Source organism: Plectrocnemia conspersa, unplaced genomic scaffold (assembly GCF_051122295.1).
Source record: "Plectrocnemia conspersa isolate PC_06_02 unplaced genomic scaffold, ASM5112229v1 ptg000005l, whole genome shotgun sequence".
Lineage (NCBI taxonomy): Eukaryota > Metazoa > Arthropoda > Insecta > Trichoptera > Polycentropodidae > Plectrocnemia > Plectrocnemia conspersa.
The window spans coordinates 11,910,028-12,153,820 of NW_028277169.1; the positions used below are offsets into that span (position 1 = coordinate 11,910,028).

The window sequence follows — 243,793 nt, forward strand, 5'->3', positions numbered from 1 at the left end:
AAAGATTTATTAATTTGTATTATATACAGGTACATATTATAATCTATAATACATTGAAATTTGTTATACGATATAAAAACATGAGTTTAAAGTTAATACATTGTCTATTCTATATCAAACAAAATACATATTAGTAGTATAATTACATTTGTTAGTGTAATATATATGTACAATATAAATCATACTGATGACATTGGCGGGGTTGGACTAATAATGAAACCAGCAGCTAAACTAAAATGGTCAGATCCAAAATATTCGTTTGGAATAGCGCCCATATTGGTGCATTCATTTTCAGTAGGAAGACGGTATCGCTCTTTCAATTGTAAATCAGATAGATTCCCTGAAGAATAAAATATATAATCTACAGTGACCCATTCGTCCTGATGAGTGGTCACTTCTCTCTGCATATCCGATTTTACAAAGTCGTACACCGATTTGAGGCTAAATTTATGCTTTATTCTACCTCTATTGAAGAAGGACATGTAAGTGTCCGATTCAAAGCTGGGTTCGCTGTCTTCATCGGATGAAATTACAATCGCCTTTTCGGAATGATGTAGCATCGAAAGTTCATGCTCTTTGATGTTCATGCCTCTTTTTCGCTTTAGATAAACTCCTAAATGCTGGCATAAATCAGTGATTGCTATATTTTTCAACCCCGAATGCTGGAAATGCACTAGACCTTCCGACAGCAACCGAATTACAGGACTATTTGGTAACGAATTGAAATCGCCTGTGATGATTATGGGCAGATGTCTTTGTCTATTCGATCGGTCCGAGTAGAACGAAAATCGGTCAATTTCCGCTAAAAATACTTGGACTTGAGCGAGTCGAACATCAGATCTTTTCGGATTGAATAGTAAATGTGTCGTGCATACGACAAACGGCATCGTTGATGCTATTTTTGGTTTCAATTTAGCCATCAATCCGATATTGTCACGGTTCAATATATCAGTGTTTGGCTGGCGAAACTCTACACTTTGCTGATCTATAAGATCAAATTTCTTAGTCTTATAAAATATAGCACAACCGTCCACCCTTATTCCAGTACGCTGCTTATATATATAGTCATAATTTAATTTCTTCAATTGCGTATTGAACAATTCCACGTGCGAAGATTGCAATTCTTGCAAGCATATCACGTCTGGATTCAACATTTTAATTTCATTATAGATTCTAGCAAATCTCATGTTCCAAAGGAGCGAGTTTTGCGAACAATTTTGGTATAGATACGAATGAAACTCCAATAGTAATTGAGCTAAGATATTATACGATATGATTCGAAAGGGGAAACCATTTTTATTGGCGCTTTCGCCGAGACTCGGATCCATATTTTCCCAATATCTCAATTTGGTGAAATCTCGCAATTCATTGTTGTGGTTGAACGAATTGTTGGATGAAGATGCCATCATTCTAGTGGGTTCTATTCTCCAATTGGCCATTGTGGATACGTCGACAATGTTGTTTTGAAAAGCCATGTTTGTGAATGTTTTTAAATGAGCCAATCCGTTCGCGTTTACATATCCACTGATGCGTTTGTTACTCCCGTTTCCTAGTCATATGTTAAACTGATACAAGACACAATTTCGTAGAAACTGCTTGCTCTTCATCATGTTGAACTGAAACATAAAACAAAAAAATTAAAGCGCTTCATTTTCATCCAATACAATAAATAATGGAATTTACACTCAAACGCCATTCTGCTATTAAAACATCCAATTTTTGTATGAAAGATGGTGATATTGTGCTACTGTAATATAACAAAAACACATATGAGTCATGCAGTGTTTAAACATATAGCAGCGGGAGTTAATAAAAACTGAAGGGTATTTTTTGGATATTAAATATTCCTATGAAACATTTTTATTTGTAATACTACATCACTCAGTTTTCATTGGCTCAACTTAAATTATATTATTTTTTTCAATAAGTATTGTAATTTTTGTAAAGCATATAACAGATTGTGTATTTGGAATTATATACAAAAGTCAATTGTCATTCCCAACAATTGATTAAAATTATTGCAATGGAACATCAACAATCACTAATATGAATGATTCTTTATTTTATATATTATGTTACATCATAAGTATGAACTTAATTTTGGTAAAATTGGCAGATGATGTTTGCCTCTGAACTACTCATAACAAGTATTACTAGTTAAAACAGAATCGCTAGATGTTATCAGCGGTTTTTTTAACTATATTATATTAGTTGGAATTCATACAATATACAGTAAAAGATGAACCGTATTTTATGAATCGTGAGATAAGGTATTTTGTTTTTTTATATTAACTATCTTGAAGTTTATTAGTACCAATATCAATCTTGCTTTAGTCTGGCTTTAAAAAAGTGACACAATTTATGCAATAAACTAATATTATCACATTAATGTATGTTAATTATACACAAAAACGATAAGCAAATATTTTATGATAACATTGCACAAGATTTTTGCTAAGCCAACTCAATTCCCAGGGGAAAATAAACGGAAGAAGAAGTAGACAAACTTCACATCTCGCATATTGCACCATAGTTAGTCTGCACTTCTATATTACACTATGCTTTAAAAATATGATAGCAGTCCTTACCGATATTACTACGGACTTTTGATTTGAAAGTATCAAACCGAATTTTGGTCAATAGGAGGGCGCAAAAACAAATATCACTTCTCAAAAGTCAAAAATTCACGACAAAAGCAATAAAAAAGTGTCAGCGCCGTCGGTTTAGATATGCTTCAATCTCACTTGTTGTAAGTCTATAGTAATGAAATTGAAATATTAAAAAACGACCACTGAGTGGTCAACTTCCCCCCCCCCTTCCTTGGAAAAAGCTAAAATGACTTACTTGACCTTATCACACATAAAAGTTATGTATCAATGGTAATAATAGAATACCCAAAAAGGTTAGTGATCTAGAGTTAAAGATCCGTAATTATAAGTACAGTAATCAATCGAAAATGAATAAACACGATTATTTTGTATAAGCAATAGAAGAATTTAAGCAAAAAATATATTGTTTTTAAACAGATGAAATTAGCACATGAGTTTATAAATAAATGTTTACTTTATTTTTGTGGCTAAATAACAAAAAACAACTTGTGTACACTGTTATTTACCCGTTAGTACTGTATAGTGACCCAGTCAACAATAAACGATAATTACATCACTCATTATATTTTATATTAGATGGTAGACGTTATCGAAAAAATAAAATATGTTGTTGAGAAGCTCATAATTAAAAATAGGGAATGTTTTGCTATAAATGTATGTTAGTGTCATGACATGTCAAAGGGCATTTGTCATTGAATAGCTCCATCGAAAAGAACAACAAACATACAGTTATTGAACAATAGGGAGAGAAAAAATGTTCCATTGCTTTCTTACAAATTTAGAGCGTGCGGCCTCGCTCCAATGTCACATATAAATGACAGTTAGAGAGCACAAGGGCAAAGAACGAGAACACCTCAACAACACGCCTTTCTTAAACGTCACAGGTGGTCTTAATACCGATTAAATTGTCCATTGCCTTTACATTTTTACATACGTCAAACGTTGAAATAAAAATTGAATATTTTGCAATTTAATGATTTAAATAACAATTATATATTCTTACAAAGATTATATTATAATAATATGTTTTTTTTTCTCTTTTATATATTTTTTATTTCATTTAATTGACATGACAGTTTAACACAGAGACAAATAAAAACATTTACTACGCCTATTTAACACACCGACAATTTACACAAACTGCAAAAAATTGAAATAGTATGAATAAAATAAATTATAAAGCATTTGAATCATTTAACCATCATGACATCGTCCGTTTTTCTCGCGCTCCCTGGAGCCCTATGCACCTCCCGGGTCTACACGTGCTCCACAAATCGCTAGAGCAGAAGCCATGTGGGAGCCTAGATTTGCTATAGCCAAAACTTGGCGGCACTTGAGTAACACTGTCGTGACGGTCTCTCGACTGGCAATCTTCAGGCGATTCGGACGCGTCGTCTCACGTCCGCCTTTTTAACAATGTAAACAACCATTAGTCATCAATAAGTCATTACTGCAGCGACTCAATCTATATCTAATTGCTACCCGGCACCATCCCTATCGCTAAAATGCCAATTAAAAATACTCCTTCACAGTACGCTGTAGGAACTTGAACTATAAAGTTCTGTCATTGTTCTGGTCCGATTTTAGTTTTTATTTACTCTGCTATATATTTTAACAAATAATTCTACAGATATAATATAACAATTTTCGACATTATCTTGGCGAATAACATTCCTAAAATTAATGCGATTTATTTGACCAAATAGCAAAAAGTTTTGATGATTCATATTTATTTTTTAATTATTGCAGATACTTCTTAAAATATATGTATATTATTTTACTTTTTATATTATAATTATGATTAGTTTGTTATGATTACTTACAATCTGACCATCTTGCCTTGATGCAAAAAGTTTTATTTAACATTTAATACATATACATATGTATGTACATACACATACAATTTGGCCATAATGGCGCATTGGGGAAACCTGCCATGAAGGTCAGATTTGTTATAAAAAAATAAAACACTATTATTTTTAAAAGTACATACAAAATGTTTAATTACATTGTGGCTGCGTCGCACCCGCACCGCGTCCCGCTGACTACTGCCCCCGCGACCGCAGTATTGCCACTATGCCACACGCCCTCCTGATGCCCTCATCATACATATTCCTCGAGATAGCGAGGCCGTCGTCGCTGTCGTGCTGGTCTGCGAACGGCTTCTTGGTCGGTTGGGGCCTCCTCTGCTGGGATTCGATGCGGCGAAGGACCGTATGCCTGCAATAGCGCACCTTCGACCAATCTGGTGCCATGCTCTTCCTCCGGGGCTCTTCTCAGGTCTAAGACGTGCCGTGGGATTCCGTCTACGATAACATTGGTTGATGATATCACGCCTGTTACTCGTCCCTTGGCCCACGTCTTCGTGCACGACGGTTGAGCTGGCTTGACTAGTACCATCTCGTTGACCTCAAATCTCGCCTGCTCCGTCGGTGGTTCCTCAACCGCTACCGCCGGGTGTCTCCATATGTATTCATGCACCATTCTTGCCGGTGCAGAGGCGGCGTCTTTTCCATCCTTCGGTGCAAGATTATACCAGAACACTGCCCGGGTCGGTGACACGTCACTTCTCGCAGCTGTTCTCTTGATTGTTCGGTGGTGGCGTTCCACAATTCCGTTTCCCTGAGGCCTGTATGCTGCTCGGAATCTTCTCCGAACATTCCATTGCTGACACAGCTCGGCTACTCGTTCGGATCGAAACGCCGTTCCGTTGTCCATTAAAAGTTCTTGAGGCGGCCCCCTTTCGGAGAATATTTGTTCCAGGTTTGTCGCGATTTCGAGCGCAGTTTCGGAGCGCAACTTTCTCCACAGTCCAAATCTACTTGGGCCACAATCCACAACTGTGAGATATTGGCACCCTTGATGGTGTGTAACGTCAATCGCTAGCCTGATCCAGTTTTCTTCGACTCCGAGCGCGCCTTCGTCGTGCTTCGTCGGGTGCGGGTCGATCAGCTGACAGGTTTGACACTGGCGTACGCACTGCTCGATCTCACCCCGGGTGGCGCTGGGCGCAACCATACGCGCGAGGTGGAGACTCCGCTCCACTCCAAAATGGTGCATATCATGCAGTTCTTTTATGGTGGCGACGCAGACTGGTTCAGCTCTTCTGACCTGGTCCACCCAGGACTTCTTGACTCTGGTTAGGGCGTCCGCTCGGTTTTTATGAGAAGGTACGAACGTGATTTTTACGACCATACCGTACTCATCAAACAGTTCGCGTAGGACGCCCAGTCGTCTCCTGACGAGCATCTCTGCGGCGCCGGACACTTTCGCCTTCGGTCCCGACTCACACGCGGAGTTCAGCCAACTAACGACCGTCGCCGAGTCTGTCAATATTGTTAGCTTCCGAATGCCCCATTTGACGGCCAAGTTTACTCCTTTGAGGACGGCATCTAGCTCTGCTACATTGATGTGTCCGACATCCGTGAGTTTCCGAAGCCAAGCTGCGTCCTCCACCACCTCTCCGTCGATTTCGAGCGCCACACCGTATGCAATCGAGCTCGCGTCACACCAAACTCTTCCATGCTCCGTTTGCGAAACGTTCCACTTCCCTCGCACTGGATCTTCTGCATCCACTCTGGCCAGGATCTCTCGCATAACCTTCTCTGCTCGTTTACCGATGAGGTCTTCCCAAGACGTGCCTTCGCATGCACGCTTTACGAAGCTGCAGGCCACTCTTAACCAATTGCCTATCGGATAATGGCCCACCAACTTTCCGCAGATGGAGAATAGCACTCGCCTCGTAATTTTATTTCCCCTCTCAAGCGTCGGAATGGCGTTTCCCCGCCTAAAACGAAGGTCTCCGTCTGCGTCCCGTCTCACCTCCAATCCCAGCACTCGTCCGCCGTCCAGGTTCTCCGTCGGCTTTGACTTTAGTCCGAATCTCTTCAAGAGTGCTTCTACTCGACTCGCTTTTACGATGCTCTCGTCCACAATTATATCGTCGATATAATTATCGGTCCCTCGTCGAACCTCCGCGTCCTGCGATAGTACGTACTCCACGATTCGACTCATTATTTTCGGAGCGCTACTAAGTCCAAAGCCGAGTCTCGTAAGGCAGTATGTTTTTCCTTCGAAACATACCAGCTGGTGGCGCCACAGGCTCTCGTCCACTTTGACTTGTAGATAAGCCGCCTTCAAGTCGATCAATTTAAGCGGTCCTCTCATTCGCCTCCACTTGCGCACAGTTTCGTCGCACGCAGGCGCTTCCATCCCCGAGTTGCACTCCACGAACTTGTTGAGTTCGCGATAATCAAGTACCGGCCTAACTTTTTGTTTATTCGGCTGAGCTACAGCCATCAGCGGCAAAATCCCTCTTTGTTCCGCCCTCCATGGTTGCAGCCATCCCTCGCCAATCCACTTCTGCATTTCAGCAGTGAACTTCTCACGAAGTTCCTCTCGTTCGACGCTGCTGTAGTGAGAGACGTTGTTCCTTAGCATCGCCGGAGGACCGTCTTTCCAGTTCCATGTCGCCGTCCATGACTCGCCATCGAACGCTGCGCTAAAATCGCGATCTTTGATTGTCGCAGGGGGCAAACTCGCAGCTGCGGCCGCTTCAATCTGTCTCTCACCGACTCGCACTCGCCAGCGCCTCGCGACCGGCGCAGACGACGATTTGCCGAAAAATCGCACACTGTCACCGCAAATCTGCACCCCCCCGAACTGCCGAATAACGTCCATTCCGCACACTATGTCCACGCCGGGCAGCAGATTTTCCATCGCGAGACACTCGACAGTCGTCGATTGACCATCGATCGTCAGATTCACTGTCGTTGTCCCTGTGCATCGCACTCTCGAGCCGTCAACTGTTATTACTGTCACTGCACTTGTCTTTTTTACTCCTGCCGACCGGCACGACACTATTGTTTGAGCGCATCCCGAATCGACGAGCGCACGGGAGGCCCGTCCGTCGATTGTCGCAGGGACAATCGGTAACGCCGCGACGTTCACTTTGGGAGACCCACCGGCGCACTGGACCTCCCGACCTCTTTTCCCGCCGGGCAATCGCGTTGAAAATGGCCCGACCCACCGCACGACCAGCATTCCACCCTCGTCTTGCAGTCTCGTTGCAGATGTGGGCCACCGCATCGGAAGCACTTCTTGCTGCCCCCTCTCCCCGCGCCGTCGTTCGTCGCTCGTCTCGCGCCGCTTCTCGCGCCGCTGACAGCGGCTCCCGCCGCCCCGACACTAGCGCCCTCCATGCTGGGTTGCCGCTCCACGTACTGCTCCAGGAGTGGCCTCGCGAACTCGACCAACTCCGACGGGGTTGCCGTTCCGCTCGCGTCGCGCGTCCCAACAGCGGTCGCCACTTCAGCTGGTAAACAGTGAACAAAATGGCGCGACAAAAAAGCATCGCTGTTGAGGCCTGCGACCGTCGCGAGCTTCCGCATCTCCTCCATAAACACTTCTGGGTGTTCGCCATCCCATTTCCGCTTCATCAGCATGGTGTAGGCCTTTCTGCCGTCAGGAGCGAACACCTTGAACAGCGCCGCTTTAATGGCGCCCACGTCGTTCTGCGCTGTCTCACTGAGCGCGTCGACGATGGTGCTAGCGCGTCCCTCCAGAAACAATGGCACGATGGCCGCCACGTTTTCGTCACCTCGGAGCTTCGTCACTCGCTCCAGCTTGGCGAACCAGGCCACAACGTCGCCCTCGCCGTTGAACGGTCGCACCACGTCACAAATGCGCATTCCCGCCATACTGCCCGGATAGCTTGTGGCTGCGTCGCACCCGCACCGCGTCCCGCTGACTACTGCCCCCGCGACCGCAGTATTGCCACTATGCCACATACATTAATAAACATTTAAAAAAATATTCTGGCGCACACCTAAAAGAGTGTGTCTATCAAGTTCGGAAGTGTCTATCTCTCACGACAGATAAGAATAAGGGACGCAATCATGTCACTGGGACTAGGGCACTCTACAACTGGTAAAAAAAATTCAAGCACCAACGCTTTGCCGGCTTTGACTTTGATAATTATTTTCTATAAACTGTTATCTTATTGTAAGTAGAGATTAACGACTGTGCTGATCGATAATTCATTAAATATTTAATAATCGCAAAGTAAAAAACATTTTTATTTATAAATCGATATATTTCATTAATATAGTGTCTTGATAGTGGATATACTTTATAATAATCATTCAAAAACTAAGACTTCATATTCTGTTGAGCTCTTCTCTTCTCCATCGAACGGATAATAGCAGCATCCGTGACTAGATTGAATCTGTAAAATTTGTGTGAATTAATAACTAAGAAGCTTAAATTCATTTTTGAATACTAGTTATATTCAATACCTTTCCAGGTGTAATAGCACCATCGTGGTGGACTCGTCCGAGATACAGCGGTTCTCCATCAGACGTGTTTCCTAATGGGACAGCATTCATGGGAATCTGTCCACCCGATGAATGAACCCATTTAATGGAAGGTTGAATCAAAACCTGAAAAATTAATATATTCTTAAGACTTAAGGACACAATTAAGATTTTTAATATAAAGCACAATGAAAAGCGAAATGACTGGACGGCATAATTGATCGACTTAATTCTGTATAAGTTTATTGATTTAGTGCAACCTTGGAAACATTGAGTGCATTTGGAAGAATTTTACGTGACGACACAAGCCATAGATACCACTTCCAAAATAAATATCTTTGATATGTACCGGACAGCAGAAGAAACAGCTACAGAGCCAACAATTGTTGTCTGTTTCTGTGGGCTCGTTCAAAATCATTACCTGGATAGAAATTATCGATTTATTTAATACTGGTTTAACGAATCGTTTACTGGCGATTATATCGTAGCGTTATTGATACAGTATATGTTGAGAAACGCTGCGATAGAAGCGCTCGAGTGACGAGGTTCTTAGATTTAAGTAGAAAAATTATCCGTCCATCATTTCAGGCCTTTGTGGTCATTGTTTTAAGTTTCAGTACCTCAAACTGGTCCTTAACGATCTCCTCTCCGCCATAGGCTACATAAGCTGCTTGCTTGCATGGGATAACTTTAGCTGGGATCAAATCTCCATTGTGATAAGCGCGTCCAGCATAAATTGGACTTCCATCTACATCGTGGCCTACTAAAAGCAACCCTTGCATTGAGCAATCGGAAGCACTAGCGCCAACCCAACGAAAACTGGCTGAAAATTAATTTATAATCCATACAAATTCATGAGAAACAATCGTCATCTAAAGAGGTATGCTTTCAAGGTAAACTAATGAAAAACATCACCGTATCTCGAAAACTAGTCATAAGTATACGTGTCGCATTTGGCGTTAGTATTACTCTATCAATATTTACAGTACTTGATAAGAGTTTTATCAGAAGAAATAAAGATAAAACGATTACTGTGGCGATCGATACGATTGTTTGAGGTTTTTTAAATAAAGTTAGGTAACCTTACCCATTTTATGGTTTCCGCCAGGCTCACTTGCGTGATGTTCTGGACGACTTGGTCTTGTCAGATGGGGTGGGTAAGATACGATGGGAGGTTGGAATGTATGTAGCGGTGGTTGAATTCCAGATTGTGGTGGTAAAAAGCCGATCGGAGGAGCACTAGGTTGCTCTCCAATGGGATAAGATAAGTTTTGAGGTGATGTATGTATGTTGTTTTGCCCTCCGATGGGATAAGACAAGTTTTGAGGTGGCATATGAACGTTGTTTGATTCTCCAATTGGATAAGATAAGTGATGAAGCGGTACATGAACATTTGGAGGGTAATTGGGAAAGGGGTTTGCCGATCAGGGATAAGGACGCAGCATCCGATCTAATGGGGGTTCACCTAGATAACAACATAACTCACTATGTTATTAACATATTTATTTTAATATACTATTATTAATAGTGATTCATTTTGAAAGCATACCCCTTGTAATAAAATGCAATTAAAATCGAGTTTACTCACCGCTCATTTTAGCAGTTGGAGCGACTTGCTTCTTTAGTAGACGAAGTAACAATAACATAAATCATACTGCAACACAGTGTTTTATAACTTTTTTATCATTGAATTCAAAAGTTTATTGATAAAGCAGCTTTATTTAGTTTTTGCGTCATTTTATAAGTAAGTTAGTTAACAAATAATCATTTACCAATGAAAAATAAACATTTGTAATTTATATCTAATATAAATATTATTATTAGTTATTTATATTTATAATTTATCATAAGTATTTTTAATGTCACTATTTATTGTGAGTTAAAATGGATATATTCATAATTTAAATAATAAATATAATTCATATTTGTAAGTATAGTTTTAATATATTTTCACCAGTACTATGCTCAGTATTTTTAGGCTTATGCTTCTTGAGCTGTTATTATTATAATTGGAAATATTTTCAATGGACTAAATTTTTTAAATTAAAGTAAATGATAAAAAATCTCTTCTATTAATAAAAAATAATTATGAAATAATAGCATCTTTATAAAACTTAGGTTAAAATTATTAGTTTAAGTTATTTCAATAATGTGACCATTATAACAAAATACTGAGATATAGAATGTTGTACGAATTCATATAAAAAAAAAAAAAATAGTATAAAAACCTATGTTTGTATTGAGTTATTATTTTGAAGATTCAAGTATCCATCTCACATATAGTAGACAAAATACATAAAATTATTATACAAATTCTAATTTTAAGTATGTATCAAAAGAAGTAAATCAATTAACTATGGTTTATTTGCTTCTGGGTTAAAATTAGAAAAATTGTCAGTTAATTTTTTGCGGAGAATTACTATTATGCGTATTTATGTTTATTTTTAATAATTTTATTGTTACTCTTCCATCACAACATGTTAGTTACAATATGACGTTAGGCCAATGCGTCACAGCGGAGTAAACATAACCAACAATAATATTTAAGTAGTGTGACAATACACTGAAATTGTAAACTATTATTACACCTTATAATTAATATGTCACAATACACGACCAAGCTCCATTTTATTTTAATAATTCATAGGAATATTTTTTCGCATGATTAGAAAAATCTAGGAAAAGCAAAGATGTGATGGTCGTTTGGAATTAAAATAATATAATAATCACTAATTTACAGATACAATAAAAAAAAAATAATAATAATAGACACAACAGGAATTGATAAATATATGGAATCAGTATAATTCATTATATTTTAAAACACATTTTCTAATAATTTATTTATTACAAATCTGAGTGTGTCTGACAAGTAAGAGTAAGGGACGCAATCGAGCGACTCTAGGACACCCTACAACCAGCAAAAAATTCAGCATCAACGCTTTGTCAATTTTAAATTTGCTTATTATTTTCTATAAAGAATTATTTTTTTGTACGTAGAGATCACCAACTGTGCTAATCGATAATTCGTCAAACATATAAGTAAAAAATAATTTGTACAAATGTACAAATAATGTACAAATCGTGTCATGATAGTGAGCACACTTTATAATAATCATTCAAAAACTAAGGATTCATATTCGGTTGAGTTCTTCTCGACTCCAGCGAACGGATAATAGCAGCATCCGTGGCTAGAGTGTATCTGTAATTTTTTTGTTAATTAATAACTAAATTAATTTCTGAATACTAGCTATATTCAATACCTTTCTAGGTGTAATAGCACCATCGTGGTGGACGCGTCCCATATACAGCGATTCTCCATCAGATGTTATTCCAAATGGGACAGTATTCATAGGAATCTCTCCATCCGATGAACGAACCCATCGAATGGAAGGTTGAATCAAAACCTGAAAAATACAAATATTAAGACTTAAGGACAAAATTAAGATGTTCAATATAAATCACAATTCCCAATATAAATCACGATTCCCGAAAGGGAATATATAAAGGGCGTCCGGGGTCGATTCCCCGATCAAGGCAAAACACGTCGAGAATGGGAGTAAGTCACCCCTGGCGATGCTTAGGGCGCTGCTTAGGATGAAGTCCACCAATGTACTCCCTTGCGGAGTTTCTAACCTCGCAAAGCGAGGTATCACCATACAAAGTGACACACAGGTCACACAGAAAAGTGACACACAGGTCGCGATTAAATACCACTAGCGACGCTCCTTGGATCTCGAAAATCCTTCACCTCGTGCCAACGCCTATTGTCTTTCCAAAAGGGGCGTAGGGCTCTTGAAGGTACGCTACATCTGTAGCTGAGGCTCTGTAATCAAATTCCACAGTCGCCTCACTCGATTTGCGGAGGTTTTGCTGCGCTACGAGCACCTTGAGGTAGGGCTGGGGAAGATTAGCCATTTGTATTGCCCATCTCTCTTGCTCCGTTCGGAGCTCGTGAGATGGGCAATGATTTAGTGCATCTTTGGAAACATTGAGTGCAATTGGAAGAATTTTACATGACGCTACAAGCCATATATACCGCTTCCAAATAAAATATCTATGATATATTCCGGACAGCAGAAGCTTTGTGGTAATTATTTTAAGTTTTAGTACCTCAAACTGGTCCTTGGCGATCTCCTTTCCGTCATATGCCACATAAGCTACTTCCTTGCTTGGGATTACTTTAGCTGGGAGCAAATCTCCTTTGTGATTAGCGCGTTCAGCATAAATTTCTCTTTCGTCTATATCAAGGCTTGCATTGAGCAATCGGAAGCACTGGCGCTAGCCCAACGAAAACTTGCTAAAAATTAATTTATAATCCATACAAAATCATTACAAATAATCATCATTTAAAGAGGTTTGCTTTCACGGTAAACTAATGAAAAACACAAACACCGTATCTCTAAAACTAATTTTGAGGTGGTATATGAACGTTGTTTGATTCTCCAATTGGATAAGACAAGTGATAAAGTGGTACATTAGCATTTATAGGGCATGCAGCATACGATCTAATGGGGGTTCACATAGATAGCAAAATAATGTTATTAACATATTTATTTTAATATACTATTAATAATAGTGATTTATTTTTGAAAGCATACCCCTTGTATTAAATTGTAACTGCAACATAGTGTTTTTTAATTTTTATCCTCGGATTCACAAATTTATTAATTTAGTTTTTTTGCGTTATTTTATAATTAAGTTAATTAACAATTTATCACTCACCAATGAAAAATAAACATTAGTAATTTATATTTATAATTTAAAATAGTATTTTTAACGGCAAATTGTAAGTTGAAATTTATATATAAAACTCATCTTTATAAAACTCAGTTTAAGAATATTGGTTTTAATTATTTCAATAATGCAACCAATATAACAAAATACTGAGATATAGAACCTTGTACGAATTCATATCAAATAAAATAAAAAATAGTATAGAAACCTATTTTTGTATTGAATTATTATTACGAAGATTCAAGTATCTTTCTCACATATCGTAGACAAAATACATAGAATTATTATAAAAAAATATTTTAAGTATGTATCAAAACAAGTAAATCAATAAACTTTGGTTTATTTGCTTATGGGTTAAAATTAAAGGTATTGTCAATCAAATTTTTGTGAAGAATTACTATTACACGTATTTTATTTTAAATAATTTCATTGTTACTCTTCCATTGCAACATGACAGACGTTAACCCAATGCGTCACAGCGAAGTAAACATAATCAAAAATACTATGTAAGTAGTGTGACATTACACTGAAATTGTAAACTATTATTACAGCTTATAATTAATATATGTTATAATACGCCACATAGCTCCATTTTGATTTAAATATTCATCGGAATATTTTCCACGAAATTAAGAAAATCTAGGAACACAAAATATGTGATGATCGATCGGAATTAAAATAATATGATAATCACTAATTTATAGACACGATAAAAATTGAATAACCGTAATAGACACGACAGGAATTGATAAATATATGGAATTCGAACCTAGGTTTTTCAAGTATTAGTCGCCGACTTACATCGCCGATTTGTCGTGTTGCATTCAATACAATTAATAAGTCAATTTGCGTTTTCACCCAGAAAGAAATTTTAATGACGAAGAATTAGCGATATGGCGCTAAAATTTCCTTTCGGCGCGTATAACGCTTTTAGAACGAGTATTTTTTTTTAATTTGACATTGAACAATTTTCAGAAACAGACGAAGAAAATCCCCAGAACAGGTAGCGAAAACATTCGAATAAATAAAATAAAACGCATATTTTAATATCAACTAAATCACACATGATTGGTCAAGAAAAGCTGGAAAATCCAGACAAGGGTATTTTTGCTTTCTTTCTATTTCTACAAAAAAAGAAAAATATGGACGGAATGCTACTGCAGAAAAATTATGTCAGGGTCACTACTGTGTGATACCAATGCTTAACATTGTTCATCGTCTACCCATAATCGTTGCGTTTCTAAAATTGTCATAAAACTAACTAACAAGCCAATAAGTGTATAAGAGCGGCGTCTAATAACAGTTCAAAAGCACTTGCATAAAAACCGTTAACTCTACTTAAACAAAGGCAACGGTCAGTGCCAATGCGAAAAAGTCGCATTTCATAAAAATACAACATTTGTCAAAAATACATCATTCGTATACTGTATCTCGAAGCTCAAGTTAACTTCTTATTACTCGCTTTTCACTGGCTTGAAAATACACATTCACTACCAGTGGAACTCAAGCCAAATAATCACAGGTGGTCCCGTACAAGCCTAGACATTCAGAGCAACATTTAAGTCCGGAGAAAAGCATTTCCACTTCGATCGTCAGATTTGGTCGAGCCGAACCTTCATCCTCAATCGCAAGGAGTTAACTGGAGCTTTGAGACGAATGCAACAGCACAAAATATATATTTAATGCAATTATTTCTACGCCTAGATTATAAACTATTCTAACGTAAAAATTATTTGTAATATTCGTAATTTAATTTCGCTTCGTTCTTAAGGAAGTTTTAAAAAAAAATTTCATACATATTTTAATATCTTCTTAAATATTATACATTCCTGAAATATAATTACATTGGAAAAGTGAGTAAACAGCATGACAAGTATTTTTTTTGCAACCGCTTAAAAGTCAACAGATAAAATTTTAAGTGTAAATAATTGAATGACATCATTTCTTGATTTGAAGTTCTTTATCGTATTTTTTCAGTGGTTCCCTATCAACGGAAATGTAGCAAAATATCTGAACAACCGACGCAAACAAACTTAGAAATAAAAAACATTTTGGCATAAATGACAAGGTAAAGAAGTAAACATAATGAGCCAACGGTATTGCGACGAGAGACAGCAATTTGTCTAGAATAGCCGTGATGGAGTTTAACTTCCCTGAAATCCGAAAAATATTTTTTAATCGATTTTATATTAACCGATAAACGCTGTATTTTTGTTAATTTTACATAAAACTGATAAAGAAACAGTTTTTAAGTTTACGTAATAGTTTTGCGACTAACCTTGTTCGTTCGCAATTATTTGCTTGTTTAAAACCGGTTTTTCAGCAATCAAAACAGCGCGACTCAAAAATCCAACTATGGGAGCTGAAACAATTAAATATTTTAAATTAAATAAATAATTATTTAAGTAATGAAACAGATACATATACATACATAAACATATTGTCCAAGGTTTGGAACTTAATATCAAAACGCAAGTACTCAGGAATTGTGATATTCCTCCAATTAGTCCGATCGTTTCATCTTCTAGTTTCAGACAGTGCTTCAAAAATTTCACAGTTATTATAGTACCTGAATTTTATTATTAAAAGAAATTAACACAATATCGATTGTTAAAAATATTTATATATGTACATATATATAAATAATACCAAAGAATTGTACTATTCCTCCAAAAGCACTGAACATTCCATATTCAACTTCTGTCCATCCAAATTCATATCTCAGATATAGATACAATATTATTTTTTCAGCTGAAAAAACAAACAGTCTATTGTGTTGCATGAGTAGAATTTTAGTCAAGCAATTATATTATTAATGTATACATATTTAAGTATGATTATAGCGTAACAATCAAAAGGCAGATATGTCATATATAATTCTGACAATTATTTGTACAGTATAATATAAGAGTGTTGTTCAAAGTGTTCAAACATTATATTTATATTTTAATTTTAAGATCAACTATTCATGGAGCTATAACTGTTTCATTTATAGCGTTATTTTAATTGTCAATTTTGCTATTGTTAAGCCCGTTCCTTTACCGATACGTTTTTAGTTATTTACAAAACTAAATGTTCGAAGGAACCAACCGTCTCGAAAAATAACATGTAAGGCAAAAATATTCACATTGGAATACTTTTGTCATTTGTGAAATTTAAGGCTATGCAGGTAATCCAAACCTTGGTTTATATCATACTTACTAACAAAATTTATTGTTGTCATGCAAGGCACAAATACCATTAGAAGTACATTTTTTCTTTGATTTCCTTTTCTTTTCTTAAAAAGGCACTTCTGAGACTGCCACGGAAGACTGAAATCGAATATGTTAGCTTTCTTCTTAGACACGTTAATGTCTTTTACTTTCAGGCATACGTAAAACATCGATACAATCTGCAATGTAAAAGCAACAACTTTATACATGTCAAAAAAATAAGACACTATTTAAAATTGTAATAAAATTCCTAAGTCTATGCAAAAATCTAAACAATCGCTTTTTATTAACTTTGACACAAAGATCGATTATTATTTGAATTTAAAACTTAATTGAAGTATAATATATAATGCAAAAACATGCTAACTGACATTAGTTAAAAAATTCACTAATGTTTGGCAAGTTGCTAGATGTTTTGATCTGTAAATTTACAAAATGTTGCAAGATGTTTTTATATCGAAAATTACTTTAAGAAGAGAAAAACTGTTGATCTGTTTCATGCATAGGTGAAACAAACGCTACTCAGATAAGATATATAGAAGTGGAACATGATTATTGTATAATAATCGCAATATTTATAATACTGTGTTGTTAAAGTAAAATAGCGGTATATCTATCCGATATGTAACTATTTGTTTTACATATTCGTGAAATGCTGCGAACGTTAAGAATGTCACGTACCATTTTTACCTGAATTAAAAACAAAAAATGTGTAGGAATCATCCTTCTTATTTCTTAAGTTAATTTTTTACGTAGTTCATGACAAGTTTTAGTATTTATTCTGTCTTATTATGAGAAAACTAATGACATCAGGCAAAAATCTTCAGAACGGTTAGCAGAAGAGTAAAAGAAATCAGGCATGTCAAATTCGATCATTCATATATGCCAAAAATATAAGATTTTTATGTGAGCCGCAAAAAAATCTCGAACATTTTTGTTCGATTATGAATGCTAAAAAAATGGTCACCCAAAAAGATAATTTTTTTCAGTTCCAATGTGACCTTCTTTACCCGGAGCGTCAAATACCCTCGAGATGGCAGTCAGTTGCGATTGTTTGGGCCGCAAAAAAGTGTACTGTGGGCCGCATGCGGCCCGCGAGCCGCAAATTTAGCAGATCAACTTCACATAAATAATTTTTTTAAGAAAAATAAATAAAAATAAAAGGCAGGAATGGTCTTCTTAACATAACTTATTCAGACTGGACATCTGAAGATTGGACGAAATTCACGAAATCGACTTTGAATTTAACCGTTGAGTATAAAATATGTTGTCAATTGCGTCATACATACGATTAAATATGGGAGTGATAGTGCTATAAATCGAGTTTTCGTGGTAGCTGCAGGGGTAGGAATCATATTAGAAAATAATTCAAAATATAGATATTCTTCGCAAGAAACTGGTTTGTATAAAAGGGTTTTATAGATTTATTAAAAAAAAAATTTTTAATAATTTGATTTGCTCAAAATAATATAATAAGTTGTAGATTTAACCCTATGATTGTACTGCGCATTCAAAAAAATTTAGCGCTGGAAATCGAGTCTAATGAAATATCAGCCGCTATGGGGCATACTTGCGGTAAATCAGCGTTGGGGTGAAAGGGTTAAGAGCATCCTTTGATTACCGAATTATTAATATGTAACCTACATTCACGTGTGCTCGTTTTTTAGCCCAATGACATACATACGAGTATTTGTTTTTAATATAACATTGTTATAATAAGCTATGTATAATAATATTGTTTATTTATAACTTGTTTGATAAACCCATTTACCAGCACCTTGACAATGTATTGTTTATTATGATGACACAGGCGTCTGATATGAAAAGGGCATAAAACAATTAAAGTTAACTATCGCAAACAAATAATACATATATATATATATATATATATATTTATTTTTTAATAAATAGCATAAATAAATAACTAAGAAAAGAAAATTAGGTAAAGGATTATTAAATAGCTACCTGCAGCAGAGTGCATATCAAAAACACACCGACAAACCCAGTACTTCTCAACAAAATAGGCGCTAGAAGAAATCCTATGAAAGTAGATCCAGATATGGCTGCACTGTTGGATCCCATGACTGTCGTTGCACATCTTCCAGTTTTGAAGCAAATCTAGAAGCGGTTTTTATATATTTTAAATTGATTTTTTATTATACTCTTATGTGTTAAAATATATTCACATCTCCTAAATAACTGAAAGCGGCTGTCATGAGCAACGGATTGCTTCCACAGATCGACATAGGAAGAGTCATCAGCGCTATGGACCAAGATGATGAAACTTCCGGGAAGACTTGCAGTATCAACGATATCAAATAAGTGCACATCATTCCAAAGATTGGCAGCAAGATGGCCGGTTTTCTCATGCCGCTTGTATCACACCAAGGACCAAAGAACAATAGAGTCATGCATTGAAGAAAACCTCCAACAAAACTGCTAGCCATTGAGAACGCAGCTATTATTCGCTGACTGTTGAGCTGAAAACAAAAGGATGTATTAGCTATGCAAACATTTCATAGTATATATATAGCTACAATACTTCTAATTTTATCTTTTCAGACGTGTCGTCAGAATATATGCATTCCTCGATTGAGTGTCCGAGATCTACAGTACAGGCTCTTTCTAAAAACATATTCTGAAAAGCGCTGATGCTAATCGTTAACGGTATTATAGTGGCAAACCACACAGGCTCCATAGTGATGTCTGAAATCCAAGATCTTTCTTTATCGTGCCCATCATCTTCCACAACTAAATTGACCAATCTAAAAATTGTATTTATTTTAATATACAAACAATGTAAAACTGGTATTGAATTATCTTACGCTTCAGCATCTTTCGGTTCTTCGGGATTCGGAAATTCAATCTCTTTATCCATCGTCTCTAAAGCATATCCGAAAGGATTAATACTCTCGAGCGTACTAAATAAATGCTAATATCGACCTTCGAATCGCTAAGATGACAAAGCCATTTTGCTCCAAGTAAATTTACAGAAAAATCTTATTCAAACAATGATAACAATTCTTGGCTATCGTAAGTCGAAAAATTCCAAAACTCATACAGTGATAACAATTTGCTTCGTTTATAAAATTTATTTTGAAATAATAAATACAAAAAGTCATATATACAAGAAGTAATACCTTAAGCTTTAAATTAAAAAAATTAAGATGCTTCATTTTTTTCTGCTTCTTCAGCTTCACGATCCATTTTGACGAATAAGTAGCATATTATTTGGATTAAGGCAGCAGTTACGCACAAAACTTGGAAGCAAGCTGGAAACGTTTCTAGAGTCGCAGCATATATTAAGTTAACCAAAGGAACAATGATGAAGGAAGAACATTTTTCAAAGAGCGACGTGATACAGCTAATTTTACCTAAAATTGTATTTTTTATATAAAAATGCCTTATAAACGTACATATTGATAATTTTGCTATACCTTGTTCGTCTGCTTTAATCTGCTTATTTAATACAGGTCTTTCTGCTATCATTGCTCCACGAGCTAATATTCCAACAGTTGTAGCTAAAAAAGAAGCAAGTTTTATTTTATAAATGTATAAAAAATGATCTATAATATTAACTAGCTGTCGGTCCCTCACTACCGCGAGGTACCGCAGCTAGCTTATTATAATTTATTAATTTACTCGTAAATAGAAGCACCGCATTGTAGCTCATCATAAACGCTAAAGAAGATAATAATTGCGATATTCCTCCAGCAATTCCTATATATTTATCTCTTACTTTGAATTTCTTTTTAATTACTGATACTATGAGGAAGGTTCCTAAAATAAAAAATATGTATAAAACAACAAATTAAATACACAATAAACAAAAAGACATACCGATAACATGCAAAATACTCTTATATGTCAAAAAAGCGCTGTATTCAACTTCTGTCCAATCAAACTTATTTCTGAGATACATATAAGTAACGCCAAGTTCAGCTGAAAGGTTTCAAATCGTTATAGAGCAAGTTATTGCTATGTATTTGTTTCGGGGCAACTTACCAACATATATCAAAGTGTTACAACATGGAACCATAACCATCAAAAGTATGTTCCTCCGGCGCGTGCTTTCCCTTTTCTTGAAAACACATTTTAAAGCTTGAAGTGGATAAGTGAGATCCAAAATATTATGTTTCTTTTCTGACACGTTAATATCTTTAACCCTAAAGATAACGTACAAGAGTGATTGTAACTAAAATAATATTAAATCAAATTCTTTTCTTTTAATTAATAAGCATCAATTATAAATTTTGCATACTTCTAAAATGAAGCAAACAACGAACAATCCCTTAAATCCAAGATATCTATACACAAGAGGTCCCAGAATTGTTCCTATTACCATAAAAAGAGAGAAGCATCCACTGTTAGTGCCCATTACGATAGTTACACATCTACCAGTCTTGTAGCAAATCTGAAACAAATATTATAAAATAAACATTGCCCAGATCATATTCTTAGAAATGTTCCACTAACATCTCCTAAGTAACTGAATGCAGCTATTCCAAGCACTGAAAAGTGACCTCCAATGGCTATTGGCATAGCATGTGCATAAATCACCCAAATGGTTGGTAAATTTGGAAAAAATAGAGTGATGAACAGCATTACAGATCCAAGGCACATTCCTATGATAGGCATAACGATCAAAGGTTTCCTCCTTCCACTAGCATCACTCCAAGGTCCCAAAAACAGTACAATCAAAACTGTTATAAACCCACCGATCAAACTACTGCCAACCATCGTAGATGAAACAATCCTCTGACTTTCTAGCTGGAGTTAAAAAAAACATAAATTGTGTTATAATATAAATTATATATACATATGTGCATTAACTCACTTCTACTCTTGTCTTTTCTGGTCCAACAGATCTAAAGCATACTTCTTCTGAATATCCTAAATCCACCAAACATGCTCTTTGGAGATATAAATTTTTAAATGCGATAATGCTTATCATGAACGAGCACACCACCCCGAACCACATGGGTTCAAGCGTTATTTTTGCGTACGTGGATTTGAAGAAGCCTTCTTTTTTCTTCTTCTGATTTCTATTGATAAAGAAAACGGATCAAGCTTAGCGCTTCATAGATGATTTTAAGATTTGGACTCACGCTTCATTTTCGTCTAAGCAAGCTTCCTGTTCCTTAAGATCCATGCTAACTGAGTACTCGGCTACTGAATAGTGACTGATTTATCTTTCACTTACTCGTAGATAAGAAGTGGTACGTGAAACTGAGATGTTGTAAACTTTATGACATGTAAATAATCTAAATTACGAAAATCTCTTCGTTAAATTAAATTTGCTTTACGGTAGACAAATTTCGATTCCGAATTTGTTTAAGAAAATAGTTACATGATGCAAATTTTTGATGCCAATATAACTAAATCATGTTTGAGATCATTGATGGAAACCCAAAAAAAAATAACTTAAATCAAACTGATTGATTGATTCCATGCAGATTATAGATTAAGGTTTATATATGTATATAAATATATTTAATTTTAGTATCATTCTAATGCAAATGTAATCAATTTGACTGACGGGGCGTGACTGGCATTTTAAAGCTTATTAGGAAATATACTCGTACTTATACGATAACAAAGACAAATATTTTTAAACCTCCAAACTGTTGTTACAGATTGAACCAAAAGTATAAACAAGTTATACTTTATTATATAAAAATATTTTTTCTTGATCAATGAGTTATATATATATTATATAAAAATCTAACTATTTTTATAACAAAAAATCCAATAAGTAATTACTATGTTACTTTGCGTCAAACTTTCACAACGTTATCGACCCTGTAGGTATTTATACTTCTCTACTACTACGAAATAATAGTATAATATTGAAATTAATATTAATACTAAGCATACTAGTTATTTGGTTCCCTTTTAGATACAAAATTATATTTTGTATCAGTTGTGCTCTTAAACATATATAGAACCACTGCTTACAAAGTCGACTCTTACCATTCGGATTTTTTATACTTATACGAGATAAACTTATTTACGCTGCGTAAAAAGTAATGTATTATGATCATAGGATATTATTTACATGAAAAAAAGGATAATGTATAACTGTTAAAAAAAATATATCTATGAATATATAGAACGACTGGGGAATAATTTTTAATACTTTAGTTTCTAGTATAGGACTTTTTTATGCAGTATTTTTAATGGCTGCCATTTTTAATCGAGGTGGCGGATCGAGCTGGTTAATAAACTTTACCGAGATATTTACAAGGTTTGTTTTTCAGAAAAGTTTCATAGCAATCTGGTTAAAACTGCAGCAGTTATCGTGTCCTAAAAAACCGTCATATCCTATATACATATGTACATGGTTTGTAAATGTATATATAATATAATGGTGACCGGATTATTGCGTAATCGAAAATTGCGCACACGAAAATTCCACAGAGGTTATTGTTTGATTGTTAAATATATTTTACTTTTAATTCCAACTGCTATATTTTTTTCCCTATTTTTAATTAAAAAATGAAATTATATGAAATGTAAGTGTATCATACCAATGTAAATTACTAATATATTATATATAATTCTAAAATATTTTTAAAACAAGATATTTTTTAATTAAATCCATATTATCATGTTACATATTATTATTTTTGTATATATATTGACGTATTCTTAAATATGTGTATATTGTTCATCAATGATCAGAATTTTTGCTGTGCGCAATAATCACCGAACCATATATAATACATTGAAATTTATTGTATATCACAAAAAATAATAAAAAAACTGTTATGATATCAAATCAAAATCGACAAAGACAGGAAGTCTGCCTCAGAGGAGATAAGATCGAAGCTTCTTGGATAATGCCTCAAAACGTGGTGATAAGTGAGCCACTTTAACCAGACTTATTTTGTGATAACTACGATATATTTTCTTAATAATAAACTACAATTAAAATATGAATTATAAAAATTAACCATAAGAAAATTAGATGTGGTAAAATAATTTTTTACCATCTGAAATCGATCGAAATTACTTTATTGCCATCTTAAATCGACATAAATTGAGCACACACATACACATATTTTAAACGTAACAAAAAATAATGTATTTAATGTTCCTTAAGTAGCTAAAATAAATAATAAGAAACAGTCACAAGATTGAGTCGAGAACAACGTAACAGGAAAATCTGCGTCGGAAGAGATAAGATCAAGACTTCGCCCAAGACCCCAACATCGGAGGTCGAAACACTGACAAGAAAGATGAGGAAAAACATGCGATACACAACCCCTCCCATCTGCCAAAGCTAAGTACCAAAATCCCCTCCTCTTCTCTAGTCGGCCCTGGGTGAGATATTATTTAAATTAAGTCGAAATCGTGTCTATTCAGGCAAGTCATAAATTATCCTACATCGCAGATTCACCTACCGCTTGTTATCTATGCGTAAAGTAAATTAAACCAGTCACCATCTAGTAGCCGACTGATCAGTAAGCATGGATCTAAAGGAACAAGAAGCTTGCTTGAACGAAAATGAAGCGTGAGTCCAAATCTTGGTATCATATTTAAAGCACTTAATTTAAAACCGATCCACTTTTCTCTAATAGCACTCAGAAGAAAAAGGAAAAAGGGTTTTTTAAATCGATCCAATCAAAAATAACCCTAGAACCAATGTGGTTCGGAGTTGTGTGCTCTTTCATGATAAGCATCATCGCTTTTAAAAATGTATATCTTCAAAGAGCCTGTCTAGTAGATTTGGGATATTCTGAAGAAGTATGTCTTAGATCTGTAGGAGAAGAAAAGATGAGGGTGGAAGTAAGTAAAATGTACTTATATATAAATGAGATCAAAGTCATTTGCACCTAAGCAGAAAATATGATACAAAACATTCATATACATGTAGCTTAAAATTGCAGAATAGCTTATAGAATGAAAAACGCATATACCACAAAACCTTCCCAAGCTAAATATATATCAATATACTTTCGATTGACGGAACAAGATTCCAAACTCACCTAGATAAAACTGTTAATAAATTTAAAGCTACTCATTCCAGGTTAAATACTAAATAAAATAAAGAAAGCTAAAAAACTACAAATCTAACAAAACATCCTAGTTTGCTAATCGATTATGTATCGTGTCTCAAAATAAGACACTAAATACCGCAATTAATTAAAAATTAAACATCGTGAAACCTCATAGCATTCGAACCCGTTGATTAAATAAGTGTTTAATATTAATTAGTATATATACTTACTTGATCGTTCTTTCAAAACAATATTTATAACACGGCGCCGACACGATTTTACTGCTTTTGGCGTGAAATTTTGACTTCTGAGAAGTGATAATTGTTTTTGCGCTCTCCTATTGACCAAAATTCGGTTTGAATATACCTCGATCAATACTAAAAAATATATAAAATAAATATAAAAATCAATATAAAAATATATAATAACACGCGAGCGTGCAAAAGGGAATGTATCTCACCGTACGCACCTGATAAAAATATAAGTCTTATTACAATTTTAGTTCCCTGCCTCGATTTACGCAATATTTCCTGGACCGTATCTACCGCGTAAACGAGAGATGAGTGTATATGTTACAGTTTAAGTGTTTACTAGTTTGTGTATGCACAAACTATATGTTTTAGTTTATTTTCAAATAAACTAGTCTATTATATATGTCACGTAAAATTACAGGCATTAATGGTGTTCAATGTTCTGATTTATAGTTACAAGATTTTCCGCATTCGATGTTCAGATGAACTAACACTTTCATGATTTATATAAGAACAAGCGCATCTACGAAACTGCTTAGGTTTGCTTATGCATAGATCCGGCTGTGAATATTATATAAAACACACGTATTTTTGTATGTAACCTTTTAATAATTCTAGTTAGAAAGTCAGAAGATTGTGTCTTCTACAATGATTGGCAGTAGTTTAATCGGCGGTTTTATCACGGTTATGATCGTAATGTTTTTGGGACCTTGGAGCGATGCCAGTGGAAAGAGGAAACCTCTTATCATGATTCCTATCATAGGAAGGTGTATAGGCTCAATAATGCTTTTAATCGCTTTATTTTTTCCAAAAATGCCAACCATGTGGGTTATTTACACCCACACTATACCAATAGCAATCGGAGGAGATTTTTCAGTGCTTTTAATAGCTGTATGTAGTTACTTAGGTGATGTAAGTAAACATGCTAAATTAAATACAATTAAATTTGATAAATGTTTTAGTTTATAATAATATGTTTAGGTTTGCTTCAAGACTGGTAGAAGTGTAACTGTCGTAATGGGCACCAACAGTGGAATTTGCTCTTTGTTTATGGTCCTTGGAACAATAATAGGACCATTATTGTATATTTATTTAGGATTTAAGGGATTGTTCATAGTGTGCTTATGTTTAGAAGTAAGCCTATTTTATGGTTGTTGTTAATAAAAAATGAAAAAAATGATTAAATAATTAAAAAACAATTTCAGTTGCAATCACTGCTATACGTTATATTTAGAGTTAAAGATATTTATGTATCAGAGAAGAAACATAATATTTTGGATTTCACTTATCCAATTCAAGCTTTGAAATGTGTTTTCAAGAAAAGAGAAAGTACGCGCCGAAGGAACATACTTCTGATGGTTTTGGTTCCGTGTTGTAACTCTTTGATATACGTTGGTAAGTTGTCGTAAAACGAATACATAGCAATATCGTGTTCTATAACGATTTAAAATATTTTAGCTGAACTTGGTGTTTCTTACATGTATCTCAGAAACAAGTTCAAATGGACAGAAATTGAATACAGCGGTTTTCTGATCTACAAGAACATTTTACACGTCATAGGTATGTCTTGTTGTTGATTTTATATTTAATTTGTTGTTATTTTAATATTTTTTTAATTTAGGAACCTTCCTCATAGTATCTGTAATTAAGAAAAAAATTAAAATGAGAGATAAATATATAGGTATATGCGGTGGAATATCACAACTATTAGCTTCTATAGCGTTCATGATAAGTTGTAATGCTACGCTTCTGTTTTTGAGTAAGAGTTAATTAAAATTATTAAAAAATAATAATAATATATATAAACTTAATTATATTTCAGCTACAACTATCGGAATTTTATCTAGAGGAGTAAGTATAGCAGAAAGACCAGTGTTAAATAAGCAGATTAAACCAGACGAACAAGGTACTGCAAAATTATCAATGCATATTATGAATTCCCTCTAAAATATTTATATATTATTATAGGTAAAATTAGCTGTATTACATCGATCTTTGAAAAATTATTTTCCTTCATCATCGTTCCTTTGGTTAACTTCATATACGCGGAGACTTTGGAATGGTTTCCAGCTTGCTTCCAAATTTTGTGTGCAGCTGCTTCCGTAATCCAAATAATATGCTATATGCTCGTCAAAATGGATCGTAAAGCTGAAGAAACAGAAAAAAATGAAATAACCTAATTAATTGTAAATATATTAAATATAGTTAAAATATATATATAATAAGTAATGAAAACAAAATATTTTATCATTAATCACTATGTATGCATAATACGTGAATATTTGTTATGCGACGCTTATAGGTTAAAAGCGGGAGACTAGGACGAATTTTTTTTTGTGCAGCAATTTAAAAAGCGCAGTGTCGCCAAACACAGTACTGCACTCAATTCCGTGAAATGGCATGCAATATTATAATTCAAACACGGATACACATACACATAATACCACATATATTTAGCTAATTATTGGCACGCATCAAAGTCAAATTGTAAATAAAGGCAGCAATCATAAATATTTGCTTATAAACGTATATCAAGAGGGCAAAATATTTTTTACAGTAGTGTTGCATAATCCATGTAAATCATAAGAAAGTAGTAGCTTAAAAAGTATGAATAGGAGTTAGTGAAATTTAGCTTAGAATAGTTAAATAGATTGTTATTAAATAAATTATATGTGCAATTTATTTATTAATTGCTTTTATTTTAAATGTGAATGTCTTAATGGTTCAATGTTCACATCATTTTAATATTTTAATTTATACATTGGAAGTGTACAAAACATATTTTACGATTACAATTAATTTATAGATTACTAATAGCAAATATCATTTGTCACATTATGTTCAAAGTATTTTATTAATCAAAAATCTACGAACACTTATTATCAGATTAGATTTGATTATGTCAACATTCGAGTATAAAAGCTAATCAGTTCCTGAATAAGTCATCAATACGCATAACGTTGATAAACAAAGCGTATCGATTGTAAGTATGATTACAATTAATACCAGTGTCATAGCAATATTTAACATATTATATTTTACAGATTCTAAAACCATGGCCGAAGAAAATTCTAGATGTTGGTTCCCAAACAATTCTCATGGACCAATACACGGAGATGGCGGCCAAATAAATAACGGTTTAAACAATTCCCACGGACCTATCGGAGGTGGTGTTAACAATAATCCAAATTGGCCCATTGGAGGGGGAGGACAAATTACAGAAGATTTTAATAACTCGCATCGTCCAATGCAACCGAGCTATCCTCCTCAATACCCAAATTATCCACCACAGTATCCGCCTCAATATCCGCCACAATATCCACCACAGTACCCTCAATATCCTGATCAACAATTCCCGCAAGTTTTCCCCCCTAATTATCCACATTTCCCGGGAGCAAGGTCGGAACAAAATTAAGTTGTATCATATTTATGTTTTATAAATAATTTATTTTAAGTATTTACAATGATATTTATATAATAATCAATAAATTGATTAAATTGTTGAGGACAAAAATGGCGTCTTTAAGCGTTAAAGATACCTAATAATTTATATTTTTGATTAAAAATATTTAATTAAATTCAATTTATTTTATTTCATATTTATATATAAATAGAAATACTGAAATGTTGTTTCGAGTATTAAGGCCAAAAATGGCGTCTTAAAAAAGATTCCACGTTGACAGATGCCGACTTGAGATACGTAAAAGCGGTTTTTGTTTGCAAATAAGTGCAAAATTTATCTATATTCATCATGAAGTTCTTAAGTAGCTTATGTTTCTTAAGTTTGTCAGTGTTATTGTTTATGTTGAATGGCGCAATGGCCGAAAATAAATATTCGGCAAACGCAAACACAAAAAGCGATACGGATTTTAATTTCAGAACACTCAATAAACCGTTTAGAATGTCAAAATTGAATACGCTGTGGACTAAAGCGCAAGTTGTAAGTTTTATCTTGTTAATTCTTTAAGCAATTAATACAGGATATATATTAATCTTGAAATATAGTGTTTATATGTTGATAACAATTGATTAAATAATTTTATAGAGATTATCCGAGCCGAAGTTGAAATCTTTATTCAGCGATTTAAAAATACAAGATAAAGAAGAAATTGGTTATAAGCGCTTCAAAAATGAGGGTATGGATAAAGAAGGCACTAAGGAAGCAGAACTAAGGAGGAAACTGCTGAATATTATGTCAGCGTATGATTTATTAGAACATTTTGAAGATGTGTCTACAAAAATGAAGATGGCTGATGATAAGGTTTTAAAATAGTTAACAAATATAATATTTGGCATAATTTAAGGCTACTTATAATAATTATAATTAATATTAATGCATATCATCGGCTCAAAAATACTGCCACATCATAATAATAAAATATTGTATAAAATAATAAAATATCTCTATTGGTCCTATAAATATGACCACTAAAAAACACTCACTGACCTCTTTTATAACGGCACATATTATTAATCTTGGAAATCCTTCAGTTATTCGAACTTTGTTAGCAGTACATGTTTTATAAATAGAATTTTATCTCTTCATCTCTTCACTGACATAGTTAGTCTTCGTTAAAATGGTTCGGATGTATAGAAAACATTGTATGTCAAATTTATTTAGCTCTAAAATTTGTGAGTTTTCTTTATTTAGGTTAGTTTTCCGAATATTTCAAACGTTTTAAACAAAAGCAGTGAATAATAAATTACATACAAACAAAAAGCATAGTTTATATGTATTTAAATTAATGCATAACATGAATTTTTTAGTTATTAAATGTTATTAAAAAGGATACCGCAATATAAAATGATAAGAGGATAATTCTAGACAAAATTTATTATTTAAAGATATATGTGCATTTAAATAAATACTTTGTTCCATAAAACTAATTGTTTGTGCATTACAATAATAAAAAATGATTATTAAATAAAGCTATCTATGTTCAATAAAAAATATTAGATTGAGCAACATTTTAATTGTGTGCAGTAAAAAAAATAATTTGTGCATTAAAATAATAAAAAATTATATTCATACTATTGAAAATATACCTTCACTGTAACAGTTCTAAAAGTATTTAAGAAATATTAATATATACCGATTATAGTATATAGTATTATATATTTCTTAAATCTACAATTTTATTAGTTTATTAGAAAAAATATTTTAATGCACACTACAAATAAAATGTTGCTTAATTTAATATTTTTTTATAATGAATAGTTTTTTTAATGCATAAATATTTAATTTTAATGCACACTACAGATAAAATATTGCTCAATATTATATTTTTTATTGAATAAATATATATTTATTTAAGAGGCTAATATAAATGAGCAATATATCAAATAATTACTTCATAAAACGAATTGTTTGTGCATTAATGTTGGACAGATTAGGTGCGAGCGAGCATTAGTCAGAAAAGTAAACACCTTATGAATAACTCTGCAACAAATCCTTTTCCGAAGAAAAACTCCGAAGATTTACCTTACATTAGTGCTACAAATAAAATGTTGCTCAATCTAATATATGTGAATATTTTTCTTAAATAGCTGTGCATTTTTTAATTGAAACGGAGCACAATAATTTCTCATTTGAATTAAGAACTAAATAATAGGGAAGTAATGTCATCATTGTCCATCCATCTATATATCTAGACTCTCGATATTTTTTTACTGTCTTTGATTTTGAACTGTCTTCATAAACCTATGAAATACCTATATAATGTACTAGATATCAAATATTATAATCAAACATATTTTTTGCTTTACTTACAAACATTTAACTTTTTAGTTTAATATTGTGTCTGACGAACATATAAATAAGAGTCTTTTCAAAGACAAGAAACTGAATAAGCTGTGGATGAAAGCAGAAATGGGCGGATTTACCATTGAAGAACTCCAAGCGTTAAAAGAAGAATTCAGTCATCATCAAGAAAAAATTGACGAATACTACTCGCTGCTGAATGACACTGATATATCTAACAATGATAATATTGAGAGTAAATACTTTCATTCTTCCAAAACAATCGATATTATAATATTGAATGATATGTTATATTTTATTATTTTTAGATGCTCTGAACGAAGAGGAAATGGATAGATATAACGAAATCGATGGAAAGTTTTATGAAAACGAAAATGCAGCGATAGTGAGAGCATCGTTGATTAGAGAGCGACATTTAGATTTGAAAGACGGTTACGACAAGCTTCACAGAAAGGCTTCGAAAGGTATTTTTAAACATTCTGATTACCTGCAGTTTTATTTGATTACAAATTAAAGAACATAGGTTACTATTATTGCAGGGCCTTTAAGTGAAGACTTCCTGGAACCTAAAGTTCAGCAATTATGGTCTATAGCCCTAAAAGCTGATTTCAAAGCACATGAATTGGAATCATTGAAGGTATATAAATTAAATATACAATTACATTATAAATACGAGTTAAACTTTAATTGTTTTGTTACAGATTGAGCTGCTTCATTACGAGGCGAAAATAAATAAATTGCGGAAGTTACAAGCTGAGAAAGCAGCTAATAAGTTCAATAAAGTATGTTCATTTAAATATAAATATATTTCAATGTAATGTATGGTTTGTAATGTGAATAATTTTCAGGTGGAGAGTAATGAAATTAAGCCAATTATACAACTCTCGGATGATATTGACGATACAATCAAGAAGCAAATGAGGAAGATTGAAAAAACACACTTTGATTTAGAAAGGCGGATATTTGAACGCCACACGGAGTTATAAACTTACCAAAGATTGATTAAGCTCATTGAAACAATTCTTAGGGCGAGTGAATTTTAATAAAGTATATTATGCGTGCCAAAAGTCTATACATAAATATTTTAAGTGCGAGTGTTTGATTATGAGATAATAATGATACATGAAGTAATCTCACATGACTTTAACTGAAAGAAAAATATAATATAATATGATTCTCAACTATAAGAATAAATTAATTAGTGGGTTGTCAAATAAGTTCTGTTGTTTTTACTTATTATACATGTTTTATGTCAGAATTTTTTAGATTATTACTTATTGATTGATACTCATTCCAAAAAAATATATTATGTTACATGATATAAATGTTGAGTAAAATAATTTATACTCAAATAATAATTAAGTAAAAAAATGTATTTTAATAAATATCTTTCCATAACTAAATGCATATACAAATTATATTGTTCATATCTATGAATGTAAAGTACAATGGGGTAAAATCTTGGCAGTGAAATTTTTATAAATATGAAGACTGATCAGTGCAAGATATCGTAACGGAGTGCATTTTAATGTTCAAGGATTATATATAAGATCAAGGAGTAAGTGCATACTTTTGCCCCTTTTTGATCAGTGTATCCATGCATATTTGATCTGTTCAAAAACATTTTAGAATCAGTTCTACCTATATCATTAATTTGATTGTTTCAAATATTCAACAATGGATATTCCATAGTAATACTTCGCTAATAGGCAATATAATCTAAATCCTTGGAGTAAACCATATCCATAAATGTTTTATCATTTATATTGCAGCTATAATTATAGAATATTTTTATAATTGAAAAGTTATCTTAATTAAAACCTAGCATCTATATTTTTTATATTATGTATATTTTATTGCAACTTCGAACTATGTATCCTAGATTAATTAATAAAAATGAATAATATATAAATATGTTAGTTTTATTTATCACAAACTTTCAAACCAGGCTATATTATCTTCATCATAGATGTTTTAGATCAGTGAACAGCCTCCAATTTTACACACATACATTCGCTCGTGCTAGAGCCGAGTCACAAGAAGAAAGTCGTACATGTCGCACGAAAATACGATTGTGTGATGTTTTTGTTTCTACCTGCGCTGCAATAGCGGCAAAGACAGTTTGCTGTTAGCTGATACATTAAATTCGTACTGCAATAGTGCATCGGCATTCTTTTTGTGAATGCATTGTTTACGTATACGGATGCATGCGCGTAATAATATTCGTTGTCTCGCTTGTTCTTGTTGAAGCGGCAATGCTCATTTCAAGGTTTTTCGTCTGTCACATCTGGCTATAATAATAAATATTTCGGCCCGTTTTGCACAAAATAAATAAAAAAATAATACATATGTAACATCACAGTAACTGGTTGTCAATTCCTAAATATGATAGTGTTATTTCAGCGTCCGCATGCTTTAGTTAAAAAGTAGAAGCTGTGACATTCACTGATTTAGATGCTTATGACATTGTGACTTGAAACTGAACATAAGATAAGTATTTATTTCTTAAGTCAGTCTCTACCACTTGTGTATTATTAAGTGAAGGACAAGACGAATTAAGAATTAGCTCCGAATAAAGTGAAAAGTCAAATCGATAGAAATCAATGGGTTTTTGGAAAACATTCTCGCCTTTAAATGTCAGTCAGGATCATTACCTCAATCACATGTGTTCAATGCTTTCATAATTAACAGCATTCTAGTAACATTCATTCTAGTATTCGGGAGTATTAAGAGGGTGAGAAACAGAAAGACAAACTTCAAGATTTATAATGTTTTTATAATATCATAATATATAATATGTAGATTTTACTGAATTGTATTTATATAATAAATAATCAATGTTTCCCATTCAGTTATTCAAGATTCTCTCTGTACAATTACTGTCTCTTCGACATACGTGCTGTTTAAAACTACACAATCTTTTTTGCACATGAACACTAATACGTTGCCGAATTCCAAAAAAGTATCCTGATTTCCAGGTATTTTTAACAACGGAATCATAGTGGGTAAAATTTGCAACTCGAACTGCACTTCGCCCGCACAATTTTTGCACCTCACATTTTTTATATCACAAGGTAAAGGCGCTGACAATAAGGGCTCTCCGCCTAAATGATACCTAAAAAATAAAAATTATTTAAACAAGACTCAAATAAATAAATAAAAAAAAACAATCACCTTATGATTTGATCTGGATTCTCTCTGATTCGACTCAAAAACGAATGGAAAGCTATATCTCCGTGCAGTGGTACACCTTTTTCATATTCTTCATCGACGAAGGATTCGCTCTGTTTCCTTTTACTTTTATTCTTGATGGGATTTTGTATGTCTAAAACTAGAACGTAAAATATTCATTAACATTAATTTAAGAATGCTTTATTTAAAATAAGTAAATTATTAACCATCTTCTTGTTCTTCTTGATATTTTTGTATAAGTTCAGTGATGTGACTGTCAGGATTTGAAGATATGAACTCGGAATATACTCTGATGTACATACAGTCAAAATGAATGACAAATTTACTATCGTCATTCTTCAATTCTAGTGGTATTTCAGGTTTCTATAAGAAATGCTATTATATAGAAAAAGTTGGAGAGCTTCAATGACGAGAAATGAAATATACCTTATTAATCATTGCATTGAGGTCACATTGAGGTAAAGCGGGCGAATCAATCGAAATTTGTTCCATTGAAACTTCTATATCTGCTGTCGCACTTAGTGTCAAATCTTCAATATTAAAGCAACGAATAACATGAAATAATGAAAGATAATAGATAATATATGTACAATATCAACCTTTTAAATGTGAGCTGACGTCGTCGTCACACATCATATGTCCAGTTGTATCTTCAATACTTTTTTCAACTACATCAGAGGATCTGAAATTATATAAAATTATAACTTTTTAATACCACCTTTTCATGGTTATTGGCAAGTTTATATAATAAACAAGGTAGTCTGTGTTTGCGTATGAAGTTAGCTGTATTTAGAATATAAAGACAAGGCTAGTAAAAACTGAACTGTGCTGTTTCATTTTTACTAGCCTTGAACGTATGAATAGGATCTATATGACATAGCACCAATTTAAGTGCTTAAAATGGTCGTAATTGATTTATTGTGCAAAATAAAAACTTCTGCTGAACTCTTCACCAATTTGTTTCTTTTTGTTATTATGATTTTATGAATAAGCAATTGATGATGTGAATTTAAAACAAGAAGAAGTGACTTCATGATCACGATTCGGAAATTAATGCTCTCAAAATATATTGTCTAAATATTAGTTGAATTAAAAACAGTAATTTAATTTATTTAAAGAAAATATGTACGTAAAGGTAAAAACAAAACTTTTTAGATTGAGAACCATGCAATACGTTTTTTTGCTCCTATATCGAGACATTGCTCGTAAGTCAGGTCGAATTAAAAAAAAATTGCTCATTTCTCTCAAAAAACTCGTAAGTCGAGGTTCCACTGTACTTAATTTCAGTTAATTCACAAAGAACAGCCATTGTTTTTAATGGAACAGTATCAAGACTGTTTACCATTAGATTAACTAATTTAAAAATGGTAGAACAATCCTTACTGCAGTCCTATCTCCTCTGTTACATTTATTTCGAAAAGGGCCAAATTTCAGAAATGAAACATAATTATATTTCAAGTTTATATTATAATAAATATAATAAAAATACATAAATAATAAAAACTAAAACAATTCTTTTAATTAAATAAACATAGGATCACATTACAGGTTTAACAAATACACTTGGAGCTTTTTTTATGGGTCCACACCCTCCTCTCACAGTCGCATTAAGCTCGGGAGTTTCGGCCCATAATTTTTTTGTGGGGAAGGAAGTTGGATAGGGGGAAGTGGAGGGAGTGAAGGTATAACGTTGCATCTCATCCAGCTCTTTTCGAGAAGGGTCTTCACTTGCGGGAAAAATTTGAAAGTTAAACGTCCCCTTGAAATGGGACGTTTAACTTTCAGTCTTAGATGAGCTGAGGGGTCGAAATGTTAAAACGAGAAGTGAAGGAAAGTTTATTTTCTGCACCAGAGTTGAATTCGGATCAAGGCTAAAGTAGTTTTGACTTTGATTTGGAACCTGCTGTTGACGTTAACCAAAAGTAACAGGTCGTCGGCATAAGCAATAAGATTGCAGTGATCAGAGAGGATAATCTTAAGGACGTCGATGAATAAGACGTTCTAGAGTAAAGGTCTGAGAACGATACGTCGAGGAGGACTGCTTTTGAGTGATTTCCTACTTTGGAGACTGCCAATTTGGCAATTAGCCTCATATTTTTTTTAATATAATCCTAATAACATCAGTTTTACTTTTTAACCAATTTGTTTTGTAATGATGTTTTTTGATCAATTCTTCAGTGTATTCTGTTGACAAAAAAGTAACTGGTTTTGAGTCCATCCCCTGAATTGTCACTTTGGAATTTTAATTTGATATTTTCAATAATGGAATGTTTTAAAAATGTTGGCATGCCATTTATATTTAGCCTAACTGTTATGCAAAAACCAGTATTGTTTTCCAATAAATGTTGGCTGAGATATGGACTCGTATACCAATTATCGGTATACAGAATATGACCTATCTCTAAATGGCCATCTATTATTTTTTTACTACTGCATTAATGAAACCCAAAGTATCATCTTTAGAAATATCTTTATCACATCCTGAATACATTATTATGTTCAAAATAACTCCAGTTTTACAGTCGCAGCTCGCAAAATAGCATATAAATTTGCTTCACACATTGTTTCAAAACTATTAGAAATAATCTCGAAAGTATTTGCAGTGTAGTTTCGCAATTTGGCTGTATTTTTGTTACATATATCCACTTCATTTGATGATCATCTTCAGCTGAACTCTCTTCAATTAACTTTCATCCTCGTTTCAGAAACATGAGATGGAATTTCCCATAAAACAAGTTGAACTGCCTTTTCATTTAATTCATCTAATATCCACAAGTTCTTCTTAATTCTATAAATTAATAATAAAAGCATATTTTAAAAAAAGTGTCTAAAAAGATCACTAACATGTCAATAAATGTATAAAGTATATATTCCTAATCTATACATAAAATAAAATATACATATTAGAGAAATAACTTACCTACAATGAAAATTAAGAAAAACAATAATAAAAAAAAGCAACTCGACGTCGACACTTCCGAAACAAGTCAACACAAGAAATGATGCTTCACACCTAAACGAGAATGACTAAATCCAATGTCACTCTAAAATTTGGGTACATGGTGGTAATAACAAGCTAAATCTTAATATGACTAATTGAGAAGTTCACCGAGAAATCCCAGAACAATATAAACACGCTCCATAAATAAATATGTATATGTATAAGATTAAATTCTGTACGGTATATTCGGTTCTTCAACGTCATTTCCGTTAAGGACATCCTCTCCCCACGCGTCAGCAGCAGTGCACCATGATTCTTCGTTAAAGGTCACGGGAGGTGGTACTGGAACAATTGGTGTCACTTCGTGCTTTTCTTCATCTCTAAATCCCACTTTTAAGCAAGTCCAACTGAAACGCGTTAAACCATAAGTACAATGCGTTAAGTCGACAAACGGTTCAAAATTATATTACCTCTCTGAATTGTTCCAGCAGTTGGGATTGACACATGCGAAAATGTAGAGGGTTCGGTGTAAAGGCGAACCCTCGAGTGGAGCATAACACTGCAAAACCAATGGTCTCTTGAGTCTGCATACCGGGCAATTTGTTTCAAATTTAATATCGATTAACCCTGGCCAATCCTGTATGGAAATAGAAACATTAAACAGTTTGTAAATTTATTTCAATCATGTAAACCCTTATTATTATAACTGTACTGTGAAATTATGTATTTTAATTGTAATATACATTTAAAAAGATTGAGCCGTAGATGCCGTAGATACCGAAGTTGAGAGAATATTTGCGCTAACTGCAATGAAATGGATAATGAGGATTTATTTTGTTATAAGCAGTTTTAAAAGAAAGAAAAAAAAGCAACACTCTATTATATTATTTGATATGTAATTTTCTTGATTGTTAATCATAATTGCTGTTTATATTATTGCATATATGTTTTCTCTGTTTTATATATTTTTTAATAAATTATGGATTTTGAAAAAAATAGTTGTCTGCCGGCATTGCTTATTGCTTATACTTGTAATAATTTAAGGTAACCAAATTTTAAAAATATCAATGGGGGGCCCTAAAAAAAGAGCATCTCGGAAATTTTTGTTCATTTAGGGACGTTGCGGGAACTAAAAAAAGGTATTGGTCGATTTTATACCGGATACAAAATTTAACTAATAAATATTTTTTTAGAATAAATTTGTAGTATCTGTGATATTTGTAATAAGTATCAAAATATTATGTTTATTTGTTAAAAAAAAATTAACTAGAAATAAAAGAGAGTAGAAAAATTCAATTTTAATTTTATGCGACCCACATGTTGAAAACCACAGTAATCAATAAAATAATTTTAACATATTTATCAACACAAATTAAAATATTAAATAATTTTTGGTTTTTAATTTCATTTAATTCAAAAGATATCATATTTTTTGTTATAACTGGGTTTCGCGAGGTTCTCACGAAACAGCTGTTTTCACACATCACGCAATGAATAAATAACCCATCAGTCAGTCGATGGTTAAGACGATTTTTGTACATACGTCAAATTGCTTAATTATGTGTGTGCAAGAGCAGCAGTGGCCAAGTACCAAAAAAAATCTTCTCGGACATTTTGGTTCGAGAACAATGAAGGACAAAATTTTTGAAGTGCACAATCCTCCTCAAAGGAAGACATCTGATAATCTTATATAATTGTGTCATAAATAAGGCATTAGTACTACATTTATTAAAATTACGATCGATAAGCATTTCTGACAGTATGGATAAGAATTATTATAACATTGTTATTTTATATTCCAATTAGGCGCTAGAAGTCGAAATACGGGACAAACGAATGAGGAACGATTATAGAAATGTCTGAATTTGAGGTTATAAAGCAGCGTTTACAGATTGTCAATGACGAACTTACCGGTTTACCGCCTAGTTTATTATACTGTGGAGAGCCACTGAGTGGCGCCGACGAATCGACGGCTCCTAACTGCACACCAGTGTCCTGCCACATTGTTGATACATATATTTAACCGGTGGAGTAAACGTCAAATCCGAACCACATTGTTGACGACGTTTTCAAAGTTGCTAGTGTGTAAAATTGTACTATATTTTTAAAATAATATAAATAAATATGATCATTCAAGTGCAAATTTAAAACAGAAAAATAAATTGATTAATTGATATTAACTAGATGCTTAAGTTTTTACGATTTAAAGTACACGTATGTGTTCTTCGGTCCACTCCAAATTATTTATTATTATTTAAACATCTATTAAATTCATTCTAACCATTGCTACTGCTACTATTCGTTCGCCGGAAAAGAAAATAAGTCAACCGTATATAATGCTTTAGCTTTCAACATTTCTTTCCCTGTGATGTGTTATTAGTTCACATTGCTTGTAATAATTTATATATCTATATTAACAAACATATTCGTATTTTTTTTTTAATCGAACATTTGCTGTATTTTATTAACTATGAACAATAATATCAATTGAATGGCCGCTTCTGGGTCTGTTGTAGTAGCCAATCCAAACGATGTAATTTTCAATGACTTTTTCGTACATTTCAGGCGGTATCTCGACAATAACTTGGGGGATGTTGCTTTTTATGTGCCCCAACGTATCTGGTTTGTCAGAGTATCACACTTTCGGTCACACTTTCACTTAAAGTAGTATTATTCTCGGCTAAACAGGCGCCACGATGACGCACGAGCCAACGCTCACAATCTCTTGATTTTTTCCCTACGCTGTGAATTGTTCGCTCAGTAGGACGAATAAATTGGCCATAATCTTCCTGTAATTTTTGAATCACAATTTGGACAGAATTGTTATTTCTGTAAAGCAATTGCACAATTTGAACGCGTTAAGCGGTGGTTAAGCGATCCATTTCGTAAATTTGTTGTTGCAAACTAGCATTTGACACTTTGCACACGCGTGATTATTGACAGCTGTCTGATTTACAACGCTGCCAGCATAGGAAATTCGAATTAGAACAACATGCAGTAAACAAGATAGATGTACCCAGAATAATTGCCAAGTAAAAAAAAATAGATTCATCTACAGGTCATTTTTTAGATTTTTTACACTCCTATTTCTAATTTTCCAATTTACGAACCATGCTTGATAATTCGACTTATTTGGACCAAACGTTGCTTATGAATGATTTTTACGTCAACTGTCAACTGGACACTGTCACAATGGCGTTTATAAAAACAGGTATTATTTTATTTCGTATTTTGCTTTCTTTAAACCATATTGTGTTCTAATCAATGATATAAGTTTCACAAACCACTAAATTACTTATTAATTAATTAAATATTACTTAAGTATCAAAATTTGTTTTTGCAGAATATGACATCGAACCGTTTGTTTTCGTTAGCCAGATTCAATGTAAAGTCGAGGTAATATAATAGTATGTAATACCTACAACAAAGCATATGATTTTAATAGTGTTTTATTTTAAAGTTGGAACAAGTGAAATGTGAGTATGATAGCAGTGAAGAAAAATTAAAAAATGAAGTAGACGACATGTTAGAGATAGGTTGGACATACTTACACATGTATACTATTGCATTTTAATATATTTCAATTATTGCTTACTGATACATGATTTCAGAAATGCATGATGTTAAAGATGTACTTAAGACGGATGCTGGGGAAGTTTTATCTCACCAAATTTTCAACATTGCTAAAGTAATACAAGAATAGATTTTGATTTCTATGCACTTTAATGTAAATTATTATATAACGAATATAGTTTAAATTTTAGAAACCAAGAAAAAAAAATTGTAAAGGAAATCAAACTAAGCAAACGGATTCTTATAAAATAGAGTGTGCTAAATGTGGAAAAGCATTCAAAACAAAATCCAATCTTTCTCAACATATGCTAACTCATAGTGAAGTTCATGACTTTAAATGTGAAAAATGTGGAAAAACATTCAAAAGAAAACACAATCTTTCCCAACATATGCCAACACATAGCGACGTTTGTGACTTTAAATGTGAAAAATGTGAAAAAACATTCAAATATAAAGTCACACTTTCGAGGCATTTGCAAACTCATAGTGATGCTTGTGACTTTAAATGTGAAAAATGTGGAAAAGCATTTAAAACTAAATCCTATCTTTCATCCCATATGCTAACTCATACCAATCGTCGTGATTTTAAATGTAAAGAATGTGGTAAAACATTCAAATATAAACTAACACTTTCCTGGCATATGAAAACTCATAACGATGATCGTGAATTTGAATGTGAAAAATGTGGAAAAACATTTGTATCTAAATCCAATCTTTCATTACATTTGCTTATTCATAGTGATGTTCATGACTTTAAATGTGAAAAATGTGGAAAAGCATTTAAAAGAAAATTCAATCTTTCTCAACATATGCTAACTCATAGCGATGTTTGTGACTTTAAATGTGAAAAATGTGAAAAAACATTTAAATATAAAGTCACACTTTTGAGGCATATAAAAAACCGTCGATGTTTGTGACTTTAAATGTAAATAAAAACAAAACCCTATATATGATTTTGGTCATAGTAAAATCAAAGTTTTTTAAATTGACTTTTAAGAAAATATATAGCTTTGTATATATACATTTAAAACAAATAGAAAATATTTAAGAAAACGGAATGAAAATGTGTATTGTTATATTTTATCACCTAATAAATTTATCGAATTATCCTCAATGTATCTACAAATCCAACAACAAGTGTTATACACTATGTAACATATGTGTTTAAGAGGTAAACACATATGTTGGGAACTGTCAAGTCTTTTTACTGGCAGTTAGAATTAATGGAATATTTAAATTCTGTATATTTTTTCCTTAACTGACAGAACTATTCAGTTTAAAACGTGCGTGTGTAGGCGATTCATCACTGTGATCTCACAAGAGGAAACACGTTTTTGCTTGTGAGTACCTACCTGTCGTCGAGAGAAATGTCGCAAAAAGTGGTTTGCGAAATATATAGAAATATATAAAATGAGCCCTTTCTGTGGCAAAATAGAAGAAGTAAGTTAGCCAGATTTTAAAAATATCAATGGGCACAAAAAAAAGGAAATTTTTGTTCAAAGACCATTTCAGAAACTTGTGTTCGAGGAAGGTAAAGGAGTACTGTTTATTTATTCAAATTTTTGTTCGAAGGCGATCTCAGATATTTTTGTTCAAGAAGAAATGAAGGAGGAGAAATTGCTAAGGGAGCTAAAAAGTCATTTCGGTCATATTTGTCTATTTAGGAATGCTGCAGGAGCTAAAAAAGGGTCACATTTTTGAGAACGACAATCCTCAATGGAGGACGTCTGATCATTTTAAAAGTGAGGACTACCAGAATCGGGAAATAAAGCCAGCAATATATACGAAACTATTAGAAAAAAGTGGATTCTCACTTTTTACAAATAGTGTTCAGTGGAACACTATTCGTTGCACATTCAAAAAAACTTTTGAAAGGCAAACCATCACATAAATCTGTTGGCATATCATCACTACATTTTGTGTTGGATGGCTTTTTTAATTATGGCGCAGCGTGCGAATATTTTATTCTAAATACATGAAATTTTACAAAATATGCATGTAAGGAAACTGTAGCAAAGGGAAATTAATTACAAAATCTATTTTTTCGGCGGATTTTAATTTTAAGACAAACCAGTGTGCAGAGCAGCAACACTAAGGTCTTCCTTTTCTCTTTCTAGTTCAATTTCGCAATTATAAATTGCAATGGGGGAGTACTGTAGGGGGCCTATTTATATAGGTTTTATTATGGCCAAAACTTTGCGGCACTCTGGTAACACTGGAGTGACGGGCACACATTCTCTTGGCGACAACAGCGGGCTCGCACAGCCGGTGCTTGCCCCGCGCACCATCTACTCACACACTTAAATTTGAATATGTATCTGTAATAATATTCAATTTCTTTTGACTTGGATTTTTGACTTCTAAAAAGGGATACTTGTTTTTTGCGCTCTCCAGTTGGTTAAAATTCGGTTTAGATGGCATTCGATTTTCATTTATTTTAAATTGTAATATTGTTATAAAAAGTTTTAATATTTTAGGGACCGTGATGGTGATGGGTGGCAATTAGACACAGATTGAGCCGCTGCAGTAATATATTTATTGAAGATTAACGGTGTTTACATTATAAGGGGCGCGCGCGCGACGGCACGCGTCCGAACCCTTACGGGCTTGCCGGTAGAGAGAGAGAGAACCGTCACGCCAATGCTACCCCAGCGCCGACCAGTTTTGGCCATAGCAAATCTAAACTCGGCTTCCATAATATGAATTCTAGATAAGCGACGGCACGATTTTATTGCTTTTGACGTAGATTCTAAAACGGGACTCCAATGAATTTGGCTAGAAAAATGCATGTCATTTAATGAAATACTATGAATCTTAATGAAATATTAAAAAAATAAACACTGACTGGTCAACTTTTGCCCCCCTCCCCTCCACCCTCCTGTGGAAAAACCTGAAATGACGTCCCTGATATAATGGTATTGAAATGTCATTGACGACTGGTTAATGACCTTTATTTATTTTAATCGCTCCATATTCATACTAAATATTTAATACGATAGACGTGTATTGATGACAATCACTTATTAATGAGCAACACGTGTAAAATATTAATTATATACAATTTAATTAATTTGCAATATATGTATATTAAAAATAAATTCATTGTTGCTATGCGAATTTATTTTTAATAAAAATAATATGCAGTTAGCTTGTTAGTTCCAACAGTTTATTTGTTTGGGTTTGAACAGCTCAGAAAACGCAGTGGTGATTCATTTCCATTCTATATATTAAATTTATAAATGTGCAAATGCTGTGATCTCACTGCAAGCGCGCATGCGCACAGTTGCGAAACGTCCATTTGCTGTTTAAACCCAAACCGAACTAAACGAATATAATTTATTTAGATTAGGTTTGAGTTTAAACAGTTCGGGAAACCCAGTGGTGATTCATTTCCGTTCCATGTAATAAATTTATAAATACGTGAACGCTGTGGAGAGTAAAACTGGTGTTTTTTATCGTTGCGCCGTGATAATTAGCAAGTACTTAAGACTATTATCTGGAGATGAAAATAGTCAGTGTTTAAATACGTTTATAATTGTTCGGATTTATTTGGAACATGCACAGAAAAACTTATTATAACCAAGCCAGTGGCGTATTTCTAAAAAATAAATACCGAAACTCCCATTTAGAGTGATCAATAATATTTTAGTTATTCCGTTTGTTGCCTTGAAATCGGGTTGTGCAGTGTGCCGTCCGTGACTACTCTTTCTTACACCGTTGGCGACCGTTAAGTTCGGACGCAGAAATGAACCTACTCGCTGTTGAACATATAGAAAAGACGGAACAGTGGAATCAAACAGAAGCAAATTAAAACACCTCGTACGCCAGCGTTGTCGTCTGACAGTCTTAGCAACTGATCGTGGAGCTGCCATCGTATTTATTGTAAACCACCGGGTGGCCATTTGTGGAAATAAACGCATTTAAAGGTAAACGCTGACTCACTGGTCCTTCGAAGCCTCAGTAAGACAGCCCTCGCGCATGGTTTAGTCACACTCGAATAAGAAGAACGCAGATTTATTGAGGGAAAAAATTAAACGATAGTTTTACTTCAAATAGTCGTCTCAAGATTTATTTACATTACACAAATCTTACGTTAAGATTCGTAACAGTTGTTTTCTGGTGTTATTAAATGTATGCATAGATAATAAAAAATATACATTATGTAATAAGCATTACCGCTACTAAATCATTAACTCACACTTATTAAAAATAATAATTATTGACATTTTTTAAATTAAATTTCTAGTGAGTACTTTATCCTTTCCGCATGTTGTTTGCCAAATTTTCTCATTGTGCAAAATGCACGATAATTCAATAACTGAGGTTATAAAATGAAATATAAGTTGGAGTATTTACCATCTTAGGAAATTTAATCCCAAAAAAGTTACACGTAAAGGAGTCAAGAGTCCAAAAAAACTACTTATCCATGGTATGTATTCGAATGATATCTTGGCACTTAAATATTTATTTTCTTGCCCAATTTTCTCGACACATTATTTTCTCAAATTAAAACATAACTGGTATATGTAATAGAAGAATGAAAAGATATGAATGATTTTCTACATATTTCACATTCAAATGGGATTGCATGTTGTGAAAGATTTTCTCTTCATTTTAAAGCTTTTCAACATTATTTACATTCAAAGCCTACATTTCTATGAGTTTTTATATGTTGTGAAAGAATGTATTTTGTTCTGAATGCTTTTCCACAGTTATTACATATAAAATCACGAACATCACTATGAGTTCGCATATGTTGTGAATGACATTTTTTAGTTTTGAATGCTTTTCCACATTCTTTACATACAAAATCACGAACATTAGTATGAGTTAAAATATGTGATAAAAGTGTGACTTTATTTTTAAATGTTTTATTACATTTTTCACACTTGAAGTCACGAACAACGCTATGAGTGTCCATATGCCTTAAAAGTGTGACTTTATATTTTAATTTTTTCCCACATATTTCACATTCAAAGTTACGGACATCACTATGAGTTGGCAAATGTTGCAAAAGGGTGGATTTTTGTATGAATGATTTTCCACATGTTTCACATTTAAAGTTATAAGCATTGCTATTAACTAGTAAATGTAATGAAAGATTGGATTTAGTATTGAATGTTTTTTCAGATTTATCACATTCAAATTCATTAACGTTGCGATGAGTTAGCATATGACGAGAAAGGCAGAGTTCAGTTTTGAATTCTTTTCCACATGATTCACATTCAAAATGATGAACATCGCTATGAGTTTGTATGTGTCGTGAAAGACATGTTTTATTTTTAAACGCTTTTCCACAATTTTCGCATTCAAAACTACAAACATCGCTATGAGTTTGCATGTGTTCTAATAGATCATATTTAGTTATGAATGCTTTTCCACATTTTTCACATGCGAAGCCTACAATGCTGTGAGTTTGCATATGTATTGAAAGAATATATTTTGTTCTGAATGCTTTTCCACAGTTGTTACATTCAAAATCACGAACATCGCTATGAGTTTGCATATGTGATGAACGACATTTTTTAGTTTTGAATGCTTTTCCACATTCTTTACATTCAAAATCACGAACATCGGTATGAGTTAAAACATGGGATAAAAGTGTGATTTTATTTTTAAATGTTTTTTCACATTTTTCACATTTAAAGTTACGAACGACGCTATGTGTATTCATATGCCTTAAAAGTGTGAATTTGTATTTTAATCTTTTTCCACATATTTCACATTTAAAGTTACGGACATCGCTATGAGTTGGCATATGTTGTAAAAGGACGGATTTTTGTATGAATGATTTCCCACATTTTTCACATTTAAAATCACGAATATCGCTATGATTTAGTAAATGTAAATTAAGATTGGATTTAGTAATGAATTTTTTTTCACATTTATCACATTTAAAGTTACGTGCATCGCTGTGAGTTTGCATGTGTCGTGAAAAACATTTTTTAGTTTTACATGCTTTTCCACATATTTCACATTCAAAATGAATAGCACTATGAGTTAACTCATGTTGTGAAAGACATTGATCGGTTTTGAATGCTTTTCCACATTTGCTGCATTCAAATTTATAAGAATCATCATGAAAACGTTGAAATTTAGTACATATTTCTTCTTCTGGTTTCTGAAATTAAAATTTCACTACTTAGTATAAATATTGAAATAAATAAAATTCAAAATTAATTTGACTATTACTTTGGTGACATTATAAATTTGGTGAGATAATGCATCCACGCTGATGATATTCGATTTAAGAATATCTTTAACATCATGCATTTCTGAAATCATATAATAATGAGTAATTGATATATATTAAAATATTGTAAACATACGTTGAATATTTCAAATTGAGTCAATATATCATTTTTATGTAAAATATTCTCAACTTTTCAAGCTGGGAGCTGGTTAATAAAAATTGGCAATACACCTGTATGTCTTACCTATTTCAAACATGTCATCCATATCATTTTTGTATATATCTTCGCTGGTTTTGTCTTCACTTTTCACATTGAAGACCTTAAAAAAAACAATGGAATCACAAGCATTAACAAGTAACTTAACAATTATTACGTTTAATTACCTCGACTTTACATTGAACTGTGCTAACGGAAGCTACCGTTTCATTGTCGTTTTCGATGCCAGGTTCTGCAAATATGAAACAAATATAAATATAAGGTGACCAGATTTTTAAAATATTAAAGGACGCTAAAAATAAAAAGGGCAGATTGCTGCGGAAGCTGAAAAAAGGGGCATTTCGAAATTCTTCGTTCAAGGAGGACGTCTGATCACCTTAGTAAATACAGTATATTTCGTTTTCAAGTGAGTATAAATTAATTGACGGATAAGTATTGTTAGCCGAAAAGAAAAAAATTCAAGTTATTTTGATTTCATTTTGATTGTTGATTCCGATCAAAAAAATAAAATAATACCAGTTTTGATAGACGCCATAGTGACACTTTGTCAATTTGACAGCTAGCGTTTGGTCACAATTCAGCGAACTGTCGAGCATGGCGAAAAAATGGAGAATTAAAACGTTTCACTTTTAAACCATTCTTTTGCAAAGACAAACCAAAAATTACTCGTTCATCCCTGCTCATAAGTAAACAAAAAAATAAATGCTAAAAGAGCTGTGATTTTTAGGCAATATGTATTTTTCAAGATTATTTAAAGAAAATTTGTTTTTCGCTATATAATAAAGGATACTATTTAACAGGATATTATTTTAAGAGATCTGGCATTCATATAAATACTTTGTTCTATAAAACAAATTGTTTATGCATTACAATAATAACAAATAATCACTAAATAAATGTATAAATTAATCAAAATTTTATTTGAAGTGTGCAATAAAATATATAAATTGCGCATTAGCATTTCGCTAGCGTAACGAACGACCAAAGTTAAGCACAGTGGTGTATACTTGAATGGATGATCGCTTATAAAATTTCTAAGATAGTTTTGAATGTTTTAAAATATTTTTTATTCAAGTTTATTGTAATAAAATAGAGTACAATTTTAATGAGCAATATATAAAATAAAATGTGAATTTATTGTAAGCATTTTATAAAATATATGAGAATAAAAAAAATATAGTGATTTTCTATCGTTACCTTTTGGATATGCGCCTGCGGTACTAAAAACTAATGCAACGTAGCCTCCATGGCCACAGAACATTTCAAGAGGGGCACAAGCCAAAAATTAATTTTTAGGGAGCTATATCAAATTCTAGGGGAGCCACATTCTGAGTATATATAATAAACATATTATAAATAAATAATATTTAAAAGTAAAACTTAAATGTTTTATTTGTCATCAGACTAAATATAAGTAAGACAGGTCAAATCTTGCGCGTGTTCACAAAACGTGTCGAATCCTGCACGTATTCCAGAATTTTTTTAATTTGACAAACGCATTTTTATGTCAATTTTTTAATTAACTCCGACTCAAAAAAGTTAAATTTTATCAGGTATTTTTGGTGTTTTTCTACACGTTTAATATTCATACGCTATACACATTCATTATTACGCAATTAAAAATTCATAAATTTCATAATTTAAAAAAATGCTCGGAGTCGCTCATTTTTCACGACTCCGATTCCGACTCCAACTCCGGCCAAAACACCACGACTCCATGACTCCAATTCCGACTCCGACTACGACTCCAAAGCCCTGATTTTTAGATAACCATGAGTAGTGAGCCTAAGAAAAAATGTCAATAATATTCCATCAATTACCTTGCGCATGGGTTTATTCCATCGCCAATAAATATTAAGAACTTAATGTATGTATATATTAAAAAACGATATCATACAAATCGAAAAAGAAAATACAATTGCCTAATATTTGATTTTGTCAGCAGTTATTATTAATTTTTTTTTTCACACGATTAAAATTTTATGCGCTCCTAATTTTCTGCAATGCTTGAAAATTCATCGTATTTGGACCAAACTTTGCTTATGAATGGTCTTTACGTCAATTGTCAACATGACACTGGGGTAGGATGACGTTTATCAAAAAAGGTATTATTTTTTAATACAAATGGAAGATTCTTTTGGTCTATTAATGACATATATTTTACACAACGCTAAATTATTTATAAGTTAATTAGCCGTTCTCTCCAAGTATTAAAATTTGTCTTTGCAGAAGATGACATGGAACCATTTGTTTTCGGTAGCACGATTCAATGTAAAGTCGAGGTAATATAATAATATTTAACTCTTGTTAAAGCATGTGATTATAAAGTGTTTTGTTTTAAAGATGGAACAAGTAAAATGTGAGGACGATAGCAGTGAAGAAACATTAAAAGACGAAATAGACGACATGTTAGAAATTGGTTAGACATACTTATATATGTATAATATTATTTTAATATATTTTCATTTTTGCTTACTTATACATGATTTCAGAAATGCACGATGTTAAAGATGTACTTAAGACGGATACTGTGGAAGTTTTATCTCATCAAACTAACAACATTTCCAAAGTAATAGACGAATAGATTTTTATTTTTATGCATTTTAATGTAACTTATTATTAACGAATATATTTAAATTTTAGAAACCAGAAGAGGAAATTTGTAATGGAAATCAAAATAAAGATATGAATTCTTATAAAATTGAGTGTGATAAATGTGGAAAAGAATTCAAATCTAAAACCATACATTCAAGGCATATGAAAACTCATAGTGATACTCGTGATTTTAAATGTGAAAAATGTGGAAAAACATTCAAAACTAAATCCAATCTTTCATGCCATATGCTAACGCATACTAATGTTTTTAATTTTGAATGTAAAAAATGTGGAAAAGCATTCAAAACAAAATCCAAACTTTCTCAACATATGCCAACTCATAGCATTGTTTGTGAGTTTCAATGTAAAACATGTAGAAAAGCATTTAAAACTAAATCTAATCTTTCATATCATATGCTAACTCATGACAATGATCGCAATTTTAAATGTGAAACATGTAGGAAAAACTTCAAATCTAAAATCATAATTTCAAGACATATGAAAATTCATAGCGATATTCGTGACTTTGAATGTGATAAATGTGAAAAAAAATTCATTTCTAAATATCATCTTACTTTACATTTACAAAATCATAGCGATATTCATGAGTTTAAATGTGAAAAATGTGGAAGAACATTCAAATATAAATTCACGCTCTTAAGGCATGTTAAAACTCATAGTGATGTTCGTAATTTTAAATGTGAAACATGTGAAAAATCATTTACAACTAAATTCTATCTTTCATCACATATGTTAACTCATGTTAGTAATTTTGAATGTAAAGAATGTGGGAAAACATTTATAACTAAAGCCAACTTATCAAACCATCTGTTAACTCATAGCAATGTTCATAGTTTTAAATGTGAAAAATGTGGAAAAGCATTCATAACCAAATCTCATCTTTCACACCATATGCTAATAATTCATAGCAATGTTTGCGATTTTAAATGTGAAAAATGTGCGAAAACATTTAAAACTAAATGCTATCTTTCACAACATATGTTAACTCATAGCAATGTTCGTGACTTTGTTTGTGAAACATGTGCAAAGACATTCAAAACTAAATACTATCTTTCGAAACATATGTTAATTCATAGTAGTGATGCACGTGACTTTGAATGTGAAACATGTGGAAACAATTTCTTAACTAAATCCAGTCTTATATTACATTTGCGAATGCATAATGACGTCCGTTATTTTAAATGTGAAAAATGTGGAAAAGTATTCAATACAGAACTCCATCTTAGACAACATTTACAAAGTCATAACAAAAGTAGGTAAAACATTTTTGACCTCTTCCCTTTATGCTTAACGAATTTACTATTATTCTAAGTTTTGGAATCAAACATAACCAATGTACAGTAGACCCCTCAATAACACGGTAAATTGGGGACATGTTTTTTGTGTGCGTGTAGTTAGGGGGGCTAGAAAATACTCATACAATTTTTGCAATACTTACGTACGAATCGGGCTTGTCTGGTGAGATATCCGCCAAGCATGGAGGGGGGCAAAAATTCGCCAGATAGTGGTCGTTTTTTTTAATATTTTGATTTCATTAAAATTAATAGTATTTTTTTAAATGTGTATTTTTATCTAAATTAAAGGGGCGGGGGGTGGCAAATGTACAAAAAAATCTATTTCCAACTTATCTTTTGTTAAGGCTATTCTTTTTTTTTAAATAAAATAAATAATTTAGATGATTGTTTATTTATACATTTATTTACAAAATCACAAAATAAATATAGGAAGACTCCTGTCAAAAACAATGTCTTTTATTACAATAATAAATTCATTTATTAAATACGAACAGACGTGTAGATTACACAAAGACGGAGAGTCTACCTGCGAGAAGATAAATTGTGCACTATGCCATTATATATAGATGTTACTATATGATACAACCATCGACTGAAGTTAAATTTATTCAGATTCTCAACATTGATTTTTTCTAACGAAGATTATATCTAACTTTTTATTTTGTACCGATTTAATCTATACACAAATCAATTTTACATTTAAAGTAGCTGAGCCTCTGTTGTATTAATTTACATAAATTAGTTTTAAACTCATAATCAATTTATTAGAAAAAACGTGCTATCTATTATTATATAGCTTAAGAATAATTATTATTACAATAAATTAAGTCTTTAAAAATGACGACAGTGTCAGCGGCACTCTTTCAATAATTAGAAACACTTATAATAGATCTTTGCTTTTTTTCTAACAATTATTTATAAATTTATGTGAACTCGTTACACTATAATGTAAACTTTACACCAAAATGCGCTTTTTTTTTACCAATTTATAATAAAAAACTTAAATTACAACCTCTCTAAGAAAATGAGTTTTGAGAATAATTGACAATACAAATGTACACAATTAAAAAAATAATAAATGCAATTTAAATTCAAAAAGGAAATATAAATTCTTTCAAACACATCTACTAACAGGAAAAACCTAATATTTACAGCATAAAAATATTATTATGTTATTTTAGCATATCTTATCTTATTTTTAATACATATTGTCAAAAAAGTCATAAAATAAAAAATTAAATGTATATTTTATGGAAAAAGTTATTTGTAATATGTATATTCAAATAATAATATTATGTCATATACAAATTATATTATTAAAAAAAACAACATGTCATTTTCACTTTGACTTAACAAACTTTGGTTAATCAGATAATAGTCTTAAAACCAAATTGCTTATAAAAAGATTACAAATCAAAACTGATTATAATATTCAACATTTTATAAGCACTTATCACAAACGAAAGTCAAAATGGAGATATGACTTTTAACTAATGTCTATTATTTGTCTCACTTCCATAGTCAATTTTTTTATACGATCACGAAATTGCGATAATAAATTAGAACGTTATTATTTATTGCATTGTTCTAACGGTCGATTTAATCGATCTTTACGGCTCCGTAAATCTTTCTTATAAAAGCGTACGCAGCGAAGAATCCTATTGTGCCAGTTAGAAGCCAAAAGGTGAGAACCATCAATCCTATAAATATAATTTATTTATGAGTTTTTAAAACATTATTAATATTTTATATTTTTTTACCTGTATAGCCGATGTATAGAAGAGTAGGAATAAATTCAGTAATTTCTAGCTTTGTAAAAAAGTAGAATACGGCATAAGCCAAAATGTAAACAGCTGAACCTCCAGATACGATGAAACTTCTCCACCACCAGTGATAGTCCTGAATAATTATAATTATGTTTAATTAAATTAAATTTTAAAAATATTATCTAAAAAAATAACTTACTTCACCGCATAATTGGAAATACACCATAACAATTGATATCTGAGAACAGGAAATTACCAAGATGCAAAAAACTAGAAAAAGGAATCCGAATAGGTAATATATTTGATTCTCCCATATGGCAGTGAAGATGAAAAACAATTCGATGAATACTGCACCGAATGGTAATATTCCAGCCATCAATGTGCTAAAAATGAATTTATATTTTATAAATTGAGATATAAAATAAATCAGTCATTCATTTGAGACATTCCACCGTGGAATAAAATAAAATACATAAATTTAACCCTTCCGTTGCTAATTATTTTAGGTTTACTATCTAAATAAAAATATTATAGAACTGAAACAAATAACTTAAAGTCTAGTAAAAATGTATTCAATCAATTACATTGGATCTGGCAATTTTATCAAAGTAGCAAAAATCCATGTATCAGGTTTCAGCAACGAAAGGGTTAATAGCATAAAAATCGCTCATTCGAATCAAAAACTGGTAATGTCTCATTAACAAGTGTATATAAAATTTAATTACCATAAAACCGAATTCATGTACCACAGTTGCTCCGGTACCTGTCTCGGTATTTGGTTAGTTCTGACAGGATGTTGAAACGGCTGTTTTCTATATCCAAAATAGTATCCTAGATATATCAAAGGCAACGATATGCAAAACCAGAGGCACAATAGAGCCATCATCGTCGAGAACGGAACGGCACCACTCGAATGTTTGCCCCAAATGAAGAAGTTTAAAAAGAAACAAGTTCCAAACACGATAGCCGGATAAAAAGTGGCAGTGTATAAAGCGGCTTTCTTCCACTCCCTTCCTTTCATAGTTTTATACAGCCGTGCCGAGAAATATCCAGCAATCAAACCCATGAACACGTATAAGAATATTGCAGAAGTCATTAAAGCGCCACGGGAAGCTGGCGATAGCATACCCAACATTGCGAAAACTGTAAATCGAAAATAATTAATTTAAATATAAATAAACGGTAAAAGCATTTAAGGAATATGTTATACATATTGTAATTAAAGCCATGAAGAATATTTGAATTCCACTGCCGATTATGGCAGCAAACAGACGGGATTGTCTCGGTGGCCTGAAGACGTCACCATGTACTAACTTCCATCCGGTTTCTTCAATTACATCATCGACACCTTCATCGGCATTATACCGAGCAATGTCTCTTCTCAACGTGCGTATCATAATCATTGTTAAAATACCTGTAAAATAATATATTGAGCTTGATGCATAAAAAAATATGATAGTCTGATAATTTTATAGATTGAAACTAATATAAATAACCAATAAATCAATATAAAAGAACAGGTCACAGATGTATTTCTTTCTTTTGCGTTAAAATTTACACATAGCCATACAGATGAACTAATACAAGTCAAAACAAGTTTTGACTTGCATTAGTACATCTGTAAAAAATATGTTATCAATAGTTTTTAATCTGTGGGTTGCGTAAAATAATGATTGAAATGTAATTAATTAACATATAAAATGTGTTTTTTTTTTTTTAAATATTTAAAATAAAATTTATTATATAATTTATGGCTGTCATGCTGAAAATTCTAAAGATCTCTATTCAAGGGAAAATTTAAGATACATTAGGTTAGATACTACAGGACCTTTTTTAAATATCAGAGGTTAAAAAAATAAGATTTTACTTGTCCCGTGGATTACCATCAGCGATCTTAATACGTAGGGACTACTAGAGCCGTCGGTTAAGTGTTAATACATGGACACCGGCGCTCTGGACACACGTGTTCGCGCGAGGACAGGGCAAATTCGAAACTTAAATATTTAATACAAAATCCTATGATATTTAATACAAATTCCTAAGTTAAATCGCCGTAACTCGAGGACTATTTTAAAAAAAAATTATTACCCTACATAAAAAAAATTAGGAACAGCAATTTTACGACTAAATTATGACCGTAAATAATTTGAAATTTGTCACGGCAAAAATTCATTTTGGTGTCGAACGCAGAGATATGCAACTCAAGGCCCATTTTACGATTTTTGAAATAGTAGAAAACATAATATACTTTTACACTAGTTTACTTTTAATTTCTATTTGCTTCAGGAATTTCTAGTGATAGTAACATATTTTATATAATCATAATTACTGATATAGTGAATTATATTTTTATTATATATGTTACAATGATTTCATACTAGCAGTGAAAGAATACTTTTACTGGCGTTTTAGGAAATTCATTTCGCCAGTGGATGTATATTATTATAGAGGAAAATATAATTTCATTGGTATACGCCAGTGAAAGTATAAGTTTTGACAGGATTACCTTTGCGTACTACGCACAATGAAATAGATTGGTAGCGAGTTATTCATGGGATGTTTAATGTTCAAACCAATGCTCGCTCGCACTTAACCTGTGCAACAGTTTTGGTCACATGATCGTTAAATATTTTAATTCTGACATTATGCTATTTTTATTCTGACCTTTTTATATTTATTCTGACGCTGAATAATATAATTATGGCCATTTATTATTACAATTCGAATCGTCCTATATTTTTATTCTGTTTGTATGCTATTTTTATTTTAACCATTTAATATTTATTCTGACCCTGAATAATATAAATATGACCAAGTTCACAAAATATAGATTCATTGACATCAAACAGTGAATTTACAAATCTATTGTGTGATATGCTTTCACCAACTGAGTTAGCAAAAGTATACTTCTACTAGTAAAAGTATACTTTCACCGGGGAATACAGATTCACTGTAACGTATATACATAAATAAAAGTTAGCATAAAACAAAAATTGGTGCCTTTTGAACTAGTCTTATTTGGGCATCAAATCACAAAAATGGAAATCTATCGAGCATTTTATACATAAACATCGTTTATAATTTATATAGAAAAAATACAGTTGCGAGTCGCGAGTTTTGCATTCTGGTGTCAAGTCTGTGAGAATATGACCAATAGTCTACTAGGCAACTAAAATATACAACGGAATTGATTTTGAATTTAAAAAATCAATAATTATGTATAACTAGCTGTGGTGCCTCACGACGGTGAGTGACTGACAGTTAGTTAGGTACATATTATGTTTAAATAATTGATTAAAAAAATGAAGATGCATAATATTAAAGATCCTTTTTTAAATCCCTGTTTTCACAAAGGTCAGAAATGATATTACACTTTTTACTGCTCAATACATATTTAAAAAAATATTATTGTTGAATAAATTCAATTGATTTATAGCCTTAAATTATACTAAATAACCTTAGTAGGCTCAAAGGTTTATGGCATTATGTTCTTGATGACACCTATAGAAGCAATCTGCGGTGAAAGGGTTAAATAATTGATTAAAAGAATAATATGAAACCTTTTTTAAATTCCTTTCGTCGTTTAAATAAAAAATAGCTATGAAAAAAATCAAGACCCACATACGTGCACACCCCGGCGTCAATGTATTAACAATCTACCTGAAGAAGTAATGCCTCTAAACAAGCATAAGCTACTTTTTTATTTAAGAGCCCAGATTACCACTGATATGATTGTTGCCATTTCAGTCAATTCTCTCTTCAAGGCTGTTTTAAGATTACCACAAAACACTTAATCTTTAGCAGGTAGAAGAGATATTGTGTACCTGGCAGAATTTAACAGCATTTACCTGTACTCTCAACAAGCCTTCTATTAACGAAATAAAAGTTAATCTACAAAATTACAGGACAAAAGATTCAAAATACCTGATAAGAAGAAGACAATGACCAATGAATTGATTATTGAAAACCAATGAATTTGTACATCGTTCATTCCCAAATAAATATCCCAACGTGAAGCCCAACTGATGTCCGATTCCAACCATTCTACAGAGTATGTGAAAAATAATTTAGTTCCTGTTTGACTGTTGACTAATTGTGGTTTAGGTTCTCCGACAAAACCACAAACGTCCCCGCTAAACTGTAATTCTTCCCTATCAAGCGACATGGGCTCCACTTCGAATCCGACAACTCTGTACTTATCACTAAAATATAAACACGTGTTAAATACGTTCATCAACACAAAAGTTTGGACTGAATAAAAATACTCACGCGCTTCGCATGTGATATTGTATGATAAACTTCAAATGATTATTTATATAAGGCTTTCCGTTCATCATGTGTCCTAATTGGTATCCTTGTTCGACAATCTTTTCAGAATTCTCTCTTTTCAACGTGCGAGTAGCTACTGGTAAATTATCCACTAATCTATAATGATGAAATTTACGTATGTTTTACTTCAATTATTGATATTAAAAAAAATATAAGTTCAATACTTACAAATGTACATAATACTCATGCTCTATTCTGCTAGCGACGTTCTGAGACTCTTCCGCATTCCAATTCATCGGATTGTTTTTGGAGTGGCACAAAAGCTTACATTGAACGTCTTCAGCCATTTGAATCACATAGGGAGTATTTACGATTCTGTCTCCTCTCAAAACTTCTCCCAAATTTTCAGATTTATATACAAACGTATTATCCTTCGGCGGACAAAAAGGTAACGAGTAATATTCATAAGGTAACTGGGTATGCGTGCTGGTCATTTTGACAGCTTTCACTTCGATGGTCTGTCCTTTGTGAAACTCGACGGGCGCGACTCCGGGCACGTAGAAACCCTTCACGGCCGTCACGAATAAAACTAAACATCCTAATTGTCTCTGTAAGAAAAAAATATACAATTTTATAACTTCTACACATACAATGTAAAATATATTCATATTATTATTTTATACATAAATATAAAGCAATAAAAGCGTATCTCATACGAAAAGCACATAAAATTGTAAATTGTTTTCGTCATCTTTATCGATAGTTTTTTATTTGACATTATTTCTACACATTTAAGGTTGGATATAATGACTTGTAATTCAGCGTCATTGTGTATAGTTAGGTTCGTAAATGATAATTGTATAGATTTTACTCACTAGATCCATGGTAAATCGATGGAAATTACACAAAAATCAATCCAAAAAATGACCACCATCGGCCGCATACACCTGTCACTGAGGCACGCATACATGAACAATTTCACATTAAAATCTTTGGCCATAACAACTTTTTTCTAAGACATAGCAACATTTATTTATAACTAACAAATAAATTTATTATAGTTTTCCACGATTCATTTAATGAAATACTATGAATCTTAATGCAATCTAAATATTAAAAAACTTTTGACAACACCAATAATGTCCCTGATTATAATATGTAAAGTTGAATAAAAATACACTAACTATCAGCATAGAACGGTGCACGAGGCAGCACCAGCCGTTACAAACTCATCAATAAAAGTGTCCTTTACATAAGTGTTACCAGAGTGGGGCCATAATAAAAATTAAATAAATACATTAATGGGTCCACAAACTTTTTATTTCAAGCACCATCTAAATGGAATAGCATCTTATTTATAAAGAAAAAGTAACCATTTCACTGTTAATATTTTAAAAGACAGCAATTTATTAACACAATATTGTAAATTAAAAACCAATATCATTTTTCAAGGAAATTTAAGTTTATGAGAAAAAATCCAATCGTTTGCGTTGAACAATTTTTTTTAGTTCTGATATGACGAGGCCAAATAAAATAAAATATAAATGAAAAATTGATTTAGTCGAGTTTATTTTTTTGAAGACGACAACACCTCTCTCTATATACAAAGTTCATTCATTATACGAAATGTAATTTGACAGATCAATTTTGACGCATGCGCACTGTCGCAGACGAGTTGCTGTTTTGATATTTCAGCCGTCGATCGAAAATATTGAATGGATTAACTACTGCGGCGCAATCGAATCGTTGGATCAAATCTTTCAATGCGGTCGTCGGCAGCAAAGCCATCCGGCGATTACGCTGCGGGCCCTCGGCAAAAAAGCGGACCGTCTGAAGGCGCGGCTAGAATGTCGAGTCGGGGGCGAAGGGCTAGGGCTCGCCGTCGCTTGGCGGCCGTCGCTTTCCTCTCGAACATCTCTCTGGACGGAGCTTCCAAACGAGGAGAAGCCTCCAGAGGTATATTTCCATTCACTTTGCTCACCTTCACAATTACCTGAAATATTTCTAGCCCTTAAAGTGTCTTAAATACATATTCAAACCAATCATTTTATTAAACCGTCGACTTGCATGATTTTAGAAGCACTTCAAAATTTTAATAACAACAAAACAATAGGAATTAATAATTAGAACCTACATGGGCATTTAAAGTTATACTTTGACTGCAACCACAATTTTTCTTTTATAAACTGATGATATATTACTTCATACACACTTATAATTATAGTGCCCATTATAAACTAATATATTTTAATATAATTTCAGAAACTATTGAATCCAAAATCGATTCTAGAATGCAAAAAACGCCACTGCAGCAAAGAAAGGGTAGCATCATAGGCAAAAGCCCCGATCATCAATCGTTGAGCTCTGACTCGGAAAGCACAGCTACACCTGCAAAAGCTCCGTTGATCAGTTGCCACTCGTTTAGAGATAGGTAAATTTGTTTTATGTCAATAAAAATATTATTATCAATACTGGCTGTTAAAAATATTGATGGACGAATCGTCCGTTTGTGACGCCCCGTATGATATTTTAATGCTGAATGATGTATAGGAGCACAAGTCAAGGCGAATCGCTCAGAGAGAGACGTCTCGGATCCATTTCCAGTCAACGTAAACGGAATCCGTTAATAGGAAATTCTAGTCACGCTTCGAACACTGACGATAGATATAATAGTAGTAACGAAAGTTTGAATCTAGGTAAAAAATTGTTAAAAAATAGTTATAATTGAGGCGGGTTATAACAAAAATCGTCTTATCCATTTTATACATTTCAGTCGATTTAAACAGCATTATATATATTTTTAAAATACAAATTGACTAAGAGTGTGCTGCAATATTGCCACAAAGATATGACAGAAATATCTTAAAATTACACACTGATTTCATTTGGTTTTTTGGCAATTTTACAACTGTGATATAAGGTTTAAAAGTTGATGACGGTTAGAAACGTTAACTGCGCCTGGGGCTTATTCGCCATGACCTCTGGAGATGTCAAACGCAGTGAAAGGGTTAATAGCTTTATATAGGATGATATTTTATTAAATGATAAAAAATATATTTATATCATAATATATTATTAAAAATAATGAGTTTTACAATGCCACAAAAATAATTACTACAATTTTTACACATATATTTTTTCTGTTTACACTTTCCATAAACATTTTTTGCAATTAATACAAATACACCATTCACTCTTTGAAATTGTAAGCATATTTTCTTCTTGAGATACACTTTCTGATTTTTTTTAATCTGAAGTAAGTTTTAAGTTTTTTAAATTGTTCTGTTTGCTTTGCTGATGTACACTGGACCACACAATATTATTAAAAAAAATTTCAATTATTAAATGTTAATATGTAATCATCGTCGTATATTGGTCTTGGCTTACTTAGGAAAAATAAGAATAAGAATATAATGAAACATTTTAATAAACACAAAAATTGTAAATATTTTAAAATTTCTCCGTGGACCACCGGTTGGCAACCACTGATCTAGAGCTCTTATTTTTACTACTCTAACACACAGTACAAGGTTTGGCAATCGTTTCGGCACTCACACTTGTATTATCTCATTTACTTATTTTTTAAACTATCAAAAAAAAGTCTACAAATCAATTAGGTTTTCAAGTCATAATATTTTCTTTCAAGCGAATCATTCCGAGATTCACCAGTGCATTATTTTTCTGGAATTGATAATTTTTCAATATTATGTAAAAGCAAAAGTGACTTTTAAAAATACAATGTTATCTAAAAAATGCTTACACAAAAATAAAGAAAAATTTCACACATATTTAAAATATAAAAATATTTAACTAAATTAAATGAGTGCTTACACCGTTTTTAAACTTTTTTCTAAGGCCAGAAAGTTACAGCTTCAAGATGTCTATATATAATATTCCATGCAATATAATATAGGTAGCTTTATCTAAAAATATTTTAGCATATTTTTCTTTGAAACAATATAATAAATAATAATTTAATCAGAATTATTACATTATAGCGTTCAAACATTTCCGACAGGGTCCGGTGCTACTGGTAATTGTTCAAAAACAGCCACTTCTGGGTGCCAATGGTATTTCTATGCCCTTTTGTAAAGCCACGCAAGCCCTTATATACCATCTGCCTTTCGGGAGAGGGGTGCTTGTTGAATTTCGAAATCCCCGCACTCGGACAAAATTACATCCGTTATAAGTTGTTAAAAAAGTCAAAGGATTAACACTTTCAAATAAATTTAGACGTAAAGCTAAAAAAATGGCTTCCTGTCGTTTGTATTTCTCTAACTATAGCCAATTATTTGTCTTCTCAAATAAATACGCAAACAAAATTTTGCATTTTTCTATTCAAAATTCTTTTATTTGGACTTTTTTATCATCTAATATTACTAAAACTTATAAAAAACAAGTGAAATCAGTGTGTATTTGTACATATTAATCAATTTATCTTATTTTTGAGGCAAAAGATTGTAAATACGTATGTTCTAAACTTGACATTAATTTATTTTTGTTGCAACATTTGTGCCTAACCCTGTTTTTTTTTATATATTGAAAAATGTTTTTCTTGGATAAGACAACTTTTGATACGATCCACCTCAATTACATCTTAAATTTATATTATTTATAACCAAATTTGATAAAATATTCAGGACGTTTGCGGTCGGGAACTGTGTGTATTCCTGAATCGGAAACTGTAGGTAATAGAGATATTTGCATTACGCTCAAATCGATAAAAGGCATAAAGTTTAAAGACGAGCGCGTAGTTCTCGCCACCGAGAACGGTGTCCCGTTTTTAATTTATTCGTCGATTCCGTTCTCTAAAGGACAAAGGATTGGCAGGTTTGTCACGTGTTTGGGCTTATAAAAAAATGTATTATATCTGTCGATCTATGTTATTTATGTCATTATGCTTTGTTTTATATGACAAACGTAGGTCAGAGTTGAGGAAGGACGGAGTCCGGCGACGGAACACGTCCGGACCTCGACCCCTATCTTCGATCAATGACGTAGCTATAGACGCATTCGATCTGCTCGGCGTAGAGCGCGGAGAAAACGGTCAAGAGATGTCTTATGCGAAACTCTTGGTTCCGCGGGTCCATCATAAAAAAGTGTATGATAACGATGGAATGGCTGAATTGATCTATAACTACCCCTCGGCCGTTCACAAGCATCCTCACGTCGTCGCCAGGTAAATTTATTTCTGTACCATCGTTCGCAACAAACTCTGTGTTGGTTTTTAGCAGTCATATTCGATCTCAATCATAAATAAGATTTCGTTTATATGACTGCAATCTGTTTATAACACGTTTGCTTACTTTTTTCTTTTAATAATATGCTATGTGATAATTTTGTTAGTTACACTTTACATATAAATTACAGGACTAAGTTTTTAACTCGGCAGACTGATAAGAAATGGTAATATTTTAATTTTGATACATCGTAGATTGCCAAAAAAGACGTAGACTAATGTTGAACTGACGAGAAAGCATGCTTTTGACAAACATTATGCGTTTGGTGGAATGCGGTTTAATTAATCTATGTAATCACGCCTCGCTTTATTGCATTTTGAACGACAATATAACAATATCTTATATTATTGTAGATATGAGAAGACGTAATCATAGTTGTGTTATTTATTTGTGAGTACTGAGTGAGGTGATTGCGTAATTCACTGTAAATATTGGGTTGCTGTATATGTTTGTTATTTTCGAGCATTCAGTTTGAAGACACTAAAAAACATAGTATTTGAAATGAATGATTTGACGAGTTTAAATTTAATAATTTATATTTATTCAATGTTTCCCCCAGTCTAATTTTTCTCATAATAATGAATAATTAAATCAGACTTATACTCTGTTCGATATGCCTAATCAATATTTATACGAAATCATTGATTTTGTCTTACTACAAAAAAGTTCAGTTTTTCCTTTTTTATGGACAGTTTGTGGTAACTTGAAGCCCAAAACATTCATCATCTAATGAATATTGGCATTTATAAGACACTATTATTATAAGTTTTGCTGTTAAAATTTATCAAAGCGATGCGACTTGCTTGAGGTTTTATTTATTATATCTAAATCGTTCGCTTTTCGTTTTCGATTTAGACCTACAAGTCTAATTTTGCCATCACTAGAATAAACAAATCTTCACAGTAATTTAATAAAAAATATGTATAAATAAATATTAAAATGACTAATGCACTATTTTTGTTCCACAATGACATAATAAATAAATTTAACAGCAAACAAATTAACACTTAATCGACGGGTAATATAGTACCTACCCGTGATATTCGCTGATGGTAATCCACGGAGTGGGTAAAATCAGTATTTTTTGACATCTGATGTTTTACAACAAAGTCTGCTACCATCTATGGAGTGAATGTTAAATGACTATTTTTCCCTTGATTTTAAATCGTCTTTTTGTATACGCTGTATTTTTTATCAGCGTGAAAAAGCTATAAATTATAAAATAAATTAAATTTGGTTTAAGATGCTAATAAATTTATTTGTTAGTTATAGTTACTAAATATGTTTTAATTATACTAGGAAACATTGACCAATTTATATTTTATCATTATTAGCGCAAATTATAATTTGATTTTTAGATTCACTAACATATCCGAAGCTTTCATTGTTTTACATATTGATTGGGACCATAAAAATATGCTAATTCAAATTATTTAGCTGTACAAGATTGGCGTTCCGTGTTAATTATTTATAAATTTTAATTTTCAGGTATCAAACAGGTTATTAATCTTAAATGAATTTTTATGTTATGTGAAGGGTAAATATGTTGTGTCTAAGTACAAAAAATATATAAATAATCTTTCAATCCAGTTTTTTGCAATTTTCTGCACTTACACTCAAAAAGATATATAATATTTATGTAGTTATTATATATTTATAGAATATATAATTATAATATGATAAATGGCACTTTTCACTGAAACTATATAGAAAAAAATTTCACTTTATATATTTTTCACATGAGTTAAAAGAAATGATTTTTCAAATGTAAAACTTGCATACTTTTGCTTTCGCATATGGACTGTAATTTGCTTGTATATAAATGTTGATAATAGTGCTCATTAGTGGCGGCTCATCAGAGGAACTGTAGAATTATAGCATCTTGAGATAAAATTAGAGGACTTTTTAATAACGTTTCAGATTGATTTGTATGTATTGGCTGTATTGAAGCAGCATGGCAAGTGCAGTTTGACTTTTTTTCATTATTTTAGGAACATTGTGTATTTGATATTTCTTACTAAATATGTTTATTCTAATGTAAATAATTTATGGTATATAAATACATATAACATCATAAAATTCAGAGCTGGCTCGTAGAATTGGCCTGATGCAAAATCTGTGTGTTGGGACTGTTTCCATGAAAATATATTTTTCTTTTCCAATTCGGAATTTAAAACAATTTAATTAATAATTTTCTTTTGCTATTGATTGCAATCATACATTTACTGTAAAACTTTTCATTGTCGGCAAAATGTAATCATCTTAAAAATATTGATTTAATAGTTTATATGCTGTGTCTCAGCTTTAAAGTATTTTTAATAGTCATTTTCTTCAATTATAATAGCAGTTTTTAGAAAGAGAAAACATAGAATTTCTCTCTATACAGTCAAATTAACTTAGTTTTTTTTATTAAATTAAATTATCAGTTTTAAGAAAAAAAATGACTAAATTTCTAGCTTTGATGAATAAACAGTTGACCCCCAATAACACGGTAAATTGGGGACGTGCTATTTGGGTGCGTGTGGTCAGGGAACTAGAAAATACTCATACAATTTTTTGCAATACGTATGTACGAATTAGGTGTGTGTGGTGGGATATCCTCCTTTTGGCTCGCGAACATATAAAGTAACGGGCACCCGAATAGCACGTCCCCAATTTACCGTGTTATTGGGGGGTCTACTGTAAATTTAAAAGTTGATGCCATATTTAGGATAATAGATGTACTGTTAGAAGTGTGTTTTACGTACTATTAGCTATTGTGCATAATCCTTGTATTAAAGTAACTAGACGTCCTCTTTTGCCCTTCTCGAACAAAAAATATTCGAGGTGCCTTTTTGTTAGCTCCCACAGAATCCTTAATCGAACAAAAATTTCCGAGATAAACATTACGATATATTTAAACACACCAGATATTTTTAAAAATTGACATACAGTAATTTTTTATAAATTTTAGATGTTATTTATCGCAATCGAGCTTTATATTATGCGTGTTCATTACACCTGTACTTTTATTTATTTAAATTGAACTTAACTTATTGTTAACAGTAACTTTCTGTATGCGCATTAAAAAATATTACACATTTATTTTAATTATAGAGGGAAAGGTTAACACTAGTATGTTATATTTATTTGTGTATTATATGGATGGGTGACCTAAATGAGGTGCTTCTAATCATGTTTGAAGACTCGGCTGTTGCGGTTGGTGCATTGGCGTTTTGCATCGGAATTCCAGCAGGTGTACCGGATGTTGAATATTGGCCTACGTGAATTACTTCGTACGCCTGCTGATCAAAATCTGACTTGTAGTTAGTTGTGACTTCTGTGAATTATGAAGCTTTAGAAATGGCCTTTTTATATCCAGTATCATTTCTAATTTAGTACATTTTTTTAGTGATGTAATAATTTTAATTAAATAGTATTGGTGTTCCATTGATTTAATAATTATGGTGTCTTGTTTTCGTTTTACACGTGTCTACACACTGAGCCGGCTCTGCATATAATGTAATATAATAAAGTTTTTAAAAAAATATAATAAAAGTCTTGGGTTACACATATTATTATAGTAAATTCATATTAATACTTTGTATTGTAGTAACATTGTCATATGAATACCTCTGTAATTTGATTTGATTAGACTTGTGTATGTGATAATATAATAATGATTAAGTAGTGTAAATCGATATGTTGAGTTAATAGTTTGTGGAATGTGTCAATATTATCTATTTATTGTAATGATTCAGGTGCTTTTCGTATGAATCAGCACAAAGGACGACAGCCGCGTCATCACCACCTCACACGCATCCGGAAGGAAAACCTTTCGATTGGGACGATGCCGCTTTATTATCCCCCAAAACTGTAACTATTTTGATTCATAGTTGATTTGTTGACGATGTTTTTGATATGATTTAATTTTATGTGCTTAGGTGCAATATTCTCCGAACTTACTAGATGACCCTGAGCTGATAGCTGGGAAACATAGAACACTTTTGACATTCACTTCTTATATGACGTCTGTGATTGACTATGTGAGACCGCAAGATTTGAAGAAGGAATTGAACGATAAATTCCGAGAAAAGTTTCCGCATATTAAATTGACTTTGAGTAAGCTTCGAAGGTACGTATCAATTTATGCGAACTTTTACCCAATTAGACAGTTTCATGACTGCCAAATTCTATACTTACTTGACCAGAAAAGTGGCGCATCCTTGTAAATATTTTGATGTTTTGGTTACTATGATTAATGTTAATGGTTTTCGATATTTTGTTGCGGTAATAATTATTTACGTCGTTCTTGGGTGTTCTTAATAGACAACTTTTCTCGAGGGCTTGTTTGTAAAGCACTTTGTTTTAAGTCTGTTTGTAAAACATTGATGCTTTCTACTGTGAAAATGTGTAGGATTTCCTTCAACTGTAATAATAACCATATAATTTATGGTATAAATGTGACCAGTGATGCAATTTTTTACTCTTTCCCATGGATGTCATTTCAGATTTTTCTAGAGGTGGCAAAAGTTGGCCAATTTTTTTTTTTAGTATTTCTATTTCATTAATTGCTATTATATTATTTAACCCTTTTACTGCGGCTGATATTTTTGCGCGCCATTTCGAATTTTTTTAATATGTGGGGGACACCTATTCATGTTATATTTTCCAAAATATTATGATCAAATAATTCAAGATATTTACAGCCTTTAATTTATACTAAATAACCATATTATTAGGCTTAAAGGCTTATGGCAGCTTTAGATGCCCAATGAGTACTGGCGATTTTCTTGATGAATTCTATAGGAGCCATCTGCTGTGAAAGGGTTAAGGACCATGTGCGGGATTTTATATTTTCAAAGATGGAATTATGTATTATGAATCATTATTTATTATTACTAAAAAACGTGTATTTTCAAGTAAATGTTTTAAAAAATATATATTTGTTGAATATCTATTATTTACGTTAAAAAAGAGAAGACAATATATCGGGTTTTTTTTAACAACTTTTGAAAAATATTTCAGGTGCTTAAGACTTATAGTATTTCATTAAATAACATGCATTTTTCTGGTCAAGTTTAAGGGGATCCTTGTTTAGAATCAAGAGAATCGAATGAAGCATATCTAAACCGAACTTTGACCGATACAAAATACAATGATAGTCCTGTAAATACGGAGCGTATGTACGTCACAAGTGGCGAGATATTTTTTTATTTTACTCTTCGAACTACACACAATACCAGCAGTATAAAATCCTTGAATAAGTAATAACAATGACGTCAAAATTTTTGACATATTTTATTTTAAATTAATAATGTTGGATTAAACATTCACCAAAATTGGTTTTATCCAAATGACTCGTCCAATCTTCAAGTATCCAGTCTCGGTGCTGCTGAGCCCATTCCAACATTTTCTTTTAATTTTTCTTATATAATATTTAAAACTAAAATCTAGGCTTGCCAGCAGCTGTTTCACACTATACGCTCATAAATTCGCGCTTCATACTCATAAGACTGCCATAATTTGTATTCAATCAGTAACCATAAAACTGACAAATTTGTTAATATTATAACAGTTAAAAATATCAGCCAAGATTATATCTAATTAAGAAAAATAGTCAAAATTTGAGATCAGGAAAATAAATTTAACGTTCATGTACGTTTTATTCTAGCTTAAAACGTGAGATGAGGAAAATCGCAAAACTAGATGGAAATCTCGTAGATTTGTTGACTGTTGCCCAAGGCTACGTTTACTTTGAAAAGTTAATCCTTGCCAATCTAATCAATAAAGATAACAGGAAGCTTTGCGCCGGGGCGTGTCTCTTGTTATCTGCCAAATTAAACGACGTGAAAGGAGATACTTTGAAAGTCCTCATCGAGGTTTGTAAATCTGACTGTAAATAAATTTTATAGAATAGTTATTTATACATATTTAACGTTACAGAGGATAGAGAGCATCTTCAGATTGAACAGAAAAGACCTGATTAACTGCGAGTTTGCAGTTCTGGTCGCACTCGAATTCGGTTTGCACTTACCGCCTTATGAGATCTTCCCTCATTACCAAAGATTGATGCACGAAACTTGATGTTCTATTTGTTGTTTTGTTTAAAAAACATATTTGTTACAAATACTGTTTGTTTTATAATTTGATAGGAAATCTTTATTTATGATTGTTTTTGTAAATTGTAAATATAATGTTGATCTTTGTGAATATGTATTAAATGTAATATATATTTATTATTATGAACGAATATAAACTATTTCTGATTTATTATTTTTTTATTGAGGATAATTGGATTTTTAAAAATAGAAACAGAGCTTTGTATAAAATTGTTATACTTTATTTAAAACTAAGTGTATACTTATAAATCATACATTGAGAACGAAAAGACAAGTAAAACAGCACTAAAAACAATAATCGTTAAATTTTAACGTAACATTTTTAAAACATAATTTTTGTGCAATCACAAATCAACATTAATCGAAAGAATAAAATAAATATACATACAATAACTAAAATAGCATTAAATTAACAAATTAAAAAACTTAATCAAAAAAATCATTTTATAAACATATTAAAACGATCTTAGTTTTTGATAGTGTTTTTTAAATATTTAATCTTCTGGATCATACAATTTTACTTGAGGAAAAACACTCAATATTAACTATCAAACTCTAAGATTGCCAAAAATCAATAATAAAAAAATTAAATACACTTACATATTAACCGAATCACATTTAAATAAAAGCTACACATACAAATGTATGTACCGTTTATAATAAAATTAAATTATGAAATCGTTCCAAAAGTATAAGTTTATTAAAGACCAGTGAGTGTTCTAAATTCAGATAATTATATCATATAAAAAAATATTGAAAAGACAACCAAAGCTTCCAAATATTTTTGTCTTACTAGATTCATTTGAAATTGTCTTTTCAATATTTTTTTTAAAGATATCTGAAATTAGATACATGTTCTTTATTTATTTAAATGTAATCTATTAATAATATAGCATCTCCGGCAGCTCGGGCAGGCACTTCAATTAAATAATTCTCACTGGGAATAAACCCGGTACCTTACAGATTACAGCATATGTTTTAAGAACTATTTACGGCTCAACACTTTTATTGATTATTGTTTCTTTTGGAACGATTTGCGTTATTTTAACAATAACGTCAAGTAAAAGTATAAAACGGTAAACAACTATGATCGCATAGCTGTAACAAATCTCTGATGATTCATTATTGAGGTCACTTGAAGGCGTGAGGAAAATTTGTTATTGTAACTTTAACAAACAGTAAATATTCTCTTTATTTATTTCATTCCAAATATATACATTTGGATAAAACTCAACAGCAGAACTCTGAATAAATTCGGTGCCGTTTAGAATAAAGAAAACCTTTGATTAGTGCCGATATATATGTATTGTATTTATATATATTGTATATTTTTTTGTCTCGCCGACGCCGCACGTTGAGCAAGGTACATATATGAAGAACGATTAGCCGAAACGAAATACAACCTGAAAAATATGCACCGAGAATTTTGAAATTTTCGATTTGTGCGACGTCGCCGGTTTTTTTTACCGTCTAGTTTTTTTAAATACTTTTTTCTTTTCAATATCATAGGAAATATTTTAATACTAACAACCTTTTTTAAAGACTAATGCCCACATTGCGATTTCTGTGTATAAATAATCGATAACTACCGTAGCCGTACAAAAAAACTAGCTTTTAAATATTTTACTTAGCACCTCTAGCAACTAGTTTTTCTGTCCCGCCGCTTTCAACACAACGAACAACATCATCGTATAGGCAATAATGTAAGACGGTCAAGACGACATCATCGTATAAAAAAATGTCACCTTGACACACAAGGCTTTGTAATGTACTAAAGTCTAAAAAGTATAATCGTCAATATTAATTACCGAAAAGGATCCAAAAATATAACGCATTTCACGTGTACCTTACGAGGATTACGATTAAAAAAATGAGAATTTAAGATAAATCTAAGGTTATTTGATTTTTAAATATCGTTAAGTATTATACGGATAATTTACGCGTCGCTAATGATCTTTATTATTTTACCGGAAGCTTACAAAGTTCGGCTATATGGTGGGCAGAAAATAATATGAATTTGTTTTTGTACTAATACTTTCCCCCCAATGGTTAAAATATACATATACTTCTTTCGCACAAGTTAAATTTACTCTGACGACTGAATAAAATTTACCCTGTTACCTTACATTGAACATATTGGAAATATGTACCTTGGATTATTTCTTCGACAATCCAATCGTGATATTTGAATACATATAAGCTTATATTTATGCATACGCTCATAATATGTATTATTATAATATAATAATTTGAACTAGATGAAAAACTTGTGAGATAATTACTTGGATTCATAGAAATTTATTATAAAATTCGCTTTGTTATTATAGTAATCTTTGAACTCGAAACTTATCATATGGAACTTAAATTTATATTTATCAGGTCGGATATGATTAATAAGAAATTACTATGCCGATAATTATAGTAATTCGAATAAAAGTCAAGACTCTCACTATAATATCAAATTTTATATCGGGATAAGTTCAAAGATTACTGCGTAAGAACAAGGTATATGTAAAGTTTTTATTTCTACCCAATTAAGAACTTACGTAGATCAACTCGGCAATGAATTATTTTTCGCAAAATTTTGATAAGATAATTCAACGTTAAAAACTAAAACAATTCACACAAGTATGAATTGAGAGATAAATACTTAGCTTTAGAACTAAGCACTTAAAGACTAGAGTCTAATTAATGTAAAAAAATACTCTTAAGCATTCCGAGTTATTTTATGAAAATGTAGTGATAACTACTGAATTTTTCAGTGCACGAATGATGAAAGCCAGAATGTGTACTTTATATTATTGTTTATGTGGTTATTAATATTTTTCCGATTATGATATGACTTGTGCGCCGGCAGGTCTTCAATGGAACCGTATCCTTTTGGAAATTCTCCCCTTTTTACGGACGACTTTTCTTTTCTTTTTCTTTTTGCTGCTCGCGCCGGTCGAGTCGTTCAACGCACTGTAATCGCCAAAGTTGATCACTTCATCTCCGATGTTGCCGACGGTGCTCATCTTCCTTTGCTTGTGTTTCTCGGCTTTAGTCAGCGGCAGACGAGTGAGATAATTCTCTTCGTATTCGATCTTTTCCCTCTGATACTTAGACATGGTGTTTTGACTCTTATTCCCGCTCGATATCTCCATCGGCGTATCCAAAAACTCTTCGCGCAGCTCTCGGATAACGCTCGAATTCAACGCTTTCTTTCTCTCTCGCTCCATGATGCGCTTGTCCCTTTCGGCTTTCGTTTCATCTCCGTCGTAATGCATGGCGATTACTTTCGGGGGTATGTATATCCCGCTCTTTGGTTTGTCTTCTATGTCTTCTTTCGTCTCTTCCTCGCTCTCGGACATTCCGGACGCTTCGTCTTCTACCTTATTGACCAAATTCTCGGGATGAGGTTTGAACAATGCGGCGTCGTCTCCGGATCCAGTTCCCGTAATTGCGCTCTTGACTAGTTTATCGATCTGATATTTTAATTTGACGTCGATGGGACGAATCTTTTCTAAAACCGTGCGAATCTCCACGAGCCTGTCGATAGCCGGATCGGCCTCAATATTTACTCCTGAACATTTTCTTAAAACAATGTATGTCAAATTGATCAGGTAACTAAGGAGCATGTGATATTTCATTTCGAGAAAACTCAACCCTTTATCTGTTGTCATCTCTCCGTTTTTCACACGGACTAGCATGTTATCGACGAGCTGGGTCACTTGGCGAACATTATCGTTCATTTCGTCTAACAGCCGTAAAGCCTGTGGCAAATCTTGACGTTCCGTTTCTTCCGCCGCCTGTAAAGAGAAAGGAAGTTGGTAATCAACTGGTAATAGTAAGTATTCTTATATTGCAGAGAGTAGCAAGTTTTAACTTGAATAGATATATATAACGCGTAATATGGTACACAATGATCAAGTGTATACGTTTTTACAAAATTTTTTATTTTAAATCCAATGAATATTAGATGGTCAAAATTTATATTAAATGGAAAGAATTATTTTGACAGATGGTCAGAATCATTTTTTCAGTTTGTAATTGTTATCATCTAGTGTATTCAAAGATAATAAGTTTCCGAATATAAAAATAGTGTTAATATATTTACATTGTTCAAATATAAAAATTCATAAAAAAAAAACAGAAAAAATACTGTCTGATACAAATCAAATCAGAAACTCGTTGGGTAAATCATTATGACCATTCATTATTTTAATTCTGATCATCCTATATTTATATTCTGACCGTATGCTATTTTTATTCTAACTGTTTGATATTCATTCTGACTCTGAATAATATATAATAATATAACTTTTTGCATCTATTAGGTTTGTGGAATGCAAAGTTAGAAAAAAATATAATAACTTTTAAATTAAAAGGGATAATAAAAAAAATGGTTTTATTTTTTCTGAGTTCGCTAACTTACATATCTACTACAAAATCGTTCCTAAATGAAAAAAGACTACAGACAAGTGTTTTATTAACTACATGCCTCCTACTGATATGAAAGATTAATCTTTTAGACAATGTTATACTAAAAAAAATGATAATCGACCAGAATACTATATTTTTAATAACACAATAATACCCTGAATAAATAGAAAACACTTTTCGTACGTCAGATTTTATTTATGAGGTAGTATTAGAATTAAATTGCAACATTTTGCGTTTACCAATAAATAATGAAACAGTATAGGTTACTTTTTAAAAAAAATTAGAATTTTTCTGTCAATAGTATAAAAATTACAACAAAAACTATAATTAATAAAATTTATAGTATATAGTATTTAGTACTTTTGATATTGTATGAAAGAAACAATGAAAAGTGTCCTAAATTATACGACTCTCCCCAATTGATGTCATCGAAACGAACAAGTGCACATTTGTCAAAGTAAAAAAGTCTAGAAACACCGCTCTAAACAAACAGCAAAACGCAAAATAAAACGAACAAGGAACGAGGAATAAAAAAGGAAAGGTAAAAAAGTGCACACATAAAAAATACCCCCTTCCCCCAACGGAACCGCGAGAAAAATCCATACCACCTCTTTTTTTTGGCACACGGGTGGTGCGGTTTAAGGCTGAAATTACGACTAAGTGCGACTCTACCTGAACCATGGTTGGTGAGGTTAGGAGGCGGAGCCTCCGGCCGCTTCAGGATTGTCGCCCCTAGCGAGTTTTGCGGCGCCAAAGCCGACGAGACTCACACGCGGCCGCACGGAAACGCCGCTGTTGTGATCGTCCGAGTGTTGCCACGCGACAAAACATTTTTGGTCTTAATATGCATTGTTGAAAAATAAATCAAAGCACAAACCGTCCCTGCATTTCTCATTCCGAGAGTCAGTCTGTTATATATCTAAATTAAAACCAGCGTGATCTAACAGATTATCTCAATGTGTCACGATGGGAAAATATATTTCGCTTACCATACATCCAGGTTTCACTAGGATTGTCCCGGTTTTACTCAGACATATTTTAACAAAAATTTCTGACATTTTTTTTGCTGTCCAGATTTAGAGCTTCATAATTATGGTAAGCCAATGCATATATTTGACGTTATACTAAACCGGACCCTGAATATTCCAAACTTGATGCACAATAGTTTGTGCCGGATATGAAACAAATCCGTTTAAAACTTACCTATCCGTTCGACTCTATTTAATGACTAAGTAATAAAAGATTACTTTTTTCTTTTAACTTCAAAACTGTTTTTTATAACCAACAATTTCCCTTATTTTATAATTTATGTTTTAAACACTATGTTTACCTATTGGCGTTCAAAAGTTTTCTATTCTGCACTACACAATTACTAATAATAAATGAGTTCAGTAATGATAACTAGACCAGTTCAAAGAGTCATCTTCAGTCGTCTTTTCAAGTTGTCCACATTGAGGAGTTTGCTGCCTCTATGTTGACGTGCTGTTGGAGCCTCGCTTAGCAGCAAAACGTTTTATAGCACTGGCGAACATACAACTGAGCGAGCATTCACAATGTTTCGTCACGCTATATTTTTAATTATTTTTTAAATTTAAAAGTAGCGTTGTTTGATACATACCCAAAGTTGTATGCCGTAGACTGGTTTCAAAATTTGATTGTATATCTTGATTATGTTGTACATTAATACTTAAAAGTTTTTCCCATGAGCCAATATTGCTTTCTATATTTTATTTCAAGTTCTTTTTTATTTTTTATATATTCCTCTCGTCACAATTTGGTATCCAGAATCATGCCAATGCATTTAGCTGTATTATCAAATAGAATAGTGTTGTCGTTTATGAAAATTTTGAATTGTTTAGTTTTATTTTTATTAGTCAACTTGATATGTTCGATAGTATGCTGTTTAGTTTCTATATTAAGCATATGTGCCATACTTTATCAAAAGTTTGAGTAGCATCTAAAAAAATAGCCGAACAAATATATTTTTCTTCTAGCGCCTTTTTTATAATAAATCAGTGATGTGATGCACCTGATCGTTTGTAAAAAATAAATTTCGAAACCCTTACTGATAAACAGGAATTGATTTTTCTCTCTGTTACAAGTTTCATTCTCTTCAACAGGAGTTTTTCGAATACTTGCTATTATTATGCAATGATATAGGTGTGTACGATTTTATTTCATTTAATCGTTTTCCTAGCTTGGAAATCATTATTACTTCTGCTATTTTTCAGGCACTAGCCACTTGTTTTAATCTACACACTGCGTCAATTAAATATGTTAGTTTAAATATTGGCTTTTTTGGAAGCTTCTTTATAATTTAGCCCAGGGCCGGCCCGAGGGGCAGGCAGTACAGGCGATCGCCTGGGGCGCTAGATCTTGTGGGGCGCCGTGTTACCAAATAAAGGGGCAATATTCACTTAAAATTATCAAACAATATTGTTAAAGAATATAATCTGATATTATTTTTTTGTATACACTACTGTGCACTCTTTAGATTATTTCACGAGCAAAAAATCGCGACGAAAATAAAACTACAAATTCTTAAATACACACAATCTCAAAAAATAGTATGGTGTGAAATATAATATTAAATTACTTTGATTTGAATTATATTTTTGTGCTCATGTAATGAGTTATTAAAGTATTAATAGGATGGGGGGGGGGGGCGCAAATTTAGTTTTTTCCTGGGGCGCCAAATAACGTTATTAAGTCAAATCCGGGTGCTTTATTTGAAATAATATTAGATATTATTTCTGTGTCGTTGTCCTGTATTTCAATTTCATTAGATTTGAAGACTTCCTTAATATAATTAGCAGAAGCGTTGACTTTTTATTTGTTATCTCTCGGCTAATCTCCATTTGTCGTTTTGATTGGCGATATACATATATATTATATGTCTTTTCAACCTTTTCGTTGCTTTTTATAAATAATTTTTTGAATATTTATCTGCTATTAAATTATTCCTGTAATTATTAATTGATCTTTTTCTAGTGTCTGAATTTTTCAGTAGACTATTAGGGTTATATGTCGCTATTCTTTCATTTTTGAGTTCATTGGAGTTTTAAGTGAGTCATAATTTTGTTGTTCACATCTTCCACTAGACATTCTTTTCTCAATTGCTTCAAACTTTGTGAATAAAGTTCGCATCGTTTGTAACTGACTAAGCTGTTTAGACTGCTTTTGTTTTTGCTGATTTATGCTCTTTTAATTTTTTAAATAAAGTATTGCGTTGTGTGCTGAAAACGTGGCAATTTAATATAGCAGACAGACTCCAGTTAGACCTAAAATTTAAACATAAGCTTCGTCTACTCCAGCATAGGAATGCTAAAGCAACAACATTGCTGAACGTTGCTACAACGTGAGACGACTGCATCGAATTTGACAATCTGACGTTGGATGGATGACTTTTTATAACAATTACTGATGTTTGTGAGATCGTTACATATTTATTTTTGTGGTTTCATCGAATGTTATTAAAGAAATAAAAAATAAAAAAATATTAGTACTATGTATTTATACAAAATATTGTAAACAAAATGGTAATACACAGCAAATCCATTTACTTAACAAGTTTAGACTTTAAATAAACATATAAGAAATTATTTTTAGAAAAGTATATAAAAAATTCAAATGTTTATAATCAATGAGAATATTTATTACAATAGTAACACTGAATCTTATGAACATCACTATGGTATTATTCTCATGTCGAAGGGTTAAATCAATGTGACAGCTGTATCGGGCGATGGCTCACAGCAGCGATGAAGAAGAATTCTTCGACGCCGAAGACAGTAGCCCTGGACGAGCGTACCGGTGAGTAACTTCCTATAATTTAACAGTTGGGCGATGATGGTTTCGTATATCGAACTGATGAGTAATACAGCTTCTCAATCAACTATAAAAAACTTTAATCCATTATTCGCACGGTAACACACCAATAAAACAACTAGAAAATTAATCAGCGAACGTAAGATTAACATTCTGTGTGTTGTTTCAAATATTAACACTTGGACACTTTTTTATATTATTCTTATTGTCGCATTTTTTATATTTAGGAAATCAGACGCCGATGAGTACAACAAGAAAAATGCTGAAATTGAAAAGAAGCAAAATGAAAAAGCGGTTCAAAATGAAGTGAATGTTGCACTGAATAAAGACGATCCTCAAGCTGTCAAAGACGTCGATTCTTCATCAGAAAAAAATGTAAATATTCACCAAGATACGTTTGGTTGCTAGGAAAATATATATATTTTTTAATTTAAACTAATTGTTTCAATGATAATATAATTTTATTTTGATTGTGTTTTATCATCTTAATGCGCATTTTTCGGTCTGAATTTTTATATAATTATATCGAATTCGGTTTTAATATTATGCTTCAATTTGAACTATCAAATTATATATGAAAAAGAAGCAAATAAAAGCATATTTTTAAACGAGTTCAAAACAGGCATTGAACAAGAAATTGCACATATACTAAACGGTGCTTTTATGAAATGTTTCTATGCAGCCTTAGAAAAAGATTTATAGAGTTTTGGGTGATTTTATGAATCAGATATATAGATTAGCCGTAGAACTGAATGGCTTTGGCTTAAAACTGATCATGTATATCAGTAATAACAAATTTGTCGGAAAGATAACACCAATAAGGTTGTAAAAATTACTTGTAATAATGTTCACCTTACTGAATCATTACTTGATAAAAAATACTTCACATAAGTCGCCAGAGAATAAATATCGTGGATGCTATCAAATCAAAAACAAAAATAATTGTAAAACTTATGACTTTTGTCTTAATTTTGCTTAGGTAATTCAAGGGCGTCGCAAATTTAGAGAATTGCGACAATGTATGCAAATCGAAGACGACGATTGTGGTCCGTCTGTAAATTCTACTCCAGATTCGCAGACGAGTTCCGTCGAAGGAGTGTTTCCGACTGCTAAAATAGCACATCCGTTCCGGTATTATATATTTTTAAATAATATTTATAATTCATTTGTAAATCGTTGCGTTATTTTTTAGAGTGGTTGAAACCGACACAATGAGTCTCCAAAGTTTAACATCGCTCGGAAGAATCGGTAGAATATTGGCTGGAAACGACAGTAGCGGTGAATATCTCAATATGTTAAATTATTCATGTTAAATTTATATCTCGGTATATAAACAATAAATATTTTTAAAGGTCATTCAATCGGTCGAGATAGTATTTATGTTTCTAATATCACCACGAGTATTTCGAGTGAATCTAAAGAACCTATTGATACGACGCCTGACAATCCTTTACTAGATACAAATATAGGTTAGTAATACATTAATAATTTACGCGAAAAATACTTTAATCGGTTTATTTCAGTGATGCCGATGCAAGAACCTGACGTGATCGCAAGTACCAAAGCTAACAGTCTCCGACATTCGAGAGTTGGAAATCCTGAACAGTCAATTGTTACCATGTCACGTGTTTGCACCGATACTGACACTGTAAATCAAATACAATTACCTATAGCTCCACCAAGAAAAAAGAAAAAAGGCAAACTTTCCACTACTCAATCGCTCAATTCGCCCACTGACGAACATCCGCCAGAAAGCATTGAAAATATATCGAAAGCTATTCAAAGCGACAAGCCGTTCATGTTACAAAACTTAAATATACAGGTCTATATATACACAATATGATTAAACTTAAATATATTGTTGTTTTTCTTTACCAAAATTCCATTCTAGCCGCCATCGTTATGTGAGATCCTAGATTCAAATGTAGTGCCATTACCGAGTCCTGCTAGTACAATAGAATCGTTAACGAGAGAATTTCAGCATTCTTTAGATATAAATATTTCCAATTCTGTCGATAAAATGGGTATGTAAATTTTAGTAAATTATTTATATATATACATTAAATTATAGATTATGATAATTATGAATCATTTTATTTATGCAGCATTTAATTCTGTGAAAGAAGTTTCATTAGGAAGGAATGATTCTAATGGAAGTGATAAATTTTCGACAAATAAGACCAACAAAAGCGAGACGTCTTCAAGAAGTAGTACTATAAAATCTGTTCATAGTCAGAACAGCGGATCGACTTCTTCAAAGATACACTCGCTTGATATAAGATCGGCTACGAAAGGTGATAATCTATTTTATTTTGCTAACCAATTGATATAATATGTAATAGCTGTATCCCGCATATCAGATTCTCAATAAAATGCAACAATAGGATAGTAAAACTAATCTTGTTATCATAACAAGATTAGTTGAATCATTAATGTTATTTGTTTAACACAATGATAACGTACAGAACAATATTTTTTACGCTAAATATAGATGTATGCTGTTAATTAAATTTGTTAAATGCTCTAATCTGATAAATAAGTACTACAATACTACCACTGTATATCCTAACATTGTTTGAAAGTCTTATGTCAATGTTCGTTAACCACTTTACCCTTTTATACGCACGGGCGCGTTCAAAATGTTTTTGGCGTTAGACGCATGCACTCACGGGCACGTGTGAACTCTATATTAAAAAAAAACCGCTCTGCGTAATATCATGTGTTACTACGCATTCTCTCATATGTGCGTTTGTATCGAAGAAATTTGATCCTCATAAATTAAATAAAAAAAATGACACTTTACGACAGGGGTGGCCAACCCGCGGCTCGCCTTGAACATTTTTATTTAAATTTTTTTATATTTAATTTTTAGTGTTATATATTTTTTTACAATGTACGTTTAGTATCATTATTATTATATTTTCTATGTTTACATGTAAGAATAATAGTAAATACAATAATAATAATTCATTACATTTTAATTTTTACTCCAAAAAATGTCTATATATCTAATATGGGGATATATAATTTTATATCTGCTTCGCGATGTTATGATGCATTTCCAAAGTGGTTGCAAGATCATTTGAGTTGGCTACCCCTGCTTTACGATGCTAGTATTTTTTTTACACGTGTCTATGCATTCTCTCATATGTGCATTTATGTTGAAGACATTTACCCCTCATAAATCAAATAAAAACTGACACTTTATGATGCTAGTATTTATTTTACACGTTTCTGTTCAGATTGCTTTCATTTCACCCACTTCCATGGACTTCGGAAATTATCAGACAATTCGAATATATTTGCTTTATTTCTGGATGTCATCATAAATTAGGTAACAAAACAGAAACTGTAAGTTTCAAATATTTTCCCAGAGGATCTATTCATTCAGAACTGCGTATTATATCCAGATGGTAAAATATATTCGTGTAAAATAGATAAAAATCAGAACCAAAATTTAGTTTGTTTGACGCGAATAGGAAAAAAATTAGAAGAGACACACAATACCATTGTCCAGAATACATGGTTGCTTTATGCATACCTTGTTTCAAAAATCACCATACTGTATTATACGGTATTTTTTTTATTTTCAACAAACATTACGTATACATACATATGTATTTCCATTTTATGTTTAGAGTTTAAATGAAAAGAAACAGAAAAAAAAGCAATTTTTAATTTTTATTAATTTAAAAAAAAAAATTTTAAGTGTAATAATAATAATAATTATGAATAAATAATTTTAAACTGATTTTTTTCATCATTCTCATAACACATCGCATAATAAATCGCAATAAAAAAAGGTGATTATTTTTGACCATTTTTTAAAAATAATCCCGAGGATAAATTATTCCTTTTCAGTGCTTAATCAATATTATTAATTTTGTAATATGAGGGTGAATTAAAACCTTATACAGTGAAATCTCTTTGTAACGAATACTGAAATAACGAACTTCCCAGTATAACGAATCTTCAATTTGTCCTTGAAAAACTTTCATACAAAATGTTTTCATTGTAACGAAGACTGATCTCAGTATAACGAAATATTTTGACGTTACAACTTGACACAATATTTTTCTGAATTCAGTTCGTCCGTTACTTGGCGCGTGTCGGATGTGTTTAAAAGCGACATTAAATGTGTTTCGCCGACCCTCAAACTTTTTATAAAACTTTTTTTTTTATTGTTCATAGTATCCTTAAAAATAAACAGAAAAATGACCTGTCAATCTTGTAAAAGGTTAATTTTATGCTATAGTAATATGGTAATTTAATAAAATAAAAATATATCATTTTCGTTACATTCAATATATCGAATTTTCAGTATTTTTTTCTTCGATCCCGTGAACTTCGCTATACTGAGATTTCACTGTATAATTTTTATTGAATTCATTTTTCAGAAATTTCTAGTCCACTTGTACACTTGCTGGAGTGATATACATACATGCATCACGACGCTGAACTCTCACTCATACGTTGAATTTAAATGAGATTTGCCAATTTACCACTATTAAAAAATCTAATGATAGAGTTGTCTTTGTGTTGTATGCCTAATTCGCACTCTTCAAACTGTATGTAATACTGCTGTCAATTGCAGAACGACAGAGTGGTGTTCTGAATTTTTAATTGCAAGTTTCTCATTTGACTCGACCTCATATTTGTATCAAATTACAAAAAGCTTTCCGTCTGTAGATAGGGACAGATCTTCTGTGTTTACTATTGACTGTACAGTATAATGTTTAAACGCATTTAAACAAAATTTTGAAGACCACGTTATTTTTTACATAAATATGGTTCTAATCATACAATGTCTTCAAAAATATATGTGTATTTTTAGGTCAATATGTTGTGAAACCTCATTACAAAAGATCATCTATCTACTGATAGACAAGGACAGATTTCCTGTACTTTCTAAAGGCAACATTTTGTCTTATGCTGAGTTTAATGTCATTTAAGAACAATATTCGTTTAGTAAGAAATACAGTTTGAATTATCTCCTTCTATCCACTTTATAAGTTAAGCCGTGTATTGTATATACTCTCGACATTGCCTTTAACATTATTTTTGTATGTAAATTATTCAACTCCATTATTGAATGAAATATTTAGTAATGCCAGTTAGTTGCTACAAATGCTTTTGAAAATCGCACATCTTCAAAATATCAAGTGATCTTTAAAAAACTTTACATTGGTTTTTTTTCATGTGAAAAGTACAGAGAAAGAAATCTATAAAGAACTAGGTTTTTTCTCTTTATGTAAATTTTATATTTATAGTTGCCCAACTCAAGGCATTGATAAAAATCGGTGAAATTCAATTATTAGAAAATATTTTTAGGACCAATTATTAAGTTCAAAGTTTGATTTTTATAAACAAAAGCCTTAAAAACATATGTTTTTAGGGCAATATGTTGTTAAACCGCAAGATGATTGTAATTCAAAAGCTGGTGGACCGACCAGTGATGAATTGGAAAGGATTGAAAAGCTAAAAAGTGAACTCTTAAACTTCGGAAACCGCAGTCCTCATAGCACAGTGTACGCCACCAGCTTTGGCCAATCTAGTCTTGGAGCATCTCATAGGTATGTCTCTCATGAGTACATACACATATATCAATTATTTTTTAATCGTATTTTATTACTCAGAAGTCCTCATGCTTCTGAAAAAAATTCAAAGGCGAGAAGAAAATCAGCTGGAGATGAGGATCTACTCAAGCAACTCAACATGTTCGTGAGGACCAGAACGGACTCTGGGAAACAATTGACTGATATTGAGATATTGGAGCAAGTAACCGTACTCAACCTGGATACCGGTATCTACATATCAAATGCACTTACTAGTGTAAACATTTGCTTTATTAATATTGTTGTCGTAGGTGAAAAAGTGCCATTAAGTATTGCTGAAGATAAGCTGCCCCAATGCATTAATCCATTAAGCTTACACATAATGCGATTGACATCAGAATATGTTAGCAATTCGTCGATATTTGATGATGATAAGAATAGGTATTGTCTTTTATCTTCTAAATGATGTATTGAAAAATTGTGCACTAATAATGTATTATTTTTAAAAGGGAATCTGATGATGATGGAAGCAGTGTTGTTTGTAGCGGAATAGGGAGTGATAATATAAGCATAGGGGGTGGAAGAGGAGTACCTCATACTGAAGGATCTGATGAGCAAGCTACGGGTGGACTTCGTAGAAGAACTGCAAAGTATTCAGTTATAATACATATAAGCCAGAATTGCTTCTACATGTTTTAATTATTTCTAGGTTAAAACGATTCCTCGGATCAACCGTCAAAAAAACCATGGACAAAGCTAAATCCATAGCACAAGAAGTATCCCATGCTAGACACCGTGAAGATGTTGCCGACATTGTCGACGAAGTGAGGGGTGAAACGACGATAAAATTGAAAGCATCAAATTCTCACAAAGGACCTTACGATTTCGACGGCAACATAAGACACGTTCAAGTAAAACATATTTTAATACTCTTATACCTAATTATTCAAAAAATCATGATTCAATTGACATATCAGGAATTCGCCGGTGAACACGTCGGTCCAGTTTGGTGTATGAAGTTCTCGCAATGCGGAAGGTTGTTAGCGACAGCCGGACAAGATAAAGTGCTCAGGATATGGGTCATCCGAGACGCATACTCATTCTTTCAAGTAAAACTTATTTATTGTATTATAAATAATATTACCGAATTCTAATGATTATTTTTATGATAAAATAGGACATGCGCACAAAATATAATGCCGATCAAAAATCATCACCGACGCCTTCTCAAGAATCTCTAGTTTCTCATCAGTCCGTGCATTCTGTCATTGAAGATCCTAATAATCCGATCAATCAAAATGACGCTCCAAGTATGCCGTTCATGCCGAAGCCGTTCTGCACATATACTGGGCATACGTCCGATTTGTTGGACGTGTCTTGGTCGAAGAATTATTTTATATTATCTAGCTCCATGGATAAAACTGTCAGATTGTGGCACATTTCGCGCAAGGAGTGTCTGTGTTGCTTCCAACACATTGATTTTGTGACTGCAATCGTCTTTCATCCGAGGGATGACAGATATTTTTTGTCTGGTAGCTTAGATGGAAAGCTAAGGTTGTGGAATATTCCTGATAAGAAGGTAAGTCTTTTTTAATATTAGAATTAAAATAGCTTCATTGAGGAATGTTAAGAGATGTAAAATGTCAAGATTTGTTCTGTTCTTATTAAGTGAACTTCAAGACATTGTGCCTTGTAAAATCACTCAAATATCTTTCATCTGTTTCTAAATTATCAAATTCTCAGATACTTATTTAAGATAGAATATAAATAATAATCATTTCTATTTCCCATGAAAGTCCTGCAATATATTTTGGAATATTTCAAGGGTATGAAGTATTTCACACAACCCATGGATTTATTACGATTTTGGGTATCGTCTGGTTGTGCAACAATTTTAAGAATTGACCTAATGCCATTTGCAAGAATCAATGGTAAAATCAGTAAATGTTAAACTGTGGAATGGAACACATAAAAATAAAATAAATAATTAATTTAAGCGATAAAACTAGAAAAAAACTTGTATAAGTTAAAGAATGATGAATATGTGGAGGAAGTACAATAGTTGGTGACGAGATGTATGTAATAAAAAAGGAGAATCAGAATATGTTAAATAGGATATTGATTTTTTAACCATTTTGGTTAACGCATGAACGCTGGGCGCTCTGGACATACGTGTTCGCTCAAGAACGAGGCAAATTCACAACCTTTTGAAAAGTCTTTGAGAATATGCCCTCAACAAAATAGTCAACTAAGATATAGGAAGGAATTAATATTTTAATTAAAAAAAAAAACAATAATTAGGTATAACTAAAATGCGGTACCTCACGACAGTGAGTGATCGACAGTTAGTTGGGTACATGTTATGTTTAAATACTTGATTAAATAATTAAGTTGCATAATATTAAAGTTTTCGCAAAGGCTAGAAATAATATTACACTTTTTACTACTCGATAAATGATAATGAAAAGTAAAATCACTGAAAAATAGGATTTTAGTTTATTATTTATTTTTATTAGAAAGTTGTGCATTACTGGTGTCAAGTCTGTGAGAATACTACCTCAACAAAATTATCGACTAAGATATACGAAGGGATTGATATTTTAATTTAAAAAATAATAATTAGTAGAACCAGCTGCGGTTACTCGCACCAGTGAGTGACTGGCAGCTAGCTATGTACAATGATATTACACTTTTTACTACTCGATAAATGGTAATGAAAGTTGTAAAAGTAAATCACGGAAATATAGTACAAAACTGAACATTTTTTAATAATATTTTTCAAATTCTAATGGTGACTTCTATTAGTATTAAAAAATATTTAAGCACGTATGTGCGCTTACCCCTGCGCCAAGTAGAGTACGCTCGGGATAAGGATGCCGGTTTGTTATTGTGTGCGTGTACATGTATATGAGAGGGAGAAGCGATGTAGCGTGTACTTCGTTGTCTCGCTTTCTCTTTTAAGGACAGTCGCTGATTCGTCAACGCTGGTATTCGTCATTAAAGTGCAGTGTGGCACAGAAGTTCGATCTTCTCTAGTGATTTATTTTAAATAATTTTTTGTTGATATTGGTTTAACCCAGATATGCCCACTGTCCCATGGGTAGGTCACTAAACTCGTGCCACTGTTTTTTATTTATAAATGAAATTTTAAGAGAACAAAATTTCTTGGGCATATCTGGGTTAATTGATATCAAGGCTTCAAATATACACTAAGTTATTCGTTCTCTTGCCCGTGGATTAAAATATTTTAATTATTTTTCCATTAATCCGTACGATGTTGGTTTTTTTACACTATTCTCTGTAAGGCTTAAAAAAAATATTATTCTTATCGTTGCGCCAATGATAATTTTTAAATTTATTCAATGGATTCTAATGATTTAATAGTCGTCGAGCCATTAAACAATCTGCGAATAATTTCTTTCCCCCATTTTATATCTTTTTGCTTTTGAAGAATAGCTAAACACTTCATTATTTTTTTGACTAGTGAAAGATTTTGAATTTTGCAAATATTTAATTAATGACATCAATGTCTGGTTTCTTCGATTATATAATATATTTTTAATTGTCCGTTGAAATTTCCAACTTGGCTCAGATGTATGTATGTTAAATAAACATATATTTTCTTTGAAAATAAAAAAATTAAATATTCTGAGCGAAATTGTTTTGAGCCACACAGTTCACGCACACAATAACAAACCGGAATCCTTATCCCGAGCGTACTCTAGAAGAGTCAAAATGCACACATGTACACGCCCCAGCGTACATGTGTTAATACGATATTAGTATCTTTAGATAAGGGTTAAATATAAAGGGTATAATACATACATTATTTGTTTAATGTTTTTTTTTCATTTAAGTTGAATTGATAAAACACATATTTGTGCACGCCGTAATCAATTTGTTAAACCTGTCTTGTCTTGTTTCTCTGTTAATGAAAATGTCGATGAACACATAGCTGCAGTGAAAAAATGGCTGACCTTCATTTGCCCATAATTCGTTTATACTTAACACATAACGATCCGTTATTTTCGCGAAATTTTAAATTTATATATTTCAGTTTTGAAATTATAAATGTATACATTGCGATAAATCTTTATTACGTTCGCACTTTATTTTTATAAGCTTGAGTTACATTATTTTAAACCCTTGAAAATGGGTGAACAGACTGACCACAAAATTTTGCTATCATGCGAAAACGCATGAACAGACTGTAATGTGTTAATTTACCAGTTCGGTTAATGCCAGGTATGAGCATTAATCCAATGAATATCTACAATTATTCAACAAAAATTGGTTAGATCCTCTTCCCTGATAAATGACAATTTACAACATATTTGATTGAATGTTTCTTCCGTTCTTCCTCCACTACCAATAAGTAGTCGTAGAATTTGATTTATAATATTACTCTTTCAATGATTGAATTCAATTCAAATCAGTTTTACATTAAACTACTTCTGAATATATTACATTTTTATTTCAAATTTTGTATTTCGTTGTCATATTCATAAAAAAAATTTTAAAACTATATGGGTTTGATAATATATAACAATAAAGCAAAAATAATATTTGGAAGTCTATATAGTTGAAAACCTATAACGCAAACATTACTCTTGTGCGAAGCAAAAAATCTGACATAAAAACACTTATACGTTTGAGTGTAATAGTGATTTGATACCATACTTTTTGACTAAATATTTACTTTTGTTACATTAGAAAATTATTTATTTTAATACTTAAATGTATTACGGAGGAATACTTAAAATATGAACTTTTTATTTGACATATTTATAAGTATTTTCACATAATAAGATGATTTGTACACCCAGTGTACATCACAGGAAGGCAAAGGTTAAACATATTATATATATAAACAGTGTACATCACAGGAAGGCAAAGGTTAAACATACTAGTCTTGAACAATAAAGGTTCAAAAGATAATTTTTAGTTGCATATTTATAAGGAATACTATCCATTCCTAAATGCCATGAAAATGCTAGGATATGAATATTTTAAGATTATCTATGTATACATCCTGAAAGATATTCACACAACCCGTAGATGCTGAAAGAATGTGCGTATAATATTATTCAAAATAGCATTAACCAGGACAGAAGTATTAGATAACTCTGATAAACACAAATATCCAACCATTTAACAGATAATATTATTAACCTTAGTAGTCACTGTTTTCCATTGGTAGAAATGATTGTTTCTTCTTATATTACCTTGTCAAATTAAATGTACAAAACATCTCAAAAGTCAAGAAATTGATTTCATCTTTTTTTAAATTATTGAGACTTATTTATTGGCAGGTAGATTTTATGAAAAATTGTATGTTTTAGGTTGCAGTGTGGAATGAAGTTGATGGTCAAACAAAGCTGATAACGGCTGCCAATTTTTGCCAAAATGGCAAGTTTGCCGTGGTCGGATCGTATGATGGACGTTGCATTTTTTACACCACCGATCAATTGAAGTATCACACCCAAATCGACGTACGATCAACTAGAGGTAAGAACTCAACCGGCAGAAAGATTAGTGGTATCGAACCGATGCCCGGCGAAGACAAGATCCTCGTCACGTCAAACGACAGCAGAATAAGACTGTACGACTTGCGAGATCTCAACTTGTCGTGTAAATACAAAGGATATGTAAACATGTCGAGTCAGATCAAGGCGTCGTTCAGTCACGACGGGAAGTATATAGTGAGCGGATCGGAGAATCAGTGCATTTATATTTGGAAAACTCATCATGACTATTCTAAGTTTTCGTCCGTGAGGAGAGACAGGAACGACTTTTGGGAAGGTATAAAGGCGCACAACGCGGTTGTGACGTGCGCTGTTTTTGCACCGAATCCGGATAACGTTATTAAAATGGTCGAAGAGCGAGAGAGAGCTGCGAAAGGAGCCGATCGGAATAATCTAGAAGAAGATAAGGTAATATTTTTATTATAATTATGGATTGTTTGTGTCATAAATAAATATTTATTATTCTCAGGTCGAAGATCCAGTAGTCGAACAACACACAAAAGGTTGTGGGGGCCATGTGTTAGTGAGTGCAGATTTCAGCGGATGCATTAAAGTTTTCATAAACAAAACTAAACCTAAACATAGTTCGTTGCCCGCGTCGGCACTTGCTTAAACTATTTTTTTTATAGTCACATACTTTATAAAATCATAGATAGATACGTGTATTATTACTTTTTTAAATGTTATTTATATATGAAATCAGTTGCATAAGTGATTCGATGCAATTTACATAAATCATAAGTTACGCATGAATTGGTGCTTTACATTATTAAAAATATATTCTATTAAACAAAATATGATAATTTATCAAATGTGGCATATTATATTTTATTGTAAATAATATAGTATATAAATATGAATTATATAATTTCTATTATAACAGTATATTTATACATATTAACATATATACATACATCAATATATGATATTATTTAAACAATAAGTTTTAAATAACCAGCAAATGAGTTTTACATTTTTTATAAAAAGTGCATATATATTTTGCTTACACTAAAACCAATCATCGGTTTAGTAAATTAAATAACATTTAATGTAACCATAGTTTTGTTTTATTTCTAATACTAAGATAATAATATAAAGCTCATAATGTATCTGAATGTTTATTAAAGTTATTTTCCTGTTATGGTGGGCAAATTTATAAAAAAAATTTTACTTATTTGAACATATTATTTATTTATATACAATTATTTAAACAGATTCGTTCGTTGCATAGTTATTCATTGGGTGTTCACTGTTCTGACATTTTGCTACATAAATACGTTTTAAAATTTCAAAACGTTAGGTGCGAACGAGCGGTAGTGAGTTAGCGTTTGTCAGAACAGTGAACACCCCATGAATAACTCTGCAACGAATCTTCTTAAAAAATGTCATTTATATTTTTTAGAATAAATTTGACCCCCATAATAGAAAATTACCTTATTAAATTTTCCATTCAAGGCAATAATTGTTCTTCCTAAAATACCTTAAAATAATACTGTAACACAATTTTACACTTTTTTGTCACGAAGGTAAGATATTATTATATATGTAATATTACAAGTAGCATTAGTTTTTCTGTAAAAATGTATTTTTTTTTTATATAATTTTAAAATAAATATTATTGAAAATTTTCCATGAAATTCATTGTTTTTCAAATATATGAGATTGTAAATATTGAATTAATTTATAGCTGAGTTTTTATTCATTATGAACTTTTAAAGCAGAAAAAATGAAATATATTGTAAGTTAATAAATCGCTAAGTGTTATCTTAAATTAACCAGAATATGTAATATTTTTGTTTTGAACCTTATAATGATTAAAAAAGCCTTAGATGAATTCAATATATACAATTTATCATAGTAATGTTGAAAAATGATTTGTGGCAAAAATCTAGTAGTACAATTTAACTATATAAAAATCCAGTCTCACATTATTTAATTAATAAATTACAATAATATATCTCAATTAATCTATTGACTCATTCTTAGCATTATAAAAAATCATAGCAATACTATTTCCACGGACGTTTCATTTTAATATATTTTTCTAATTTTTGTTGATCACTACTGCTTGCTCTATCACTAGTCGGATATTCAAATTCTTGTACTTCTTTACATGAACCACCATTAAATTGAACAGATTTTTTAGCTCCATAATCTGAATTTTGCTGATCTACATTAATTTCTGATAAATCAGGCAACCCTGGAACCTTTTGAAGAAGCTAAAACAATAAAATAAATTCAAAATTAGCTGTATAACTACAAATAAACACAATGAGTAAATAATTACAATTTTAATATAATGTTGTAATTTATCTTCAGTCAATTTTGTATCGTCTTTAGTTTTGCCATTTTGATTTTTGAGAGTTTTTACCTCTTTCTTAACATTTTTATCATCCACTCTATTTAAAAAATCTTCAGACCCATCTATAGATTGGATTATTATCGATTATAAGATTATTATCTATTTTATTTCAAGTCACAAACCTCTAGAAGGTACTTCTGATGAATTGCCATTAGAGAGAATCTTTAAAGCTTGTTGCCATTGAGTTTCCATAACGTTGTGTAGCTTTACGGCTATTTCGCCACGTTTATTCTTCTGCATTACCAACTTTTCCTATAAAAAGATATTTTATAAAGCATTCTTAAATGTATATCTAATTTATAATCACTCTTACTTCTAATTGTTGATTCATCTTATTAAACTTCAACATTTGAATTTTATATAGCTTTATTTGCTCTTTATTCTTGTCTTCTATAATAGAAATCTCGTGTTGATGTCTAAAATAGATAAATAGATAAATAATATAATATTATAATATATTTTATATATATTATATAAATTACTGTTGTTCGACTCTCTGAAGATGTTTAGCAAACTGAAAAGCTATATCTCTTTCGTTTTTCTGCAATTCTTTATTCATACTAATTTTAGCACTATCAAGCTCGTTTTGAAATTCATTAACTTTTTTTGAAACGATCGATTCTACTTGTTTCTGGTAATAATCTTTCATCTCATTCTTTTGCGATTGCACAGCCAATTTAAATTGATCAAATTCACAATGTAATAATTCCTAAAAAAATATGTATATATATGTACAAAACAGATAAACTAAAACTATAGTTTTTATCTTACAATTGTCTTTTGTGCTTCGTCAATCGTATTTTGCAATGTATACTTCTGTTGGTCCAATAGCGAATTCCTAATCTTCTCCTGTGATATTTTAGTCGCTATATCGTTTTTTTCAACCTTCAGCATCTTTATTTCGTCTTCCAATGATCGGTTCAGTCTTTTAAAATCAGATATTTGTTTATTGAGCTTCGTTTCATCTTCGTTTGCCTTAAAAAATTAAAATTAGTATATTGTAATTATATTTATATTAAACGATTCTTTAATACCTTATCTAAGCTATTTTGAGCCAAAGTTAAATTATCAGAAAGTTGCTTATTTAATTGAACAATCAGAGAGTTTGAATTCTTCAGTTCGGAAATCCTCTCTTCTTTTTCTCTCGATGAATTCTTCATTTCTTCTACTTCAATCTTGTTTTGACTTTTAATTATATTTAAGTCTGAATCGATAGATTTAAATTTTTCTTCATATTCTTTAATCGTACTATTCGCTCTATCTATTTCTGTAGTTTTATTATCATTCACCTGAAGTATTAGTAAGATGCATTAGAAATATATTAATTAAATTTATATTTGGTTAATTAATAATGTAACTCAACCTTATTCAAGTTATCTACGTTTTCATGAGCTTTCTCAATCTGTAAGTTTAAGTTTAGCAATTCTTTTCTATAATGTACTTCTAGAGCTTGTATTCGCTGAATCGTATGCGTGCAAACATTTCTAAGTTTTTTTATGATATCCTCTTTAGCCGAATCTACTTCTATGGCGACTGCTATCTTTTGTTGCTGTTCTAAAAGTTTCTTTTGCAATTGTTGTATCATATTTTCGCAGTGCTAAAACATATTTTTTATTAAAAACAATTTAAGTATAAACATATATAGTTAATAATAAATACTTGTCGTCGGAGCTTTTCTTCTTCTATTTTTTGAGATTCTACTGAAGAATCTAATTTATTCGAGTCTATTGTTTGCGTCCATAGTTTCGAAAGACTTGGAAGAGACGGTGGATTCCTTACGAATAAATCGTTTGATACATTTTGGATGAAAACCATCGAATTCATCTCTACGTTTTTGACTGGATTAGAAGCCACATTATCAGGAACGTGTTTTACTATACTTTCTTGAAAGTCATCGACTTTGGAAGTTAACGATTCATTCACTACATTATCCTTTACAGAATTACTTTCAATAGATACAATATCTTCGCTCAATTTTAAAGGTTTATTTGCTGATATATGATTTTCTACTTTAAAATCGGTGTTTTGTAGATATTCTTTTGATGTCGAAGGAATATTTTTTTCCATATCGGTATTAATTTGCATTTGAGGTACTGTTTTAGTATCTAAAGAAATATATTTTGTCAATAAGCTATCCAAATCGGCCAGATTTTCATACTTATTCTTAACAATATCATCAACTGAGCGTATTAATGTTTTATCTTCGCTTACTGATACTCTATTTAAAAATGCATTTATTTCACATAACATAAAATCGTCGTTTTTTCTTTCCGGCGATAAAGACAAAATACTTATATCGGACTCCATGCTGGACAAATTATCAGGATAAATTATCTCTTCAATAGAATCGCTAGACGTGCTATAATTGCATAAAGTTTTAGTATAATTATATTTCGGTAAAGTCAAGCTACGGCGATCAAATTTTGACTTTGTTTTCGTCCGACGTGGTAGAGAATTGTGTCTGGGACGATTAATACTATCCGACGTATGTGCTTTACGGTTCCTTTTAGGAAACGTATTACACTTATCTACTCTTTTGTATCTCTTGATCGGAGTAGATTCGACGAAAGATTTTTCAATATTGTTTTTGAACGGTAAGGCCGAAGTGGAAGACTCGTTGAAAGAAAAGCTCTCTAAAGTGTCCAAACGATGGCGAAGAAGATCAATTTTCTTGGCGAGGTCCTTGACGAAGCGGTTTTCGGTGAGTTCTCTGTCGCATTCGGAATCGTGGAAGAAAACGTTGGGAGGAACTCGAAGCAAAGCCTCAGTGTCATCAGTCCAGGACATCACAACTCTTGAAAAGTCACATAGTCTTAGTTCTTGTGCGATGAGAATTTATGATGTTTATAATATGACTACAATAATTGTCATACCAACGGTTGATAAGTAAACAACCAGTTTAAACGAAAAACTTTTTTTGGTCTAAGTAATAACATTTGTCACCAATTCAATTGTAAAATTTGAAATCATTCCTTTTTATTTATATATCACTAAAAAAAGTAAGCTTATTCATTATTACAAAATTATTTAAATTTTCATTATTAGTTTATAGTAAAAATAAAACAATAATAACAACATCAGGGGTATTTAGATTGTTTTACGACCTATTATTGGCATTATCTTAATTTTTATTGTAGAAAACTAGACAGTACTCTAGTAGCACTAAAAGAGCATTCATTGGCAGAGCTCAACATGAGTTTGACAACCTGCGGTGCCTCATCCGCTAAACAAATCGTTTTAACATGTGACAAATTGTAAACCATTTATATAATACAATAAACAGTATTGCAACAGCCCAATTTGTGTGTAATTGTCACCCGTCAACATCCATCCGCCAAAGCATATTCATGGTTGTGTGAAGTCATGCCCAAGGAGAGGTGGAGATCAGCCGATGTAAATACCGGAGCAAATCATTTTTTATAAAGTGAAAAAAAACGCAAAAATTTTATTCGAAATTTGTGTGATTGATCGATGTTATTTTTAATGTTTCTCTTTTTCCCTACTTTATACAAGAAAACTTAAATGTTAGGGGGGGCCGCAACAACGATAAGCACCGGGCTCAATTTTTCTCTCAGCGGCCCTGTATATTATTATGATTTTTAGATATTATAATAAAATATTTTGCTGCACAATCAATTATTAGATAATAAAAAATAATTGATATCAAAAAAATATTTATATTGAAAATTGACTGCTAACATAGCAGGCGTGCGCCTATTATTTTTGGTATTTAATTTGGAATTTAATATATTTTTTCTCTTTCATATTGTTAGGTTTTGCTAATCCTCCGTTTTCGTTTATAAAATTGTACTTAGGATTCCTTGGTTTATAGGTAATACGTTATTTTAGTGCTAATTTAATGTTCTTGATCGTTGTATTCTAAATTATATTGAAATGTATGTCAGTATGTTTTGTTGTTGTTCGTTGGCTGCTATGTTTTTTTATTGTGGATCACAAAATTTAAGCCCATGAGCAATTACGATCTTTATATAATCGGGCTTTCGCTTTAATCAGTTCAGCCTGGCGTACAAAGGCATATCCACGAAACGTATTATAAGCGTACATTTTCCCTCAGTTGTGATAATGTCGTCCAACGATGACGACATTATTGTGGCCTACTAATATATCAGACGTCACCAAAGACAACGATCATATTGAATACATCCATACATACAAAAATATAAATTGTAGATTGTTCGTAGCTGCAAGAGAAGAAGGCAGAAGTTGATGATAACTACTTTTTTACAACCAAATTTTGCTTTATCGTGGCAGTGGAATCATTGTATGAATAATTTTTTTTAGCAAAATAAAACTTACCTGGCCAATTTATATGATTTCTCACCTCACTCCAAGTTTACTATTATTAAGACACTGGTACTTTTCGACGATCTGAACAAATTTATCAGCTGAATTTGCCATTGCTTTTTACACTTTCACGCAGTTCAATACGCTCTGGCGTCTGACATCCTTGACGACTGTCGTCATGAAGTTTGCATGCAGCGACGTGAGCGTGACGTTGCAGCTCCGTCAACAGTGTTTCGTTAGTTTATATGTACGAAGCAAGCAGACGTACAACAAGCGTACAATGATGAATACGCGTCTATGCAGCGACACCTCCGTGGATAGTGGGCCTAAGTCTTACTACCTGCACTGTGACGATTGATAGTTGCGGTCAAGTAAACCGGCACAAAAATACAAATAATCTCCAGGATCTTTAATAAATTCAAAAATACCAAAAAAGGGATATGTTAATAATATATTCGCACGCCATGCGTTTTCGTGAACAACAATATGCAACGAAAACTGACGTTTGCGCGGTACCCCGGAAATCAATCACCACCTTGGAAACAGAGCGGTCAAGGTGCGCAACCTTTAAACACGTTAAATAATCACGGTGAATTCAAATCTGAGTTTTGATAACTAGTCCACATATCCCATAGGCCGGTTTCACAAGTGCCGGATTGATTTGCCTGGCACCGGGCCAGCGTCGTGTAGTGGGGGTAGTATTGTATGAGCAGCATCGGGCCGGCGCCGGACAAATCCATCCGGCAAGTGTGAAACCAGCCATACTTTACAGCACGGGTACCGAACATACGGGTCGTTATTTGATTAAATAACATGTATTTTTTATTAAATGATATTTATTTTTTATTAAATATTATTTATTTTTTATTAAATGATATTTATTTTTTATTAAATAACGTGTATTTTTCTGGACAAATTCAAGCGGGGGAGGGCTGTACCTCTACCTGCCCCCTCCCGAAAATGACATCCCTGTTTAGAATCCATGTCAAAAGCAATATAATCATGGATTTGACGTCGCAGTGGAAAGGCTCTGTTATTAGGAATTTTAATAACAATATTACGACTTACAATAAGTGAGAATTAAATAAAGCATATCTCAACCAAATTTTGATCAATAGGAGAACGCAAAAATCAATAAGAGCAATAAAATCCTGTCAGCGCCCACTGCAACGGTGCATACGCGATTGTATTGCTTTTGACGAGAATTTTTGACTTCTGAGAAGTAATAATTGTTTTTGCGCCATCCTATCGACCAAAATTCTATTTGAATACACTTTTACCAAACTCTCATGTCTGACGTCTGTAGTTTTATCCGTTCGTTGTAATATCCTGATAGTGACTGGTGGCAAAAAATAAAACCTATATATAAATACATATAAATGGCCCCTCACACTATTTTTTAAAACATAGTGTGCTATCGAAACGCAGACAGACTATTTACCAATATGCGAAATGCGACATCTGTCTATATTTATTCTTACGCTTATTTTCTGCCTGAGAGTTAAATTGGCTTAGTTTATATTTTGACTTGACCTAATGTAAGTTCTAAAACTGAAATTAGTTTTAAAACTTTCACTAAGTTTGGTTTGGGTTTGAACAGCAAATGAACGTTTCGCAACTGGCAAATTGCATTTTATAAGCATTTATTTTTTCGCTTATTTTCCCCTGAGTGTTGAGTTAGCTTAGTTTGTTTTTTGGACTTGACAGAATGAAAATTCTAAAATTTTTAGTTCAATTTGTTATTATTAGAACAAAAAAAATCGAGTTGCACTTCATATTTTAGTGTCCTCTTTTGATATTTTTAAAATCTGGTCACCTTAAATTATTAAAACACATTAAAAATTAAATGTGATAACTTGTAATTTTACGCGTATGTTAAATATAATCTAAAATAATAATAGATAATTTTTTAGTATAAAATTTAAAAAAAGGTCTGTTTTTAAGGGAATTTAAATTTAGAGTTTTATCTAAAATTAAAATTCTTAATTTTAATTAAAGTCATGTAAAGTAAGTAAAAAATGACTAGAAATTGCAATGAACATTAGATATCTTATAGGTATTCTTAGATGTTTTTAATTTGTAAGGCAACTCTCACATATATAATATTAGATTAATCATTTATTAATAATTTTGTTTCGCGTCCCCGGCGTTCGATAGCATCGCCCCAGCTCGCTGATACACCGGGCCGAGATTCCGACGCTTTTGGCCACTCGCGCCGGCGGCCGCCGCTCCGCGAGCGTTGCAGCCGTAAATCAAGATGGAGGACCTCGCGGTCGAGGTGTATGGCGAGAACGGCGCTTACTACAAGGTGAGATCGAGTGCGGGTCGAGGGCGAAGCGCCTACCTCTCCGCTCTCCTCCCTTGCGATGGAGTCTCCGCCCTTCGGCGCCGCCGCCGGTCTCGTTTCGGCGACCGGGCGGAGGAGTGGCGGGGCGGCGCGCGTCGTCCGCGCTCCCGTCGCGCGCGCGTTGATCTTCGGTGAGGCGCAGGCTACGCGGGGGCGAAAGGGCGACCGCGTGGTCGGTCGACGCCTCCGCCGTTGCCGCCGCCGCTTCGACCCGACCCGACGCAGCGACGCGGGTTCGAGGCTAGCGACTAGAGCCGGCCGACGCCGTCATCGTCCGTTTCGGTTTCGGTTTTGGTTTTGTCGCGTCGTTCCGCTTCTGGTGTTCCGAGCGGCGGAGGCGTATTCGAATCGCTACCGTTTTGCAGGTTATGCGCGACTTTTTGCGGAAACCTTTGACCGCGACCAAATCACAAATTCGCTCGATACGATCGCACCGATTTTATTCATGTCTCATATTCGCAAGAACTTGTTGCAAATAGTTGACATCTTTCCATAACGACGAGCACCTCTTCCGACTTGCAAACACAAAGAACTAAAGAATACACCAAAAGAGTTGTACTTTCAAGTGTGTGTACATTTGACAACATTTTTTTTACTCTTATACTATATTAATCTTTGTATAACAGTAGAGAAAACAAAATAATACGTACAACATGCGTTTCATATCAATAAAAATAAAACATGACTTCATAAATTTTATATTATATTTACATGGCTTTAGACATTTGTAGAAATAACAATTTTATTTCTATCGTTTAATTCCCTTTAATCAGAATCTTTCTCTTCTAATCGAGAATGGTCCAACTTCAGTTTCCGAACATTAATATCAGTTAAATGGCCTGGCCGCCTCTAGATTTTTGCATCAGCTGGTCCTTATCGATGTAATTTTTGATGACTTGGCAGATGTTGGTTTTTAGGTGCTCCAATGTTGAAATAATGCGACAAAACATACTGTTGGAACACATGTCTTCCACATCAATATCAGTTATCATGCGCCTATAGCGCTCACATCTTCAAAAAAGTAAGGCCCATTGACGCTGCCTGACCACAATGCACCAAACAGTCACTTTTGGACATGTAATGGTCTCTCATAAATCACATGAGAACTTTCCTCACCCCATGTGGCAATTTTGCTTATTAACATACCCAGGGAGGTGGCGATGTGCTTCATATGGAAAGATTTTCGTTAAAAAACCAGCATCAACTTCCTGTTGCTTTAACACGCAATCTGCGTAAATTCTTCACTGTCCATGGTTTCTGGGCTTCAGCTCGTGTTATTTGAATGGATGTATGCGTAAGGCTAGGTGCAAAATGCGCCAAAGGGAGCCATAAGATATACAGCAGCAATATTCTCGGTTGAACAGGCACCATGAAGATGTCATACTCCAATTTTTTCACTACGTTTTAATTGTTCGCCCAGTTGAATGATAAAATTGACCATAAATTTCCCAAAAAATTTGATTCATAGTTCGTACAGAATTGTTATTTCTGTAGAACAATTGAACAATTTTAACGTGTTGAGCGGTAGTTATCTGGTCCATTTCGTAAATGTGTTGTTGCAAATTAACATTTGTGATTTTTGACAGCTGTCTGATTTACAATATTGCCAACTTAGGAAACTCGAACTGGATATAAATATTTTTTCTTTTCTTCAAAAGTAATGAAAGATCTAAAAAAAAAATTTTCGATGTCTTGGTCAGGCGGTTTAATGTTTGTCATCAGTTATCACTAGAATAGTAATCCTATTGCGTGACTTTTCTTCCATATCTGCCACATTTTCTAATTTTAATTGTTTTCATTTGAACAGCTTGATAAGCTATCATATGAGAATTTCTACTATTTATCAATTCATCAACGAGTCCTTGACTCCATTTTAGAATTTGACAAGTGCAGGTGTATCAAAAATTCAAAATTTGTACAGAGGCCAACTCGATCAAGATTGATCATCTTGACAAAACATCAATCCACAAAAATCATTTGTATCAGTAGTTCAGACTGAGCCGCATAATCAGCTATATCATGTGGCGAGTATAGTAACGGTTAAAAGTTTTCTGGTTCGTTAGCTAAAGCGATAAGTCATATTTAGTAGAAGAAACACTACTTTGCATTATGGTAGTAAGTCATACTTTTGATCGCATACCCCTAAGGCAAAAAATATTAGTGTATAGCCCTGAATATATAAATATATATACATCAAGGGCGGGCGGTGAAATACTTTCCCTCTCGATCGATCCTGAGAGATCAGGGCATGTTGGCCGCATGCTCTTATCTCTCACTCACTAGTCACTTAACACGCGAGCGATCGAGAGGGAAATTATCTCACCGCCCACGCCTGATGTACATCCATTGGCAAAAAAATCAATTAATAAAAGATTTGCCGTTTTCTTTTAACTTTTCTATGAGTATCTGAACGCATTACAGCTGTCTTTTGTGTCAATAATACAGTTCTCTTAAAATAGTCATTATACAGGCTTTGATTACATACATTTTTACAATCTATTCTTTCTGCGATATTCACCGCAGATTAATCAGCACTGATAAACGCCAATCAACTACGGCCGAGTTCTCAGATCAGCTTCGATGTATTAGAATCTGTTACGCATAACAGACAGAACTAATCATTCTGTGTTGATATTACTTTCCCATGTATACTAAAAGAAAAATTCCAATGAATGTTTTCATCTCATCTTCAAAAACTGCATACATCCGTATTTGTTTTATTGACAAATGTTTTGATTACTGAATTGTCAGTGAATAAGACTCATTAAGTTATTTATAGATACTTAGCCATTCTTCAAATTTAGGCTATATATCAGCTTCTATCCTAATACAATAAATAAAATAATGTTGAAATTATCAACATTAATTAAACTGTTTCTAATTTATAGTTCAGCTTCAGGTATTAGTCAGCTACAGAAACATTATTTTTTATAATTTAATCTTCCTTTTTGTTAAATTCGTTGGTTATTAATTAGAACCATTGTTGATTTTGATTTTATCCTAGTTATTTTCCAAATATTCTGTTTCATCTATGTTAAAATTAAAGAAAAAATATCTGTCTGTTCCTACTGAGCATTTATGTGTAAAATCAATTTACAACAATCGGTTAGAAATGGTCAAGTAGTAAACTGAAAACATTTTATAAAATTATATCAAAAATATCGGGTAATAATTTTGACACAAAAATTACATAACTTGAATCAACAGTAAACAACTATATGATTAATTTTTAGACTCTTATAAAGAGTGGGACGAATATATTGTCCTAGTCCAGTGCTTTCCATACACCTAAGAAAAAATAATTTAGCGCTTACCCCTGAATGTGTACATACACTGCTAAAAAAATGTATCTATCTAAATTGATTGATCGCGATTTTATCACTTGGCGTACTCCCAAGTGTTAACTCGCATATCCCACTTTGGAGACCACTGTCCTGGTCTATAGGTCTGCTGGGTATCTTGCTTACACGGCCTTTGTTTATATATTATAACATATCGAGTATGGCGAATAAACAAGCGATTTTAAGTTCATAAAAGAGCCTTTTGATCATCCTTCAATGGTGTCCTCTGGCATGAAGTATTGGTCTGTATTTGTGCAATATCTCTGCCTGAAGGGAACAAAGCACGGCATTGTATTTATAAAAACTTTTTAGCAATTCAAAATTAATTATTCTGCTCACATCTTTTAATAAAAAATTTCAACATCAGTGAAGAAACTCGTTATAAATAGTTTAGTAGTGTAGATAAGCAAATAATCACAAGTTTCAGTAACTAGCACAATAGTAAAATCATAATAATTCTAGATGGTGCCGAATAAATCTATTTTGATAATACGTATTGACATTAAACTAATCAACATTTTGTTTCATAACAAATTTTCTGAAATGGTGGCACACTTTTAATTGAAAAGGAGCACAATAATGTGCTATCTTTTACACAAGAACCATTGTGAGTCAAATAACAGGAAGCGAATGTCAAACATCCTGTTTAGAAGATTGTTAAAAATCTCACCATTCATTTTTGCCTTTTTTTGATGATCATATGAAACTCTTATAATTTTTAAACATTAGGCCTTTTTTCATTACTTAATGATTTGTTTCCATTTAAATTAATTTCTATGTATAAACGAGCTTCTATTGTGTGTATATATAGCGAAGTATTTGCTTTCCTCTACTCTTCGATTTCATGGAACCAACTTGATCCAATATTGGTATCTGCTACCCGATATAAATTTTGCAGCTGTTCTATGATGTCATTATTTAGTGCCGTTATAAATAGTCTTAAAATGAGAAGAGAATATTTTATATATAGCATTATAACAATATACTCAATATAGTGTAGTGCTATCTAAAAATGCTTTTAATTCCTTTTATGGCATTTATCATCTTTACTTTACTAATATTCTTGAGAATTGAGGACTAGTATTGATCCGCGATAATGCTTTAGCTTTACTGGTTGCTATTTTTAATATTATAATTTTAAATCTTGAGATTTTAGTGGTTTTATATGAGACACTTTACATTTTTGTTTTAACTTGAGTGGTTTCCCTAAAGCTGTGATTAATTCTTTCCACGCTACATTTTGTAAATATTGAAAAATGGTTAGAATTTAATTAAATTTATGGTCAGAATAAAAATCAAATTTTGGTCACAATTTTATATCAGCCTGGTCATAATTATTATGTTAATCAGGGTCAGAATAAATATCAATACTGTCAAAATAAAAATAGCATACGGTCAGAATTAAAATATAGGATGATCAGAATTAAAATAATGAATGGTCATAATTTTATTATCCAGGTTCAGAATAAATATAAATTGGTCAGAATAAAAATATAGAACGATCAGAATTAAAATGATGAATGGTCATAATTATATTATCAAGGGTCAGAATAAAAATAATGTATACGGTCAGAATTAAAATATAGGACTATAAGAATTAAAACATAGTACGACCATCTGACCAAAACTGCTAGACATGTTGCAAGCACAACCAAACAAGTTAGCTCTAAAACAAACCTTGATAATGATAATGAATTGCCGACATGCGAATGTCGGCACCAATCTTCAGCGTTACAGCAATAACGATGTTAGCCAATAACACCTTTTGCCAACTAAAAAAATGATTCTGACCATCTGTCAAAATAATTGTTACCATTTTATATTTATTCTGACCGATGTATTCTGACCTTTTAATATAAATTCTGACCATAACTGTATTATAATTCTGACCCAAAAAATACGAGCCAGTGGATTAAAAAATTTGAAGTCCGAAATATTCATTTTTATTCAAAATCCAAACTAACTATTTCACTGTTTTTTTATTTTTGTTTTTCTTCAATCGTAACTAAAATTAAATAAACGTGAGTTGCTTTACTACAATTTTGCAGGTTATGTGTGACTCATTAAAATCGTTGATTTTCGTATAAGCTATTCAAATGAAGGTGTGATGATTGCAATGTTACTATTTTCAGATATGGGTATTACAGATGCTCTGAAAGGTCAAGACATATGATTTCTTTATAACAATCCTTGCAGCACCATACAATGAGTCATGGGTTTACCATATTACTCGATAATATTTACAAAATGTTATTTGTATTTATATCTGTTTGTTCCTTTATCTTTACACACATGTTTCACAATCAGCAGTTCGTGGACTGTTAAATAATTATATCTATGTAAAATTTATGAAAGATTTTATAGACATTACATTACTGACATTGCTTTATTTTATATTTTCAGGCGCATGTCACCGACGTTCTCGATGGAGAAGTCATGGTCGTGTTCGAAAATGAGTAATTATCTTTTAAAAAAATTCAGCCAAAAGCTTAGCCAACTTTATGTTGATTTAAATTTCGCCCATTTTTTCAGTTGGAATCCGGAGTCCAAGTTTCCATTCTCCCAAGTCTTCCTACCGCCGAAAGAAGGGTCGCTCACGGATTTCGTTGAAAATCAAGAAATCGAAGTATATTCTAGAGCGAACGCGCGAGAAGACTGCGGGTGGTGGACTGCTAGGATTCAGGTACTGTCGTCAAAATCTATCGACGTTTCTATGTATATTGTAATATTGGACTATATGTGATAACTTTGCAGATGATCAGAGGCGAGTTTTTAGTGCTTGAATACATCGGTTTAGACAGTCCGTATACTGAAATCGTATCAGCGGAAAGATTACGGCCCAAACGAACCAACCACCAACCCATCGATGTCAACACGTTTACAAAATTCGAGATTACGGTGCCTGACGATCTTAAAGAATAGTGAGCTTGCGATTATATATATTAAATTGCAATCGACGCTGACATGTTTGATTTTTATTTACAGTGCCAAAGTCGAGAACGCTCACAAGGAATTTCAAAAGGCGATACAGGCGGCCATCTGTCGGTATGTGCCCGAGAAAAATGTACTCTCTATAATATCTCGCAACAGATCGACCAAACCCAGGGCGGACATGTTGCACCAGATGCACTTTAGGTCGGTTTTCATTTATTATTCAGTTCGGCTTCCTTCTTATGCGGTTATGTTAATGTTGACGTTTGCTTTAGGAATTTATCTCAAAAGGCATTATTGCTTAAACGCACCGAAGAAGCGGCGCGGCAGTTAGAATCGACTAAACTACAACACACGCAGGGCGGGTAATTATTATTTTACTAATGTTGCAATTTTACCTGTATTTTCAATTTTTCAACATTAAAATGTTTTCGAAGGTTCTCTGACGAGTTTGCAGTTCGCGAGGAGCTGATGGGTCTCGCTATCGGTGCACATGGTGCGAATATTCAACAAGCGCGAAAGGTAGACGGCATAATCAACATTGAGCTTGAAGAGAACACCTGCACGTTCAAGATATGCGGAGAGGTAATGTTTTAAAAATTTAAACAAATATGAAAGTGTCCCAAAAATATTAAATTTTACTTTATTGTCTTCAGAGCGACGAAGCAGTGAAGCGCGCCCGTTCCATGTTAGAATACAGCGAAGAGTCGATGCAGGTGCCGCGAGCGTTGGTGGGAAAGGTGATCGGGAAGAACGGACGCACCATACAAGAGATGGTTGACAAAAGCGGCGTTGTGAGAGTAAAAATACAACCTTTTCTATTTGCGCCAACAGTGCAAACTCTTCTAATACGTTTTTGTCGCGTAAAATATTTCTAGGTGAAAATCGAAGGCGACAACGAGCCGCAACCGACGATCCCTCGTGAAGAAGGTCACGTACCATTCGTGTTTGTCGGTACTATAGAGAGCATCGCAAATGCCAAAATACTTCTAGAGTACTATCTAACTCATCTGAAGGTCAGCATTTTGTTGTATAAGCGTTACGCTAGGGACGGGTTCTCCATACTATATAGCCTTTCCTAAATTTAACTTGCGTATTTACGATTTGAATGTCAAAAATTTTTAGGATGTTGAACAATTACGACAGGAAAAGCAGGAAATTGACCAGCAGTTGAGGGTGATCTCTAGCAGCACTAGCAGCGGCGGCGGCGGTTCCGGTCCTACCAACTCTTCGGGTACCGGATATGGAGGTCCTCGTCGAATGGACGATCAAGGCAGAGGTCGACGCGCAAGGCCCATGCCTCAAATGAGATATAACACAGGTTGTTTATATAGATATTTTTATGATTAAGTACAATATGATAATCTTGCTTTTTAACGTCAATAGGATCGCGTCGTGTGACTCCCGATACTTCCGATGAGCGCGTGCGAGCCAGCGGTGCAGTGCCACACCATTACACAGTTCACGGTGGCGGCGGATACCGTGGAGGAGGAAGGGGAGGTGGACGCGGCGGTCCACGTACAAACGATAGGTAAATTTTGAACAATATTATCCGAAGACCAGAATAGGGCTTTTTTTATTGATTAGTTCTGATAAAAATAGATCTCGAGATGGCATGTTACATCGTAACAGGGATGACCAGAGACCGGGGGTCGGCAGAGGAGCTAACGGAACTCAACCGAGTATTGAAAATGGAGGACCGCGATCTCACAGAGATCAACAGGTAAATTTTGATCTATTTGATTGGATGAATATCTCGATATTGACTCGTCCCTCGCTTTAGTTTACCGGACCGAGACAAGGCCGCCGCGATGACAGGCGCCGACAGACAGACGACGAAAGCTCGGTGCTGGACAGCCATGACGTATCCAGTGCGGACAGAGGTGGATTTTTATTTTATATATTCGAATATCGTAAATCAATTTCTTAAAACAAATTTAAAAATTCAAATGTAGTGGATTTTTTTTATGGAATCTCTGATTGTACATTTTAATATATAATGTGAAAGCATGAAATTCACAGAGACGTAGTTTACACTTTTTATATTATTTATTTTACATAGTATCTACATATTTGTAGCTTCATAAGGGATGTTTTTATTATTTATGGGATTACAATAATATTCGCCTTGAATTTTGTGAACAAGACCTTTTATATATTTGTGCGTGCAAGTTTAAATGAAAGAGTTGTGTGGCAATTTGATTGTGGTTTACGGACGCGCGTACACAGAATCGGTGTCGTCCGCGGAGGTGAGGGAAACCGGAGCCGCCGATACACCCTCCGAGGCCAAACCGGGGAAGAGACGCCGTAACAAGAAGACAACGCCTCAAGTAGTGGCAACCGAGGAGAAAGGTAAAGCTACGTATCGCATCACCGCTGCATCATCGGATCACACGCCTAACTTATTTGTATTCTATCCTGCAGATTATACATTTTAAATTATTAACATTTTTGTAAATGAGATCATACTTACGATACTGTTCTAAATCATAAATTGAGGCATTCCAAAGTAGATTTGTTTTTTTGCTTATGTTTAAATTAACTATTTTCTTTCAAGCACGCTATTTTTACAACCGCTGTAATATCAAATCATCTATGGAATGTTGTGATTCAATATTTTGCATTAAATTATATCAATATGATCAGAGTCTAAGTTGTATATAACACTTTATTGTTGCATGGTTTGAATAATATACCGTACAAGTTAAGATCATATGCTCGAGGAGCTGTATATTAGTAATATGAATTTTACGGCAATAACAATGAATTATATATTATAATTATCCTTAGCGTGTTCTTTGATGAATGTTGTGTTTTCGGTGATTTAAAAACAATTGAAATCCTCGAAATATAAAGGCAGAATCACAAAATGCTCAAGGTCTCCCACTTAATTTGGTTTGTTGTTTTGCACCGACTCATCAGTGTATGCATTATTAATTGCAACCAAATTTTCACTGATTTAAAAATCAGTCTTGCATGTTTATGTAATATAATAACGCAACTTCATTATTACTAAATATAATATGTATAGTTTAAGCGATCTACTGGTAGATTTAAAAGTAAGCAATACGTGTTGCATGTGTCATCATGTTGATTTCTTTTATCGTTTAGGTGTTAAAAATGGGACGGCAACTGAAAGTTGGGTAGCGACCGAGGAGAACGACGTTTCGTGGACAGCACAAAAGGAAGAAATCGTGGCACACACCCCGACTACTAATTCTCAATCAAATAAAACTCAACACACTAAGCCTAAAGGTGAAATAGAAACTATAGATCGGTAAATGTGTTCAGCGTTGACTTTGTAGTATTAGTAAGTATTAAACAGCATAATTTCTTCTTCAGGTCAGCGGGTGCAATCGACGAAGGCGCGCCCGGACAACTCGTCTAAGCCGAAGGAGGCCATCGTCAACGGAACTGCTTAGGCCTCGAGTTCGCGCCGGTGACAGCATCTTGTTTCAAGAAAAAAAAAGTTTTCATAATGTTAGAATTATAATTTGTTTTTGATTTTCTCGTTTTTTCACTTTGGTTCATTATGAGACGCAGATCATGTATTGTATATTGCAAAATTTGATTTTTGCGCGTACGCACTGTGCATGCGTGTGCGTATTTATTTTTATTTTGAGTATCGTGTTACGCGTTGTTCGTGAACGCGTCGCTAGATCGTGTTTTAAGGCGCGTTTACTTGTCGAAACTCCCATCGTCTCATATGTATGATCGATTTGATTTTCAATTAATAATATCTTCGTCTTAGATGAGCGGCTTTCGCCGTCTCGATACGGCCAATGCTCATCGGTCACTCGTCATCGAGTAAATATTAAAAACGGCGCCGATAACATCCGAGAACGCGATGACTCGCGTTCGAATCGACATCTCGCGGTGCGTAAATGTGCTGATTTACGATAATTTCCTGCATTCGTGCGGGGGTTTATTGTGAGTTTTCAATTTTACAATTTTCTATGTAACAAAAAAAAGAGTTGCAAGAGATTTACTAACTTTTAGTAAGTAATGTAAAAGCCGCCCAGCCATGAGCGACTGAACAATTTGGCAAACTTACACATTTTCCACATAAATATTATGTAGTTAAAAAAGTTGAAACGCTGAAAATATGAATAAAAAAATAATACATCTTTAAATAGCTTGGACGTTTCATAGTATAATTTTAAGCCTTGATTGAGTTTATAATCTATTTAATGTTCTTTCGCCTGGATATGAAAATGTTGAATATTCGATACTTTCCGAGGTGTTACTTGTTTATTTTTTTTTTCTCTCTTGGTGTTTTAATTATTGCATTTATGTTTTGAAACCGTAATTTATGTACGATAACTTGAATAGGTCAGTAATCTGAGAGTATATATTTTGCCGACAGTTTTCTAGTCTCTCGGTATCAAATAGGTAATTGATTGAGATCTGAAATTTGATTTGTGCTTTAATTAAGAGTTTTTAACTAGCTGAGTTTGTTTTGAGATTCATTTGCTTTTGCCTATTTCCTATTCCTACTACGTGGGTTTCCCCCGTTTATTTGTAAATTTACGCAGTAACATAATATTCTCTCCTGGTTATATATGTCCGAGGTTCTCGTGAATCTCCTTCTTCATCGAAAATGCGTACGGCAAATATGTACGTGACGTTGGTTTTTACCATTGTTTCAAAGTAATCCAGGTCGAGGTGTTTATTTTACTTTTTTTTTAATATAATTATTTATATCATCTGATTAATAAAAGCAATATATATGAAACTAGATTTATTAAATTGCTTTTTTATGAATATAAAAATAAAAGTAATAAAACGATTTGTATTTCAAGAATATGTAATCTTAAATCAAATGTGTGCATCGTGTCCCTATTATGAAACGGAAGAATATCGAGTTTACAATTGTGCGGCGGGAATACGTTTCTTTGCCAATTCTAATAACTTGATGAACGTTCTACAACCATACTAATGGCCTTTGGAATATATTATGGAAAATTACCTCAGTATATGTGATAACAATGAATAAATTGCACCTGTGCGTTGGGGGTAATTTCCCATAAATAAAATGATTTCTGTACATATTTAATTGTTTTTTTATTTATTTTATCCTTGTCCGTTACATCCTTATCGTTTAGACAGCAATTGAATAAATACAAATATTGTTTACATATATATATGTGCTCTGTTTCTACTAAACAGGAATAACAATATAAATAAAATAGAGACCAGTTTGTAATTTTGTGAAAATACCTACAAATAACGAAACTTCAATTAGTTAATGTCTAATAGATCACATTTTAATAGACAATTGTCGCCAAACTGGAACAATCGATTTAATCTTGAAATGTAAAGTAAAAACTATTTGTGTTGTGTGTACTTTAAAAATATTACAATTATCTTATATATAAACTTTTTACTAATAAATTCAGGAGTAGATGTAGCTGTTGGTATTTTTTTTAATGCTACTATATTTTACGTTCCCTTATGTAAAATTTTAAGAATAATACGATTTTATTTTTGGGACTGGGTACACCGATTCACAAAGTCTATCTAATCTATCGATATGTGGATAATGGATATTTTATGTTGTAAAGTTTACGTATTATTTTTAATATAGAAATAGAACTTTCCTAACGATGATGAAAATAGGGTATGAACATTTATGTATGTACATATATTAAATATAAAATATGTTTGATGGGTAGTATTTTTTTTTCTTCTTAAAAATAAATGGTCTATGCAAGTTGTGTCCCGAATTCGCCGATGCCGCGGGATTAGAGCAGCCTCTCGCAATCTTCGCTTGGAATCGTGTCTTCGCTGGAGTCGCTGTCGTAACCTGCCGAGCCGTACTCGTCATCGTCGCTCCAATGCTGAAACTCTTCCTTGTGATGCTCCAGAGCCATCAGCGAAAGATATAGACTATCACAAGTAGAACATCTGGAAAATATAGAGAAGTACGTAAGTATCGTTCTTTATTTATCTAGTGATAAAACTGACATTAAGTGTGATTAATAATCAGACATATCTCTTATATACATTCTGGTTACTAAAAGAATGTATACTAGCTGCGCAGAGTAACACATTATTTAGCTGAATTTTAAGTAAAATATTTTAGATCACGCTGTTCACCTAGCAACAATGGATGTGATGTGCAGAATAACATTTTTTTGTCGTTTTTCTCTTGTTCCCTAATTGGTGATGGTTGAAAAATATATTACTGTTTTATTAGCAATTGGCTGTGAAGGAAATCAAATTATTACTATGCCATTTCTATCAACTTTTAAATGACCCATTATTGCGAGGATAATAACTGATTAATATGCACTTTCAATAAAGATATACAGTAGACTCATTAATAGCACGGTAAATTGGGGACGTGTATGAGCTATGAAAGATATCGATCTCTGCAGATGCTTCATTCTACAGTCGGATTACTCTTAAAGATTTTTTATCAGTGTATCAAAAATATGAGCAAAACACTAGTGGAAAGTATGAAAAAAATAAGGTGACCAGACGTCCTCCTCAAAAATATTGTCCTTCTTTTGTCGTCACTGATTATCACTATATGGCACAATAAACGTAAGAATAAAGAAGACAAGCGCCCACGACTTATATTTTAGGACGATTATAAAATTAATTTAAAAATTATGTCATATCATTACCAGCTCTCTGTGGGAATATTGTGCTTAGATTATAATTATTGTGCATAGTTTTATGGTTCATAATTATTTTTCAGAAGCCATGAGCGATTAATAAGATGACTTTACGCCGAAATGGAACCAAACATATCTTGCATCATAATCATTGTTACGCGATCACCATGACAAATCCCAGAATATCACAAGATAAAAAATACGTTTTATTAGCGTTTAGGTAGTTTGATCCACATTAACTTTCAATCCTCGTACATAATACTAAACATGTATAACATGTTTACGGTTCACACGTACCTGGTTCATTTGCAATTCGAATAATTATATTAAATCAGTAAATTAATGTAAAATATTCTTATCAACAGATGTTATTGCGTTATCGACCATCTTTTTTATTTTATATGAATTATTTAAATTATATTTTATGATTACTCATTGTAAGCTCTTAAACTTAAAAAATAACATTATACACGCATTCGATAGTGATCCTTGTGTATTTTGTTTATTTATGTACATAGTAACCATTTTCTAAGATCATGCGTCTCCAGGGAAATTTAAAATAATTAAATTCTTTTTTCTGATTGGTCGAACCCGTTGGGAACTACGGTTATGCAATTATAGGCTTTATGTATATGTAAATAGATACTATTATTTCATAGCAGGTATAGCGAAAAACGAACTTTTAACAAAAAAAACAAAAGAACAAAATATATAATATATAATAATAAATAAATTATTAGATCCACTACCTCCTCACCTATTCTATACTCCTGGTAGATTATGACAAAAAACCCGTACAAAAACGGTAGTTGGAAGCGTTTTTTCTTTCTGAATATGCTTTGACGCGACTCTTGAGGTGCATAATTTGCAATCCAAGTATAATTTGCAGAAATTGAAAAAAAATAGTATTCCTAATAATTAAAATATTAAATTAATTGTCAGCTACCTTCTCACTCATATGCACTCCTGGTAGATATGACAAAAAACCCGTACAAAAACCGTTTCGTGTGTCACAAAATGGTAGTTTGAGGCAATAATTTTTTAGCATATGCTTCGACGCTACTTTTGTGATTGCAGGAATTAAGAAAAAACTTTTTTTGCAATAATTAAAACAATAAATTAATTGTCTGCTTCACGGACCGACTAATGAGAGATCCGCTAAGGAAAGTGCTGCCACTCGCCGCCGTCACGTCAGTGTTACCAGAGTGCCACCTAATTTTTGGCATAATGAATAAATAGGTCTTCACAATAAAATATTTAATTTATCATAAAATCAATTTAACCTAAAAGTAATATTTTAAATTAAAAGTTAAGTTAAACAGCAATGTGCTACTGCAATAGGTAAAGACAAGAAAATATTGTAATAACAGGATGAATAAAAGCAATTATAATGAATACATAACGAGTTTGGATCTATCACGAGCAGTGTTTTAGTGGTTTAAATATGTTTGATGTCTATTATATTTAATTTACATAATTGCATAAAAAAGTAGTGAGTATAAAAATAATAAAATGTCTTTAATCAAATTATAAATGGTAGCGTTTCTCAGAAAAATCTCATAGTATTTTTTTATTTTACTGTATTTTGTATTTATACATCATTTATTCTCTTCTCTGTCTGTATCTCTGTTTTTCAGTATCTGTCTTTATTAAAACTTATTATGATTTGTCACTATACGTATAATTCATATTATGTTAGCAAGATCAAGAGACGAGTAGTGTCAGCAAATAAATACTATTTCAGCCTAATAAAACAAATCAAATCGCGGACACTATCTCGTCGTACAAAAATATTGCTCTACAAAACGCTGATCAGAGCAATTCTGACATACGATTCAGAGAGTTGGACACTTACGACGAAAGGCTGTATGACATGACGAGAGAAAAGTGCTTCGCAGGATATATGGCGCTATATACGAGAGCAACGAGTGGCGTATACGAAACAATCGGGAGCTCTACAACCTCTTCCAGGAAGAGAGTGTCTCCACCTTCATCAGAATTGGAAGACACCAGAAAGGAAGTTGGAAGAAAAATATGATTGTAGCCGATTATATGCAGTTTAAAAAATGGAATATTCAACCTAACTTAGCCGGCTAACGGTTGACGATGCTCGATTTATATATATATTTAAAAAATATGGAAGTGTACCTAGCCAATCACTGATCGTTATATATGAAGTTTGGTCGTTTAATCGCCGTCGGTGTTCCCCTCTTCGTACTGTTAATCTTTCAACATCCCGACTTCGCGGCTTCCACCCTCTTGAATTCGCATCAAATAAAAATAGTACATGCATGTTTTTATTACTTTATAGTGAACCGTTTAGGTCAGCGCATCAGCGCGACAAATAATGTCAGATTATATTATTTAACAATATTGTTTGATAATTTTAAGTGAATACTACGTCTTTATTTGGTATCACGGCGCCCCAGGCGATCGCCTGTACTGCCTGCCCCTCGGGCCAGCCCTGCCTTAAGAAAAACAATGCGTGATTTGTAACATAAGTGAGTCATATTCAAGTATCTCCTAAGAAAAACTTTCAATGATATTCAAAAGCGAAATATTAATTTCCATTTAGAGGCAAATATCTTAGAATAATATTTCAGCAAATTGTGATTCCATATTATAATTTGAAATGTAATTACATTGTTTCATGTACATTTATTTATTAAAATAAGAGCATTATTACATAAGAGGTTACCCCAATGCATCACAATGGTCGAAAATTTTTTTTTATAAAACACATGAGATTAAAAGCTAAAGATTATCGAGAATAGATGGATTGTTTACAGCGCCCTTTAATAATTTTAATAAATGCTTAACAATGTATAACTCTATGAGAACGTAGCAAATCATAATCCATAGCTCTTTATAAAAGATACGGGAAATAATTATAACTAGTCCCCCATTAACAAAGGCATCTTAAAAATCTCTTCTGGATTTACATAATCTAAACGGTTCCAAATTAAAAATTCTAAATTATTGTGGTTAGATTAGACTGCAATCGTTTTTAGACTTTCAAACATCTTTGGGTCATCAGCATACAATAAAAAGTTAGAATTTATAATGGCCGTGTCTATGTTGTTAATTTCAGGTTAGAAACTGTGGATAGTGTGTGATAAAAACCATGCTGTTAGTCCACTAAGATTTGCTTAGTGGCTGTAAATATATCTATGGAGCATTTTTTTAAAAATAATTTAAATGGCGCAGAGAGCACTGCACCATTCTATAATTCTAAATGCTTGAAATATCACATTTTTTATAAATCAAAAGTCTAATTAAGTATTAAAATCATCTTAGGATACTCAACCGTTTTAAATACATTACCTCTCATCTGTGTGGTATGCTTGATTTATTATATTATATTCTATGTATGTATATTTATAAGCAACGATTTTACCCGAAATGTCTTTTCTTCTGTTGATGCGACTCCAATTGACGTTGGTTTGAAAATGTCCTGTCGCACACGTTGCACGTGAGAGCTTCATCTGTAACGATTTACAAACCGATAAATCAATACATATATAATAATTTATTACTAACTGATGGAAATAATAACACAATTTTTTTATTGTTTAATTTATTTTGATACAATATATAAGAATACATAGAAAAGTATACATTTTTAATTGACTTATGATTATCAAGTTGATGGAATAGCATGCGTTCATAACATGTAGCAAAACTTTTTTAGGTTCATTATGATCATTGCATCTTTGGCAAGTGAGTTTTGTATATCGCAAAAATGTTATCACAGTGTTTCGATTGTTTAAGCTCGGTGTTTAATAATTTATTGTCTTAATAATTTAATAAATATCCAGTGCCCGTTCGATATAATAATATCAATCTTACAACAGTCTATTATTTTATAGTTTATAGTTTACAAACTTAACCTAAATTGTGCTTGTTCAGAATGTTTTAAAATCAATACATATTTAAACGAGATCGTCAAATGGGTAATGTATGAGACACTGAAGATTTGAACATGTTTCCGAACGCTCTCATTCCTGTCGTTCCACCGGGCACGACTCCTAATGTGATCCAGACGAGAACGATGATTTGCAAGATGGCAAATATTATCGTCAATATCGTGCTTTGAAAATGCAAGGCAGATACGAGCGTCATGATCAGTGTGCCCCAATACAAAAGAGTCGCCACAATCTTTTCTTTTGAAAACAAGGACTTGATGTGATTTATCGGCCCGTATAAAAATGAAGCACTGTAATCAAAAATAATTAATGTAAAAAATATATGCAAAAATGATGGTACCCAGTCATTAAATGGCAAACACTGTTTTTTAGGTTAAGATCATTTTTAACTATGATTTTTGTATACGGAAATAGTTATAAAAAATAGTTATATTAATATTATAAGCATAATTTTAGGTGCTTTTCTGTTATCGAAGTGCAAATTTATTCTAAAAATATATTTATCGATTTGCTTATACATTTTATTTATTTATATACAATTATAAATGACATTTTCAAAATAGATTCATTCTAGTTATTCATGGGGTGTTCACTCTGAACAATGGGCACTCGCTGCTGCTCGTTCGCACTTAACCTGTTTAAAGTTTATAACGTATTTATTTAGCAAAACAACATATTGTTTTGCTATATAAATAAGTTTTAAAATTAAAACAAGTTAGGTGCAAACGAGTAGCAGCGAGTAAGCTTTGGTCAGAACAATAAACAAAACAAAACAGGTTTGTTTCAGTACGAGGCAGTTTGAACACGTTCATTTTCAATGAAAATATAATTGTATATAAATTAATAAAGATTATTTAAAAAAATAAATTCATTCAAAATTTGATATTATAATAGAAAAAAAAACAAATTTTTATATTAAATTTTTTTTTAAACAACCTACTCTTTTACGTCAATGAAAGTAAGTATGTCATCATGTTTATTAGTGTTTGCAATTTAGTGACGAGATACGGTATAATAATAAAACTATCATCAATATGATATACCTCATTATAAAGAAGCACGATCCAAACGTGAACAACAATGCGAATTTCCTCGCTTTGAGAAGTAGCACCGGAATGAAAATGAACGATAATATAAAGCATAGCAATCCTAGACCGACGCATGTACAAAATCCGATTAAGCGTTGGGTGCGAGTCTGAAATCAATACAAAGTTTTGTCAAAATAAATAATGTACAATTTGAGGTTATATCGCAATCGAGCTTACCAGTGTAGGGATGCAGTCACACTTGATTTGGCTGAACCAACTGTTGCTCTCGTTCGAAGTGGTCACCGTCGGAGTGGAGGCCGAGCTCGAGCCGGCGGAGCCCCAATTGGGCCTCCACCCCTCGGGAATACCCCACCGAAAGCCCCGACGGGAGTCATTTTGAAGCAAATACTCGTCCAGGTTGGTTTTCAAGTTGGCCATTTTGCGAAAAGTTACTCCAAATTGGACATAACCAAATTTGAGAGTATTTGAAGCGAATTTGCGGTCGTACGGATTGTTTTAAAACGAGTTACGATGACAATAAGTTTCGTGCGCCTCCACAGCCACATACACCGATTCTGACAGGTGACCCGAGGTCTTAAAACGAGCGTTCGCGGCCATATAACATCAAATAAAAATTAGTTACGCAAGTAATAATATATATTATTATATTTCTATTACGTAGTTAAAAATATAAAAGGTATTAATAAAAAAATAATAAAATTAAAATGGTTATTTAATTTTAAATATCCGTATAAATGGATTATATAATCTGTACATTTCCCCTTAAATTAGTACGAAAAATAATAAAAACTGCAGTTTTCTAATAATTAAAATTATATAACATATTTGTTTTGACTCTACATTTAAAATTATCCTTTGTACCGCAGAATGGCTATCAGCGACTGCGTTATTGTTAGTCTACAATTAAAGTAGTGACTATTTATTTTAAATTATATAAGCGGGTTTGGCGATAATGCAAAGCGAGTGGAGCAACCGCCTTGCGATTCACGCTTTAAGGAGTTCCACGTTATTTTTTCGTGAGTTTTTTACCCCCCGCCCCCTATGTCACAAGATTTTATTGAGCTAAACTCCTGTTTCTTTAACACCGTCAAAAATCCGCTGAACTCCCCCTTAAACATGTGACATAATTTATAAAAGCCGTTTTTACAAATATGTTTTAAATTTTATTCTGAAAATAAAACACGTCAAGCGACTTTTCGATACAAAAATTCGTAGCGCCCCTCTAAACGCACCCCAATTGGATATAATAGGGTGTCTATTATATTCCAAATCCATTTATATTTCTTGGAATTTTGTAAGAGCAAGGTTATCTTGCACGAAGACACGTACAGTTATTGCTATCGTTTTCCAAGTAAAAATATTTATATTTCGGTTGTCAACGGCAAAAAAGTTTATATAGCAGGGCTACCTAACCTTTTAGTAGTGGTTATCTACTTCTCTGTAAAAAATCATCGAGATCTAGCAATATGAAAGGGGTAAATAATATTTTTTATTAAGTTCACAAATAAAGAATGCTTATTCAACATTTCAGTAGATGAAAATAACAATATAAACAGAGGCTTATTTTCAATTTTTCCCAGAGGGGGGGAAAAGTAAAATTTTGCTAATTTGTCAGTGGTCGTTTTTTTATTATTTCCATTTAATTATGATTTAGATTATTTCATTAAATGACATCCATGTCAAAAGCAATAAAATATTTCCGTCGCCGTCGCAGTAGAAACGCTCGGTTATATAACGTTCAAATTAAAACTATTTTAGTGAATATTACGTGTTACAACAAGTGAGAATCGAATGAAGCATATCTCGCAATGGACACGCTCGGTTATCTAATGTTTATATTATGAGTTTTTATAACAATTTTACGACTTATAATAAGTGAGAATCGAATGAAGCATATCTAAACCAAATTTTGACCAATAGGAGAGCGCAAAAAACAATTATCCCTTCTTAGAAGTCGAAAATCCACGTAAAAACTAGTAAAATCGCCGTCGCAGTGGTAACGCTCATTACCGAGCGTTCCCACTGAGACGACGACCGAATGAAAGTTTTTAAACTAAAACTTTTATTAGTTCAAGTTGGGTTTGGTTAATTTGTATAGGTTAGATTTGGGTTTGAACAGCAAATGGACGTTTCGCAAATGTCGAATTGATTTTCATAGACATATTAGAGCAGAATATATTTTCACTAGCGCCTATCAGTCATATTTTCGCTAGTAGAAATATATATTTACTGGTGAAAATGTATTTGTATTAGTAAAAATATAACACTGAAAAATATACATAATGATAAGTATATAATTATTACTACATATGAAAAATTTAAAGTCGTTAAAGGGGGGGGGGGAATCTGATAGTCAGTGATCCGCTTCGAAAATAATCGAGGAAGGGCAATTGTTGATATTCTCTCCTTTGGCTGATTTTATATAAGTCATGAAGCTACCACAGAATTTCACTTTATTTCCTCAAAACTTCACTTTCGTTTTGATCTTCCACTGGAAATTCTGACTTTGTTTTCAGCTTGGCATACACAAAAATTTAGATAAAATCCATAAATCTAGATAAATTAATTTTTACTGCCATATTTAATTTTAACTTTGGAGTTGTTGCACGACCGAAAATAAAAATAAAAAAACTGTTTCCTAATCAATATAGAACCATTGATGTTTCGTCTCTTCCTAAAATTGTTAAATTATTTTATACTCCTTACTTGATCTGCTTTTGTTTACGAATGTCTCTTTATTTTTATCAAGAATAATTACATGTATGATGCAGATAGATAGATAACATAAATTATTAAAATATACTTTTGCACTTTAGCCTGTATTGTTATGGATATAGTACATGATAATAAATAAGCACAAGATAAACGATACACTTGTTTACAGTAATAAACATAAAACTATTAAAAGAATTTTTATTTATTGTAAGTGAAATTGTATCTGGGTTAATTACAAAATTCTATTCAACTTACATGTCCAAGCAAAATATAAGTACCAGCAGTCTTATTTTTTCAGACTTATAGATTTTTATAACAATGAATGCAACAGACATAATACATTTGTGACAGAAAGAAGAGCGATTTAATCATAAACATAGATATAATTTCCGTTTCATTATCCGGTGAATGGTTATTATACTTATATTTCTTTCCATTTAAATTCAATTATTAAAAAAAAAGCGTATTTGTAGGACTAGAAAAAAAAGTTTATTTATAAAAAAAATGTATTTATTCTTTAAGCAGTGCCGCGTAACTCGTTCAGTGAGTAAACCAATCGTTACTGAAAGTCTTTAAGAAGATCAACATGGAGTTTATTTGCCAGAAGAACTTTTTGAATTGATGAAGAAAATTCACTTCAATTTTACAATCTGAAATATTTGTAATAAAATCGGGACTATCAATTTTCGTTATATTGAAATTATTTATACAGAATCGTTAAAAGGGCCATTAAGCCGCTCGGATTTACTAAGAATCGGTTTTTAATATAACATATGTATTATTTATCTTAAGTTAGGATAAATTGGAGATTCATTAAACCACTTAATGAAACTCCATAAATATTCATGCTATATTTTAGTGACATTACCGCGTGCCAACCGAAAGGAAATGGCTTCATTGTGATCTCGTGATTAATGTTATATTCTTTACCATAGTCTGAGTCGTCGCTGAAGACATGTCGGCTTGAGTGTCTTGTCAAGCGCTGCGATTTGGACGATGAGTTTGATTCATTGTTGTTCAGCTTGTCGTCGTTTTGGCTGACTTTCTCTTCGTCGCTGTCTTTTGGCTTCTTTTGGGCACGGCTACCCTCTAGGTCGTCGTTGGAGTCGATGTCTGTGCTGTTTGAGTCTGACTCTGAACACGAGTCGTTGCCATTATTGGGCTCCAGGAAGGACTCGCTCCTCCTGGCCACGTAAGACTTGCCATTGGATAGAGTATCCTTGGAAGACAGTTGGTTGTACTCCTTGCGAGCAGGACGTGACTCTGTGAAATATAAAAAAAAGATAGCTCGTAAAAATGCATATTTTCATAACATAATAAAATATGGCAAGATATTCTGTAAAATAGCAGCAAAAACAACTGTATGGTAACCACAGAACAAAGAATATAATAGTAGCTAACTAAAGTGTGCATAGAAGAGCGATGAGGTTTAGAGAATAAAATATGAGGTAGCCATCCGATAAAATTTTTACCGAATTATATATTGTTCATAAAGACGGACAATATATAATTCGGTAAAAAATAAAAAAGGTAAATAGAAAAAGTTCTACAATCATTTTCCACATGTTAATCAATTTTTTTATATCTTTTTAAAAATATAGTGTATTTTTGGAAGCAATAAATTCTTTAATGTCTTTAATGTAAACTATTTTTTTTAACATAAAAACTGTTCCTTGGATCTAAATATATGTTTTTGTTTGGATTTTGTAAGAAAGGAGTTTCCAAGAAAATCAATTGCTATTTTTATCGTCTTCTTAGATACACGAGGGTGTTTTTAATTCATAAGGAAAGGTCTTTTTACGCTTTAAGTCGCTTTTAAACCCAATTAGTTGAGCAAACTATGAGTCAGTTGTAATTGTCTGCCTATAACCCAATAACTCATAATGAATTATGCCCTTTATATCTCACAAAATGCATAACATTATCTTATTGGGGTGTAATCCTGTTCTCGGGGTTGGAATTGGGAGTTGATTAGCGCTTAACCACTGCCTTTTACGTCACGTGTATAGTATCCATTTTTCATTTTCAGTAACAATTCGACTCAAAAATTATTCTTTCTGTTTTATAAACAATAATTATTGGCCTATTGTATGTGATACACATATGTGCAAATTATTATATTTTCTATTTTTTTAAATGTCTGTAAGCTGATTTAGGCGACATGTTGAGCTTTTATGCTAGTTTCAGTATCGTTAAATTTGGACCTGCTTTGATGGCAGCCCTAATATACTCACTAACAACATATATGATACTTTCTAAGTGTAAAGGCATCCCTGTGCATTGAATTACAGATGTTTTTAACTGCTATTGTCGCATTATGGCCGAGTTGAAACTCATAAAGCTCAACTGAAATTATTTTATCTCCTCTGCCATTGTTGATTTAGGGTTAAAAATATCGATACAATGATAAATAGCAGCATTGATACAACTACTGTTAACAAACACCAAAAGAATAGTGAAATTGTCGTTAATTTATAAAAAAAGTTACACATTTTTGCAAATGTAATAAAAAAACACAGACTTATGGAAAAATTTAATATATTTAAAAAAAAAATATTTTGTGGTTTCTTTAAAAATTGTCTATTTTTAAAAAGTTGTATCAAATTCATAATCTCTATGTACGTGAAAGAACATCTTAAAATTTCCGCACAACGTTCAATGTAAATAATATTACAGCACTTTCTTTGGCGAAATAAGACACGATCAATATACTTTTTTCTCTCATAATTTATGAAGTGAATAAGGTCGCTGAATAAATTAAAATATTTTTTTGATTCGATAAACATATTTTTTGTGACCCCAATTGAAATTGCTTAACTTTTTGATTTTCCATTGTATGTACAATAATGTTACATCGTATTATTACTCGTCGAAGAATGGTAAGAATCGCTAACTTTGGCAATTTAGGCTTTCTCCCCGTTTATTTCGCGAAATTTAAAACTTTTTAACAGCTATGTAAAATACTTGATCTTGGAAGAACAAAAAAAGAGAGTATTTTTTTTGCATGGTTTCGTAACCTTCTCATTATCCGCGACCGGGACGGACTTATCGCGAAATTGATTTAGTCCCGGTCGAGTTTTTCGCATTTACGACGCTATAATTTCCGGGACGGAAGTTTTCTACGTTCGACCCCGAGGCTTTTTGTCTTCGAAAGTTCATCGAAAGATTCATTCCTAAAGAAATAATTGCCCTTTGTTGAATACTGTGTAACTAAAGGTATCCGATAAATTCGGAAAATCTAACGATTTCCGAACACTTTTACTCTATTAATTAATGATTGCTGTTTTCAAATAGATGTTATTCAATAGAAAGTAAACGGATGTTTAATGTAAACGATACTAATGTAATTGTTAAAGCATAGAGCTGATTTCATTTTGAAGGGTTGCGTCTCAAGCCAATTCTCAAGACCTCACCTCTATTGTTGGAAATGCATAATTTATAATAATTGCGGAAAATTGTGGATCAAGAACTGTAGACCAGTCGCAGTTTTCAAAAATATTCACTGGTTTGAAGTTGAGTCGGCTTCTTCTTGATTCAAGTCCAAGCCCTTGAAAATCTGATGCCTTGAACTCTGACGTGGATGTGCAAGTATAGATGCTAGTAGAGTTAGAGACAATTTCGGAGAGGTGGTTCTCAGACAAACTGTCTGAGATGAAGTGATTCCTAGTACAGAAAATGAGTTCTTTTGAATTCGAATTGCAGTTGGCCGCTAAGGCAGGTAAGAAGCGGTCATTTTAACCTTCATCCATCCCTCGGGTCTTTTTCGACCCGAAGCGATTTTGTTTTGCAAATATATCTTAAAATATTAATACTACATATCTGTAATTTCGTGACTTTGATTTTGTTGAGATAATAAACTAATTTTTGAAAAGAAAAAATAAATATGTTACCTGGATTACCTCTTGTAAAAAAAGTAACACTCAAGTCCCTCGGGTCGAAAATGACCCAAGTCTATTTTAGGTCAAATTATTGGAATTCCCTGCGCAAACAGATGTTTATTGTTTATCACCTTCTAAGAAATACTCTTTTGAAGTGATTATAATAGAAGATAATAACTTGAATTTTCATCGGGAAATGATACCTGCTCAGAGACGTCAGATCATATTGAAGAATTGACTGAAACTTCTGATAGTGACATAGATGATGTACCTCCTGGATCTACATCATATCTTTCTAAAGATAAAGGTATTAAATGGCGATCAAAGCCTTCAACATAGCCGTCAATCATCATCAAACATGATTAGAACTACCCCTGAAATCACAAGGTATGCTGTTTCTCGCATATCAACAGAACTCTGCATTTCAATTATTGTTTACAAATTCTATAAAAACTATTATTATTCAAAATACCATTTTGGAAGGAAATCGTGTATAAGGAGGGTTGAAAAATATTGATATTATCAAATTGGATGCATATATTAAACTTTTGTTGTTAGCTGGTATATATAAATTGAATAATGAGGATTTGGAAAAGTTATGTCACGAAACAAAGGGTCGACATATATTCAGGGCTACTATGTCACTAAAACGATTCAAAATTATATCGAGTCATTCGATTTGATGATCGTAGTACACGAGCTGCTAGAAGAAATACTGACAAATTAGCCCTGATTCGAGAACTTTAGAATAAATGGGTTGAAATACTACCATATCTTTATAATCTGGGCGAAAATGTAACAATCGATGAGCAATTGATTTTCATACCGCGGAAAATGTCCGTTTCGACAATACATGCCAAAAAAGCTGGCTAAATATGGGATTAAATTTTGGGTGCTAGCAAAAATAGTTATGTTTGGAATATATATATATATATATACACTGGAAAAGTAGCTGGTGAAGCACCTGAAAGGAATCAAGGAAGGCGAGTGGTTTTAGATTTGTGTCAACCACTTGATGGGAGAAATGTAACAGTTGACAACTTTTTCACTTCTTATGAACAAGGTCAAATGTTACTTATAAAAAAAAATACTATGATTGGCACTATTCAAAAAAATAAAACGTCAATTCCACCCGTATTGCTCGAAGTAAAAGGCAAAGCAATTTTTACTTCAAAATTTGCATTTACAAAGAATACATCTTTAGTGTCATACATTCCTAAAAAAAAGAAATGTGTTGTTCTTCAGAGCACTCTTCACATAACGAAGGAATTGTCAGGTGGTTCTGAAAATAAACCTAACATTATATTAGATTATAATGCAACGAAAGGAGGAGTTGATGCCTTAGACAAAAATAGCCAATTACAGTACTCGAAGAAAAACCAATAGATGACCAATTACTTTTTTTGCCAATATATTAGATATATCTATATCATTTGCATTTATTATATTTACATGAGTTTATCCAGATTGGAATATAAAAAAAAATTATCAAAGGAGAATTTTCATTGAAACCGTGGGCAAATTATTGATAAAAGACAACAATTTATATTAGAACAAAAATGCACAACTACATCTCCTTTAGAACTACCAACAGCAAGGATACGTGTTCAAAAAAAAGGTAGATGTCACATTTGCCCAAAATCGGACAATAAACATGCATTAGAATGTAAATATTGTAAAAGATTTATTTGTAAGGCACTTTCCTATAATGTATGTAATAAATGTAATAAATAAATAATTAACCTATAAATCGCTCTTTATTATTCGCAAACAGTCTACATTACCTTTACTAATAAAATTAATTTAATTAATTTGCATTTTGTTTCTTTTAAGTCAAAAATTTCTGCCTGGGTCGAAAAAGACCCGAGGGACTTTAGTGTACAGTCGATTTGAGGGACGGATGAAGGTTAAGAATAGGACCGAATGCATTAGTTATCTCTTTTCAAGGCGGCGGATATATTAATCCTATCTAATTTATGGCGCATACCTTGTGACTTAATCCGTTAAAATGTTTTCCACGGTGTCCCATTTTAATGAAGAAATCCATTTTTTCTTAAACGGCTGGTAGTATTGATTTCTCATCATCTAGGTTCTTGCAGTTGGTAGACGCATTATGATCTACCCATTACTATATATTATATAATAATTATACTGCGATCGAAATATAATTTTTTTTTATTTCGAACCATATAGCGTGCTCATCGTTTTTATATTATCATATATTTGTTGAAGAAAATAGTAGATAATGTTATTAAAATTTCTTAATATATATAGTATGTGTGTTTAACATTTATAAAATATATTAAATTTTGACGAAGGTTGTATGATTTAAATTCAGCTTAAAATATATTTCCAAGACGTCTTTAAATTCCATGAATTTTATTTTTATTTAGAGAAATAAGACCGAGGACGATATTCAAGGCTTCTACCTAATGATAATTTATTTCATCTTCAGATGAGAGAGCGGATTCTTTGATTTAATTACGCTCGGATGTCAGCGTGCATTATATATGCAAAGCGGATGACCTAATTGGATTTTTTTATTGTTATAAGTCTCATGCATTTTTAGATATATATTATTCACAATGTAATATTAATTAAATAAATATTATCATTGATCCGACAAGCAAGTTAAATCGCTGTAAATTACCATTGTGTTTTATATGTACCTTAACCAAATAATGTTAATTTACAGCGCTGTATAGGTAATGATGTGATTCAACACATTTACATTCAACCTCTGACTTCACTATAAGGTCAAAATAATCCATATTTATTGAATATACTTAATAAAAAAACATTTAATGCAAAATTATAAGAAAATATTTTAATGTAGACATTGCAATATCTAACTGTTGTTTATATTGAAACGATTTAACATGAATATAATTAGATGTTACATTCAAAATTCAGTATCAATCTAGAATTTCTTGGAAAATTGGTCCAATAAGATCGTGCTTTTCGGGATTAATCAATCTTAGGGTTTTCGCATGACATAATACCCACTGATACGTGTCAGGCTTTTCCTATCACAATGAAGTCGTCTAAATAATAAAGTGAGCCAAAGGCAATGTTTTAATACAATGAAGATATATTAACAATTTACATTTACGCAAAGTTGTAAAATGATGTTAACGTATTTGCCAAATTTTGTTATCTGTGTCTGCATCCGAAGGATGCATTTATCTGCATTGTGGTTGGGTTGGCGTGAAGAGGGAAGCGGCTGGTTTATCAATATTTTGATAATCGGCAGCTTCTCATGGTTCAAGTTTCTACAAACCCTTATACGTCCAAATAAGCAAGCTCATATTGATGTGTTGTCAGAAGTAAATTTGAGCGCTGTGTGTCTGATTTTTATGTCACTGTGTTTGTAATTAGATAAGCTTGTTTTTAACTATACTTTTATGACTGTTACTCTGGAGTTTAAACAGATTGCAATCTGTTATCTGAATAGGTTTGGAATACCCGTTAAATATTTTGACCATATGTGAGATCTGGCAATTTTGCAACCAACTGTTTCAGATCCTTGTGTCATTTGTTGTATTATAATAACGCTAGCAGAACGTCTCAAATGGATATGTTGATGCTTTGAGTTTATTCCGTCTATTGTCACGTACGGTCCGCACTAGCTGGCGTGAAAAATGCTGAATGCATTTATAGCGCTCTTAATGCGTAAGAGGTTTTGTTCTTACGGGCAATGCGTAAATTCAAGTAAAATCCTTGCATTAACAAGATATCAGAATATTTATTTTAAATATTTCTCAATCAATAACGTATTTCTTAATTATAATTATAAACAAATATTTTGCACACACCATAATGTTGTGACTGCGGCCTAGTAAACAGGTAGCAGACGCGTAAAGAATTCTTTTTATTTTCATAATTTTTACTGTTTAATCAGTTAACAGATTAATCGAACAATGACCCAATAGTTACGTAACGTTCGACACGAGTTAATGCGCTGCGCCTTAATAAAAAGTGGCAAAGCGCTGACTGGGTGCGTCCCGACCTTAATAAACACTGACCGCAGTGCAGAAAACTCATCATATAAGTTTGTAAATAATCGACGGCGGTTTCCAAATGAGGAGATTTTAATAAAAAAAAATTGGTTAAAATACTGAAAGTACACACCTCTAAGTCTGATAGAAATCAAATTGAATTACATTTCGTCGAATCGGCATCATGGCAAAGAGAAGCAATTCCGGTAATCCAATCGGCAATGCGATCCGGTGCATATCGACTTAATAGCCTGTGGGGGTGGTTGGTTGGCGACGAGACTTGGGGGTGGTCGGGAAATTCCCATAATCGATTCCGGTCACGGAGGGCGAATATTTCACATGGTGGCACGAAGGACCACTTCACCTTCGACGAATCCGCTTTGCGGATCGACAATTGTACCATAATGCAGGGGCGGCCGTGACCATGTCGTCGCGCATTACAATCGCACATTGGCAAGGTCAATTTGGGATTACGAAACCCTTTCTCTTTCTAAACCCTTAGAAAAACATTTGTGAACGATATCTCTTGCGTATGAATTTCGGGTTTTTTCCATCCAAGCACTTGTATATCCTATTATAATAAGAACGATGGATACATTTTTTCAACACTGAAATACCAGTATCAACTCGATGAGAATACTGGTAATACGTTATAAATAATTTACCTTATTTTATATGTAGTATAAAAATATCACGAGAATATTTCTTGTTAACAAACGGATTGAACTTTTCGTGCGTCTCATACAAATGGGATATTTTCGACCTGTAATGTTTCAAGAATGGAAAATGTTTCAATGAGTGTTTTTGATAATCGCCATATATTGTTTTTCGGCACGGTCGCACCATTCGACCTCGGAAGAATGTCCAGCAAGCATATGTCACTTTCTAAAGGCGTGGACATATTTTGTTTGTCGAAGAATCGAGTGCAACAATTGTCTGGATGTCCGCTTCATTGTGATTCATCAGCGAGCTTTGCAACTCTTGATACTTAATGGTGGAGAACGAAGCGGCGACTGGACCTTCTCTTATTTGCAGTTGAAAGACTTTTGAAGATCTGATATGTCCAAGTGTGAATGTTAGTAAAAGTGTTTCTAATAAAATCTCAGATGAAGCGTCTGAACAGAAAATTGTCCACACTTTTTGCTGGCGAGTTTTTTACGTTAAATTGGCCTTAACTTCTTCAGCAGATTAGCAATGGCCGTTTTAAAGTAAAGCCGGATGGCATGCGTTTTTTTTTCAAAGCGACGGATATTTTTATTCCTTTTTGAATTATGGCGCATACTTTGCAACTTAAGCTGTTATAATTTTTTTACGGTGGTGTACCATTTTGAGGAATAAAACATTTTTTCTTAGACGGTTAAAACGCTTTATCACATAACGAACTGGCTTTTCTATGATTCAATAGCATCATTTAACCTCTTCATTGTCACAGTACTTTTTAAAAATCACTCAAAAACTTTTTGCACGCACCCACCCTTTTTACGCAGTGGTAAAACATAAAAAAATATTCGTATTATTTAATTTTTAACAAAAAAATTGCTATGATAATATTTTTTTAAGCATTGCTGATTTTTGAAAATGGAATTCACAAAATATGAATATCTGAGTTAACTCGGGCATGATCGGCATTATTACCTTTGATTGTGAATAGAAGTGTGATTCAATTTGATATTAAATATTTATCAATTTTTACATATTTTTTTATGAATTAATGCCTAATTATATTTTTACGTATTGCAGATATCTGTGAAGTTTAAATAGATATTTTAATAATATTTTTATTTTATATTTATTGAAATTGTTTCTTAATGAATATGAGGAACTATCCAAACAACTATAAAAATCAGAAGTTCAGATAATATTATTTAAATATTTAGTAAGCATTAATTTAATCTATTTTATTTTATTGTAAAACAAATAAAGCAAAAATAAAAAAAATAATAAATTTTTATTATTAACAAACAAAAAATATATCACTCAAATTCCATACCGGGCTTTTGAAACGAGCCGCTGAGAAGATGCACTTAAGTATTAAGGATCATAAACGCATACACAATGAACGATATTGAAGGCAGTTGACGCAAATTTGTCAACAATAAAAAAATACACTCTTGAAACAGTGCATGCAAACAAAGAATTTCACTGTGTGTTCATAGCTAAAGAATTCAATCGAAAATAAGACTATTACATATTTGCGGAAGTCTGCTCGTTAATATTAGGTCTAAGATAAATACATTTCATGTCGTTTAAACGTTTTTTTAATTTTTAATATATATTGTATCTGAGCAAATAATGTTATTAATTACACCACTAATTCAATTTAACGACGTAAATGAGATGTGCCTTAAGTTAGGCTTAGGTATTTAGCTAAAGCAACATTCCTTTAACTTGTAAGATAACATGTGACATTCCTTATGCGGAAATTGTGGTAATTTATTATGAAAATAATAAATCAGTAAAACAGACGTCTTCATTGAGAAGAGAACATGGTTTATATTTTATAAATGTACTCTTACATACATACGTTACTATGAACACAAATATGTCGTCATAACGTAATTTATTATTTACTTAGTTGGGATTGTAAGTTAGTGTCAGATTTCTTTCTTGTAAGATTTTATGACAGGTCACGTTTATTGAAACGACCCTAAAACTCCGCAAAACTTTATTCGCAAGACAATATTATAAAAATAATAATAAAGTTTTTACGACTGTAATGAAGAATAATAAAAACGAACGTGTTTCGGAGCAAATTTTATTTTTATAAATAATGTGATTCAATTAAGAATTCATTAGGTAATTTTATGCATGAGCAAATTAGTAATAAAGCGTTAGATGAGAACAGTTAATTTGATGTTTGAAACTGATCTTTGTTTTAAAAATAACACAGTTTCAACCTCGTACTGTAAAGCATCGACATCGACCAATTTAATTAATTCTCCAATTGAAATTCGGTACCACACTTCTAGTTGACTGCATTCACTTTTTAACAAGGAGATTCAATAGTATCCATTATAAAAACGATCGCTGTGTTGAATTTGGTTATTTTATTATCGTCTGAAATACTAGTACATAAACATTATTCATAGAAAATAAAGCAATTATAAGTTAAATCAAATATTAAAGACTACTATATAATTATATAGTTATTTTATCATTCAAGAATATTTTAATAAAATTTACTTTCGTTACATAGTGACGGAGTTATACGAGCTTTTTAATGTTAATATTACGTAAAATAAATTTTATGTACGTGATGAAAAATGCACATAAAGTTTATTAATTTAATTTTGTAGTATATGTAACGTAACTAAATATATTTCGGAATATATGTATATATATTTTTAAACTTTATAATTAGTAGAATTAAAAAATCAAAATTATTTTTTAAAATATAATAAAATACACGCTTTTAAAAGTCCCGAGCTTTCAGTTGGAAATACCGTATTATACCATTGTGCAAATGATTTAAAAATCAGACTTGAATATTTAATTTCATTTTATGTGCCCATTAAAGTTGTCAAACTCTGATCAAAACTTTCAAATTAATTATTCCTCTTGCCTCGCGAGATTAATCGAAATCTAAAATTCGACGAAGAAAATTTCATAATGGGTTTTTGGTTTGAATCTGTTAAATGACGGTTGTCGGTCGATCGAAACAATTGAAAATGATTCTTTCGGTCGTTTGAGCACAGATTTCAGTCACGTAATGACGGTAAAAGTGAAGTGAATTTCCACCCCCTGAATATTCATCCAAACCCTCTCGAGAAAGCCTTGTCACGTCACAATGGCAGCTAGCAGGTATCTCAGGGGACCGGAGAAAAGGTTTGATACGTTTCGCCTCTGAAGGGACGAAAGGTGACTTGGCTGCTTTTATTTTACTACAGCATATTTGACAGCCTTGTTATATTCGTTATATTTGCGAACAATGCTACTTTATACGACTGCTTTGGAAAATCTGGCCCGGCGCTTTTTTATAGCGAGATAAACTGGAATACCAAAAATATTACAGTAAAATAATATATTCAATGCACAAATTAATAAATAAAAAGAGTTTAATTAAACCTTGTTTTTATCAGTAAAAAAGTCTATTTTATATAAATGACTATTATTTAATATATCACAGAATTTTATATTATTCAGAAATCCTTCTAATAACTAATTAACTTTAAAATAATATTGATAGAACTCTAAAAATTCAGAGATTCAATGCATGGCTTAAGTTAGTCAATCAAAGTAGAATTTATAAGTTGGATTATTGACCATGGGGTTTGATTTTTGGGGTTCGTAAAACTTGTTAAACCCAAAAAGTAACTTGATAAATATTCATGTAAACATAGAAATGCAATCTTATAGTTAAATAAATATCAATTCTTAATTTCACAATGCTAAAACAAATCGTACCGAAAAATATTGATTACACCGATATTAGGTATTATGAAAATGTATGAGTATAGATAAGCAAAGCAATGTTAAAAAATTTATTGATAGCCAGATCAAACCATATAATGATTTTATATCAAATACTAGCTACGAATAAAATGCTAGCAACTGTCGGCAATGAAAAAAAGTAATGATAACAATTTATATTTTTCCTCAGAATAATACTAAAGAGCTTTAAGCTGTACATTAGGGGTCAGTAAAGTATGGCACACTGCCTTTTTAAATCCGGCCTGTAATATAATAAGATTGAACATATTTCGACATATGATCTATAACAAAAAAAAAACAAACGTCGTGTTAAGGGGTTGTGAGATATGAAGTAAGTGGTGCTCCTATTGCTTCGCATCCCAGTTATATTTTGACAGCATCTTTAGCGGCCCGTTTAACGCTTTTTACCATATTTTATTATTATTTTGTTAGCCAGAAAAAAAAGTGGACTTTGATTATCGCGATTTTAATTTAAAGTGTGAATTATTTTGTTATTAAAATTAGATCACAAAGCTTTATGTTTATACTAAAATAATACAATATATGTCGTAATTACCACACTAAGCAATCAACACAATAAATGAAAAATATAAAACGGAATTTTTCGTTACTAGACATATTCTTCGCGAAATTAAAAAGTTTACGTGTAACTCATTTAATAATTAATAATAAAAAGCCATTTACCAATTATGAATTGGATAAGTTATATTTGATGCTTGCAACTGAATAAACGTGCCTTAAAAATTTACTTATTTAAATCTTCCGGTCTTTGAGCACATTGTGAGTAACATCAATAGGCAATTAAATAGTAAATAAATTTTTAGAGCTACATACAGTAGTTTCTGAATTTTATCGTTAAAAATTCTATATGGTTGAATCCAGACTTTATAAGTACCATTTGCGAAATAGTAAATATTATGTTTAATTTAAAGTTTAGGAAGAAAACAAATAACAACGGTATATTATGCTGTCTTTAAAAAAATCTGGACATCGATATTACCTTAGATTGTTGTAGACTTATAGAAGATATTCTTTTACAGAAGCTATGGCTTTTTGAATGCAATACCTGAACAAAAGCCATTTTAGAATGTTAAATAACAATTGTTTATTAAATTAAGAATCTTTAGAAGCATATAGAAGCGTTATGTTCTGAAGTTGTATGGTATCAGTAGGAGTAGGAATCATGTTCATGTGCGAGGGTCACATAATTTTTGTTAGAATTCATTGTAATAAATTATTTTTGAAAAAAAATATATATTTTATGCTACAAATGTATTCCAACAAGGCAAAATTCATTGCAAGACATCAGGGTTGGTTTGCAATTTTTAATGAAATATTATGAAAGCGAATGTTTTTGGGCCAAAATGTATCTAAAAGTCTTCATTTTGTAGTAACAATAGGACTGAATCGAACAACTTTGAAAAGTCAATGTCAGCGTTTGATTAATTATTAACCGTTCCTCTTAATGATCGTTATATTATATATCGAACACTTTTTGGATAACTCTTGATGAAAATAATTAATTCCAAACAATAAGAAATTTTAATTTTCTGCCTGAAAACGTGAGAGATAAATATCGAACGTAGACAAAAATGCCAATATTTGCGATAAAAGTTATAAATTACTGCCATATGAACATAAACCATATCTAAACTAATCGGCAAATAAATTAAAAATAAAAGAAACTCGTTTATCGTATCTTTGTATTATTTTTAAATCAGTTCTAAAAAATAAACTGAAACACTTAATTTTCTTATTATTTTTTTGTGAAATTATATATTTTTCAGCACCTGTTACTAAGTTACTTTAAAATTGTTCATGCGGCATTCACTTACTAAGCTTGTATATCTTTCTTATATTTTAAAAAGAACCGAGGTACTATTATAAGAGCTAAAGTAAAAGTAAAAAATGCTAACATGCAAAGGACAATATAATTTTGTAATTATGACTATATTCAGATAAGTAAAAGGGTCTTAAATTCAATACTTTGCTTTGAAGAAAACATCTGTATTTTTGGCTTTGACATTTTTATGAAGACCAGATACTTTACGACAATTTAACCGATGGTCTACGTAGAGCTATACTAATACAATTCAGGACCATATAACTAATATATTTTTTATTTATTTATTTTTATAAAATAATCAAGGCATAAGCCCAATGCGTTACAACGGAGAAAAACTGTACCAAGTGAGTAATATAATTTACAACCAACATATGTCCCTGCAGCTGGGGCCGTTTTTTATAAATAAAAATTCTAGTGCTACTGCTGGGGAATTTTTATTTATAAAAAATAATAATAGCGCATTTTTTATAAATAAAAATTCGAGTGCTACTGCTGGGGCTCGAACCCACAACCTCAGAGTTACTAATCTGAGACGTTACGGACAACGCTATTCCGTCCTTGTATGTGTGGCTGATCTATATAGTGCATAGAACACACTGGTAAAGCACATGCACATGTAACATATAATATTAAAAGCAAGTATGTTTTATTATACAAAATCTGTCATGGCAAACATTATTATGTAAATTCGCACCAATTTATCGATTGACCTAGTAATAATATAAAGCAGTAACATTTCAATAATGTTCTCAATTTACCATACACAATACTACAAAGGAAAAAAAATATCAAAGCAAGACCCAAACAATTCCAATATAATGAATTTATTCCTATAGTACAAATACACATATTGTAATAATATATAAATATATGACAAACACCTGTCGACCTTGATATTTTTGCCTTTTCTCAGATGCTATTTGTACGCTACTTGAATTATCATCGCAAGGACCCTCCAGGGCTTCACAGCTTGAAGTTTCCATTGTATTGCCTAGGCTAGACCCACCTGAGCCCATGATAGCACAATACACATTATAATAACATTCAGTGTAACACTAGGCAACTTTAAGTTTATTTAATATTTTTTTATATTATATTATACAATAACAACATCTGTTTGTGACGTGTTTATAAATGTATAATATACCTAATCGAAATATCCAATCATAAACACCCGCTTAGTATTCAATAACGAATTTCGTATTAAATTCTAGATTTATTGTGAATTGTATTTAATGAAAGATTAATTTGTATAAAACGTATATTGTTTATATAATGTGTCTTAGAGACTTAAAATAACGTGACACAATAGTTATGTATGAGCAGAAATTAGAATCGGCAGATTTAATAGTAACGATTGGAAAAACACGTGTTTAATTTTGATATAGTATAAATTATATATTATGTTCTAAATTAAGTATTGTTTTCATATTATATAATATAAAGACACAAATATAAATTCGAGATAAGAACTATCACTAATTTAGTATTAATTTTATCTCTACAAATGTTTCGTCATTGTTCTGATTAAATGGTGATTTATTTACAATACAATAATTTTTCATTGCAATAAAAATACATGTCTTATATATTTTTTACAATATATCCATATTTAAAATTATACCCAAAAACTCTTATCAACTATATTTGAAAAACGAGTAACATATATATATATATATATACAAATGATACAAATAATAACTACGAGTCATACGTATTCGTAAAAATCTGTAAAATAGACTATACTCTATTTGCGTTAACACAGTCAGTTCGAGAGTTATCCATTTATATTATTTATTTGTGTTATAAATAAATAAAAACCATAATTTACACAAATAAATGACAACATATATCTAAAATCAATATTACAAGGAAATTTTATATAAATGAAATATGTTCTATGAATTAAGAGTCTGTTATATATATATAAAAAAATAATATTGGAATATTAAGTTAAAGTAAAAATGCTTTAAATCAATGAACTTTGTCAAAAAAAATTAAAACCGAATTAATTTCAACTTTTGCCATGAACTTAAAGCTAATAAATATATTTAATTTATCATAGTCATATAAATTTAATTAAAATAATTAAGAATATTACGAAAAATACTTTTGTACCATAGCATAAATAAAATTTTAAGATTTAAAAATAATTAATTATGCGTAAAATAACAAAATAGTATTTTTGGTAATATATTATAAAGAGTTCACTCCCACTCTCGTTTTTATTTTCTTTGTCCATATTTTGTATGTTTCTGATTTGCAAATGGCGATTAAACACCCACTTTGACTTTTCAGTTCGCCTACCTTAATAGAAATACGAATAAAATGCTTTGTTTTATTATATATGATTTTATAAGATGCTAAAGTAATTTTATTTTGCTTATGAATAGATTTTCTTAAATGTTTTTATTTTATTAAAATTATTACTAGTTCATAAAAATCTGATTGAATTGATTTTTTCTATATTAAAGTATATTCTATTTATATTATCGCGATGTTTATTTTTAAGATTAAATCTTTAAAAATAACTTAAATGTTTATTTTGTAGATTAAACATATTTTTTATATAAGTAATTATAATTCATTCATAAATAAGCGACAATCTTTTTGTTTTAAAAGCAATTCTGTAAAATTGCTACGCATACGTAGGAAGTTTTAAAAGTTATTTCAACCTAAAAGAAAACTTCTGCAATATTCTACAGACATAGAGTAACGAGTATAAGCGTTTATGAAAAATATTATTAATGTATTTATTTATAAGTAATATATTTTTATATGATAAGCGAGAGTAAAGCAATATTTAAGGACTAATCAAACTATTACCACTTAGATTGTATCGAACTATACTAGTTATAATCGCACTGAAAGGGTTGAACGACTTCATTTTATTACCCCAGATTTTCGTGAAAGGTTAATGATCGTGATATTACTTTTAGTTTAGAAAAGTCGAATCAATAAGAAAATATCACGCGTAGTTTAACAGTCGAATATAACTGCGACACTATGAAAATACACGCGCAGCTTAAATTTTTCATTAGTAGCTCACAAAATCGATTTTTTTTATCACAATTTTGTGATTAAAATTGTTATTAAGCGGATAAAAAACATCCTATACCACAAAGCTTAAGAGAGCTTTATTTTTGTATTTATTTATAGTAGGATTTAAAATATATTTTATTAATAAAAAAATTGTCTACTTTAAAATGTATGTTTATTGACTTATCTGACAGTGCCATTATATATGTACATTTAACGAGTTCACGCGACGTTAGTTTTTTTACGTTGTGAACGGATGGAGTCGAAAATGTTTTGTTTACGTGTTTTACGTGCCACGCCATAAGTATAGATCCGTGTTTCAAATTGTATGTATTTGTACATAAAAAAATATTATATATAGTGTGAAGGTCATTCAGCAACACATTGCGTGTATTATGATTTTGTAAATAGAAAAAATCAAAACACATATCAACACGTCTAATAATTAATGTGTCATATATCATAGTTACACCACGTAATTCACTAATTTACATAAAAATTGTTCAGATTAATCTTTAATTCTATATCTTAATTTTATTGACATTCCAGAATTTAAAATTACAAAAATAAGTGAGCTTTTGATGGCTTAGTTAGTTAAGAACTGATTTTTTTATGGTATTAAAAATGTAATATGAACTCTTAAAAATAATAGATAGAGTCAAAAATTTCAGATAAAAGAAGACATTTATTGCTCTTTATTTATTTAAAGACGCGCCCTAACGTTTTATATTATTTAAATTTATTTTCATAGTAATAGTTTAATATTATTAAAATTAAAATTTAAATAGCTCAATGAACCCGTGGTTAAAATCACTGACTATTACCTGAAAGACATTGGTTTGAATCGCATATGAAACAAAGTTTTATTCAATTTCTATGGTATATGATTTTAGTCGATAATCACAAATTAAGTTTTCCTAGATTTTACCAATCTCACGGATGAGCTACTTCAGCTCAAATAAAATATAATATTTATTTAAATTAAATTAATACCATCGTTATTTCAATTTAATAATACATAGAAAATAATATTAAAATAATCCATAAAATATTTAACGTAAATTATATGAACCGGACCAGCTCCTCGTAGCGTACATTTAATAATGTATAATTCCAGCGTATTAAGAAAATAGTCATAGGCGAGTCGCCAAGTGCTGATCTCCTAGCCCTAACGGATAGCATAGCATCATGATTTTCGAAGACGTTCTGGAACCCAACATGTATATGTATGAAATTTCATGAAAAGTACTATACTTATTGAAGCTAATCTGTATTTAAAAACAAAAAAGCAATGTTATAACGATATGTATCTTTTAATAACATATTTTAATTTCATAATAGTTATTTGAATTAAAAAAATATAGTTTAAGTTTAGTGAAAGAATGACTTTAAAATATAATAATTCTTGCACCAATCAATACAAAATCTGATAAAAATATATTTAGATTATAGAAAGCACATTACTTATTAAATTGTTAATGGACGAAAAAGAGACAATGTATATCAAATCGACCTTTACCAATGATCTATTGTGCTGATATATAAAAGGGTTTGCAAGAACTTAGACTTTATATGTACATACATCACTTTGAGCAGCACCTCAAAATATCAGTTTCAGGTACATTAAGATGATTAAATTCAGAACTATTAATCTGACAAACTCATTCGAGATCAACACCCAATGATTACCCAATTTTTTTTTAATCTTTTGTTGTAACCTGACAAGCGTGAGCCCAATGCTTTACAATGGGCTAAAACTGTAAAATCAATTTTTCGTCGCATTGCGCTAGTAAATGGAAATAATTCAACAAAACACATTGTTTTTTTTTATTCCTTGATAAAAATAAATAGTTTAACCTTTATTTATTTATTTAAATATTCTTAAACAACAGTTCTTGATCAGGTAAACAGGTTAATACATTATGTGTTTTTTTTAAATGTTGTAATAACTTAATACATACTTGAAACAAAACCTATGTTATTTTAACATTCGCTTTATGTTTTTCTACCGTTGAATTTTATTTAATCCCTAGCATGTCCCACGTGTAAGACCTTTATGTTTGTCGTCGCAAATTACATATCCTTTAACCGCTTTGAACATTTGTGTCGAGCCAGGATGTTTCATCTAACAATTTATATAAGAGCAAAAATCAGAAACGATCTTTGATCTCGCCCCGCGCATTCGGTTTGCCTCTGCCTTTACAGAAACCTAATCTAATCGCTCTAAATACACCCAATTCTTATTAAATTCCAGTTGACGTTTTCCCCGAATCGTTTTATATTCATTTTTCGCCGAATACTCGCATGTACACGCGTTTTATTATAAATTCAGCGCTCGGTGGAATTTCATCAGACATTCGGATATCTATTTAGAACAGGCCTGGGCAATTTTTTTTGACTTGCACATCAAATGCGAACACCAAGTAAATTTCGCTGGCGGAATATTATATCTAAATATATTCACAAGATACAAGTTTTTGCAAGTGTAGCAATAAATGGTTCGATAGAATGAAAAGTTTGCAGCGGACGCGTTCCACTCTACCGGAAAAGAAAAATTCGAATGAAAACTCACCGACTGGCACCGTGGAAGCTTTCCTTTTCGCACATCAAAGGTACAGTAATACAAAGAAAACGCTGAATAGTTTCGAAAGAAAGCTTTCGTATCGGCCCGTGAGTGTATGTATGTGCGTATTCTTATTTCACCTCGGGGGCTTGAAGCTTTCCTTTCACACGGAAAATACGATATAAGCATACTAGCGTTTGATATAAATTTTATTTGATATAATCATGTTGAATCAAGCTCGTACTCTTTTGAAATTCTAGGAAGGGTCGTTATGTGTTACTGAGAAATCAACAACGTGATAACTGTAAAATAAATGTAAATAAATTCAGACTAAATGTATAATAGAAATTTCTCAGTATATGATTAATCAATGTCTTGAGTTAACAGCTATATGTATGAGGGACATTAGGAAAAAATCTAAAAAATATTTCTAAAACATTTTTTTGGAATTGACTTATTATACCTTTATTTATATTCGGCATTGAATCTTTTGATCAAGATTCAGTCTCGAATCACGGTAGACATTCAAAAGAAATCTTTTAAGATCCGAGTTTCATAAAGTATTTTTTATAATATTCATTTTATATTAAATACCGTATTTATTTAAAGAAAATATATATTTTTTTAATATCAATAAATTGTATAAATAGTGTATTTTTTTGTAATATGACAGGCGTTAGCCCAATGCATTACAACTAGCTAAATACAATCAAAATCTACAAATAAATAGTAAAACACAACACTGAAATCAGTTTGTAAATTAGTGACATCAATTTTTTTTATAAACTATTAATACAGTTTACAATGAATAGAACTAACTATGGATGATCTAGATTGATCATTATCATGATATCTATCCGCGAGATTAGGAAAATCTAGGAAAATCTAATCTGTGATAATTGAGAGTAATTATGATTATATAATAATTAATAGTTTGATACACTATAAAAACAAAAAATAAACACAAAGGTTTTTAGGCATTAGTCATTGACTTAAACCATAAGTCTATAATGCTGGTTTTTATGAATTATTGTGTTTTTAAATAAATATATAAAGAGCAGATTAGTTATTCAATGCCAATTGATAGTTAAATTTTATAAATAAAAGGTTAAAGCAATTTAACTATAGATATTTAATTGTTATGAACGCTTCACAAATATGAATAAGTTTTATGAAATCTACAATATTTATATTTTTAAAATATAAGTAAAATTATTAAAAATAAACTTTTCTAATAATTTTTTTTTTTTGCACAGTAAACATGTCCAATTTGAAATTGTCGTATTAAAAGAATTTATTTTGACTTTCTTGATTTCATAAAAAAAAAATATTATTATTAAAAAATCAGATAAATAAAAATATTTTTTTAATTGACTTTTTACTAAACAGATACAAAATTATGTATTATGTTTAAGTTGTAATTCCGAGCCTATTTATTGTGCCATAATATAATATTTTGCGCCTTGTGTGCCGTAATATTTTTTTAGGTAGTCTAGAAGTTCAAGTTAAACACTTTGCGATTTAAGATTATTGCATGATTAAACAGATCTGACGATAAAAGTGGAAGCAGCTGCTTTTCCATATACGTCGAGGGTTGAGCTCTTGTGTATTTTGAATTTGGAAGCAAAGTCAAATGTTCCAGTACAAGTGATTTTATAAGGCAGCGTTTTAACTCAGATAAATAAAATTAGATGAACAATCCTCTTCTTTATTATATATATTTCAATCTTATAGTATCTTATAAGATTTTCCAGCTGTTAAGCAGATGCATTGCAATGAAATATGTAGGTACAATAATGCCATTTTGGAAACTGCAAATGACAAAAACAACAGCAGAACATCCAGAATTGCAGATTTTACTAAACTACCAAAAAAACTTCCTTAGCCATTTTCTTCATATACTTCGGAACTAGTCTAGAAAAAAACACTAATGGCTTCGCATCGAATAAGCGTTGTTTTATCAGGGGCGTACGGTAAGATACATTCCATTTCGCTCACTCACGTTCTAAGTGACGAGAGGGCGTGCGTTATATGAGTTCTGAACACCTACTTTTTCTCACTCTCTCTCATCACTTAACACGCGAGCGAGCGAAAGCGAATGTATCTCACCGTACGCGCCTGGCTTACACTATCATTTGTGAAAAAAAATCAGTAAAACGGCAATAGTTAAATTTAAAAATAGGCATTAGAAATTAGGAAAACACACAGTATTGCACAATAGCCGCACGTACGTTTGAAATATATATTTCAAAAGCTATAAATAATCACGAATATTCCTTTAAGCATATTTTTTATATATATTATAAACATCGAAACTACTCTAAAATAATATTGTAGGACTCATCAAATAATCATTGTTTGAATTATTATTTTTTAATTATTGGACCGCCGGAAAAAATATTTCACTGGTTCATTGTTATTTTGGGCATGCCACTAAAACACTGTTATTTCTGTATGTGCATAAGAACAAACAGTTATAAAAATCAGTTTAAAAAATGTTCAAAAATTAGACAATGACACTTCAATTCCAAGATTTTGTTATTCACTAAATAATTAAAACGATAATGATTTTTTAAAGTATGCAAAATAATATGATAATTAATATACAATATACATATGTAGTTGCAAATATTTCAGTTTTTAATGGTATATTAATATATTAAAAAATATTTAAACAGATAGCGATGAAAAAAGTTGTTATTGCAGTCAAGATATGCAGGAGTGACGCTTTTATTTATATTGTTTTCAGAAGCAAATGGATTCTAAGAATTATTTGGAAAGCTTTCAAGTCGCAATGATGCTACGAAAATATTTGATTTAAATTTTTATTAAATATTCATAAAAATGGTAAATAATATAATCGGTTAAAATATTAATAGAAATTATAATAAAAAAATACTTTCTTAGATTATTATTTTTTAAGGCTGCAGTTTAATAGTAAAAAGTGAATATTTTTTTAGATTATCTTTATTGTAAAAAATAACGATGCTACGAAAATTAAGATATGATAAATATTAATTAATTAAGATCCCAAAAAATTCCAAAAGAAAGCTTTACTTTAAGTGAACCTGTGTGAGAAATCGTTTTATTAGGAACATCCAAGAACCTGACTAAAATAATGACTGCAACAGACATTCGAAAACCATAAATATTAATCACTGTAACCTAATGCTCTTAACTGTTTATAACTACTAAGCACTAAGTATACTTATTAAATGTATTATGACCGAAATAATGCACTTGGTATCACATAACAAATCACTATTCTTTATCACGAAGCAACTGCAATGGTATCGCTTACAAAGAACCACACAGGTTAAAAGGCGGTAGATAATAAAAGTGTTTACTTCTGTGCAAAAACATATAAAATGTTTGACAATTACGTATTTAAGCGGATCACGATAAGTAAAGATCAGAGACCATGGAGACTTAATTTGACATATGTAAATTCACGAATTTTTCATTGGCTTTGCTTCTGAGGCAGTTTATTGAATTCCATGTCATATAGGTCTCGCATTTGCTGTCTTTTACAATTGTTGACATTGATCAAAGCTAAAGCTATATAATTGTTTTTGGAAAAATCAATACTTAGCCCGATACAAATTTGGCTTTGAATTTCAGTGGTTTATCTTTAAGCACAGAAGAAACAGATCGTATTCAGTAAAATTAAGAGCTGAAATGGCGATTTTGAGTGAAAGCTTGTATCTTTGCCTTTCTTAATCAACTATAGTAATCAATTACTTTAATATAAAATAAACGAAAGCGCTGAAGTATAATTTAAAAGACAAACTAAGTAGAATTTATATTGAAAGCTTCATTAACAAGCTCTAGGGGAAAATATGCAAATCTGCCTGTTCTATCAACTCGTTAATTACCATTGATTGAGATTAATGACTTAAAAGGTCGTAGTTGAGAGTATAGATATATTGTAGGTATTTGTATACAACGCTTTAGGATAATGTTATATTAAAGTTTCTCTTTCGATTAAGCTGACCGTTACCAGTCTTGCCTTATTAGTGCTCCAGTTTCATCTACGCTATTTCGTTAGCTTAAAGACACTTTTAATAACCGAACATTATGTGGGACAGAGTTTATAGCGCCAGAGACGAGAGTTACAAGTTTTCTTTTCGGTTGCTTTCAAGAGAGCTTTTCGAGTGAGGCGCAATAGAAGAGCTTTTGAGAAAAGGAAATTAACGTGATACATTCCGCCCGCTGAACAGAAAATAAAATAACAGGCATTATGTTTATATACGTGCATTAATATACTATTAAATTAATTAACATTTTGTAGCAGTACTAGATTATGGTAATGATAATTTATAACAAAGAAGTTGAAGAATAGAAATTAGAGGTATATACAATATATTTATTATGGTCATTATGATTTCGAGGAAAGTGTTTGATATAGTTTAGATAGCGCATATGTTACTTAATTTACCTTGACCCTAATGATACTATGATTTGAGTATTATTGAAGTTGATTACATAATTTATATATAAATACATATGAAATAGCGACGTTCTCCAAAATAAGGCCAATAACCTAATATCTGTCCTTAAGAGAAAAAATACTTACTAATAATAGCCATTGTGTGGCAAATTTTTCATTGTAGCGAAATAATGCACTACCCTATAGTAAACATACAAAAAAAGTACTTCATAGCAAAAATATAAATTAATATATTTTTTTGTAAACCTCTACAATAGAATTTTAATTTAGTATTTATATATATTCCAATCAGTCATAAAATATGGAAAATAAAAATTATTTTTGATTATCAAAAACAATCAACTATAGTGATTTTTTTACAATTAAAATAAAGCCACCTTTTCATTGTTTCATAATTATGTAGCGACTAGCATAAGTTGACGGACAATAATTACTTACAGTATACGTACTTTTACTATTATACAAATTATATATACAAAAAAATAGACCACTTATTCTACTATATAACGTCTTTTAAACGAACCGCCGGGCGGATACACTTAAGCAACCATAAACCATATCAATATGACACTAAAGGTATGCAAAGAAAATTACTTGATTTTCAATGCATATATCGCTAAAAGTAAATAGTTATATTTGTCGCGAAAAAATGATCAGTTCACATGTAGTTGAACCTAAATTCGTTTATGATAGTTGTCTTGAAAAACCCCGGATATTTATCATTATTAGTGCCGCAACGTACGCGCCTGATTTTAACCAGTGTATGATATGATTTGCGTTTATTTTAGAGAACCCACATAATATTAAGATACATATAGAAACTGGTGTACTATATTAAACACATATTTCAATAAATTGTTAAAAAAAATTTGCCATTAAAAATATTTTTTAGGTTCATTGATTTAAGGACCCCCAAATAAAAAAATAAATTTCCCAAATAATTAAACAACAGGCGTGATAATCTGAATATTATGTTAGTGGTATGTGATATACAAAGACGGGTTCAAAACGTCCAAGATAAAAAAAGTTTCTTTTTTACAATGGGATACCACCGTGAGAAAAAATTGTCGCAGATTACGCTAAAGTACTCGCCGTTAAACAGAAAGATTTAAGCCTTAAAAAAGATAGCTCGTACATTTGGTATTGCCATCTAAACGGCCGGTTGTAGTCTGCTCAAGCAGCTAGCGAAAATCTGTTTTAAAAACTCAGAATCTTTATAATTTAATTTACTGCTCTAACGAAAGAGGCGGATAATAAAATCTCATATGTACACAATTGATTTGTGGGGGGTGCTACGAATATATTCGAAAGACCATTTCAAAAATTATGAAAAGGAAATACCAACTCGCCAGACAAAAGAAAATAAAGAATATCACTTAATGCTTAATAATTGCAACATTTTACTGACCACCTGGTTCGTATATCGATTCTTAGGCGTTAACCTCTCGTGTACACCCAGAAAAACTACTTTTTTGTGCATAAAGGATGCGCGATAGACAAGGCGTCTATGCTGCGTATCATTTCACATCAAAAATCCGCAAAATTTACAAATCCAAAACCTGCTATTCTTATCTAGCCTTTGTATAACTGATTTTTTTATTGTCTTAAAAAAATCGTTGATGGGATAAAAAGCGATGCAATTGGCCCACCAATATCCTCATCTGTGATTCCACAGAGCTGTCTTTATTTCAGAATATACAATTTTTATTCGATACTTTGTCACGTCGGCCAGAGACGAACAGTGACAGATGAAAAAAGACAGAATTCGAGGCAAACCGAGAGATACATCAGTGAATCGTGCAAACAGTATCACGAAAATACGAAAATACAACACGATACGACAACGAAGATTTCTTGACTTTCAAAAGCCGCATTTGTAATACGACACTATTTCCCTACAATAGAAAATTGTACCTTATTAAGTAATAAATAAATAATAATATTTTTTACCATCTATTTCGGCTACAAAGTTAAATCCTTTTAGCCTTAAAATTTTTTCAGGCACTCCCTCAGAGAATTTCTCAGCACTTGAACATTCACTTTGGAATTCAAGAGCTACGAACTTCTATCAAAACGAGGCTGACCTAAATTCAGACCATCGAGAATCTTATAAGCTGCCGCTTCTCTCTTCGCATCCCTAGTCTAGGTCGATGTATGGAATCAAGAGTTAAACTCGCTTCGGAGAAATACAAATTGTAGTTTATGGTCCAAATTGTTTGCACAAAAATTAAATAATAAACTTTGCCTTGTTGTATTTTGTTGCTACTATTTCTATCTTTACATTCAGTTTTAAAAAAATATTGAATACATTATACAAATAAAAAAAATTAGTCTCGACTTCCTTTGACTCAAAAAATAAAACGCAAAATAATAAAACCTCCTTCCATTCCACGCCTTTCTAATTTCCATATCGCAACGTCGAAAATTTGACGAATAGCCTTTATTCAGAAGATCTGAGCTTGAGATAACACTCAAACTGGAATGATTTATATCTTTTGCCTTTGAAGTGCGATCGGATACCTTTTTTATATATATTTTTCCATCATATCGCCTAAAGGACTAAATGTCTCCTTGGCGATTTGTATGTTTAATTTTTTATCACTTTTCCTTTGAGCGCTTCTCATTTTTTCACTGCCATAATAATAAATCCAACGAGCTTGTTATACACGTTTATTAACCATGATAGCAATGACGTTTTTTCAGTAATTTAAAACGTAGCAAATTTTCCTTTTAACTACGAATGAATAAGTAAATTTCGCACACCCCTCCTAATTGCGTACCTTTGTTTGCTTCGTATTGTGTAATCAGAGGCAAATTCAAGACGAGCTTTTGTCGCCTGAAACAATATTTATAAATCGAATTTTACACACCCTTTGGCGTGAAAGCTTTTTCGATATAGCGCGTTGCATGTTTGATGTACATTTTTGCGATAATTGCAACGCGTCGGAGTGTTCATATTGTGAGTGTGCTTTTTTTGAGAATACAAAATTAGGTCAAAAATCGCTATTAAGGTCAGGGGAAAATAGACGGAGGTCACGTACACATTAGCCTAAAATCTCGGGGGAGTAAGACGTTATACGATTTGACTAAGTGAGCCCAAAATAAAGTATATCTATATATATATACAAATAATTTAAGTAACACAAGAAAGCAATTATATTTAATCATATCAGTGTCTTGGAAATTGTGTGGAACAAATTTTATATTAGCGTGATAGCTTAACGCTGCACGTATCTATTGTATATATTATTGTATATAAGCAAACAATTTTAATAATGGACGAAGTCAATAATGGATGGTTTCATTCAATATGTATTACATAGTTTAAGATTTTATTAAGGCAAAACTTTGTTTGCAAATTAGTTTTTAATTCAATCTGTAGCGCTTATCTTGCTAGTGGATTAAGTAAACTTTTATTTTGTTAGTACATGTACAGTCCGTCCAAGATATGAACGCTCATCGTCACAGTATTGGTGAGAAAATGACCATGTGAAATTAAAAGTGCAATTAATTTTTACTTTTTTAATTTAATTTGTTGAGGAAAGTGTAAAATATCACTTTCTTACTTATTTTGTTTATTTATATACATATTTAACTCAAAAATATGAGAGCAGTTTTGGTATCACTCTCCAGGTTGAATATCTGTTCAATATAATATTTTTTAAAATACCAATAGAATTTTACAGGAATTATTTTATTGATTACAAAATACCACAACATGACAATAATTTATAATAAAAATATAACACATTATAATTTTTAATTCAATTTCCAACGTATGGTCACCCTACCCTTAAAACAGCCCTGACTTACTCGCGGAAAACTGGGTATGTATGCATGCATGCGTACACGCACCCTTAATTCCAACACAACGATGATGAGCGTTAATATCTTGGATGGATTTTTATATCAAATAATTCTGGTAAATATGAACATTTCATGCAGTGTAAAAATAATTACATGAATTATATGTTGTTTTAAATAAAAAAATAAAAGTTATAGCTCTTTAAATTTATATATAGGTTGATGACTGCTCGACTTTAAAAACGCTAAAGAAGAAAATATAGCGTAAACGTCAATTTAACTTGATTCGATAGTTAGATGAGTTTTAGCCGGTAATGTCGGAAATGCCCTTTTTCAGTTTGAGTTTCAGAATCCTCTTTCTCAGTTAGTCTCATTTCCGCAGTTCACTATTCATTACACGGGTGTGTACTTTATTGTGCACTCTAAAATCCTAGATGTCGGCGAAAAGATAGAACATTGCTTCACATGAAGAAAGCACCAAGAATCGAAGGACAGCTCTCGATTTTGAGATAAAAAAAGATCATAAACGGCTATGAAGTTGATAAAAAAGTTAAAGTGATAGCACGTGATTGGGAGCTGGCGAATTTTACCGTTTCGACTATCTTGAAGAATAAAGTTTGAGTGAAAAAGGAAGTGAAAGTATCGACAGGAAAAAAGGCATAAAAATAATATTTATGAAATCATTGCTATCGAATTTCCCAAGAGTTCAACCGTATCTTCAACATGACATGAAAAATTTAAATATTAAAATTCAGAAAAGTCTATTTATTTAACTGAATTAATAACATAATCCACTATCAAAATGATCAGTATCTATAAAACTAATTCTACGTTCGTTAGATAATATTAACTCACCGATAAGTTTAGTGCCATTACATTAGTATTATTGTGTTAAGGAGCAAGTGCTATAACTTAAGATTATGTAACCAACTTAGATCATCGTTAATTTTCTATTAGATAATTCAATTTAGAAACAAGTTTAGAATGTGTAAACTTGTTCGCGTTTAGAGGCACGCACTGTCGCGGTTAAAATTAACCAAGTTTAGTTTGAAAATTAATTTTCACCTTTCATTATTAAATATAATGCGTAGCGCACCTAGACACGATTTATCATTTTATTAGTAAAATCCATCAGAATCACGTGACATAATATTGAATATGTTCTAGACAGAAACACGGTTGAAAGCTATTATAAAACGCTTTAAACTTTCTATTCACAATGTGGCACAGGAGTGGATGAAAGCTTTAATCGAACTTTAAAATCAAAATCAATATGTAACATTGTTATTGTATTAGCATATATCATGAGTTTATTTGGTACATAATTAAATTTTGCGAAAGTATGTTAAGTGCTTTTTGAGATTTAGTTTTTATTATGGACAAAGCACTTGTCTATGTTTTCCAACTCTCACTGGCAAAGTGAAAATTCAAACACGCCTCAACAGCTTTCGCACTATGTAAATATACTACAGGGTGTTTTAGAGGCGTTGTATATTTTTCACGATTTCACCCAACGGAAATGTTTGTCGTTTTATAAATATTTAAGTCTGTTTAGAAATAAAAAAACATATATGGAGTTGAGTGAATTTCTGCTTTTGTATTTCGTTTATATATGACTATGTTGTATTTTTTTAATGTAATTCTGTGCAAACTAATGCTTGGCATACGCTTTTATTCTAGTTAAAATTATCTACATTAATAAATAACAATTTTTTATCAAATTACAACAGTTGATATTCTGTGTGAAAGCATTTGGGAAGTTTATATTGATATATGCAGTATTTTCGAAGCGCATCATACAAGGATACGATTTTAAACTTTCTAAAATCATCATTAGCTGATGCATTTTCTGTATCGTACGAAATTATTAAAAATTTTGAATTAAACAAAATGAATAGAATAAAAAAAAAATTATAAGCATCCGCACAAATAAGCTCAAGGGAAATTTGGAATGTTATTAAAACTTGAAAAATAAAAAAAAGTTCTGGAATTGCCAGATTAGATAACACGTTAATTAAACACTTTTCTGGAATTTGCATTCATTATTTAACAAGCACTTTAACGTCTGCTTATCTTTTGGGTATTTTCCAACCATTTGGAAAACCGTTAAAATTCATTCGATTAGAAAACCCGATAAGGATCCTACAAATCCGATTAGTAATCGCCCCATCAGCTTATTACCGTTATTTAGTAAAATCTTTATGCGATTAAAATAATCTTTGGGGAATAAAATTATTAACGAACGGTTTGGTCTATGCGAAAATAATTTAACGTAGCACATATGCGCTAATTTTAACATAAAATACATATTTTTATGTTAGATATAGAAAAAGCTTACGATACTGTATGCCATGATGGTTTGATTCATAATCTATACAAAAACAAAATCTCTTACTATCTGATATGCTTAATACGCTCATACCTGAAAGGTAGAATCTATGTTGGTTCACTAAATAATAAACATTCGATCCCGCGTAAAATTTCAGCTGGAGTTCTTCAGTGAAGTTTACTCGGGCCGTTCCTCTTTATCTTTTTAATTCTAATTACGATGAGACTCATCGTTCATGGTCATCTTTGTTATCAATCAAAACCTTTAGTTTGGTTGATTTGGAATATAGATTTAGCTGATTAAAGTCCATTTTTACCTCGGGACCAGATTTTATTCCAGACTACATTCTGAAAGGATGAAAGTCTGGTATTTTACAGCCTCTAAAATTTATATTTAATTTAATTTTGAGATCCTCTTGTTTTCCAGAATTGTGGAAATGTTCAAAAGTCCCTCTGATTCATTAAAAGGGTCCCAAATCTCAGATTGACAATTACAGGCCAATAGCTTTGATCTCATCACCTGCAAAATTATTTGAAATTGTTTTGCATAAATACATTTTTAATCATTGCAGGTGTATGCTTCTCGACCAACAACATTTCCGTAAATCTCGATCCACTGTCACTAATCTAATGGTTTTGTCTAACTATGTTTCAAAATCATTGGACTCTGGTGTACAAGTGGACGTCATATACACAGATTTTGAAAAAGCATTTGATAAAGTTAACCATGCTTTACTTGTAAAAAAGTTATCTAATTTCGGGTTTTCTGAATATCTCATAAATCTATTTTCAAATTACTTGACCAATAGATATCAATTCGTCAAGTATAATAACTCCTTTTCAGAACGATATAAGACCCCTACTGGAGTACCTCAAGGATCCAATTTGGGTCCATTGTTGTTTTTATTGCTCATTAATGACATAGAAACAGCAATAGAGCATTCAGATTTTTTATTATATGCAGATGACTTGAAAATTTACAAGAAAATGCATTCGATTTCTGATTCCCTCGACCTACAGGAGGATCTTAACTCTATATGGAAATGGGCTTGCTATAACCAATTGCCTTTCAGTGTAAAGAAATGTCACACAATTTCATTTTCAAGGTCATTAACGCCGGCAAAATATTCATACCATCTAGGCGGATATTTTCTGGAAAGGTTTTCTTCAACTAAGGATTTAGGAGTGACTTTCGAAGAACGTTGGAAATTTAGCCAGCACATTGCAGAAACTCATAGCAAATCCTTAAAAATGCTCGGTTTTATCTTGAGAAATGCGCGTTACTTCAGGAATACTTTAGTATTGCGCACTCTTTATGATACTCTAGTCCGCAGCATACTAGAAACTAGCTCCATCATTTGGATCCCAGGCGTAATGAATCAATGTAATGAATTGAAGCTGGAAAAAGTACAACGTAAATTTCTTCGATATTTATACTTGAATGAATACGGGTATTATCCGTTCTTGTTTCCCAGTGCTTTTATTTTGGGAGCCCTGGGATACGTTTCTTTGTCGACTCGCAGAAGTGTTTATGTAATTAAACACTTCTGGAAATTGCTCAAGGGCATCGTAATATATTAAATAGCTTCAAATGTGGGCTCCTGAAGGTGGTTATAGTTCTCGGTCGCGTCCACTATTCTTGCCTGTTAAGTCTAGAACTGGAGCACTTGCCAACTCTTCTCTGGCCAAGGCTATTTATCTGCTCAATTCTGTCCATAGAAATATTGACATTTTCTCTTGCACATATGGAGTTTTGGTTCAGTTCGTATGGGACAATGCACACCTGTTAAGGTGATTTGTGTCTGTTGTTTTGTCTTGTTTATATTTGTATGTATTATGATGTATTTGTACTTTTGACTATCGTGACGCATTGGGTTTGCCTGTCAGGTCACGATGGTTATAATTTTAATAAATAAATAAATAAATAAAATCTTGTATACGAACGATATATCAAAAATAAAAAAAAACGCGCTTTTATATATACATCTAACGATACAGATATTTTAACTAGTGCTTACGGTCTCAAACTAATCGCGAATAAATGATAAAGTTTAATTTAAGGTTTTGTAGGGTGTATGAAATTTAATTTAATATATTATATACCGTGTAAAAATTAAAATAATTTAATTCTTTATACAACAATATTATTTTAATATGGCACAATAGTAAATACTAACTTTAGTTACGGTTAAGAATAATTTAAATTTTTCACTTGTGATAAAATATGAAAATCTTCTTATTATTTTCACGTACTAATTATTATTTATTAAAATTTATCACCACAGATTAGGTTTTTATAGCTTTTTCTAATCTCATGAATCACATTTTTTTGTAATTTGTAATTGTAATGAATGAGCTCAGAACATATTAATGTCTGCATTAAAATGTTAATTTAACATAATTTGTATTCACCCGACGTCTTTTCATATATTTTATTTATTACTTTATTTTAAGTTATCCTTTATAATATATCATGTTAAATTAAAATATACAAAGCTATACAAATATATTAAATAAACGAAATTTATATTATGTTTTCATTAAAATATTAGTTTTTTAAGTAAAATATATTTATAACAGGCGCGGTATACACTTGAAGTTGTAACATTTCAGGTGCCTCGTTGTCAGTTTGTGTATAAAAAGTGGAAACCTCTTGAAAAGCATGCCGCAGAGATAACAAAGAGTTATTTTGTGTACACGCTTAGATATTTCATATTACACAACCGCCATTATTTTAACTTTCCTCCAAACAAGTATTTCACTTAAGCGAGAGTACTTTGCCGATAATGAATAATTTATGGCGAAAATTTATCTAGTCTCGGACCGACTTGAATTTTTTAGGTGCTTCTCACGGTAAGACTTGCGATGGTGTTCTATTGCCTGTTATCGGTTTAATTATGTATATAATATACTTTGTATTTATCCTTGAGTATTCACGATAGGACGTGTTGTATCCTAACCGCTAACATACCACCAAAGTGCATTTGACAGTTTAATTATATTGTTCAACAGGAGCCAAGTGTCTTCTGTTAAGTGCATTCGCATGAGCCTCAAAGTGAGTTATTGCAGTTGTGTTGGTGAATGGAACACAGAAGCGTTTACATAACTAAAGCAGTAGATACATTAATTAAATAATGTAAATGCTTTCTAAAACTAGGTTTAAATGCTTGGAAAAGCATATTCACAAATAAAGGCATATGTTCCGACTATAGAATTTTATCTTTACTGAATATAGTAATCCTAAATATAGAAAAACATATTATTATGTTAAACACAATCTCGGAGACTATCAGCATAGAAGGGATTCATTTTTCTTCATCAACACAATTTATTTAAAAATAAACCTATGCTGTTTTACCCTTACTTAGTGTGACAAGTAGATATATTTTTATATATTTTGTACCAGGTCGAATTTATGGATCATTAAAGCTTCATGTAATAATAATTATTTAAGGGTACTTATTAGGGTCTCAGACACATTTAGTTCTCTAGAACGAGCTAAAATAAATATAGTATTATATATATATATATATATATATATATATATATATATATATATATATATATATATATATATATATATATATATATATATATATATATATATATATATATATATATATATATATATATATATATATATATATATAAATAAAATTTTGTTTTTACTTTTTTCTCTAAAAATAAAGTCATATACGTAGCTAAATACTAATTTCAAATATAGCATTGCTTCTTTAAGGCTTTATTATTGTCAATATTGAATCCAAATTTAATATAAAAACAAAGATTCTTAAACTAATATTTCACTGTACGCTAGTGGCGTAGCTATAGGATGGAGGGGGGGGGGGGCGGAGGGGGCGAGACGTCCCGGGCGGCACTTGCTTGGGGGCGGCATATTCGCGATGGGATCGTCTAGTGTGGTTCTGAATGCACTAAAACGTATATAAATCCACGAATAATAAAAGCTTGATAGTAACCAATTTATTATTTTAAGAAATGCTGATTTTATGACCCTGTAAAAAAATGTATGGGGGAGGGGTGGCAATTTTAAGGATCGCTCTGGGCGGCACGTACTCTAGCTATGCTACTGCTGTACGCACCTACATATATCAAAGGGTATCGTGGTTTTCAACTATTGGACTATTGAATAAAAAATGGACCAAGTACTCGAAATATGCGTAATTATTTTATCGGTTTTTAGTGCCCAAAATCAATTATTAGCCTATAAAATATAATGTAATTAAAAACATATTACTCAATTATAATTTTAATTAATTATAATATTTTCATAATCATTGCACTTTTTGCGTTTTATATAATATGCATAACACACTGCTGTAAGAATTACTGATCAGCGAGGGAGTCAAAAGTAAATGCATAATTTATTATTTTTGATCAGGGACATCCTTTTAGCAAAATTAATGTTAAAAATCTTCTATATGTTTTTTATTTAATTCCATAACCAATAAAATAACATATGTATATTAATATAGATCGACTATGATCAAGTGTTCTATATTTCTTCAAAAATACAGCGTAAAGAGATTCAAGCAAATCAACTCCTCTAAACTTCCTTGACGACTGTGAGCGTTTTATGATGTACTATTTGAGAAACTTAAATTTCTAAATCCGTTAAAAGCTTTTTTTTAAAAGCAAATTTAAAGCAATTATAGGAGTGACTTTGGGCAAATATAAAGAATGCCGCTTTTATTGCTTTCTATATATACTATTTTCAACTGTTTGTCGATCAACTATTAGCAAATAGATGACACAATAGATAAAAAGACAAATTTTTCGAAACAAAATAAAGGACCATGGATTTTGAAAGTCTAGGAAAATTTATTGCCCACAATTTACCGCCAGCAATTAATCGTTAGCAGTTTACCGCCGCGTCAATTGGTCGCATAAAAACAAATATAACCTAGGAATGATCGTTAGCATTTTAAGAAAATCATAAAAATATTTTTTATTTAATTTTCTTACTTGAGATATAAAAAAAAATATTTTAAATTTAAAATGAACAATAAATCTAAATAAATTATATGTATAATTGGCGATAATACATACTAGCAATCATTTGTAGGCTATAAATTGCTTATAGGAACAATTAACGCGGCGGTAAGCTGCTAGCGGTTAATTGCTGGCGATAAATTTTCCGGATGCCGGATTTTGGAGCGGCATCAGTTACTCAAAATCTACTACATGTGTTGCTTAAATATACAGATTGTTTCATTTTAAGAGTTTTTAAATTCTTTTGGAGATACATAGTATAAACGAATATTTTATGAATCGCACAATAATTATTTGTATATTCACATAGTTGAAAATCGAGAAAATAATTCGAATTTTCGATTGAAAACTGTCGTTTTAGGGTTATTAGAGTATAATTGATTAACCGCATGTATATATATTATTTATTGGAAATTCAATGTTTTTGCATAATATTTTGAAACGAAAATTGTCTCAGAAACTTTCTATTTATTGGAATTTACAATAAAATCCTGGGCGCTTAGACATACCTAATTCATGTTAAAAAACTTTTAGGCTCAGTAGTTTTTTAACTATGCTGCCCCAGTTACCCCTGAGTGTTTTTTTTATTATTATAAAGTACAATTGGCACTTTTAAATATTTTTTTAAAATAATTGCTACTGTAAGTAAAAAGCTAAGAATAAGTCGATTCTTAAAAATATAATTCAGACTGGTTATCAATTCAGAAACTACAAGAAATGTATTAAAAGAGTCAACGAGTCGTTCCTGTTAAATATGTAAAATATATTAATTTTAATTAAACAATTACTTTATTTTAATTATAAATAAACATAAAAAAGTTATTAATTAAGATCCTCTTTTTTATAGTCATGGAATCACCGAGCAGTGCTAGCAGAAATAAAGGGAGATGGACGCAAGTAAATTATTTATATACACTTTTTGACGTGAATGTTGTGTATTTTTGGCATATGGGGTTTACAGGTACATATTTGTTTAAAACGTTTGGATGTTTCTACTTTTATCTTTTTGCTTTCCGTCGTTGTGTTTTTGATTTGCGGTTTTAATCGCCCGTCCTTGCATACGTGGGACTGGAGAATTTATAAAACGGTAGGTTGCACACGAAAGGGGCCGCTCTGAGTCAACAGCAGCCCCCATCCCCTGTGCGGCCCTGGCTTTTCAAAGCCGACCAAACTGCGCAAAGCTTTAGCGGGTAAATCTCGTTGAAATTTGATTCTCGGGCTTAAAGAGTTGAAAAACGTCGACCGTCAATTATTATTTTGTGAAGTCGTGTGTGCTTTTTAAACGTACGGGTAAAGTCAACATATTTTTAACGTCTGAACTATATTTATTTATTTTACTATTTTAGTTACAAGTTCATTATTATTTAAAATAAGGTCTAAGGTCTAACACATTGCAAATGAATTTAAGAATTGAGAACCTTTCTATGAAATTTGTTATTCCTAATTAGCAGTTACATATATTAAATATAATAGATTCATATTTTATAAAATTATGCTTGAGCTATTGAAATAGTTTGTATATAAGATAAAACCTAAATCAGATAATAGGTTAGTTTAATAAATTTTAAATAGTAAATAAAAATTTAATACAAAGTATATATATGTATATACTTTTAGACTAGCTAGAAATAAAAAAAAAATATTACGGCTAAGAGAATGTTGAACATATATTATTATAATAGTAACCCTAGAACAGCCTTGTCAAACTTGTCGAATGTGCCATGCGACAGGTTGTATTTGGCCTTCAAACTTATATGTAATATATTTATGATTAAAAACGACGGATGTTATTCATACAACGCTCAAGATTTCGGATTTTAAGGACATAGTTGGTATGAATTTGTCAGCTTTCGAGATTGGATGTCTGGTATAAATTATCATCGCACAATTATTATATGTATGTATTTGTTATCAAAAATCTGCTTTGTCTAATGTGACATGGTAGTCTGTATACAGACAATATTTATACCATTAAACATCTAAAAAATATACTGGCGCATGCATTAAATAGGTGAGCACCATCCCACATAAAACTGTCCAGATCGCAAGAAGAGTGTTTTTAAGCGCTGACATTCAGGTCACTACGGTTAAGAATAAGGGGCGCGATCGCAACTCCCTAAGAGCATTGATGAATTTTCGACTTAGCAAATTTAAAATGTGTTTCATTGAGTAGATGCTATGACAAAATGCAATTAATTGTATTCCAACGCTCTTAACAAAAAGGCAATAGGACACAATTACGGATACATCCCATACTTCTTGCAAATTGCTTCAAGAAATATCACGTGAAGGACAAATATAACCATCATATATATATAAATATGTAAGTAATTGTAACGTACATACATACATATATTTAGTGTTTCATGTATCATAATAATAAAATAAACAACAATAAATTCCGTACGATTAAAAATATATTCAGAACCATTGATGTTCTGTGAATTACAATAGTGAACAATTAACTAAATACTAATTACAAGAATAGAGCGAAACATTTTTTATTTTGTTATTGGTAGTGGTCCCAAAATCTGGATTGGGTACATATTATACCCTAAATAAATAATATATAAATAATAGGTAAGAAGCTTTATTTTTGTGAGTAAATAAATTGGACCGCAGTGGATTCAATGGGGAAAAAGTTTTTGTTTGGTAAAGGTTAAGTACTTGCTGAATTTTGAGCCGTTGAGACGGCATTGGGGGGGGGGGGAGGGGGAGGTGCATATGCTTTTCTATAAACACATAAAATAATGAGACACTTAAAAAAAGTGAATGAGGCAAAATAAAATTCACTGCGTCTCATTATTTTATAGAAACAACATACAGTGAAAATAGAAGAATTTTCTTTTAATTTAAACCATCAAATTATTTGTCAAAAATCTAATATTCATTAAAATATATTCAATTTTACAGAAAAATAATAAATTAGGCATTTTCCTTTTGATGCCCTCATAGTAATTCGCACAGCACTGTCTTATGCATATTTTATAAAATTTAAAAAGTTTGACTAAATAATGATTAAATAAAAAAAATATTATTAATCAATAAATATTTTTTAATGAAATATTATTTTTAGTACTGATTTATTAAATAAATTAATATCGGTAAAAAGCCGAGAAAAAAGTTATAAATATATTCGAATACATCATCCATTTCTTATTTAATATTGGAATAGTTGAAAACTAGAAATAATTTAGAACCCTACTCTTGGTACAACTTCAACAGAAAATTCATCGAAAAATGTAATAAAAGTTAAAAAAAAAAATTTTAACGTAAGAAATGTACTATACATTAAAACAAATTATAATTATCGATAAATTGTATTAAAAAATAGGCTTAAATCGTAGGCAACGTTTATAATTTATTATTGATATCTAAAATGTATTCTAGTACTAAGTTTGAAAGTATATAAATAATTAAAAATAAAAATAAAATCGTTGCTTATGTATTATATTCTTAGATGTTATCAAAAAGCTGCTTCGTGACTTAAAAATATATTTACGGGGGAAAATTTAATGGTTGTATCAAAAAAAGCAATTCTGTTGAAATTACGACTTTAGAAAACACACGTTAAAAATCTAAATTCATAACATTTTAAAACCTGCAAAAGTCTCATCTGAAACAAAATTTGCTACACAATAATTATTAAGGTGCTAAGTTATGAATTAGTTATCGTTTCTTAAAATTTTATTTAAGTAAAATTTAGTAGAATATAATATATTTTAGTGTTGTATTTAACATATATTTTGATTATTAAATACAAACAAACTATATATATATTTTTGGGAATTAGGAGTTGTAATCTATACGCTTTATTTCACCTGGCTACTGTTCATAATTAAATATGTATATATTTTATATTAAAATATAGATTAGTTATAGATTATACTCAGTCAGTAAATATAGTATGAAATCGAAAAGCACGAAACAAAGCCATTATTTTTGTCGGTCCTATAGATTTAAATTGCCTGCACTCTATCCCGGATATAAATTAACTTTGAAAGCGGTTCCAAGGGGCAAAGATTCAAGTAAGTGTAATTCTCTTTTTTACATGTACATACATATATGTATACAACTCACGTTCGTCACTCTTAAGTAATACAGAAATCCTTTGTCTCCAAGCTAAAAATAAAATAAAGGTCATCACAATGTTAATAAACCGTTTTAATTCTAACAAATATTGAGTTTATTACGGGAAAATTTATAAGCTTTTATGTCACGATGATTGCTTTGTAACTTTTGTAGCACTAAATGCTTTGGGGAATATTTAGTTTAATACTGCATTATGCTGATAATTTAATTTTAGCACACTTTATAATCGATGATATATTAATCGGTAACCAAGCATTATTAATTTACAAGCTTTACGTAGACTTTAGTGATTTATGTCATTGAAGAGGAAATCGGTCGGAAAGATAAATTATTTGCTAGCAAAGTTTCTCGAGTAATAAGGTAGAGTTTTAAATCGGAAATGGGGCGAATTGATTACATTTATTTAAGGTAAATAGATTTACTCTTGGGCCTCTATTACATGTTTTATTCAGTTACATTAGAAAATCTCAGAAAATTAAAACATATACTATAACGATATTTTTTTGTAAAATAAATTCGATTATCTAAAAGATCTGATAAGATCGAGCTAAGAATTTATATTTATTATTTTATCTCAGGTGGAGTAACTTTGGTCGTAAATTTCGATCAGTAAAAGTTATACTTTCAAACTGTAGCAGACGTTATCCAATAACAACAATTCTTGTAGTATTGTATCGAAATATTAAATTACTCTTAAGCTTTTTTATAATAAATAATACGATATTTCGTTTATTTATTATAAAAAATTTACTTTGAGATTTTTTGTAATAAATAATACGATATTTCGTCGTTGCGTTTATAATCACGCATCTTTTTTGTGTATTCAGCGAACTGGTAAAATATTGAATTTTTTCCGCATGAATAATAAACGAAAATATTTTAAACGTAAATCAACAACGTAAAAATATATATTTTTCTATGCTTTAAAATGTAATAGAAATACTTTTCGTGTGTAAAATCTATATCTAATTTAACATTGATTTTTTGCCTAACATAATTATCATTAAAAAATTAATATAGAATAAGCAATGCATTAAGTTAGTGGTTTCCAATTTCCTTTCTATGTACGAAAAATATATTTTTGGGATATTTATTTCATTTTTATTAAAAAATGATTATTCTATTATATTATATTAATGGCAAATATAATCATAATTATTTGTGAGATTTAAGTAATTTATTTTGAAAATTTTCAACACAATTGCTTTAGAAAAATACTTGAAATTTATTTTAAATTATATTTTGGGTATTCATTACAATATATTATGATACATAATGAATTTATGTATATATGAGTGGTAATAAAAGTATATTAAATATTCATTGATTTATTGAGTATTTTAGTTATTAATATCTACCTATTATCTCTAATACAACGTAATATTCTTAAGCCTTTGTAATTTATAATATACCGCATTATTTATTAATTTATATGAAAGTCTTTATAGGAGGTAAGAAAGAAGAGAAAACAATGAATTTCACGCTCCGTTCGCTAGTTTATCGTGGATCGTTTACGGAAGGCTTTCGGCAATTCTAAGAATCGGGAAATTATTTCTAAATCGTTTCTTCCTGGTTCATTGTCCCTTTAACTATTTTTCAAACCAGGAATTGTTCGAGTGGCCGAATCAAGACCGATTTTATGCTCGTTAGTGCGAAATGTATTTATTACTTGCAATAAAAAAAAAATAATAGCAAATAGCTTCGCTATTAAAAAAGTCAAGCGTATTAAAACGCATTACTTCAGAGCCAACGCGTTTCTCAAACTGTATATACTTTCACATGATTATATTTACGTTTATTCCATTATCGACTTACTGCTTTACTCCACTTTAGTGCAAAACCAGCATAAGTCTCCTGTCTTATATTAATTGCATGGACCTTTTCATTAAAGACAAGCATTTAATTTTGATGTTTTATTTATAAAAGCGTACAAAGGCTTAGTTCAAATGAAGAGATTTCGCGAAACATTTACAAAACATTTGAGACACGAAGGCTTTGAGCTAAACGAAGGGTGGGATTTTAGCATAATATTGAAACGCAATAAAGCGTCAAAATTCTCATTCGCCGGAAAATTGTTAAAGCATAATATAATATAATCAGGTGAGTCGGTAACAAAGATTACTGCATTACCTTTGCGGCGGGAACTTCGAATTGGTCGGTCCAAGTGTTGAGACACCGATTGAGTTTTCGGATCAAAAGCGAAAGGCTGGATTTACATTATTCATAATGCCGTTAAAGCCTGAATACGCTTTAAGCGAAAATCTTCGTCGAATTCATTATGGAATGTATGAGACAAAACCTTCGAATATATATATATATATATATATATATATATATATATATATATATATATATATATATATATATATATATATATATATATATATATATATATATATATATATATATATATATATATATATATATATATATATATATATATATATATATATATATATATATATATATATATATATATATATATATATATATATATATATATATATGGTTAATATTTCTAGGAGTCGGATTACTCCGCGTACTTTTTTGATTCCGTGTGGAATCATGATCCCTACGTTTCGGCCAGATTCGCCCAGCCATCCTCAGGGGAAAAATTGATGTCAACGGACCAGACGAACGCGATACGAAGGACAGATCTGAACAACCACATGCTGGGCTTTGCCCACACCGGATGTTCATATTCTCAATTTTTCCCCTGAGGATGGCTGGGCTAGAAATATTAACCAAATATTTCTCCGCGAAAACGCATTCAACCACATATATAACGCATTCAAACATATATATATATATATATATATATATATATATATATATATATATATATATATATATATATATATATATATATATATATATATATATATATATAGCAATTAAAAAAATCAAGTTTATATGGGAAACAAGAATCAGTAACTGGGATATTAATCAATGCACAAGGTTATTTAAAACATAAAGAGGAAATAGAATTAATTACTGAAAAGGAATATCCAATATTTTTAGGGTTAACTGAAACCCATATCACAAATGACATTGAAGAATTTGAACTAAATATTGGCAATTATAATATAATTAGATGTGATTCTAATTCCAGACATACAGGAGGTGTTATACTGTATATTAGAAATGATATAAAATTCAATACTATATTTAAAAATAATCAAGATAAGACATACTGGTCTATCACAGTTAAGATTTTTATTGAAAAAATTCCCATAATATTATGTATAGCATACAGATCTCCAAATAGTAATCCGAATATATTCATAGAATTTATAAATAATATTGCAGAATGGAGTTTTGATCAAATTTTGGATACTGTTTTAATTGGAGATTGGAATTTTAATTGGAACAAATGTGAAGATTTTTACACAGCAAAATTAGAAAAAATATCAAATATATTTGGTTTAAGACAATGTGTCAAAGAAAATACAAGGACTAATAATAGATCGAGCACATTAATAGATTTAGTATTTACCAACAACAAAAAAATTTATTGTGAAGTAAAATCAACTCCAAGAATAACTGACCATTCAATTGTATATATTTATATAGAAAAACATAATGAACTTAAGTTTAAAAAAACAAAAAAAATTGATATAATTAAAAAAATAAATTTTAATAAATTAAGATTAGAATTACAAAAATGTGACTGGAATGTAGATAATATGGATGTTAATAGGATATGGAACAAAATTTATAAGAATATAGTAGATTGTAAAACAAAAAGTCAATATAATTTTAAAAAGGAATATCGATACAACCCAAAACCGTGGTTTAATGATGATGTTAAAAATGCTATAAAGAAAAGAGATGAGTCATACAAAATTTTTCAAATATTAAAAACAGAACAAATAGAATATAAAGTCTTTAATGAAAAATGGAAAACATACACACAATGTAGAAATATGGCAGTCAAAGTATTAAGAATGGCTAAAAAGAAATGGTATGAAAAATTGATAGATGAAATACAAAATGATCCAAATAAGATGTGGAAATCAATAAAACAATTAATTAATCCAACTCAGAAAAACGACATAATAAAAATGGAAATTAATGGAAATATATATCAAGATCCTTATATAATGGCAGAAAAAATGAATACATATTACATTGAGAGCATAGAAGAAATTGTAAATTCAATACCAAGGATTAGTAATTTAGTACAATATAATAATAAAACATTAATTGTAAAATTTAGTAAATTTAAATCAGTATCATTAGATGAAATTCATAACATAATATGTAAATTTAAAAAAGGAACTAGTACTGATGAACTAGATATAAATATAATTAAAGAAACATGGGAAATAATAGGAACTAAATTAAATTATTTAATAAATAAAGCACTCTCCTTAGGAGAAATGCCTGAAAATTTAAAGATTGCTACTATTGTACCTATACCTAAAATAAAAAATAGTAAAAAAGTTGAAGAAATGAGACCAATCAACATGCTACCGTGTATAGAAAAAATAATAGAAGAAGTAGTAATCAAACAATTAAAGGAATTTATTACTTCTCAAAACATAATATGTGAACAACAATCGGGATTCAGAGAAAAGCATTCCACTGAAACTGCATTACAAGTAGTGATAAATGATTGGCTGTTGGCTAAGGATACAAACAAAATCATTGGAGCAGTTTTCTTGGATTTCAAGAGAGCCTTCGAAACAATAGACAGAGAAATAATGTTGAAGAAATTGGAGAGTATAGGTATAAGTGATATAGTTTTGAGATGGTTTAATAATTACTTATATAAAAGAAAACAAAAAGTTAAGATAAATAATGTATGTTCTGAAGAGAGGTTAGTGTATTATGGAGTACCACAAGGGTCTAAATTAGGACCATTGTTGTTTGTTTTATATACGAATGATATAGTTAATAACGTAAGAAAATGTAAAGTTCATCTATTTGCGGATGACACATTGATCTATTGCATGGGTGATAACATTGAAGAAGTTGTGAGTAATTTGAATGATGAATTAGGTGTGTTAGAGATATGGTTAAAGAATAATGTACTTAAATTAAATGAGAATAAAACTAAATGTATGTTTATTAATTATAAAAATGTGTTAGATGATAGTACCAAAATAGTAATAAATAACTCTAATATAGAAATAGTGGATAATATAAAATATTTAGGAGTAATTGTTGATACAAAATTAAACTTTAAAGAACATTGTAATTACATATTAAAAAAAATTAGTAGAAAAATAGGTTTATTATCTAGATTAAGAAATATATTAAGTATAAATACAAAAAAATTAATTTACAATAGTATAATATTGCCCCATTTTAATTATTGTGCAACACTATTAAATATGTTGAATAAATTAGATAAACAAATGTTGCAAAAATTACAAAATAGGGCAATGAGAGTAATCTTAAATAAAAATAGATTAACTAATTGTAAAAGTATGATTGATAGATTAGAATGGTTGAATGTTCAAGAAATATTGAGTATGAATGTTTTAGTATTTATATATAAGTTAGAAAATAATATGTTACCACACTATTTTAATAAGTATTTAATAAGAAATAAAGATGTACATAAATATAATACTAGAAATAGAGAAAATTTAAAGATAATTAAGTATAAGAAAACGAGTACGGCTAGAGGAATTATGTACGGAGGTTTTAATTTATATAATAGTCTTCCAAGAGAAATCCGAAACAGCAAAAATATAACGGGTTTTATAAATGGAATAAAAAAACACCTTCGTACATATAGAAATAAAATATTATAATATTAAGTCTTTATTATTGTATATTTTTTCTTTCTGTTATGTATTTTTTATATATTTTATATATGTTTACTAAATTTGTTAGATGTAAAGATTAGCTATTAAGCTAAATAAATTAATAAAATAAAAATAAAATAAAATAAATATATATATATATATATATATATATATATATATATATATATATATATATATATATATATATATATATATATATATATATATATATATATATATATATATATATATATATATATATATATATATATATATATATACCGAGTATATATGACAGGGTCAAGTCCCTGTCATATATACTCGTTTCGTGTAATTCGCGTTATTTTTATAAATTTCGAATAATTCGTGATCATGGCCGGAAAATCACGGCCGAAATATAGAATACAAGTAAACAAAAATCGCGATCAATCCCGAGATTTCAAAAATAATTATACTCGCGAAAATGTTATATATAAAAAGGGGTAACGATATACGCTCCACATCTTAAATTAGTTCATAAATATTTATTGAAAGTAAAAATAAAATGAAGGTGAAAATTATTTGCACATAAAAAACACGAGGGCGACCATAATCCTGGATGAAAAACGAGGCGTATATTTGTTTGTTATACATATTTTACATTCATAAAAAATACCAAAATATAGGCAATTGAGAGAAAATATATTTTTCACATTTTCTTTTATATTTATTTTACTACACGCACTTATTTTTTATTTATCTATATAATTCCGTTATGTAATTTTATTTTATTTGATTGCTACTTTGCTGTTTTGATATACGTGAATGCAAAACAATTCATAAGAAAAGCTTGGAGGGGCGAATGAATAAAAATTTAGTACAAAATTAAAATTAAACTATAAAATATGTTATCTATGCACTATTGACTATTAAGATGACTGAATGGAATGAGATTAAATATTACTCACTTCCAAAGAATAAATTAACATTGTACAATATAATAAGAATCTTGTACAAAATTAAGTTTATTAAATTAGTGTATTTACATTTCAATACAAAAAAAAAAAAAATCATTATTTTTTAATATAAAACAATTTCCATTGACTTAAAAATATCTCCAAATTTAAACCATGACAAAATAATTTAAACCTATTTGTAATTTTATTAGGTAATCATGAATTATTGTTTTTTTTTAATTTTAGATAATAGCTTCTAAAATAATAAGTAAATAATTTATATAATATAATGCTATATGAATTTATTAACTACGGCTACTAAAAACAGTTGTGAAGCGGTGTGTGATTAATTAGATACCCGTAAATGTCAAATATTGTTAAGAAGATAAACAGTCCTGGATGTGGGAGATCAGAACAAATCCTGCTCAAACTGTTTGATTCAACAGTATTTAGTTACATTTAGAAGCTTGGGAAGGCATGGAGACAAGGTATATACGTTTCACAAGAATTAAGCGAAGAAAACATGTCAGTGCGTTTCCGTGTAATCTAACAGCTTCTGAATCTTGAAGTTGAAGTCGTATTTTATCATTTTATCGATCATTGGAGATTAGAAATGAATATACGATAGCAATCGTCGTTATCCAAATGTAAAGTAGCAAAATCTATTATAAAAAAGTTATTTTAAGAATATTGTAAGATCGCAAAGGGATTATAAAATTATAAAACTCTTAAAAATAACAGCAAGCTTATACTGTGATCATTTGGATCGGAAGGCGATTTGGCGAGGAAGTAAAAAAAGACCTGCACTTGCCAACCGAAGTGGCGAAATTGACCCCATGTGGCGAAATTTACTTTCGATAACATCAAGGAAGGTTTTATCTTCTAGACCTTGCTTTTTCCGACTACCATTTATTTCGATCGATGCAACACTTTCTATAATATATGAAAAATAAATCAAAATACAGACGATGTGAAAAGGGGACTGTCGGACTGTTAGTAATATTAATTTACCTTTACTGCGTTGTGTAAATTTATAAACTATTTTCGTTAGATAACAGGGTTAAAAACATTTATTAAGTTGCAATTTAGCTTACGTGCTTTTCCATCAAAGTGATGAAACCTGTGGAAATTTGGAATTTTAGTGTACACAATAAGCATTGAGGCAATATTGGTATTTTATTTATCACCCGTCTGCTACTAGATTTATACACATACATCCATATTCTAAAACAAAATTCGGTCTGTCTCTAAATTTATTTTTCTTTCCAAAATTTTCCCATATTTATATATACATATAGTCTAGACATGTTGGCAGATCTTTGTTATATAAATTTATGAATTATTAATAACATATAAAATAAATAAAATGTTTTTAATAAATTACTTTTTACTACAGGGATATATGGATTATTTAACTATAATATATACTTTTTAGGCAAAGGGATATATGGATTATTTAACCATTGAAAGTAGCTAGAGCTAAACATGGCAACGTAGCAAACAGGAAAACCGTCAGGTAGTCGGCCATTTGTTCAGCGACCTGAAACGAATGGAAATCGTATGCAAACAATACAATGTTTTCAATTTCAATTGATTCACGCGTTTGGATGCATTTTTCCTATTTGAAATGAATTTCAATATAGATAGAGACAATTTCTCATTGTTTGCCATAGGATCGTACATTCGTTAAAATCACCAGACGTAGCCTTTCGTGAATTTCCATTTATGAATAATGTTAAAAGATAGCAAGCAGACAAATCGAGTTTTTATTAAATACCACAATTAAAATCTTTTATTTAACATTAATTACATTAAAAGAAAAATACTGCTTCTTGCATTATTTATCTCATTTATGGATACTAATATACATTAGAACTCTCTCTCTGATTATCAAACTTCTTAACAATTTTAATTAAAAGCAGCTATTTATTTAAAAAAAATCGAAATGTTCAGCCATTCAACTAAACATTAGATTATTAAGCTTTACCCGAGCTAAACTTTATTAAAGCAAACGATAAAGTTTAGGCGAGTCGTCAGTTACGATAATAAAGCGTTTTTGCTTTCGAAAATAATTGCGTTTTTAATAGTTTTGCATAGTAGTTATTTTTGCTTTATATAACTGTATATTTTGATGTTTTAAATTGGACTAACTCGGAGTTCGGTAACAATAGAAAAGTTATATTTTGTGATTGTATACTTCCCCTCTTTCACTTGTGTCATCATCTCTTGAGAGATCGTTACTTTAAAAGCTTCATTAATTACGCTAAATAATTTGCATTCATAATAAATATTAACGATTGTTAGAATACCGTATTGTTTCAATATTTCCATTTGAAATAATAAGGATAAGTATCTCAAAAGAAAGACGTTCTTTTAGCAAGGTTTTGTTACAGTACGATACTTAAATTTTCGAAGGTAAAATAAGAAATATGAAATAATAAATTATATTATTAATAAATTTGTATGAAAGGTCACGAGACACGGACCTTTCCTTGTAACATAGAGATTTACATTTTTCTACAAACCCACTTGATTCGGCACAGGACCGATTTTTATAAGGTTATCCGAAAAGAACACCCTTCATTGTATATAACACGAAATTATTCGAGCAGAAATAGATGCTATATCACAGATAAGGAAAATGGCTAAAAAAGGTTTTAAATTTGCCAACACCTGAAAACGCAAAACTTATATATGAGAATGATTAAATTTGAGAATTTTGTTTTTTATCAAAGATATGTTAAACGAGCTTGGTATTTCTACATAAACACACAAGTATAAAGTTTTCATAAGTACAACGTTAATTATTATTGTTGCTCATCATAAGCGAACATTTTCCATTAAGAACAAAATGAAAGCTCGCTCGTAGCGCCGAAGCTTAAGATTCTCCCACGAATATTTCGATGAATTTTTAAAGCAAAATCGTAAAGATGTGAGAAATGCGAGGGAGAAAAAAATATATACAATATTTCACGTTACGACTTTATTAAAGCTTTACATTTCTTTTTCTCTCTCCTGTAAAAAAATGTTAGCGCGCACGCGTTCCGTAAACAGATTAGGTATTAGGGTAGGAAAAACACAGACTTTTGCGTTATTAGTTTTTTTTCATACATTGGACAGAGAGTAAGAGAATCGCAGCGGAAAAATGAAAAATGCTGGAGCGTCTTTCAGAGTTGTCATAAAAGGTACTTTGCACGTATGAAATGAGGTGACCATGATTCTATGAAATTATGATAACACATCATAATATAATATATGACAATACGTGAGAAAACTCATTTTCACTTCTTAGTTATAGAAAGATTGGATTTTAGCACAACAAAGAAATGACAATTAGTACGGTTTTCTCACAAATAATAACACCATATTTTATTATTTTGATAAGAAAATATATAATAAATATAATACAGTAACAAATTATCGCAAAAAACTTTATATACTAGATTTATATGTAAAATTAAACAATGGTTTCATTGTAACATAATTTTTTTTATAAAGTTCCATTTTTTATATATTTTAAATCAAAAACGTATTATTAAAATTTTTATAAATGATAATGATAGAAATTATACATTTATTTCTATATATATATATATATATATAATAACGTATAAAAAGTATTTTTTTTTTGTTAAAAATAGCTTGCGATATAATTTAGTACTAAAAAAAATCTATATTGATTGATTTTTATGACAATATATTGATAATATTTTGCCAAGAGAAAAATTAAATATTCATTTATAAAATTTTATAAGAATTTAATCAATTTTGATGTAAAAATCTGCTTTCATTTAAAATTTGTCTAAGGTTTTGTACCGTAAAAATTATACACGTTAAAAAATAAATTATGAGGTATTTAAAATTAAGGCATTTTTCTACATAAAAACATGATATTAAATCTTTGTTTAATCTTGGAGAAATTATGCGTATACATCAAATCGCAAAACATAATTAAATCGACATTTAATGCAAGTTAAATTTAACGTCAAAAAAAGCTTTTTTATAAAAAATCATACTTTTGAAAATCAAACTCTAAGCTTTTAAATAACGTAATATATATTTACAGTGTATTTTAAACTTAGTAGAGATTTACTTGAGGCTGCTAAACAACTTTTTTGGTTATTTTACCAATATATATTTGTATAGTGTAATAATATACAACATATACTTAAGATAGCATTTACAGTATAATTCAAAGGTATATTATTTAAAAATGTAATTATTCATCGTATATAGAGTATACATACGTATTATAAAAAACATGAACAAATTTAATTATTAAATATCTAAAATTTTCCGTAAAAAAATATTATATAAACTCAAAACTACATAATTAAACATATAATATGAATTTTTTCATGTTTTTTTAATTATAAAAAGTATTTATAAATTAAATATTTAAAGACGATAGAGCAGAATGTACATTTTATTAAATAATTAAAAGCTGCTATAAAAAGTGATACTGTTATACTTCAGCTTCAATGTATCGTTGCTTTTAAAAATAATTATTTAAGAAAAATATGGGTAGATGTAAAAAATTTTTTTTTTAAAGTATTAAATCACATCTGTTTTGAAACTATTTGATTGTACAATAAATATTTTTTTTAAAATGTCTTTTTGTAAAGTGCACAAATCGACTTGATTTCGTAATAGTGATACTTCGAATATTTCGATTTGATTGATAAAATATGTATTGGGGGAGCTTTCGAAGCACAATGATAACAAGTTAAAGATTATATAATTATTTATGGCAAAATACTACTGAGAGATTTGCATCGAATGGGAATATATTTGCGGTACGACGTTTGGACTCCTTATCTGTTGTCAGTCGCGCATTTTTCGCATTAAATAAAAATAGATTTAATGGTTAAATATTTCAGAAATATTGAAGATTAATGTTTTAGTATTTATATGTTACTAGAGTATTTAAAAAGAAATAAAGATATAAATTGATTTAATAGTAGAAATAGAGACAATTAATGGATAGTTCGATATAAGAAAACGAGTACGGCCAAGGGAATTATGTACAGAGGTGTGAATTTGTATAATAATGTTCCTAAAACAATCTGCAAAAATAAAACTGTAACGGGTTTCCTAAATGGAATAAAAAAACGCCTTTGTGCATTAAGAAATAAATTATAATATCAAGTCTTTTTTTATTTTCTGTTTATGTTATATATTATATGTTTGTTCAATTAAATTTGCTTGATATAAAAATTAGCTATTAAGCAAAATAAATTATTAAAATAAATAAATAAATATGTGTTGCTTTGCTTATTAAATTATTTATAACAATGTTACTAAAAAAATACTTTAAGATATATACTGAGGAAATTAACATATTAACCACACCAAAAGATCAAATACTAATGCGTTGTATATAAAGCTCTTTTTAATTTTTATTTATTCAGAGCATTACATTTTTTTTAGATAATAAAAATATTTAATTTGAAAGGCTTGTAAGAAAGCTAATAAGAGTTAATGATATAAATAATTAAATATCTAAAATAAAAATAAAAATATAGATTTAATAAAAACATCAAATTATTTGCATCAAGAAAAATATAAATTTTAATGCCTCTGACATTCTGATACATATGCCATGTTTTTTTAATATATCTAAAATATCAAATATATTTATAAGAAACATAGTTATTGAATCTCAGTATAGCGAAGCTTAAAATTTTGTTATACTGAAAATTTGTTGTAATGAACGTAAGGAAAATGATATATTCTTATTTTATATTTAATTACCACATTACTACAGCATCAAAATAATCTCTTTCACAAGATTAAAACATCGTTTTTGGTCCATTATTAAAGATACTGATATAAAAAAAATTGAGGGTTGGAGAAACACGAACTAAATTCTGAGAAATATTGTGTTAAGTTGTAGATTCGGATCAAAATATTTCGTTATACTGAAATCAGTATTCGTTATAATGAAAACATTTTGTTTGAAAGTTTTTCAGGGACAAATTAAAGATTCGTTATACTGGGAATTTCGTTATTTGGTATTCGTTACAAAGAGATTTTACGGTATTATGAACGAGATTAAACTTTAGTATATTTATTTAAGGTAATAAATTAAAAAAATTCTTACGAATATTTTTTAATGACTTCAACTTAAATTTTTTGTGTTTTATTTCAAATAATTGATTATTTATTCATACATATATAACATATTCGCCAAATATTAATCACTTCTGTTTAATGTAAGATTGGCAAATATTAATATATAAAAGCCGCTCTTCACAAGGCGCAACGGTTGGTTACCCTATGTAAATCTCAACATATGAATATATCGCGAAAATTCGCCAGCAAACGCGAGAAAACAATCCTCGAAAACCTTACGTAATATCTTAATATGTTTTTATGGGCTCGTAAAACGTGTGCGACGATTTATCATATATGTGCGCGCGAGTTTGAGATTTTATGATGAAAATAAATCTATCGTGAAATATTAAAAAATTTCACACTCATGATATATTGAACTAGTCTTTGAACGCAATTGATAGTGAATTATCTTAGAATATAATTTTTCATTGAATTTTCTGGGGCGTAAAAAATATGTATATGCAAGAAATATTTCTAAAGCATTTTATTGTAGAATTGAATCATAATCCTTTATATATTATTTAAGAAGTATCATAAACCATAATTTCATAAAGAACAGACCTAAACATTGAAGTTAATTAGTCGTGTTCATATAACACAAACAAGTAACCATGAATTTTAGCACCATTTTCCCCTTTTGCACCGAATAAACAAAGCTAGCTCTTTACAAGTTTAGTATAGACATGGCCATTACAAACATACACTGAAAACATGCGAATAAGTCTCTGTAAACTCGACTACGTTACGCTTAACCAAGCTTCCATTTTTATTAGCCTTGTATCTTTTCGAATATTCATCGTATTTATACTTTGAGTTATAAAAAATAGAAATATATATTTATTTATGTATACAATTATATTAAACATATTCTTTACAACACATAATAATATGCTTCAGCTTACCGGATAAGCCTTGATAAAAATTATACGCATAATGATTTTTAGCATAAACGTAACATATCCCTCACCCTAATCCCTTAACATCATCCATAATAAATTTGTACGCATATTTGCCTTCGGATCGCTAACTAAATAACTATTTTAGTTTAGAGCTTTCACTGTATAATATAATACAAAATATGCTGAAAGAGTGGAACAAAAAAGTCGATACATGATATGCCAAGAGCTTTACGGAATAATTTATTTCTCTAATGGATATTTCAGACAAGCTTTTTGTTATATTTGTAATAGATATAGCGAAATTAAAATATAATGAATATTATATATCAATGAATTGATAATAAATTTAGCTCGACATTACGTCTAACTGTCAACCATTATTTTGTAATTGATATCTATTACATGATGTGTCAGATGACACGAATGGATGAAAAACAAAATTACAGTATATAATAACTTTTAAGCCTTAATATATTAAAACAGTGTTTCTTAGATGCATAATAATAATAATAATAATATATAATTTGTATCTTAATTATTTTATATTACAACATTTACAATTTTTTTACTAAAGGTTTTACGCAAAATTGTGTTTAATTTTGTTTTAAGTCAGTTTTTGTAAGCAATATTTTTAAGATAATATTCAAAGTGTATTTTATTCGGTTTAGCTATTCAGCTTTTGTAAACTCAAATAATATTAATTTAACACATAAAATACATTAAAATACATAGAAATGAATTATTTTATACTGACCTGGGGACGCATTGAATTTTTTTTATACATTAAATATAGTTATTTTATGTATTAAAAAAAAGATCAGTGGTTATTATTTGAATATAAAAAATAGTAAAACATCGTAAAACTTTTAGTAAAAAATTTAAAATATTGTAATATAAAAAAATGAAAATACAGATATTAAAATACAACTTAGACAAACGCTTTAGTAATAAAACATAATCTACATTTTGATTTAATTTATCAACCTAAAAATATTAGGAAAACCCAATTATTTTAATTAAAATTAAAAGTCACTGATTTCGATCTCCCAGTTACGATACAAATTAAAAAAACATTAAATTTTTTATATTAAGTTAGATCGCTCAAAAAACACCATAGATGATTTAATTGCAATGGGCTATGTGACACATACCTTTGAGCTGGTGATACTATTCTCGTTCGATAAAATACTGCGTTGATGAAAAGCAGGTTGCTAAAAAATGTTAATAAATTTATACAGCGTTGAAAGCGATAATATAAAACCGCTTAGTACTCACTAGAATTAAACACTAGATATGTATGTATTTCCACAATTATTGCACTGGTTGCTAAGTGAAAAAAAAATGTTTATAAAATAACAAATGCAGTAAAATATATTTTATAAATATAATATTTAAATATTAAAGAGATTAAAACAGATGAAAGCAATAAAAAAATATAGTACCTATTCTTAAATATAAATATAATATATACACACAAGTAGCAACCATACTATTCTAAAAGCTGATTTAAGTTTATGAGTTTATCAATGCGAAAGCTCTACTAGAATAATAATTACCTCTATGCGAATTGGAGCTCCTCTATTATTTAAAAGAGCTTATATTACAAATTGCTGCTAATGAGGGTGAGCTCAACAAATGGCAACTAAAATCATGGTACTAATCACTATTTTTCAAGGCCATTTATTGCGTCGTTAAAGTATAATAAGTCACGTATTTCGTACACTGTAACACTAATGTATTTGTACTTTTTTAATTAGCATGGTGATTTTGCATTGATGAGGCAATATATTGTGTTAATCGAAAGAAAAATATTAATTAATCCATCAATGTTTTTTAATGAAAATAAATCGGGTGGTTGAGTTTTCTCTGGACGTTCTTAAAATTCTTAAAAAAACATACACTGGAAGGCATCAAAAACCCGCTTGTTTTAACAAAGTTTCGTGCATTGCATGCCTAATCTAATTGGATGATAATCTCTTCCCACTAAAATACTTCAGATAATATACAAAATCTGGAGTCGCTGTGAAGCTATGCATCATCATTTAAAGTGTCACAGTGTTACATTTTGAAAATTTATTGATTTTCCTTATAGTTCGTCTAAGATACTCGTGTTCATAAGGAGCGCGTGTTACTTTAACAATTTATTAGCGAAACGCGTTCTGTATATGTTAATACGTAGTGTCCTCAATAATGTATCCTTGGAGTGAAGTAATCGTTGTTGTTACTTTACTTTGTAGATATCTCTACAAGGAAAAGTACGGATCGTATTAGTGTAAATATTCTAGATGATTTTTCTAAGAGCGTTTGAATACAATTCATTGCATTTAAATACAGAACTTATTGAAAAATCAGAAGGGTGGTGCCGACAATCCATTGATGCTCAGCAAAAAAATAGCGATGGTTTGAAAAGTGCTGCAAAATATCGCGATTGCGTCTCTTATTCTCGACGATTTTATTCAGGACGTCAGCGCTCGAGAACGCTGAAATAATTTATGTTTTAAATATGCATATATGTATTTTCACAAATGCGGATTCGCTGTCATTACAAAAATACTTTGGATTCACTGTCATTACAGAGATCTATTTCAGCGGAATATCTTTATATTTTAGGCAGAAGTGGTTTAATTCAAGTTTGCAATTTTGTGTCAAGGATTTTTGGCTTAGATAAAGCACTTAACACTACTGGTTTTGTTTTTGGAATATCAGCGAGGCTTTTTTTATACATTTTACATATCGTAATTTAGCGTGTCAACAAGGTACAAATACTTATATTATCAACAAAGAGTTTTTTAAGTTTCCGAGGGGTGGTGTCGACAATCCGTAGAAGCTCAGTAACTTTCAGCTGCGCACAAAAACACTACTTTAACATGATTTATGCATTAGTTTGTCCTGACTTTTATGCCAGGGGTTGTTAAAGCCCAATTATTTAATTGTTTTTGTAAAATATTTGAAATCGTCACGTATTGTTTGTATATTTTAGCTATGATAGAAATCATATTTTATGTAAATATTTTTTTAATTAGGCATTAAAAATTATTAAAAATATCTACTTATATTATTTACCTGATAATTAGTCGTGATTTCTTTGCTGCTCAGTGTTGCCATATAGTGAATTTTTAGTTCAGGGCAAAAGCAATAAAATCGAGTTATTGCAGTGAAAACGTGCGATTATCAAGCGTTTATCAAGAATTTTAAAACAATATTACGAGTGAGAATCGAATAAAGTACATCTATACAGAATTTCGAATAATAGGAGAGCGCAAAAAAACAATTATTCTTTCTCAGAAGTCAAAAATTCACGTCAAAAGCAATAAAATCGTATCGGCACCGTCGCAGTGAGAACGCTGGGTACCAAGTGTTCCCACTGCGACGGCGCTGTATAAAAAAAATTACGAATATATTCAGATATCCAATACTTCATCGATTTTTTATTCAATATTTAAATGGTTAAAAATTACGAATAATTGAGAACCATAATTCTACAATTGAGAACCATAAGCGGATTATACTCTGGATTCCAAACGAATGCGAAGAGAGAAGCGGCCGCTTGTTGGGCCTATTTTTGGTTAAAGTTTGTACAAGTGTAAATGTCAGAAAAAGTACTTGAGAAAGAGATTGTTGGTTGCCCGCATATTTATATCCATAACCCCTTCCATCACATATTTTGTTTTCCACCTTTTTCGGTGAGAAGGAGAATTACAAAATAATTGCCGTTAGGTAGTTTTATTGAAATAGATTACGAACGACTGTTTATATGTAGAATCCTTTATCAAAATATTTTCAATTAATATTTTTAATCTCTCAGGTTCATGACATGTATTTTACCCACATCTGTAAAAAATATTTGCTTTTGCTCACGGTAGTGTTTCATTTAAATAAAGAAGCTTTTTCTTTCTTAGCAATTTAAAAGGCTTTGGTTTATAATTTAAAGGCACAATATTCAAATTCTCACGCCTATAAATTTAGCTAAAAGATTTTTGACCGTTTGGATTATTGCCGATTGTTGAATGGAAAGGTGGTTTAATTACTGATTAGCCAATGATATACCATTTCTTATTACCATATTTATCATAAAGATACAGCGAAATTGTTAAAATAGATAGCGCTACCCTATCATCGGCACAGCCTCAACACAATATGCTCTAATTGCTTTGAATAAATCGAATTGTCTGTATTTGCATTCGCTGAAAATGAACTCTCATCTCGCAGGAGCGTCAATTAAACGTTTGTCGCCTGCGGAAATCTCCTTCCTTTTATATATGGACCCCCAGCCATAATTGAAATCGATTTAACTGAAAATACGATTTTTCACACCCCTACTTTATTTGTGTGCCGAAAGGAGTGAAACGAGTTGGAACGCGTCTACGACGTTTCGGCACGTGAAATAATGGTCCTTTTTGTTGGTGGAAAATTGTATTTTAATTTGCACATCCGTGGAAGCCATTTTGATTCGGCCATAAGCGAGACGCTTTGAACGCTGCCGGCTCAAGGGGTAATCGAATGAGAAATAGATATGCCAACTTTGAATTTCAAAGGGGGAGACGTATCTCAAGTATTGAGTTTCGCAAGAAAAGATCATAGTATATGTAAAGTGAAGGTGTAGATTTACATATTATATTACATCATAGTGACGTAAGACTTTGATTGAAAATCATTGAAAAGGAACTAATGTATTATTCTTTGGGTGTTACTATCTTTAGGGCGTGCATGCTGCTTGATAAATATAATATATTCCGACTATATGTTTTTGTCCTAGCGTTTTGAGTCTGGCGATATCGCGTCTTAAAGTAAAGACTATTTATTTATACATACTTTATATAATGTCTTATTGCAAAAAAAACTGCCATTGCAATACAATGGCAATGTGACTCTTGCTATAAATATAAATAATTCAATCAATAAATACAAATAGAACTTGCATATACTTATATAATCAAACACGTTGTTATTATACATTGTATTGTAAACATTTGCATATTTTTGGAATTATACTAATTTTGGTTAACTTCCGTTGTTTATGTTATATATTGGCAACATAAGCGAGAATGTAAATATGTTCACTTTGTAATATATTATATAATGTTTGCTTTAACGTTAAATGTGTAAACAAGTCTAAGTACTAGTATGTAGTATGTACATACATACATACATTACATAAGTCGAGAATTTGAAGCGTCGGGGACACGATCTTTGAGGACATCAAAACCGAGCTAGGTGTGTTTAAATTTGTACTAATTAAATATAATATATACAGTTTCAAGTGTGCTGATGTATAATGTATTTAGTACAGAACGTGTAAAATAAATCAGACGATTATAAAAAAATATTAGTATCTATATGTCTTCTGAGTGATAAAAAAATCGCAGCCCTGTCGAACCACGAGAACTTGTACTAAACTTCTATTATAACATTTTGTGGCGCTTTAATGCTTAGAACTTCAGAAACTGACGCTTAAGATAAGTGGTTTATTTTTTAAAGCAGACGTTGTCGCTCTGAAGTTTCCATCTTAAAATTATGTCTTAACTAAGAATGTCACTGTTATAAAAATTATCTCGACTATTGAGTTTTTTTAATATACGTAAACAAGATATTCATTATTATATAATTTTAATAACTAACATGTACGACCTAGCTCGATTTTAATTAATCATCACGATATTTATCTGTGAGATAAGAAAAATCTAGGTAAACCTAATTTGTATTTAGTGAGTCAATATTTTTTTAATAATAAAATAAGTTTTAGATACCTCTATGAATATATTGTTAAAAAATATGGACCATAAAATAATAATATAAAATGTAATAATTCTGCTTTATTTTATCATTGGAAATAATCTTACAAAGGACGAGAGATACATTTGGGTGTATAGTATTGGTTTTTATATATAATAAAATAAGGTATTTCTAAATATGTTGATTTGATATATTATAAAAAAATAAGCACATAAACTGATAAAACCACTATAAAGAGAAAATATATACGAAAGAAAATGTAAGAAAGGAATTTTATATATTTTATTATATGTTAAATTTCATTACCAATACTTTTATAAGCCAATTAATAAAGTTCTTATTTACAAAATACAATATTTAATATAGGTTATATTTAGTTTAAGTGTACTTTTAATTAGGTAAAAGTTTTATAAATATGCCACTCACGAAAAATATAATTTATTTATTAATACAACAAAAATTGTGTATATAAATAAATTTAATTTTTTAACATTTTTACCATTTAAAAGTTTATGTAATGATATAGAAATAATAAAATTTATTTAAATTTAGCATAAGTATTAAATATTTATTACTTTATTTTTAAATATACATAAATTATATTTATGAAATGTTAGAAAATATTGTTGTACTTCATAAAACCATAGTGTCTACTGTTATTTTATTCTTTTCAGGATGATAAAAATTGTTTTTCGATAAACGTTTTCTAGCACTAATTACGCGTGAGAATAATATTATTTTATTGCGTAATATGACATAATATATATACATATATAGTTAAATTAGTATTTTCACATACGCTCTAAAATATCAATATATAAAAAAAGTATATTTAATGTATGTAAATTTAGCTATTTTCATAAACATTATTAAATTATATATTAATTTTATAGCGAATAACTTTAGAGCGTTTTACACGAATATGAATGATCATTATATTAATTATATGTGCAAATATTATATAACATTCTATTGCTTCAGATGTAAATTATGACGAAAAATAACACAATATGGCACGCTGGAAACAAATTTCTGGGAATAATTTGCTACACAAATATGTATATTCGCACATACACACACATAGAGAGAACCCTTTAGCTTCCGGTACGATGGTTTATATCATATTCCACAGGTACATGCTAGATACCATATTATTGGTACATATTCTGGGGATAGCCGGCGGGGGTTAAAATAGATTTCCAGCTCGATCCCAGGGGATGGATATTTTTATGAGGGTTCTTTACTGGCCCGGCTGGCTCTCACCACGCTGAGCTTTTCGTTATTTTAGTTGTTTCGGCTTCTTCTAAACGCAAACTTTTGCGGATTGGACGCCGCTCGTAAAATCAAATCGAATCTGGGATTTTTGCATAGCCAAATGTCTGATTTATATCATTTAGATCGAACATAAAACGCAATATGGGCATGACTTCCAATAGAAAAAATATTTAACTAGTGATATACATCAGCAATGAATCAATATTATGAATTGTGGATATGTACTTTGAAAGTTATTATTTTTTCTATTTCTACCTTGAACACACACTTGATACTTTATAAGTTTGTCATATTACAGAAAGCCATTAAAATAATTTTCAACTACTTTTATTTATTTATTTTAGTAAACAGACTTTGTTATGATATAGACAAATTATATGCTGCACTAAAATATCTATGAAACGCAATTTGACGGATTTCTGATATTGGTTAAAGTGTATTCAAATCGAATTTTGGTCAATAGGAGGGCGCAAAAACAATTATCACTTCTCAGAAGTCAAAAATCTACGTCAAAAGCAATAAAATCGTGTCGGCGCAGTTGCAGTGGGAACGCTCGGTAACGAGCGTTTCCACTGCGACGGCGACGGCACGATTTTATTGCTTTTGGCGTGGATTTTTGACTTCTGAGAAGGGATAATTGTTTTTTGCGCTCTCCTATTGGTCAAAATTCGGTTTAGATATGCTTTCTATGTTCGATTCTCACTCATTATCAGGCGCGTAAGATGAGATACATTCCCTTTCACTCACTCTCGTCACTAAACATGCGAACGAACGAATGGGAATGTATCTCACCGTACGCGCCTGCTCATTATAAGTCGTAATATTGTTATAAAAAGTCTTAATATGATCATTAGATTATCGAGCATTTCCACTGCGACGACATCTTTAATTTTTTTTCTTTAATCGTAATCACTGATTTTTGAGATAATTGTCATTTTCAGATTAAATATGGTTGTGTTTTTTATTCATTAAAATTTACAAGATTTTTTTGGTTATAGTATGGAAGCGTGAGTTATAAATATTTTTTTAAGCTTTAATTTAAATTACTTGTAGATCAGAAAAAAATATTATATTACAGTTTCGTTAGTACATATAGCAATTCAATTCAGTAAATATTGTTTACTGAAATAAACTCATTAACTACTTTACAGTTACTATATTTAAAGAAATTTAGCAAATATATTTTTTTATAAGTATATTATATAAATAATCAAGCAATGTTTTTTACATCCGTTTTTTTTAAATTGCAGTGTAAAATAATTCTTTGTTTTACCTGTCGAATAAGTTTGCGAAGATTAGCATTTAAAAGGGATGTTATTAAGTTTAGTCGTCAAATGCAAAAACAATATCTTTAGCGGTTGGTAATATAAGTTTTCCCACAATAGTTTCCGTACAACTTAAACTTATAAAGCTTCCAAAACTTTTTCACTTACTTAGCTCATCTCAGATGTTTACTTTCAAAAATAATTAGATAAAATATAATACACTGAAATGAGGATGCATTTAATTAATGTATCAAGTAAAATTAAATTCGCAATAATTTTACATCGTACTTGATACAAGCAAGTGCATTTTTTGCGTCGACTTATACTTAGCTTATTCATGATTTATAGAATAAAACGCAGCTTTAAATTAGTGCAATATATACTTTATATCATAATCAATAATACAAATATTTTTTAATTAATATAATAATCGCATTCTGTGAAAAACGCCAATATGAATATCGAGTCAAATAGTGAATATATTGTTAATGGTTTTAAAGTTGGCTAAATTTATTTAATAAATATTTTAATTTGTTTGTTCATAGATGGCTTTATAATTTATTAAGTGTTTTATTAGATTTACCAATATTTGTAACAGGTTATAGATATTAAGTTTTATTCGTAAATATTATTTTTAATTTATATTTTTTATGATAAATAAAGCTTTGAGTTAAAATATATGATCACTTTCAAGTACTCTGTTCATTTTTCAAAGGATGTGATATTACTAAGTGGTGAAATTGCAATTAAAATGACTTACATAAATTTTACCACAGCAGTGTTAAAAAATATAAAATTAATATATTTGGCAAAAAGTTCATAATTGAATGTCATTGGCAGACTTCAAGCGTTTTATTACTTACAAAATAACGTATTATGTTACATAATATTGGTATTCTAAGCGAAAATAAGTATTCTGTACAGTGTACGCTTATGTATGTAGAGATTCGATACGCGTATAGGAAAAACGTTCTTCAAACTCAAATACACTCTTAAGAACTTAAACACGTCTCCCAATATTGCATTGAATAACTTCAAACAGATACCTTATCTCGTTTCCTAAACTTCATATCCTATCTCGAGCGTTGCCATCTAGGCAGGTGTACATCCGCGTAAAACTTTATCGAATGGGTTATTTACAAATTCAATATACACGAATCGACTACGGATATATATCACTGTATAACGCATTTTTCATTTAATTTATGTAAAATTAATTATCAAACATTAATATGTCTATATTTCACAGTTTGTGAATACATCGATTTAATACTCATATGTGCTACATAATATAATATAATTAGCTGATGCATTAGCTAAGAGCTTAAAGTGATGTATTTCGAGCTAACCACAAAAGCTATCACCTATTATATAACGTTTGATAATATCGTGCATTAATCTCAATGTATACAAATAGGTTTATTTTGTATTATATAATACATATACGTTTATTTGTACTTTATTTACATACACGATATTAAACTCGTTTCGTGCGATTAAGTCTTCGAATTAAGCTCGTCTCCGGCGACTCGACGAAAAACGGTAATGCGTTTTAAAGTTGACTTAAATTAATTCTCGAGCGTGTTTTAGAACTGAAAATATTTTTATGAGAGGCTTTTTTTATTGCATTTTTGGTTTTTTTTAATGCGTAACTTTTTAAAAAGGAGCAAGGAGAGTTATACATTAAATATTCATAATTTAAATATACATTTTTTAAGCTAGAGACGCTGAGTATATTTTAAATTATAAATTTTAGTGTATAAAAATAAAAGTAAAAATCAACAGTACGATAGAAAAAGTGGTACAAATATCACAATTAAAAATACTTTTATTTCTCCTTACGTTTGTTTTTAATTAACTGTATGCTTCAATCAGAGGTTTCATTTTTTTTAGTAACAGCAATTTTATTATTGTTTTGCCTTATCAGATTTGACAATAGATAAGTAAACTTTTATTTTTCGAAACACAGATTTAATTACATACCATAATGCAGATGAAGCAATTATAATAAAATAGTAGATTCGCTAACAATTTGTAATTAAAATTATCAATTGATTTTATTCATACTTCTCATTATGATTTAGTCAAAACGTGGAATTTTCCTGCAGATTGCGATCCGCATGCCTGTCTGTGAATTTAATAGGATCGCTGGGAGTGGAATGAGCACACAAAGTTTGCAGTTTACGAACTCGATTTGTTAGCAGATCAATAATACCTCAAATGAGTAGTAGTTACAAATACAGCATTATAAATTTAAGGGCCATAATGAAGATTTTCCTTTTTAATCTTTCGACGTCATATATAAATCACGATTAAGGATTTAAAAAAAATATTTTTGTAGCTTTTATTTGAAAAGAAACACTTTTTTGCCATTCAGATGAATTTATGTTATTCCAGTGTCCTTATAGCTTTACAAAAACTTTATAATTTATACACCCAGTTCAAAGAAGCAGTTTAAAATTTGTCCTATAGACAATGAGCAACTCCTATTTTTTTTTGGCAATTTCATGATGAATATTTTATTTTTTAGTTAAGAAAACTATTAAATATATAACAGTATTTTTTAGGATCAACTGCAGACAATTCAGTAATTTTGTCCGAATACATGAGTTTCATCTCACTTTTTATTTTTTTTCGCAATTGTAAGGTACCGTCATATTATTTATGGAGCATCCACCTCAACCATTACATGGTTTCCGCAACCACAGTATCGCCCTGGAGGGCGGGCGCTAAAGTGGTGACCTCCGACGTGAGCAAATGAAGGCTAGAACCCAGCGCTAGCATGGTAAACCGGCAACGCAATCTTCTGATTTGGAGATCGCCAGGATGGCACTTGCATTGCACGCCATGCTAGAAAAGGAGCAAATTCATCAGCGTCAACTGCAGAAAATTTTGTCTGACTACAAGAGTTTTATCTCACTTCTTAAATTTTTTCGCAATTATAAATTGCTTGGGGTGGGGGTATTGTTGGGACCAATAAATTTACTACCGCTAATGGTCGGGTTTATTAAAAATTAATTCGCATATCAACGAATAAATTAATATAGGCACATGTTACAAATTAATCAATTTGAATGTAATTAATTATTTACACGTGTTGCATATTAATATGTAATTATTATATTTACACGCGTATCAAATTAAATATTTACTATAAATATAAAGTAATAAGCAAATAAAGGTATTACAGTGATATCACTTCTGAAACATCCGCCTCACCATTTCCTGTTTTTCACAAAACACAGCGTCACCCTGGAGGGCGGGCGCTAAAACTATTTTATTATTTTCATACTTTTTCATTATGTATATTTCATAAAAAATCTACCTAATACTGAAATATTTATATACAGAGTCTTTATGGCACTCAAATGGATAACGATTGTGTGGGTTTCAATTATGGTATTCGAGATAGCTTGACTAAACAAAACACAAGATTTGATGAGAATTTCGGAACACTATTTTAAATGCTAGCCACTAAGACATTCGAAATATCAATTGCTACAACGTAAAAGCTATTTAAATGTATATTTTATAAGTTTGAGATATACATATCAAAAATAAGTTGTTATTGTTGTATGTACCTTTGTATACATCAGATGCTCGCCTACAAATAACCACCTGGAAGTTACATTTTCAGTAAGTATAAAAGATGCATGGTTACAGCACAATTTATGAACTCACAAATTCACCTCGACGGGTAGACAATTCACAAAGATTTAACTGACCACGGGAATCTAGAGATCAAAGACTCACAATTTTGCGATGCACTTCGACACCGCCACCTGATACTGACACCTGAATTTGTATTATATAAATAGAAAAATAAATATTCAATAAACTGTATATCAAATAGTTTTTTCAGCGTCTAGCTAGCTGCAAAAGATTAGTGGTATAGTGGCAGTTAACAAATAAAAGAGAATAAATTTTATTTACGGTCTGTTTCAAGTACTACTGCATTATCATGTAGGCTTAAATAATAATATTAATGTTACTTTTAGAAGTGTAGTATTAATTGTAAGCTGAAATTGATAATACGGTCCAAATCCTATTACGAGCTCTCGCTTGTTGAATAGTTGGAGCGTCTGGTCGTAAAGGAGTAGCCGAGCACATTAAGCCAACGTACACATACGATATATCGTAAGCCCCGTGCAAAGTTAGGGTTACCCCAACACGCGCAAGCCTCATGTGGGTGCGACCCTTGTTCGCCCGTCGGCGACCCTTAGCTCGGATTTGTGTCCTTCCGGTGGCGGACAGGGTCGCATCGGGAGAGGTCGCCGCACGCTTTGGGCCGCGATAATGATTTAATAACGCCTCATTAATCATTCCGTCGGCAAAATTTGTAAATATTTTAGCCGAGTTGGTTTTTAGGCTGGCCCAAACTGGGTGTAATTCGTTAATATTAAAAAGCAAGATTTGCATTTGAGGTCTGCACCCAATAGTGTTAACGAAGGTGTAAATCACTAACTCAAATACGACATTTATTATAAATTAATTTAAATTTAAAAATGAGATAAATATTTTTTTATCTTTTAGATATTAATGTCTGAGAAGGCAAAGCTTTTACTTAGTCGCATTAAAAGTTATAATCCTAACCATACACCATTAAGAGTTGAAAGCAAGGGATTTCATTATTATATAAATTAATTATATATGTACATATGCGAACTTGATCCAATGCAAAGTAGCATAGGAAGTAATTTTCTATAAGTCTCATTTAGTTCAATGGTTACAATTTTTAGCTTTCTTTCTACAGTCATGTAATAAGGATTATTATTATTTGATTTTCTTTTAAAGAAAGTCAACTGCAGAGTGAATGTATGGAGATGGTTTTCTCCACCAAAATGTAAAAAACTATATATATAAAAAAAAATGTTTGTCCACAATACCACGGTTGTGCAAAAAAACATATTTTTAATTTTCGGTTAATTTTTTTTGTATGCATTTTCATGTGAACGAAATCATATAAGTAATAATAAAGCAAACCCATGTCCTTCTGATTTCAGTCGTCGACTTTAAATCACAACACCATTTTGACTGTTCCTAATTTTATTGCCATAATTAAAAAACGAACAAACCTCGCATCACGAGATGAAAATTTCAATGACCATTTTAAACGCATATTACAAACCTAAAGTTGCTGAGAGTGAAGCTTGATGGACTCTAACACGTCATGCAGACCCTATCAGAGTAAAAGCATACTAGCTTTTTTATGTAAATATTGTGTTTTTAAATATTTTATTTTATATTACATACGGTGTGTATATTTTGATATTTTTGTATGTATTATTATATATTACTCATGTAAAATAAATATGATTGAAACTGCTCAAAAACCTTCTAAAATTCGCCGAAATGTAAAAATAATATTGTTGTGTTATTTTAATCAGAAAGAATGTTTTTATATTATGTAGATTTACTAGCAATATAAAAGTAAATAGTATATAATTTTCATAAATTAAAATATTTAATATTAATTTAGAGTCTTACTCTTGTTTTTTTATATTCATGACAGATTTATATTAGTATACATTACATATTAATAATGCTGACCACAATATAAATAGCTGGAAATAATGTAATGTCATATATAGCTGTTCTATTTATAGTGCAATGTCGATTTTTGATGTTAAAAAAATTTTGCTTATCTATTTAGGGAAAAATAGAAGGTTTTCAGCAGGCAGGACTATTTTTTTTATATATAAATATATTATATGTTTTATTAGTTATATTTAGTTATTTTTTAGATTTTTATTTTATATAAATATACCCAACCCTAATCATGATATTCTTATGTGAGATTAATAAAAGTTAAGACATATTAATATATATAATGATAATTATAAATTTACTGATTTCTCAGTCACTTACGTGAGATTTAAAGTAATGTTTTTCTGATTTTTGAAATTGACTTAATAAAAATAAAATGTTGGCAATTTAAGGGAAGTTTTAATTTGTGTAAGAAATCATTTAAACATTATTTATTTATTCTTTTAAGAATGCGGAATTTAAGGCATTATAGTATCTATAAAATGCGAATGCTTGGTCGTGTAAGAAGTTACTTTACTGTTTTACGAAGAAAAATATAATTTTAAATGAATATTTATGGTATAAATTTTGAGGACGGATAAATATATTTTATAACATTACACTAGTGAAATATGCATGAAAAACATAATTAGAAATTCCTTTTGCGCATTTGTAAAACGTAGATTTAATCTTACTTTAATCACAAATACAAAGTTCAAGAGTTAAATATGTAAAAAAGGGGCAAGATTAAACGATGCTATTTATCACTTAAATTATTTTATATGGCAAAATAAATGTTAACTATACTCTTTATTATACACGTTTTATTTTTAATATAAATTAATTATACAAGTGATAGAAATTATGTTTTTTATTTATATTTAATATTACCAAAATACAGAACTTTTTTAAACATTTTATAAAATTTAATATTTGTATATTTATTGTATACATATATATTTTGAACGTAACCTTATTACCACATATGCTTTCACACGTCACTTCGCTGTGATGTTCATCGATATCTAAAATTCACCGAAACATCACAATGGAAGGCACAAGTAGACGAATATGTAATTGAATATGGAATCGAATGGAAATAACGACATTTCACGTAATATCAGTTCACATTTCACTGAGCTACGCTTATCGCTATGGTCGTTAGGAAAAAATCGCTTATCCGAGACATGTGCGTTATAAAAATCGAAATAGGGTTCTATAATTCAATTCGAAAACGTGACACGTGTCTGTAATATAAAAAAGGCACATTTAATGACTAGTAGGAATTAATTAGAGTTTGGAAGCATAAAAGCGTGATGAAAAAATAATCCCTTTCAAGTTTTTTCTCCTATTGGTGATAATAATAATGCGAAAAAAAATTAATGACCGGATTATTTACAAACGAATTCCTTTTGGTGAAACCCTGGTTATACACTGTTAGCAATTTGTCGGTAAAAGAGTGCGTGAGTGTTCGAAACATTGATTAATATATATTTTGTATACATTTAAAATATATATTGAAGATTCAATATAAAAAATATGTAATAATAATTTTATATAAAATTAATGTATATCTATTAGAATTTATTTTTAAAATATTTAGTAGAATCATTTATGTATAGCCTTTAATAATATTATAGATCGATCAAACATTCAGTTTCGGTTTCAATTTTGGTTAAAATATGAAGTTTATTATTTGATATTTGTACCGAAAGTCAATATTTTAATCTGACAGTTGACAGTCATATTTTTTCTATTGGGATACATAGACACGTTGATAATTCAAGGTCTTGTCTTATAAGTAATTTTCATATATTGTATGGATTTAACAGTCCCACCAAACTCATTTGCAGAGCTTAAAAATATGCCCACTAAATAATTATTTTACAAACTCATCCAAGTTCTCCTGCATTCGACATTGCCACCCAAAACGACATATGGATATACATATATAATAATTCGTGTAATATAACTATTTATCAAACAATTTTTACTAACTGTCCAACTTTAAATAAATAATGGTAGATTTACAACCACATATTTAGAGACGTTACTAGAATAATCATTACCTCTATGCGATTAAAAGCTTCTATATTATTTAAGAGGATTTTAGGTATTATATATATGTTTTCAATCCATACCTTTTAATATGACAGTTGCTAATATGGAAATATAAAATATGTGTTTATATATTTAACTTACTTATTTTTAGGATAAAATTTATTATATTTTAATCGTCTTTATATATTATAAAAATATTTTTCATTACTAAAATTGTTTTTAAATCAAATGCCATTTGTAACATACGCATAATATTAAGTATATACTTTCAGTTGTGTAAGAGAAAGATATATAATGTGTAATTAAACATAACTTTTGCTAAATATGTTTGCTCTAAACTAAATGAACTAAAATATACGAAACTTTATAACACATGTTTGTCCTTTCCTATTTTAGTAGTGTAACAAATAAAATGTTTACATTTTAACGAGCTTCGTACTTGCAATTAAAGTTTCTAGAGCGGCAATAAATTTTATACTCAGTTTGTAGAAAAGCCTCTCTAGATTTAGATTGATAGAGGTGAGAGTAAACTCTGTTCAATTATAGTACTAACAAAACTTGTATATAGTTAGTTGTACGAGACAGAGGCGAGGCTCTGATTGCATTTTATATGGGTACTACATGTTTTATATAATATAATAATATTTTTTTACCGCTAAATAAATATAAATACATACATATATAGTGTAATTTATTTTAATAATCATATGATAATGTGTGCAATATTTTTTAAAATTATTAATGGCACATTTTTTATAATTATAATTAAGCCATACTTGGCACAAAATGTCTCGTGCGAAAGTTATGTCATATGCAAATTTGCGGGATGACTCCGTAAAAACAGGATCTAGTGCTTCCACAAAAAAGGGTACGTGACGAAAATATGACGACAATGAATGTACATTGAATACAAAAATGATACGCAAAAAGTTATAATTAATGTTTTTTGATAGTAAAAAATATATTTTAATACTAAAAATATTATATTAAATAATATAAATTTTTCGAATTGTTTTATTTAGATATTTTTTTGTGAAACTTCAGATAAAGTGTCTGAAGGAAAGTGTTTATTTAAAATGACCCCTTTTTGAGATTTTGTTTTCCGCATCTTTTTCGGTAGAACCATTAATTACAAAAAAAGGGTGGCGAGTTTTTTTAAATCAAATTTCCGTTGGATGATTAAAAAATTACAAACAGCCGTTTTGAGGATAAATCCTAATGCACGCGTTTTCTATTTTTAAAGAAACGGATAATTAAATCGTGTACCTTGTAACTATAGCCGCTGAGAAGTTTCTCGCGGTTGTATCATATTTTAACGAAGAAAACCATTTTTTTCAAACGGTTAAAACGCTTTATCACAAGCAGAATTAGCCTTTTTTATGACTTAACAGCATAAGCTAATCCCTTCAATTTTTAATAAAAGAGTAGTTCAAAAGAAAAACATAAAAAAATATTACCAGCCAAATTCGTTTCAGGTATATTGAACTTTCACCAAAATTGCATCGTAAATTTTTTTTTAATTTAAATTTACAGAATTGCTTTAACGCGTTATAATAAGTAATATATTATATATGTATGGTTATTAAATCGAAATCGTTTTAATGAAAGCGCTGAAATTTTATGGCAAAAAAGGACGTCAAGTTCAAGCAAATTTTATGGTTTATCTCCTTGTTTTCATCGATTATAACGGTTGAATTCTTCACAAATTTTCACTATCAGGTTGTGAAATCAATAAGGAGCACTTTTTTGCAGCTTCACGCTGTTTGAATGAGGCAATCCAAAGAAAAACTGTAGGTAAAAAATATTTTACAACTAAATCGTGATTTTTTGGAAAACAAAAACCACGCTGAAAGAACAATGTTTTGTGACTGTAGACATATTTTACCCCATAGGGAATTTCATATTTTTTTGGATTGTATAAAACAAATATAGATATTAAAAAAATAATTGGTGAAAAAATTAATACTATTTTTTATTATACCTCGTATAATCAAAATGAAATTAGTTTAAATATATTATAAATAATTAGGATTTAATAAAAACTAATTTCTTCGATTGTCAGACTAATTAATAATATAAAATATACGAGTTGGTTATTATATTACTTTAAAATATTCACAATAACAGTCTTTGATTAAATGAGTGGAACGATGAGGCAAATTACCGAATACCTTAAAATCAAACTGGATAATCAATATTGTCTTTTAGTGTATTTGTTTAAAATACTAATACAAAGCTTTCTATTAACAATATTTTAAAGCTGTTCAGAATATGTTGAACGAATCATATTTCAAGGTAATATGACGCACCCAACTCCCGCATTTTTTTTAAATAGTGAAAAATTATATTTCTACGTATACTATTAAGAAAATATATGCAAATAATATTACTTACTTTGTAATATATTCTTACTCACTGTAATATAAATTTAATTTTTTTATCCATGGCAAATTTTTATTATTGCGATATCTCCGGTTTATACTAAACTCAACCTTTTCTGTATACATGTTGTATGTCTGTTTGTATTATATTCACGTATACAGTACTGAATGTTTATTACTTAATATCACGTTTGGAACTTTGGCAGTCGTTTTGAATGGCCTATATTTTTAGCCAATACGTCGAGTGTCAGCTATCTCGTTTTTTGTCATTTTATAAACGTGTTGTGTGCCACATTTTTTAAAGTGTCGAAATTTTGGCATACAACATTTTTGTCTCGACGTGACATTTTACACAATATAGTATAGAAAACAATAAATTTCTAAAAATATTATGCGAATATTTGCGTAATGCTATTACGCTTAATATATTAAAATTTAATTGATAATAAAATTGCTACTACCTTATCAAAGGTTTTTAGGTAATGAAAATGGAAATAAAGCAACGTTTCGTAGAAACTTATATTAAAGCAACCTACTGTTTTAATTTAAATGTATACTTAAATATTGAATTATTATTATTGTAATTTAAAAACAGATTTCTCAGATACAATTATTATTTATTACATGCTAAGATATAAATCCTAAGTATTACGTATATGCCTTTTTAAATTTTTATTTTATTTTTTTACTATTAAATACTTTCGATTAGTATTAAAAATATTTTTAATACATATGTATGTAATTTTTTTAAAATGAATATATAAAAAACGAGCAAACAAACTTTATTAACATTGATAAGGCTTTAAATAATGGCACTATAAATATTTATTATTAATCTGTAACTACAATATACTGCTCATAAAATATTAATGAAAAAAATCATATATATTTTTTTGCGAATATGGGCTATTTTACTTTTTACGATAATGTACTTTGGTCCCTCGCTGATTTTTATTGTTGTATTATATGTGTATTTATATTTAAACATTAGAAATCCTGTGAGAATTATGCTCCATTAAATGAATGTTCTTCATCATATTTAGACCGTAAGCCGATTTGCTGACTTTCAAACGAGTTACGTCAAAATGATGAAAACGAATATTTTAAATTCTAATCTCGTCTGAAAGCTCGGTAATTGCTTTTTAATCTTTAGACTTTAAAACCGAGCTAATAAAACCGTTTCCTACGAAAAATTAATGGTATAATATTTAAATTTGTAACTTACATATTTTATAATTTATTTAGCAGAGTAATAATAAAATAAGTCACATATGTATTCTATTATATGTCTATATTATAGATAAATTGTTATATAATAGACAAGAAAAATTACAAAGCTTTTCGCAATATCACACATAATAAATAACGTTTCAGTTTAATATAAAGACTCATATATTTTTATAGCCTGTTAAATATAGCACTGAGCTGTAAATATTTTATTAATTTACTACTCTTAATAAAGACATAATTTACGTAGATGTTTTATATACTTGTTTTTTTTTTACATATTCGTCGTTAAAAATATTTTATAGTTATAGGGCATATGTTGCCATATTATAAATAAAAAACAACGGATAGCAATTACGATCTTGAATTGACGAATGTGACATGAAATTCGTTTCGGGATTAATGTATACAAATTTAGGGATTTGGAAACGTCCGTCCCAGAGGGACGTGCAGATTGCCTGCCACGATTTCAATATGACCCTTATTGCCTATAGATAAAAATGTTTTTTTGTGATAGTAAAAAATAAATTGACCATATATTGAATATTGGATGATACCGGATTATATCACGTTTATTTTTATGTTATGCAATAAAAATGTCCGGCGGGGATAAGGGTAGAAAACACGCTGGCGATTTTATTCAAAGACAAATTATAAATGCGATGCGGTCCAACATCGCAAACTTCATTTCACTTGCAAATTTATCGTTTTTTGCTTTATTAATATGAATATGGATGTTCATTCTGCGACATATAAAATTGCGGAATTGGACCATTTTAAATTTTATTTGTAAAATGAATAGATATTGGGTTGAAGGATATAATAATTATATAAGTAAAAATAATTATATTAAACGCATACTGCATTTTTTTTTGTAAAAAAGAAACAACAAAATTTGTACAGTACAACATACTCCCCACCACGAAAATAATAAATGTGTTATTATTACCATATAGAAGTCTTACATTTTAAGCATATAATACGCAATATGTAATTCAGTGTCGCAAATTAATGAGTTGTTCAAATCTAAGTAAATGTTGACTGACATTATTGTCAATAATATTCAATAGTCAATCCCAGGGGTCCGTATTTTTATTCTGAAGAGCCGGATAAAAAGTATTTTAGGTTTGGTGGGCCAAAATGCTAAATTTAAGTGAGTTGGAAAAAAAATAAGAATTATATATGTATTTATATATTTTATATTCTAATATATACTTGCCCAATATTTGTGTCTTTAATAATAAGCATTACTTAATAATATTATGTAAATGTTTTTTTTTGGGATAACATTTTATTAAACTGGGGTTTAAAGTTTGTCACTTCCTATTGGTAAAATTTATTAAAAATGGTCTTCTGCTATTATTGACTCAAAGTTGTGATTTTATGTACTTCATCTTTGAAAATATCTTTTCTCAAGCAAAGACACTGAGATTTAAAAAACTTGATTAGTACTCGAAAGCATTTGCATTTTTATTGAATTGCCTATTGATGTTACTCACAATGTACTCAACACTTTTAGCAATTGTTTTCACCAAAAGCCCGATATATTGAAATATAGCTACAATAATCATACACGACTTTAATAATTAACCTTTGGTAAATGACCTTATTTTATTTGGTTTAAATGAGATACTTGTAAATTGGCTTCAATTACAGCCTCGTCTTATTTTAACCCAAAACTTTTAAATGAGTTATAGTCTATGGCAAAACTATGTTAAACTTACAGAAAAGATAACAAAACTTAACATTGAATTATTTATTTTTGTAATAGTTTTATTTAAAAATGTGTGCTTAATTTATGTCATTAAACATGGCTTTGCTTTATGTTCTTCAAGCAACGTGATAATTAATGATAAATACAGATTCGCTTTTGTTGCTAGTATATAGCATTTAATATACGATATAAAGAAAAAAGTGCACATAACATTATTATGCTAACATACCCCCCACAATGAAAATATTTGAGGCAAAAAAAATATGAATTAGTAATGCAAGATTTTTATTGCTAGATGTTGTTTTTTTATACTTAGTTGTAGAATATTTATTAATATATAGTAAATAATGGAAACGAAAAGGTCAATTTACACAATTCATTGAATTCTATAAAAACGCTCCGTACGTTTGTATTTGATCCTTGAAACCATATCTGATTTACACATAAGTACAAAAAATACCATTTCCAAAGGTCTAATTTTTGTTTTTGGACCACTTCTTTCAAATAAAGTGACTTATAAACCTATCAACAAAGAAACCTTCTATATCAACTCCAATTTATGTAATAAGTCAAGAAAATTGCCTTTTCGTGCGTTTTCTAACCCAATAATCAAGGTAGTACAGTAAAACATCCATATAATTTGTATTAGCAAATAGATTTTTATATCGTCAAATAAAAATATGTTCTACTATATCCCAGATCTGAAGGCTTTCGCGGATTCGTTTGAATAATACGATAGGCGGATGTATTTGCATATCACGGGGGTCGAAGTTTATATAAATGTTCGAGTCGATTCCGGCTTTAGTTTGCTTTGGTATATAATAATCCTTTCGGCCGGGTAAAATAAATTATCTTATCGGTATAGAAATCTCTGAGGGTGTATTGAATTCGATTGAGCCTGAAAAAACACTCATGAGATTATTAAATATTAAATATCGATGGGTATGTATGAAAATCAAAGACTCATGAATCTCTGGGGGTATCTAAAAGCAAATGTTTTTTTATGTATGTATGTATAAAAAAATCTGATTTTGCAAATTGTAAGGCTTAAAAGTGTTAGCCGGAATACGTGTCCAATCCTGTAGGGGTATCATCTGACAAGAGAAGAGGTTAAAAGGGCGTGAGAAAAAAGAAAAGTTTGGCTTGAAGAGTGATGAATGGCTATATGAGAATAATGTGCGTGGAGAGAAAAATGGGATTTTTTTGCTGAAATCATATTTCATTGTGTGCGAGAATGATACACGAACGATTTCTAATTAATATTTTTTTTCCATTACTACAATTTTTTTTCTAGGAAAAAGTAAATGGATTTTATATTAGATTTATATACATATGTACTTATATAAAAAAAATATGTTGTGAAGTAATACCATGACGAAGCGTGCGAGCTTTTCGCAATTATTATGCAATATTATACTCCACATGTTTTATATTCCAAAGGTTCTGTGAATTATCTGTTTATAAAGTTCTTTACTGTTTTTTTATACTTTCAAACGAATTATCAGTTACACAGAATGAATAAAATTAATTTAACATTTCCCTCTTTAACACTTTTTATTTCACAGCATAATGCTTTACGGCTATTTGACCCGTATATTTAATAAATATACATTTAAGAAACTCTAATTGAGTTTTAATTTACTCTTTATTTCAAAAGAAATCTGGCTTTATCTTTAAAAGATATTTTTTTAAGAGACAGTATATATTTATTTAAAAACAAATATTCTTTCTTTAATTGCTTTATATCTTGATAAAATGATACAGCATTATTTCATATTTGATACAAAGGTAATATTCTATTAAATTTTTTTTTTGATATAATTGTATAATATAATATTTTCTTGAGCGCAATTTTTACATCTTATAGCTTCGAAATTGTCATCTATTTGATTGCTATGTTTTTATGCAAATGAGAATGCAATCATTTTATTTATTTTTTATTCGTATTGTATTTAGACAATTGAGATAAGAATAATAAAAAATTCATTATATGAAAATCAAAGACTCATGAATATATCATCCACGTATCTATTGTATACATTAAAATATAATTTCAGTATAATTTTTAATTGAAATGTGTATAATATATAATGCATTGATATCAAACAATATGTATTTAAGAAGTAATTGCTTGTATAATATAAAAGCCAAGGTCTATTAAGCATTTTGTGAGAAAGCCACATAATAATATTTACTAGACCAGTGTTGCTGAAATTAGATTTTTTTTATATATAATGTATTTATTAAGGTTCTGAATATTTTTAATATTTAATAAATACGTAATATTTTTGCCTTTATTTTATTTTACTTTCCTCGTATAAATTATAAAACTTTTGAGGTGACAAGAACTGGCTTTTCAATTACTTACCCTTTTACTTGGCTCCCGAATTGTTTGCAAAAGTTAAAAATGAAGTTGGACAGCGCTGTCCTAGACAAAACTTTCTCATACTACTTTTGCTACGACATTGATTGTTTTTAGACAAACAAAATTTGGTGAAGCATGAAGTGCTCAGACTATAATTAGAATAGCGTTTTTCAAACACCTTGTTTATTTTGTAGGTAATACATAGTAAAAACAGTAATATATTTAAGATTTTTTAACACATAAAATAGTATTAATTACTTCGATTATTTTGGGTCTTAAAAGTCAGATAATTCTTGAATTATTGGACTAATTTAATTTAATTTAAATTATAGTTTGTATATCCTTTTATTCAATCGAAGATGTTTCTTTTTTATATTATTCGTCAAATAAATAATCATAGATAGTATTGCTATAAATGCTTTATAATCGAGCGTTTTCATTGCGGTCATTGAAAGGGTTAATTTGTAGCTATTATTTTTTATTCAAGAAATTATATTACGATGTTAAAAAATATATTTTTGTCATGCGGCCCTGCTTATAATCACGAAAAGAGTATTTAGGAGCAACAAAGGAAAGTAATCAAAAAGTATTACATTAAATGTTATTATGGTCTTTAAGCGCTCTAGACAATAGATTGCTATGAAACTAATAAAAATAATAAAAACACAAAATGATAAAGTTGCGTTTGACTCTGCTTTTGCGGAATTAGGTTGGCGTGAGTATAAACAAAACGTTGTTTAGTTGTTTGTTGATAATAGCTCATGTGCCACATGTACACAAATAAACAATGTTTGAAAAAAATGTGACAAGGGTCTCAAGTGATATATGTATACTTGAGATTTTAAATCGCATAGAATTTCACTTTGCGGAACACTTTTCGAAAAGCTTGAAATGTTTCTATTTCACTGTAAGTCTTATTGTTCTCTTTGAAACACCGAACCCTTTGAGCGTAATACTAAAATGTGACGTTGCAAAAATTTCATCTTTAAAAATAAAAATAAATAAACAGTTTATTTTGTATAAAAAAATCAGATTTTAAAACATACATAGAATGCTGTATAGCAAAAACTTGCTTGTACCCACCAAACCCCGACGGCTATCAGTCTGTATGAGCCAAAATTGGCATCTCATAGGTCAGACCCTTGTCACCTGTTTTGACTATGCACAAAGGACCAGCTCGTCGGGATTACGAACATATTAAAATGCAAAGAATTTAATAATAGACTCGGAAAGCCTTCTGTTTGAGACGTTATACCATTTGACCGCCGCCATTGAATTTTTTGACTCAGTTCAAAACATGAGAAAATTTTATCCGTCATTTGAAGCAATATTGTAAATTTTCAATAATGTTTCAGAGAAGGGAGATAAATCGTTAATAAAATATTTTTACTCTCAATTTGCATGTGAAAATTGTTTATGCATGAGATTGTTCCTTTTTAATTTAATTTTTGTTCAGTTTTATATATTTTGACGGCGAACGGCGTGTATACAAATTGACAAGTAAAACTAAATACCGGGAATGAAAATATCTGATGGAAAATGTTTACATTTTTTTTATTAAAAAACGTGAAAATATGAAATATGAATGTATCACATAAAATTTCTTGATAAAATAAAGGTATATACAGTATTATAAAAATAAAATAAAATAATTTTATATAAAACACAAAAGTTTCTATATTTATTTTAATGCATTAAGAAAACGTTACAAATCTATTTTTATGTAAGAACTGTTTAAAATGATATATGCATATAAAATATTCTCAAATTGAATTATATACAATGAAAAAATGAATTAAAAACATTTAAATAATAAAATTCAATTAATATATATGATATAAAATAGTCCATTATTAGCTACAGCCCTTAGTCGGGGTTTCGCTTCAGCGTAGACTGAACCCCAACCTCCTACCTGGGCTATCGCGAATGACAGATGCGAGCGAGTAAGCCCGCGCGAAACCATTTACGGTCTTCAGACTAATATAATATTGTATATGATAGAATACGTTACATATTTCAGTTTAAATAAAAATAAAAATATTTATTTTATTGTTTTTCGACGGAGAAACAATTTCTATTCTAAAAATAATTGTTAGAAATATTCAATCAGATGTGATCGTGGCAAAATGGATCGCTTACGGTAGTTTAAGTTATCATTAGCAATATAATAAAGTAAATTTTGTTTTTGCGTATGTCGAAGTACCTTATATTATCCATACAAATACATCAATCATATCTATTCAACAAGGTATTTCATATTTTAAAAATAAATATAAAAGCAAATTAAACTCTCCTTTTTTCTCATATTATAGATCGATTTTTAAATTAATATGTAATTAAATTATCTTATGTTAAAAAATATTGTATCTAAATAATATATTTTGCACTATTATTTGTGTTATATAGATGATACATATAATATAATATGTTTTTGACTAGATAGAATACGACAGATCCCAGCTGTCCTAATGAAATCATAGCCAACAATAATACAACTCGATACGCCAGTAAAGACTCTCAGACTTCCGCCTGATAGCCGCATCTACATTTATCAATGTATCTGGTAAGTATTTATAAAATAAGCTGTTATCAGTTTTTACGGTGTATTTTTGGCTGCAAGGTCACACCCCTTCGGCGTCAAAATACAAAAGTAATTTATTTTTTATTTAAAACGATTTTTTGTTCCTTTAATGTGATAAAATAATATATGTATATTTCATGATACGATACATCACTTTCTTAAATATTCTAGATAGTATCTCTAATGTTTTAATAAAATTTATTTTATGGTTATTTTAAATAAATTACATACCATTAACTAATTTCCATACTTAAAAAAATAGTTGAGGTTTCGTATGAAATAATAATCTACAAACGTAAGAGCGATATATTTATTCAGATGTACATATATAGGTATACATAGAGTTTGGTGTATAAACGCCACTGAGAATACTGTAAATCCGCCCCTGTCGATGTAAAGACGTCCTCGTTTTTACGACACGTGTTCACATTACTTTATCTCATTCCCAACATACATTTAGCAAAATTTGGGCACGCGAGCAATTAAATTTTATCGGCGGCTCGCATGGATTCGCGCATTTACCGCAGACGCTCGGGGCCCCTTTTTATTTTAGCATTTTTCTGTGGGTGTGGGAAGACCCCTTGCTTACACTCATTTCCGAAGGGTTCAAAGGGTGGAAATACCGCATTCATTAGCGGAAAATTTCGCCGGCGTAAACGCCACTTCTGACCCCCAAAACCCTTTCTCATCGAGTTGCGAGTGTGTTGTGACGTTAACTATTTCATTAACACTCGAAGGCGTCCATTTGTTCTACGAGACATAATTAAAACCGATTATGGAAGATACTCGAACGGTAGGTCCTTTGGTCCTTTGATGTGACTGTTATCGTTTTATTAAACGATCCGGTATGATAGGACTTTACATTTCACCGTTAGTTATGATATACAACATGATGAAATTATACAAGGATATCTACCAATTAGGATCCAATTTATCAAAGTAACTATTGAGAAAATTTGAGTAGTTTATGAATGACTGAATAATTCAATTATCTAGTTCTAGACAAACGATATTTTTTTTTTTGATAGCATGTACATACATATGTATATAATATATTTACATGAAAGTATAACATTGTAATTTATTTTATCAATCACAAATACTTTTTTGAGATGAATTGTTTTGTAATTACAAATTAAAATTTTACGATTGTAATACTTTACTTTGCATTCTAATAATTAAACTATTTCGTATTCAACAAGAGATTTTTCAAGTTGCATTCTCCACTATATTTGTTATAAGTAAAGTAGTTTTAACATATGTTGCACGTAACTGAATTTTATATTAATTACTTTTTCAAAACCACTAAATATGTATTTAAAATATAAATAAATTGCTATTTTAAAATTAAATATTTATTAAATTATTAAACTTTAATCTATTATAATTTATGTTGAGTAATATATTTTATAATTACTTAAAAAAATTTACTAATCAGTAAAAATTCCCAAATGAAATAAAAAATGATACCCCAGGGGTAATGATTAAATATCACGAAAAAATTATTTAGTTCGATTTTTTTCGTTAACAAATCTTTGTGTGTAATAAAAAATGCCATAAATTTGCTGAAGAGCGAGAAACTCTTAATTGTATAATATTGATTTAACTTATAAAGAAGTTATTAAAATATTCTTTGATAGACACGTATTTTAGAAATAATTTTTATTTATTTGTGATTTACGTCTATATTTATGTGATCTTTACTGTTTATATTTGTTTTTTATTCGCAACAATAATACTATTGTACAATATTCACAAATGTTTCTAATATTAGAAATGAGGAAGCGATAAAAGTGCTGTTGCTGTTTACAATATACAATATATAAGCAAGATATTAAAAAAATAGAATAAGTCATTTATGTTCCGTTATTGTATGTGTTTGTATACAGATAATTTTATTTATAAGTGAATTTTTCTTAAAAATACAACAAAAATATAATTTATGATTTTAGCATTATATCTATATAATAAAGTCTTATAAAACAACGTATTATACTTTTTATTTTCATTCAACGACATTCATTTCAGGATTACCTAATTTTATACGGCACATTTCTTAAAAATCTTATTAACTAATATATACTAATTTAATATATAGTAATCAGGAAGCAATAAATTGTCTTTTTGATTGCCATTACAAATATTAAAAAATCATGATATTTGGGGAAAATTAATGCCTGAATGTTAATAATCAGAGATAAATTATATGATATTGTGTATCAGGATATTTAAACAGTTTAAGGTTTCGATTTTTTTTAAATATATATATATATGTGTAAGCTAGGACATGTTATAACATGATAAAGCTAAGCTTCTGTAATGTAAAGCAATATGTATTAGACTTTATTCCACGCTACTCATCGCAAGGTCCGCTCACGACCTTTGGAGTGAGGACTCTCGCTCGTGCTATTTAAAAATGTAGTAGCATGTAGTAAAAATATAAATTAACTCTTTTTTACTTTCACAGCTTAAATTTATATAGACGCTCCGCCATTGCTTATGTATAAATAATATTTATTATACGCTTAAACAATTCCCTAGATCACCAGCTTACACGTAGTGAGTCGCTAATTTGTTGAACAAGTAATGGAACTTTTTGTATAACGACATAAATAACACAAAAGTACTTTCACGTGCCAATTTTACTCCCTATAGATACAAACTTAAGACATATGTATTTATGTACATTTTATGAATGGAAAGTGACAATATATCGATATTCTGTATTTCAATTTATTTGTATTCGCATCGCTTCGAGAGAAAGAAACCATCGCGACACAAGCGTTGCATTTATTGTATTTTAAGGCTACGAGTGTTGTAGGTTCAATATGTATTTTTGAATTTTAATATACACGAGAGTGTAAAAAAATAATCAAAATATACAAATACGAATGAATAAATGTATGAACATGAATTTGTACTCACCAGAAGGAGACGTTATTCTGTTGTTGTTGTTTCCACGTAAGCGCATAATCCAAAGCATAATTGAAACGTGTGTGGAGTCTGAAAAATTAAATTAAAATGAGAATCGTGTCAAATAAATAATTTGTGAAGTTATTGGCTTATCAGCCAATTTGACTACGATGATCATAACTATTTATAATTATGTAAAATGATTACCCGTCGGTGCCTCGCTGTAGTGAGGCACCGCAGCTAGCTGGGTGATGCGGGTACCGGGCACTCGGCTTTATTATGTAATATAATAAAACCTTTAATATATGTAACTTCAAATTTAATAAAATGTAATCGATCTTTTACCGACAAAATATATAATACGTAATATGGTATGAAAATATTATTTCGTTAAATTATAGATATTAAAGTATACAGCACAATCAACTGTCAAACACAGCCTGGTCAGACGAATTACCATTGCTGAGTTTCTAACTAAAAAGAAAAATCCAGAGTTAATAATCTTGATTGAGTCTTTGTTACAGATTGGGTTGCTAAATCTGACCCGTGGGCATAGGTAAACCTTTTAGACTTAGTTAGGGGTACGTATAATATATTTTGTTACCCATTATAACCGAGACAATGTTATCTAAGCGTTACCCGTATATGTAATATATACATACATATTTTAGGGTAGTAAAATCCTCAATAAAAGCGGTCCTGATGGAGATACATTGTCTATTGTTTTCGACTATATTCCATTGATATGTCGCTTTCAAATTATTATTTTGAAGGTCGAATAACTCGTCAGTGTAGCCAACCGATATATATTGACACAGTTTGTCATTAAAAGTTATGCGAGTCGTTTGAATAAAAATATAGTTTTATTATATAATACAAAAGAATTGGACTGTATTGACACTTGTTCAATATAGGTGTTGTTATAAAATGTTGTTATAAAATAAATAACAATCTCTATTTCGTACAAATTTTGCATGATAAAACATTTTAAGCTTTAAAGAGAAGGGTATTATGATTTTCAAAATAATGAGCCCATATATTTTGAATCGACTATTAATACAATAATGCTGCTTAGAAAGTTGTTGTAAATTTATGGCTGTAACAGCAAATATAATATACAAAGATATAAGAGTGTATATAGGTGCTGTTATATTGTCTGAACAATTTCTTAGTTAGACATAGATATAAAACCGTAGAAACTTACTATATAATTTAAGACTAAAATAACGTACTGTAATTATAAATCCTATCAACCATAGTTTTGCTATAGTACTATGTATATATGTAATCTGGAATGTTAAAAACCTTAAGCAAAGTTAAAAGCTCTTAAAGTTTTCTTAATTAATTTTAATAGAAAGAGTTGCGAAATATAGAAGCGTTAGAAATATAAAAGCAAGAAAAATAATTAATCTTTATTAAATCATATTAAATACAAATTAAATAATCATTTATATGTTTAAACATATAAATAAATTATTAATATAAATAATATGTTTATAAAATAAATTAAGTTGAAAATAATGTATACGTATGTATGTGGGTCTTATTCAACTAGTGCGCATCAATAGATTGCGTCACTACCGTCGCGCTCGTTAGTTTGTGTATCTCAAACGTAATATATTAATTAAAATTTGAATTATGTTTCTTAATAAAATAGGTCACCATAGTGGTTATTATCATAGTCAAACACTATTTTAATAGGTGAATATATAATTTGAATAATAAATAATTTATAAAAAAAGTATTTGCATTTCGCACTTAATTTAAAATTAATATTTTTTTCTCATACTTTGACAATCGCGGCAATAAAATGAAAATATATTCAATGTCTACCTATTTCATGTTTAAAACATACATCGATTATCACAGTTGTTTTAATTTAAAAAAAAATCAGCATGTTTGTAGCGCAATAATGTCACTCCCAACATTAAAAAAATATTGTTTGTATAATAATAGCATATGTTTCTTATTATTTAATTCTCTATTAGAAAGCGTTAATACAGCGTAGGCGTTATAATTGTGCCTGATATCGTCGATTCTAATATAACGTTAGTCATAAAATTCAAGATATTGTGTTTCGTACATTTTAGAATAAAATTAATATTATTTTTTATTTTTTATTTTAAAATATTAAACAATTTTTTTATAATTTTTATAAAAACAGCGAATGATAATTTGATTGTTCTATAATATATATAATACTAAAAACTTACTTAAGTACTGTTGTAAGGATAGCGGCAAATTAAATTAGTCTGAAGTAAAAATAGACACATAGTTTTTTTTTATTATTTTAAATCTTAAATAAGTATGTTCTTTATCGGTTAAGGTTAAGGTAGATTGTAGTAGAAATTTCTAATATTTTTTCTCAAAACTTATAATTTTGTTCAATAATACGATAAGCGTTATTTAGCCGAGTATCGAGAAATTTCAAGTTTTTCATACACGAAAAATGAAGCTCTGAATATAAAAAAAAATTTACAGACGACTTGTTTGGTATTTTTTAATCTATTGTTTGATATTCTTTTTTATTTGATAACAGATACCTATTTTTTATATATATGTCTATTTTATTTATTAAAATTAAATTGAAAGCATCGTGACCTAACAGATTACTCCAATGCGTCACGATCATTAAAAAACAAAACATGGTATTATTAAAATACACAAAAAATATAATACAATTAAATTTAATTTACATAAATTTGTATACAAAAAAATACATCTTAAAATATTTCAATAACTGACATTAAATATAGTAATAGATCAATGTGCAATGGCAAAAAAAAAATTAAAACAATTTTTATTTAAAATTGTTAATGTGGGACAGACATGTTTGATCACATTAACATTATATACTTTTTATCTATTTTATTTTTTATTATGTACTTACATACAAGCCATTGATTTAGGATTTATGAATATTAAAAACGTGAAATACGACGACATTTATGATTCAAAAAATGATAACGAGGGTAATATTCATCTTCATGTTCTTTGTGCAAGATAATAGAAAGATAAAGCCAATGTGAAATGTAGATCAGTTTTGGAAAATTTGAATAACCGTATTCAAAATGCGAACAGTTTTTAGGGGGTTTAAGTACTTAACCTTATCGTCGAGGACATGCCATGGTTGTATTAAGGTCAAAGGTTCTCAAGACACCATTTTTCATTCGCATAACGATATCGTCCGAGAAAGGCAGTTAAAACCCTCGGTCTAATTAAGAACTTTCGTACGGAGCCACTCGAAGGGTTTGTGTTCGAGTTTATTCCCCGCAATAGAAATAATCGTAAACTTGTTCAATTACAGAAGCAACAAAATGGAGAGAATATTATCTCACTCTTGGCGTTGTGTGTGAAAGAATAAACGGTATATCTGTATACGAGCGCAATTAAGGACGCAAAACTTTTTTATGTAACTTTCTTGCGTCGTATTAAATAATTTTCAATTACATTGCTCGCTTTGTCGACGCCGTTTGCTATATTTGTTTAGAATGGATAGTCGTTGTGAATTTTCAGCGGCAAGCTATACAATCGCCAAGTTGGAAAGTCTATGTAGTTGTTTTAAAAGGGCAAAAAAGTTTGTCGACCTTCATGCCGAAGCAAAAATGCGAATATCTATTTTCCGCAATATAATCTCCACCAGAGCGAAAGTACTACGATGAAGACTTTCAGAAAAAAGTTTCAGCATCGATTGCCAATTCGTGCAAAGAAAACTCTGTAAAACAATATAAAATATTTAGCTATTACCCACAGGTCAGGGCAAAAAATATTTTTTTAATAAAACGATAGCACAACTGCTAAAAATATAGGTAATGATAAAGATATGTGTACTTTGAAAAGTTCTCTATTTTTGATTCTCTTTCAATTTTAACATACTTTATCAGTGTTTTATGTACATTTTTAAGTTGACTATATTGAAATAAAAAACTATATAAATGGACTTTGTGAAATTATATCATTATATAAATACAACACAATAAAAGTTTTAAATGTATTTCGAACGTCTATACATATTATTTTAAATTACCCAGGTATATAAAACCTTAAAAAGTTTTTCATACTATGTACAAATCTAAAGAAAACAAGTCATTAACAATAAAATTATTACCTAAAACTAGAAAGTTTCTCTTGCCCTACATTAATATTATATATTATTTTAATAAATAATAAATCACAATTTAATAATAAAATTATATACTGTACCAACGATAAAATGGCGACACATTGCGTGCAAATGTTTTGACACTGAATCATGCAATGTTTTTACGATTTGATAAATTATATTATAATATACCGAAAAGTTGGAGTTTTAATTTAAATTATTGCATACATAAAGTTTAACACTTTCACATATAGCATCCGTTCTGAGTTAGTGCAAGCAAGAAATCGCATAGCAAGAAACAATTTTTTTTTATATAGTTAGATATAAGATATTCTCTATAAGCTGAAGTAGCTCATTATTTAATACATAATATGTGCGACTAACCTCGATTCTTAAATTTATCAGTACGATAAATATCAATGAGATTATAAATAAATCAAGGTGAACCTTATTTGTGATAAATGATCGGAATTATAATTATATACAATAATCACTAATTAACGACACGAAAAAAGTTGAAAAACACTAAAGGTCAATGCAGGTTAATTATTAACTTATAGTCCAAAATTTTCGAATAAATATTTTTTAAATTCATTTAATTCTTTCCTGATTCAAAGAATAATTGAAAGCTTTTTTGTACTAAAAATGTTACATATTTTAATTAGTTGTGTGTTAAACTAGTAAAGTATATGTCTGCTTCAACAGTTTCCTCCTCGTCTCCCGCTTTTAACCAAGAAGCTTCGTAAAACAAAGATTCTTGTTTCCCGCGAACAATTAAAGATAATAAAGATAATGCTTATTTTAAGTAAAATAAAAATATGCATAGTGAAACAACATATTTTAGGAACGCCTGTGTTACTTGAAAATTCTGCTTTGTCACTTGTATATATTAATTAAAAATTTAATGGTTTCGTGTGATTAATTAATTTAATCAGTGTCAAAATGAATAAACTTGTTGAAACGAAAATTGCGGTATTTTGCAGTAAAGCTATACAGTTAACCGCATATTTGTAAGTTATGCCAAACTAACGAACGATTAAATTATTTAAACATTTTCAACCGTCCATAATATTTCATATTTTAGGTTATTATTTTAGTCAATATTAAAAGATTTAATTACTATTTATTATTAAAAAAAGTTTTTTTAATTGATTATTTATAATAATTATTAACACAAATTAATTATATGTATTTTATATTTATTACTTATGAGTATTATGATATTTATATATACATTTATTTATTGCTCTTAAATAAATGATTATGAGGCATACTAATATTAATGTTGTATTTTATAAATATTGTCACAAATATTTTTTTTATAATTTTAACAAAAATAAACAATAAAATAGTAGGCTCATATATATAACTATGTATTTAGAATATTTCATTGGATATATATATTTTTGCAATATAATGCTTAATTCACAAATTAAATTAGTACACAGTTATTTCATTGTAGAATTATTGTTTGTATAGTGAATGTTATAACAAATTGGGGAAATCTATCTAGTTATGTTGGTAGTAAATATATGTTTTTCAAATATATCTGTTTCGTAAAAGAGGCGCAAAACAAATTTTTAACTGATGTTTTTGGTTTGTGTGGCACTCATTTGTCTAGCTTTTTAATTAATTTAGCTGTTATATGTAGTCTAGAACTGTTTAATTACTAACTTCCAAAATTGTGATGCTTGGTTTTAATTAAACTAACGCCTTTAGCAAGTAAATTGTGATAGCAAATTAGAATGTATTTAGTTCAAGTACTAGAAATACAAACTCACTATACACATTAAGTTTAGACAGACGAGGGTGGTATTATCTTTTCTTAGAGATAGTAAATTGCTATAATAGTATGATATTTAAAATAACAATAGGATCCTTAATAAGCTCACTTAAAACAAAGAGGAAGCCAAAGGGCGCAATTACAATTATAGAATGCTTTCTTCTCAAAACATAATTCAGGATTAAGCCAATCTTATATTGACTAATATAATTTAATAACTTCCAGTTGAAATATACTGCCGTATAAATATTAATAATGAACCGATCGATCTCATTCGAGTGCCGCGAAAGCCTCTTTCTGTGTGCAAAAAAAAATGGGATAAGCCGTAATTTGCTACGCCGTGGGACTTACGGCACAAATCCGCTCACCGATTCATCCCTGTCGAAAGGTGCGGTTTGTGCCTTTCCGCCCTGACGTCACACTCGAAAATCTTTCCGGCCGTTTTGGGTTTCAGGGCAGACACAATAGGGTCAGGCGTTTGAGTCGGCCCGAATTCGCGTAATTACCGCCGTATCGCGTAATTAACAGCGGGGGCTCGTAATTGTTTCAGATTTCAAACATAATTATAACAAAACAGTGAGTTATTCTCGTATGGAGAAATAATTTAAACATTCGAAATGCTTGTTAATAAAAATATAGTATAATAAAAGTCTGATTCGTACCTTAATTTTCTGAGAAACCTAATTAAGAAATGTAAATAACATTTCAGCTCACAAGATAATTATAATTCGAAATAACAAGTTGACATAATTAAAAATCAAAACACCAGTGATAATAAACTGGTAATATTTTTTTATATAATTAAAAATGTTTCTGAATCCTTGTTTTCACACAGAAAATATTATGACAATAAAAATTACATGATTAAAAATTATTGCCTTATTACATGATTTTTATTCAAGTTCTTTAAAACTGTCATTTAAATAGTTTAATGCAACCGTCTGCTCGGATACGCAATCTTGTTTGTTAGCGTCAACGAAAAAATACATTGATTTTTAGAACATTTAAAGTACACAAATCAATAAATTTTATCTTATTTTTTTTTTTAGTTATTTGCTACTGATCTATCCGTAACAATTATCATGATGAATTTGTGAATGTTATCGACTCTAAAAGTCTGCAAATTTACATCTTTGGAATAAATATGTAATACATAAAATTGGGCTTATATGTAATAAAGTTAGAAATAAATACTTTACCAAGAAAAAATAATCAGATTTATATGGTCAAACACCGCAATTATTAATTTTATTTATAAATTAGCAATAAAGCAAAACTGCCATAATATAATCACAAATGTATATCACAAGAAATTAAATTAGCAAACTAGAATTGGTGACCATAACAATACAGAACTTAAACTATTATATTAACTAACTTTAGAATTATATATATATATACTTTCGTTAGAATTGATCTAATAATCCCTATTATCTAAAATACGTATTTAAGTATGTTTTACTCTTTTTCTTTCGTAATTTCACATCTTTGCACTTTTAATTTTATATTTTAAACAAGAAAATGGTTATATTTATTAGCTTGTATTTTCTTATATAGTTTATATGTATTTTACATATTATACTTGTGAAAAAATCACCAGAAAGTTAACTTAAGCGATTATGCAATAAAAATCATTACGTTTTATATTGTACTTGACAAACATTGTTACATGGGCTGATACAATTTAAAGAGGAAGGTCGTCTTTTGTGCCGCCGTTTATCGAATTAACAAAATCAAATTGCTTATCGATTGCTTGCCAAGCTAAAAGTGTGTTAATATTATTTTTTCGATATGGCAACACACCCGATGGTTAGGTCATGCTCGGTATTCGTTTGATTTACGACCTATAAGCATCACTTACCGAATTTCCATCGGCTAACTGCGGGCGGTCCATAACCGGTGAATTATCGGCCGGATCCAGGCTAAACAAATGAACTTCTGCGTAAGAACTTTTTTTCGTTTGTTCGACCTAAACATATTTCGCTAATGAAAAAGGAAAATTTGGAGGGAGGAATTTTTTAAAAATCCCTCAAAAATTAATTCAACCGCGGAAAGCCAACGCCGCCGCATGTTCACTAATAGCTTTTGGCATGGCTTACCAGGAAACCATTCTTTTCCAAGGTTCAAATAAGCAAATTTAAATTAAACTATCTTACATTACATATTACGACAGAGGGATATTCAGAGGGTAAAGATACACTCAACTAATATGAAAGAAAGATAATTATATAATGCTACTAAGAAGAAATGTAAAATTATGTCAAATAACAGTTAGACATATTGGGCAAAAGATCGTGCCAAATCTAATCGTTTCCTTGAATGCGTCAAATTTCCTTAATAAAAAATATTGTTATGACATCATTTGGTTAGGTAAATGATATAATAAATAGATAAAGTAAAAGAAACAAATATATATTCGGGATAAAATATATATTTTTGACAGTAAATTTAATTCATAAATAAAGAAATTAGTAGCACAAAAATCTTCTTTACAAATAAAAATAAATCTTTTAAAAAAAAATATATATATATAGTTTAAACAATAAATTAAATTCATAAATAAATATTTTTTTTGCTATTTAAAATTAAAAATTTCAGAATTATGTTTATAAATATACGTAATCAAAATCAATTCTAAATTGTAGTTTAAATTAAGCAGAAATTTTATTTTTAATCAGTTGTAATAACCGAAGTCTTGGTGCCTTGCAATCGCTGTACTGACTTTAATTGTACCTAATTTTATGAAATGAAGTTAACGTGTACAAAATTATAAAGTTTTCTTACAAATTTGTTATAAAATACTATATTTTCAGTTTGGCTCGGTTAGGGTACGCAATACAGTAGCCTAACTAAGCCTAACCCAAGTTTAGACAATATAGACATATTTTAGCACATCTATTATGTTTAAAAGTATTCAGAAACTTATTTTTTGTTTTATTTGTTTAAGGATTTAAGAACCCAAATAGAATGTTATTCTTAAAGTTATTATTAAAAATATATAAAAATAAACAATCTTTATTTTTTTTGTAAATTAACATTTTTTACATTATGTATTTTTTTTTGATTAAAGAAAATAAATAAAAATAATAAATTAATTTTATAAAATTTAATTTCACATATAAAAATATCTTAATTGTATTATGTTAGGTTGGGTTTACATTTTATATTTGTAAATTTATAAATTCAGGATTAAAAAATACATAAATAAGCACCCATGCTTACAAAATAAAAACACGTGTACCTAATTTTACAATAATTATGTATATACATAATTTTTTATTATAAAATCTGTTCATATAATAATATTAATTAGTTTGTTAGGCCACGGTATTGTTGAGTTTTTCTTTTATACCCTAACCTAGCCAAAGCCAAATATTTTCAATATTAAACATGTAAACAAAAAAAATGAAGTATACGTGTAATTAGTTTTATAAACAAAAGTAAACCCAGTTTTCCGGCTCTGGTCTCAAAAAATATTTAAAAAAAAATGAAAAATAATAATAATGGATTTTTTTACAGAATCAACAAACTAAAATTTAAAAACTACTTAGAAAAAAAATTGTGTAAGCAGATTGTAAACAGACAGATGTTAATTTTGATTATTTTTTAATTTAATTAAAAAACGCTGAAATAAGACTTTTTGATTGCGCGCTTTTGTATGCCATTTTATGTTGAAGCGCTATTTTGACAATGCGATTTTGACCTGCGCGCTTTTGTTACAACGCGAGATTTCTAGTTTAATATATAGTTGAATAATCATCATTTTTTTGTTTTATTTTTATTTGCAACAACATACAACAGTTTTAATAATCAGTTAAATTACTAGTAGCTATCAAACCGCTTTTTCAAATGGAAAAATATATATCAAATAAATGTCGGAAAATACTAATTTTAAATCACGAGTTTGCGAACGATTTTTCAAAAGTAATCCTCTGGAAAACTTGTAGCTCAGGCAATTATCTTTTGGGTTTAAGGACTATTGAATAGCTGCTAACATAAATTCAATATGTACACACGCTTAATCCACATCAAACATTTAATTTAATTAGCAAAGTAAGAAGCTCTGCAAAATATATAAATATAGTTGTGACATGATCATTTATAATATATTCAAAAGTTTAGTTAGAAATTTCAATAACATTTTTTTATTGTAAAAAAATGTTATTGAAATTTATAAATATATAAATTTATTAACAATTTTAATATCAATTTTGCTTTTTACTTTCAGAACATCAGATTATAGCCTCATACAAAGCACTTATATTGTTTATACTATGTTTATATTTAATAACTAACAATAAGAGAAAAATCCATAAGCAATCGATGATACTTAATTAAACCAAAATGGTTGTATAGAGTAATTAAATATTTTGTGTTTATTGATTTATATGCTAAATATGTTATTTATTTTTTGGTTGCCTCTTGAGATGAAGATCAACTGAAAAATGTACTCCGCCAAAATAATAACAATTATATTTTGAACCACTTCAATTTACGTGTTGGCATTTATTATACATTTATTTATTTCACTTAATGGAAATAATTGGAAAATACTTGCAACAAATACGTTACATGTAAAAATTCAGAAATTGTGCCTAAATACGTATTTAAATTATACAAAAATGTATATTTTTACCCAAAGGTGCACAACAATTTTTAACAACGTAATTACGCAGTAAAGCTAAAGGTACTTTCCTCCTTTTACGTTTTGCCTCAAGCTTCAGCGATTGCATCATATTTATTCTAAAGCTGGCAAACTTCTCCTTTACCCACGAAAGCTAAATATCTTATTGGAAAATTTTATAACAAAATTCGACAGAGTTGCTACCGTACAACGTATACGTATTATAATATAATAAAGCGACGTTTCGCCTACGGGAATACGTGAGAGGAAAAGCACCATGATTTGCGTTGTTAAAATTTTAAATATTGAATTTTGCAGTATTATTTGCAAACGATATAAAAATATTTTAATATTGTATTATAGCATTTACTCTTGGTATTCTTGGTATTATCATTCAACATTGGAATGTCTCTTGTTAGATTGGTATGTAATAAAGGTACTGTACATAATTACATAGTTCAATCAATTTTAACGTAATTTTAATTTAATCAACAGTGCCATTGAAATGGATAGACCTGAATTAATTAAAATAAATATCCTTAACTCTTAGTTACATTTTTTTTTAATAAATACAAAAATCAACAATTAAATTTAAGCATCGACTGATTTAGTTTTTCATATAGAAGCAACTAAAAATGAGCCGTAGTTTATTAAAAAACTTGCAAAAGTAGACGATCTCTGATGTGCTAGTCATATCAAATATCAATTTAAAGATACAAAGTTGCGAAAGGGGTCTTTATAGCTTATCTTCCTTCGCAATCATAAACACGTTACTTTCAAAGGACTCTCGAACGTTTGAAACAAAACTCTTCGTCACTCTACGTATACGTTAAATTAATTGAACTCGAATTTCATAGCGCCTATGTAATTATAACTGAAGTTTCTCACCGAAGACGTTATGAATTGAATGGATCTATCTCGTGGCAAACTTATGCAATTGATACGTTCGGCAGATCAGAGACAACCGGATACTTGGGAACCAACTCGGGCTATTATGCCGAAAGTTTGGCAGGAGTTCTGCTGTGGTGAGAGAGCGAAAAAAAATGCGGTCAAAAGTTTGACAAATTGTCTGAGAGCAGCTTTTTTCGCACAAGTCGGACACCATGGAGGTTTTGATGTAATTAAACGTCTAGAAGTCAGCGTGTGCTATTTTCATCCGACCCGAGAATAACAAAAATCTTATTTTCATATAATATTTCGATTATTTAATAATCTCAATCTTATGTGTATGAAAAAGGTTTTTATTTATACTTTTTGGTGAAATTTGAATGTCTTAATAATATCGATTAAATAAAAATTGAAAAGCTAACAAAACCTAATTAAATTTTTCTTTTAGCTTTAAGTAGAAAACAGCGACTTTCTTATTATTTAACGGGTCGAATTGGTCGATACTTAGCGTAGCTCCACTTGGTGTGGGTTTGATCCAACTTTCGTTTGTTCCAAGTCAAGAGCGAGGTGGTAAAAATATAATGATTATTCTGAAGGTGTTTTATAGATTATTAATTAAAATATTTTTTTATATATGTCGTCTGTAATATACTTGAGTAGCTTATTAATACATATAATATAAATAAATATTACGTGAAACCACTATAAATAATTAGTTTTCGAAGTAAATTGTCTAGGCACTTGAAAGTATTATTTAAAAAATACATTTTAAAGAGTATTTATTAATACTATAATTTCTAACTAATTTAAATAAATTTATATATGGTATTGATTAAAACTTTGACAGATTTGATCTTTTATATACAATTCAAATTAAGCGTCTTTTATCAGACACATTTTATTCAAACCCTAATCATTGAAAAATACTAATAAATTATTTGTTATTAAGTCTGTATAAAATAATATTAATCTGAGCTTTCATTATTAAATAATTAACCAGCTTTACATGGAAAATGCCTTGCATGTCATTTATATTGCGCAGAGAAAAATTGCTAGGCCTTGAACTTGACACGTCAATATCACATTATGCCTAGTTTGCGTCAATCGTGTTATTTTCAAGCTATGAAAGGTACATGATGCTTCGGCGTTGATAGTCTCGACATCATCGCGTTTAAATTAATTTCTATCGAATTATTTATCGAGATTGAAATATATTTTATGCGGCAGTTGTTTGCCTTTGTTTTCCGTTTTCGTGGTTGTACGCGGGGATTAGGCAAATGTGCGACTAATCCGACAGCATCGCTATTCCGAAAGCTTCCATCTTTGGTACTTTTTTTTAATAAAGCTCCATGTCGACGGAACTTTGGTATCGTTAGATAAATCCAGGCCTTGTCGTGCATTTCAATGCTTCAAAGGTTCAAAGGACTTGGGCCATTATGTAATGAGCAGTGTGTTTGTAGGGTGTGGACTGCTATCACCGTATTTGCTGTATTTTTAGCGAAAATGCTTAATTCATATTTAAAATGAATACTTTTTTGCAAGATTTATATATGGTATTGTAGAGGGTGATGTAAATTTTTTAAATAAAATGCGACAATAGCAACAAAGGTTTATACCAAACAAAAACAATTTTCAAGACATCCAAAAATAGCTATAATACGTTTGTTTAAACTTATACTTAAACAATTTATATATAATATATAAGATATGTGTCGAATAATACCATTATCAGTTATTGGTTTTAATATGCTTTAAACTGCATTCGTTTATGATACTAAAGAGAAGCGAATAAAATTCTTGAAAGAATAAAGATATGTATTAAGACGAAACAAATTCTGTATTTTTAGTAAATCAATAGAGCACGCTGTTAAGCGCTACAGATGTTTTTAGCTCTTTTAATACATTTTAAATATATCATATTTTATACAACATTAAGTCAAAATATAAAATTTTATCATACACATATTTAAAACAATATGAGCTTAGTGGCAAAAAGTTAAATTCAAGACTATTTTTTAAACGTCAACTTTTTCAGCTTCGTAATATTATTTTTTGTCGATAATTTTTTATTTTAATTCGTATATGATTGAGTGGGACAGCTCATAAATATCGGCTGCCAATCAAAGAAAATTAATATGACGTCATGCACACTTTTATTTATACTAGGGAAATTGTTTCAATTTGCAAAAAATAAATAAAGACGCCTGTTATTATATTTACGAGGGATATTCGGAATGTAAATATATAAAAACAATAAAATATGACAAAAGCATTTTTTATTGGGATTGACTAATAATTCCTTCAGAACACCCTTTCATTTATTTTTTAACATGGTAGCTATTAAGGATAGTTCAGGGAGTCTATCTCTATTTAGAGATTACATACATCTAGTTTGAAATCAATTTATTATGTTTTATTAGCTACTCTTTGAACAAATAATATATTAAACAATATATCAAATTGTATGTAGTACTACAATAATTTATATACTTAAAGAGCTGCAATTATTTTTTTTATATAAAAATATTAATAAAAAAATAGTATATGTTGTAAAAATAGTCAGGAGTATATGAATTTATATGTAGCACTAAAAAGATAAAATTATTCATATAATTAAAGAGCTGTAAAAATTAAATGGTTTTAAAAGTTTTCATTGCAATGAAAATTACTATCGAAGCACTTAGTCGCCACTAAGTGAACTTCTATTATTTTATTAATGGGAAATGTATATATTAATTATTAATAAAATAGTTTAAAGGCTCTAAAACACAAGTTAAAAATATATAAATGAAAGTCTATTATCACGACTTTATGAGAGCTTAAGTTGCTAGTAGAAAAATACAAAATTTATGTAGCACTAAAAATAATGATTTATATTATAATATAGCTGGAAGAGCTTATCATATCTTGGATGTAAGATAATATTGATTTTCTAGGGATTGTTTTAAAACTTTTCACTGCAATGAAAGTTACTATCGAGTCGCCACAAAGGGATGTTTTAACTACTTTTATTATTTTTTGAATGAAAATGTATATATTACTTATATTATACATCAAATCGTTGAAACGATTTAAAATGTATAAAAAATATCCCGCATCTTAACAAATAAAATAAAATAAAAATTCTTAGATGCTTTGAAAAAATATAATTTCATTAAGTAAAAATCCAGTATACTACAACTTTTCTATGTATAATTTACTAATAAGAAATACATTTTAAGATTGTAGGGAAGCTTAAAAACATTTTTTTAGTTACAAAAATATTTCTAGTAAAATAAATTAATTAATTTAAACATTTTTTTTAAGCATAAAACATATTTTATTGAAAGAATAAGGCTTACGATGGTAAGTTTAAAAGTGTTAAAAGTGAATTAAAATCACTAGTCTACATAAAGTTTGAGTTAAATATTCTGAGAGTCAAGTCGAATTGCTTCTTATATGTTATCAAGAAAAGGGAATGAATAAAGCGTCCCTTTTAGTCTTAGCTTCTTAAAGCAATTCAGACGATTTAAGGCGGAAATTTATTATTTATTTTTGTGTAATATTTATCTCTCTCTCTGGCATATTAAAGCAGGTGGATTTCGTTCAAGATTATGTAAGTCTGTCATTAGAGACAATGTTTTTTGCTTACCGTTTATTTAAATTTACAACGCAATGTAGTGCGATTTAATTTATAAAGGAGGGATGGATAACTGGCGCTAATTTAATCTTTACAATTAATCACTAGCATTGATTTTTTCTGTAGTCTAATAATATTTATATATATATTAAAAAAAACCCAATAAAATTCGTAATTTTTTTATTACTATAAAAAAATCTACGAATTAGTTATATAAATATATTTTTAAACGTTTTTGACCTCTAAGATTATTTCAAAGCAAGTTACGCCTTTTCTAATTTTCTCGAATGGCTACAATTTTTCCAAGACGACAGATTAAGCTAGCAAGCAAATTTTCAATATATTTTTTTAGAACTGTTTTAGGGTAATGAGATTAAAACGAAAGTAATTTTAATAGTCACAAAAAAAACGTTGTATGATCGTAAAATAATGCAAAATAACCAGCAAAGTGTAAGAGCGAAACTCAGTATTAAAAGTCCAGAGAAGCTATTAATCATTTTCGGTTAAGCCACTTTGATATTTCAGTATTATCATTCAGATGAATAATGATATTTTTTTATTAGAGAAAAACTTTTTTATTAGATAAAACTTTAGCACGATTTTATGAATTAAAAAAATGTTCTGGATAATATTATACATTTTTTTTTAATATATTTTTTATTCGCACACTATTTTTTAAATTGCATGCATAAGTATAAATCGAAAGTTAATATTTTTCGACACATTAAATTAGGTAGAGATATAGTATTAGAGACACCACATTTTAAAAGCTATCTTAAGTGGCTTCAAGATTGCTATTTTATCGTTGTGTGCTTAAGAATTTTTTTAACATTTATTTAAAAGCACAAAATCTCATTTATGTGTTTGAAATATCGATAGAAAGGTTTTTATATTTTTTAAATGAAAAAAAAATATAATTCATGGAAAAACGTATATATCAGATATCATCTCTAAAGTTATCGTTCGTTTATTTTGGGACACCCTCTGCATTTAAAACAATTTCATCGTTCTCTCTTCCGTCATGACTTTCATTTATATAAAGTAAGGCTATATAAAAAAAAATAGAAATACGTCTATAGACAAAGAGCCTTTTCACTCCGCTCCTCCGTTCTTGTGTAATTTTCATCGTGCTTTTTTCACGATCAATTATATAATTCGTATATACAACCGTGATATTTCTTTGACTGCCGAATATGAAAATTTCAACTCCAGAATTTTCAACCCCAACCCCTGCCACTACATCTTTCACGGCTTTCATCACGCCCGGTCGTCAATTTTTCCACCCCATTGTGACTTTTGTGCGAGTTTTTACGCGAGCCTTACCACGCCGAAATTGGCGTATAAAGGATGGATTAAAATTTTTAACGACTCCCGACGGAAACCGCCATATAACCATTTTTTATAAATAAAAAATAGATACAAATTTATAATTTATGCATAAAACAAATTTTGCACGATGAAAATTGCCATTTTTAATCGATTTTGAATAGCTTATAGCTGAAAAAATCAATATAAATATACGAACCAAATTAGTCCTTTGATCAAAATTTTAACCTATTTTAAAAAATACACTTTTCCTTGAAAACTTAATTCATCAATGAGCCTGTGAGATATGTCCAAGACAAATTAATATAACACAAATTAAACCTAAATTAATAATTGTGGTTTATGACCTTCAATTTTTAATACGTTTTTCTTAGCTAATAATTAATTTAATTAATAATCGTAATAAGCACCAATTAAATCGAATACAAGAATTAACGTTTATTTATTTCGGTAGTATTAAATTTTATAGTTTTAGTTTCGATAACATGTCGTAATACACCTTTGACAGCATTGTTGTTGTGAGAAGTTATCGAAAACATAATCTTTTGACAATATATTTGCAGGGGATGGTGTGTCTTTTGAAGGCTCTAAGAAAACATTGTTTAATATTTATTTTATGTGAATAATAAAATAAAAAAAATACATGTTGAATAATAAAAACACAATCTAGAACATTATATGATCTCGGACCGAAATATTTTTTTAAAATTTGAGATGAACACGATGAACTCTATGCCCAGGATTTCACAACCATTTTTTCTCCATTATCCTTTTCACCATTGTTCAAAATGTAATTCTAACGCAAAAGGTGCATTCAAAATAATATGCATATCGTAGTGTTGTAAATTTATTGAGATTAATTTTTACTAAATAATTATTTAACAATTTTCAATGACAAAAAGTTAAAAGTCACATAAATGAATTGAAAATAAACATAAGTCTTGCTTGTCAATTATTATGTCACTGATATACTTTTAGACAGTGTTGTTCGACAGTGAAACCGCTGCAAGTTTTTTTCTAATCCTTTTCACAACACAATTTCCATCATTTGGAGTGCACAGGGTTTGATTAAAGTTTTCCTAATTGAATGTATGTATTTTAAGTTTTGCTACAACATAAGAAACTTTTTATTTATTCTTTTCGAAAATCCCTTGTTGAATCTACCTTTATTTTTTGAGAGGATTCATGAGGTGCTTATATAATAATATATTTATGAAAATTGAAGTGTTATAATTTGCACTGAATTGTAAATTATAGCGGTGTATTTTTTAAATAAAAATATCAATCGTATAAGTGATAGTTATTCCAAATATACTATTGTAATATTGAAATATTAAATATTTCAATAGGAAACTCTATATGGAAACCATAAAATATGATAAAGTATTCCTTATTCACATACTACAATAAATTATTTACAACGTATAAAAAGGTACAAAGGGAAAATTTCGTCGTATTACGAACGCTTTCTATATAGTCATAAAGCTCGAGCCATTAAGGGTTTTAATTACGTTTATAATATTAAACATACAGAGATTACTACAAAAAATGTTTCAATAATTAAGCATGTAATTAATTATCTCGCCTTGATCTTTGCAAATGAAACACGTGTGTGTTTTTTCGATATTCGCTTTATATTATTACCTAAGACTCCGCGAATGTCTCTGGGGCTTTTGTGGGATTTGTGTTAAGTCTTTGGGAGTCTATAAAGGTCTTAGGCATTAGGCTAGAACCGTGTCGATTTTCATATAATGAGAACTAAGAATTACTTCATATGTTATAAAATAATTAATGTTAAGACTTGATGCATAATCCGATTTTTCGCTTATTTTTCTTTTGGAGATTTTTAAGACTCAGCCGACCTAATTCCCTTAAAGCCTTTCGTACCAAAGTTGCAGAAACTGTAATTACTTGGTTGAAACTTGCAACGCTCGTGTTTTTATTTTTCTAGCACTAAAATATATATTCCTTATAATAAAACATATGTTTTATGTATTAAGGTGAAACTCTCGAGTGTTTGAAGAGTTTTCGTCTTTACGGCTCCTTAAAGAAGGCGGCCAACTAGTCAAGGGTTGTGAACTTCTCTAAAACGACGAAACTCCAATTCGAGTCGCTCTCAGTGAAATCGTTACAGGAAATTGCTTCCTTTTCGTCAAAGATTTTAGTACACCATTTGAGAAACATCCATTATATAACACATATATACACACGGTGTAGAATCTAGTTCTCATTATTGTGAAATACGCACATGTGTTCAGAAGGGTTTCCGTTTTCTAAAGGACAATTTCAGAGGTCGCACTTTTCGTTCGATCGATACTGGTATTCAGACCTTTTAACTTGTATATCATTATATCGAGCCTTTATCTTGAACGGCTTTTATGATGTAAACTATATACGTCTGACAATTCGAGACAGTTTTCGAGTTTAAATGAAATTCACTGGCTTAATTAGAGTTTAGAAATTTTGGCCATGACTATATAATCTAATATGTATAATATTCTCGTAATGACTAAAAATTTTCATTTTTGATTACAATACAAATTAAATAAAAACAAATTGTTACAAGAAAAGGTAGTTATTAAGATTAATTGTTTGAATAACACTTTCTAATAGGGAATTATGTACAGACACAAAATAAATCGTTTCAATTGCTATTAGTCTCGTTTTGTGTTTTAAAATAAACCTGAGTTACAAACGTTAAATTTAGTTAAGGAGAAATAAACAGATAGTTAAAGATTAACTTAAAGTAAATACAAGGGTATCTCACTTATCCAAAAACCACACACACCAAATTTCCCATTAGCAATGACCAATATTGCGTTTCCCCCAGTGGTTATTCATCCATGTAATGACCAGATCTAATATTGTCTGAGTTCGAACGTCGGACAAAAGCTTTCGATTAAACAATGAATATTGTGTGTATGTATGTATAATACAACGTAATTGTTACGTAGCCGTTAACGCTACGAATACACGTTGGACAATCAAGATTAATCGCCATTCGTTGTGAAAATTCTATTATAATAACATTTTAATTTGCAACGCTAATAATAGCCAACGAAAGGAATTTGATAACAATATATACTCCTACATAAATTCTGATGTGATTAACGCCTGGGTGAAATTTAATTTGCAGTTTGGTAATTGGGTAACTTATTGTGTATATAGGCACATCAACGACGAATAGTTGTTTCGTATTTATTATATATAGGTCATCTGAAAGTTAGGTTAATTTAGGTCAAGCTAAATTAGCACTGTAATTATAGTAACATGAAACAAAATCAAAGCTTCTATTTATAATACGTTATAACAATATTTTGCCCAAATATATAAGATAACAAGAAAATAGTCTAAGATTTTAAATATAGTAGTCTTACCTAAAAGGTCTTATTTAAAAATGAATAAAAAAATATTTTTGCTGTAGTTTATCATTTTTTTATTTAAAGTGTAATATTTCAACAATTTATACAATGACTAGGCAAAGTATGCACTAACTATGAGTTTAAATTCAAGCTTACAATGCTACATTTCGTGTATACTTTTACTAAATAATTTATGCTTTAACTAGTAAGTGTATGAACTTTCCGTCATTTGACAGACAAGCGTGTTTGACAACCAACCTAATCAAAACCGACTAATTGTAGAGCCAGTAATAAAAACAACTCGAGACTGAATAGGTGCGAGTGAACGACAGCAAGTGAGCGTTCGTCAAAACAGTGAACACTCCATGAATGCAACAAATCTGCTTAAAACGAGGATGATATAAATTATCAACATGATTTACTTTACATAAATGGTTTAAAATACCTATTAAATATATAACAGCGAATAGTGAGAGCATACAACAACTAGTTAGATTGTTTAAAAAAAACTATTTGTGTACTGTAACTGAAGTAATTTGACAGTGCATACATTGACTAAGTAATGTATGCATTTTTGAAATTCAAACGTTACCTGTTACATAAATATATAAAAACATTTTTTTATTTTCGTGATTTGAAGTGGTGCGACTTTTTCAATTAGATATTTATATTATATGAAGAAAGAGCTGTTTGATGTATAGTTTATAGAACACAAATATATCATACATATGTGTGTAATAAAATTGCTGGTGTGCTCTGGTCTTTGGTTCCTATTGTCAGGTTGTGTCAAGTGTTAAGTCCTATATACTGATCCTTTGACGGATGACAGAAAAGGTTAATTTGGAAGCAAAAGCATTCATACATTCCTTGGTGTTCATTTATGGGCGACCGTCTGATAATGACAAAGGATACGTACGACAGTGTAATTTGACACAAGGCCATATTGTTTTTTATGCGTGTCTTGAAGCTCACGAATAAGCAGTTTTTATTTTGGGGTAATATATGGTCTTATAAAGTCTGGATGGCTTTTTTTTGTTAAACCTATATGGCGATTTATATTGTTTCAACTTCTAGAGAGCCATTGCTAAAAACTTATTATTGATAAATAAGTTTTGTGCTCTGGCAATCCAGTTTATTGTATTAAATCATTTTATGTATTAATCATTACATTTTTCTATTTTACAGTTCTATTTTTTTAAATTAAATCTATTTATAAATTGTAGATGCATTTTAAAAATAAAAATTGCATTCTAAAATAAAATTCCATTCACGCAAAGAAAGCTACCTGATTATTGCGTCTAGAATTTCTATATTTTTACTTAATATTAATTTTATAAAATAAATATTAAGCGCAATCTATGTAATAAAAAAAATGATTTTCTACTTTTAAAATTATAATTATAATATTAGGCACAAAACTCAACTTTGAATTAGCACAATATAAAAAATTTCATACATAATTATTTTTTAATATTTAGTCAAACAAAAGTGTAGATAAACTAATGATAATTAAATAGTAACTTTATGTGTCACACCAAATAAGATTAACACTACTTCGCATTAACAGAAAAAACTGCTTTTCAGTGAAGAGAGAGGAAAAGCATACCTATTGAAATTTCAGTAAAACATCCATCAAGAATCGCTATCGAGAAGTCAAGGATTCGAGCAACGGAATACTAATATTTTATTTTTCATAGAAGCAGGATGTAAGCCCGTACCACAGAGAGGGCCCATCGCTGGGGCTTCACCCTTGGATGATCAGAGCCACATAGGAAGATAAGATAATACCATTTGAGGAGGTACATTTATAGGTGCTCCCAGAGAACGCAGCATTTAGAGCTGCATACGCGGAAAGAGGCCCTCTCAAACGGCTAGCCAAGAGTCATAGCCGCTACATATTTTTTTCAAAGAACAGAAGACACTAGAGTGCGCATTGTTGACCACAACTCTAAATATAGCACCGCTGAGGTTTTGCTTGTTTATTCTGTGCTTAGCATTTCTAATAAAATATTTTATTCAAATTTAAATAGACAGATTTACATCTCATTTTGCTTACCACGTAAGATTCCTAAAGTTATAACAATTTTGTGGTAGAAGAGATAAAAAATTGTTATTCAGTGAACTGTTCATAATAAACAATTTAATTTATCGGTTTATCTATATTTTTAGAAATCAGAAGAAAGTTGAAATTTGTAAAGAAAAATTTTTAATTTGCAAAATTTATTTATCATTCAAGTGCCATTCAACTTTTTTATAAGTAAGTAAAAATAAATATTCATTTTAAAAATATACAAAATTATTAATTTAAAAAAAGCAATGCCTTTTATTAGTATTTTTTAATATTAAATAATTCATTTAAATAAAAACCCAATCAAAAACATTTTTCTTTGAAATGTATAGTTTTTTTGTATACATATACATATGTATGTATATATATATATAGTGAAAATAAATAATTGTATAATAATAAATAATAAAAAATACGTACTTAAAAAATGTACATATATAATTAATAAATACTAAATATACATTTTTTAATATATACATACTATGTATATATATATGTATATATATATATATATATACTTCATTTATTATAAGTGGTATAGATGTTCCAAGTATTCATTCTCATTAATTTAAACAAATATGATAATTTGATCTCGACTTGTTAAAGCAACATTGGAAAATTCTGGGACAGAATCCCTACAAGCTATGCACTAAATTAAACATCTAATTTATATGTAAAATTATACGCTGATTTCAAATCATAAGGCAAAAGTTTTATGATAAAATCGAATAAAAAATATATAAAGGCTATTTAAAACAGGACAGATAAATCAGTCCATAATGCTATATCTTTAAGGCAAAAACATATAGTAGAAGATAATTCTAGAAAAAAATATATATTTGTTTTACATAAAAATTTAAAAAGCTACAAATAACTTCCCTGCAAAAGAAAAAAAAAGTTAAAAAATATATTATGAGATTTTAATACAGAAAATTTAACAAATATATAGATATTTAATCTAAGCTCTAGATTTAAAATTATTAATAAATTAAAAATGTAAAACATATCATAGTCTATCATAATAAATTATGAAAGTGTTTTTTTTTTAAATATAATAACATCTTATTTGATATGTACATTTTATTTATTATATAAATCGAGTTTTTTTTTGTATTGGCCGCAAAATTGTTATACAGTGTTATTTTCAACAATAACAAATTATGACTTAATACTTTCTACATTTTCTTGGCCTCTTTCTTTTATCGTAATGTAAATTTAATTTGTATTCTGTATTGTATTTCCAATTGGAATACTTAGAGTTCATCAAAGATCGAGTTTTGCTCTGGCTTAAATTTCGGTTTCCATTCGGCTTCGCCTGTTGGAATCTGATTAAATTCCTATTAATTAATATCATCCCACATCTTAACAAACATGTTGAATCAAATAAAATATATAAACCTCACGCTATAAATGAAGCCATAAAAGGTTCAAGCGAAAAACATGGTACATGTTTGTACATTATTAGCAAATATTTATACAATTTTATTAAAGATACACAATAATATGGTACGTCGAAAAAATAATACTTCTATAATGTATTTTAGATTATTTTATATAATATAAAAACAATATACGTTATATAAAAATATAATAATTACAAAATACAATGTTCGATTCTACGAAAATATGAAATAAACACTATAGTATATTCATGTTATCTCAAAACCAAAAAAATTGTCTATATATGTACATATATAAAATTGAACGTAAACATTTGATAAAATAAAATATTTTATTGAATGTGAATATGTATTTTATGTATGTAATATATATACTACTTTAATTGGCAATGATATTCCATATATAAATAAATAAAGTTAGAGAAACTTTTTATTTCAGTTATTACGAAAAAGTTTTCGAGTTAAATTTTAACGATGTATTTAAAATTTATGAAGCACTTTAATTAAAAATATATAAATGTAAATGTTCACACATTAATTGTAAAGATTAAAGAAAGGAAGATAAATAAATTAAAATAAATCGAAAAATAATTAAGCTATTTTAAGAGGTATTTTATTGAATTCTTATTTTTTTTAATACAAACGAGTTTGAATTTGAAGCAAATATTTACTTTTATAAAATTTGAGTGTATTGCAATTTTATATCATATATTAAGTCTCACTAATTATAACATATTTATTGTATAATAATGTTAAAGTTCACGTATATAACTTTGTGCATGCTTTAATAGTATAGAAAATGTGAATTTGAATTATATACGTGATCGTATACAACAAAGTTAATCACCTGAGGCGTTGTTATTTTATGTTGAAACGATTTAAAACCTGAATTGTCGGAGATGTACCCTTCGTTATTTAGTTACGTAAGGAATAGAAATAGAATGAACTAGTTTTGTTGACATTTCGGCCAAAAGGGCACTGAATAAACACCCAAATGGACCGACCGTTTATCTAAACACTAGCACGAAGTACCTAGAGCAGATACCGAGATATACTCAATGACTTTTACCTTAACGAAAATTCGATAAAAAGGAAAAATGAAGTGACAAAAGGGAAAGTTCCATTCAGAGCTAATCGACCGTGTTGACATTGTAATCGACAGATTATTATATAATAATAGAGTCCTTATCGAACATTTGATATATTCAGTGGCAAAGCTATGTAACGCAAGAGCATTATTGGAATCGACATATTTTTTCCTTTTATTTATTCAGGTGGTGTGAAATTTCAAAGTTCTGAAGTTGATAAAATCTCGAAATGCACTTTCTACGGCAGTTTGGTTGTTGAAGACCTTACTCTTTAAATTGTAAAAATGCTAGAACAAGCTTATGATGAATAAGACCAAATTTCAATAAACAACTTATTCATTTTTCATTGAATGAGCTTCAATTGCGAATTGTCGTGCAATATACTTACACCTTTTGGATCTTTCAGAACCACTTTTTAAATTTATTAGCAATAACTCGCAGCTGTAATATTTTCACCATGATTAAAAAAATCAGTGAATTATACTAAGCACACACCAGGCCTGCCGAGAGGGTACAAATTCTCGAGGCCCGTTCTCCTTGAGGAGCCCGACTCTGGAAAAAATTATAGCAGGAATATATTTATGAAAAAAGTTAAAATCGACCTCAAATAATGAATCTGAACTAAACTACAGCTGTTTGAGATGTATGTACTGATGTAATTCAAATATAAGTTTCTCCAGACATTTCAAAACAGGATTTTAAAATATGGGACACTTGGTCTGTCTCCAACCAGCATTATCAAATATGGGACGCATTAGCGAATCGTCCAGAGTCATCATAAGAACACATAAAGACAGACCCCAGATGGTCCACGAAAGCACAGCTGACAATAATACCACTCGACACGCCAGCGAAGACCCTTCAACTTGACGTGCTATTTTAACTCCACCGCCTGATAGCAGCATCTACATTTCTTTATATATGCCAGTGGTGGCCAACCCGTGGCGCATGCGCCAAACGTGGCGCATTGGATGATCACAAGTGGCGCATTGCATCCTTGCGCCACTTATGCTTTTAAAATAGGCGTTATAACTGACTCCATATTTAACTCAAGTCCCCTTAATTCAATTCATTCAGCCTTCGGTAATGTCCAACTTTATGCGGATTTTTCGGCTTTTCATATTTTTTTTCGCGGTGCACCAGTTCAGAACCGCTGCTATAGGTGTTGCCATTGCGCGTTCCCACTTAAACGTTCGCAAGCACTGCGCACTAGCAACACACAACGTGCTTGTCAGTTAATTCTGAGTGAGCCACCGTGGCGTGGAGTTTGAAGCGGAGTTTTTGCGAGTGTTAGGTGTACTAGCGTGGTTTTTGTATTGAGTGATTAAAAGACAGATTCAAGAATAAATATGTATTACAATTGTCGAAGCAGAGCAATATATAGAATTCAAATCCCACATAGTTGATATTCTGTGTAATATGACGTACGTACATTGGATCTATTTGTTATTTTTTAACTTTTTAGAGTTATATACTTTTCTATGTTTTTTATAAATTCCTGTTATCTGTTATAATGCAAAAGAAAATGAAGAAAAGAAGCCAAGATAGTGATAGTAAGCGCGATTTCAATGAAAAGTGGGAAAATGAATAGCTATTTATAGCAAATTCATCAGGAAAACCGTTTTGCATTGTTTGTGAAAGTACTCTTTCACATAATAGAAGGCATGATCTTCAGAGACACTATCAAACACAGCATCAGATTAATATAGAAGAAAAAATGAAGCTTGTTCTTGAGTCTGAGTTACGAAAAGAATATGTAACTAAGAAAAAGGAAGAAATCAGAAAAAAGACAAAATATATTTCTTAAAGTAGGTTGTGAAGACTTCGCGATGACAGAAGCATCATATAAAATTGCTTGAGCATTGGCAAAAATAAAGCCTTATTTCTTAAGGAGAAGAAATTGTTAAATCTTGTCTCCAAATATTTATCCAAAGTTTTAGAAAGAAAGGATGTAGATCAGCAACTGGGAGATGTTGTTCATTCTTGTACTTTCTTTTCGCTAGCTTTGGATGAATCAATGGACATATGTGATGTTGCCTAGTTAAACATTTTTATAAGAGGAATTAATGATAATTTTAATGTATTTGAAGAACTTGCTAGTCTGAAGTCATTGCATGGTAAAACAAGAGGAACAGACATTTGAAAAAGTAAAATTATGCCTAGAAAATCTAAAATTCGATTATAGTAAACTCATCAGTGTCTGTACTGATGGAGTTTCTGTATTTACAACTTTACTTGAAAACTTTTTATAACGTCCTGTTTTAAAATATCACTGAATTATTCACCAAGAGGCATTGTGTGGGAAAACTTTAAATATAAAACATGTTATGTTGCTGGTTGTGAAATGTGTGAATAAAATTAGAGCAAGAGAACAGACGATAATTCAGAGAATACTGTGAATTGCTAGATTTGAAATATGGTGAACTTATCCTTCAATGTGAAGTGTGCTGGCTTTCTAGAGGTCCGATTCTGAGTAGATTTTGGAAATTGAAAAATGCCGTTTTTAATTTTTTGGTAAAGGAAAATGAACTACCTGATGAAAGAACTTTATTATACTGGCTATTTGATTTGGCATTTTTAGTTGACATTACTAGCCATCTTAATGATCTAAATATAAAACTACAAGATAAGAATACATTATTTTTTAGCTAAGTAAATAGCATTAGTTTATTTAAAATCAAATTAAAAATGTTTATCTCCCAGTTACAAAATGAGGATTAAAATCAATTTTCACACTTAAAAGAGCAGAGTGAACGTGCTGCGGATAATAGCAATTTGACCAAATATATTGACAAAATCAAGATTTTGCAAGAGTCATTTTAAAGTAGTTTCGTGATTTTGCTAAAGAAGAAAACTGTATGCTCTCATTTATAAAGCCATTTTCAGTAAGTGAACAAAATTATATGCAGATGCTTTGTAACATGCAAATGGAATTGATTGATTTAAAATCAAATATCTTCTTAAAAATGAAATTTGATAAGCTTTTCCCGTATCAAAATGCGTCTGACATTATTAATTTCTGGCATTCATTACTTAGTGAACATTTCCCAGAGCTAAGAAAATATGCAAAAAGTTATATATGTCGCTTTGGAACCGCATACAGGTGTAAACAAGCCTTTTAATAAATGAAATTAGTAAAAAGCAAAACAGGGTCGCATAAAACTAATTAGAATTTGAACAGCGATCACCCTCTCGCCCATGTGATTATTTCTTACTATTGTAGATTTGTGCTCTAATAAACGTGTGCTTTTAAAATGACGTAAATTAATTAATTGAATTTCGTGATTGAGTTATTTCTTTTCTTCCCATAAGCGAAGCAGTTCCTACTTCTATCTTTATTTTACAACCCCAAATGTGAACGTAAGAAGATAAAAAAAGTGCTTGAGTTGTATGGCGCATCTGAACTTGTCTCTGAAAAAATTGGCGCATGGTATACAAAAGGCTGGCCACCTCTGATATATGCTTTTAAAATAAACTATTACCAACTATGTCATCGTCTATTTGGCTGAAAAGTCAACACTACTTTGGCCTCAAAACACGAAAAATAATTAAAATGGAAGTGGCATATTTATAAACATTTTTTGGCTATTCAGAATTTGAGTATAGATTTAATGCTGAAAATTTAACATCATTATCTATGATCCAATGGGAGCGTATGCAAATCAAGATTGACATTAAAATTTTATTTAGAGAGCGTAGACTATAATCGTAAATAATGGAAGCACTTGCTCTCAGTCGCATCCAGTAGCTCAATTGAGCAATAAAATTAACTGAAAGCAGCTCAACAATTCGCGTTAAAGTGCCATTTCAGGGATCAATATTTTTCACAGAGCTGGATTTGGCGTTTTTATATATATAATGTATACACCACTGTAAATAGAGATTGTTATATATTATTTACAAATCTAATCCAGTATCAGTGATAACTATTTTACATAAAAAGGGATCAACATATTATTTAAATGCTCCTAATATCCATAATTGAATATATTAAAATATCTTTATAATATCTAGACTGATTAATAAGTATTCTTTTAACTGAAAATTTTTCCTAAACCTATGTATTAACATTTGACGTTTCATGCGTATTTTTTTCCTATGAAAATTTATGTTCTATGTCATGAATCTGTGAAAAATCATAATACAAATATTTATTATTTATTAAGCATATTGATTCTTTGCATTTCTAAAAATTCAAGAATCGATGCTTTTACTATGTATTTTTATATATAATAATTTTAGATTAACAGGAATTTAGTTATGTAATATCTTTTAAAAACTGTACAAGATGCAGCAAGTTATAATTGTTTGAGAAACCACATAATTTATGAAAACAATAATCTAGCAAAATGACGATAAAATTTCCTATCCGGAACAATTCCCGCTTTTAAAGCTAGATTTATTTAAGTTTAGAATAGTTAAATAATAAAAAAATATGCGTCTTTTAAGATAACCGACCGTTTAGATTTAAAATAATCACAGAAAACAGTCAAAACCATTCTCTCGTAGCAAATAGCGAAATATAAAAAATCACATTTTTGCTCTCCTTCCATTTTTATGAGCCAGAATGCCGCTATAAAAACAACGTTTTATTTTCGACAAAATGCAACATCAACATAGAAGTAATTCAGTAATTTTAATTAAATATAATGATATAATGCTCGGTGGTATATCTCAAACATATCTATTCACAAAGATTCAAAAATGAGAATTATCAAGAAAAAAGTGAAAATGAAACAAATTGTAAATATAAATAAAACGCTTGAGCCTTGATCTCGCTATCAGTAGAGCTCACGCCAAATCAACACAGAGCTTAAATATTCAGGCCAACACCATCGAAGTGCGGAGAAAAGTATCATTCACATTTCGATTCATATTTATGATTCAAAGCTGACGACTTGGCGGGACAAGTCGTCAGCTCTGAATCGTCAAAAGTTATCTCGAGCTTCGAAATGACTTAGAGATTTCACGACGCATAACGGCACGAACAATATCACATATCAATACGTAAATATGAATTTATTGTACAACATCCACTGATCTATGTTTAATTTACATACATATGTATATATTATTTTACCAAATTGTGTTATTCATTGTTTTAAGTTAAGCGTCTTCAATTATAATATATAATCATTCTGTGAAAATAAATTTTCATTTCATGTGAAAAAGTCACATTTTACGGCAAATCAGTTTTTTGTCTCAACGATATTTTGAACATTTCTTGGGATTCGAGACTTTTTTGAGACGTGAAATTTTGATGGCATAATTCCCGGAGATTATCCAATTTATATTATTAATTGAATTATATGTAAAATTGTGTGCTATTTGCAAAACTTATTGTATGTATAGTTTATGATTTATCAAACTAGTTTTGTCTACTAAAAATAATTACATCTAATATATCGGTAGCAAAAAATACACAGAGAAAAAAGTCATGCAAATTTAAATATTTACAAATAATTCTAGTACATATAGTTAATTTTCTCTAATCGAAATTTGATCTATTAACGAGATCAATAGTACTGAACAAAAAATTTGCCGTACTCCATAAAACACAAATGGTCAGAACAGGGTATCTTCACCCGAGCGCAGTTTTCCCGAATCGCATATTCCAGAGTTTAACCATGGTAATAGTAAAGAAATTGTAATATTTTGATAGAAGCATCCGTAATTATCATCAAGTCATTCAAAAAAGTTACAGAAAATATAAATTATATTGGGCATGACATAGATGTCTTTGTACTGCAATGATCAAACCATTTTGGGCATGACATACATGCCTTAATGTATTAGACAAGAGAAATCTAGTTGTATTAAAAAACAATGACTTGAAGATACGCTGCATCCCTTTTTTCACGGTGGTATATAAACTAGAACGATGTCACAGTTTATTACTCCTATCTGTAACTTTTACTTGAACTACCACTTCGCATTTGACTTGGAATAAACGAGTATTTATCCGTACCAGCACTAATCTGTACTCTGAGTGAATCGATCAAGATAAACAAAATAAAACGTGAGAAAAAAGGCCACTTTCACTTCGACCGTCAGTCCCTGTCCAGCTAAACAGTCACTCTAAATTTCCAAGAGTTCAACCCGTTCTTCGGAGCGACTAAGAGATTATGACGATACAACACTCTAGCGATATGTTTATATTATTATTGCAATAATTGTAAACCTTTTTAGGAACTATTAAAAAATAATTCATAAAAACTTTGTAACTAAAAACGAGTCCGAGTACTACACAAATCATTGTTACAAACAAAATAGTACGCGTCACATGTAGCTGTAAAATTTATAAATACGACTGAAATAAAAACTACCAATGCTCTGAAATCTTATATTTAAAGTAGATTCTATGCATTGAATAAATATAAATGTTTTATACGATTTTTATACATAAAATTATTATTTTTAACTTAAAATCTATAATTATAGTCTAGAGGTAAAAGAAATGAGCTATGTATTTATTTAAGTGAGAATATGAGTTATTATTTATTTTCTTTCGTAGAAAATACATCGTTACAGATCGTTGTACTCGTGGAAAGAAAAAACATAAGATTTTCGATTGCTCATCTCAATATATAAGTGGCATTTTATTTATAGAATATATTGGGTTTCGAGTTAATATCATTTGAATTTTTGGCTTTACTCCCACATTGTATTTTGCATTTCATTAATATAAATACACAATTCTTATGAAACAATTATGAGATTTTTTACTGAGCATCTCAATAACAAGCAATGAGTGATATATTCGGCATTTCGTTCGTTACGAGTTCAAATACAGAACTGTATATATTTAATATTAGTAATGCTGTAAATCGTATATTGTAAAATGACATGTGTCAGACCAATGCGTCACGTTTAATAGATATGGTAACATTACTCTAAGTCTAAGAATCGAAGACATCTATTAAATAAATGTGTGAACTGTTTTATAATATAACTCAAATTCGTTTTCGGAAAGTCCAAGAATATATCTAAGGATTTTTTTTATAAAATAGTACATAATAATTTAGAATATTTGTGTTATTAAGTAATCCTTAGAGGGTGAGTGAATCAATTAGAAAATTCGACTTTGCATAGTTTAGACACGTTTCTTGCTGCTTAATGCCAACAACAGTGACGGCTGGAAAAAGCAGTATATCATAGACGAGTAAATCGTCCATATGAAATACATTAATGAATCATTTGTGATGTGTTTTTGCATTATACAGTGTACAGGTCATCTCTATACTCAAATTAACTCCTGATGACTTACAGGTAACTAATCGGTTTAACCAAAATATGATATTTGAGGTGGAAAGTCCGAACTTCTGTTATTCAATGAAATATTGTGAATCTTAATAAAATCGAAATATTAAAAAAACGAACACTGACTAGTCAAATTTTGCCCCCCGCCCCCCTTGAAAAAAGCTGAAATGACGTCCCTGATTTTAAACCAGAAATTCTCTAGTTATTTCTCATATCAAATTAAAAAAAATAGTCTCAAATCTATTGCAAAAATATTTTTTTAAATATGTAATTTTAGTGAAAACATATCGAAATACATTTTCACCGATGTATATATTATATATTTTTACTAGTAAAAATATAATTTATCTTACAGGTGCTAGTAAAATTATATGATTTAAACGTAGTAATATATACATTTACATACATATCATTATATATTTAAATGCAATGAATAAATGTTACAGTTAATGTGTATTTTTCAGTAAAGTTATATTTTCACTAGTGAAGTCCAAATATACTTTCACCAGTAGAGATATATATTTATACAAGCGAAAATATAATTTAACTTATAGACACCAGTGAAATTATATGCTACTTTAAAATGTTCGTGAAACTCAATTTGACAGTTAAAAAACGTATATTTACTGTTCAAACCCAAACCTAACCAAACGAAACCTCTAAAACTAGTTTTAGAGCAAGTACAGAAATTAGGTCAAGTCCAAAATACAAACTAAGCCAACTCATCTCTCAGGGTAAAATAAGTACAGACAAATCACACTATGTTTTAAAAATATATCCTTACCGATATTACTACAGACTTCTAATATAATAGAACTGATTAAAGTATATTAAAATCGAATTTCGGTCAAACAATTGTCACAACAGGGATAATTGTTTTTTGCGCTCTCCTATTGGTCAAAATTTGGTTTAACTAAGCTTCATTCGATTTTCACTTATTTTAAGTTATAATGTTACTATAAAAAGTTTTAATATGAACGCTAGATGGCCAAGCATTTCCACTGCGATTTTATTGTTTTTGACGTGGATTTTTGACTTCTGGGAATTGATAATTGTTTTTTGCGCCCTCATATTATGCTAAATTCGATTTAGATATGCTTTATTGGATTCTAACTTATTATAAGTCGTAATGTTGCTATAAAAAGTCTTAATATGAACACTAGATAACCGAGCACCTCGACTGCGGTGGCGACGGCACGATTTTATTGCTTTTGACGTTGATTCTAAATGGAGACCCCCTTTAATTTTGTCAGAAAAATGCATGCCATTTAATGAAGTACTATGAATTTTAATGAAATTAAAATATTAATAAAATGCCCATGACTGGCCAACTTTTGTCCCCCCCTCTTCTGGAAATATCTGAAATAGCTTCCCTAGATATATATTGCTTTAAAATAAAAACTAGAATTTTTAAACAAAATATAAAAATTTAAGTTAAAAATTAATAAAAAATAAGAGTTTTTTTAACATAGAACATAAAACTCGTGAATTTGCTTTAAAATCTGTTTAAAACTATTTTTCCTCTAATTGTAAAATCACAACTATTATCTTATTTATATTAGAAAATATTTACAAATATGAAATAATTATTTAGTTATGGTTTTTATTACAACCAATATTTTTTTATCAAAAATTTCAATACTGGTGTCGAAATTCCAAAATACCAGTATATGCCTTGTAATTAAAAACGCGAGTTCTGCGCCTGTTCTATTTTTCAGCACCAAACGCGCGAAGAATTTTCAATAATTATTTTATAAATAACATTATTGGTCACTTACAGACATTATTCATAATGGTGATCGATAGGTTAACGCCTATTATTATAAAATTGCTATTAACAGAAATAAATTCCTAATAGATTTCAGCGATAGATTCTCTTTCTTACTCGGTGATTTTAAGCATATAGTGCAAGCACAAAGTTGCTAAGACTGGGGTCTGGTAAACTAGAAAAATCACTTTAATTTTCTTTTATTTTCACTCACGAATAAAAGTTTATAAAAAATAAACCGAATCCTAGTCATATAATATTTTTATACGACAAAATGCTCTCAGAAATATTTTTTTATTTTACCTTTCATTTGAGTGCTTTGTGAAACAGGAAGAATAGAAACGCTTTTGGAAAATTACGTGAAACAAAATAAAATGTTTCATTTGATTCATTTGTAATAATTATTGAATTCGCAGGCAAAAGTTTATTATGAGTAACTAATTACATAAATCATTAGACTCATTTGCACTTGCATCTAATGTATGTTTTTACGTTATAAGTTTGTTTAAATTATATTAATAAAACTTAATGGACGTAATCCACAAATCTCAGTTGGCTCGTAATGCTCCCACTATTACATTTTATAAAACTTTGCTTGTATAATATACGCAATTATGTAAAATTATCCAAACGAATATTGTAGCTTGTATAATATAATGTTTTAATTTACATAATTAATTTAAAATACCGGTAAAGCAAAAATATATAATATTCATATAAAAATCGTCGTTGAAGATGTATAAATAATTTTACATCTATTTTATAGTTATAATTTTGTAATGTTATTAAAATAAACTCACTGTTAATCTGGCGTAAAAGTGTCCGTCAGACGAATAAACAAATTCGCCGAAAGCAGCGTGCGCCTGCCGGTATGCAATGTCCTCAACTGACAAGTCTAGTTCGCTACCTAACCTTTACGATCACACAGATGGCGCAGGCGTCGTAGAGCGTACTATTTCAAAAGCATTTTATTTTCAATTATAAAAAAAGCAACAAATGAAATGATCAGAATTTAAATCAACTTTGGGTCAAAATAAAAAATAAATCTCAACTTGGTCGTAATTATATTATTCAGGGTCAGAATAAAAATAACACACGATCAGAATAAAATTATAGTCCGTATAAGAAAATGTTATATCATTTATAAATATAAATGCAATAAAGATAAAAAATCAAAAACTGTTATTTTATGTTCTTAATACCTGTATAATTTTTTTTTTATTATGACTTAATTAATCGTAGTGCTATAACAAGTCATCGAATTAGTTATATATTATATACTTATTTCGGTACCTGGTAATTATTATTCACACATATATCTACAATTACTGTTGGCAAGCGCTAGTGGACCAACAACGCGGGTTTCGTCTGCGTTGTTTTACTGTCACCTCTTATGCCTTTCAAAGGTGGTGGCAAAAATATAGCGACCATCAAAAATCATTCGACAAAGTTTGTAATTAGCTATTTCTTAGAAAATTAAACAAGTTCGGATTTTCGAACGGTCTTTTTTGTTTAATTTTCGAGTTAATAAGTCGCCGCACTCAATATGTGAGTTATGGCAATCGTTGTTCTCGCGAGTATTTCGCTCATTCTGGAGTACTACAGGGATTCAATCTGGGTTCTCTGCTCTTTTTGGTCTTTATTAACGACCTATGTACATTCGGAAATGAATGTGTTTCAGTGTATTCGCATAAATTCTGATTCACTCTCTTTACAAAAAAAGTTACTGTAGTGCTGCTTTTTCGCCACAAATATTTTTAAAAATCAACATGAATCAAAAAGTTAAGAACTAATAGCAAAACATGTATTTAAAAATTTAGTTTAAAAAAAGTACAATAGAAAAAATATGTAAAATGTAATGAAAAAATATAAAAAAAAATTAAAATATAATATGTATTTAAAAAAGCATAATTAATAATATACAAAAAAGACATTTTTATTCTAAAAATTTTTGTCTTTCTTTTTTCTGTGAAAAATCTTGTATTGAATTCTTCACGACTCAATTTTTCACATAACTCATGTTCGATAGCTATTATAGCTAATTCGCTTAGTCTGTCTTGTGCAGGACCGGCTCTGAGCAAACGCAACCGATTCACTCCCGTGGGACCCCACACTTAAAGTAAAAATTTAATAAAAACAAACGTTAATATTATTTTTATTACATAATGTGAAATTACAATTCATATTACGATAATTAAAACTCCTAAAAATACGATACAATCAAAATTGTGCGAATTATGAAGTCAGTTTTGCAGTCTTAGACTATGTCTATCTTTGTAAAATTCGTAAAGCTAGACAGAGCCGGCCTTGCACTCCACCAAAACTCCATTGGAAATTTTGCGGGGCCCTTGAAACCCTTTTAGTAAAAGAAACAAGGGCCAGAGCAACTTTAATGTGCCGTTTCTATGAATCATTCCTTAACGTTTGTCTTCGTCGCAATACGTCAAGAAAATACATAAAAAAAACTATGGCCCATTATGACGCACATATTCGATCCTGTGTATTATTCTGAAGGTCCATATTTCTAAAATAATAAGCATTTCTAATTTCATTGATTCGAAAGCTTTTTTAAATTAGCATTATTTTTACTGATGAATACATTTATTAATAATACTGTAAATATTCCTTAGTCACTATATAATATATAGGTTTAAAATGTATTACTTTGCCATCGAAAAATACAAACGAATTTTTTGCAGTTTGTGTAGTCTAGTTACTTTGCATGATGTATATATATACGACTAATTTACTTGTGAATTTGAAGGATCAAAATGTCAAACTGCTTATATTGAAATTTTATTTGGAATTACGATACCATATTACAGTACTTTATATATTACTGAATAAATTTTGTATTCGTTACATAACCTTTTTTTGGTGAGAGGAGCACCTCGCACTTTATTCTTGCGTAGGGCCCCGAAGTCGCTAGAGTCGTAGAAAATAGAAAATACCGTCTCCGAGCAAGCTTATACAATTTCAATTTTCTGAAATTTATACATTCTCAAAGGAAATTCGCCTGCTCCATTGGCTAGAATAGTTTTATAATTAGCGTATTCAAATCATTCAGATTGGTCAAGGAATCGAAGGATAGTAAGGACGTTTGTCGTATAAGCCAGAACACTGCCATAGCATTTTGTTTCCTTTAAGCATTTAACTTTACTATCACATTATTTTAGTTCAGTTCGAACCCGCATCCAAGCAGAGCGTTCAGACAACAAGAAAAATGAAGTGAGTTGTAGTATTGACAAACACTATTGGGGGCTGTTCTAGATCCAATCACGATCATAAAACTCTAATAACCGATTGATAATATTATCCATGACTAATCCATAATATGCAGATTTGACTGTATCATGTAACTTATCCAACTATCTAACACTGCATTTAGGTTAAAGTATGTACATGATTAGTGATTATGATAGTAAAATCATTAACACCAATGAAGAAAATCATTTTATTCTGATTAATATAGTTTTTACCAGTTATCTCTAAGCTATTTCTCAAGTGTCTCAAACCAATACTTGGGGACAAGCATGTAATTCCTTCTTACTGGTTTCTGGAACACTTGCAGTAGTGATTTTATATATAAAAAAATTAATGTAAATGTGAATTTCAGCAAATCTTATTTGCTGCCTGTAATTAAAAATTATTTTTTATATATTTTTTTCTATACCTAGTCTCCGGTTTTAAAAGTCTCCTGATTTAAGTATAAAAATATTAGACATGTTTCTTCTTATATATAATTTATTGGGTCTATAGTTTATTTATAGATACATTGTATTATTATATAAAATCTTACATTAAACAAATTAAACGATATAACATTATATTAACGACTGTATATTCCATTACGAAGACAAGCCTTTTAGAGCGAATATTGGCGTTTGTCTGATAAACGCATCTAGTTTAGCTTTGAATAATTCACTTTTTATCGGCTCTGTCGTTACGCATAACGGATTTTTAACTACGTATTCAACGTACACCTGACTGTAGATCTTCCTCAAAAGGTCTCGAACCCCTTGAGCTTGATTGTCCGTATTCAAGACAAACTTTAGACCTGATGGTGTCTCAAAATAATTTAGGGTGTATTTATTAGTCCTGTAGTTTAAGAATCCCTCCTTTGGATCTAGTGGTGATATTTTTGAGACAAATGACTTGATCGAGAAAAGCATTCCATACATAAGCTTGGCTTCCTAAAATTGAATATTTAAAAATTAATTTTGAAATATGATGTAGAGTATTGATTATTAATACAAAAAACTACCTCTTCTCTTGTGATACCCGATTGTTTTATCCGATTCCATTCAGCGTAGTAAAGCAAAGTTCCATATCGATCGAAGATATACAAGTTATAAATAGTCATTTGTAATAAGTTTTAATAGAGTTTTTATGTCAGAAATTAGTTTTGAAACACCGAAAATGACATTCCGGAGCGTCGTTGGATGAAAATGACAGCAGTTGTCAAAGGAGTTGTCTATGATTTGGGCAATAGACAAATTATACATAAGAAAAAGAAGTAAAATTATTACTGCGTTTATGACTATTTAAATTTAAGTTATAAATAAATCAGCTATTACCCTATTATTATTTTAATAAATTTTACCAATTACAAGTGCAACAAGCTTTTATTTACACCATTTAGTCTTTTAAAATATAAAAAAAACAATTATTTTTAATGGTTTATGAATGAAATAAAACCAACACATTTCAATTAATTTAAGAACAAAAATGTAAAATTAGTTTTTCAGTAAATATAATTGTAATTTTTATATTTTATATTGCCATCTAGTGAAGTTTATTTTAATTGTATTTTATTTTTATTAAATATGTATAGGTTTTATTATGGCAAAAATTTAGCGCCACTTTAGTAGCACTGACGTGACGACGGCTCATTCTGTTAGTGGACTTTGATGGGTGGACATTTGCTATGGTGCCTCGTCCACTGTTTACTTTCATATTCCAAAATTCTAAGCTGTAAGCTATTATAAACTTTTCAATAAAATATTACTGCAATGGCTCAATCTGTGTCTTCTTGCCACCCGTCACCATGGAGATATGGAAAGGCTTGTGCATCATCGTGGCGTACCTTCAGCTGAGAATATTACTGTTGTAAGTGAAAGTGTGGCCAAAGACCCGGAATTTTCGATTCATCGGGGTTCGTGACTTTTGGGCTTTTCTTATTGCCTAAAAACCAACATCCGCCAAGTAATAGCTAATAAACCGCACAAAATGTACTAAAAAGTCACCGAAAGGATCAGCTACTGCAAAAAGTTCAAAGACAGGCATTTAATTATTATTATTTTTAATAATAACATCGAATGTTCGATTATTAAAAAAAATATTCTAAAAAAATTATATATATATTTTTAAAGTTTGGAAACTGAAATTGAATCACCATTTATATAAACTATGCTTGTTTAAATTGCTGTAAGTGTTACACTAGAGTTATTACATGTTCAGATATTAATTTTAAATAATATTTTTCCACATCACAAATTATTTGTTCGGACTTGTTTAAATTTTTAACTTGTTTAACTGACTGCATTCTTAAAGCAGAAAAAAATTAATACCAGTAATTGAATCTTATATTTTAAAACAAGTCATGAATTAGCAATATCCATACTTGCCAAATCTTTACATCGTTGCATTGCTCAAAAAACGATAGGAGTTTAATGAAAGCATATTTACGCACATTTTAAACGATAAAAATTTGAAGAAGATGGATATTACTATTAACGATTGTCTGTTAGTTTGTTTTGCGAATGGTAAAAATTTTGTTATAACCAAAATAAATAAACCCTCGCAGGCCACACCCAAAAGTTTTCATCGTTATTCGCCAAATAAAGTTGTTAAATTTTAATTGCGATCCAAATCGACGGTATTAATTATAAGTAATCGAGTTGCATTGTGATTTTGTGGTCATTAAAAAATGAAATTAGAAAAAGCGAAATTAAAAAAAATGAAATAAAAAATGTGTTTTTTTTTATTTATAAAATACATTGAAAAATTTAATTTGTTAATTAAAAATACATTTACCTAATCAAATTTGCTTTTTTTAAATACATATGAACATGCATAGACAACATGATACTAATATTATATGGTCAAAATAACAGCTTTTATGTTCTACACTCTTTACGACTAATGGACATAACCTCACTTGTCGTACCGTAGAAAAATAAAAATGAATTCGTCGTTGTTTTGTAAGTAAATATATAATACATATTTTAAATTAATCATTTCATCGTTTTAACTAACTAAACTGCTACCTTTATCATTGATTATGTATTATCTCTTAAACCATATATAATTATTTTTTGATGAGCATTATAATTCAATAATAATAACTTTAACAGTATGTTTTTTTTACGTTTTCAGTGAGAATGCCCAGCGTTATAAGACCGCTGTTGGTCCAATCGTCCGTCGTTAATTTTAACTCTGTTGTAAGTTTATTTTTAATATTTGATTTATAAATTCGGTATAAATAATACATTTTGTTTATGTTTCTCAGAGGTTTTTCAATGTAACTAGTGTTGATTATAGAGCGCGTAAAGGTTATAGAGAAATGGCGAAAAAGAAGAAAAAGGCCAAAGCACCCGAACCAGAAAAAATATTTATGCCTAAAAAGCTTTTACTTGAAAAGTACGTTTTTCTTTATTATATTTGCCAAAGTTGTTGGGTATTATTATTTTGGCATTTTAGGAAGAAAAGAGGCGACACTGATTTGCACGCTACCGATGACCATAAACCAATCGCAATCGACGATGTCTTCTTAACCAAGATTTTTCGTCGGAAAGAGTACAGTTTATCCGAAGCTATTCACAATTTTCGCTGTATTTACCATCCGACATTGTACGACGAACCCAAGTCACCGTTATTTGCAAAAATCGAATTAAATATGCAGGGAGAAAAAAAGGTACATATATATTGTAATATAATGTGTAAAGTCATGTATGTGATGAGTTTTTGTTCTAGACTAGAATCAAGGATTCTATTGTAAAAACGGTATTGATTCCTCATCCGTTTTTCGTCAGCGATGACAGGACCATTCTGGTGCTTTGTAAAGAACAACAATTGCAAAATGACGCTATAGAGGCTGGAGCTACTCACGCCGGAGGATTGGATGTAATCCGAAAGATTCAGGTATCATTTCAAATATAAATGACATATGTACATATATACTATTGGCGATGCATTGTTATACAAATAGAAAATGCCATACAAGTGTAATGAACATGCACGATATATTTTAACAAAAATCAAATACAGCCATACCACAATTATGTTTTGCGAAATTTCGCAGAAATCGTATTCGCATGAATTGAGGTGTAGAATACATACAAAAATTGAAGATAAGTGCTAGGAATGTTATTTATTATAACTATACAAAAACAATATGTACTCGTGCAAATTCAGAGCACGAATATACAACTGTAAGATCGTTTTTTAATTTTATATAATCGAATAATGTTCCATAGAATTTTTTACTTTATTGATTAATCCATTTGGAAAGTTTTCTTTATATTGCCTTTATATTGTTACTTAAACGTGATGTATAATTCCATCTCGTAGGTGCTACAGAAGGAAGTCTTCTAGCTACAAACTCTTATAAAACATATATTCGTTTAGAAGATTTCTTTTATTAGTCTTATTTGCTACCTGCTAAGATATGATTTTGAATTACATTTTTAAACATCATTTTTGTTTTTCTTTCACTAATTTTTTTTACATAATATAAGAATTTATTATATAAGAATAGTACCTATTTGATAAGCCACCCTTAGTCCACATCGTGACGATTTTTTTGTTCGTCTGTGCAAATACTATAATATTATTGTTCGTTAATTTATGTTACAACTGTATTTTTTTATTACTTGCGTTAGACTAGAGCAGAGGTTCCCAACCTTTTTGTATCCTAGAGCGCATTTTACAATATCGGTAGGGCGGCGGGCACCACCTGACTCGTCAAAGATTCCTTTTTTGCCACTTATAGGAGCTATAATCAGAAAAAAGTCGGCGATCTCGGCCGATTTCAGTTGTAGCTTCGGTTCGGACAACTTCGAGAGAGTGTAGAGGCTTAACAAATAATTAAAAATAATTAAAATTTTTAATTAGTGTTTGTAAAAAAAATTCTATTGTGGTCGAATAGTGGCGGGCGCACACAAATCGGTCCGCGGGCGCCATGGCGCCCGCGGGCACGGGGTTGGGAACCCCTGGACTAGAGTGTAGCATTCATATTAAGACTTTTTATAATAATATTACGACTTACAATAAGTGAGAATCGCACGAAGTATATCTAAATCGAATTTTGACCAGTAGGAAAGTGCAAAAAACAATTGTCCCTTATCAGAAGTCAAAAATCCACATCAAAAGCAACAAAATCGTGCTGTAAAAAGATCTACTCATAATATTTACCTAATAATTAGTCGTATTTTCTTTGCTGCTCAGTGTTGCCATGTATTGAATTTTCAGTCCAGATCAAAAGCAATAAAATCGTGCCGTAACGAGTGTTCCCACTACGACGGTGCCGACACAATTTTATTGCTTTTGACGTGAATGTACAACAAGCAACATGTCTCGGTTGTCATCCTTCATTAATTTTAAACAACTGCATTTCTTGTTCATCATAAAACACCATCTGCAGTACATGGTGTTATATTTTAATTGGTATCCGAGTTTTATCTAAATATATTTTAGTTTATTGTTGTTAATGGAGATACCATTGTCAACATATCTTACATAATCTATCAATACAGCCACACTGTCTCTTAAAGTAGATTCATCCATCTATATTGTGAATTTTCTTGCTCTCAACTTTTAAATTAGTTGTGTTTCTTTTTTCAAATTTCTTCTTTATATTCTTAAATTGCTTCAAATCATAGTTCACACATGTGCTATTTTTTGTTTTCAAATGTGCTTCAAGATGACCATTTTTCATAAATTCGTTGGTCAAAAAGTGTTCACACAACAGACGGAATGGTACATGAATATCATGAGTATCTGGTATAAAAAAAATTTCCAATAATCATTTGAATACAGATAAATTTTTTTCGTGTCATTTTGTGCAATGGGGTGAGTTAGGAACTATAATTAAAATAAGTTTATAGACCTTACAGATTACAGAATTTAATTTGCAAATGTCAACACGTGTTGTAATGATATTTGCGTCTTTATAACAAAAATTAATGATATGCACCAAAACATTCAAATTGCTTCTCCGGTGGAATGTGCGCCCCATGTTGAGAACAGTGAACTGATTGGACAAGAATCTTATGAGATGCGGATATAAAAGGCCTCCAGAGCAACACAGGAGAGACAAGGTTTTATTTAAAATATATATAATAAATTTTATATTTAAATAATGGGTAAAAATGAGGGTTGCAGAACAAAACCTTATGTCTCAATTATGGCTTAAAATGCCAACTGAAGCATACAGGTCATAGTTGCTTCGATAGTAGGTCTTCGGTTGCGTCAGTAGGTCCTATTTAAAGTTGTCAGTACTCAGTATCGAATGCGCGTTCTGGAGGTGATACTCAACAGAAGTTGAGGCCGAAGTCTGTGTTCGAAGAAATCCTTGGAGTAAAGTAGCGGTGTCATTGAGTAGTGGAGACGTGTGTGTCGGGTCTATATACACGGTCGTGTGGGTTTGCTGTATACCCATAGGAATCAGAAGATCAGGGGCGTGTTTCGACAGAGTAGACTAAATGTGTTATGACATTTTTCAATTGTGTTGTGACAATATATAAAACATTTTTTATTTCAGGCTGGTGAACTCAAAGTTATCGATTACGAGTATATTATTGCACATCCGGATATTTTACCTGACTTGCTTCCTATTAGAGGTATATTGAGGAAAAAGTTTCCCAGTGACGTAAACGAATCGGTCAGTAGTGATCTCTTGGAACTGTTGGCTAAATTTCGAAGCAGTGTCATAGTGCAGTCGAAGAAAGATTTCCTCCAAGCAAATTTCGGAGTAATCAATACGTGTTTCGGCAGTGTTAGTGTATTTTTTTATATGTTAACTTCAACGAAACATTGTCTTATTTATATAAATTACAGATCGATATGGATCCATTGGAACTGGAAAAAAATTTAGCTGCAATCTTGAGTAGTATAAATTCGGTTCGACCTAAACGACCAGGACTTTTTATTACACGGTATTAATCAACAATTCCTGATTTGATTGAATAATAGCAGTTGAATATTAAAAACTTTTTTTTTAGTTGCTATATCGAATCGCCTCCTGAAACAACTTCTCTTAAGATTGATCCATTCCTTTATATATCACGAGAAAAAGAAGACCTTGAAGTGAAAAAACCTGTCAAAAAAATAGTACAGAAAGGAGAAGAGGAAGAGAGTGATTCAGACGACGACGAGTCTGAAGAGAAGGCTGAGGGTGTCGTTGCTTAAAATATTATGTATTCAAATACATTTAGTATATAGTGATTGTATAATATGTTAATATAATAAATCAATATTGATTTTCAATTTGTTTAATATGCTTTTTTAATTTTATTTTTTGTGTATTGTAAAATGAAATGCTTGTATGGTTACATTATTCTTTATTCAGTACACAAATATTACTCAGACATTGACATGAAAAGTGATATATAAATTATTTTTAATGTACGACTTATTTATGATGTTTTACACAATTGACTCAGTATTATAATGTAAGAAACAATTACAGCCAAAAAGTTGTGTATAAATGACAAATTGACGTTGAAAAAGCTGTTGGCTGTCATTTGATGTTTGGATTTGTTCGCTAATTTTGAAAATTTCAATAGTATACTGTGATCTTCCGGCTCTGTAATTAATAAATTTTGATTAGTTATTTACAAATAATTAACATAATAATTATCTGCAGCCTAATTAAATTATTATTATTATACTAATAAATCTACCAATTAAATTATTTTTTAATAAAAACTGCTATAGTCGAGTCTAAGGCTTTTCGTACACAACGCAACGAGTATTGTAGCAACTATTGTAGTGCGCTTGTTCTGAGCTCACGTATCGCCGACATTTTGTCGACTCGTTGGCGACTTGAGTCTCGAACGACCAGTAATGCAAGGTTTTCGCCACGCAAGTTGTGG

At 30.4% G+C, this 243,793-nt stretch overlaps 21 protein-coding genes and 1 long non-coding RNA gene across 41 annotated transcripts in view; 8 read left to right on the forward strand and 14 right to left on the reverse strand.

The window, feature by feature from the left end:
- The window catches only part of angel (protein), a 3,502-nt gene extending 16 nt beyond the window's left edge, over window positions 1-3,486 (reverse strand). The window contains exons 1-3 of one of the 2 annotated variants that reach the window (XM_088185951.1): window positions 3,384-3,486; window positions 1,684-1,747; window positions 1-1,616 (exon numbers count right to left, since the gene is read on the reverse strand). The exon at window positions 1-1,616 is cut by the window's left edge and continues 16 nt beyond it. In XM_088185951.1, the coding sequence (XP_088042077.1) occupies window positions 180-1,475 (1,296 nt within the window). In that variant the 5' untranslated portion in view covers window positions 1,476-1,616; window positions 1,684-1,747; window positions 3,384-3,486 and the 3' untranslated portion in view covers window positions 1-179. The remainder of the gene's footprint in view (window positions 1,617-1,683; window positions 1,748-3,383) is intronic. The other variant, XM_088185952.1, reaches the window with a different exon arrangement.
- Window positions 3,487-4,616: 1,130 nt separating this feature from the next.
- On the reverse strand, window positions 4,617-7,702 carry LOC148234856 (uncharacterized). Its single transcript, XM_088186862.1, has 2 exons — window positions 6,744-7,702; window positions 4,617-6,494 (listed from the first exon to the last, which is right to left on the reverse strand). Exons 1-2 carry the CDS (start codon window positions 7,695-7,697, stop codon window positions 4,713-4,715), a joined length of 2,736 nt encoding a protein of 911 aa, XP_088042988.1. The 5' UTR covers window positions 7,698-7,702; the 3' UTR covers window positions 4,617-4,712.
- Window positions 7,703-8,682: 980 nt separating this feature from the next.
- LOC148234857 (pfs47 receptor-like) lies at window positions 8,683-10,669 on the reverse strand. 2 transcript variants are annotated; one of them, XM_088186150.1, is made up of 5 exons: window positions 10,512-10,620; window positions 10,011-10,388; window positions 9,544-9,746; window positions 8,906-9,049; window positions 8,683-8,835 (listed from the first exon to the last, which is right to left on the reverse strand). In XM_088186150.1, exons 2-5 carry the CDS (start codon window positions 10,255-10,257, stop codon window positions 8,749-8,751), a joined length of 681 nt encoding a protein of 226 aa, XP_088042276.1. In that variant the 5' UTR covers window positions 10,258-10,388; window positions 10,512-10,620; the 3' UTR covers window positions 8,683-8,748. The 2 variants fall into 2 exon arrangements, with proteins under 2 accessions (XP_088042276.1, XP_088042277.1); XM_088186151.1 differs by lacking the exon at window positions 10,011-10,388 and having other exon boundaries at window positions 10,512-10,669.
- A 1,517-nt stretch (window positions 10,670-12,186) lies between these two features.
- LOC148234858 (putative peptidoglycan muropeptide transporter SLC46) lies at window positions 12,187-19,828 on the reverse strand. 2 transcript variants are annotated; one of them, XM_088186149.1, is made up of 10 exons: window positions 19,698-19,828; window positions 19,415-19,637; window positions 19,059-19,352; window positions 18,838-18,990; window positions 16,862-17,051; window positions 16,310-16,411; window positions 16,092-16,229; window positions 15,939-16,022; window positions 13,037-13,223; window positions 12,187-12,330 (listed from the first exon to the last, which is right to left on the reverse strand). In XM_088186149.1, exons 1-9 carry the CDS (start codon window positions 19,748-19,750, stop codon window positions 13,165-13,167), a joined length of 1,296 nt encoding a protein of 431 aa, XP_088042275.1. In that variant the 5' UTR covers window positions 19,751-19,828; the 3' UTR covers window positions 12,187-12,330; window positions 13,037-13,164. The 2 variants fall into 2 exon arrangements, with proteins under 2 accessions (XP_088042275.1, XP_088042274.1); XM_088186148.1 differs by lacking the exons at window positions 12,187-12,330; window positions 13,037-13,223 and adding an exon at window positions 15,449-15,813.
- Window positions 19,829-19,949: 121 nt separating this feature from the next.
- Window positions 19,950-22,134, reverse strand: LOC148234859 (putative peptidoglycan muropeptide transporter SLC46). Its single transcript, XM_088185832.1, has 9 exons — window positions 21,981-22,134; window positions 21,710-21,917; window positions 21,349-21,642; window positions 21,134-21,286; window positions 20,878-21,067; window positions 20,713-20,814; window positions 20,515-20,652; window positions 20,310-20,393; window positions 19,950-20,246 (listed from the first exon to the last, which is right to left on the reverse strand). Exons 1-9 carry the CDS (start codon window positions 22,022-22,024, stop codon window positions 20,035-20,037), a joined length of 1,425 nt encoding a protein of 474 aa, XP_088041958.1. The 5' UTR covers window positions 22,025-22,134; the 3' UTR covers window positions 19,950-20,034.
- Window positions 22,135-28,081: 5,947 nt separating this feature from the next.
- LOC148234860 (uncharacterized) lies at window positions 28,082-28,649 on the forward strand. Its single transcript, XM_088186238.1, has 2 exons — window positions 28,082-28,109; window positions 28,171-28,649. Exon 2 carries the CDS (start codon window positions 28,182-28,184, stop codon window positions 28,539-28,541), a length of 360 nt encoding a protein of 119 aa, XP_088042364.1. The 5' UTR covers window positions 28,082-28,109; window positions 28,171-28,181; the 3' UTR covers window positions 28,542-28,649.
- Window positions 28,650-28,782: 133 nt separating this feature from the next.
- Window positions 28,783-32,799, forward strand: LOC148234861 (alpha-2-macroglobulin receptor-associated protein). The gene is made up of 7 exons (XM_088186236.1): window positions 28,783-29,066; window positions 29,172-29,387; window positions 30,915-31,122; window positions 31,196-31,351; window positions 31,427-31,524; window positions 31,589-31,669; window positions 31,736-32,799. The coding sequence occupies exons 1-7, from the start codon at window positions 28,878-28,880 to the stop codon at window positions 31,871-31,873; spliced, it is 1,086 nt and encodes a 361-aa protein (XP_088042362.1). The 5' UTR covers window positions 28,783-28,877; the 3' UTR covers window positions 31,874-32,799.
- An 847-nt stretch (window positions 32,800-33,646) lies between these two features.
- Window positions 33,647-39,108, reverse strand: trus (programmed cell death 2 like trus). The gene is made up of 8 exons (XM_088187132.1): window positions 38,932-39,108; window positions 37,491-37,657; window positions 37,260-37,427; window positions 34,679-34,761; window positions 34,506-34,609; window positions 34,286-34,442; window positions 34,062-34,218; window positions 33,647-34,002 (listed from the first exon to the last, which is right to left on the reverse strand). Exons 1-8 carry the CDS (start codon window positions 39,022-39,024, stop codon window positions 33,744-33,746), a joined length of 1,188 nt encoding a protein of 395 aa, XP_088043258.1. The 5' UTR covers window positions 39,025-39,108; the 3' UTR covers window positions 33,647-33,743.
- Window positions 39,109-39,981: 873 nt separating this feature from the next.
- Window positions 39,982-41,702, forward strand: LOC148234863 (uncharacterized). Of its 5 annotated transcripts, none has more exons than XM_088187136.1 (5): window positions 39,982-40,231; window positions 40,364-40,416; window positions 40,466-40,556; window positions 40,632-40,708; window positions 40,773-41,702. In XM_088187136.1, the coding sequence occupies exons 1-5, from the start codon at window positions 40,132-40,134 to the stop codon at window positions 40,782-40,784; spliced, it is 333 nt and encodes a 110-aa protein (XP_088043262.1). In that variant the 5' UTR covers window positions 39,982-40,131; the 3' UTR covers window positions 40,785-41,702. The 5 variants fall into 5 exon arrangements, with proteins under 5 accessions (XP_088043262.1, XP_088043261.1, XP_088043263.1 ...); XM_088187137.1 differs by having other exon boundaries at window positions 39,988-40,231; window positions 40,481-40,556; XM_088187133.1 differs by having other exon boundaries at window positions 39,995-40,231; window positions 40,785-41,702.
- Window positions 41,703-43,109: 1,407 nt separating this feature from the next.
- On the reverse strand, window positions 43,110-44,459 carry LOC148234864 (uncharacterized). Its single transcript, XR_015809758.1, has 2 exons — window positions 43,439-44,459; window positions 43,110-43,368 (listed from the first exon to the last, which is right to left on the reverse strand). It is a non-coding gene; the product is annotated as an uncharacterized LOC148234864 (long non-coding RNA).
- A 175-nt stretch (window positions 44,460-44,634) lies between these two features.
- LOC148234865 (uncharacterized) lies at window positions 44,635-47,590 on the reverse strand. Its single transcript, XM_088187126.1, has 5 exons — window positions 47,520-47,590; window positions 47,171-47,235; window positions 47,031-47,106; window positions 46,786-46,868; window positions 44,635-46,714 (listed from the first exon to the last, which is right to left on the reverse strand). Exons 1-5 carry the CDS (start codon window positions 47,536-47,538, stop codon window positions 45,224-45,226), a joined length of 1,734 nt encoding a protein of 577 aa, XP_088043252.1. The 5' UTR covers window positions 47,539-47,590; the 3' UTR covers window positions 44,635-45,223.
- A 1,447-nt stretch (window positions 47,591-49,037) lies between these two features.
- On the forward strand, window positions 49,038-51,361 carry LOC148234866 (uncharacterized). The gene is made up of 5 exons (XM_088187131.1): window positions 49,038-49,108; window positions 49,233-49,285; window positions 49,347-49,422; window positions 49,496-49,572; window positions 49,647-51,361. Exons 1-5 carry the CDS (start codon window positions 49,090-49,092, stop codon window positions 50,877-50,879), a joined length of 1,458 nt encoding a protein of 485 aa, XP_088043257.1. The 5' UTR covers window positions 49,038-49,089; the 3' UTR covers window positions 50,880-51,361.
- Window positions 51,290-57,923, reverse strand: TM9SF4 (transmembrane 9 superfamily protein member 4). Its single transcript, XM_088187125.1, has 9 exons — window positions 57,825-57,923; window positions 57,178-57,557; window positions 56,950-57,105; window positions 56,605-56,882; window positions 53,891-54,094; window positions 53,406-53,823; window positions 52,880-53,063; window positions 52,675-52,813; window positions 51,290-52,614 (listed from the first exon to the last, which is right to left on the reverse strand). The coding sequence occupies exons 1-9, from the start codon at window positions 57,831-57,833 to the stop codon at window positions 52,514-52,516; spliced, it is 1,869 nt and encodes a 622-aa protein (XP_088043251.1). The 5' UTR covers window positions 57,834-57,923; the 3' UTR covers window positions 51,290-52,513.
- A 585-nt stretch (window positions 57,924-58,508) lies between these two features.
- Window positions 58,509-68,441, forward strand: LOC148234868 (CDK5 and ABL1 enzyme substrate 2). Of its 4 annotated transcripts, XM_088187127.1 has the most exons (10): window positions 58,527-58,905; window positions 59,212-59,380; window positions 59,500-59,645; window positions 61,590-61,779; window positions 61,874-62,128; window positions 62,320-62,355; window positions 65,930-66,044; window positions 66,113-66,303; window positions 67,843-68,050; window positions 68,115-68,441. In XM_088187127.1, exons 1-10 carry the CDS (start codon window positions 58,713-58,715, stop codon window positions 68,253-68,255), a joined length of 1,644 nt encoding a protein of 547 aa, XP_088043253.1. In that variant the 5' UTR covers window positions 58,527-58,712; the 3' UTR covers window positions 68,256-68,441. The 4 variants fall into 4 exon arrangements, with proteins under 4 accessions (XP_088043254.1, XP_088043253.1, XP_088043256.1 ...); XM_088187128.1 differs by lacking the exon at window positions 62,320-62,355 and having other exon boundaries at window positions 58,509-58,905; XM_088187129.1 differs by lacking the exons at window positions 59,500-59,645; window positions 61,590-61,779 and having other exon boundaries at window positions 58,547-58,905.
- A 1,336-nt stretch (window positions 68,442-69,777) lies between these two features.
- On the reverse strand, window positions 69,778-73,536 carry LOC148234869 (neuroguidin). Of its 2 annotated transcripts, none has more exons than XM_088187138.1 (2): window positions 73,385-73,536; window positions 69,778-72,078 (listed from the first exon to the last, which is right to left on the reverse strand). In XM_088187138.1, exons 1-2 carry the CDS (start codon window positions 73,391-73,393, stop codon window positions 71,152-71,154), a joined length of 936 nt encoding a protein of 311 aa, XP_088043264.1. In that variant the 5' UTR covers window positions 73,394-73,536; the 3' UTR covers window positions 69,778-71,151. The 2 variants fall into 2 exon arrangements, with proteins under 2 accessions (XP_088043264.1, XP_088043265.1); XM_088187139.1 differs by having other exon boundaries at window positions 69,778-72,529; window positions 72,778-73,536.
- A 2,831-nt stretch (window positions 73,537-76,367) lies between these two features.
- LOC148234870 (WD repeat-containing protein 44) lies at window positions 76,368-88,480 on the forward strand. The gene is made up of 17 exons (XM_088185690.1): window positions 76,368-76,525; window positions 76,768-76,915; window positions 77,520-77,671; window positions 77,733-77,818; window positions 77,893-78,009; window positions 78,064-78,362; window positions 78,432-78,564; window positions 78,646-78,834; window positions 81,936-82,113; window positions 82,177-82,343; window positions 82,407-82,536; window positions 82,605-82,745; window positions 82,805-83,006; window positions 83,073-83,204; window positions 83,273-83,674; window positions 87,438-88,028; window positions 88,090-88,480. The coding sequence occupies exons 1-17, from the start codon at window positions 76,458-76,460 to the stop codon at window positions 88,231-88,233; spliced, it is 3,279 nt and encodes a 1,092-aa protein (XP_088041816.1). The 5' UTR covers window positions 76,368-76,457; the 3' UTR covers window positions 88,234-88,480.
- A 1,060-nt stretch (window positions 88,481-89,540) lies between these two features.
- LOC148234871 (uncharacterized) lies at window positions 89,541-94,631 on the reverse strand. 2 transcript variants are annotated; one of them, XM_088185692.1, is made up of 11 exons: window positions 94,300-94,517; window positions 92,856-92,972; window positions 91,642-92,776; window positions 91,346-91,579; window positions 91,017-91,271; window positions 90,754-90,957; window positions 90,465-90,691; window positions 90,296-90,398; window positions 90,105-90,234; window positions 89,908-90,044; window positions 89,541-89,839 (listed from the first exon to the last, which is right to left on the reverse strand). In XM_088185692.1, the coding sequence occupies exons 3-11, from the start codon at window positions 92,767-92,769 to the stop codon at window positions 89,630-89,632; spliced, it is 2,628 nt and encodes an 875-aa protein (XP_088041818.1). In that variant the 5' UTR covers window positions 92,770-92,776; window positions 92,856-92,972; window positions 94,300-94,517; the 3' UTR covers window positions 89,541-89,629. The 2 variants fall into 2 exon arrangements, with proteins under 2 accessions (XP_088041818.1, XP_088041817.1); XM_088185691.1 differs by lacking the exon at window positions 92,856-92,972 and having other exon boundaries at window positions 94,300-94,631.
- Window positions 94,632-96,482: 1,851 nt separating this feature from the next.
- Window positions 96,483-107,962, forward strand: Fmr1 (synaptic functional regulator FMR1). Of its 8 annotated transcripts, none has more exons than XM_088185448.1 (16): window positions 96,483-96,595; window positions 102,379-102,431; window positions 102,508-102,658; window positions 102,730-102,896; window positions 102,961-103,110; window positions 103,182-103,271; window positions 103,344-103,491; window positions 103,563-103,706; window positions 103,785-103,922; window positions 104,032-104,227; window positions 104,293-104,437; window positions 104,509-104,629; window positions 104,690-104,789; window positions 105,136-105,258; window positions 106,018-106,183; window positions 106,249-107,962. In XM_088185448.1, exons 1-16 carry the CDS (start codon window positions 96,545-96,547, stop codon window positions 106,292-106,294), a joined length of 1,989 nt encoding a protein of 662 aa, XP_088041574.1. In that variant the 5' UTR covers window positions 96,483-96,544; the 3' UTR covers window positions 106,295-107,962. The 8 variants fall into 8 exon arrangements, with proteins under 8 accessions (XP_088041574.1, XP_088041572.1, XP_088041575.1 ...); XM_088185446.1 differs by having other exon boundaries at window positions 106,018-106,161; XM_088185449.1 differs by having other exon boundaries at window positions 103,563-103,700.
- On the reverse strand, window positions 107,952-233,588 carry LOC148234873 (uncharacterized). The gene is made up of 5 exons (XM_088185456.1): window positions 233,498-233,588; window positions 199,422-199,499; window positions 118,150-118,482; window positions 112,927-113,014; window positions 107,952-108,813 (listed from the first exon to the last, which is right to left on the reverse strand). The coding sequence occupies exons 2-5, from the start codon at window positions 199,477-199,479 to the stop codon at window positions 108,651-108,653; spliced, it is 642 nt and encodes a 213-aa protein (XP_088041582.1). The 5' UTR covers window positions 199,480-199,499; window positions 233,498-233,588; the 3' UTR covers window positions 107,952-108,650.
- Window positions 113,281-115,063, reverse strand: LOC148234874 (vesicle transport protein SFT2B-like). The gene is made up of 3 exons (XM_088185457.1): window positions 114,721-115,063; window positions 114,499-114,650; window positions 113,281-113,745 (listed from the first exon to the last, which is right to left on the reverse strand). Exons 1-3 carry the CDS (start codon window positions 114,919-114,921, stop codon window positions 113,475-113,477), a joined length of 624 nt encoding a protein of 207 aa, XP_088041583.1. The 5' UTR covers window positions 114,922-115,063; the 3' UTR covers window positions 113,281-113,474.
- Window positions 233,589-236,423: 2,835 nt separating the features above from the next.
- Window positions 236,424-237,184, reverse strand: Bet5 (blocked early in transport 5). The gene is made up of 2 exons (XM_088185712.1): window positions 236,962-237,184; window positions 236,424-236,890 (listed from the first exon to the last, which is right to left on the reverse strand). The coding sequence occupies exons 1-2, from the start codon at window positions 237,058-237,060 to the stop codon at window positions 236,546-236,548; spliced, it is 444 nt and encodes a 147-aa protein (XP_088041838.1). The 5' UTR covers window positions 237,061-237,184; the 3' UTR covers window positions 236,424-236,545.
- Window positions 237,185-238,792: 1,608 nt separating this feature from the next.
- Window positions 238,793-243,194, forward strand: mRpL1 (mitochondrial ribosomal protein L1). Its single transcript, XM_088185524.1, has 8 exons — window positions 238,793-238,900; window positions 239,076-239,140; window positions 239,209-239,339; window positions 239,400-239,613; window positions 239,673-239,840; window positions 242,461-242,694; window positions 242,757-242,854; window positions 242,921-243,194. Exons 1-8 carry the CDS (start codon window positions 238,882-238,884, stop codon window positions 243,105-243,107), a joined length of 1,116 nt encoding a protein of 371 aa, XP_088041650.1. The 5' UTR covers window positions 238,793-238,881; the 3' UTR covers window positions 243,108-243,194.
- Window positions 243,195-243,793: the final 599 nt, after the last annotated feature.

Bases quoted from the DNA above. Each gene is read 5' to 3' on its own strand.
- LOC148234863 (XM_088187133.1), top strand. From the start codon at position 40,132: ATGCTTGATAATTCGACTTATTTGGACCAAACGTTGCTTATGAATGAT. The intron at 40,417-40,465 runs GTAATATAATAG...TGATTTTAATAG, and splicing joins AGATTCAATGTAAAGTCGAG to TGTTTTATTTTAAAGTTGGA. The intron at 40,557-40,631 runs GTTGGACATACT...ACATGATTTCAG, and splicing joins AGACGACATGTTAGAGATAG to AAATGCATGATGTTAAAGAT.
- LOC148234874 (XM_088185457.1), bottom strand. From the start codon at position 114,921: ATGGCCAACTTGAAAACCAACCTGGACGAGTATTTGCTTCAAAATGAC. The intron at 114,651-114,720 runs GTAAGCTCGATT...TATTGATTTCAG, and splicing joins GTGACTGCATCCCTACACTG to ACTCGCACCCAACGCTTAAT. The intron at 113,746-114,498 runs GTATATCATATT...TTTTGATTACAG, and splicing joins TCGTGCTTCTTTATAATGAG to TGCTTCATTTTTATACGGGC.
- trus (XM_088187132.1), bottom strand. From the start codon at position 39,024: ATGTGGCAGGACACTGGTGTGCAGTTAGGAGCCGTCGATTCGTCGGCG. The intron at 34,762-37,259 runs GTACAGAATTTA...ATATAATTTCAG, and splicing joins GTTGAAGAACCGAATATACC to ATCCTCTGATGTAGTTGAAA. The intron at 34,219-34,285 runs GTTAATAATTTA...TTTACGTTCTAG, and splicing joins TCAAGAAGAACAAGAAGATG to TTTTAGACATACAAAATCCC.
- LOC148234857 (XM_088186150.1), bottom strand. From the start codon at position 10,257: ATGCCACCTCAAAACTTGTCTTATCCCATCGGAGGGCAAAACAACATA. The intron at 9,747-10,010 runs GTAAGGTTACCT...ATTAATTTTCAG, and splicing joins TGGCGGAAACCATAAAATGG to CCAGTTTTCGTTGGGTTGGC. The intron at 9,050-9,543 runs GTACTGAAACTT...TTAATTTTTCAG, and splicing joins TCGTTAAGGACCAGTTTGAG to GTTTTGATTCAACCTTCCAT.
- Fmr1 (XM_088185446.1), top strand. From the start codon at position 96,545: ATGGAGGACCTCGCGGTCGAGGTGTATGGCGAGAACGGCGCTTACTAC. The intron at 103,492-103,562 runs GTAATGTTTTAA...TATTGTCTTCAG, and splicing joins CGTTCAAGATATGCGGAGAG to AGCGACGAAGCAGTGAAGCG. The intron at 103,923-104,031 runs GTCAGCATTTTG...AAAAATTTTTAG, and splicing joins ACTATCTAACTCATCTGAAG to GATGTTGAACAATTACGACA.
- LOC148234868 (XM_088187127.1), top strand. From the start codon at position 58,713: ATGCGGTCGTCGGCAGCAAAGCCATCCGGCGATTACGCTGCGGGCCCT. The intron at 59,646-61,589 runs GTAAAAAATTGT...TAAAATATTCAG, and splicing joins TAACGAAAGTTTGAATCTAG to GACGTTTGCGGTCGGGAACT. The intron at 62,356-65,929 runs GTAATATTTTAA...GTAATGATTCAG, and splicing joins CGGCAGACTGATAAGAAATG to GTGCTTTTCGTATGAATCAG.
- LOC148234873 (XM_088185456.1), bottom strand. From the start codon at position 199,479: ATGCTTTGGATTATGCGCTTACGTGGAAACAACAACAACAGAATAACG. The intron at 118,483-199,421 runs GTGAGTACAAAT...TATATTTCACAG, and splicing joins CAGAATAACGTCTCCTTCTG to AGTCACGTCCTGCTCGCAAG. The intron at 113,015-118,149 runs GTAAAGAATATA...AAATCGTTACAG, and splicing joins CAGCGACGACTCAGACTATG to ATGAAGCTCTCACGTGCAAC.
- LOC148234858 (XM_088186148.1), bottom strand. From the start codon at position 19,750: ATGGATAAAGAGATTGAATTTCCGAATCCCGAAGAACCGAAAGATGCT. The intron at 17,052-18,837 runs GTAGCTATTTAA...TTTACATTGCAG, and splicing joins TGATATGCACTCTGCTGCAG to ATTGTATCGATGTTTTACGT. The intron at 16,230-16,309 runs GTATTATTTATA...AATAAAATTCAG, and splicing joins AGGAATAGTACAATTCTTTG to GTACTATAATAACTGTGAAA.
- LOC148234861 (XM_088186236.1), top strand. From the start codon at position 28,878: ATGAAGTTCTTAAGTAGCTTATGTTTCTTAAGTTTGTCAGTGTTATTG. The intron at 29,388-30,914 runs GTTTTAAAATAG...TTAACTTTTTAG, and splicing joins TGAAGATGGCTGATGATAAG to TTTAATATTGTGTCTGACGA. The intron at 31,670-31,735 runs GTATGTTCATTT...AATAATTTTCAG, and splicing joins CAGCTAATAAGTTCAATAAA to GTGGAGAGTAATGAAATTAA.
- LOC148234866 (XM_088187131.1), top strand. The intron at 49,286-49,346 runs GTAATATAATAA...TTTGTTTTAAAG, and splicing joins CGATTCAATGTAAAGTCGAG to ATGGAACAAGTAAAATGTGA. The intron at 49,573-49,646 runs GTAATAGACGAA...TTTAAATTTTAG, and splicing joins AAACTAACAACATTTCCAAA to AAACCAGAAGAGGAAATTTG.
- TM9SF4 (XM_088187125.1), bottom strand. The intron at 56,883-56,949 runs GTGAGTATTTTT...TTTATATTTTAG, and splicing joins CAATATCACATGCGAAGCGC to TGATAAGTACAGAGTTGTCG. The intron at 52,814-52,879 runs GTAAGTTATTTT...ATAATTATTCAG, and splicing joins ATTTCCAATTATGCGGTGAA to GACTATCACTGGTGGTGGAG.
- LOC148234870 (XM_088185690.1), top strand. From the start codon at position 76,458: ATGGCTCACAGCAGCGATGAAGAAGAATTCTTCGACGCCGAAGACAGT. The intron at 76,526-76,767 runs GTGAGTAACTTC...TTTTATATTTAG, and splicing joins AGCCCTGGACGAGCGTACCG to GAAATCAGACGCCGATGAGT. The intron at 77,819-77,892 runs GTGAATATCTCA...ATATTTTTAAAG, and splicing joins GGCTGGAAACGACAGTAGCG to GTCATTCAATCGGTCGAGAT.
- LOC148234856 (XM_088186862.1), bottom strand. From the start codon at position 7,697: ATGCGGTGGCCCACATCTGCAACGAGACTGCAAGACGAGGGTGGAATG. The intron at 6,495-6,743 runs GCGGCTTATCTA...GCACTCTTGAAG, and splicing joins TTAAATTGATCGACTTGAAG to AGATTCGGACTAAAGTCAAA.
- LOC148234865 (XM_088187126.1), bottom strand. The intron at 47,107-47,170 runs GTAATTAAACGT...GTTTTTTTTAAG, and splicing joins CAGTTCAATGTAAAGTCGAG to GTCTTCAATGTGAAAAGTGA. The intron at 46,715-46,785 runs GTAATAGTCAAA...TTTTAATTTCAG, and splicing joins AAATTTATAATGTCACCAAA to AAACCAGAAGAAGAAATATG.
- Bet5 (XM_088185712.1), bottom strand. From the start codon at position 237,060: ATGACTATTTATAACTTGTATATCTTCGATCGATATGGAACTTTGCTT. The intron at 236,891-236,961 runs GTAGTTTTTTGT...ATTCAATTTTAG, and splicing joins CGGGTATCACAAGAGAAGAG to GAAGCCAAGCTTATGTATGG.
- LOC148234860 (XM_088186238.1), top strand. From the start codon at position 28,182: ATGGCCGAAGAAAATTCTAGATGTTGGTTCCCAAACAATTCTCATGGA.
- LOC148234871 (XM_088185691.1), bottom strand. From the start codon at position 92,769: ATGTCCTGGACTGATGACACTGAGGCTTTGCTTCGAGTTCCTCCCAAC. The intron at 90,958-91,016 runs GTATTAAAGAAT...TAATTTTTTAAG, and splicing joins CTCAAAATAGCTTAGATAAG to GCAAACGAAGATGAAACGAA. The intron at 90,045-90,104 runs GTTTGTGACTTG...TCCAATCTATAG, and splicing joins ATCAGAAGTACCTTCTAGAG to ATGGGTCTGAAGATTTTTTA.
- LOC148234859 (XM_088185832.1), bottom strand. From the start codon at position 22,024: ATGGATCTTAAGGAACAGGAAGCTTGCTTAGACGAAAATGAAGC. The intron at 21,643-21,709 runs GTGAGTTAATGC...TTTTAACTCCAG, and splicing joins CAGAAAAGACAAGAGTAGAA to CTAGAAAGTCAGAGGATTGT. The intron at 21,068-21,133 runs GTATGCAAAATT...ATATTATTTTAG, and splicing joins TTGTTTGCTTCATTTTAGAA to TTACAATCACTCTTGTACGT.
- mRpL1 (XM_088185524.1), top strand. The intron at 239,614-239,672 runs GTACATATATAT...TTTTTGTTCTAG, and splicing joins ATATGCAGGGAGAAAAAAAG to ACTAGAATCAAGGATTCTAT. The intron at 242,695-242,756 runs GTTAGTGTATTT...TATAAATTACAG, and splicing joins TCAATACGTGTTTCGGCAGT to ATCGATATGGATCCATTGGA.